Source organism: Musa acuminata, chromosome BXJ3-1, assembly GCF_036884655.1.
Source record: "Musa acuminata AAA Group cultivar baxijiao chromosome BXJ3-1, Cavendish_Baxijiao_AAA, whole genome shotgun sequence".
NCBI classification, from domain to species: domain Eukaryota; kingdom Viridiplantae; phylum Streptophyta; class Magnoliopsida; order Zingiberales; family Musaceae; genus Musa; species Musa acuminata.
Window position 1 is genome coordinate 6400295 of NC_088349.1, and position 237743 is coordinate 6638037.

Below are 237743 nucleotides of genomic sequence, written 5' to 3' on the forward strand. Positions count from 1 at the left end.
AAATAATCATCAGAGCAATATATATATATATATATATATATATATATATATATATATATATATATATATATATATATATATATATATATATATATATATATATATATATATATATATAGGATGAATTTTAAAAAAATTGACTTAGAACACCTATATTTTAAAAATATCCAAACAGAACTCATAATTTTTAAAAAATATAATATTAACTTTGAAAAATCACTTGGGTTCACATAAAATTAAACCAAATAAAAAATTGATTTAACTTAAATCAGTGTTGCTTTCTTTTTATTTCATCGTAGTTATCATAGTATATTTGAACCTCCATTGACTTCGTATGTCATTATGTTTAGAATTATATTATGTCATTTACAAACGTTAAGTTTTGCCATCAATGATATCGACTTCTTTGAGTTTCTTTCGGTCCATTAACTTCATGCTTCATTATGTTTAGGATTATATTCCGTCCCTATGATATTGTTTATAATAGAGCTTCGAGAGTTTTCTTTAAGATATATCTTCATTTCTATAGAAATATTTGTTAGGATATCCGAACTTCTAGTTTATTGTATAGCTAAGGTTGTAGAGTTGTATTGATGTTTACCATTTTAAATAGTATTCTCAAAATTTATTATTTTATTATTAATATTTTAAGTATTCTTTATAAGAAAAATACTTATCCAGAGTAATTTATTATTTTCATCTTATTTTTAAAATTATAATTTATTCATGTAATGTTTTTTCACATTTGGGTTTCTCAAGTAGTCTACAATATATGCAAGAAAATTTGACCGAGAGAAAATTTTTCCCAGGTGATGCATTATTGTTGAAAAAATTTTAAAAACAGTACATTGCAAATGACGATGAACAATTATAGGACAGGAAAAGAGGTATCATTTAAATAAAATTAAAAACATGGACACTTGTAAACTAACTCATAAAGAGGAGCATTTTTAGGAAAATCACCCAACAAAATACGAAGACACAATTTATCCTTCGAAAATGTGAAACTCCTGAAATCCAATACATTTACATGACGCATTTTATGGATAACATCTGCGATGGGATGATAAAATTATCCACTACAATATGCGATAATAAACTGTCACACGACATTTAATTCTCACATCAATTACAGACTTCAACTACGTCGCAAGCACTGTCATGACAATTTGATCCATAAGCTAACACCTCATGCCACTTCATCGATAAGTTTCTTATCTGGAGCTCAACATAAATTTCTTATGTTTCCACGGCATCAGTGCAAGCTTTGGAGGAAAAAGCTGCTTGGACACGAAAAGACAATAATTCATGTAGTTCAATTGCAGGAAATCTCCGTTTAAAACTTGCAGCACACAGCTGAACGCAATCAACGCCAAATTTATAGCCTGGGGAAAGAAATCCAGCCCACACCATAAGAAAATGCAACTGTAGGTTTCTGGGGATACTATCTAAGACTACTCGGAGGAAAATTGCGCAGTGGATTGGCTTTAAGCATTTCTGTTTCCCTGTTCAAGTCAGAGAGGTTAGTAATGAAGCAAAACCAAGCTGAGTGATAATATACGTACATATATTAAAAACAATTCAAAACTTGTGGATTTCTTACTTCTTTAGGTTTCGGCTAGTTGCTTGCCTCAGTTTCAATATGGAAGATTTTGGGTTCTTGGTAACTTGAACTAATGGCAACCTGATGCAAAAACAAAATCGAATTAGCAGGGAAAGAGTTGATTCGCATGATATATACCTTCTTCTTTTTAACTAAGGGTAAATAGTGAGGGTAGGATTCGAGTTCAGGATCTTATAATAAACTATTAAGGTCCTTTCCAACCAAGCTAGCTGACACCTTCAAATAATAATCGATTTCACATGAATAATATAATCACTAGATTGCACATTAGATGAATATAGATGAAGAAACATAAACCCCGTCCTTATAGTGAGTGATATAGAATATCCTGTCAATAATCAAACACAATTATTAATTGCTTGTATTGATGTTCTAAACTGTCATGTCCATGCAAATCCAAATTATTATATTTCGAAGAGTAATATGGATTATTCGAATTGATAAGGATTTATTTTTCTGCTCAGAAGTATCAACTTTAGCTATGAAAATGGGTAAAGCTTTTCACATGCATGCAAAGGTTTAAACTTTGGATGACGTACTCTGAGCATTCTTCATCAACATACACCTCAATACAAGCACTTGAAGTTGCTGAACCTGCACTGTGTCCTATTTTTTGAGGGATCTGACACCATGAATGGCAATATTACTCAAGAATAACAACAGTGAACTATGAAGAATAAAGAGAGATTGACTTGAAAATTATGGTACAGACCTTATATGATGACCATTTGGTAGGAATTGAAGCATTTTCCTTATTTCGATCAGACCGGCATCCTAAAGTATTCCATGGCATTTCATTTTTCTTTAAGTTCGGGAGGTGATCATTTGTCCCAGAATTTGCATCCTTGTATACAGACAGGTGCCTATTGGTATCAACCCTGTGGAAACAAACATAGACAAGTCATAAATAGTATCAATTTCGATAGTGGAGAAACAATATGTTCTTTTCACAAAGTGGAATTATCTAGAATATATAAATAATTAACAGGCAATTAGGCAGAATACATTTAGATCATTACATCGATATTATTGAATGCAGAAAACAAGCATAGCATAAACACAAACTATGATGAACTTCCAATTATACATCTGGATAATTAGCAATGCCTTTCCTCATTTACACCATAGCACGGAAAACCATGTCCACCTCATAAATCCCCGACTTTGGCTCCTAAAAGTGAAGTAGTTTACCTCTGTAGAGTGGCCATCCTTTTAGAAAAGACCAAATTTTCTGCTGTCTGTCTTCCTGGCACAATAAGAGATAGGTAAGCAGTACACATGATACACAATCAAACACTAAGCTTCCTTACTTGATTCTGCTGAAGTTAAAACAGTTCCAAAACTCCGCATTGGCAAGGGATTATCTAGCAGATCGTCCTATACAAAAAAAACATAAGGAGAATAAGTATATGAGGAACAAAAGGACCCTGATCAAATTCAACGCAACTTGCCTCATTGCCATGCTTTTTTCGTGATGAACGGATGAGAAATTCCCTGTATGCAGCTTCTAATTTCTCCCCTGGCGTTGCCTTCCTACAATACAAAGTTAAAATACTATCTTAGACACAAAACAAACCAACAAACACTTACAATATGCTATCTATATGTTGACATCCAGTCCAAACTAATTCATTTGTGTTAATCAGAATATATTCAAAGGACATGTTTTTCCTCAAAGAGTTTTGTCATCTTAGACCTTTTCCATCAATATGCACGACCCCGGAAGGTAAGATGGATTTTACAGCCAAGTATCGACCTTAGATCAAGGATTTAATGCTTGAGCCATGTCTAACCAAGACAAATTTAGGCTTGAGATTTACTCAACTAGAAATAAACTAATCTAGTTGGTGAAGTAGATACATCTACGAACCCCCCTTAATTTGATGATCCTATATCTCGATTGGAAGTGTTGCAGGAGGCTCTTACCTAGACAAACCGAGATTGTGGATGTCGTCAGCCTTTCTCAACCTGTTCTTTGCCTCCAGGTGCAGGGCATAGGACGTGTAGAAGATTGAATGGCTTTGTCCGATCTGATTTGCATCCAGGAATTGGAATATGACTTCAGCATCAGCACAGTGATCGGCCTATGGGAGCAATCACGATCCATCAAAGTCACAAAGGACAGAAGTGAAGAAGAGAATGCTCTAACCAATTAGGCGAGGAAAGAAAGACAAAGGAATCAAGAAAGCGATAATGACACCCACATATTCCAGCCACACTTTGAGGTAACGCAAGTCCTCCCGATAACGCTCGTCATGCCAAAAGGTGCGCACGCATTGCTCGTACATCACGACCAACCCGGAGCACTCTCCTCCGGTGGGAAATGATTCTTGAACCCATTTTATGCACCTTAATTTAGATCCGATGGAGGAAGATAAAGTAGAAATGTGCAGATCAATATCAATCCTAATTACAGAACAGTAGCACAACTGGCCAGGTGAGAAGCGCTTACTCAAGCCACGGCTGAAGAGGATCCTCGCCCTGATACTCATCGATGGCCTCTATCATCCTCCTGATGGATTATCGAGAGTTCAAAACAGAAAAGGCGAATCATTCAGACGGCACCCATCTAGATCTCTACAGGAAGAGAACGAGAGAAAAGTGGGAAGGAGAGGGAGGAGTGCCTGCGGGTGCCGAGGAGGGAGGCCTGGAGGTGCCTGTCGGTCTGGGATCGGAGGGCGTGGTTGAGGAGCTTCACGTTGCGGCCGCGCTTCAAAGGTCGGACATTCTCCTTGTACACCTCCCACTCAAACCCACCCGTCGCCACTGCGCTTCCATCCTCCACCTCCGCCTCTCGCAGCCGCCGCCGCTGCTTCTGCAAGAATGCCGTCTCCGGGTCTACATCCGCCACCACCAACTCCACCTCTGCTGCTGCGATCGATGCCTCCTCCTCCATCCGCTCTTCCTGATCTCAAAAGGTTACCTTCCTCTTCCACAAACACGTTAGCAAGAACACGAAATTCAAAATTGAGCGGTCTCTCCAGTCGCACTGTCTTTGGGTTGGTGTTACTAAAGTCACGATCGCTGCACGTGGTCCATGCCCCGGGCAATTCGATCCATTTCAAATTTATCTTTCGTAAGACATGATTGGATAAAAACTTAGGGATGAGTTCATAATAATGAAGATGCGGGTCCCACGGTGATAGGGAATAACGTGTTCCCTTCCTTGTAGTGAGCTGTAGGGAAGCGTTCTTTCACCCCTTGCATATCACGATTTTGGAAAATATCGCACGCTATAATCCATCACCCCCTTTCTAATTGCATACCCTTAGAGAGTATTAATCCTCAGCAACGAGGCCGATCTCCCTTTTTCCCGATCACATCAAGTATAAAAGTCGACCCCTAAAACATGAGGAAGGGGATTAGAAAAAACCTCTATAATCGTTATTCCACTCTTAATTTGTGCAAGGATTCGAAAATTTTTTCGATATTACCTACTTACCCAGAGATTCTGGTGAAACCAAGGCATGCCTCGAGGTCTTCAGAATGTCGAGGAATCTCAAACCATCTTAGTAAAACGTGGAGTCTACCTAGCATGAACAAGTGGAACCTCGAGATTGTATTAGTTGGATTTCTCCCCACTATAACCACCTCTTGTGCTATCCATGTGAGCCTCCAGGATAAGCTTGTGCCTTCGAGATGGAATCAAGTCGTGTTGACTCCCCCATCAACAACATTAAGTTAAAATATTTTATCACTAAAGGAAGGGCCCGAATATCACAAGAATATTCACTCATAAACCCCCTCAACGAGCACTCCAACGAGGAAGCGCCATCGCCTACACATAGTGCATTCTAATAGAGAGGACAACTACCCTCTTTTCGACTAAGTAACACCTCCACTTCAGCACAAACTCCGAGGCATTATTGGTGTTGGTTCAATGATCTAGGGCTCTCCTATCTAGGATTGAATGCGGGACACCTGAACATCTATGTCGAGGCCTTTCTAAGCCTCACACATTAGGTATAGGCACTGGTTGGAATGATATAGGTCATTGCTCCTCTCTTATCCCAACTGACCTAATAGTCAACCCCACCTCCAACACTACGATCGATGGTCCAACCCTCGCTTGCTCCTGCACCTCTCGGGGCCTCCCAATAGATCCACAATCGATTGCCCCAAACTATTCTTGATAAACTAAAGTGTCACTTGGAGCACCATTGTCCCCCATAATGGAATTTAGCACACCCCCTCGTCGTGGATTTGCCCTGGCCGAGTTAGAAACCTAATATGTTGACTCAATGGAGGATTTACTCAGGGCTCAACTTTGCTAGGTCGACCAATGCCTGGATGGGGTACAACGTGAGTTATGCTAGTTACAAGTGCCCTACAAGTCAATTACATGGATGATGACACTTTTAGTTATTATTATTATGATATTTTCATACTTCATATTGGATGATAAATATATTATAATGTCTTTGGATCTGTGCAACGGAAATTGGATCATGATAAGATAATGATAATGGGACCAATTTGCTTATAAATATATACCATAAATATTCTCAATCATAGGTTATTCGAGATGGACATCGAGATAATCGGATAGACTAGTGTATTATATACCTATCCATATGATGGAGGCAACTAGTCTCATAGTTGTATGTGTGGGGACACTAGAGATATAATGCAGGTGCTCATTGAAGAATGAGTTCACTAAATGATCCGCTTATGAAATGTTGGATAGTTAATAATACTTCATCGTCATATAGTGGTTCGGTGGTTCTAGTTGTGTGTTTGATCCTTAAACTTGAGACATCAAATATGTTATGTATAAGCACTCCACTCTTTGATACTATACTTAAAAGTTTGAAAGTTTCAGATATAACATAGCAAGTCATCGGTAGTGGTAGCCAACCTTATGAGGGTAATTAAGTGTCAATAAAAAATTATTCACTCTCGATATCATGAGAAGAATGTCTCGTATGTTTTCACTCAAGAAAATCTCTTATTAGGGTCATTCAGATTGAGAGAGGAGTTCATTCGAGAGAATTTGATTAGAATGAGACTCGAGTATTTTATATGGGTTTGACAGCACCATACTCGGTATATGATCTATGAGATATTAGATAGATGAGGGATTATAGATACATGGTAACTGAAGACAGACAAGTCCAATAGATTAGATCCTCATATATCGTTTGGAGACTATGACGTAGTAGTCTAGTACATATATAGTCGATGAATTGAGAGAATTATTATGAGAATAATAATTCACTGAGTCGAAAAGAGTTTTGAGTCAGAAGAAGTTCTAACAGGTGTAAATTATGACTAGCTCGATATAAGGCCTAAAGGATAATACACATGTAGTAGATAACGCAACGAATAGAGGATTGGACATGAGATGTCTAATGGACCCCTATTTTAATGAATCATTGAGTGAGACCCAATAGAGCTTAGAATAGTTATTTGATACTGATCGAATATACTTTAAACTCAGGATAATTAGATGGAGATCTAGTATCCATTATGATAGGATCCATTAGGGTTAGTAGTAGGAGCCCTCTATAAATAGGAGTTAGAGCTATATGAGTCATAGGCTAGACCCACCAATCGTCTCTCCTATCCTTCTCTATATGCTTCTTTCTCAACCGACTACCCCCTCTACAATGCGAGAGGGCAGCAAGAAGGACTACCCCTATTGTGTGGTGGTGGTGCGCAAAGGCGAGGAAAGAATGTGTTGCAAGAAGAGGTGCGTCGTCACTTCCTCCGCCGTGTGGAACATCACTAGAGAGGAGAATGCGAGATCTTCTTTATTCATAGATTGAGATCTACATATAAGAGATATACAAATTTCCTTAGGCGAGACCATCTCACATCTTATGTATTTTTTGATTTCACGAGTTTTTTGCTCTCAATCGTCACATACAATTCGATATAAATTTATTTTTCAAAAATTGATTTCTGTTCTATTTTTTTACTGCACATGTAATGCTCTCCTAGATTTCCTTCCCAACAAGTTCTAGCACTTGAAGGGAGAAGCTTATGACCATGCTTCAAGTCATTCTCCATTCATCCAAAGCATTTAAAATGAACCCCTTCCAACCAAATTCCTCCTCCTGAAGTTGGAGGCATTTGAGAGTAGCTTTGATCTAATAGAGCACATTATAGCCTTCAGAGCCCATATGTCCTTATACAGTATGTCAAACACCTTAATGTGCTGAGTGTTCCCAATGACATTAAGGGGCTCGACCCGAGAATGGTATAGCTGCCTGAAGCCATTCTTGGTCTCCTCCTTTGCCCAGTTCGTAGAAGAGTTCGAGCTTTATTTTTTCACTAATATGTGCATGAAGTCCTCAACGTCCATGCTGCTTGGGTTAAGGCAAAGGGAGGACGAGCCCCTCTCCCGCTTTGCCAATGAGATCCAAGGTCTACAACCCTCAAGATTTTTCTAGTCATTGGATAGGAGGCCACCCGTGACTATCCCCGAAATGCTCCAAAGAGCCAACTAATACATGATCGTAAATGCCATGATCTCATGCCAGAGTAAGGAGCCCCACAAGAGATCACGCCAAGAACTATCCTGAACCCCAACCTCAGGCTCGCCACAGAGGAGACACCCCTGACCCAAGGCACCACACTCGAGGCTTGTGCCAATCCCTCTCAACATAACAAAGATGAAGATCTTTCTCCAAATAAGGGAAAAATGATTCTTGAATGAGCTAATGCCCCAGAGAACTCCCTTGGAGCAGAGGGATAGATCGAAGTACAGTTGCTTCCATCAAGATTATAACCATGACACAGAGGAATATCGTGACCTTAAGTACAAGATCGAGAAGCTCATATGATGGGGCCACCTCAAAAAGTTCCTTTACAAACCCCAAGAACCATCCCCTCGGCCCCAGGGCTTTGTCGAGAAGCAAATGGATGTCATCTTTGGCGGATCTGCCTCGAGCTGGGACAACTCCTCATAACACAAGGCCTATGCCCAAGCCACCATAGAAAAGTGCCCAAGGCATGAGGAAGGCTATAAATCATTTTTGAAGAAGAGGCTAAGCACCTTGACCCCACACATGACGACACATTGGTAATCTCAGTCAGGATGGCCAACGCCCAAGTGAAGAGGGTCATGGTTGATATGGGTAGCTACGCCAATGTGCTCCAATTTGATACTTTCTAGAAGTTGGGATTGATGGTGAGTGATCTCTCCCCGATGACAACATTGTTGACCGGGTTTACCAGGGATTTCATCTCCCCCCTCAGGATTGTAAACCTATATATTACTTTTGGTGAAGAACCACACTCTAAGACCCTAACGACAAAGATTATGTGGGAGACATCCCTTCAGCCTTCAATGGCATCATCGGCCGACCTACTCTTAATCGGTTGAGGACATTAGTGTCAACGTATCACATAGGACTTTATATGGGCTAAGGAGTACCAAGAAGTCATTGATATATTGAAGTGTCATCTTGTTCAATTGTCACAACTCACTTTAGCCACCCTAAGTGAGACACCAAGCCTATACCTTACGACCACTAGCTAAGCTATCAGCTCGGTGTTGTTTTGAGAAGATGCAAGAGCACAACAACCCATGTACTACACTAGTCATATTCTGAATGGCCCCGAGGAGTGCTATCCCTCCATTGAGAAGCTAGTGTTCGCTCTAGTACTTGCAGCAAGAAAGTTATGCCCTTACTTTCAATCACAACCAATACGAGTGGTCACCAATCAAACATTCAAGTCCTCTTGAGATTCAACATCTCAGGGCAAATGCTAAAGTGGTCAATGGAGCTTGGAGAATTTGACATATAATATATCCCGAGGATAGCCATCAAAGCCTATGTGTTAGCAGATTTCATATTAGAACTAGCACCCTCTCTCGAAGGTGAAGGAGGAGAGAGCACGTCATCCTGACTTGGACCTTATTTGTCAATAGTTCGACTACTTCAGAAAGAGATAGAGTTGGACTTGTACTGAGGGGCCTAGGCAACCAGGTCTATGTGTATGCCCTTTGGTTCAAGTTCAAAATAACTAACAATGAAGTTGAATATGAAGCTCTCTTTTCTGAGCGCCGGCTAGCATGAGAACTCCATGTTCAAGAGTTGGAATGTATTCAACGACTCACAGCTAGTCTTTAGCTAGATTGACGGGAGTTATAAAACCTGATATACACCGATAGCAAGATACTTGGCCAAGGTATGCTAACTTGTCCATTGCTTCATCCGACTTACTATATAAAGGATCCCACGGGTGGACAATGCCCAAGTAGATGGACTGGCCAAGTTAGCTTCAGCTTGATCGATAGGAAGGAGCCACCCGATGGTTGAGGTTCTCCCTGCTTGAACCATTGAAGCATAGGACATTGCCACCATGATGTGATGCGATAGTAGACAAGGATCTATTAGGGACACTCAGATCTGCTCTGGAGAAGCCCACTATGGTAGAACCCCTAGCCCGCTACGATGAAGCCCTAAGCTTGCAACGATAGGAGGAAGACCTGCTACGATGGATGATGAGACCCACTACGGTGGAGCCCTAAACTCGATACGACGAGAGGAAGACTCACTATGATGGACAACAAGATCCGTTACGATGGAGCCTTAAGACCACTATGGCAGACGACGAGGCCCATTATGGCGGAGCCCCCAGCACACTACGGTGGAACTCTCATCCCAATATAGCAAGAAAAAAGATCCATTATAATGGAGATAAACATGATAAAACGTCAGGCATGATGTACTCGAGACAAGCAAGTCAAAAAATTATAGGCACACCAAATGAGATACACCCAAAACATAAAAATCATGGAACCCGACCCAATCAACCCCGACGAAACAAAATGGCTAAATGATGTGCCTTGAACCCCCTTATTGGAGCCCTGAAGCATATCTTCTAGGGTGGATTAATGATAGGGAACAAGGTGACACCAACTTTGACCTGTTGACTCACCCAGCAACCCATTGCCACCTAGATAGTGACGAGGGCAAAAAGAGCCACACGCCTCCCCTTCCTTGTAGCGAGTAGTAGGGAAGCAAATTTTTACCCCTCGACAATAATGATTTTGGGAATGGTCGCACGCTCGACCGTAGGGAGCATTAATCCCCGACGATGAAACTCATCTCCCCTTTTTCCGGCCACATGCCCTAAAGGGACCATTGATCCTTGGCATTGAGGCTCATCTCTCACTTTCTTGATTGCTTGGCACAGGCCATTACCGTTCGCTTGTACCAGACACCAGCCCAAACAAATGACACTCCTATAATCGTCCTTCGTTGATGATGCATCATAAAAAAAATGTAGCAATCAATCATCAACATAAATAAACCCTTACAAGTGTACGAATAGAGAAAAATGCTATCAGCCTCTCGTTATCCATAAATAAACGTTTCTGGAGGGGGACCTAAAAAAAAAAAACTCTACCAATTTTATTTTATTATTAATTTTATCATCGAAATGATGAGGTCGGGAATTTCTTCCACGATAACCGCTTATGTAGATATTCTGATCCATCTCTGGAACCCCGAGAAATCTCACATTCCGGGATGCGGAGTCCAACTTGCACGAACAAATGAAACCTCGGGATTACATCGATCGGATTTCTCGCCACTTCAAAAACCTCTTGCGTCATTCATGTGGGCCTACAGGACAAACTTACGCGACGGAATCAAACGACTCCCCAGTCAACAACACCCAGAATTCTACCAACCGGGGGCTCCTATTTACTAAAGCCTGTCTGGTGTTGGACAGACCCGCACGCCATGTTGCGTGTCCATTAAACCCTTACTCCTTACCAACGATTCCTTCAGCGCGGCTGAGGACGATCCGCCCAAGTCTTCGTAGGCAAGCTTCCTCTCTTCCGCTCTCGATCCCTCCGTTTCTTCAAGCTATTCTTTTCCTCTGGTGTTCTTATCGTTGATTCCTCTCTCTTTCACGTCGGTCAGCAGCGGAATCCTTCGTCACTTTATCGCTGCCATGTCGTCGATTGGAGAGCTCGCCTGCACCTACGCCGCGCTCATCCTCCACGACGACGGCATACCCATCACGGTTCCCTCCCTCGTTCTCTGTTCCTCTAGGGTTCTTCTTTTGTTTGCAGCGATTATATGTGCATTCTTATTTCTTTCTTTACATGTCTTGTCGAATGATCAGTCGGAGAAGATCTTAACCGTAGTTAAGGCGGCCAATCTGACTATCGACTCCTACTGGGCGCCCCTCTTCGCCAAGCTCCTCGAGAAGAGAAGCGTCGACGATCTCATCTTGAGCGTTGGATCCGGTTCGATCTTGTTTCTCTTCTTATCAAGAAAAATCCGATTTTTAAGTTCTTTGTGCATAATGTTTGAATGTTCTTGCAGGAGGTGGCGGTGCTTCGGTTGCAGTCTCTGCTGCCCCTGCTGCTGGTGCGGGTGGTGGTGCTGCCGCTGCCGCTCCTGCGGCTGAGGAGAAAAAGGTGAGATATTTGTAAATTTCCTTGCGTTTGTTTATGTTCGCTACATCGGAATTTAATCTGTAAAGAGTTGGCAAAGGGTTTCATTTGTTTTTTTTAATTTTCCCTTCTGTTGCCGCAGGAGGAACCCAAGGAGGAGAGCGACGACGACATGGGATTCAGCTTGTTTGATTAGAGAGACAGGGAGAGCACTGCTTTAGTACTATTGCCGATTTATGTCTTTTTCTGATTTTGGTGTTATGACGTTCAATTTTGCTTCTAACACATTTGCGTATGTCAACTCAAGGTGGCAGGATTATTTCTAATGGAATGTAAGAATTTTTCATGTTGGTATATGATGTTTCTATTTAGCGTATTGTTGTGTTCGTACTTTTTTTTGTTCTATTCTTGCTATGGGCATGATTTGCGAGCATCTTTTGTGGACACTGATCTTTCTTTAGCTTGACCGGATGCATATATTGCTGTGTTACTCTGGCACGCATGAACTTGTTCAGTGTCTGTATAGTATATCTAATCTGAGGTGCGAGTGCAATAAAATGTGACATATATTTTGTTTCTTCACTTGTTGCACACAAGACAGCTACTCTTGTTGATGCTTACAGAGCCAATATTTCTTCTTATATTTTGTCCCAATTCATTCTTGAATTGATAATGAGTCTAGATAAAAACTGTGATGGTTGGTGCCCATTGATGACAATTGGTTTTGTTTTGCAAGGATGGATGAAAAAAACCAAAGATAATGCTATGCTTTTTCATTCACCATTAGTGACTAGCCATTATGGTGTTTAGGGTGCCATCCTTTCAACGTTTGATCCATTGTTCGATTATAATATCAATGGATTTGCGCCTACAAGTATTAGAGCCTTGTATAAATTTAACCATCTGTTATTAGTGGAATCATTGGTATAGAGCATGAGATCATGGTTATTGTTGCTGTCTTTGTTCTTGATGGTTCTGCCTCTTTGTAACCTTTCATTCTCTTTTTAGGCTTTCTGTAAAACTCTGCCTTTTGTTGTAGATTGATGATTGCCCTTCTCTGGTTGCAACTGTATATGAAAAAACAAAATTAATGTTACGCTTTTCCATTCACCATTGGCAATGAGTTTTGATGCCACTTTCTTCAGTCTTCGTGACATTGTTCAATTAGTATTAAGGTCTTGAAGGTTGCTGCCATGCACAAACAGTAGTAATTTAACTGTGTGCTATTAGTCCAATATATGATATGTATATAGACTTAAATCTTTGTCATTGGTGTTTCCATTCTACTGTAACCTCTCAGCGTTGAGATAGTCACCCTTCCTATCATTATCAGCAGCAAAGTGCTCCAGCTTATTTCTTTGATCACAAAATTTTCTTGTTGAATTCTTTGATCTGTCATGATTCTTCGATTTCAATTCTCCATCACAGTAATTTGTTGGAACATTTATCATCACAGTAATTTGTTGTATTAATGGTTTAGAATACCTAAATGATAACATGAATTACTCTTTAACTGTATTAAATGATACCATGTCATCAACTTATAAAACCTTTTAGTTTTTATCATCATTCAGTCTCAGATATGACAACTAAATGAAGAATTAGGAAGGTCAGTTGTAATTATGCATATACGGCCATGGTCTAACTATGAATGCATGTATATATATCATTTTGCACAATTGAATTGTCTGCAATCACCTAATTTAAAATGCAATTCTGTTATAAATTATTGTTCCCATATTATGTATCAGAAGTAGTTGATGTGGACAAGCAGATGCACTCTTGCATGTAAATTTTTGTTCTGATCTTTTGTGTATATGCTACATATGTATATGTACATTTTATACATGGTCCCAGTGTTTTAGCGGTTATCATGAGATCCAATTCCCAAGTACAAAAGTGTCCCTGGCTCTTGAAAGGTTCATCATATCTACTTTCCTTGTGTCAAAGGGCTCAAATGTGTTTATCATCATATGAAGGCACCATCTATGGAGCAGCCTTCATTACGAATCGCTGTTCTGCATCCCTACAACGTATCGATTATGGATGTGGATCTTATTAATATGCGACCGTGGTATATTTTTGTGCAGCTTGGTTTACGTTTGATGCACATTTAGATGGCCTCTTCATAACGCATGTTTGCTACTCGATAATGTATTTAGACCTTCGATGTATTCATGCTTTCCTGTGTTAATCATGATTACAAATGAGTTTTACAATAGTGTCACAATTTTGAAGTACTTAAAATGCCCTTTAATTGAGAACTTAATTATAATCATTATAAGACTATATGATACTAGTAAACTCTTATTGGATTCAAATTCAGACACTCCAAAAGCTTGTCGGGTTGGACCCAAGATCCCATATCGAATCAACCCGCTAACTACCGCAACGGGGGCAATTTCGGTAATCGGTCGCCAAAAAAAGAAACAGTCTGCTGACGTGGCGGGATCTACGGCTCACCCGTGCGACGCACGCCCTCGCATATTCCGCTTTATGTTCTTGGTTCACCCTTGGACCCACGCCCTTCTCATGTCACATCGCCACGCGTCGCGGCGCTTTGTCTCCTCTCCTTCAGGGTACGACGTTCCGCTGCCTCCCATGTCAAGCTCAACCCTCGCTGCTCGCAGAAAGAGAGGGAGAGAAACCAGTCTCTCTCTCTCTCTCTCATCAAAGAGAGAGCGGTAATTTCTGTTGGCTTTCATATTGTTCTAACATCTGTTAGCGAAATCGGTAGCATTATCTCCTTGTTTTGTCGCGATTTCTTTGATACCGTGGAGTTTCTGCTTCTACAATGTCTGGGGACCGAGTTTAGGTTTGAGTTTCTTGGATTCTTGCACTAGAAATTATTGATCCACTTTGGATCATTCTTTTACTAGTCGGATTCTCTATTCTCGAGTTACTCTGATCGATCTTTAAACTCGAGTTCATGGGAATCAATTCAACATATGATTTGAACGAAATTTGGTACAAAGAACACTGAGAATTCACCAAAAAAATGCAAATATCTTCGATTCGGTTGCAGCGACGTATTCCCCAATGGCTGCTGTGACGGCATCGCACTTCGTCTCGAATCGCTCACGCTCCGCCTACAACGGAGCTTTTGATTCCGAGCCGGTGAAGTTCCAGAGCTTCAGGATTCCCTACTTGAGTAGCCGTGCCGCCGCTCATGAAGGGCTGAGATCGAGGAACGTGGTGGATTCACTTCAAATGCAGCAGAACTCGAAGGCATCTTCTGAGATAACTACAAGGGGTTCCCGGCGTTCGACTCGTAAGCCCTGGGCTGTTGTTGTGTGTCGAAGTAGAATGAACTTGGTGTTCGTTGGTGCTGAGGTGGCTCCATGGAGCAAAACTGGGGTCTCGGTGATGTTCTTGGAGGATTGCCACCGGCCATGGCGGTATTCCTTATACTGTTGCTCAATGCTGCACGGTTGCCTCATGCAACTCGTTGATTTTTTTGCGTGATCAACAATTCTCTTAGCAGGAACTTGCTGTTCGTTGGTGCTGAGGTGGCTCCATGGAGCAAAACTGGGGTCTCGGTGATGTTCTTGGAGGATTGCCACCGGCCATGGCGGTATTCCTTATACTGTTGCTCAATGCTGCACGGTTGCCTCATGCAACTCGTTGATTTTTTTGCGTGATCAACAATTCTCTTAGCAGGAACCTGTTTTGACTCGATTATTTGGGGCTGATCCTCCTGTAGGCTAATGGACACAGGGTCATGACTGTCGCACCACGGTATGATCAATACAAAGATTAGTTGTTGCCACAAGCGTTTCCAATCTTTTGAACCTAACTGCTTGATCTCTATTCCTGAATGCAGTTAAAAGTCGGGGGCAGCATCGAAACTGTTCACTTCTTCCACTGCCACAAAAATGGGGTTGATCGGGTTTTTCTTGATCACCCTATGTTTTCTTGAGAAGGTTTTTCTTATATCTACCTTGGAAAATAATTTTCTAAGAGTACCGATAATGTTAATTTGTTTTGTCCACATAAAGCTTACCATAAATCTGCACGCCTTAGGTTTGGGGAAAAACTGGAGGAAAGATATATGGTCCTCTCGCAGGAACTGATTATGAAAACAACCAGATAAGATTCAGCCTTCTGTGCCAGGTGAGGGACTTGTGCATTTTGTGATCAAACAATTACCAGCATCAGGAGGTTTCCTTGAAGCTTGTAAACTTTAAATTTCTCTCTGTTGTAGTTTTCACAAAGATGCGGATGACTTTTTCAGGCAGCTCTGCAAGCTCCAAGAGTTCTACATCTCAACAACAGTTAACACTTCTCTGGACCATGTGGTATGTGAATGATCTTTGTTCATAATATTCTGTTGAACTGATCAATTCTACCAATGATTTTTGTTATTGTCAATGATTTCTTTTATCCAGGGGAGGATGTTGTGCTTGTTGCCAATAATTGGCACACTGCTTTACTGCCATGCTACTTAGAAACCATGTACCAATCACACAGCATTTACAAGAATGCAAGGTGTGTTTCCCATGTTACCCGATTTTATTCTTAGTTTTTGGGAATTTCTACTGATATATAGGTAACTGATTCATTGAGCAATCGTTTTACTTGGTTTCAGGTTGCTTTCTGCATTCGTAACATTGCCTACCAGGGTCGATTTGCCTACTCGGATTTTGCCTGTCTTAATCTCCCTGACCAATTTAAATCTTCCTTTGATTTTATTGATGGGTATGCTTTTCAATTATATATTTTTTAGTTATTAATCTGAAATTGTTGTAAATGAATTTCTCGTCACAGACAAAATCACATAATAAATTGAATTTGCAGATATGACAAACCTGTGAAAGGAAGGAAAATTAGGATGAAAGCTGGAATCCTAGAATCAGACAGGGTTGTGACTGTAAGCCCATATTACGCCCAAGAGCTTGTCTCAGGGGAAGAAAAGGGTGTTGAGTTGGACAACATCCTGCTGACAGGCATCACTGGAATAGTAAATGGGATGGACACAAATATGAGTGGAATCCATCGACAGACAAATATATATCTGCAAATTATGATGCAACAACAGTAAGCATTGCCAGCCGATTTTGACCTTACTTTTGACTCTACAATTGACTTATAAAGAAAGTTTTAGGTAATGGATGCAAAACCTGAATCAACAAGGAAGCTTTGCAAGTTGAGGTTAAGCTGCTTGTCGACCGAAACATCCCTGTTATGGCCTTCATCGGACGACTAGAAGAGCAGAAAGGCTCAGACATTCTAGCTGCAGCAATTCCAGAATTCTTTGATGAAAATGTTCCAAGTTATAGTTCTTGTAAGTGATGAACCCCATGGTTTGTACCTTGCTTCTGTTTAGTGCAGGACACTGATGAGTGCACCTACAGGGTACCGGCAAGAAGAAATTGGAGCAACAGCTTGCATTGCTTGAGAATATGTTTCCAGACAAAGTTAGAGCACATCTAAAGTTCAATGTTCCTCTGGCTCATGGGATCATGGCAGCTTGTCATTCCTTTTGTGGCAGTTCTCGAATGGAGTTCCATCTGCTTGATTAGTTTCCAGTGTGGTTTTAGAGTGGAAATGTATCATATCATTTTGCAGCTTTAGTTAGGCATTCTGTTATCTCATTCTATATTTATCTCTTTGAACAAAGACATGCGAGAAAATCTTGACCATTGTGAAAATTTTCTGCAGCCTCCCATGTGTGCCACCACTGGCGGACTCGTTGACACTGTCAAAGAAGGCATCACTGGTTTCCATATGCGTCCTTTCAATGTCGACGTGAGGACATGCTTCCTGTGTGAATCATCATATTCTACTTAGCATGAAATTAGTTTGGCAAGTCTCATAGTCCCACATCGAGAAAATTAAATTTGTTGTCTCGTATTCGAACTATAAATAAGGGTCTGAGCTTCGAAGTCAGATGCACTACAAGTCGTACAACAAGAAAAATCTAAGTGTTTGCTTTGGGTTTAAGTTCATACTCAGTTAAATAGTTTGGGCTTATAGTTGAGGTTTTTCTTGTTTAGTGTTTTCGGGTGTTTTATGGCCTAGGAACATCTTCCTAAGGCATTTGTAATTGTCCCTTTTATAGTAGTGATTTGCTCCTCTTTCGTCCATGGATGTAGGTCAAAGTCAATTGACCGAACCACGTAAATCTGGTGTTCTTGTCGCTTTTATTTTTTCCGCTTTATTGTCTTTGTCGGGTTGCCAAAATTATCCTTTGGTAAATTTCCTAAGGCTAGCTCTAACAAACTGGTATCAGAGCCTGGTTCTGAGATCTTTTGGCAACGATGACAATAACAAAGATTGTTGTCGAGAAATTCGACAGAAATGTCAACTTTGGCTTGTGGCAACTCAAGATGGAGGTCATTCTGGTTCAAGACGGAGTTGATTTGGTACTACAGGGAGCCGAGAGCATTTCAGATGATATGTCAAAAGAAGAGCTTGCGGGTATGGATAAGAAGGCCCGATCAAGTATCATTCTAAATCTCTCTGACGAGGTTTTACGGGAGGTAGCTACGGAGACTACGGCTAAGAGCATGTGGGATAAGCTTAAAGCCTTGTACATGAAGAGGACAGTGGAGAATCGTCTCTACTTGAAGTAGAGTCTGTATATGCTTCGGATAATTGAAGGTACATCTATACTCTCGCATCTTAATAAGTTTGATTCTTTGGTTATGGATTTGGAGAATATAGATTGAAAAATTGATGATGAGGATAAGGCTTTGTTACTATTGTGTTCTCTTCCCCAATCTTTTAAGCATTTTCGTGATACTTTGATTTATGGAAAAGAAACAGTTTCGTATCAAGAAATTAAATCTACACTAAAATCTAAGGAGCAGATAGACAGGAATATTACTGGGGAAAGTAGAGAGAATCAGGTTGAGGGTCTGGTTGTTAGGGGGAGAATGGATAAAAAAGAATTTGACAGTAGTAGATCTAAATCCAAACATAGAAATTTGGAATGCAGATATTGTCATAAAATGGGGCACATTAAATCTGATTGCTTTAAATTGAAAAATAAATTAAAGCAAAAGGAAAAATTTGTTGAAAAAACTACTAAATCCGCTAAAGTTAGTGTAGCAACTGATGAGATTGTTGAAAATATTTTCTCTGCTATTGATGACAGGACGAGGTCTAAAAATGAATGAATTTTAGATTCGGATTATTCTTATCACATGTGTCTCAATAGGGATTTGTTTTCCACATATGAATCTTGTAATGGTGGAATTGTTTTGATGGGCAATAATGTCGCATGTGATGTTGTTGGTAGAGGCACAATCCGAATTAAAATGCATGATGGTATTGTGAGGACGCTCACTAATGTTAGACATGTTCCTGATTTAAAAAAAAATCTCATCTCTTTAGGCACCCTAGAGGCCCTTGGGTGTAAATACACAGCTGAAAGTGGAGTTATGAAAGTTTCTAAAAGTGCTCTTGTTGTTATGAAAGCTTGTAGGTCTGGTAGCTTGTATATTCTGCAGGGAAGTACTATCACAAGTTCGGTTGCAGTTTTGTCATCATCATTGTCTGATTCTGACATCACCAAATCATGGCATATGCGTTTGGGTCATATGAGCGAAAAAGGTTTGAGCATATTGAGCAAAAGAGGTCTACTTTGCGGACAGAGTACTGGGCCACTGGACTTTTGTGAACACTGCATTTTTGGAAAGCAGAAAAGAGTCAGCTTCACTTCTCCGGCAGTTCACAAAACGAAAGGTACTCTTGACTATATTCATTCAGACCTTTGGGGTCCAGCTCATGTTCAATCTAAGGGTGGTGCTAGGTATATGTTGACTTTCATTAACGATTATTCCAGGAAAGTTTGGGTTTATTTTTTGAAGCATAAAAATGATGTTTTTCTAACATTTAAACAATAGAAGGCTTTGATTGAGAAGCAGACAGGTAAACAGATTAAGCGGCTTCAAATAGATAATGACATGGAATTTTGTGAAGGTGACTTTAATGAATTTTGTAAAAATGAAGGAATCGTTCAGCATCGCACTGTTAGGATGACGCCTCAGCAAAATGGTATGGTCGAACGTATGAACAGAACACTCTTGGAGAGAGCAAGGTGTATGATCTCAAATGTAGGGTTGACAAAGGACTTTTGGGTAGAGGCGATTAATATGGCCTGTTATGTTGTCAACCGCGCTCCTTCTGCAGCACTTAACTTTAAAACTCCGGAGGAAGTTTGGTCAGGTACTCCTGCTGATTACTCTGATTTAAAAATTTTTGGGTGTCCAGCATACATGCATGTAAATGAAGGAAAATTAGAGCCTCGGGCTAAAAAGTGTATTTTCCTTGGGTATGCTTCTAGGGTGAAAGGATATAGATTATGGTGTTTTGATCCCAAATCTCCAAAATTTATAATCAGTAGATATGTTACTTTTGATGAATTGATTATGTTATCTTTCAAAGAGGATTCTACTAGTTGTACAAATGATCGTGCGCAGAAGTAGGTGGAGCTTGAGATTGGTAGTTCAAATTCTTTTAAGTCGAACTCTTCTACTCAAAGAATGCCAATAGGTGGTCCCGAGTCTACTGACGTAGGTGATCCAGAGGAAGAGCAATATTCCATAGCCAAGGATAGACCATGGAGAGATATTCGACCACCACAAAGATATGCAAATTTGGTTGCATATGCTTTGTTTGTTGCATAAGAGACAAGTGAAGTTGGTGAGCTTACTTCCTACTCAGATGCAGTTTCTTGTGATAATTTCGCTAAGTGGTTGATTGCGATGAATGAAGAAATTGAGTATCTCCATCGGAATAGAACTTGGGATCTTGTGAAGCCGCCTTCGGGTAAGAAAATTGTTGGATGCAAATGGAACACTATTGTTGAGGGAAAGGTCATTGTTCAGAAAATTCATACGAAGGACAATCCAGTTGATATGTTTACGAAGTCTCTTCCGGTTTACAAGTTCAAGCAGTGCTTGGACTTGGTTGGTGATTGCTCGTTGGGGCTTTTATGAAGAAGGTGGAGCAAGTTTTGTTGGGACATGCCAAGGTGAAGATTTGTTAGTTTGGCAAGTCTCATAGTCCCACATCGGAAAAATCAGACTTATTGTCTCGTATTGGAACTATAAACAAGGGTCTGAGTTTTGAAGTCAGATGCACCACAAAAGTCACCACAAGTCGCACCACAAGAAAAACCTAAGTGTTTGCTTTGGGTTAAGTCCATACTTAATTAAATAGTTTGGGCTTATAGTTGAGGTTTTTCTTGTTTAGTATTTTCGGGTGTTTTATGGCTTAGGAACATCTTCCTAAGACATTTATAATTATCCATTTTATAGTAGTAATTTGCTCCTCTTTCATCCGTGGATGTAGGTCAAAGTCAATTGACCGAACCACGTAAATATGGTGTTCTTGTCGTTTTTATTTTTTTCGCTTTATTGTCTTTGTCGGGTTGCCAAAATTATCCTTTGGTAAATTTTCTTAGGCTAGACCAAGATCTCTCCTGGAAGGTGAACAACAAAAGATTGATCCTCTCTCCTCGGGTTCTCTACATGTTAGCTTATTCGTGCTAGGAAAATATTAACAGCCCATGCATATGCTGCAAACATCTCACGCTTCTTTATACTTGTGTGGTCCACTTGTTGCTTGCTTGTCCCAGGGACCAGCTAAGAAGTGGGAGCAATTGTTTCTGAGCCTGGGAGTTGCTGGTGGTGAACCAGGAATCAACGCGAGGAGATGGCTCCTCTTGCAAAGGAAAATGTGGCTACTCCTTGAATGTGATCTCCATTATCGAAGGACTAACAAGCATTAGCCATCGACGCAATAATGCTGAAATCAGCATAAGCTCACACTAAATCCAAGCCTCTTCATGTTCAGGTGCTCCTCGTATGTTGTCTGCTCTGGAGAACATCTTGGAGAGGTGGTGTTGTATCTAGTTACTGCTGCACTTTATTGGGGAAGCCATCCACGATACTATTACTTGCGACTGTCCTTGTCCATAGCTGTGCGAGGCCATCAATCTTAAGGTATTATATTTGGACCTCATCTGACATATATTTGCAAGATATGCGATGATTATTCTGACAATGCTATGTTTCTTTTGAGCAGAAAGTTTGCTCACGAGCATCATGTTGCTCATCAAGTGGTCCTATATATGCGGGATGTTGCTCATTAAGTGGTCCTATATATGCGGGATCTAAAGAGAGTCAATACATAGTTTTATCTTTAAATATCTACATTTTTTTATATAAAAAATTATTTTCATGATTTGAACTCTGATTTCTAGATCATAAAGAACAACCTAGCATTTCCATTGTACTAAGGCCCATCATTTAAAAATGATCAAAACTAAATTTTAATTATTTTTTAAAATTTCAGTTATCTTAACCAGTAAACATCATAGTATTACTAGCAAAAGTCCTAAGACAAAAGCCTCTCCTCAACATTTACTATTTGAAAAAAAAAATAAACTTTGGCTAAAATATCTAATAATATGTTCCAGATTTTCATATATATGTACAAATGTAAAGGATGATAACAATACAAATGCTAACAATAAAAAAAGGAAATGAAAAAAATAGAAGAATGAAATAGAAAAATAGATTACTTATCATAGATCCTCTTATTTATAGATAAACACGACCGCTCAAATACTTAACATAAATACCTAACATGACGTTCTTAAGATATTCTAAATCTTTTCTCATTTTGCCTTAATCACTTAAAGTTGTTGAGATTGTAGATCTAGATATCCTTTAGTCCCTAATCCCTCATTTATAGCGGTCTTGTGTTGTGAATGATAGGAAGAGAGGAGAATATTAGTTTAATTTTTCTTACATATTGATATCACTATAATTTTTGGATTCGATGACAATGCATCTGCAAATCAAATAAAAGATTTCTGAATGGTATAGAAAGGTACGCTTCATAAATTTGATCTATCACTATTTGATCTTAATTTCTGATATTAAAGTTTTTTTGTATAATAGAAGCATAATCATGGTTTTTATACTTATAATTGTTATCAAAACTATTTTTTAAAATTAAATACTTTATATCATAAAAATATTTTAAATCTATTTTATATATGAACCTATTTATTAGCATCGTTTGTGAAAAAGTGTTATTTATTTTTTATTTATAATACTTAAATAGTCCGTCTTTATTGTCAATCTGTTTTTTTATCTAGTTTGTCTTGTCACTTACTTACGGGCGATGTGAGGTTCCTCGTGTTTAATCAATGGACCAATATCGACAACTTGTTGTTAGTGACATTATTATTGAGGGCAACCATCTCGTGTGGTCGCTAGCCACGATAGCCTACGACGGTTGTATGCAACAACCTTATGATGGTCGGCTTACCTTGGTCGTAGGTGGCTATGGTGGTTGCAGTAATGCTACTGTGGTGGCATTTGCCGATCGCGACCAGCGTCAATTGGATGTTGAAGACTAGTGGCTGCTTGGGCGAAAGCGTGGGCACAACCGTGTGCTGTGGTGACCTTAGGGGGTCACTGGGTGGCACATGTGCATACTTACGTGTAGGCATGGCAACGGTGAGGTGCCGATTAACCAAATGAGAATATTCGCGCCAATTGCGAAAGAATTAGGGTTTCATTTTAAAATTATAGTTTTACCTTTATAAATCCTTTTAATTTCAATTATATCATTTTGATAATTATACCTTTGAGAAATCAAATATTTACATTATATATCTTGTGAAAAAATATAGTTTTACCCTTTAGATATTAAAGATTTTAAACTTATATGCTCAATTATAAAATTAATTAATTAAATTTATTTTAGTTAAAATATTTTGATCCGACTTGATCATAACTGTATTTTGAGTGATTTAGATTTGATCAATCAAGTTTTTGATCGAATTTAGAAAAAGTTAAAATTTAATTAATTTTTTGTTCTGATAAACTTTAATTTTTGACTAACTTAATTGGGTTGATGTTTAATCCAATTCTGGACTTACCCAATTAAATTTAATTTTATTAAATTTGAACCATTAATCTAAAATATTTAAATCCAAATCGTTAGTATTATACCCAACAGATCACATGTCGATTGAACTAAACGGTGTTATTCCACACTGCATAAAAATATTAAATAAAAGGAATCTAAGTTTTTGATAACTTCTTTTAGCCGCAATAGCAATCCAGTACAGCAGAAGAGCTGCTAATTAAATAGAAAGCTGCTTCAAACTGCCTTTGAAAGCAGAACAAACAGAGCTTTCACGCGGCTCAGAGTAATTTTAGATAGCTCATTGCAGAAATATTTATTAAAAATCGACAAAAAAAATTATTTTAATATTACGAGAGAGATTTTTTTAATTAGATTATCATAAATCCTAAGAAGCTTAAGTATACATTAACACAGTGCGTTGGTGCATTGCTTCTCTCCTCTCATTTCGTTTGACATCACTTTGGGGCCTCCAATTCGAAAGCTAGTCAGATGACTTAGTGTGGTACACGAACATGAGCGTTCCAAAGCAGTGGAAAGCAAATGCGTCATGCGTGGAACCTATTTTTAGGCGTTTTGGGTTTGGTAAGGTAAAGGCAGGACCATTGACAGAAACAGATGAGTTCTTACGTTCAAGTTTAACGCCTCTCGAAAGCTGAACTTAGGCCATGGACGCTCGACGAAAGTCCCATGACAAAGTAAAGGAATGGTGTCACGGACGGTCGTCGTTTTCCTCCGCTTGGCTTGTTCGAATTCAGATGTCGCTGTTTTCTACGGATCAAAGGACGTCTAAGGTTTCGTATTCCCCCTTCGTATCATCCTCCTCACTGCCTTTCTCGCTTATGGGGATGCCATGGCCATTAACCCACTGCTCGACATGGTAAGCTGACGCCTTGGACAAGGTCGGAGGCTCGGAAAGGGAATGCATGCATGACGCAGCTTTAAACATCAGCGGCTCTTCCATTGCTGCTCTAAGAATGCACGCCAAATGCATTCCTAGCAGAAGCATAAGTATGGGGGAAAGCGAGATGGAAGAGGAAAGCGATGCAATGAGTGAGAAGCCCAAGACACTATGAACACAACACACACTAGCAGCGAAAGCATGAGCAAGCAGCTTCTGTCTCCCACCTTCGTCCACCTCCCTCTCTGTACACAAAGCCCTACTCCTACACCATCTCCTCAGTCGTCTTCCTCCACTTTCTTATTTAGGTAGCGCATGAGGCAGGCTTCATCTTCTTACGACTTCCTGCTGGTAACAGTGGTAGGAAGGTTACTGGTGATCGAGTGCGTTGGGTCCGCTGCAGTAGCTCAAGTAGGGGTGCCAAATCCACTGCACCAGGAACTTGCTGCCGCCCACCCCGTGCAAGTTGAAGGCGGCGCCGGTATGAGAGTCGATCAGCAGCTGGCCGGTGTAGGCTCCGCCACCGCCGGTTCCATAGATGCCCTCGCAGAGATCGGCGATCTCGGTGGGGAAGCAGGGGTCCTCCCCGGCGTACCACGCGTTGACGAGCGGGTTGGAGGCCATCTCCGCCAGCTCGTGCGCCACCACGCTGACCATACCGTCGACGCCGACGTCGCCGTTGGGCGGGCGCTCCGCGGAGCGGAGGCCGACAGCGAAGGGCGGCACGGCGAAGGGGTAGGCGCAGATGCCAGGGCACTGGGTGGCGGAGTTGCCCACCCAGGCGTAGGGGAGGGTGTAGCCGACGATGGCCGGGAAAGTGAAGTAGTGGAAGCCACAGGCCTGCACGCAGAAGTCCTGGACGGCGACGTCGGACGAGGTGAGGACGAGGTAGAGGCCACCGCGGGGATTGACAGGGATGGGGCGGCGGGGGGCGGTCACGGCGTCGCGGATGACGGACTGGATGGCGAGGCGGGTGAGGGCGCGGCCGCGGGAGTAGTGGCGGTCGGACCGCTCCGCGCCGAGGAGCACGGTGGCGGAGACATTGGCGCCGGTCTGGTCGGTGTACAGGCGGACGGTGCGCCACCAGGCGGCGACGGAAGGGTGAGGGGCGGACGCGGCGGAGATGGAGCGGAGAAAGGCACGGAGGATGTGCTTCTGAGCCGGTGCCCAAGCACCGTACCAGATGGGATGGATGGTGACGTTGGCCGTGAGCACGGGGCCCATGTGGTACCGAAGCTTCACGAACTCCGACGACCCCTCGTACTTCTTCGACACCCCGAGGCCCCCGGTGTCTACACTCCCACCGCTGCCACCGCCAGTGCTCATGGCGGCGGTGGCATTGACGGCGCTTCTGCTAACGAAGTGGTGCGGCCATGGCCGCCACGCCACAACAGCGAGTGGCGAAGCGACCGCCAAAGCCGCGAGCGCGAGGAGCAACAAGCAGGAGCTCGACACGGACATTGTAGCAGAAGAGATTATACCTAAAGAAGGCCACGAGAGAGGAGTGTGTGGAAAGGAAGGAAGTGGGGTTCCTTCTCAGACACTACTCTTCTATTGCCTGGTTATAAGGAGGAAGAAGAAGAGAAGTGGTAGAGAAAGGGGGGAAAGCGCGCCATTGAATGGCCATGGTCGTAAATAATGGATGACAGGTTGGAACCTTTATACCTAGTTGCCAGTGCAGGCCCCACTTGCCTCCCTTACACACATTTCAAGCCATTGCTTGTACAAGCACTCAATCCTCCATGCCTCATGGGAAACCCTCACCTTCTCTTTTCTGCTTCCATTTCATCTTTATCTTTTTCTGTACTACGATGACAATAAAAAAAAACCATAATGTTAACCTTAATCCATTCGGCTTACTTGACTACAATGTAAAAAGGTCTTCCATCAACAATTAACTATGCAGATATCAACGAATGGATATGGCGTAATAATACATACCTTCCTGGTTTTTTACCGCGCGGCCGTGCGTGTTCAACAATCAAATCGTCGAACAGGTGGTGGGCCTCGTCGGCTCTCTCGTGGTGGACCAGCAGAGAGGTAAATTATGACCCCCACCGCGTGCCATCGATTGCACAGCGGGATATTTCTTCGGGACCGGCCCCCCTCGCATCAAATAGTCTGTCTTTCTGATGGGCGATCATCCGCGAGAAGAGGAGCGATGGATATGGATCCCGCAGCACATGCCGACTCCCAGTACGAACGCGCGTCGCCGTAGGCCACGTTGCAGTCCTAACGATGCTTAAGCAGCGGGAAATTTGGCGATCGGGTTTGCCCCTTCGGTACCCTCGCTGCCTTTTAGGAGCAGAAGGCGACGAAACATGGCGGGCCAACTGGTCCGGCGTCTTGGAAGAGGATGACATGAGAAAGGAGCATTGCAATTTGTAAATGTCATCGGATAACCAATCACACGGTTTCTTTTGTGCTAGCTTTTTTTGAGTATTGTCACAAACAGTTGCTTGGCGAATTAAGGCATGAGGTAAGTCTGTCAAGAAAATAAAGATCCTCATAAGATTCAGAGATTAAGCCAAACGCTGTGAATTGAAGAGGAATAAGATATCATTCTGAAAAAAAGAAAAACACTCTAAACAGCCAGTTCACTTACCCGTAGAAATCAAGAAAAATCTGAATGTAAAATAGGCCATTTAGAAGATTGTATAATGACATGCGATGCTTGGATTAACAGATCAAGATAAACTTATGGTTCTGCAATTGTCACTTCGACGTCCAAGCCAGGTTCGATGCTGATCCAGGCGATCTGCTTCACCAGCTCGGAAGAGCTGGCAAGATCAACTACTCTGGGGTACACGGAGCTCAAACCGATTTCATGTGTTGGTTCATGCGATTAAAGATCACCATCAAGTTCCAGAAAAGTTGCAGGCTAAGATAACATGATGATATACTTGGAAACAGATCAAATTATGAGCATTAGTGGATTCAACTGTATCAACATGATACTGGCATGACTCCAATTACAAGATAACATGTCTAAAGCAAACCCATAAGATAACATGCCTTTGCCAATCCAAGCAATACCACCATGCAAATTAACCGGACCAACAGTATGAAGTCAGAAAACCGGAAACCTCATTAAACATAGATCCAAAGAGGACAGTAAACTTTAAAACCTGGTCATTTGAAAGTTCCATTTTTCTCAAAGAAGGTGAAAGCTCTGCTCTACTACTCCAGGGAGCCTTCTTATGATTGTTATAATCTTCAAAGTCAAGTCCAAATCGGACACTGATAAGCAATGATCATTGGAATATCCTGTTTTAGTATTTCAAGCTGTCATATTAGGCTAATAGTCACCACAGACAACCAGACCGAGCATCAGTTTTAAAAAGTTGTTTTGTAAGACTTCATAGAGAAGATCTCAGCATAGACTAATTCCCTTACTTGTAAACTCAAACTCATCTGCACAATCAAATTATTTGTTGGTGACCCCATACAAGATGCTCAATTATGAAAGAAGAAACTGTAAACTTTTTGCGTAACACATATTATCATATACATTAATGGACTTTTTTTCAACTTCAAATTTGCATTTCAAACACCTGAAAGATAAGTACAACAGTAGTGTACCAGACTCACTTAAAAACTTTATTTCTATTTTTCCTCAAGAACTACCCTTATTATGAAAATCCTGAAAGTAAAAAGAAAAAGATGATTTCCTTTTAACCCCTTATTGTTGCCTTTCCCGCATAGCATATTAGATTTTTCCAATAGAGAAACCCTATCTTTGCAGCTGGACAAACATACCCTCAGCCACTCTTTTATCTTTTTCCTCATTTCCCTCTCTTTTTAATTTCATTCATTTGAACCAATATTATATCAGTTGAATGTATCTAGAAAGAGAGGAAAATGAAGAAAATGACATAAGGGCGATTGAGATCACCTTTGTCCAATATGGAGCCTTCTACAAGAAAAAGGCAACACTAGGAGCCTTTTTTAGGGAAATCATCCAAAAGAAAATCTTAGTGCAAAGAAACAAAAATTTTTATTTTACACAAAATTTGAAAAGCTTGAGCTTTGAAAGCTACATCTTTGGTATTAGTTATTTCCCCAATCAATGTTTCACCAAAAGCCTCTGGTAAAACAAAATACAAGTAGAAGTTACAAAACTTAATACAATAAATAGGCACCTAAGAGATATAAGTAAAGGCATTCAAAAGTATTGCTAATTTTACCTTTTGTTAACTCTGGAACATGCTATAACATGAAAAAGGTCAAGATTTGCAATACTATTCTTTTTTGTTTTCCCCATACCTGATACATTAGCCTACCCAAAGTATAATGAACCAAATTTCTATAGTCATACGCATAATAAGTTGAGTTGAACCGCTGAACCATTTTGAAACCAAGATATTCTATCAATTTTTGAAATTTTTATTTATTAGGCCCACAACTTTTCTAGGTTTCTTCAAGGGAAACAGCAAAGCATCCTTAGTTCTTGGGTACTAGTCAGTAGATATGATACATCTGGGTAGGCATGTGTACAGACACTCTCCTCATAAAAGGCTGCCATTTTAATTAAGCATTAACTTTAAAAAAGCTCAATCTCTGAGACATCATAGAGCAGAAGTTTGCCAACTGTGTCTTGATATTTATCTGCTCAGCCAACTGATGCAGCCTAAGACCTAAGCTGCACATCATTAGCATAAGTCTTTGCTTAATGAAGACTTATGTGCAGAAAATTATATAATCAATAAGCACAGATACTAACCAATAAATCATAGAAATGTATTATTCATTTTTCGTTAATAATGTATGTCCATGTTTTTGTATTCTAAACTAATACACTACCAGTTGCAACTGAGATGGTGAGCAAGTCGTTGAGTCAGCTTTAAGCCATCAAAACTAAGATCAGAGTCCATTGCAATCAAAGCTATAAAAAGCGCTGATGAAGATTAATCTGAGGCCATCAAACTGATGCCATGGACACAATACGTCAGTAACAGGCTGATGATCAAGACAAGCAACATTGCTGGACATCGTGAATTAAAGTAAACATGGGAAATATCAAAACAGAGATGTGGAGTACCTTGGTGGGCAACCTTGACCGTCAGCCGCTTGTCCTTCGCTCACCTCTACAGATCCGCACATACTGGACAACCAATTCGAAATAAGGAAATAAGAAGAAGAGAACCAGATCCAAGTGATGTGATAGACATGATGCACCCTTCTCGAGATTCATGACGTTCTTGGAGCCTGGAGGAGAGGGTGATCCGGATGCGGTGGAGCTGCTCTTGGGGCTCTTCCAGGCCCAATTCAGTCGGTTTCATCGCTCCGTATGCCGCTACCATCTATTCCGACGGATCAAAACCTAACACTAGAAATCACTTCAGACAGCAGGAGGAATTGACAGAGAGATGATTCTGGGAAAGGACTCAAGCTTCACCTCTCGTTCGCCGCCGCTGCGTGCATCTGTTTACTCTCCCGCGCTTCGAATAAATACAGCACTGGCTGAACAGAAGAGGAGGGTTGGGGTTTCGAGGCGAACGATTTATCATGCAGTCACAATTCCAAACATACCCTCGAGGAGTTTCGAATATTGCATACTTAATCAGCTAATTCTTGCAAATATATATTTAAATATTTAATGTGGCAGTTGAAATTCGATTTAAAATCAAAAAGTTTAAACAGAACTAAATTGTTATAATTAAAACTAAATCAAGTGATTTGAGCTCGGACACTAAAATCTGAGTTATTATTTTCTTCAATAAATTAAAATTACACCAACCAACACTATATCTTTCTTAATACCATATCAATTTGATTTTTATAAATACTTGTTATGTTAAAAATTGGCCTTAGATATATACTTATTTCGATTTCACCTTGACATTGTATATATCAGAAATTATAAAACAAATAAAGGTTTTAAATATCACAATAATATAAAATTTATCGACAACTTAATCTTTGAAACCCAGAAACTGAAGGTGTACAGCCATTCAGCTTCTTTGAGCCCGACCATAACGACTATTAAGATTTCGATACACAATCCAAACACGTTGTTTGACAGACATGTAACCAAAATTCTAGCCATTCGTTACGATAGTTTAAAGCATCAACTCATGCCAAAATATAGCAAACTGACTCTCTGTTCCATGCTAAATCCAAGCTTGTGATCTCCAAACAAGAAATACTGTAGTTCACACACACTAATCTACGCTTGCCTGCTAAAGAACATATAAAATATCATATCTTGAGCACATTCTGATGCCACAAGTTCAATAAAACAGGATGTAAACGTCTAACACGTCCAGCTGACACAAATTTGATAATTCAATAAAAAAAGTTTGTCCTCTCTTGAAAATTATAAAGGCCCCGCTCTAACAAATGAAGTCTTCAAGCGAATCAAAGAACCAGATTGCTTACGGTAAGCATAATCCTAAGACACCATAGTGCTGGCAATGCTGGCATCACTGTGCAAATAAAGCGAAGTAGCCATTAGACTAATACCGTGGGTAAATGGCAATAACAGAAAGATAGGAGGATAAGAACCTTGTAAGCTGCAAAAGTACAATTTGGAGAAAACATGTATTAAACAACCTGTAGTGACCTATAAGAATGCCTAAGGGCATGCATGAGAGAAATTTTGAATACAAATGATCAAAATTGTGTTTATTGCCCTTTAATAGAATATGTCTAATCATTGAGAAAAAGCTTGAATTGACATACTAGACAAAACATTAAAAAAAGAGATATCAAAATTCATTAGAGTCCATGTCCGAAGGAGTATAGCTATTCTTGTAACCCTGAGAATATTAAAAGATTCCATGAAGATATATTTATTTGCTTATTATTTCGAATGAAAAATCTGTTGTTTTTTATCATGTCATGGAATTGGCAAGAACTCTTCATTAGAACATTATTTGCTACAACACGCATAGAACAAGGATTTTTTTTGAACAATGATATAAACATGATAAAGGAGACCCATAGATGTAACAGTGAAAAGATAAGAGCCAATTAGAATTAGAAGTGCTAGAATGAGACGCAGATTGAGCCAAGCTTCATTAAAAATGACAAAAAGATATATTTTGTGACTACTTGTTTTCTAGTGATGCTGCCCCCAAACAGCTCAATGGTGAGAAAAGATCTACATGACTAGCCACAATTAGTTGGGATCTTATGGTCACTTCTTGTTGTTGTCCATGCAACATCATCTGAACAAATTTCCTTCATGCATGCAAGACACTTGCTTTTTTAATAAATGAACAAATTATATAGAAAAATTTTGCGCCATCTGCTGCAAAACCTCAGGGATTTGGGTTCGCCAGTCAGACAGATACGATTCATGAGTTATAGGACTCATAATTAGAATACTGAAAACACACATGACGCTTATTAGACTGATCACATGTTTATCCCCCTTGTGCCATGTTCAATAATTTCATATTCATTTCTATCTACTCCAACAGAAACATCATGCTCATATCGAAACTCAATTATAATTTCGATTCTACTACCTTCTTGAGCTCTAGCTTATCACTCTTAAATTATATTCATAATATCATTTAAATTACATTTATAAGATACACCAACATAGTGTTATCTTCGCTCAAATTTAGTTCATGTATACAGTTGATTACATGCTGGTTATTTTAGTTTAATGTATCTTTAAAAGAATAATTATTTAGTGCTTAAATGTGTTTTAGTATTTAAAAATGTTTAGTCCTCAAGATTTTTCAAACTTTCAACGACTGTTAGTGTTTGCATTTTAAAATGTTATTCTCATATTGCATAAAATTTTATTAATTTTTTATGTTGCTAACCTTTTATTAAACATGAAAGCTAAACAGCCTTCATTGTGTCAGTGCCTGATCAGATTTTGATAGTTGTGTATTAAAGATACGACTACAAGATCTGAAGGCATCAATATCATGATAAAACTACAATAATACATAATGGTTTCACCACCTTCTTAAACCTAGGTACAATTAAATTTTTTAAATACATCAATTACCCATTACGTAGTTCCCTGTAATTCTCTGTTGAAACCAAAAAATTGACATCATAGTAAATACCATAATTTACTAAAAGAACTATAATGCCTAGCTTCTGAAATCAAAGCCCATAAGATGCTGATAAAATTATGCATCAAAACTGATGTACCATATGATCAGATATATATGGATTCAGAGAGCTGCTAGTTACACTTTAGTGTACAAACCTATTGATCGCTATAACGTCCTAGAGAATCTAGACGTTGAACTAAAAGGGAATCCAGTATATTGACTTCTTTGCCCTATGATGCATAGTGGACACAATGAAGGATGGATGTGGTAGCCTGTTTATCTCCCAAATGCATATTTTGCACATTCAAAAATGCAGAGTAGCAAATTATACTGAAAGCGTCATTTAAATTTATTTATTTTACATCATCCCTCTACTTTTCTTGAGATCCACAAATGTATTGTCAGATGTATTTACTAATATAAATTATCAAACAAGTCATCCTGCATATGAGAAAGCACTGTAAATGTGGTGCATCCACAAATATCGGCTACCAAACACCATATGAAATTGTGATTAGCATGTAGCAACGGCACAAAAGTGGTAGATCTACTCACTATTTCCAGGTAGATTCGACCTTCTTGGTCCTCTTGTAGTACCGAGCCAAGCGATGGATCCTGCTCTCCACCAGGATCAACCTGAATTTGGAGTCCTTGTCTTTCCTGCTCCTCTCCATGTGCTTCCTGATGGCTACTGCTTTTTTAATCAGGTGGTACAGATCCTCTGGTAACCCCGGTTGAAGCCCTACATCAACCCCATGATCAAAATCGATCTCAAAATCTAACAGAACAACAGACACAAATTCAAGACAGCACCATATACATATTACAAAAGGTAAAATCTAGCCCTAGAAGAAGAGAAGAAAATTTTCTGATGAGAAAGCTACTAAGCTAGTACCATGAGCCTTGAGGATCCTAAGGATCTTGCTCCCGGTGACGCTCTTGACCTGGGCGATACCGTGCGAGTCACGAAGAATAACACCAATCTGCGACGGCGACAGTCCCTTCTTCGCAAACTTGCAGATGTTTTCCTCAACCTGAGCGACCGCATCGACAGAGTTCAAAAGAAAGCCCAACAGAACAAATAAAAAAGCGGGAACCAGATTAGGAGGCGACAGCTCACATCCGCTGCGGAGATCTTAAGCCAGCTCGGTGGCGTCCTCTTGTACGGCAGCGCCGACGAGGAGATACCCTTTCTGCAGCCCAACATGCAGAGAACGATTCCATTACAAGAGAGATAGAACGAGAACGGAAAACAACGGAAAGATATGAGTCGGAGAGTTGGATCACCCGCGGCTGTGCATGCGACCCATGGCGACAACAGCGCAGGCGGCGACGGGTGTTTCTTTGGTTGGAGGGAAGAGCGAAAACCCTAGTCCACGGTTCGAAGCGTTAGCAGGGGATTTTGTTTGCATACCGTATATATAGGAATCGGGAAACGGCTAGTTGGCACTCTGGTGGCATTAGGACCGTCCGATTCGATCATCGGCATTTGGATTTGCGGGTGAGATCGGGGGTGTTGTCTAGGGATGTAAGATGGATGAATGGGTCCGACCGAACCAAAACGAGTCCAATCTGATTCTATCATAAATTGGATCGACCTTATCGAACTCGGCAAGATCAAATTAGACCATGTCCAAGCAGACCTATCGAGGGACATATGTCTGAGGTCGGGACCCGTGTGCTTTGGAGAAGTGACAACCCAATCAGACCAGGGATTATTTATTTAAGTTTTTTTTCATAATTTAAATTCATAATATAGTTGGCAAACCAAATCATTAAATTATGAATGATAAATAAATGATGACATGAGAGGTATGATATTAGTCATTCTGATAGGATGTTAAGTGGTGGCTCCACGTCGTAATGAGTTCTCTGACTCTATTCATGGATAATCCTTTCCTACTTGAGTCCTCTTACTCTGCCCAAATGCTATGTCGACTCTGATACCAAATGTACCAAATGTCACGACCCGGGTCTGATGAGCCAATTGGCCAATAACTCCATTTTGATTCTTCAATTACGGACCAAAATACTTAAGTGGAAGTTAATGTAGTACACTCATCAGACCCTTATAAGCTAATCATACATATTGTCCATTTATGAGATATTACATTGATCACCAAATATCATGGATTATCGGATATAAATATTTGAAATAATACATATGTAATATAAGATGGTTAAAGTTTTATACGCTGTCTCCTGTCTGGCTGCAGAGAGGGAATCAGCAGCCTCGGGTTTGTGGAGGGAAACGATCCGAAGTCATCGTCTTATATCCATTCGGCTCCACTCGCAGGTCCGGAGAGGGGAAACGATGGTTCGCTGCGGCAGCTTCACTAGAGCATCGACATCTCCCTCCCTTCTCTCCTCCTTCCCCTCTCTACCATCACCGGCCGCAGCCCCTCTCCGCCGCCACCTCACCTGGTCCCGTATCGCCCCCGCCTCCAGTAATGCCGTCCGCCCTCGTGCTTCTCACCAATTTCCCACACCTCCTCCGACGAGATCGGGGAGACCGTGCAGGAGTCGGATTCCGGGAGATGGAACGGTAAGGAGTATATGTGTGTGCATATGGATATCCTCTCGGATTAAGCTTTTGTATGATTCTCTCGATCTGATGGTAGGGGCTCAGATATCTAGACAATCATAGCGGCAAAGCAACTCTCCGATCCATGGAAACTAGGGATGATGATAACAGTTTTACGGAAGCAAAGAGTAGGAGCTGCACAACCCATTCTTGCCAGCAAAGCAAATCTCCACTCTCTGATCTTTGGAAAGGAATTGAGTTGACATTTCTTGTTGGTCTACTCACCTTTCAAGTGTCTCAGCAGGCAATTGCTGGTACAGATTTTTCCGGAGTTCAGCCAACGGCTTATATAGGAGATCTTGGTGATCTAAGTACAGGATTTGCATCAGTAGGAAATCTTCCTTGTGTCTTTTGATATCAACATTTTCGTACTCATGTTCTAAAAGTTTGAACTGTTATTGGTACTTAGTGGCATCGTATTATTATCTTTAACTTGCGTATGAAGTTAGAGTATCGATACTTGATATTGCATTTTTATTTACTGAACAACATCAATTTTAGGTTTCTATATTACTGAAAAACTCTCTATGTTGGTTGACCTAACATAACGGTAGAAAAACCGATGCATGAATTCCTTCTCTGATACTTCTTATTTTTGCAAATATAACCAGATGATGATGGTTAATGTGATTGCAATATATTCTAGTAAGAAGCAACCAGATAATCCAATTTCAAGAATTTATCAGAATTTTGAATAAGTACTCATAAGCGATATAAATTTCCACTCAATGACCCTTATTTCTTTTTGGATAATGCATTCATGGGATAATCAACTTTGTACAAGTGGCTTCAAAACAAGTAATTGCCTTCTCATGGTAAATTCAGTTGAATGTTCCTAACCAGTTATCTACCTGTTTGAGGCATTTCACCGTTCATACTGTTGTTAGGCTGTTTTGGTTTCTCATGAAAGTTAAAAGTAGCTAAATACAGCTCTTCTCTAATAGTTGAAAAAGTTTGCTACAACCTAAGCTGTTGGTACCCTTTGCAGGATGGAACCACAAAATTTTTTGCTAAGATCCAACAATACTTTTTTGACTGATGCAGGCAAGAAGGCTAGCTTTGTGGTGCTTATCCATGCAGGCTGATATTATATAGTGTCCAAGCATCTTATGTCTTTCAAGTCCTGTAATATATTGATAAGCATAAAGACACAACAATCATACCGACTAATTGGCAGTTTCATGTATTGATTTATAACTTTCCTGCATTAACTGATGGATATGTAAAACAACTTTTCTTGATTTCTTCATAATCAGAGTAGTGAAGTTTCACATATACAGTATTTGAAGTTCTCAAATTCTTTAAATGCATAATTTTTAAGATTTTGAAAGTGAGAAACAACACTGGTCCTGTTATAGTTGGATCTTATAAAAATCTGAATATGTCAGATATTGCTTCTTTCATGTTGTTGATAATATGATCATGAAAGACATTGCAACATAAGTAAACAATTCAAACAGATAATTGCTCTTTGAACTTACCAGTCTAAACACAACCACACATTCAGGAAGCCCAAGCACATATAAACACAAAAGTACACCATGTAATTGTTGGTACAATGTTAAGATTGTTCCTTTGCTACCTAGGTAACTGGGTTTGGGTCATAGAAATGGTCTCTCTACGTATGCCATTCTCAGTTCCCATATTGGTTGGAATCTCATACACTGGGTTCACCATTTTACTCTGTTATCCTGCTCGGGGGAAGAATTATCATATTGCTTTGGTCTAAAATTTTCCATCATCAAGAACGGGAAATGTTGGTCCTTTCGTAAATGCATTAAAATGTCACTCAGTATATTGTTTTAGCATGTTACTGATGTATGCAAAACAGAATAAAAATGTGATTGTACAAATTGACACTTCTTTTATGGTTATTTTCATTTTTTTGGTTTTGGCTTCTTTACATCTAATGTGCTATAACACTGTTTATGCAGGCATTTTTGCTGATCTTTTTCTCTGAACTGGGAGACAAAACATTTTTTATTGCTGTAAGGTCTCCTTTGCTGAATGCATTAGTTGACCTGTTATTATCAACAAAATTAGATAATGCTTGGGGTTCATGGTAGCAACTGTTTGTATATGTGTACCTAACTTAACATCTCTCAACTTTTTGTTCAGTCTCTTAAAATGATTTAATAAGGGAACATATAGCTAATCCATAAAAGTTACTGAAAACTCTCCATATTGGATCCCCTTATAATACTCATTGATGTTGCCTTTTTGGCTCTTCATGGAAAAATAGTAAAGTAGTGTGCTTGGCAATATTAGGTTGCAGCACCAGAATTCCTCCTAACAAAGTTATCAAGAAGAATGTTCCTACTTGCAAAGCATTGTTAGCAACGAAGATTCAACTGATTCTTTATGGCATACAAGTCAGAAAGCATGGACTGAAAACTTGTATGTTTGTGTTATTGAGCCAGAACTTAGATATTTCTGAAGATAATAAGATAAGATTATTATGATGACCTGTTGAATGAAGATGTTGCCCACTGCCAGTGTATAGAATGGTATAGCTTGCTACCTGTGAATGAGGTTTTGGCGTCTTACTATTTTTTCATACGTCATTGGTGCTCATCAAACCCGAAAGCCAAATGCTACACATGAATTTCATGCCGTATGTATAGATACACAACTCTTGTCATGAACACACAATTGCTTTCTGTAGATATCCTAAAAAAATTAAATTCCATAACCATTAACAAATCTGCAATCACAATCCTGAAGATCATGGATTCTATTGCAAGAACAACATCTTTTTTCTTGAGATAATCATGTCATGTTTACTTAAAAATTATAAAATTTTGTACACCATGTCAATCTGCTCCAAATATGCAGTATGTAAATGTTGGCATCTTGTCTGTATAAAAGACAACTGAGAATGATTTCAATAAGTTAGTGGAAGAATTCTTTTACCTAGAGTGTGAGACCACTCCAGATGTTCTTAGGATTTCAGCAAGTTGAACTGATCACTTCTACCACTTTCTTGCACTACATTCTCTGAGAGCAATGAATTCTTTTTCTTGTTTCAACCTTAGAATTATTAGTCTGCTGTTCTACCATGGAAGATCAAATATACGAAGTTCCTAGCTTGACTAAATTTGTGATTTCTGTTATTTCAGAGATATATTAACTATTTTATGCTACATTTTTGCTTGTTTTTGTAGGCACTTTTGGCAGCTAGAAACTCTGGACTTGTAGTTTTTTTAGGCACATTTGGAGCACTTGCGTGAGTACACAACTTACAACAGTTTTCCTTTAAAGTTCTCCTTTTATCTGTTACCTGTGGATCTGTTTTCTGTCATTCTACTTCAAATTGTCAACAATCCTAAAAGAAGTAAACTTCCATATTCTTACCTGTAAATTCATCTCAGAAGAATTTGATTGCGTTCATTTTTGTGTGCTCATAGATTTAAATTTTAGCAAATAGTACTGTTTCTTGAGTGGCATGGGGGATTCATCAACAGAAGAGAACACCATTTCAGGTTGAAGAAAATTATAGCCTCTGTTTATTTTCATAAATTTAGTATACAAGTAAAAGTGCGCACCAAAGAGTTCCGATGTTATAGCTTGTGCTGAATCATTAGCTATGTTTCAGTTATTGGATAACCTTGGCAGGTCCTTGACATGTTGCTATATCTGATGGGCCAGGTTACAGTTTGTGAGAAGAGATATTCTCATGATAAAAAGTTAATTTCTGAGAGAATATATTACACGTGATTTTTGATGACTTGAAAATGAGAACCTAACAACTACTTGTATTTGTGCCACTTTCCTTGATTTATAGTCATTTTCATAACATGATCCCATTTATGGTTCTTTGTTAATGAGATCTAATGAAAGAATACATATGTAGATGTTAGCTTTTTGACTTGATTCCATGAAAGCTTTGTCTCTGCCAGGATTTAAGTTTGTAATGGCACAGAAAATCTGGAAACTCTGTCAGGTTAAGCAACTGCAGTTTGAAAATTTCTGTTAAGTTGAACTCCTTGAAATAGCAATGCTCTATTAACCCAGAACAGAAACCCAAAATGGACATTTAGGCATCACAAAATGTGGCAAATAACAATTTAACAAGTGGGATTGTTGCCATTGAGGCATTGACAATTTAGGCATGTGATTGATGGTCTGACAATTACAATCATCTGGGTTTCTTCATTGGGTTTCTTTGGTGGGTGTAAATAGATTCTCTTCAAACTATTTGTTGCTTTTTGTTCCAAGGGAGAGCTATTTTCTAGATCTAGCATTTCAGAATATGTAGCCAGTCGTAATCATTTATATTTTTTGTATCTGACAGGGCAATGTCAGTTGTTTCGGTTGTTCTGGGACGAACATTTCATTATATTGACGGCGTTGTTCCATTTAGGTATTTCTGGTGTTCTTGCTATGAAGAATCGATGATCTTTTTGTACACTTGGACACTGTTAAAAATTCTATTAGTGCAGGTTTGGTGAGACAGACTTTCCAATTGATGATTTTGCAGCAGTTTGCCTCTTGGTAACTGTCATCAACTCCTGCTGTCACATAATAAAGAAAACAATTGTGGACACTAGTAGAGCCATGACAATTTTCACCTTTTTGTTAGATGCCAAATCTTTAGACCCCTAGATGTTATTTGCACATTTTGTGCATACAACTCCATAATGTCATGTTTGCTTGACTCAAATAATTTCAGGTTTACTTTGGAGTTACTACATTGCTTGAGGCTGCTTCAGATGATGGACAACAAACCACGGATGAACAAAAGGAGGTGACCTATTGACCGCACTCAGATATTCCCTTGGAAATTTAATCTTAAAAAAAGAAACATGGTTAAGATATTATGAAATATCTTATATTGATGAAAGCAAATAGATCTATTTCAACTCCAAAACATTTGGTATATGATACGCGAGCCTGTTATCATATTTACAATGAAATTGACATGAATTTTCTGTTTATATGAATGGATATTCAGTATTCTGGACTACTAAAAACTATCCTACTGCAGTGCCCATCATGGTCTTTTTTGATGTGTTCTCCACAACACTGATCTTTTGCCACATATGATTTACTTTTTGTCTCTTGTTTTTGAACTCCAACTGGATCCTTGAATTTTAATGATGCCCTTATCCACCATATTCAGAGAGAGTTTCCTAGTGGAGTTTCTTTTCATCTCCTCTTTTTCACATGAAGGACCAAGTTTCTCTTTTTTTTTGAACTCCAACTGAATCCTTGAGCTGCCCAAAATATTTTGTCGATTGTATTCAGACAAACTTCTTGGCTTATAAATTCCCATGTTAACAATTCATGTGGACTGACACCTGTGTGTCTGTGAACTGCATAATCTCTGGAGTCACCTATAAATCCCCCTATATTTCACTTTCTGTTATTCCTTTTCCTTTCTTAATCAGTTATTGTAGTTCTTCCTTGTTTTGCCTATTAATCTTTTATTTGGTTTTTCAGATTTTATCACAATTATTTGTAGGTCTTCCTCTTCTTCTCCATTCTGCAAATCAAGTGTCCATATGAGTTATGAGTTATTGAGTCCTTAGCTTGACTGGCCTTTTCTAGATGTACTCAATTTGGTAAAATGAACTCACAATGATATTGCCAATGCAAAACTAGGTGTCGTTGTTGGATGGGCATTGAAACTAACACCGATCCTAATTAAATCAAATCATTGGCTAATATATAATTTAAAATCTTACTGAAAATTATAAAGAAAAGGAAAAGGGCACTTGTTTAATTTCACTTGAGAACATTAAATTGATTCAAGCTAGACTCACATCTTACCTAATCGACTTCATCTTGAGTAAATCCAAATCCACGGGTCAAATCTAGCACTTTTGTGATGCTAGTCATTTTTCTATGCATGTTACAAAGAGGAAGTTATTTTTTATGTCGAGCAGTATGTGCATGTTTTATAACTTTGAATGATCCTTTTATTCCTTGTTATACATTTAGCCAATAGTAAATTAGTGCTCTCCTTTTTGTGGTTAATGAAATTATGAAACAATGTCTTTCAAATTTCATATCAGGCAGAGTTAGCAGTTTCAGAATTTTCAGGAGATGGTGCAGGAATTATGGCTGCAGCCAGTACTGTTCTCAGCACATTCGTCTTGGTCTTCGTCGCTGAATGGGGTGACAAATCCTTTTTCTCCACAATAGGTGAATAGTGATATCTATCTATTACTTGGTTTTTACTAATGTCTGGTGATGTTAAAAATGACAGCTGAATTGTCTCTTATACAGCACTTGCTGCAGCTTCTTCACCTCTAGGTGTAATTGCAGGGGCAACTGCTGGTCATGCTCTTGCAACTTTGGTAAATAACTGAGACAGGATGTAATAATTTTTACAATTTTCTCAAATATATGTTAAAAATATTATTCTTTATATATGATAAGGATACTCTGGTTCACTTTTATATGCAACTACAAAATAAATGTTGGAAATTTATACTTGTTTGCTACTAAATTTAACCAAACTTACATATTGATTTTATCAATCTCTATTCAACTCATCAGTTGTCTTTTCTATTAATCTGTATCTTATTATCCATTTTTATTTATCTTATATTCTTTTTTTTCTCATCACTTCATTTTACTTCTTGGTGCAAATAACTGTACTCTTCCTTTATAAATAGTTACCTCACTCTAGTTTATTCTACCACACCATTCATGCATAAATCATTCACCCAAGCTGGTAAATTTTGTAATGAACGCAAGATGTTGCCATGTCAGCATGCCCTTAATTAAAAAAAGGTTATAATATCAGGTGGAGTGATTTGCAAATACTGAAAGAATAGGTTTCAATTTGCATTTAGCTCAAAGGGGATGACATATATCTGAAAGATCCTTTCATGTGTGGCAAATGGATCTTTTATTCATTATCTAGGTTTAGTTCATTTTAAATAAGTAGCTTTGAAGTTTCTTCCCCTTTTCATGAAACATGACAAATGGATACTTTCATGCTTGCAGCTTGCAGTTCTCGGTGGTTCTTTGCTAGGAACATTTGTCTCTGAGAAGGTAGTTACTTAAGCAATGTCTTTATAAAATGTGGTCCTGTGAATGTTGTAATTTCTGCAAATGTGACCTGGTGATATATGAAGTAAATTTGATTCCTTGTATTTTTATTTTTGGCTCAGTTGAGCCATGCTTATAATTACAAAGGAAACATGTTCTTTTTCTCTTTATCTTAGATTACCTCAAAAATGATCTAATAAGTCTTGTATATGAGCAGATAGAGCATCAAAAAATTTAAGCCAATTTTGAAATAATACAAAAAATAATAAGATTTAACTCCAGGCATATTACTTCCTAGAAGCGGAAATATAATCTATGCTGTTAATGTGACTGCACTGACAAATTTCATGAGTTTGTTAAGCTTTCTTTATATCTATGCTTTTAATTTTTTGTTTATGTTTGACCTGTACATAATCTAAGACAATACTTTCAATTTCAGGTTATTTCTTATGTTGGAGGAGTTCTTTTTCTAGTCTTTGCTGCTGTAACCTTGATTGAGATTGTAAATTAGCTAAAGTCAACTGGCAAGACAGGTTTACTGCAGATAGATCTTAAGGTGAACTGATATTATCTTTTTTACGTCACTGAACTGATGTGACACTTTACCGTTGCTCATTTAAGATAAGCACTTCACAAGATTCTAGTTTCGTGTTTTAATATATATATATATATATATATATATATATATATATGTATATATATGTATGTATGTATATATGTATATATATACATATATAAATACATATATGTATATAGGTCACTGCATACTCTTTATGGCATTAGCTTTCATTATACTCAACCTATATATATATATATATATATATATATATATATATATATATATATATATATATATATATATATATGTCACTGCATACTCCTCATATCATATTGAGCGTTAACTTTACAGCATTAACTTTCATTATACTCAACCAATGTTTTATTTTGTTTTCTTTTCTTTTTTGAAATTAAATTTTGACTTTTACTAATAATTATCAAATACCTGCATGTTCTTTTGACTAGGTCAAGCAGATCTTCATGAATTGCTGTGGCCCTCATCATACACAGATGCTAAAATACTGAAATCATTAGAGAAACTTGTGGTACCTTTTTCATCAGCTTCATGATTGAATGCTAGCCCAGAGTCATCTCAAATTCTACTGGAGAGGTGTACCTGGGTAATTAGATAATGAACTGAATGAAGAGGATTTGGAGCAAAATGAAAATAATGCTATTTGCTGCCAATCAAAAGTTCCAGTGGCCATTTGGACATCAGGTTTTAGGTATTCTTTTTGTACAGAACACGATATTACCTTCCGTGGAAGGATGATAACAGTCCTCAAAAAGTGAATTGTTTTAATAAAATTATTGAGATGCCTCCTAGCATGGGTTTCTTTTTATTGAAATATTGATTTAAACTTTGCTTTCTTCCTTATCTTGATGTTTGCAAGCATAAAATTTCTCTTAAATCTACCTTGATATACTTGATCCTGGCCAGTATTAATATGTGTTTAATCATATTCTTAGTGACCACTTAATTATAGTTATTCCATTCAAGCAGCTCCAAAAACTTATCTGCTTGCATTCCAAACCTTCAAATAAGATGGTGGATGTTAAATGTAGTACAATATTGCCCACTCTGGTGCTAAATTTTCATATGTTCATCCCATCGGAGACTTGTGCATGCAGCTCTCACTCCATTCTGATTTAGTTAGCTTACAAATAATTTCTTACCTGAATCTTAACACCTAATAGTCACATTTTCGGATGAGCATCACTTTACAGAGATTGGAAAGGGAAAGAAAAAAGTTTCGGTAAGGACAGATAGAACTCTCCCTGATGAATATCATCACTACTGACTGCAGATGGTAGAGATTACTGGTTAGTTTCCTTGATCACTTAAAAATGACAAACACTGAAGGGGACAATATTTGAAGTCCAGAAACAAATCCTGTTATTGAAGTTTCATGCTCAAAGACCACAGGTAATGATACAAGTACTAGTGACTGACTCTTAAAAAGTAAATAGAAAAGTTGTTTAACTATGGCCACATTATTATTTATTTACATTATGACAACCACCAAATTTATGAAACCCAAACATTGATGATGAAAACAGAGACACGCTTGTATGACTAGCAGAGAGTCGTGACACTCAGAGAATGAAACACTGGAAAGAGATCAGTTTCCGACCAGATAGCTCGATGCTTCCATCACTCCATTACGTATCTGATCAGTTACATCTCTCACATGGCCGGGGCCATGAGGAATGAACACGGTCGTGTTCTTTGATGAGTTTCCAAGCTCTTTGATGGTGTCAAAGTACTGTGTGACCATTATTAGATCCATCACCTCTTTAGCAGAAGTGCCAGACACTGTGTTAGAGAAGTTCAAGATGTTATCCCTTAGTCCCTCGGTTATAGCCTGGCGCTGCTTTGCTATCCCAATGCCCGAAAGATATTTGGCCTCTGCCTCTGCTTCGGCTTTCTTCACCATCAGGACCTTTTCAGCTTCTCCTTTGTAGACACTAGCAAGCTGAAGCCTCTGGGCTGCAATTAAGAAAGAACAATTGAGAGAATGCTGGAATAGGAAGGAGAAAAATCATGGACTTAAAACAACTATTAATATCTACAAGAGCATGGTAGCTAGCAACAATGTCATCCATATGTTCTTAAGGTTTTGGAAATGTAATCCATTCTAATAATTTCTGGGGTCATTAGAATGAGTTTACAACCTGTTTGTCAAAAGATGTCAATTTTGCAGATCAGTTACCGATCAGTTACCATGTTTGCTTCTAGCACTATTACAAGTTTACAACTATACAATAATCGGTCCTTCTCATGACAAATTAATATATAATACAAATCATATGTGTATAGAGATAAAACAAGGTGTTTCCTTTGAGGAGTCTTTGAGAGGATCTAATCTCCAAAGCATCAGGCCAAAATGATATTCTAATTTATAAATAGGGATTGTTATGGTTCTACATACATATAGGTTCCATTACGTATAATCTGTTAAGGTGGCATGATTGGATTACATTAAATCACCCTTTTATATAAAAATAAAAAAATATATGCAATAATCAAAACTAATGCGATGAGAACTATCTTCCTAGACGCTAGCAAAATAAGTCTCTTCTTCTTAAATGAAAAAAAAAAGTAATCATGTCATCAAAAAATAGTACACTTTGGAACATGATTAAACTAAAAAAACCTACCGGATCAGTTTCATAATAAAAATGGTGTTCTCAGTGCACGAGGCTCCCACAAATGTAGGATCTGGGGACAGTCAAAGTACACGTTCTTATCTTTAAATATTTAAAGAGTTTGTTTTCATGACCCGAACTCTAGTCTCCTAAGTCGCAGGTCGGTTTCACAATGAAACTATTTATACAATATGGCAGGAATTTTCTATAACAGCTAAAAAAATTTATATGATGCAACTACAAGAATTTATCAACAATAAGTAGCATAGCCATCAACGGAATATCCTATAGAAATTGTAGTAGTCTATATATGCGCGAGGAAATACTAAACCAAGCATATTAAATACCAGCATTTATCTCGTTCATCGCTCTACGCACTGAGGCATCTGGTATAATATCAACCATGAGTATCTGCTCAATGTTATAACCATACCCACCCATCACCTGAACATAATTTCCATTCAGAAGGACATAATTGTCAATATAGGAATATTGCACAATCATTATGATTAGTAAAGACTGCCTAGTATCACTTGATTAGAAGAGATGACAGACCAAAACAATTATAAAGTTCAATAGTTATGCAAAAGTCAATTCTAGCAACAAATAACCAATCTAAACTTTGCTTTTTCAAATTCAGTGCTTAACATTGGTTACTTCTTAAAATCAAGTGCATAACATTGCAGATTTATTAATAACTAAGCAACAAAAGGAAGGAATCCAATCACCATAACAATAGGTAAGTTTGGTGAAAATGCAAAAACAGCTCAAAATAGAAAATAATAACATTTCAAAGAATGTGTAAAATCAACTGAAAAATGCAATCAAATAACAAACAGGATGCACACATGTTAAAGCATCAAAACTACAAAAGCTTAGATATGATATGGTATGGAAATGGTAGCAAGAAAAATACTTAACCCTCTAATATTATATATGACTATGTAAATACACAGAAGTGAATGAGGATAACAAACAACAAAAATGCCCGATAATAACCAGGGACATTAGTGCAGACAGGTGGAAATTTACAACTGAAGAATTCATAATAATCACATAAAAGTACTAGCACATATAATTAGTACTTTGCAAGAATAACATCTGTATCAAAATTTGGTCCCAGAATAATAAAAACTATTAACATGAAGAACAAGAGAGGAAATAATGTTTTATATTGCAAGTAAACTAATGTATTTAGAGGAGAACTGCACAGTTCCCGGTACTGAAAGAAGAATGGATGTCACTAAGATACTTGTAATAAATACCTTTTCTAGCTCCTCAAGGACTGCTTTTGCCACATCACCTTTTTGCTCAAAGAGCTCATCAAGAGTCATTCTTGGAACATGGGCTCGGACCACTATGATTTCAACCAGAGCAGGCATGATATTAGACCAATGTGTACGACCATTACAAATGAAACAACATAATTCAAAAACTTATAACCACCATCAAAAACATAAGCTTGGATCTGCTCTTGTGGATTTTGCAACTCATAGAAAGCATCATCAGCATTTTCTTTAACGACGCGATACTGAATCGAACAAACCAGTTGCACAAAAACATTATCCTGTTGCACAGAACATACAGTGTCAGTAACCAAAATATTCCAACATAGAGACCATATAGGAAACCAATCGAAGATTCCAGAAATAATGAAAAATGCACGAAAAATTTGATACTAAGAGAAACTTTGCCTCAAAAAGAAGGACCAAGAGGAACTTTTGTGTGGAGATCTCATCATTCAAATTGACCTGAATCAAACTTGAACTTCAAACCTTAGGCTAGGTGTGCATATGCAAATGACATTGCTGAAAGCCAATTTTTATGGTTTATTTTCTACAAGGCCTAGAAGGCCAATGGGACAAAATTTTGGTTTACGTATATAATCAATAGTCTTACATTATTGAATATGAATAAGCTGTGGTTGACATTACTCTTCAACTCAATTCCCAGTGCTTTAGGAGATCTAAAATGCTGGACTTACCTTCCTAATGTCCTAACCGATTTCCATACATAGATGAGTTCGTTACATTGAGTTTTATAGTAATCCTGTGCAAGGTTTGAAATTTCATACCGTACCGGTATATCGAGCTTTGCTCGATATGGTACGGTATGTCGTACCGAGTGGTACGCCATGACATACCAAACAGTACACCTAAAAAAAAAATATATATATATATATATATATATAATTAATATATAAAAATATAAAATATATTTTTATATAAAAAATAAAAAAATCAATATATAAAAATATTAAAAAAATATAAAAATATTAAAAAAAAGGTGTACGTAGCCTCGATGACATTGCCTCCTCTTCTCCTCGTTGCCTCGTCTATGGCATTCGGCGAAGACGTCGAAGGCCGCAAACATTTTTGGCCTTCAGCAAAGAACGCAACGAAAGCCGCAGACGTCTTCGGCCTTCGGCAAAGAAGGTCGTAGAGTCGTAGACGAGGCAATGAAGGAGATAGCCTCTTCCGCTGCTCTAGCCGTCGCCTCCCTTGATCCCTACGCCTCCAAATCCTCCTCTTTACGACTCTTCTCGTCGTTACCTCCTAGATTGGGATCATCGAGGGAGGGCGATGCCGGAACGGGATCGAGAAAGGGCGTGGAAACAAGTTCGCGCCGAGGTTCTCCCAATTCTCTCTCTTCTTCGAACGTCCTCTCCTTCTTCCTTCTTCAACGCTTCTCCCTCAGCCTCGCCGCTAAATTGAGCAGACCGACCAGTAGCGGGCGATCCGCGTACCGGTTCACAGGCAAACCAATACGTACCACCCGATACGAGCGGTACGATTCGAAATCGCAAACCTTGATCCTGTGTACCATAATTGATGGAAACACCAATTCACATATGACGATGATAATGATAAGGGACCATTTGGTCGGTCGCCCACGCGATAACGGTCGGTAGCCACCTCAGAGTTGGTGTGGCATCTCGAAGACGACATGGCGCCTCGGTGCCAAGGCGCATGCGTGGGTATAGACTTGAAGGGACATAGCATCCCCGCGACAATGTGAGACCATGCCCGCGCCGCCCAAGGTCGTACAAGACAGCGTCGTTGGTGTAGAACAATACAAGTCGACCCATGTCGCCCGGAGCATCAGCGGCCATTAACGACCTGAGTACAACCAACTCCCTATGACAAGTATAAATATCGACCCCCTGGTTAGTGCTAAGGGATCAGACCTCGAACACAAGAAACACCCATAGATCCACCTCATACTAACTTAAGCTTCGGAGGGGTCGAGTCGGGAATTTCCCTCCCGACATTGACCTTTTGTGCAGGAAGGCAGCGCTGAAGCAGGAATCCAAGTCCCACCTCGGGTCGGCCCCGGAGACGCCAGCTCCGACCTGACCTCGCCCTTCCATCCCCATCTCGGACACCCACGTGGATGCCCTCACACAATCAGGACCGAACCAAGCTGTATTGACCCCCAAGACATGACGTGAAGACACCAACATTTTTTGCGCTAAAATGAGGGCACATCTTGTGAAGCAGAGCCCGAGTCGTGCACCTCGGTCAAGTAGAGCCCGAGTTGTGCACCTCGGTCTTGCAAGACCCGCTACGGCAGGCGTGAGCTTGAGTCGTGTACCTCGACCAAGCAGAGCCCGAATCGTGCACCTCGGTCAAGAAAAGCCCAAGTCATGCACCTCGGCCAAGCAGAGCCTGAGTCATGCACCTCGGTCGTGTAAGACCCGCTACGGCGGATGTGAGCCCATGTCATGTACCTCGGCCAAGTAGAGCCCGAGTTGTGCACCTCAATCGTGCAAGACCTGCTATGGCGAACATGAGCCCGAGTTGTGTACGTCGGCCAAGCAAAGCCCGAGTCGTGCACCTCGACGAAGCAAAACACGAGTCGTGTACCTCGACCAGAAGACTCACTACAACGGATGTGTGCCCGAGTCGGGCACATCGACCGGAAGACCAACCACGACAGACATATGCTCGGGTCACGCAGCCCGGACGAACAGACGACTTACTACAGCAAGCCGAGGAAACGAAGACGAACCACCCGACCCGAAAAGGGCCTACCACTACAAATCTCCTGCACCTGAAGGCACCACGGATCCAGCCGAAAAGCAAGGACCCTGATCACCCACAGCATAAAAAGACGTACCTTGAGCCCCCTATGAGGAACTCGAGGCACGCCTCTATGGGAGGGGAGAGAATGATAGGGAATATTCTGGTACCGCCCACGCGGCGACGTGAGACCATGCCCATGCCGCCTGAGGTCATAGAAGACGGCGCTGCATGGCGTGGAACAGTACAGGTTGACCAGCGCCACCCAAAGAATATGTACCACTGCCCGAAGCATCGATGACCATTAACGACCTAAGTATGGCTGACTCCCTGCAATAGGTATAAATATCGACCCATGGTCAATGCCGGGGGATCGAACCTCGGACACAAGAAACACCCTCAGATCCACCTCATACTAACTTAAGCTTCGGAGGGTCAAGTCAAAAATCTCCCTCCCGACATTGACCTTTTGTGCAAGAAGGCGACGCTGAAGCAAGAATCCAAGTCCCACCTCGGGGCGGCCCCGGAGATGCCAGCTCCAACCCGACCTCGCCCTTCCATCCCCATCTCGGACGCCCACGTGGACGCCCTTGCACGATCGGGATCGGACCAAGCCGTACCGATCCCAACGACACGGCATGAAGAAACCAACAGGTAACATAGATATCCTTATTGCAAATGGCATCTTCATACACAATTATCTCCTCTCCGTTCCACCAAAAGAGTGAAGATCAAAAGGAGAAAAAAGAGGTGAGCAAAAATGAAGAAGAAAAATATGAAAAATTGAATCTTTGGCCACTATGATCATAGAATTCGTTACATACTAGTGTGAGACCATGATTGGCGATGAAGCAAGACAGTGGGAGGAATTAGAAGGCCATGCATGCGATTCAATTAGGTAAATATCCTAATCAGATCGATTTCTACCGAAGCGCATTGAATCAAACCGAAGAAACACATCAGGTTCATTAAATGAGATGGAGGAGGGGGAGGACAGGGACCTTGGTCTTGGTCTCCACGCGGACGTCGAGCGAGGAGACGCGGGTGGAGAGAACGCCGGCAAGGCACTCTCCGGCGAAGGGGTTGAAGAAGTGAAGGCCAGGGCCGGCGAGGCTGAGGAAGCGCCCCCACTTCTCCACCACGCCGATGCTCGCCTGGTCGATGCAGGCGCAGAACACGAAGAAGGTGTTCACCATTTCTGCTCTTCCCTTCCCCTCCCTTCTCCCTTCGCTTTACGCGGCTGCCACAAGAAGAAGCCAAATGATCGCCTCCCACGCGCAACGTCCGTGACCAGCCGTTTGACCCTGTCACTATCGTTGGGCGCCGGATGTGCACCCGCATGTTATCATCAATAACTATGCAAACCCGAATCCGAATGTTTTGCCTCACGGATTACGCCCAGTCGGCCCGCAGGATTCGATCCGGTCCGATTTTGTCCGGCCCGAGTCGGCCTGCTCTGGTGCTGGGTTAGCGTAGGCGGGAAGGAGAGCAAACAGCTGAGCTCTTCCCCCAAACCTTCTCTGTAGAGAACCCAGGCGCTTGTTTGGGAAGCTACTATCAATTTCCTCGTTCAGGTCGCCTCTCCTTTCCCCACGATTTCTCCTCGAATCCTCTTCCGCAATGGCTCGCAACAAGGTAGGCACCCAATCGCTAACCCTAGCTAATTCCATCTTCAATTAGGCCCCTCATAGTTAATCTTAAGCAGTGTTTTTTTTCCGTTCTTTGCTTCTGCATAATCAGTTATCATCGATTTGGTCTTTGCATGAATTACCTTTGGTTACCTTTCTCTCATGTTGTCTTCCGTTTGAAATCCAAACAAAAAGGTGTCATCCTTGAGCTCGAGCTTCATCGTGACTATGAATTTTAGATATTTTCGCATCCGATGTCTATCTGAACGATATCCGAACTCTTTGCTGATCGTGGCTAATATGTGCCAGTAGTTTATGTTCGAATCTGCCGTTAGATCGCTGGCTTTGCTATTAGATAGGGTTTTGCAACTTTGGTTAGCATGCTATGTGTGCTTTGATTTTCTAGCATCACATTGTTTTTGTGTCCTTCCATTCCCATAGGAGTCGCTGGTTTTGCTGATTGATGTTGGTCCCTCGATACATAGTGTTCTTCAGGACGTCGAAGGTGTTTGCTCAATGCTCGTGCAAAAGAAGGTAAGGAATTAGAGTCAAGGCTTTATTTTTTCTCTGTGTAGACACAGTAACTTCACGAACTGGTTTCCTTATATGAGTCCATCCTTGGTTTATTCTTCAGTACTGAATTTTGCTATTCATCTCATGTATGGAAAAAACGAATGATTTTCTTTTTAAAATTTCAGGTAATTTCATTCTCATATTTTTATTTCTTAATGAGATCCAGATTAATGTTGTTCGTTATTTTTCCATTTTTGCAGTTAATTTTTAGTAAGAGTGATGAGGTTGGAATTATTCTGTTTGGAACTGAAGGTAATCTTTACCTGAATGTGGTTTTACTTGTTCACAATTCAGTCATTGAAGTTGTTGCACCACATTCTAAGATCCCTACATCTGTTGCATCACTCAAAATTTTGGTAGCCTGGTTTAACCAATGGTTTTTACCAATTTTCTTTAGGTTCATCTTTAACACTGCATCAAATGTGCATATAAGAGCTTAGATTCTTAAGGTTTTACCAGTTTGCATCAAATTGATTTTTACCAATTTGCTTGAGGTTCATTTGATATGAAACATCCAAATGGAGCACAGATTCTGACTTCTATTTTCCTGATTTTTATAATGAGCAAAATAGTGGTATTACCGTTTAGACAAAAATAATTTCTCTTTGTCATTTTTTATCTTTTTCTTGATTTATTTATTTTGTTTTTCGTATTTTTTGTTGCTATCAATTGAAAAGCTTGTTTGATGATATTAGAATGGAATTTTCAGATACTAACAATGAGCTTGAGAAAGAAGTGGGTGGATATGAACATGTGGTGGTTCTACGTGATATTAGAGTTGTAGATGATGATGCAGTGGTGGTTTTGAAAAATCTTCCCAAAGGAACTTTCCCCGGTGATTGTATCCTAATTCAGCTCATTATGGGCATCCTTGGCATTCCTTTCTGCTCTAGTCTTTGTTCTAGCTCTTGTTTTTGAATGGTTACTGCAGTGCTAATGTTGAGTCCACTGTAATGCTTACTTGTCTTAGTGTCTTAGTTTCATCTCTTTTATCTGGCTTAGGTGATTGCATATCCATATATAGGCTTATGCTTCCAATAATACAAATAATTGCGAGGAACTATTTTGCTCTTTCTGAAACTGCATTTGTGGAACATTTCAAACATGTGCAAGAATCACAAATTTGATTTTTTTAACAATATTACCGTTTTTATTTTTGTCTTCTGCAAATTATTATGTTTCTTTCCTTTTTTAGGCAAATGCAACATCTTCAGATAGCCATAAAATCATCAAGAAGATGAAATCTTGGATGACTATTTCTGAGATCTTTCTGATTTTGATGCCATGTTTTACTTAAGGTTGTCATCTTCTATTATTTTTTAAGGGGGATACCGATGTTTCCTTTGTTGTGTAGTTATTGTTTAATTGTTTTTAATAAAATCTATAGCATCTCTTTGGGCAGAAATCTTGTGCCGTAGGATCATATATTGATTGCAATTTCTATGATCCTTGACTTGTTGCTAGTTTTGGATGCCATTGTGGTTGGGATGGATATGCTGATCAAGAAATTTGGAGTTTCAGACAAAGGAAAAAAACGTCTTTATCTCATTACTGATGCACGGTTTTCTACTAAAGAGCCTTATGAAGGGACAAAAGAAGATCAGGTCGACACTATCTCTCAACAGATGAAAGTTCTTGGAATAAGACTAAATTGTCTGATCATCAGAGAAAAAATATGTAGTACTGAACATCTGGGAGCAATTGATGAGAATGACAAACTCTTGGATCAATTCTCAAGGAAAGCAATGGCAAAGACTGTACATGTTGATTGTGCAACATCATTGCTGGGTGCTATCAAAACACGAAATGTAGTCCCTGTCACAGTATTCAGAGGAGACTTGGAACTATGCTCAATGATGAAAATCAAGGTGAGATCGAGATATTATTTAATAAGCATGAACAGACTCATAATGACTATACGTTTGTCTATGTTATCTTTTATAGTTTTGTTATCAGACGAGATAAATAGGTCCAGTGGTTATACGACACAGACTTCCACTCTATAGTGTATTATTTTCTGCAATAGAAAAAGTACTTGAATGAGAACCATGTTTTTCAATTAGTTATTTCGACTTTGTTCAATCGAGGCTGTAGTAAACATGAACAGACTCATAATTACTCTTTATGTTTTTTTATGTTATCTATAATATAAAAAAGTAATTGAATCAGAATCATGTTTTCTAATTAGTTATTTCCACTTTGTTCAAGGAAGGCTGTAGTATAGATTTGTTGATACTCAATAGTATCTGGTGGTTGAATGAATATTTGTTTCATTGTCTGCTTTTCAACGTTCCTAGGTGCCAACATTTTTGGATCTGAATAATGTGAACAGCCATATTAATTACCGGAATAAATAACAAGATTCTCTATTTAGAATTTGGGTTCAGATGGTTAGTAATCAACTTCTATTCATAAAAGATAGTCTTTGCATGCATGTGAAATTCTATACGAGTTTTTAGGGCCTCTTCCATCTTTTCTATCTCCTATCTATTGAGTAGGGCTTTTGCACAATTGACTATCCCTTGTATATCAAAGTGATCCTTTAGTTGACTATCCCTTGACTATTTTAAAATTTTTGAATTTTACATGTGATTTTTTTAGGGCCTTTTCCATCTTTTCTATCTCTTATCTATGGAGTAGGGCTTTTGCAATTTACTGACCCTTGTATATGAACATGAACCTTTAGTTGTTTGACATAGGCTTCCATATATTTCTAGACTTTGGTAATATTATCGTTCAAACTTCAAACTTTGTCAAGTTGTATAAAGTTTAGCATTCTGCTTGCTGCAATACAGTTCTTTGTGTTATTTACTACTATTTAGATTTATACTTTTACTGGTGTTTCATATTTTATTTGTCTATGCAGGTATGGGTATATAAAAAGACATCCGAAGAGAAATTTCCTACATTAAAAAAGTATTCTGATAAAGCGCCTGCAAGTGATAAGTTTGCTACCCACGAGGTTAAAGTGGATTTTGAATATAAAAGTTCACAGGATCCTGATAAAGTTGTCCCTCCAGAACAAAGAATTAAAGGTTATCGTTATGGGCCACAAGTAGTTCCTATATCATCTGCCGAATGGGAGGCAGTCAAGTTTAAACCTGAGAAGGGTGTCAAGCTTTTAGGATTCACAGATGCTTCAAATATTTTGCGGTACTTTTCTTTAATTTAAGAAGTCTTATGACAGACTTTAATGTTCTAACACCATATTCTTGTCAATTGAAGTTCTAAAGAGTCACTTAGGTGCTAATGCAATTTAGGCAGGAGACCCCAGGTTAGATGTCGAACTCAAGCCAATCTAACCCTAGACTTAACTCCAAGGTCAGGCAGGGTTGGAATCGGTTCCCTTATGGTAGAATTTTTGCCATTTTTTGATTTGTCAAGGATGATCTCTGCTGGGGTTTTACATGCATTTAAAAAAGTTCATGATCAAAGGAAGAGATAATATGCTTCAAAGGAATTGCTGGGATGGTTCTGCAAGGACCCTATCAAGCCTAAAAAACATAAGAATCTAGGACAAATAAAAGTGAACAAATGGGGGATGGGTCCAAGTTATTAATGTCTTTGCATGTACTTCTATATATTATGTCATCTACTGATATCGTGTCATTTTCTTCCATGCTGAAACATGTGAGGTTCAATAGGAGCAATGAACAAATAGGGTTAACTGTAGATGACATCACTAGCTATATTAATATCTATTATCAAAGCAACCCGATGCCCTTTTTCTTAACCTTTCATTCTTTTCTTTTTATGTCCTGGACGTTAACCTTTTTGTTTATATCATCATCCTGATGTAGAGCTTTATTCAGTTTTACTTATGTACTTGGAAATGGTATGTGAACATCTTAACCACATTTATAAGGTTTAGGGTAGCTGTTGCTTGAATATATGAGAATCTGAGGTTCAAGTTTAATATTTGTTGTTTTAACAAACCTATTCTGATCAGGGCATTTGTTAGATTTGACAGATTCTGGTTCTGATAAAAACTATGACCTGCATGCAATACCTGAAACTTGCTTTTGACTAGATAGCTTTTGTACTATCTTTTGTGTTCTATCTTTGTGAAGGCACTATTATATGAGGGATGTGTACATCTTTATTCCTGAACCTGGGAACACGAAAGCAATTATTGCAGTTTCAGCTTTGGCTAAAGCAATGAAGGAAATGAATAAGTCTGCAGTTTTGCGGTGCATATGGAGACAAGGTCAAGGAAATGTTTCTATTGGGGTATTGACACCTAATTTATCTTCCATAGATAACATTGTGAGTTTATTTTATTTCAATTCATCTGCTTTTCTTAAATTTGAATTCTGAAAGTTAATTCTGTATTATGATAAATCTTAAATCACTCATCCATAGTAAGAAATATTGGTTACTTGCTCAGCCAGATTCATTTTACTTCAACATACTTCCTTTTGCTGAGGATGTTCGAGAGTTCCAGTTTCCTTCCTTTAGCAGTTTCCCATCATCATGGCAGCCAGATCAACAGCAGCAGGAAGCAGCAGATGACCTTGTTAGGATGTTAGACCTTGCACCTTTTGATAGAAAAGAAGTGCTTCAACCCGATTATACTCCAAACCCAGTTTTGGAGGTTTGCCATCTTTCCTTAAGATATCACTTTGATTATTGATAAAATGAGCCAACATGTTTTTATGGTAGTTATTTACAGATTTTTTATGATATTGGTATAATGTTAGGAAACATTAGTAGCATTTAATTTTAGATATATGCCTGTGCTATTTTGTTTGTGCCTGATATATGACAAGGAACTCTGGTGTTCTGACCATTATTTCATGTTATAATTTTGTTTCAGAGATTTTATCAGTTTCTTCACCTGAAGTCAAAGGCTCCAGAGATAGATGTACCTCAACTCGACAGAAGTCTTAAGCGGATAGCTGAACCTGACCCTGATTTCCTCTCAAGACACAACTCTATTATTAACAATTTTCAGGAACGGTTTGAGCTGAAGGAGAACCCAAAGGTTTATAATTTGGGAATGATTATAAATTTTATTCTCAGTAGGTCACATATTCAGTTGACATCATAGTGTTTTTCCAGAAAAAGAAGCTGTCTAGACGAGCATGGAGGGAAAAACCATCAGCTTCAAATGATGAGAAAGTGGGTGTTGATGGTGTGGTTCCTAAGGTTCAGAGTTCTAGTTTGAAAAAAAGCTTATCTTCATTAGAGGTAGAAAAAATTGGGGATTTGAATCCTGTCCAAGATTTTGAAGCTATGATGGCACGCAGAGACAGTTCAAAGTGGATCACAGAAGCAATTAAAGATATGCAACATTATATTTGTCACCTGTTAGAAAATTCTTATGAAGGAAATTCCTATCCCAAGGCAATTGAATGTTTGATGGCACTTCGTAAAGGCTGTATTCTTGAGCAGGTAACTACTTTAACCTAATCATCCTCCCAGTGTTTTGGAAAGATTATTGCCATAATTAATTCTCATCGCAACTACGGTTGTATTTTCTGTTGAAAATGAGTTTCTAAAATGCTTAAACATGTTAGTCTGAACATTGTTAGAGATTTGTCTCTGTATCTGCAGTATTTGCTGCTATAAATGGCATACGATTAGAAAATTTGGGTTCTCTTGATCAGGAGAATCAGTGAGAATAAAAAAAAAAGGAGGGAAGAGAGAAGAAAGGAGATCTAAATGTTTCCTCTCATAATGTATCCTTATTGAAGAATTTTGTCACCATGCTAAAGCAGAGAAAACTGATCGACTCTGTCATACTTGACCAGAAAAGATTAGACATATTTCAGGAAATCAGGCTTATGTTTCTAAACCAGCACTAGAAAGTATTCACTGAATGTCATCATAAATCAAGCAGGAATTAGAGCACTATTTCAGTAGAACTTAATATTTGGGATGTGTTATCTCAATAGAATAGGGAAATAAATGGCTTTAAGGATGTGTGAGCAGTTTCGACACTAGGATGCATTAGACACAAAAACGTGTGATCAATGAAATTGCAGCTAAACTAATTAATCTGGCTAGATTAAGTGTACTATTTGATACTTATCGTCCATGATTCATTTAGACTATAAGCAACCATCTCTAGAAGTGGAGATATAATCAACTTTGTTGATCAACATAAATTAAGTTACTAAAGCTGAAATTTTTTTCATGCCCTATCTTCTTTATACACCACTGAGATACATAGTTTGCATTGATTAATGGATCAACAACTTTTGGGGTACATATTTCATCATATCCTTTGGTTGGTGCAATCTAGAGACAAAGTTTGCTTTGCTTAATGGACTAACAACTTTTGGGGAACATATTTCATCATATCCATTGTTGGGTTGGTGCAATTTAGGAGCTGACGGTTCCCTGTAGCCCTTTTCTCAATTCCTATTAAGGGTGTAACATCTCATTAGTCTCACATCGGAAGTGGGCAATGTGTATGATTGGCTTATATGAGCCTGATGAGTGTACTACGTTAACTCCCGCTTAAACATTTTGGTCCATGGTTGAAGGACCAAAATGGAGTTATTGGTCAGTTGGCTCATCAGACTCGGGTCGTGACATTTGGTATCAGAGTCGACCTAGCATTTGGGCAGGGTGAGAGGGCTCGAGTAGGAAAGGGCTACCCGTGGATGGAGTCAGAGAACTCATCACGGCGTGGAGCCACCACTGAGTTAAACCTCACATGCACTATGCTAGGGTTCGATCTGGGATATGTCGGGCCTTGACGAGGACGTTAAGCCAATTGAGTTGGGGATATTATAACATCCCATTAGTCCCACATCGGAAGTGGGCAATGTGTATGATTGGCTTATATGGGCCTGATGAATGTACTACGTTAACTCCCGCTTAAGCATTTTGGTCCGTGGTTGAAGGACCAAAATGGAGTTATTGGCCAGTTGGCTCTTCAGACTCGAGTCGTGACAAAGGGTCCTGGATGGATTATTCCATCAAAGCGATGAAGGGCATATTGTTAATGTCGACAAGATATTTTGATTATTATACATGCAGTCAAAAGTTTTTCTTGCTTTGTTAACTATGACAAACTTCTTTATGTGATGTGGAGGAATAAAGTTCTCAATTTAATGTTAATTCTTAAACGAAGCAAGTTAGTTTGACAAGTTCAAGGAAGGTTTATGTCTTTATTGTTTTTAGCAATCTTTGTAACTTTTGGCCCTTATTCTTTATTTTATCTGAAAAAAAGTGCAAGTAATGTGCACTTGATCATTATCTTGTTTTATTCTAGTCCTTTGCAAGCTTGCACCTGTTAATTAAAAACCATGGTTTTTGTTTGTGTAGGAGCCAAAGGAATTTAACCGATTTATGCTTGATATTTGTAAGAAATTTCGGAGATCTGACCTAGCTGACTTTCTTGAGCTTCTTTATTCGAAAAAGATAACATTGATCAGCAAAAGTGAATCAGCCGACAGGTTTTTTTCTTTTTTTTTTTTCTTTATAAATAGAATTGTACACCTACTTACCTCTTTTATGTATGGTTAAGAAGTTTTTGATTTTTCTGATAATCCACTTTGATCTTTCTCCTTGAGCAGTGATCTAACAGAAGAGGAAGCTAAAAACCTCCCAATCAAGATGGAGGATTCTTCGGAGTAGTCGATGAACTAATATTAGCAGTGATCATCACAGGTGCATGCATCACATCAGCTTAACATGTCATCAGCCTTTAAATATCATCATACAATGAGGCTTGATGTGAAATTTTGTGGACAGATAGTGCTGTGCATCCTTTTAAGGCATTCTATGGCAGTGACATCTGATGAATTATACTAAGACCAGTATCATATTGTTGGCTTCATGTCACCCCTTGCTTTGTGATGGCTCTTTCTGTTGTTATACACAGCGTGTTTATATTGCTGAGTACAAAGTTTGATTCATTAGCAATAAAGATGTTTATAACCGCTGTATGGGAGTAGTTATTGACCTTGCGATCTTTTATTTTTCATGATATTGTGTCTTTTATTTTATCATCGGTTATTCAAGTTCATATCTTTGAATGGAAGGACTAAACTAATTAAAAATAAATAAATATTATATGGATCTTAGATTAATTTTTTTTTAAATATGTATATTCTTAAAAAATATTAGGCAATCGTGACTTCGAAAATATTAAGCTATACAATATATATTTGAACTCTATCATTCTCAATTGTAAATCAATAACCAAGGGTCACGAACCCTATGCTCCTACTCATCGTCGTTCGTGGCTGAGGAAGGAGAGTAGGCAAGTCGTGTCGTGTGCCCTCGCAATCGCTCATAAACATCGTTGGTTATCAATCATAGGTGGGAAAAGAGTTTGGCTGGGCCCACTCGTGAAGATGACCAATAACGCTACGAGTAATGGATAATTGTTCGAGATAAAAGCATGGTTAAGTGCGTAAGTCAACTCATGTGTGAAGGCACAAAATACTAAGGATTTATGACCCTCAACTCTATTGTTGTTTTTGGCAAAGGGCAAAAAATAGAGATAAAACGATGTTTTAATGCACGAAATAGATACTCTGTTTAAATTTTTAAAAGTTAAGATGGAGAATTTTTGAAAACTACAGTTTTTTTCTAAATATTTATATACCGTTGAGGAGGGGAGTAGGAAGGAGTTTTTCGTTTATAATGCAGTTGAATTCTTTCTCCAAAATAAAAATAGGCGGACAGATACACCATCCATGCTTGTGTTCTCTCTCGAAACCATTTGGTTCATCTCTCGGAAGAAGGGAAAGTGGTCGCACTATTCTTCATCCCATATTGTTAGTTTTTACCTATTTTTATGTCTTTATATTATTTTGTGAAATATGTGTAATCATCGAACCGACGTGGACGAGTCGACCGCCTGTGCCGCAAGTCAACTAGCTAGGCTTGATCTGGGCCGTAGGATCGTGCGCTCTCATGGTCCAGATCAAGCCTAGCCAGTTAACTTGTGAGTCGGCTCGGCACAGGCGGTCGACCCGTCCGAGTCGGCTCGAGATTATCGCGTCGACTCAACGTGTTCGTATAAAAGACCAAAAGCGGAGGCGGCGTGCACGGGAAGCTACGAGACGAGCGAGCCCTAGCAGATTCTCTGCCAACGTCGCCGGCCGATTCACCTCCTCTCGGCCACTGCTGGAAGCCGCCTCCTCTTGCCGGTACTTTTCTCCTTTCTCCTCCCGTCTCCTTTCTCGTGTCTTCTCCTCTCTCCCACACTCTCTCGTCTCCTCCCCCCTCTTCACCTCTCTGCACTCTCCTCCCATCTCTGGTCATGAAGGAAACAGTACTGTGTTCCTTTTGTCTTGAGGCTTGAACTTTTCCTTTCTGAGGTTGTGCGTTATGCAATGAAGATGTAAATGGTAAATCGGGATTAATTGCTTTCAGTGTTTTATCTTATTTCTGTGATCTTCTTTCTTTCCCAAGATGAAAAGTGAAGTGGACTTTATTGCAGATGGAAGCTGTTAGTATCTCTGTATCTTTTCCTTACATTTTACATCATCCATTACTCGTGCTGGTTTGACCACAGAGTAGCAAATTGGATTTCAAAAACCCGAGGAAAAGCAACTCAGATGAATTGAGAGTTGATTACAGGAACGAGTTGGAGAGAGCAGTCGTGGGATTCAATGAGAACCTGACATGTTTTGTCAAGTCTTATTTCTTGTCGAATGGTGTCAAAATGATCCAAAGTTAGAACTTTGTTATTGTTGATCCCTTATGCATTGTTGATAAATGAGGTATCCTTTTGGCATTGGAAGATATTAATTAGCTCACCGTTGCTTAATTTTATATAAAATGGTCTCAGTGAAAGTTCAAGGTTTTTCAAAGAATCGACAGTCATTTTGAATAGAACTTTGCCGTTGTGGATTCAGCATATTTTTTATATACCATATTCTTTGTCTATTCTCTTATTCATGTTTTTACTTCTCCCATCCCTATTTCACTACAACATTCTTCTTGTTTATGAGATTCTTCTTGTCAAGGCATGGCTATAATGACATCAAAGGGCATTTATTTCCTTGAGGAGTTTCCAAGAAAACTTAGAAGTTAAGCTAAGTTTGATGTTCTGATAGGGAACATCATGAACTTTGAGAGCAGTTACTTCAGTTCTTTCATTATGTGCACAGGAAAATAATTGATATTATCATTTGTTCCTTATCCAAAGAATGACTCTTTGTCTGTGGTTTTAGCAAAAAGATTTTTTTTTTCTTTTTCTTTCCAGGTATCGGCAAGTTATAGATGTTATATTCCGTTTGTTATACATGAAACATTTTCTTGATGTAGAAAAAGGTCTGTTTAGTTAGTTGGCACTATCCTATTTCGCATGATAAAACACACCGATTTATTCAAATGTTTAACACCGAATGGCACCGTCATAAAATCATGTTTATGTTAACAAAGTAGCACAAGATATCAAAGTTATTTGCTAATCGTAGAAAGAACATTTGTGTAATAGTCTCAAGTCTCAACTCTACAGTATATCATGATTATTATTTACAAAATTGATTAGTCCGTCGACTTGCCTGTGTGTCTTTTACATTTCTTCTTGAGAACATGATTCTCAGATACACCTGAATTCAACTCTCCTCTTGTGTTATGCAACACGGTAATCGAGGTGGCCGCTCTTTCTTATTGTCTTCTGTTTTACTGGTGCTTGTCGGGTCATGCTTCCTTGATTTCTGTTTTGCATTAGAATGTACTTTTTTTTTCATTGTGAGGAAGGTACAACTTAGTGACAAGAAAAATTAAGTTGTCTATATTTAGAACTTTCATGACAGAAATTGTTGCCTGCACAAGGCAGCACCAGCATTGCTCCCTCTCGAGCATGTCCATTTTTGCATGCAGATGTTTAAAAACTTAAGCTGCACTTTTTCCACTTAATTGACAACAAGCTTTTTTTAATGGGAATTGGCATGTAATTTATCTGTCCAGACATATAGAAGCATAAGTTGCTCTTCTTGCACTTAATTTACAGCATGTTATTATCTTGTCTTTTGACATTTTCTTTCCTTTGTGCAGATTACTCTATCTCGGTCGAATTATCCTACCCCATAATTTTTTCAAGCGCGATTGTCTACACTTCCTTGTGTGCAAGTTATTGCTTTTGAATACTAATACAAGATGGTTAATGCGATGAAGGGCCTCCTGATTTCCTGGTAACTTCCAAGTTTCATATTGTCCATTTTATGTCATTGTTCAGACAGTATATATGGACTTTTCTAGCATCGAATTTGTGTTACTCATTGGTAACTTTTGCTTGCCAGTGATGTACCCATGACACAATTCATCATTAGCTTCAATGCTTCACTTCCTCCTTCACAGAGGTTCATCCTACACGTGCTTGACAATACACACATGTTTGTGCAGCCTCATGTGGCCGAGATGATCCGAAGCAAGATTTCGGAATTTAGGGATCAGAACTCTTATGAGAAGCCACTATGATCCATTTCGAATTCTCCTTGTTGGCAAGAGAAAAATAATATGCCCGAGATTTGAATCAAAACTCATCTTTAAACTTGATTGACAATGTAGCAAACTGGAATTTGTGAATGGATGTCTATATTTGGCTTGCTTGATCTTGAACTCGATGCTGATACAAGTGATTTGGTCCAAACCTTATGAACTTGGTTCCAACCTTGAAGGCTTTTTGGGTCAGTGCTCTGTATTACTGTGTTATAATTCTTTTTGTGGTTATGGTTTTGCTCCAATGCTGTTTGTTACACTTGAACAATTAGAAGACTTTCAAGCTTGTACTTTAGCTGCATTAATTTCTTCACTGCTGTTTCACGCGAGTATCTGTTCATATCAGTTCAATTCATTAGCTTCATTTTTCCTATTCTTTAGTTGACAACCACAGTTCCATGCTCCTTTTAGTTCTTGTTCTTTCTATTATTTTGTTTGAGGGTGATTGGGAATCTTAAAAGTTTTAAGTTGTTAAGGACGCATATAATATATGTTAAACTTTGACTAACACGTGAAACTAAATCTGTAAGCTAATTAGTGAAAAAATCTATTAATTAAATATTTTGATATCATAGTACATGTTTTGGTTGGATGATTGTATAATATTAAATATTTTACGTGGGACCAATCATATAGGAATTAGCTTTTGGATGATCTGTCCAAAAAATAAAAACATCATTTTATGAGCTTTTATTTGGAGTCTCAATTTTCAAAAAAATACTCATTATCTTTACGAGCTTTGCGGCCGCTCATTGTTGTCCTCACCATCGAGGTATCGTCGTCATTCTCATTGTTTCTTAGGATCTTTCGTTGTCATCATTATCACATACGTCTTGCTTGTGTAGGTCTCGTCATCCTCACTATCATCTACGCCCCCAAGATATTATCGTCTAGCACCTCCTTGAACACCTTTGTTCCGTCATCCACCTCCTACTTCTAATACTCGCTCCATGCTTGTGCACTCAAGAAGAGAAGATAAGAAGGCAAGGTAGAAGTGGACATGCGAAGGTGATCGAGCAAAGGTGACGAGGACGATGAAGAGAAGCCTTATATCCGTATCTCACCATCTACCTCTTGCTTCTAATGCTTGTTTTACACTTGTGCCCTAAAGAATAGAAGAAAAGAAGACGAGGTGAATGTGACCATGTGAATGCGATAGGGTAGAGGTGGCGAGGATTATGAAAATAGATCTCGTGAGGGTCTACAAGAATGGTAATGAGACAATAAGACCTTCGTACATGGGGCAAAGGCAACGAGAGACCTCATATGGCTTGTGAGGACGATGATGATGACAACGGGTGGAGACGATAAAGGGCATTTACAAAATTACATGAAATTGGATATCATCTTTAAAAATAAAAATTTGGGATACATTCTTAAAAAAAAACCCAAAAGAAAATTTGAAGAATTTTTTTTATGAACATATGGAATACTGTTATAATATCTATCACATAAATTGACTAGGAGATAGTGAAAAGGATTATCCAGTCAAACACTAACCATTAGTTGTGGACTCATCCCCACCCCCCTCTGAGACTCTTTTGTCCTCCTCAGCTATATAGAATCAAAACGAAGTAAAGAAGCTTATCGCACTAATCATCAAGCAGAATAAAAGAAATATTGCTAATAATAATAACAACAATAATATTTACGAGAGAGAGAGCCGTAGAATACAAAATGCAGAACACTGGTGAGCTTCGAGTAGAGTTGAAAGAACATGTCATGACTCTACGCTGTGCGAGTGATCCGATTCAACGGGTGGCACGGTTGAGCTGCCCGTCTCTCATTGATCCAAGAATCCAGAGAATTAGATACTAATGGTGACATACAAAGAAGAAGAAATGCCAGCAATAAGGATCCGTGAAGAAAAGTTGATGAAGATGCGAAGCGTTTCTTCTCCGATCCATCAAATCAACAGATGTTGTTGAAGTCACAGTCCTCCAGGTTGCCGTTGGCGAATCTCGAGGAGGAGGAAGAAGAAGAAGAAGAAGAAGAAGAAGAGAAGGAGATGAGGCAGAGGACGTCCTCGAAGAGGGACTCGTCGCAGGGGAGGGCGATCGGGCCGGAGCGGGACGGGAAGCCGTACTCCTCCTCGGCCTGGCGGAGCAGCTGCCGGAACACGGGGTGGTTGAGGTGGGTCACCCGCACGACGAACCGCCGCGAGCTGCTCCCCACGCACACCGCCACGTGCCCTAACGGCACGTCCGACGGCGCCGCCCACCCGCTCCTCCTCCTCGACGACGTCATCGCCGCCGCCGCCGCCGTCACCCTCCACCGCCGCAGAATCTGCCGCAGCCATACCACGTGCCTCACCCTGCTGCACCTCCCCATCGCTTCCTCCCTCTCTTCCTCTCGCCTGCTGTGGTACTGGAGGGGAGGGATGAAGAGTGGGAGAGACAGGGTCTTATAGGGAGAAACTCCCCATGGCCGGAGAGAGATTAGAGGCATACGTATCTATCATAGATAAGCCGGACAGTGATAACCGATGCATTACGAAGAAGTTTGCGAGTAAATCTTCCTGCAGCTTGATGGTAACTGATATCGACTAAGCTGTCGTTCAGATAGCTTTTGTCAGCTCTCGACATTGTCAAGTGTGCGTTGGTGAAGGTGACGGGTTACTTCCACGGACGGTTAAGTTTGAATCAAATCGAATCAAAATTAATAATTCGAATCGAAATCGAAACCATCGACTTGAAAAAGCTGATGCAAGAGAGGATCCAGCACGGATTCCACACGAAAAGGTGGAGCTTTCATGCTTACGCCAGTAGTTACGCCATTCCTGCCGATGGAAGGGTCGATCCCAGCTGACCCCTTTCGGCTGTAAGGAAGAAAAAAGCAGGATGGAGATGGGAAGATGCGTGGGATCGACCGAGACGACTAGTGCTGCGGAATCACCGATGATTCCTCACCCACGTGCAGCGACTCCCTCCCACACACTTCGCCTCCCATCTGTCTGTCTGTCCGTCCGTCCGTCTCCATGGCTTCTGACATGACCTGCGTGCTGCTCTTTCTTACCTTGGTATTACTTACTTTGGGCGAGGGAGGGAGGCGAGGCGAGGCGTCGCATGCTGCGTTTGCCGGAATGGTTGGCCCTGGAACGAGCGTCGCCTCCGCTGCTGGATGTTTCCTGCTTTACCCATGCACTGGGGCAGAAGAACGGGCAACGGAGAGTTGGTGTTCACCGTCACTACTTTTGGCGAAGACTACTAACAAGCAGCGGTTGCTGGTCGCAATTCAGTTTGACGGTGTCTTCGCTAGTAGCGTTATCCCCCCAAATCAGATCAAAATTAAAATCGAATTAGGTCAATGTTTGACGGTGTTTTCGCCGATAGGATTATCCCGATTCGATTCAAATCAATTCATTTCGATCCATTGCCGAAACCAAATCGGATCGATAGTTCGACGATTTCGAATCTAATTTTACAAACCTAAAATCGATTTTCTAGAATCAGAAAGATAACCTATTGGCACGCATGTATAAAAGGTGAACCCTAAAAGCAATTTAGGTCTTATATTCCCGATAACCATTCGAATACAGAGAACATTCTCTAACTGCGATGACAACTTCGATATTGATTCTTCTATTCCATAGTTCTTCATCTCAATTGCTTCCGTCTTGAACGCACGGACAACAATTTAGGTAGCTTCGACGAGGTCGAGTAGAACTACGGTAAAGCTTTTTTGCTTAGGCTTCGCTGGATCTGTTCTGCTTATCACGCTCACGGAGCTTGTCGAGGACGAAGGCTTGGAACAGGTGAGACTTCAACGTCCACAGTAGAGAGGGAGCCATGTCGCCTAAATTATTGTGCTCTGGTGCTCAGCAAACGACAGGCCAAATCCCGGACTAAAAGAAACACTGCGAGTCGAGTTCGTCATGTGCTAGTGTCCGTGATTTGGAGCCTCAAACCACTCTCTCCTCCTCTTCCTTCCTCCCTCCTTCCCTCCCTTTGGCGCGCAAGCAATCGCAGTCTCATATCTTCCTTCGTCCCGCCATCTCCACATGTTATCTAATATATTTTTCTTCTTTCTTCAGCCAATCCTAAACCTTATTTAAAAATACATATATATATATATATATATAATTTAAAATTATAAATTAATTAATCGATTAATCTAATCAGATTAATTTGTTTGGAAGTGGTTTAATTAGATAAATCTAAATCGATTCTGATTCAAACCTATCTTACTTTAATTTAATCAGAATCAAATAAAATTTTGATTAATTACGGTTGGACCTAAACAGTTGGGTAAAAACCGGTTCGAACTGCCCTCCAAATGGATGATTCCCATAACAGAAAATGATCGAACTCGACTCTTCGGTCTACGTGGCACGGTCGTTCAATCTGAGCTCATTGTTCAGCGTGGCACGTGACGGCGGCATGTGAACCCCCACTCGACGGATAACTCCGCGTCGCGACTCGGTGGACGACAGCTCTCGCCTCGGTGCGTCATCTTCTTTTCTCGTTTACGCCCACCACAACCAGTCTCGTTTGTACCCCCAACATACCCACTGCGCTGGCTTGTTTGTTTCATGCCCTCCGGATCTAATCCACGCAGGCATGCGCTTCTACTGGTGGGTCCCGATCCTGGACCAATTACATTTCGGGTAGCTTGTGACAGAAGACGTTTTTGCTGCTTGCGTCATATGGAAATGCTTCTCGTACCCATAAGTAACGAAGAGATCCGTGTAGGTGATCAGGACCGTCGAAGTCTTCCTACGTGTTGTGATTACCAGAGTAATGCTTATGGGTAGCTTCCAGGGTGTCCGTAGCGGGTTCTCTGTTACAATTGTCAACCTGTGACGACGCTTTTCGAGAGGAGAGGGCGACGAGGAGACCGACAACGATCTCCTCCTCCCTCTGAAACCGCGGCTAAGGTAGAGCCAGTCTTAGCGTCTACTCTCTCTGTTTCGAAGACACGAGAGAGAGAGAGAGAGAGAGAGAGCAGCGGCACCAGCCGAAAGAGCTCACTCACTCTGCTGCCAGTTGCAGCTATGGGCTCCGTCTCCCTCAAGATCGGCGATGGCACCGCGCGCTTCCGGCGAGCCACCCTCTGCTCCTCGGCCGTACACCTCCTCATGCTTGCGTCCGTCATCACCACCAACCTCTTCGCTCTCTACGCATTCACTGCCGCGCCGTCCCCGTCCTTCTCATCCGCTCCGTCCACCGTCCCCCACCCAGGCGCCGGCGTGGGCGGAGGCCACCGCAACCTCTCCGTCATCTCCGAGCACGTCGCCCTCATTGTCCGCGAGATCGAGGCCTCGGAGCGCCGCCTTCACCAGATCGAGCGCGAGCTCGCCGGGTACGACACCCTCGACCCCGCCAAGCCCTCCCTCCCACCGGAACTCAGGCTCTTCCTTGCCCACCACCGCCTCCCCCTCGGCCGCGACGCCCGCTCCGGAATCACGGAGATGGTCGCCTCCGTCGCCCACTCCTGCTCCCGGTCCCCCGCTGCCGACCTCCTCGCCCGCTACATGTCCTACAAGCCCGCCGCCCTTTGTCCCGCCGACGACCCTTCCCTGCCCCAGAAGCTCATCGCCAAGGCCTGCGAACCCCTCCCCCGCCGCCGCTGCCTATCCCGCCCCACCGCTCCCGCTGCTACCGCCGCTCCTCGCCTCCCCTTTCCCCGGTCTCTCTGGAGCCCCGGCGTCAAGAACCCGGGTGCCGGCATGTACGGCCTCGACAAGCAAATGTGGATCACGCCAGGGGGGAAAAACGATTTCTCGATCGACGATGTCCTGGCCCTCGGCAGTGGTGGGATCCGGATCGGCTTCGACATCGGAGGCGGAGCTGGGAATTTTGCGGCCAGGATGGCCGAGAGGAACGTCACGGTCGTCACGTCCACCCTGGAAATAGGGGGCAAGCCGATGAATGAGTTCGTAGCAGCTCGCGGCCTCTTTCCGTTGCTCCTCTCGCCGACGCAGAGATTTCCATTCTATGACTCAGTGTTCGATCTGGTGCACACGTTGAACGCCCTCGACGAGGGTGGCGCTCCAGCACTGGGGCAGGCCAGCCGCACCGAGACACTGGAGTTCCTGATGTTTGACATCGATCGGGTTCTCAGGGCCGGGGGTCTGCTATGGCTTGACAACTACCTCTGCACTGATGATGAAAGGAAGCGCATTGTCACCAAGCTTATAGAGAGATTTGGGTACAAGAAATTGAAATGGGTGGTGGGAGAGAAGGCTGATGCGAGGAACACGGCGAAGACACAGGTCTACCTCTCGGCCGTGCTGCAGAAGCCCGCTAGAGGTTGAACTGTATCACTGCTGGTGGAGGAGAAATGCTAGCAAGGTACGAGTTCGATTTGATTCTTCGATGCCCTTTGTTATGGTTATATTTGCACCAATTTAATTCCTTAGTCAGTCATTTGATGGAATTCATAATATTAGCATTGTAGTGGAACTTCTCTTAGTTTAACATATAGGTTGCTGCCTGAGAGGAGTAGAGTTCCTAGTTATGTTTTCAGGAGGATAATGCCACCATGCTCAAATATTCTTATTTCATAGCTCTTTAGCACTTATCGTTTGCAATGTCAGGTACTCAATTTTACTACTGTATGGCAATGAGATCTTAGGCTGCTGAGTGCTTGCGGATATATTTAGCTGTGATTGACACACTTTGTGTAGGCATACATAAAGGTTCATCATCCTTTCTAATTTCCATATTCTCAAACATGATGACCTGAACATATCCTTTTTCCAAATTGAGGATCACATCAGTGCAAATATAATAATCAAGGTTCGGTTTCAACAGTTGCTTTGGCACAGCGCTCAAAGTTTTACTTTCAATAGTTTCATGCCTTTGACATTCTCAGCCAAGTTGTGGAATATCGGGGTAAGGGTTCCAAAGATCTATATATGTGACTGCATCAGACACTCTTTATTAACATGTTACCTGTCAATTTTAGAAGCTTTATGATTGAGAATATGAGGTTTATGGTTTGTAGGGGTTTGTTAGTTAATGCCTTGATAACCACCTTAGATGCTATAGGTATTTAAATTTCTGTCCTGGCAGAGGCTTTTTTATTTTGGATGAACTAATTTTAAGTATTTTTCTTTTTATTTTTCCTGTGCAACCCCTGTCACTCCTGCAAAAAATGCTTCTTGAATATTCATCAATTACTTGAAAGCATATTTAACAAAATTGCAAGACAAAGGAACTCCAGAATAAAATTTGTTTATTATCCCTGTGATTAAAGTCGAATTCGGTTAGTTTTGTGTTGAAGTGATGACCTTAAATCAACTCCTCTAATTAACTAACAAAACTTGAAACTTGGATGGTAGATCAAGGATCTCCACTATGGGGAGAATGGGGTCCAATCTCTCTCCTGTGCAAGCTGCCGATTTCTCACTTTATGAGGTTAGTGGGTTTAAATAGGTTGAAAAGGAACTCTTTGTTCACCTCATTCAGAAAACAGGGAGAATTGTAGAACTTCTTTGAAACATGTTTCAAGTGTAACTACTTAAGCCAGCCTGAAAATGAGCCAAGATCTAATGAGACCAATCTTTCCTTGATTAGGTTGTAAGCCTGCTAGTGTTACTCTATATAAGGGAAAGTTCCAAGAAATGTCTACATAAGAGGGATGAACATGCAAGTACCGTGTCCTTTAAAGTACTAGGAGCTTTTTTTCTTGATAGTAACGGCAACTAGAAACAAATTCCTGGTTATATCACATATTTAATGTCAACATAGTAAATGCTATTTTTTGCTCCTTGTACTTATAAAGAGACAAAGGTAGTCCTGCATTGTTATTTGACGTTATTGATCTCGCTTGCAATGCGCAAAGAGTATTTTTTATTGATTTTCAAGCTGGCCACTGGGTGTAGAAGTAGGAATTACATATCCACTATGCTAAACCTGGAATGTAGCTTTTATTCCGTCATACATTTTGTCTACTTTTTCAACTTTCATCTTCTTCCTTATAAGAGCATGACATTCATTTGTACCTGCATCCCGGTTGACCCCAACACCTGAGTTTTGGTCTCCAAAGCATGGTATTCAATGGTCAAAATGGCAATAGCATAAAATCTGGATACTCCTATTCGTTGTATTTATTCAATCTACCATTAATTTGTAATTAAAGGTACTTTATTATATGGTGAATCTTGCTCTTAACCAATATGTTTTCAATAGGGAATCTTGAACACTGAATTCTTTCAGTATACATACTTAGAATATCATTGTAACATTCATCATATATTGTGTAATGATTATCATGCTTATTATTGATTTTCTTACTTAATTGTTTAATTGAATCATTTTGTCCTTGTCCTTGTACTGATAGGATCTATTCCAAAAAATCATGAGTTCTTACTTGAATCAATCTTTTAAAATATTAGATAATCCCTTTTCATACTTGGGTGCCAGCATTTCCCCCTACTTTGCTGATGAGTCGATTGTTTTCTTTTTTTGACTCATGTCACATTCTTCAATAGGAACGGCAATGTGTACCAGCAGTGGCCGAAATGCAAGAATTGCAAGACCGTCTAGGCACATGATCAATTTGACGAGATCTTTTCACGAGCAACATTGATTAGGCTTTGCCAGCTGCTGATGTCCATCATCTCCTCTTAAGTCGACATTGTATGACAAAATTGCAGTGGCTCAAGGTGTTTATACTGAACATTTCACTGCTTTGTAGTCATATAAGAAGTTCATGGTTGTCCTTCAGTTTTTGGAGAGTACTTATCTTCAGATTCATTCCTCGAGACCAATGTTACCCTGTTGCTTCCAATAAAAGATCCAGGCTAGCAGAGAACTATAATAGCACAGAACTGTATTACATATGTATGCAGCCTGCTTACAGCTTTCATAGAATTTTATTGCAACACAAGCAAGCATTCTGCTCCAATACATTAAAATGGGATTTTCTCCTTGTTCTTTAATCCAATCTATCTGCATTGCTGCTGCAGTTGTTACCAATTGCAATTCTGTAGTTTACTTTCTTGTCTTTCATTAGGGAAATTGTTAATTTGCTGATGCTGCCTTTATACAACTTTATTTTGCAATTAATTTGCTGCCCCCCCCCCCCATCCTTCAGTCCTCATCTGGTAGGCCTTCATCGATGGCCCTATTTCTGGTTGGTCATCAAGAGGTTACCATCTATTTATCAAGAACTATCTATAAGGTAAAAATAGTATATTATGGTTGAATTCCTCGTATCAAAAAAAGAAAAAAAGTGAAGAAATAAACGGACTAAGGAAGATCGATCCTCATCGATCAATCGATTAGACAAAAGAAAAGAAGCGATCGCTTCTATCGCTCATTGTCGATCAATCAGTGCAAGAGTGGTTCCTTCTTCTCTCGCTCATTGTCGATCGATCAGTGCAAGAGTGGTTCCAAGATCTATCTTCGATACCACAGTGAGACAAAATCAAGTATTGCTTATTCCATTGAGAAGGAGCTATATGAGATGATTCCTTAATTGATCGAGAGGGAAGCAATGTGTTGACCCCAAGGTTCGATCAAATGAGTTTACGTAATAGTCGAAGGATTGGGTTCTGGCCAAGACCAAATGCCGAAGGAGCTTCATCCAAGAGATATAGGCTAATTAAGGATCCATAGATAATTTTCAAAGAAGCCATCAAATATTTGGACCTATGCCTTAGTCGTCTCAATTTGGATTCTCAACGTCGTCCTATGATGTCTTCCAAAAGATTTGGCTGCGTAACAATGATCTTTTGCTGATATCCACCGCTTTCTTTAACGGTTAATTATATAGTACTTTCCTTTAAGTTCTTATATTTTAAAAAATTATATTAATATTTTTATAATTATAAAAATTATCAAAATGCTATTAGTTTTATTAATGAAAATATAAAAATAATAGATAAAAAGATAATTTTAACATTTCAATTGATGGTAACGGATGACATCGATGATAACGGACGACGACATCGCTAAGGGCCATGGGTAATTATTATGGATGAGAAGAACGACGATGAGAGGTAAAAGCTGCTCTGCATCTGTGTCGATGTCGATGTAGAACTACAAAAGGGTCGCTAATGTAGATGCCGAGCGACGGCTCTCACATCTTATCGTCACTCTCCTAATCCACAATAACCATATGTGACCTTCAATGACGTCGTCGTCCGTCACCACTGACGTCATCCGTCATCATCACCAATTAGGAAAATCGACCAAAATGATTACCTTTTGTAACTATAAGAATGTTAATATAATTTTTAAAAAAATATAATAATCAAAATAATAAATATAATTAATTAGCACGTTATTTAAGCACTTGTATTCGTTTTAGCTTTGGAAAAAGGCTCGGAGTTGCACAACCACGGTGTCAGCTTCCTCGATCTCCACTCCTTGCAAGTTCAATTCCCTCAGCTCTGCCTGCGACCACAAACAAGCATTAGAAAGCCAAATCCAAAGTAGCAGTAGCACTAATTGTTCTAAAACTTCAAACACCAGTATTCCTTTGGGAAGCTTCCAAACGTTTGTGGCAAACAAGAATCATCATCCTCGACTCTGCCAGCACGTTCTCCTGCTCATTGGCAACATAGCGTCAATCAAGGGTTTGTTTAAATGGATCGATCAAATCGTCACACAAAGTATGAGCTCAGTCTCATTCCTCAGTCCTTCGGTCATCCCGTTATCACAAATAATTCATCTCAGATTTGAAGTTCTCAATAACATAGCCTTATTAATAGCCAACCTCGTCATGATCAATTGCGTGTTTGTATAGGGAACACATGTTTATCATATCATTAAATGCCAAAGTTGTTGGCCTTACTTACGATCCTAAGTTTACATGTCTATAACACCAAAAAAAAAATCGATATGATTTATTAGAATACATTAATCATTCTTTTAGTTATCCATCGATCTAAATATCAAGAAAATCCATCTTAATGACATATCCTTGTAGCTACGACAAAATCATCTTATTCTATGAGTGATTTAAATCTTAGTCATCAATTTCATATCACCACTAATCTCTTCGTGCACTACTATAGCATAAGCATGGTCTAAATTATAAATCACCCTCGCACTCACATGTTAGGTCTTTTATCTACTTTGATAAAAATAATACAAGAGAAAAGTGTATATAACGTAAATTATTATAGATGATTTGATTTTAAAAGATCATCTCTTCTTGAGTGATGAAGAAGTTATTGTTTATACTCTCAATGACTTAGGAGATAAATACAAGGAATTTGTGGTAGTAATTCGGGCATGTGACTCATCAAAATCATTTGAAGAACTATATAACAAGCCGATTGATCATGAAGCATATTTAAAACAAAAAACGAGGAAGACGAGACCAACTATCATATCTCAATTTAATTAAAAATCTAAAGGAAAAAACAATCAAAACAACAAGAACTTTAATAAAGGATCGAACAAAATGTCTTCAGGAAATGTGAGTAATCTATAAAGTTATCATCATCCATTATATTGTTAACTCTCCAACCATTGTAGTAACTTCAACCCAAACAACTCAAAAAATAACTTCAACTACAACTATCAGTAGTTCTAACATTTCAATAATAATAATCAATAAAAAATCATCTGCTAACTCTATGACAAAATTGGACACACAACAAAAATTTGTCGATCTCGACCCAAGCCTATTACCACACCCAATTAGCCTCAAGCAAATATCATGACTACTTCGACCACTTATCAAAATAATTGGATTATTGACCTCGTGCTTCTTATCGTATCACTTTTGATTTATATAATTTATCTATCCACATTGATTATAGAAACAATGAAGACATGTGATGGTAATGGAATCCATATCACTTACACTAGATCCATAATTCTTAATTCACACAAGTATTTTTATACTCAAATGATATTTTATGTGCATCTTATATCAAAAGAAATTTTATTTTTGTCTTTCAATTACGCAAACAACATAACATATTTATTGAGTTCTTTCCAAATTAATTTCTTGTAAAAGATCTGAACACAAGGGTATCCTTGGTCTGAGGCTAGAATAAAGACAACATCTATGAAGATCATTAGTTTTATAAAACACTTTGCCAATTGCTCTTACTTCAATTGTTGCTCTAATTGATATATGGTATTGTTGTCTTCGTCACCCATCATCCTTCATTCAATAGTAGCTAATTTTTTATTACTCCCTTCTAACTTCCAAATCAAGTAGAATTATAACTCAATGCTTGCCTTAGCAATAAAAGTCATATACTACCTTTTGGAATGTCATACATATCCTACTCTAAACAACTTGAAATCATTTATACTAATGTCCAGGACTCTACTCCAACCACTTCATTTGATAATTTTATATTTTATATCATTTTCATATATTACTTCACTAAATATAAGGTCAATATAGTCTTTACTTATTTTATAAGAGGGTCGAGAACTTATTCCAATCTACTATTAAAACAATAAACTCTCATGATTGAGGTGAATGTCATGTTTTAATAACTTACCTCTCATCATTCGGTATATAACATCTTAAGTCACCACCACACACACCTTAACTAGTTGGTGCTATTGAACGAAAGTACCAACATATAGTTGAGAATGGTCTCACCCTCCTATACCAAGCCTTCATGTAACTAACCTTTTATCAGTAGCTTTTTAAACTATAGTCTACCTCATTAACCGCATACTCATCCCAATCCTACGATACCAATCATCATTTGAAAAACTATTTTACAAAACCTCAAATATTCAAAAACTCAAAGTATTAGATAGTTTATGTTATTCCATGTCTCTATGCTTCACACAAGTTAATACTAAGATCCAAACCTTACATCTTCATTGGGTATACTTTTTAGTGCTATGATCCTCAAACTTCAAAGGTTTTTGTATCACATCATGCTATTTTTGTCGAGTCTACATTTTTCTTCAACAATATGAGTCATTGCAATAATCATCTATCACTAAATTTATATGAGTACATCTCAAACCCTCTTAAGTGTGTCTCTCACCACATCAATCAGTAGTTCTCATCTAGACCTGTACTACCTTATTACTTTAGTTTAGCAACACCTCATCGCCTATGCAACTTTTTTATTTACCTCTCCATCAACTCATTCTACAATGCGCGATGAAGTAATACCTTTGGCACCACAAATAATGTCTTTGTCCTAGTCAAGTGACACTAAAGTGCATTAGCTTAATTAAGGAACATGTCATTAACTCTTCATCAATTCTTATATATTTAATATAACTCAATAATACCACCGAACCTAGACATCATATGACAATACACTCCAAAAATAGCATATTCAAACCACGTCAAATCATTGATCTCCATGTTACTATAAGCCCTCCACCTAAGCCTATTGAACCCATAACTATCATCCAAGCTCAAAAATATCTACGGAATATGATAACCTACTTCATAATACCACATGGATCATAATATCATCTCATATCATACAAAATATCATCGGTTGTAAGTGGACCATTTGAATTAAACGGAACCCAGATGGAATCATTGCTAGATATAAAGCACATCTAATGACCAAGGGGTTTCACCGACGACAAGGTGCTTATTCCACAAAGAACTTTAATCCAATTGTTAAACCGACGTCAATTAGACTCATCTTGAGTTTGGCTATCACTCAAGCCTAGTATATATGACAACTAGATATTAACAATACTTTCTTATATGAGACTCTAATTGAATATATCTTTATATCACAATCCCTTGATTTCATCCACCCTTAATATCTAAATCATGTTTGTAAATTATAAAAAGCTATTTATAAGCTTTATCAAGCTCCAAGAGCCTTATACACCAAACTTGGTTCATCTTTGATGCTAGTCGATTTCATCAACTCTAAAGTCTAATACCATTTTATTCTTATGATAACAAAAGAGATATACCATATATCTACTAATCTAGATTGATAACATTATCATCACAAGTAATTATTCTATGGAGACCAAGTAATTCTTTAAGCAACTGATAATAACATTCACATCTTCTAGATTTTTTTATTTCAAAATAAGTAAATTTGAGAGCTATTATCAAAGACGAACATGCAAAATGCCAAAGAAGTTGATACCTTACTCTCCACCACTGAGTCACTTAAATTATATAATGATAGCCCTACTACAATTCCAATATAGTACCAACAAGTACTTAGTTTCTTATAGTATTTATATCTTTTATATCTAAATATTTCATTTGCAGTTAACAAATTATCACAATTTATGCATTGGCCCTCCATTGCATACTGGTCTGTACTAAAACATATTTTGTGATATATTAAAGAGACTCTCAATCATGGAGTTTTCCTTCATTAAAACTCATCACTTCATCTTTGTGCTTTTATCGATGATAATTAAGCAAGTAGCACTGATGATAGAACATCTCCGTTAGCCTATATTATCTTCCTTGGAGCAAATCTAATTAGTTGCAAAACTTAACTATGTCACCAATCTACTACATGAACTTGACATCGCCTCTAAATTCATTCCTACAATATATTGTGATAATGTCTATGCTACTTATTTATATGCCAACTCGGTGTTCTACTGATGCATGAAACACATTGTCATCAACTTCTATTTTGTTAAAGATTAAGTTATCGGATATCAACTATATATTTCTTACGTTCATACTTCTGACCAACTAATAGATAGGATATTTCAGTTGTATCGATCAAAGATTAGTATCTTTGACGAAAACTCAATCTTACGAGGATATGATAAAAGATCATGATATAGATAAATATGAAATGATAATTTTTGCTCTAATCCTCCGTCTATGATTTGAGGATCTTAAATTTGAATATATAATTTGAGTACATGATTAAGAAAAATATTTTCCTCAATCTACCTCTATTCACGTAAATTCTTCTTATGAGTGGTAGAACAAGTTACTCTTATATAAGAGTCAATTACCGGCAGGAAGTGGTAACGATTTTGACTTACACGATCTAATATAGGTTACCTCTATTCACCATAAATTCTTCTTATGAGTGGTAGAACAAGTTACTCTTATATCAGAGTCAGTTACCTGCAGGGCTGAAGTGACAACGATTCTGACTTGCACCAACTTGAACAACAAGCCCTTTGATGGCATCTGAACTGGACAGAAAAGGAAGGGTGTAGACTCCTCAGCAGCCCTAATGGCAATTTGATTTGATTTTCTGGATAAAAAAAATCAGATATGCCGGGAAAAAAGTGTTTTTCTTGTATTATCTTTAGATAAAAGAACTCCATCTCTACAAATACGGGTCAGAATGCTATGTCTTGATAATTTTATCAGTAATAATTATGTTTTATTTTTACAAATGGTGAAGGCAAGATTTGATCCCAAAACCTTACTATCATCGGTCAGTCTTTACTAGCCTAGAAAAATATTTAATCTTCAGGGACATGTAGGATTGATAAACTCTAAAAGAGAGTCGAATATGGCCAGTAACGAAAATGCAAGTCGGAAGACAAACAATCTACATTTTAAGCTCATCCGAGATCTTGTGAAAAGGAATTAATAATATTAGGTTGTCCTTCTTTAAGTACTTAAGCACATATTTCGGGATATCTTAACAAAATACATTATCAGTCCAAAAAACTGAAGTATAAATTATTAATAATATATTAATCTAATCCTAATAAAGTAAGTCTCAACCTTTTTCTCGCATACGGTACTGCTCTTCTTGTTTAGTTTACAACCTCTGTTCCACGCTTTAGCTTCCGTAGACGCCATGCCTGTACAAATGGTGATCGAAATTATCGTAAATCATGCGAGTGTTGCTGCTGGATACACCTGCCCATGCATTTTTTTTTTTGCAGGAACTCATTTTCTCCAAACACACTGTGAGCTCACAAAAATGACGAAACCATTTCATTCAACTCTTATGACCCAAACCAGATATTGTCATGCTTCTTAAAGTTCAATATAATATACTTTACAAAACACAATAATTTTCACGTGATAAGTCCTCGAGTACAATTAATTGCTTAATGTAACATCAAAGACGCCATGGTTACCCATGCTTACCTACATGATCAGCTCTACAATTTACAGAGATTTAACCCTTAGTGGGCAGAGACATGCAGCAACCAGGTAGGGAGAACAGTTCTGTAGCTTATTTGGTCACGAAGTTGAAAAAGAACAAACTTGGGAACTAACTAGTTTGGTTACGTAGATCTTCATCTCACTCACAGGCTTCATATACATAAACGCAAGGCATAAAAGCTCTAAGAAATGAATTTTTTTTAAGACACAGGTCAGACTGATCAACTTACCAAGGAAATCAACGAAGCAGATTCTTCCGAGGCAAAAGTGTTTCTTGCATGGTTTGTAGACTGATTAGAAGAACCTCCTCTTGAAACTTCGAGTGGTTGCCTGGTAAGAGTTCATGAGGAGTCCGACGCCGATCCCTATCCCAACGCACATTCCCAAGCCTATTCCAAGGCCAACTCTGACACCAGAGTTAAACCATGATAGTTGCTCATCTTCACCTGAGTACCAACCTTCAGGATAGTAGCTGTGCCTAAAAGTTAGATCTGGATCGTACTCGTTCGTTTCCCCCTCGGCATCCTGGAAAGGTTTTACATTAAATTAATCAAGCACTTGCTAATTTGGGATACTCAGCTAAATTAGTTTCTTGAAATTAAAAAAAAAAAAGTGAAAGTGGAAAGTAATAAAAGGGATAATTTGTTGCTACCAACTTGCACCATCCTTGGATGTGTCTCTGAACAAAGAAGAGAAAAAAAATGGTGCAAGTAATACACTTATTCAACACGAATACACATTGCATGATGTAGAGATCTTTTAGGTGAGGCATTCCAAAGCATTGTTGGCAAGAAATTTCAACTGAAGACAAAAGCATGTTATTGGTCCTTCTCTACCTCTTCCTCTTTTCTTTCTATCATATTCCTATTTCATTCTCCTCTCTCTTTCTACATCCTTGATCGAGTCCCTCTTCTGCAAATGATGCCGGTATCATTGTAATCTCAACCCAACTAAGATGTCACTGTTATTCAAAAGTGTTTTGAATATAAACTTGAAGAAGACTAAATAATCTTATGGTCATAACTGGTGATCATGCAAGCCAGACAACCTTCAGGAAAATAATTTGAAGTTGCAGTTCAGAAGTCTTTGATTTACCACACCAAAAGTTCCAAAATTTTGGATCTAATGATCTGAAAATACTTGGCTGATAACACAGTTGATCTGTGCCTTTATCATACTCATAAACATCATGCTTCACATTCACTCTTTGCGTCAATGATTCATATAAGAAATCATTTATAGATCACCAGAAAATTATATTTTCCTTTTGGTCTCTGGTCCGTAACACATTTAAAAACAAAGTAAAAGTCACCTAAAAATGTGAATGAATAGCTATAACATCCATGCTTCTTTTCTCATAATCTCTATATTTTTGTACTCTAGTTTAGCAAATTTTAAGTAACCACCACAGCCAAGCATGAAAGCACATGTAGAAGAATAATATTAACCTAAAAAATCATGCCACTGAGGCAGCATATATGAGATATGTTCAACCTATTGCAAATAAAAGAACAGCTCCAACATAGTCTATCATCATGTACATGCTATCATCAAGAAAAATAATATCTGAAGCATATAAGTCTTACAATAGAAGAGAAGATCCATATGAATAACAAGATAATAATAATACAGAGTGCTTACAGTTGATGGTGAAGGCTTGGGATGAACCAAATCGGCGCTGCTCCCCTGCTTCCCACCTGTGGTTTCTTCATCCTCGGGAATTGACTCCAATGCTCCCAGCCTGACAGCCCTCCGCCTGGGGCTGAGCTGAACAGTCTGCGTCAGGATCAAGGGGACCCCGGCGAAGCACCCCGCCACGTAAACCTCGATGGAAGGGGTCGACAAGATCCCGACCTTGTCTGGCTGCACGAAAGCGGAAGACCCAATGGATGCCGCCACGTAGCAATTCATGCTCCATCCGGTCTTGGAATCTGACGGCCCCTGGAGGTGGTCGAGCCCAATCGCTCCGTTGCTCCACGGCGCCTCCATCCTCTCCAGCGAGCCGCAGAGCATCAACTTGCCCCGATCATCGCAGACCTCGAAATCGACGGCCCCGGTGAGCCGGACGCCATCGGTGCTGACGTAGGTTACCTCAGCTGCTCCGCGATCGACGCGGTCGCGGCGGAGGGGGACGGCGGTCCGCTCGGAGGACGGAAGGCGTACCCCGTTGATCTCGAGGGCGGAGCCCATCTCGCGGCGGAGATGGGAGAGGGTGAGGATGGGCGGGACAGTGTCGACGACGCAGGGGGCGACGCGGACGTAGAAGAGGCGGATCTCAAGCCACGATGAGGGAACCGGAGGAGGGGGCGTGGTGTCTCCGTTGGGGAAGCCGAGTAAGTGAAGGTTTGTGCTCCGGCGAGGAGGGGAAAGAGGTGTTGCCGAGGCCGGAGCCGATGGCGGGCCGCTCCGTTCCTCGGCTACCGCGGGCGGCAGTGAGACCGTCATCGGCACGCCGAATTGGGACTTCGCAATCAGAGATTGGAATAGGATTGCTCCACCATCAGATTTGGATTAGGATTAGGGTTCTTGGGATCGAAGGCGGTGCTTGACGACGGAGAACGCGAGAATAGGAAAAGAGGGTAACGAGGTCGACGGCCAAGCCCAATAAAATTATATATATATATATATATATATATATATATATATATATATATATATATATATATATTTTAAGTGGTATTCGGAGGTGATTTCGATCCAATTTCCCGGTTCGGTGTTTTGTCAATGCCTGTGTTATTCGGTCAATGAACCGGGCTTACATTGCAATTGCCATTCAAATCAAGCCAAGTTTCCTAAGTGCTCGATCCTGATCTAGTAACACATTGGATTTGTAATCGAACCGGGAAGATGCAAACCGGTTGAACCGTCAGGTTGGAGAGAACCAGTCGAACCACGGGTGGTTTATGCACTCCCCGAGCGACGCCGAGCCCGGACAGTCGCTCGACTTTGGGGTCGCTGCCATCTTTACCGATCTTCGAACCTCCTCCTCCCAACCATCTAACAGCGTTGCCAGTGTGTTGGCTACGAGATCTCAGAGGTAAGCTCTGGAACGGGGATAGCTGTTCTATCGCTAGTTGTTTGCCAAAATGCTTTCTGTAGCATGCAGGTTTTGATTCGGCGTTCTAAGTGCAAAAGAACTAGTGTGATTGGGTTTACCCATACGGGCTATCAATACTACAACTGTAGCCCAAGCATGAAGAGGCCCTCTTCTATGCTTGCTTATAAGAAAACTAAAATCTCTAGACCAACACACTAAACCCTAATATGTAGTCTCTGTTCTATGCACGTCCCTAATTCTGAAGCCTATGAAGTTCATCAGTAGCATATACTGTTTGGTTTCTTCAATTAATTTCTTTCCTGATGTGAACTTCATGATAATTTTTGTTATAAATTTCAAATTGTGCTATTATATGTTTGCATTAATTTCTTATTTGAAGTTTTTTGGTTGTTTTTCCTTTCTGCATGACAGGGATAGCATACTTGTAGCAGGCTAATAAGATCATGTGAGCTTCTGGCACTTGCTTAAAGCCTGTTTTTACCGTTTCTCCGCTCCTGAAAGGGGGAAAGAATTATATTTTCTGGCGGTCAATACAGAAATGGGGAAGAGAAAATGGGATGAGAACTCTGGTCAGAAGAATGCAGGTGGTGACCACCGTCCATCCACTATCTTTGTTTCCAACCTCCTCTTCTCATTCAAGTCCTCGGAGGTATTCATTGATATAATTTTCTGTAGCTTTGTTGAAATTTCTCACATGTCCGCAACTTGGTCTGAAGCTTATATAGTTTTTGTGGTTCTTCTGTTCAATCTTAGCTAGAGGCATTGTTCAGCGAAGTTGGGCCTGTGAGGCGCTGCTTTATGGTCACTTCAAAGGGTAAGTATCGTGTATTCTTGTTATTTGCAACTGATTATTCAGATTATAATGACTGGTCAGTTGGGTTTTCTGATGATTGCTATAGTTTGGAATTAGAAGGAAGTAAGTGTAACTAGGTTCATTAGGGATTGATGTTTGATGCAGTTGGGTTTTTGAGAAGTGATAGATTGTTGGGGCATCTTTCCATGTAGGCTACTGAAGCTTTTGAGTCTAAAATACTTCCTGATTTCAAATTAGCTCCATTTACTCAGCTAATGTTTTGTGCGAATTAATGATAGTTCAAGAATTTTGTTGACATTTGTATACTTTCTCTTTTTGCAGGATCAGAAGTGACCCAGGGTTTTGGCTTTGTCCAATTGTAAGTTTCGCATATAATAGCTGTTTTTAGCACTTTTAGCTAAAGTACAATGCAATAAAAAGCTGCTTCAACTTTTGGAGCTACCACTGAACCAAAAACTTAAAGCTTGTCTAATTACTCATTGTTTTTAGTCGAGCGGTACACCCAGGTGTACCGAGCACTGTAGCAGTGCTACAGTACCGGCACCGGGCAGTCCGCATACCGCTGGCCTGTCGGACCGGTACATACCGCCCGTACCGGGCGGTACGATTCGGTATAGCAGACACTGGATAGAACATGTCATTTCCCTCATTTAGGAAGTGTCCACATCTTTTGTTATCTACATTATCTTTTGCCTTCAAATTTTGCATGCTGTTTTTATCTTGCTCTTTTTTTCTAAAATTGTCCTAGACAGGATGTCTATCGTTGCTGCAAAAATCAAATGCAACCTAATGCTGCTGACTGCAAAAGTTGGCCATTTCACACCTGATTTTGGAATAATCTCATATTTTTGTAGATGAGCTGTTGCAGGAACTACATTCATCATGAACATAATAATGTGGTGTCGGTAATTTATCATTCTTGACTATTAGTGTGATATTCTTGCAGTATTAATCTCTAATTGATGATTATGGATTGTCTATCATGGTTATGGTAGGATACAGGACAGCACACATTTGTCTACACATTGTCAAAATTATCTTTTTTCCGTTTTTCTTCTCAGTCACAGAAAGCGGTTTGGTGGTTATTTATTTGATAAGAACAAAATTCTTTTGATATTTTTGTCATTTTTTAATAAAAATTTGGAAATGGTTTTTATTGAATAATTTTTATTTACAGGATTCCAGAATGACAGTGACAACGAAAGTAAATCTGAAAGTGATAGTGAAGTTGATAGAGATAACATGAGTACAGATGACATAAGTACAGATGAAGTCAATCTTGATGGGCCGGTGATTGAAAAATTGGCCCAGACTAATGAGAATGAAGTTCTCCCCATTGAAGTTGATTTCAGGTCAGAGGAAAAAGTTGCAAGAAAGATCCTGGATAACTTAATTAGATCATCCACCAGTGTATCTGATCCAACTCATGGTTTAGATTCCAGGACAGCTGAAAGTATTTCCGAGTCCTGGACCTCGCATCATAATGAACATAAGGAACCTCCCTTGCCTATAAAGAAAGCTGGAATACTTGGAAACAAAGTTGGCAAAGGATCAGAAGCGGAAGTTCAAGAACTTGGGAAAAGAGACAAGGATTTGGATAGAATAATTTTTATAAGCAACCTTCCCTTTGAAATTGATAGTGAGGAGGTAAAAGAGAGATTCTCTTCCTTTGGAAAGGTGCAATCATTTTTTCCTGTCCTCCACAAACTTACCATGTATGTGAAGATCTATATTTCTGATTTTGTTGTTTATGTTTTACCAGTGTATTTAATAACTAAGAAATGTGTATGTTTCTACATGAGTTATATGGAACACCCAATCCTATATATTTTATATAGTTTATATGTCATGGTTGCTTCTTATATGACTCATATCTAACACCTGATGGCTTTATTTTTTAGAGTTAATATGGTCATGGTTGTTCCTGCAGCTGACCCAGAGGAACTGCCTTTTCAACATTTGATAGCCCAGCTGTGGCAGATGCCGCGATTTCTGCAGCAAATGCTGCACCTGGTTTAGGCATCATTATGAAGGGAAGACCACTTAAAAGTTTTGAAAGTTATAGACAAGGAATCAGTTCACAAGAAAGAACTTCAAAATTTAAAGAATGAGGCTCTTGACAGACATAATTTATATCTAGCAAAGGTATGGTTGTTTTTTGAGTTAATTTGCTTCATGACTTTTAATGGATATATTACTGTAAGTTAATCTGCTTGTTCTTGAAGCAGGAAGGTGAGATTCTTGCTGGAATACCAGCTGCTGAAGGTGTATCAGAGAGTGATATGAAAAAGCTTGAGACGTAAGTCGGTATCCTCAGCTCTTAATTCATGATGATTATTCTGCCAATGGTTGGGTAATTGGATTACATGGCAATTTCTGTTTAGTGTCTGATTTTACTTATTGCCTCTGGTGGTTCTCGTAAGATATATCGTGTACCATAACTCTTAACTGTCAGTTTGCCATTGCAGTAAAAATCTTCTTACTGTATGTTTATTTTTTTGGGGTAAAACTGATATGACATATTTACTGGCAGACTTAATTTTATAGTTCAAGTATCTCGCATTAAAACATTAACCCATGTGAAACAACTAAACATAAAAAAAAGAGATGATTGGTGTCTTCTACACTATTAGTTCGGAGACATATCATAGATATATGCTACATTTGTTTTAACTCTAGTGACATTGTTTGCAGGTATCTTATGGTGGATTTCGTAGTTTAATGGGCTTTAACTTTGGAATAGTTTCACAAAGCACATTTTTGGCTTTCTCTTCATGCACATCAGTGTTTATGCACCCTGTTGGTACAGCCATATCTTTCTTGATCATTGTTTAATTATTAATTTAGACTTTTGTTCTATATCATGTATGATGTAACACAGATTTTTGTGACAACTAATTTTTGACAAGGTTAAAGTTAGTCCTACAGAAATTTTGTTTTTAAAACAATCGTTCATTCAGGTTGATGAAGAAGAAGGCAGAAATGCTGCAATCTCCAAAATTCCATGTATCAAGAACTAGATTAATTATCTACAATTTGCCAAAGACTATGACTACAAAGAAGTGAGAAAACTGTGTGTAAATGCTATTGTTTCCCTTGCTTCCAAGCTGAAACCTGTCATTCAAAAGGTTGGGTTTTATTTCTTACTGAGCTTTCAGTTTTTTGGTATGTTATATTACTTTATTAACCTTAATACTGTTTGACCTGGTAAAGCTTATGTAGGATGTGAAGAAAGGAAAAGTTTTTATAAAGAAACATTTACATGGTGTAGGTTTTGTTGATTTCAAAGAACATGAGCATGTACTTGTGGCCCTAAGGGTTCTGAATAACAATCTTGGTAAGATATGATATGGTGTACACTTTTTTCCTTTAATATGATGGTGTATTGTACAGGTTGCATAAATGGCTTACTGAATAGCAAAATTATGATTTTTTTGGTTAAATGTATATAGACAGTTGAAATGTTATCGGGTTAAGGTCCATTTTAGCCCTTGTGATTTTGGCCATGGACCTCTTAAGCCCTTATAATTTTCTTGTATCTAAAACAACTCTTATATTTTCAAAAACATAGCATATGAGTCTTTCCCGTCAAGTCTGAGTTAACCGATGTTAGAGTCTGCTTACGTGGCATGCTGACTCATAATAAATCATTAATCTTACATTATTGTTTGGTGGAGACAACATGACCCATATGGTATGAGAAAGTTTGGGTATGATTGTCATCTCATGCTGGATATCCTTCCGCAAGTGTTCAACATCTGCAACATGACTTTCTTTACATCATTGTTTGGCGTTGTGCCTTCAGTAATTTGTCATATAACGTATGTGTTACTTGGAGTGAACAATTTAGTAGAGCTGACTGGTTGATGCAATGCATGATGAGCAATGAATACTCCTAAGTTTCAAGACAATAAATTCGAAATTCAACCCTATCAGACTTCACGAAAATGGTTTTTGTCTTGAGATAAATATGAAAATTCAAAGCCACCAAAGTACAATGCATCTTGAATTTAATATATATTGTAATTTGTGCTTGACTTTCAGTAAATTGTGACTCATTATCTAGGTGATTGAGGGATTCAATGTACAAGGGATCTAGGGGAAGGAAGGAAGATTGGTGGGTTATTCTAGTTTTTGAAACCTTATCAAACTTTTGTATTTTGAGCTATTAGCACTTTGTATCTCTTTTAAGTAGAGAGAGTTCTCTTTATCCTCCCATATCTCACTTATTTTCTCACCCTCTCCTCTGTTCCGTTTTGTTTTACATGACTGGTTGGCTGTTTGAACAGCTGTTGTTTGTCTTCATCGATATCTCATTAAATTTTAATGGCTCATACTTGTCACATGAATCCATCCTCTAATTTTAGTGTGTGAACAATAATTTTTGGATCAAAACTATGAAGCTGTGAGTACATCTTTGCACATTCATCTTATTCTATATTTTACATATATGTTTCCTTTCACTACAATTTTTCCCTACTTTTTGTTTGATCACTGCCACATTCCTAGGTTTAATGATTTGTAGATAGTTCTGCTATTTTGCTTCTTTAATTTTCTTTTTGAGTTCTAATTTTTTGTAAAGTTATGATCACTGCCACGTTTTTAGTTCTATCTTTTCATTTTTAGGTACATATGATCACTGCCACATTTTTAATTCTCTTTTTCCATGTGGACTTCAATTCTTCTTCTTTGAAGTTCAGTAGGCCTGCACGAATCACATTGCTAATATTTGGAGCATGACTCTATATATGTTAGAATTATGGAATTACAAGTGTTTTGTGTTTGATTAATGATGCATGTATATTTACATGTATATCTATCAACATTTACATTTGTCTTGTGATATCAATTATAATGAGTAGTACTACCTGGTACAGATGTTGGTTTGGTATGTGAAGAGAGCAAAGCAGACCACTGGGAGCTGTTCTTAGGTTCAAAAAAACCACTTGACCATATTTCGGCGTTTTATGCAGATTCTATTTAGTTTCAGTATCTTTAGGTTTGAACATCAGTCACTGTACTAACTTCATTTGTTTTTCGTTTGTTCAGAAACTTTTGGTCCTGATCATCGCCCCATTGTAGAGTTTGCTTTTGACAGCATTCAGAAACTACAACAGAAAGCTAAATTGGATTCTATAAAGGAGAACAATTGTAAGTCAGAAGATGGAAAAAAGAAATTTGCAACAAAGGTTTCCGACTCAAAACCACTGAGACAGACAGAGATAAAGTACCCGCTGGTGAGAAGTCAAGGCATGGAAAAGTAAGCAGAATAAGAAATAGAAGAAGGCTGCAAAAAGAGGAAATACTGATTCACCCTCTATTTCTAAGCATATGAAGTCAGAGTCAGAGTCGAATTTGATGCAAGTAGGCACACATGCTAAAGAAAAGCAACTAAATAAGAAGAACCAGGTATGATTAGCATAACAACACTTCTTCAAGTTTTGTAGGCAATCGAAAGATAATGATATGACCATTGCAGATTGAAAAGCCAATTGACAAGACAACAGTAACAAATTCCTCAGAAAAGGAAGAGAAACACCAAACCTGATGGTGGTCCAAAACAACAGAAGCCAGCTAGAAAAGCAAAGAGGAGAACGGACTGGTCAGGGGAGATAAATTGGACATGCTAATCCAGCTTTCACACCATGATTCAAACCAAACGAAAGATGCTACAAGTTCTGGTCATAAAGTCAGAAGATGGTTTGAGTCAGCTTCCTAAGGTCAGCTCGGATCAGATTTTTCTTCTCTTGCAATATAAAGCTTTGCGTCAGGGCTTTATCCCAAGGTTGAGATGGATGCATCCCCGCACTCAACTTTTGCGTCGGACCAAATGCAACCCATTAGCGGTGTTTTAATTTGGATTTTTAATATTGGGGTTGGAAGTTGTACACTGAAGTTTCTTGAGAATTTACTTCCTAAAATTATATGCATTTTTGCTGCTTTGAGAAGTACCATATGCTGTATTGTTCTTCGAAGAGGTGTCTTGTCATGTTGGAAAATGTTGTTGTTTCCTTCTGCTATATATGCGGTGGGTCCCGCTGAACAGAGAAATGAGACCGAAACTTTCTTTGCTCGGTGTAAATGTATCAAATTCTTTTATCGATGACGCGTTGTCTGATGTCACTGGCGATCCAGTTCGGGTGGGGCGGTCAGCCGGCGACGGTTCTAAATGACTGTAACATCTCTTATCGAGTGGGGTCCGCTGTCCTTGTGACCACCGGATCTCTTTCTAGACGCGCGTTCTGACGTGGTCACGTTCCCACCTGGTCCTTGCGTTCGTCCAAGAGACATTGAACCTGGACATGTTTTCCGTTCCCATCCCCTTGCCTATATATATAGTCGGAGCCTGTTCCGTTGCCCAACGAAATCGGTCCTCATTTTGATCGACGGCCAAATTGGGGTTCCCAGTTTCTCGTCCCATCTCCTTCTGTCATCACAGGCAAGAGAACCTAGTGGGATGGCTCCTGCAATTGCGGTACACACCGAAGGCGCCGGAAGGCAAGGCCTAGGTCTGGGGAAGGCGGCGCCTGCGTCGGAGGTGGAGGAGCTGAGGCGGCGGAACGCGGAGCTAGAGCGGGAGGTGAGGGAGCGGCGGGCGAGGGAGGAGGATGTGCGGGCGGAGTTGGAGCGGACGAGGGCGCGGCTGCGGGTGGCGGAGGAGGCAGAGGAGAGCCTGTGCGCGCAGCTGGGAGAGCTGGAGGCGGAGGCCGTCACCGACGCCCGTGCCTGCCACCTCCGCATCAAGGAGCTCTCCGACCAGCTCGAGCTCGCACGCCGCGCCATCCTCACCCGATCCTCTTCCTCTCTTTCCTCGTTCTCCGATGGATCGTGATCCCGCTGTTTTGACGAGGAAAGGAGAGAACCCGAAAGATTGTTCTAGTTGTCACCCCCTCCGCATGACATAATGACGCGAGGCTTTCTTCCTTGGTTTCTATCCAACATCCTAATTCCCCCTTTTTCTTTTTATATTATATATAGGTGTAGTGCGAACACAAATATTAAGATTGGATTGAGCTAAGCTGCTGCGGTTTGAGCTTCGAGCCTCTTCTGATTGTGTCAGAATCGGGTTCAATTAAGTACTTGAATTTGACTTCTTTCATGCTGGATCAGTTCAATTTTGTACCATGACACCGCCCGTCCAATTTTGTATGGTATGGTATGGTATGGTGAGCATTAGAGAATGAAGGCATGATATTAATATTTTTAAATATTAAAAACAAGGGGAGGGATGGGGGATTCGACCCTGGGCCTCCAAGAATCTGGTTGGAGCAGCTTCGCATGGAAGCAAGGAAGATCGATAGCGACCCCGACGTCGAGCTCTCCTCAGACGCCAAGCTCGCCTCTAGATTCACTAATTCGTCCTCCGGTCTCTCTAAATCCTCTCTCTCTCTCTCCTTCTTAGTTTCCCTATTTCATTTGAGGTTTGGAGCAAATGAATGAATTCACCGCGATCCCTAGATCGGAAGTCCTTGTTGATCCTCGAATTTTGAATGATTCTTTTTAGGTTTAGTTTGAACGGAATGACTGAAGTCCATTGCCAGAGGTTCGACTCGGACTCGATACCTAATCAAAATTTCCAACATTGTCAACTGCTTAGTGCCTTGTGTGTGTTTTCGTTTATGGTATTGGGGGTTGTGTTCCATCGGATCATTTCCTCCGTTGTGCCTTGCAGATTAGTTGCTTCTTACAGTAACGACGGAATTTGTGGAGTTCCTTTATGATCATATGAACTCAACTTTAACTAGTTTGTTAGATCCTTTGTCCTTCAACTAGACTTCTAGGTTTATTAGGTAATGCCAAATCTCTCATGGACCTATCTTGGTTTCCAATCTTGCTTCATGGTTGATATGGACCCAGCCAACAATGCTAGGAAAACTCTAGGGTGTTTATGATGACGAATTTGAGAAATTCTTTGACGTTTGTATAGATTGTTGCTTACTTGTGGTAAATATCATTTGTGTGGCAAATAAGTTCAGATCAGTCGTCCTATAGAACTAATCGAGTGCCATTTTTTTCTTTTATAATTAGTTGACTAGAGTTACATAATTTTGATGTGTAGCCAATTGGTTGGCTGACTTGTTAACTATTTTATCACTGTTTAAACAGGTTGAGTCAATTTTGGTGATCAAGTTAGAATTGGACATTCTATTTGCCGTTTAGATGATTGTGTTTGCACATGTATCTTAGATATTTGTTTCAATGAAACAATCAAGAGGGAGTTTTAGTTACGAGTTTGTGTGCATTTTTTTAGTTGGCGCCTTATAAACAACCTTTTCTCCTTCTTCATAAAGAGTAGGTTAAGGATGACTAGTTGTCCTATCTATGTTTATAAACTGCCAATCAGGAATAGGGGATATCTATTGTTATGTGGTATTTATGGATGGGATATCTTCTGAGAATTGCAGATGATATAGGAGGAAGGAATTTTATGTAAAAAATCATGACAAAAATTCGTAAAATTTGGAGTCTGAAGCCCAATCTTACCAGCCATTAGAATCAAATTTTAAGCTTTTCTAGCTATGTTTTGGCAAGTCTTGAAGCTCTTGAACAAGTGTGGCGGTTATGGTCTCTATTTTTTAGAAACTCTCAACACCTACTGGTACATATATCATTTTTTTATTTTTTGTATTTTATTCAATGATATTCGGTGGTATAGATTGGTAACTTCTGGTATACCAGTACCATATTTTATTCAAAACTGGTAATGGGCCGGTATTTAAACCTTAGTCTGAGGATTGTCTAAGTTTATTTTTTCTTTTACATATAAGTTTTTTTTTTATTTGCATCTAGATTATACTAACTTGTTCTTAGAGTATCAACTTGGAGATAGTTCTATTATGGAATTAGATGTTAGCAATGGGATAATTTCAAAACGATGAATTCATAATGATAGGAGAATAAAGAGTAGAAGAATCAAGGGAGATGGGAAAGATGACAGAGCATAGCATTGGCTCCTTTCACAATTTTGAGCACCTATTTTGTCTAGACACTATAGTTGGCAGCTATCATCAATGTAATAGTAGCAAAATAGTGAAATTGACTGCTCTGAGGTAGGACCTACACAGTTTTGCCTGGGAGTGGTACCCAAAGAGGAGTGGTCCCCAAAGGTGCCCCTAAATGAGCTGTCATTGATGTGCATGGCTGATGTTTGAGGCCAGCTTACCAAGACCCTGTTAGATGCCTGAGTTCTTAACATGGCTAAGCTCATAGCCTGAAATTGCTCTTCTGCATGACTTATTCTTGGGGTTGCCCTTACTTCATTCTTCAAGTTTCTGTGCCAAAATAGATACTTTGCATTCACAAGGCCTGCTACATGCTCCATGATATTGTCAATCGATATGTCTTAACTTAGTTCAGTTATTTATTCATCTAACAGTTATAAAATCATCAGTTAGAATTGTTTTGCTGCATTTAGCATGTGTCTGTTATGTGCACAATGATCTAGAAACTAAAAATATGTGATGACAGAGAAAGTATGTGAAGTGCATACGGTTGTGAAGTTCATTTTATGTAGATTTCTTTAAAAGTTATAGCATAAATAAATTGTAATGATGATTTCGTCTAATGAAGCATGGGTCTATAACAATGTTTTAGGAGAAGGTTAGGTTTTGGGTTGTGCATTTGGTTGTCAGCCGAATATTTTTTGATAGATAGACATTACTAGATAATGAGAAAATTTTTTCCTTGAATAAGTGGCTTAGTTATCTCATGACTTGCTCATTTGCAAATATCCTAAGAAACATATTTAGATGACAGACATAATTTTATGTACATATTCCTTCTTTCTCCTGCCATTATGTCCTTGACGGTCAACTGAGAGTATCTTTTTAACTGAGAGAAATTGATGGGTATTTCAGGTTATGGAGACACTGAATCAGCCATTATAGGATCAAGCAGATCATGGAAGTCCATGGAGATGGAAATCCAATCCTTACTTGAGAAGCTACTGGATGTTAATGATGCCATGAGCCGTTGTGCTGCATCGGCTGACCTACGACTTCACTAAACCAAAAACTAGCAAGTACAGAGACATGCTTCACCAAATCACACAGGTCATTGTGTTTTGCTTTCACTTTCAAATGTTTTGTAATACTAACCTGGCAGCCCCTTTAAATTAATTTTACAACTGAATCATCACCATAGAGCACCAAAATTTGAGGTTTTCTTTTTTTTTCTTGAGCTGTCAATCTAAACCCAACTAAGCTTTTGCAAGAAAATGATGTTTGTTCATGCAGGTATAATATTATCATTTGGACAGAGTAGGACAAAATTGCTGTGAAAATAAAGAGCTAAAAGAAATTTGGCCGCAAGTCAACATTGTTACTTTTATGACTCTTTGTAGACCTTGTGAGCTATTATTTACCATTCTGTATGGTTGTAATGTTTAGGGAATATTTTGCTCTAATACTATCTTGTGCATGAGATGACAAGTTCTGTGCCTGACCTTTTATTATTGATTCGTTGATCCGGATAACAAAAAATCGATGCCTGCATAAGGAAGAGGACCTTGGGGCTCGAGATATCGTTGTGTTGCATGCTCCGTTGGTATAGGTCTAATAATTTTCAGTCTATTCTGCATAGAACTTTGTTTGCTGATTAATCATATAAGCAATCAAGGTTTTGCTCAATTATTTGGATGTGTAGTTCTCTTAGTTTATTGCTTCACTTTTCTTGGACTAAAGTTCATTATTTTCTTCCAGAATTGTTTTCCTAGTATCTTAATTCAAGCCGATTGTTGGAGGGTTCTTTACCAATTCTCTGGAGTCTTTATTCTTTAAATAGCTTTACTTCCCATGATTAAGTTTTATTTTATTTTGCTTATTAAAAGACTACGTTTGTTGATGCAAAGTTCGTAACTTCTAGAATTGTGTAGTGTTATTGTACCAATTGCTCTCCTACTGATGTTACTGTTATGAAGATTTTTTTGATGTGTGAAATCAATTATCACATGAAATATCTGGCTCTGATGTATAATGTCTCTGTTTCAGAATTTTTCTTCATTCTATAATTAACATTTACAAAGAGGAACACTACATCTGTTCATTGCTTGTGGTGCTAATGATTAAAAGTTGGAAGTTAAAAAAAACATCTTTGTCATCAACATGTCTGTTGTGTTACTTTTTGCATCTTCTTGATGCTTTTTCTTCTTTCTTTGGTCATTCTTTCTGATTTTTTTCCTCAAATTCGGCTTAGGAATTTAAAAGAACTAAAGGGAACTTGGACTCCACAAGTGAGCATGCTGAACTTCTTGACTCAGTGGTTATATCAGTGAATCCAAGATGAGCAATGGTCAAAATTCTATATGACCTATGCTTTTGTAATCAGTTGCTTTGTACAGGCATCAGGGACTATGTCACCCAGGGTAAATTTGCTACTAGAGAGAGCAGCAATTCAAGGAAGCATAAGTCATGTAAGATTCTTCTTTGGTGTGACTGGATTTGATCACTAATTTACTCCTAAGATGAATAGTATCTATCACATGTCTAATTTTTTGGCCATATCAACTACTAGATTTTATCATCACTTGTTAGCAGCTGCTTCAAAAAAAGCAACTCCAAACAACTTGCTTTACTGGATGACATCTTTGAACTTCAACAATGGATTTCCCTCACTGGAGCTGTCTCCATGTCCTTCATATATACAAACACAAACACATGTGCATACATACATACATACATATATATGCACCGATTCAGGAATGTAACACATAATTAGTGAGACTGCCTGCAATCCTCATGTAATTATTATATATTCAGAGTGTTGAAAATATTTCACTTTTGTTTCTTCATTTCACTTTTTATTTGGAATTTTTCTGAAATACTTGCCTAGAAAATTGAACACTAGAATTCTAGTACCTTGCTCATTAATTTGGAGGGAAATATTTTTAGTATTAAGGTTTTGGATACTGAGGGCAAAGTTTTATATTTTTGGTATCTATTGGTTCTACTTTTGTTCTTGAAGAGACCTTCTAAGATTCTCTATTTCTGCTCTGTTAGCTTATAAAATTTTGAAACTCTACATAAATGCATGCACATATACACATGTACCTGTACAAGTCTAATTACACAGTCCAGTCCAAAATTCAGGCCTTCTCTTTAGTCAAGTTCTATTTCTCTTTATTACTCTTGTACTGGGTTTCATATCCATGTTCAGCTGCAAACTTATTTGATACCCACACATGCTTTGGTGGCATCTAGTAATCAAATTATGGTCACAAGAAGTTGCACTGTCCAGTACTGATATATAAAGAATATTATTAACTCCTTACCTTTTACTCTTTGTTTATTCTGCAAGTAAACTTTAACCCTATCCGGTCTTGAGGTGTGAGAGGAAGCCTGGAAAAGATCCACATAGGACCATATATTGGCATTACCAAACTCAAAGTTTATTCGGCATGAATGAGATTGGGATCATACACATGATATCTAATGTGAGAAACCAATTCTACCATTCTCACTTGCATAATGATGTGTGTATGAAGTTCATATCTCCTATTTTAATGATGAACTGAATAGTCATCTGAGCCACATATAAAGACCGTCCTGCTGTATGCATGCTTATTAAGCATCTATGCTATTTCAATCTATAAATTGTATGATCCTAAAGTTTTTGAACCGACACCAAGGTATGTTATGAACTGACTCATTTTGTTACTTGCATCCAGATTGATGGGGTGATTGTTCAAAGCACAATTGACAAGATCAGTTTTGGGATCACAAGGGATTTTACTCGGCGAGGCTCAAGGAAATGTGAACCAGCTTGGTGACAAATTTCCTGCGATACGAGGCCTTACATGTGTCCAAGCGGCCTCCTGTCTTGAGATGCTTGCTGTCATCTTCATGTATGTTTGTTATACTGGTTGCCTAATTCTTTGGTGCTTGCAGGTGCCATGGAAGCGTTCAAAAGATACCATTATCCTCTCTGCAGTCATTGCAGGCTGCACTCTCTTCCCAATTGTTTCCTGGCTATCAAAATGTTGGCTACAGATGTTGATCAGAGTTGCAAAGTGGACCAATACATATGACATGGCATACCCTAATTTTGTGTGTTGATATTAAAACAGTAGCAGTCTCGATTATTTGCATCTGTTTCAGAACTCTGTCAGCAACCCACTGTACGGTGCTGGAAGTAGTTTGCAATGTGAGTTAAAAGGTAAAACAGAGAAGTATGTTAGCAGTCAACCAGTTTTGTTCTTCGAGCAATCTAACAAATGGGTCGTTAGATTAATCTCTGTGAACTTGTGATACGTGTATTCATTTTATCAGTGCCATTCTATCTAAAATCTTTGCTTTTGATTATTACTACAGACCTTGCAGCAAAGATTCTTTACTTTCTTACCAAATGGAATAAACTGAAGCTGAAGCCATGCAGGATTGCTTTTGTAGGTATAACTGAAATGCGATGCATTGGTGGAATGAAATGACACGTGCAGCTCAGTGAAGGTCATCGATCGATCGGACCTTTAGGACTGTATACATCCATAGATACAAAAAGAAAGGAGGTCGCCGAGAGAGGGAGAGCTGATGTCGAACAGAAGAGGCTCATCATGCATGGTGAAAGGTTTCCTCCGTCAGCTCGACCCGGGCCACACTGTCGTCGTCCACCGCCGGTCGTTGGTCCTTGTACACGTACCACTTGGCGGCCACCAGGTAGACCATCAAGTTCACCAGGCACAGGGCCGCCAGCAGCCAGTAGAAGTTGTTGAGCTTACCGTGGTTGAGGTTGTCGGCGAGCCACGCACCGTGGCCGCTCTGCCCCGTGATACTATCCACCGCCGCCACCAGCGCGGTGCTGACGAAGAACCCCAGCGACAGCGTGCTCAGGAACAGCCCCGTGCTCATGGTCTTCATCCCCTTGGGGCACTCCCGGAGGAAGAAGTCCAGCTGGCCGACGTAGGTGAAGGCCTCGCCGGCGCCCACCAGGAAGAACTGCGGGATGAGCCAGAAGACGCTGAGGGGGACAGTGGCGCCCATCTCGAGGGCGACCGGATCCGACCGGGCCACCCGGAGGCGCTTGATCTCGGTGAGGGCAGCGGAGGCCATGGCCAGGGCAGAGAGGCCGAGGCCGATGCCGATGCGCTGGAGCGGGGTGAAGCCGTGGGGGTTGCCGGTGAGGCGCTTGGCGACGGGGACGATGACGCGGTCGTAGATTGGCACAGTGATGAGGATGGAACCGACGAAGAAGATGGTGAGGGAGCCGGACGGGATCTCGAAGGAGCGGCCGATGTGGCGGTCCATGGTGGTGGCCTGCGACACCGAGAAGGTGGTCATCTGGGCGTAGACGGTCCAGAACATGATGGTCGTGGCCCAGATAGGCAGCATCCGGATCACAGTCTTCACTTCCTCCACGTCAGTGATGGTGCAGAGCTCCCATTTGCTGTGCTTGTCCGCGATAGTGTTCACGTTGATGGCAGCCCTGTCCAGGAAACTGCAAGGGAAGAAGACGACCAAACACTGAGAAGCCGACATTGCAGCAGCAAAGCATATTTGTCTACAGTATTCTATAGTTGGGGTGTGGCGCTTCTCAAGTAATTAAGTCGGCCTTTCGGCCACTGAGAAGCCATCGCACAACGTTGCTGCTGCTGCGTCGTCTTCTCCTCCACTTCGACTCGGGCCTCCACAGACTGTCCATCTTCCAGTTGAAGCCACGACAGGAGCACATGTCGCTTGCTCTCAATCGGGATCGACAACCAAATCATGTTAATGCTCCTGCAATTTACATGAGATGGACTGACACATCTCCATCACCTCCAAAACTCAGTGTCAATATGCTGCCATCGACATAGTAATCTCGTTGGATGCTTCACACCTGCCACTATATCTCTCTCGTGCCAGCTTGTCGCGCACAAACCAGAAGGATGTTTGGCTTGTGGATGGATGGGTACCCTCAGTTCACTTCTCCGCATCCCAACATAGTCTAATGCTTTCCACAACGACAGTACTAGAACGATGGCAGCCTAAATTGGTCGATCATGTGGTCTGTCGAGTAAATATCAGGATCCCATCTCTCTTCTTCGCCTCCTTCTTTTACTGCACAGGGAAAGGCCATTTATTGGGTGGCAGGTGCCCTTGGTGGGGAGCCTTGCCAAAAAACACATTTTGAGCTTATCCTTAACATTCATCGGAGTTTTCATCTACTATGGCAGGAATTCTCGAGTCGTCTGCTATAGTCTCTCCCACACATCAAACTACTGGATGAGGTAAAAGAAGACTAGTGATTCAAACACGACCTAAAAGTGTTCCTTTGTTACTTGTTAAGAGTAGGAAGCAACGAGCAGCGTCAATAAACTGTGTGTTGTGTGGTAGTACTTCTTGCACAGTAAAAGAAAGATGCCGAAAGGGGGAACGTGCATACCGGAACTGCTTGGTGTGAGCCAACCTCTGCTTCGCCTTGCTCTTCCTTGATCCGTTCTCTGCCGCCGCCGCCTGCTTCGCGTCGATATCGTGCAGCAGGGAAGGATCCGACGGCAGCTCGAGGCCTCGCTTCCTCCACGCCGCCACCACCACCGTCGCGATCTGCGTCAGGGGGCTCCCCGCCAGCTTCTTGAACCTGTACCTCCTCGTCCCCGCGAGGAACACCACCAGCCCCACGACGATGGACGAGGCGCACAGCCCGTACCCCCACCGCCGGCCCAGGTGGTCCTGGATGTACACCAGCACCGTCACGGCGAGCAGCGAGCCGAGGCTGATGAAGAAGAAGAACCAGCTGAAGAACTTCAGCATCTGCGCCTTCTCTCCGCTGTTCGTCTCGTCGAACTGGTCGGAGCCTAACCCGGACACGCTCGACTTGAGCCCTCCGGTGCCGAGCGCCGTCAGGTACAGCGCCAGGTAGAGCACCCCCATCTGCAGCCCGGAGGCCTCAGCGCAGCTTCCGGACGCCGTGTCGGCGCACGGAGGCGGGTGCAGCCCCGGCAGAGCGGTCGATATGGTCAGAATGGTCACGCCCTGATTAAGCCGCGATTTCCACGGGACACGTTCCATAAGTCTGTGAGCGAGGAGGAGATACAACCGGAAACGGAGCAGGGGGTGGTGGTATTAGTGCTTACGGAAGCCTGAACGGCAGTGAATATGCCGACGGTGAGGTAGCGGCCGAGGTAGGCGTCGGCGACGAAACCACCGAGGAGGCAGAGCATGAAGGAGACGCCCATGAAGTTGGTGACGACGTTGGCCGCATCGGCATTGCCCAGGTGCATGGTGCCCGTCAAGTACGTCACCAGGTTCACCGCGATCCCCAGCGTCGCCAACCTCTCGTTCATCTCCACCACTACAAACAGTTGCAGCTAAATGGTTTAGACGCCATGCATGCACAAACGAGAAAGGAAGGCTAGCCTGCAAAGGATTCAAAGCAAAGATGAGACGCATGCCCAGAATCATGGCGGCGCCGGTCCAGCCGCCGGTCCGGGAACGGACAGCAAGGCGGCCCTTGTAGTCCCAGGCGTCGGATAGCACCTCGCCGGATGCTGCGGAGGTCTCGGGCAATCCCACCGTGTTGGTCTTCATCACCACTTGTTGCACTAGTAGATGAATTTGCAGAGGGAGGAGGAAGAAGAAGATGATGCTTCTCTTCTTGTGCACACGCCAATATCAATGAGGCGGCTACCTATATATACAGATCAAATGGCAAAGACAAAAGTTAACCTGCACGCGAATCCAATTTGGCAGTGACTCCTGGCCCATCAATACAACTGGGAATCTTAACCTTCTTCTTGCCAAATCAGGCAGTGATGCTTGTCGAATTCCGCTTAATTTTTCTTGAACAATAATGACTACATTTGGGAATTCAGTTGTTTGTTTCCCATCTGTTCTTGAAATTTAGTTAAAGTCGTTACATTTACCTACAAAAGTTGATTATATATTGAGCTTTTTCGAATCCTCAACCCAAATAACTAAATCGTGTATGTCATCGCCAAATTAAAGCTCATGTGAATTAGTATATATATATATATATATATATATATATATGTGATCCTCAAACTCTTAAGATAAGTTGAAGCATGAAGCTGTCCTCTCTGTCCTCGAAGCTTTTAGTTAATTACAGAAACAAAGTCGGTACCTCGATGGATCAGGCCGCAATAATCAACGGTTGGAATTGAATCCGGTCGGGTCATTTCGGCTCGATGTTTGATTAGATTTGGGTCGGATCAGATATGATCGGAGCTCATCAGTCGGCACTGTTACTGTATAGGTCGCATCAACAAAGAGACTGTCAAGGCCGGAGTTGACCACAATGGAGACTGCAACTGGAATTCATATTTCCGTTCAACTACAATTGACGATCAGTGTATATATGTAGAGAGAGGGAGGGAGAGAGAGAGAGAGAGCTGAAAACTGTGCATGTCAACATATATAAGTTGGAGATGCAACAAATAGGTTACCAACTCGTTATCGTGCAGGTGGTGAGGGAAACAACAATATATTCCATTGTCCTTGCACACACTCTTGTTCTTTGTTAAAGTAATCCATGGATTTCTCTTTTTTTTTGTCCTTTGGAGCATTTGATCCTTGATCTTTTTCTTGAAAATAATAACACTTGGATTGTATGATATTGATCTAACTAGTAGAAGATTTATAAGGTGATAAGAGCATAATGAAGTTGGTCACCTAAGGTGGATGATTGGAATAACTCTATGATCGATAGAGGTAGCTTTATGAGAGTTGAAGATAGTTTATCTTTTCCATTATGACAATATATGCAATTATTAACTGTTCATCCTCCATAGTGACCTACTAAGTTCCGCCATCCGTAGTGACCTCTCATCGCTAGTTAGGGTTTGATGTATCAAGTCATAGTTAATGAAATAATTCATGAGAATGTAATACTTTAAGTCGAAGAGCCTAAAAAAATATAATTTTTTTATACTCCAAAATAGAAAAATAGAGTAATTAAGCGTAAAGTGATTTTTTTTTAAAATAATTTATATCATTATCGGATAATGAATGAGTTGATCGAGTTGTGCTGATTTCTGATTTACGATCTTATTTTTTCACACCACAAAATTTATCGATATATATATATATATATATATAATACCGAATAAATAAGCCCAACCCGACCGTCTTTTCTATAGAAGATTAAATAAAGCTGATGGGTATTAATCTATTTCAACTTGCTTTTAGATTGGCGTTGCGTCGATCACACCCGATCGATATGATTAATTAACTTCACAAATCCGTCCTTTATTCCCCGAGAGAGAATAGCCACCGCTGAAGGATCATCGCCTGCAACGACACATATTTCTCTGCATTACTTTCCATTTCTTTTTCCGCTCAATGGATGCTCGCCCGAGCAATGAGCACCTCACCTCATGGAAATGTGTGTACGTTCAAGATACTCCCCTTAATTTGTATGCTTTTCGGAGTGGCTGCGTTGTATGGCCTTGGTTCGAACTCGGAAGAATTGGCTTCGTAATGGTGACAGCAATCATCACAGATGACTGCTTCAACAGCGGAAAAAGGAATGATCAGTCCTCTCCGAGGAATTCGCTAGAAGAGGAAAAGTAATTTCTGAGCTGACTCGGTGATCTCCGTGTTTCACTATGTTGTTTACTGGTCCAAAACTAAAGTGTGTGAGTGGGAGGAGGAGCCGACAGCTATTGCATGGTTTCCACGCGTTTGTCTCTGCAGGGAGTTCAGGTGCCAATCACCAAAGCAGCTTTGGCAAAAGCCTAAGATAACGATGATCCACTTCCGTTTGCCTGGGAGCACATGGCTGCTGATACTTACCGCAGCAAAAGGAAAGCCTGCAAGATCGATAGAAATACCATGTCAGAGGTGATGGAGAAGACGATAATTCTGGTGGCGTGCTTGAGGGCGACCTGCACTACGTACAGAAGCAGCAGGATCACCTGGAGAATTCCTTCTGGGGATCGGTTCGCCAGGGGAAGGTATTGACTTCAGAGATCAAATATAAAACGATAGTGGGGGCTTTATATATGCTCGAGAGTTATCCCTGAGGTGACAGATCTGATAAGATAAATACTTTTTTTTTTGTTGAATCAAATTCATATTTATTATTATAGCTTCTTTCGGAAAAATATCTTTATGATTGATTTTTATTGTTTGTAGATCATTAAACTGTTAAATTATTTACCATGCAGAGTCATAGTTACATTCTTACGAGCCACCAAATGTTGAGCTACCATATGCTTTATTACTAATAAATGAGATAAAGGAGTCATGACTTGCTAAGCGACCACATACTACTAAGATATGTTTCGAGCTATACCAATTATAATTTTCTTTGAGATAATTAGATAATAAATTTATTTTAATTTATTTTTTATTATACAATAAGCAACTCAAATCTCGAATATATGTATAGATGATGTTAGAGAAGAACAATCAGAAGCCATGTGAATACAAAAATTATGAAATATATCTTGAGACACTTAAAGAGATTCGTGATGTTAGTACAAGAACATGAGATTTAGCTAATGCAATCCAATAAAATGGTGTCCAAATAACTTGAAAAATATTTATACTGACGATAAAAATACTTGTGATACAAACCTATTATAATAAAATAATATACATATAGTTTCTATGAATAAAGAGTCATAGGGAGGGTGAAAGAAAGAGAAGAGAAACAGAAAGTCAAGAAGAAATTAGAGAAATATAAGGAGGTGAACATAAAAGGATTTGTGAATCTTCTTTAGTTATAAAGGTCAAACCTTTATAACTATTATATTGAAAGTAATTATTATATTTTATGAAAAAAATAATTATTATATTGAAAGTAAATTCTTAATAGAAAAAGATTAAAGATAAAATTAGTTCAAGTGATAATAATCTTATACAAGCTTAAGTGAGTAATATATTATTTACCATGCAAGTCATAGTTACATTCTTACGAGGCATCAAATGTTGAGGTACCATATGCTTTATTACTAATAGATGAGGTAAAGGAGTTATGACTTACTAAGCGACCACATACTACTAAGATATGTTTCGAGCTATACCAATTATAGTTTTATTTGAGATAATCAGGTAATAAATTATTTAAATTTATTTTTTATTATATATTAAGTAATTCAAACCTCTAATATATGTATAAATGATGTTAGAGAAGAACAGTAAGAAGTCATGTAAACTTCAATAGCCTGAATATAAAAATTGTGAAACATGTCTTGAGACACTTAAGATTCGAGATTTAGCTGATGCAATCCAATAAAATGATGCCCAAACAACTTAAAAAATATTTGTATTGATGATATAAATACCTTGAATACAAACCTATTATAATAAAATAATATGCATACAATTTGTATGAATAAGGAGCCATAGGAGGGCGAAAGAGAAGAGGAGCTGATATAAAAACTAGAAATTAGAGAAATATAAGGAGGTGAACCTAAAAGGATTTGTGGATCTTCTCTAAGGCCAAACCTTGAAGTAAAAAGATATTTTATGAAAAAAAAGATAATTATTATATTGAAAGTAAATTCTTAATAGAAAAAGATTAAAGATAAAGTTAGTTCAGATGAAGAAGTGATAATAATCTTATACAAACTTAAGTCATTATCGTGAGTAATATATTATTTATTTAGAGTTTCATTGTACATAATTAAAATTTTTTATTATTTATCTATTAAATATAAGATAATAAACCAAATCATTTGATTTCTTTCATATTATGGTTTATCAACTCAAATAATGAGATGCGTACATCACCTTAGTTTACGTTACTTCATGAAGTTGATAGATTTCAAGAGGATGTAATATAATCTTTCAAAATTAGGAAAAACCTTAGGATATATATATATATATATATGGTATTCGGAGGTGATTTCGATCCCATTTCCCGGTTCGGTGTTTTCTCAATGCGTCTGTTATCCAGTCAAATGTGAATCGAATTCGGTCAATGAACCGGGCCCAAATTGAAATTCCCATCCATATGAAGCCAGGTTCCCTGAGAGCTCGGTCCTGGTCCAGTCGTACATTGGATTTGTAATTGAACCGGGAAGATGCAAACCCTTTGAACCGCGAGGTTTGAGAGAACCAGTCGGACAGCGGGCGGTTTATGTACTCGCCGAGCCCTAGCCTGCTATCCCGACGCCCCAACGGACAGTCGTTCTTCCCTCGCGGCCGCGATCACCCACGGCGCTCCACCGCAACTTCTCCTTGCTCCCCATCATCGGCTTACCATTCACGCCGCACCGTTGGTTTACCCAGCATCGCCGCGACCTCATCGACGCTTCGACTTTGGGGACGTTGCCATCTTTACCGATCTTTTAACCTCCTCCTACCAACCATCTAACCGCGTTGCCAGTGTGTTGGCTACGAGCACTCAAAGGTAAGCTCTGGAAGGGGGATAGCTGTTCTATCGCCAGTTGTTTGCTGAAATGCTTTTGGTAGCATGCAGGTTTTGATTCGACGTTCTAATGTGCAAAAGAACTAGTGCGATTGGGTTTACCCATACGGGCTATTCGATACTACAATTGTATCCCAAGCATGAAGAGGCCCTCTTCTATGCTTGCTTATAAGAAAACTAAATCTCTTGACCAACACACTAAACCCTAATATGTGGTCTCTGTTCTATACCGGTCCCTGATCCTGAAGCCTATGAAGTAAATCAGTAGCATATACTGTTTAGTTTCTTCAATTAATTTCTTTCCTGATGTAAACTTCATGATAATTTTTGTTATAAATTTCAAAATTTGCTGCTATATGTTTGCATTAGTTTCTTATTTCAAGTTTCTTGGTTGTTTTTCCTTTCTGCATGACAGGGATAGCATATTTGTAGCAGGCTAATAAGTTCATGTGAGCTTCTAGGACTTGCTTAAATCCTGTTTTTACCTTTTCTCCTCCCCTCCTGAAAGGGGGAAAGAATAATCTTTTCTGGTGGTCAATGCAGAAATGGGGAAGAGGAAACGGGATGAGAACTCTGGTCAGAAGAATGCAGGTGGTGTGCACTGTCCCTCCACTATCTTTGTTTCCAACCTCCCCTACTCATTTAAGTCCTCAGAGGTATTCATGTATATAATTTGCTGTAGCTTTGTTGAAGTTTCTCACTTGTCCGCATCTTGGTCTGAAGCTTATATAATTTTTGTGGTTCTTCTGTTCATTCTTAGCTAGAGGCATTGTTCAGCGAAGTTGGACCTGTGAGGCGCTGCTTTATGGTCACTTCGAAGGGTAAGTATCTTGTATTCTTGATATTTGTAACTGATTATTTAGATTATTATGACTGGCCAGTTGGGTTTTATGATGATTGCTATAGTTTGGAATTAGAAGGACGTAAGTGAAACTAGGTTCATTAGGGATCGATGTTTGATGCAGTTGGCTTTTTGAGAAGTGATAGATTACTGGGGTGTCTTCCCATGTAGTCCACTGAAGCTTTTGAGTCTAAATTACTTAATGATTTCAAATTAGCTTCATTTACTCGGCTAATGTTTTGTGCGAATTAATGATAGTGCAATAATTTTGTTGACATTTGTGTACTTTCTCTTTTTTGCAGGATCAGAAGTGAGCCGGGGTTTTGGCTTTGTCCAATTGTAAGTTTGGCATTTAATAGCTGCTTTTAGCTAAAGTACAATGCAATAAGAAGCTGCTTCAACTTTTGAAGCTACCACTGAACAAAAAACTTAAAGCTTGTCTAATTACTCATTGTTTTTACTGCCATTATTTGTTATTTGGCATATATTATAGGCGTGATCCCTTTTTTTATTCCTTTCCAATTTGTTGTAACGGTTGGCCTTGTCATGTCACAACCACCTGTAGCTTGTTGGAGACCATGCACCGAAAGCCTAAAAAAGCCCTGCTGGTATGGAACTTAAAGCCCAAGTTTGTCACTTCACTTAAAAAATGACCTTAAGTACGATCCTGATCGACAAAAACTTTGAAACTGGTTGAACTTATTTGGCCTTTTGTAGAAGTGAACAGCTCCATCTTTGGGATCAATGAATTGTAAAACGAACAGCATATTGTTTTATTTTGGGATTTCTCCAGCAAATCAATCGTTTGGAGTAAAGTTTTGCTGCTTTTGTTCTCTTCAAAGATAAATGGTTGGATAAAGATCCATGTAGGTGGTAAAAAACAAACAAGAATGCGGCCTTGTTTCTTTTATTTTATGATTTGCATAAGTTGCTTGTAATTGAACTAAACTTTATCTTAGACATGTTGATTCTCTGAAGCTCTTGCACTGTTGTGCATTCATAATCACTAGGAGCAGTGAATGCCAATCCTCATATAGAATGCATCAATACACATACGACAGTGACGTACTAATATGACATGGGTTCTGGACATGATTTTAATTTTTATGATTCTGATTTTTTTAATGTCTTTTCAGTGTCTTAAAAACCTGTGCCACCATTGGTCTATGAGTTATTTCCTTTCAGATATTCATATTTGCTGTGAAATGATTATTGACTTAGTATCAAGTTTCGCTGTTTTGGGTATTGGATCCATCTTGGCAATTTGTCGGGCCGGTCTATACCTGTGTACTGACACATGGTACACTGGTGTGTACTGGTGTTTCTCAGAGGAAAAAAAAGAGGGAGAAGAGTTAAGGGTGGTGGAGGAATAGAGTAGGAAAGAGGTGGAAGGAGGAAGGAAGAAGTGGTGGAGGAAATGGAAGAAGAAGGAAGAAGAGGTGGTGAAGAGGTGGCAGCGTACCTGAGAAGAAGAAGGAACATCGCCAGCAACGTTGTATGTGAGAAGAGGGCTCGCGTTTGTGAGCCCTAATTTGGCTTTTTTTAATTTTTGATGTCAAGTTGGATGGCCCCATCACTTTTTATTATTATTTTTATTATTTTAACTGGACTATCCGAAATGGGGGTGGTCCACGTATTAACCGACACCCGGATCGGTATGTACCACCCATCCTATATCGTTTTGGGTGGTACAACAGTCCATGCTTGTTTTTTTTTCTTTTTAAGTTTGCATTTGTAAGCTATCTGATGGCTCTTAAATTGTGCTGAGTTTCTTTAGTGAAGTTGAAAGGATTTACTGTATTCAACCAGTCTTTGTCATTAGTCTCAATTAAAAAAAGGAAAAAGAATACCACTGTTCATTGTCTGCAATACTTGATCATCCATTATACTACTAAATTTGGTTTTATGAGTTTCAGTGCCACTGTTGAAGATGCTGAGCGTTCAATTCAACTTAAAAATAGGTTGGCTGTAGATGGTAGAAAAATAAGTGTCAAACTTGCAAAGCATCGCCTTCCTCTTGAGGAACGCCAGCAAAAGGCAAAGAATGGTTACACCACTCTCCTGAACTTGATGCTTAACAGTTTCGTTTCTTGTACGTTCATAGTACTGTAGTCTTGATGATATCTTATTCTGCAGTGCATTCAGATGATATAGATACCAAACATAATGAGATTCTTCATTCAACAAGTGTGACTGAGCATAAAGGATGTTTACGGGCACAAGACACAGGAAGTTATACAACAAGTATTCGATCTTTATTCTTTTATTACTATGATATGGTCTTAGAGCCGTTGGTCTTGTCTAAAATCGATAACTGTTGTAGAACCACCAAGAAGCATTGTAGATGATGGCAAAGGAATTTTGTTAGCAAGCAAGGACCCAACTGTTGAATTTCCAGGCTCAGAAAAGCAGAGGTAAAGCTGGTGTTACAACCTTGAGGATCTCATGTATTTGCATCCTGGATTATTTGATAACTACCATACAAATACAATTCAAAAGCAAATTTCATACTAGCAATCAATTTTATTTAATCTGTTCTTTCTTTTTATGTATCATTTGCTATAGTAAAAGCCTTCCTGCAGCTATCTGTTCTACCAGCTCTCTAAGAGAAGTTCTTTTCAATAACTCATGGGTGACCTTATGTGCTATGACCAGACAAATTTGTTGTGAATCTTTTAAACATGACAGTATACTATTCATGTACCAGGCAGTATGAAATGGAATCACATTAATGTATGTCAATGGATGTCAATGGAATCACTGTGAGACGTATAGGATACTATTCATGTATGTCAATGGAATCACATTAATCAAAGTTAAATGTCTTATATGGGTTTCACTTATGTAGTAAGCATATGAAATATCCACTGTCATTCTTCTCAGAAAAAAGAAAAAAAAGGTATCGTTGATGGTTTTATAAGCAATTAACTTGGCTTTGAGATTTGACGTGTTTGGAGAACAAAAATTCCAGAATGCTAAAAGAAGTTCTTTCAAGTTGTCTGGAAATCAAATCAGATGGTTTATTCTCTCATGACCTGAAAAATCTAGGTTTAAGTTTGAGAGCTTCTAGAGCTAGTGGAAATAGTGGGTGAAGATGGATTACATTGAAGAACAACATTAATACTATTAGATTTGCTTGGTTGGATTCCTGAAACTAAATGTGATTTGAGATTGTTTCTGAAAATTATTAGGCCTTATTTCAGATTGCAATCCTTATTGAGACCTTTAAACTTTGAACATATGAATTAATAATCTAAGGAAAACCATTGCATTACTAAAAGTGTGATAAGCTTGGTTTGCCTTTTTGAATTTGAACACCTGATTTTTTTTCCGTTTTAATGATCTTAATTTCTTAAATTCAGTATACTTGCAATTCTTTTTTAGTAAGCTATTGTATCAATCATCTGCTTTTTGTTGAAATGGACCAGGGTTGCTAGAACAGTAATATTTGGTAATCTAGTTAACTCTGAGATGGCAGCCGATGTCTTTCAGCAGGCTGGAGAAGTCGGCACCATATGCTCAATTAGTTATCCTCTTCCAAAAGAAGAACTAAAACTACATGGTCAGTAGTTTTTTGTTTTCAATTCTATATGACATTGATGTTTCTATTAAGTTGAATAACTGATCATGCCAAATATTGTGTTTCTAAATTATCATGTAGATTTCATGCTAAACTGTTACTAGTTTTATATTAATTTTAGTAATACAAGGAATCATATTAAAATGGAAGAAATGGTTTGCACGTGATATGCTATAAAATATTCATTTTCGGCAGTCTTGTGAAGGCCCTACCATTGGCATGATAGGTTCAAGTTTTCAAAGTTCAAACAAACATGATTTTTTGCTTCTCCACATACACCTACCTCTCCTTCACCAGAAAGTTAGGTTTCGATATATGATTTTATTGATCATTTAAACTTTTTTTATCAGACCGATGCATATTTTTTTGCTTTTCTATAAGGTGACACTTTTTGCATGTGGTTAAATTCTCTCCACTTTTGCCTTGTAATATACATGTATTGACATCTTTTGCTCTATAATCTACCTGCATTGATGGAAAACTTTCGGATGGGGATGATTACCTCTTCCCAATTGATGGTGACATGCCATTTCTTTAATCATGGTTAGTTTATTGCAAGTTGTAACTATTATTAGACACCTAAAATATGATTTTCCACATCTTTACTTGAACAAAGTTAACTATTTTAAGCCTAAGTGTTCAACTTAGGAAAGTAGTGGTTATACCAAGCCAAGCTTTGCTAATGAATTTTAAAGTGAAAATTCTGATACTTGGTGGACAAGAGAATTATCTGGATCTGACCATGTTTGTCCATTTGCTAGTCATAGATGTGCTTGTTTTAGGAGCTGAAATTTGAAGCTACATTGATGCCCAGATGGAGCATGTAATATTTAGAAATTGAATACCAAGAAATCAGGAGGGAAAAAAAATCCTAAAATAAGGTCTTTTTTTTTTTAAAATTTTGACTCATTATTTTGGTCCCTTTTTTCAGAATAGCGGTATGTACCCATGTACCGGTAGTGACCTGTATGCACAACATGATGTTCCTTGCCATATTCTTAATTTGAGATATAGGCGGGATCATTTTTCTAAACTAGTAGAAGTCATGCTTTCATACATTGAGTTGTTGTTCCTACAATGCTTCCAACTCGTACAGGTTTAAAATTTGGTATGCTGATGTCAGGTTTCTTCTAGTAAGATCATGTTAGACTGATTGATCCTGATTTTAAAAACCCTCATTTTTTTGGGGATTAATTGGATCGATTGATTTTTTGGTTGGTTTCTGGCTGTTCTGGTTGGTTTGCCAAATCCAGCCTGAGGCCTGTCTTAATGGTAAGGCCAGTTATTTACTGGTTAATCCAGTTTCTATCATTTCTACCAATCTATTAATCCTGTTTGATTTCTCGAAATTTCACTGGTCCATGCTTGTTCCAGATCATTTTGGAGAAATAGGATCTGACTATCCTATTCAGTTGAACCTCATTCCAAATCCTATAATCGATCCTGGTGTTAATGCTATAGACCTTAGAGATCAGAAGGCAATGCAAAAAAGTAAAGGCCTTGGTCTGTTGGAGCACATTTGTAGAAATATAAGGGCTCTGTAGTGAATGTGGATGTTTGTTGGTGGTTCTGGATATTTAATTGTATCTCTAGGTTATCCAGCAACAATTGTTAATTCCATTGTATTTTGAGATGTTAATAGAACTGAAGATACTAAATCAAATATTGGTTGATATAGTAAATGCATCCCAAAGAACATCACTGATAGTAGTTGTCATAGTTTTCCTGCAGGTGTGTTCTTATGTACCATTTTTGTTATTGCATTTGGTGTGAACTTAACTGGGTGCTATTACAGAATATTTGCATCTGATAGTATCTGATTTTTCAGGTTTACAGTGTACCAATTTCATGTGGACACATCTATATTTAGTTTACTCTGGCTGCTCTTCATAACTAAACTGTAAAGCAAAGCATATGAGTTTCGCATATCTTTGGTTTGGGTCTGATCAACTGAACACTGAATCTTAATTGGATGTCTGAAGTCACATTTCATTTCTGTGGATATATAGAACTTCACTCTGTACAAAGCCTGATCTCACCTAGAACTTTTGAATGAGTTCGACCTTGTTTTGATGACAAAAAAAGCTTCTAAATCATGGACACCAAATCATGGTGTTGGAATGCTTGATGTTCTTCACTTCCAGAAGTAATTGGTGATATTCTTTTTAGGGCTTGCTCGAGATGGTTGTAAGTCAGAAGCTGCAGCAGTACTTTATACGACTGTCAAATCCGCACGTTTTTCTGTTACAAAGTTACATCAACAAGAGATAAAGGGTGCATGTGTTTGGGCTCGCCAATTGGGTGGGGAGGTATAAATTCTATTTGTACAAACCCTGAAGATGTCATTGATTTTTATTGTCTTACATTGAATGTGGATTGCATAATATGTGTAGAACAAGACTTATGAAGTCTTCCTGTTATTATTTTTCCAATGTATTCCTGATGCAGTTTTTGGAATTGTTTATTTTGTTTTGATGCAGGGTTCAAAAGCTAGAAAGTGGAGAGTAATTGTTAGGAATTTGCCATTTAAGGTGCTTGATGTTGTCTTGCTTACCAATTACCTATTTTCCACTTCTTATTATCTTGAACATCATGTAATTCAAGAACTGAATGCAGGCTACAGTCAATGAGATAAGAGAAATATTTAGCTCAGCAGGGTTTGTGTGGGATGTGTTGATCCCACATAAGTCAGATGAAGGGTATTTCCTTCTCTCTCTCTCTCTCTCCTTTTCTAATTTAATTGACTATTAGTATGTTGAATTTTTCTTTCCCTTTTCAGAGTTTCAAAAGGTTTTGCTTTTGTTTCTTTCACATGCAAACAAGATGCAGAAAATGTACGGTCAGTTGTATGTTGCTGTTATTTAAGTGCATGTTACTGTTAATTCAGCACTAAATTCTTTCTTTTTTAGGCCATTAAAAATATTAATGGGCGAGTAATTGCAAAACGAACTGTTGCTGTTGATTGGGCAGTTTCAAAAAGAGTATATTCAGTTGCAACTGCTGCTGCTTCAGGGGAAGGTAAGTCCACTGCTTTACTTTCATAATACTAACAGATATTCTAGTTTTGCTGTACAAGAATGAACAATTGTAAGCTCTTCATTTAATATGATGTTGGTATAATGAAGTGATAGATCAATGAGCATCAACATAAAATAAAGGTGTCATTCTGTTGCATGTGATCTGGATAAATTTTATCCAATCCATTGAAGATATAACATGTCATTTCCCTCATTTAGGAAGCGTACACATCTCTTGTTATCTGCAGTATCTTTTGCTGTCAAATTTTGCATGCTGTTTATATCTTGCTCTCTTTTTTCTAAAATTGTTGTAGACAGGATGTCTCTCGTTGCTACAAATCAAATGCAACTTAATGCTGCTGACTGCAAAAGTTGGCCATTTCACACCTGAAGTATTATTTAGGAATAACCTCAGTTTTTTGTAGATGAGCTGCTGCAGGAACTACATTCATCATCAACATAATCATGTGGTTTCGGTAGTTTACCATTCTTGACTATTAGTGTGATATTCTTGCAGTATTAATTTCTAATTGATGATTATGGATTGTCTATCATGGTTATGGTAGGATACAGGACAGCACACATTTGTCTATAGATTGTCAAATTTATCTTTTTCCCCTTTTTCTTCTCAGTTACAGAAAGGAGTTTTGTGGTTATTTATTTGATAAGAACAAAATCTTTTGATATTTTTGTCATTTTTAATGAAGATTTGGAAATGGCTTTTGTTGAATAAATTTAATTTACAGGATTCCAGGATGACAGTGACAATGAGAGTAAATCTGAAAGTGATAGTGAAGTTGATAGAGATAACGTGAGTACAGTTGACATGGGTACAGATGAAGTCAATCTTGATGGGCCTGTGATTGAAAAGTTGACCGAGACTAATGAGAATGAAGTTATCCCCATTGAAGTTGATTTCAGGTCAGAGGCAGAAGTTGCTAGAAAGATCCTGGATAACTTGATCAGATCATCCACCAGCGTATCTGATGCAACTCATGGTTCAGATTCCAGGACAGCTGAAAGTATTACCGAGTCTTGGACCTCACATCATGCTGGACATGAGGAACCTCCCTTGCCTATAAAGAAAGATGGAATAGTTGGAAACAAAGTTGGCAAAGGATCAGAAGCTGAAGTTCAAGAACTTGGGAAAAGAGACAAGGATTTAGATAGAACTATTTTTATAAGCAACCTTCCCTTTGAAATTGATAGTGAGGAGGTGAAAGAGAGATTCTCTTCCTTTGGGAAGGTGCAATCATTTTTTCCTGTCCTCCACAAACTTACCAAGTATGTAAAGATCTATATTTCTGATTTTGTTGTTTATGTTTTACCAGTGTATTTAATAACTAAGAAATATGTATGTTTCTACATGAGTTATATGGAACACACAATCCTATATATTTTATATAGTTAATATGTCATGGTTGCTTCTTAAATGACTCATATTTAACACCCGATGGCTTTATTTTTTAAAGTTAATATGGTCATGGTTGCTTCTGCAGGCGACCCAGAGGAACTGCCTTTTTAATATTTGATAGCCCAGCTGCGGCAGATTCCGCGATTTCTGCAGCAAATGCTGCACTTGGTTTAGGCATCATTATGAAGGGAAGACCACTTAAAGTTTTGAAAGCTTTAGACAAGGAATCAGTTCACAAGAAAGAACTTCAAAATTTGAAGAATGAGGCCCATGACAGACGTAATTTATATCTAGCAAAGGTGTGGCTGTTTTTCAAGTTAATTTACTTCATGACTTTTAATGGATATATTACTGTAAGTTAATCTGCTTGTTCTTGAAGCAGGAAGGTGAGATTCTTGCTGGAACACCAGCTGCTGAAGGTGTATCAGAGAGTGATATGAGAAAGCGTGAGATGTAAGTTGGTATCCTTAGCTCTTAGTTCATGATGATTTTTCTGCCGTTGGTTGGGTAATTGGATTACATGGCAATTTCTGTTTAGTGTCTGATTTTACTTTTTGCCTCTGGTCGTTCTCATCAGATATATCATGTACCGTATCTCTAACTGTCAGCCTGCCATTGCAGTAAAATTCTTCTTACTGCATGTTACTCTTTTGGAGTGAAACTGATATTACATATTTACCTGCAGACTTAATTTTATAGTTCAAGTATCTTGCATTAAAACATTGGCCCACCACCCACGTGAAACAACTAAACCAATGATTTAAAAAGGTGCTCGGGCGAGGTGAGGCTTGAGCTCCTCGTTTAAGGGTTAGGTGGCACGCTTTAATGAGAGCTCAGGTGCTCGGCGCTTCGGGCGAGCGCTTGGTTGATATAAGGCGATCGAACCGCTTAAATTTGCGTTACTAACGCACATAGTTATATCAGCACGCGACCCCGACTCCTAACCCTATGCATGTTTCTCTTTTTGTTTTCACCGCCGACAATTTCTCCCTTTGTGTTTGCCGCTGACAATTTCTGCCTCTGCCTCTGCTACCAATGGTTTCTCCTGTTGCCTCCGAGTCTTCCTCTGTCGCCGACCAATTCTTCTCAGCTTCCGCTACTGTCCGCTGTCACTGCCTCTGTCCACTGCTTGCTGCTGTCCGCGACACGACTTCGTTGTCATTGCTACTGTTCCCTGCCTCTTGCCATCTGCGAATCCGCTGTCGCTGCCGCTGTCCACTGCCTCCTGTTGTGCCAACTCCGCATCTTTCGTTGCTGTCTGCTACCTACGACTCAGCTTCTCACCACCGTGACTTCTTCGGCCTCTACTCGTCCCTACTGCTGTTAACAGTAAATATACTATTAACAGTAGATTTTTAATTACTGTTCAAAATAATCTTTATTTATTAGATTAATAATATACTATTTAGATTAACACTGCTAATCATTGTTTTTAATTTAATATCATATTTTTTATTTAAATAATTATATTTATTAATTATATTTATTAATTATATTATATATTTATTATGTTTTAATATTTTAGAGTACCTCGTCCTGCTCGGGCGAGCGCTTAACGCCTTAGGTGTTTTAAGACCTTGGTGTCTTTTGGCGCCTAACACTTTTTAAATCACTAAACTAAACATAAAAGAAAGAGATTATTGATATCTTCTACACTATTAGTACGGAGAAATATCATAGATATATTCCACAGTTTAAATTATTGTGACCTTGTTTGCAGGCATCTTATGGTGGATTTCATAGTTTAATGGGCTTTAACTTTGGACTAGTTTCACAAAGCACATTTTTGCCTTCTCTTTATGCACATCAATATTTATGCACTCTGTTGATACAACGATATCTTTCTTGATCATAGTTTAATTCTTAATTTAGACTTTTGTTCTATATCATGTAACACAGATTTTTGTGACAACTAATTTTTGACTAGGTTAAAATTAGTCCTACAGCAAATTTGTTTTTAAAACAATCATTCATTCAGGTTGATAAAGAAGAAGGAAGAAATGCTGCAATCTCCAAAATTCCATGTATCAAGAACTAGATTAATTATCTACAATTTGCCAAAGACTATGACTACAGAAGAAGTGAAAAAACTGTGTGTAAATGCTGTTGTTTCCCGTGCTTCCAAGCAGAAACCTGTCATTCAAAAGGTTTGGTTTTATTTCTTACCAAGCTTTCAGTTTTTTGGTATGTTATATTACTTTAGTAACCTTAACACTGTTTGACCAGGTAAAGCTTCTGAAGGATGTGAAGAAAGGAAAAGTTGTTATAAAGAAACATTCACGTGGTGTAGGTTTTGTTGATTTCAAAGAACATCAGCATGCACTTGTGGCCCTGAGGGTTCTGAATAACAATCCTGGTAAGATATAATATGGTGTACAATTTTTTCCTTTAATATGATGGTGTATTGAGCAGGTTGCATAAATGGCCTACTGAGTAGCAAAATTGTGATTTTTTTGGTTAAATGTATATAGACAGTTGAAATGTTATCTCATGCATTCTAGATTAGTGTCTTCTGTTTTGGAACTAGTATATGGAATCTCTTTTACATGAGATAACATTTGAAAAGACTTGAGATAACTAGTATACTAGTATATGGAATCTCAGTTGAAATTGTGATTTTTCCATATATTAGCTCCATTTTTAAAAGAGATTCCATACAAAAATGTGGAACTAGTATCTTATCAAAATTGTGATCGCTGCCACATTTTTAATTCTCTTTTTCCATGTGGACTTCAATTCTTCTTCTTCAAAGCTCAGTAGACCAGGAGGAATCACATTCCTAATATTTGGAGCATGTCTCTATATATGTTCCGAATTATGGAATTACAAGTGTTATGTGTTTGATTAAAGATACATGTATATTTACATGTATATCTATCAACATTTACATTTGTCTTGTGATATCAACTATAGTGAGCACTACTACCTGGTACGGATGTTGGTTTAGTATGTGAAGAGAGCCCATATACGATTGAAGCTAAATGCAGACCATTAGGAGGTGTCTGTAGGTTCAAAAAACCCACTTGACCATATTTCAGCGTTTTATGCAGATTCTATTTAGTTTCAGAACCTTTAGGTTTGAACATCAGTCGCTGTACTAACTTCATTTGTATTTTGTTTTCTCAGAAACTTTTGGTCCTGATCATCGCCCTATTGTAGAGTTTGCTTTTGACAACATTCAGAAACTACGACAACAGAAAGCTAAACTGGATTCTATAAAGGAGAACAATGCTAAGTCAGAAGATGGGAAAAGAAATTTGCAACAAAGGTTTCCGACACAAACCACAGAGACAGACATAGATAAAGCGGGTAAGAAGTTAAAAAATGCAAAGCACCAGAGGATGCAAAGGATATCATCCCAAGTATCTGAACCTAGTGAAGGGATGACAGTGGAGCTAGGGTCCCCTGAGGAGGACACTAATCCAGAAGTCAAGGCTGGGAAAAGTAAGCAGAATAAGCAACAGAAGAAGGCTTCAAAAGGTGGAAAGGCTGATTCACCCTCTAATTCTAAGCACATGAAGTCAGAGTCACAATCGAATTTGATGCAAGTAGGCACACATGCTAAAGAAAAGCAACTAAATAAGAAGAACCAGGTACAATTAGCATATCAACACTTTCTCTCCTTTTAAGTTTTGTAGGCAATCGAAAGATAATGATATGACCATTGCAGATGGAAAAGCCTATTGACAAGACAACAGTAACAATTCCTCGGAAAAGGAAGAGAAACACCAAACCTGATGGTGGTTCAGAACAACATAAGCCAGCTAGAAAAGCAAAGAGTAGAACGGACTCGTCAGGGGAGGAAATAGTCGATAAATTGGACATACTAATCGAGCAGTACCGTTCCAAATTTTCACACCATGATTCAAGCAAAACGAAAGATGCTACAAGTTCTGGTCATAAAGTCAGAAGATGGTTTGAGTCAGGTTCTTAATGTAAGCTCGATCAGGTTTTTCTTATCTCGCAATATAAAGCTTTGTGTTGGCTTATCCCAAGGTTGAGATGGATTCGTCCCCGCACTCAAACTTTTGTGTAGGACCAAATGTAACCAAGTAGTGGTGTTTTAATTTGGATTTTTTGATATTGGGGTTGGAAGTTCTACACTGAATTTTGTTGAGAATTTACTTGCCATGTGTTGTATCGCTCTCCGAAGAGGGGTCTTGTCATGCCTGAGAATGTTGCTGTTTCCTCTTGCTATATATGAGGTGGGTCCCGCTAAAAGCAGCAATGAGAACGAAACCTACTTTGTTCGGTGTCTCGGCGGAGGCAATGTATCATAGTTTTCTAGATGACGCCTTGTCTGACGTCATCCGCGATCCAGTTCGGGTGGGGCCTTCAGTCGGGGACCGTAAATATCTCTTATCGAGTGGGGCCGGCGGTCGTCGTAACCACCCGATCTCTTCAGGGGCCGTTCGCGAGGCCTCGGCGGTTCTAGACGCGCGTTCTGACGTGGTGACGTGCCCACCTGGTCCTTCCCTTCGCCCCGGATACATTGAACCGGGACATGTTTTCCGTTCCCATCCCCTTGCCCATATAGTCGGAGCCTCTTCCGCCTTCCATCGCCCAACGAAATCGGTCCTCATTTCGATCGACCACCAAATTGGGATTCCCAATTGTCGTCCCATCTCCTTCTGTCATCACAGGCAAGAGAACCCGGCGGGATGGCTCCTGCAATGGCTGTACACACCGAAAGCGCCGGAAGGCAAGGCCTAGATCTGGGGAAGGCGGCGCCTGCGTCGGAGGTGGAGGAGCTGAAGCGGCGGAACTCGGAGCTGGAGCAGGAGGTGAGAGAGCGAAGGGCGAGGGAGGAGGAGGTGCGGGCGGAGTTGGTGCAGACGAGGGCGCGGCTGAGGGTGGCGGAGGAGGCAGAGGAGAGCCTGTGCGCGCAGTTGGGAGAGCTGGAGGCCGAGGCCGTCGCCCACGCCCGTGCCTGCTACCTCCGCATCAAGGAGCTCTCCGACCAGCTCGAGCTCGCACGCCGCGCCATCCTCACCCGATCCTCTTCCTCTCTTTCCTCGTTCTCCGATGGATCGTGATCCCGCTGTTTTGACGAGGAAAGGAGAACCCAATAGATTGTTCTATTTGTCACCCCCTCCGCATGCAGTAATGTCTAATATGAGTTTTTGATTTAAACAAATAATAATTAGTTTAAGTTACATAAAAAATAATCTAAAAATTTAAATAATTTTTTAATAAATAATTTAATATTAAGGAATATAAGCACAAAATAAAGAGGGATTGAGTGATAAATAATCTGAACGAAGTAATTAAAAGAAATCAGTATGCTTATAAGCTCTAAGTGTCCAAAGTGATTGCATGGGAATCAAGTTGGTTAATAAGCACATTCAAAGTATGACATCCCACCATTTTTGGACCACTTCCAATGATAAGACTAAAAGAAGACTCCACAATGCTCTCTCCCACAAGAAAGTGAACAAGAATTATTGTGGATAGAGATGACACAAGTGTTTCTTTCTCATCTTTCTTCTCAGAAAACAGAAGGAAATGTGAAATCACCCGTTGACCTCTTCATCCTCTTTAGGTTGATCTTCCTTGGATTCTCAAAACCAAATGTGAAATCACCCGTTTCACATCCTCAATCCTTATTTTTCTCCCAGATTGTGCCGAGAAACCTAGGAATCATGATGAGGTTTCGTTCTCTATGCTACTGAGATCGTGCCAATTTGTCTATAATTAACTTTGTTGCTTCATGTAATCAAATTCCTTCCAATTGGAGATATATGCTGCTAATTGTCCGTTTGTTTCTTTTCCATCATCATCAAGAAGGGGAAGCTATTGAAAGACACCATCGAGATAAATCAAGATAGGGGTTTAGATCTTCTACTTTCTTATCTATCTTATATTTCTTTCTCACCGAGTCTAATCATAAAAGATATATAGAGATCAACAATTAAGATCATCCAAGTATGATTAATATGGTTCGATATTTTCCAAAGAATATACTAAATGCACCAAAATAAAAATGCATGATATAAATCAAGTCAGTAATTTTTAGATCTTAAAATAGACCCTCAGTTCATCTAATTAAAAGTATATTTACATTTTAAGCTAACTAATAATTTGCGGTATTGGCAATAAATATTGTATGAGCTCATCATTATTGTTTTCACTGTATAATACAGATGTTTAGATGATGATGAGTTTATACACAGTGTGATCCTCTCAGGTTTTGTGAGCAGCGGCGTCATACCGGAGAATAATGAAAACAATAATCTAATATGTGAGAGAAAAAAAATAATGTGCCATCTGCAGCAGTGAGATGCTACCTTCAACCAAAACAATGTACTTACAACTAGCAAACTGGTTCCAAAACTTCCTTCCTCTTGAGAGTGCCATATTCTTTCCTGTTTCAGATGCAGTTGCTTATTCTCACTTAGATTTCTTCCATGATGAAAACTTGAACACTCCTCAGCATCTGAATCTTGCCGACTAAACACCAAAGAGAGGTAGCATAATCTTGACAAAGGAGTAACAAAGAGCACCAGTGAACACATAGCTGTCCACCCTATCAAGGATACCTCCTGCACATATAAGAAACTTTTTCTTAGGTCTTAAAATAGTCTGTAAAGGAACTCCAGATCTTAATTGCATTGTATTAAACATCGGAAAGGGGAGCGTGAAAAGAAAAAGGTGAAGAAGGATCACAGCAGATTGTTTTCTCAATGCAGACTCAAGCCGTGGAAAATGTGTCATTAAATTTAGAAAGGAGTAGGAAAATGAAGAAGGGGGAGGCATTTAGCAACCAGTAAAAAAATGATAAAAGTGACCTCTAAATTCACCATAAGAACTAATAGCATAACACAACATGAAATTAAAGTGGACAGTAAAAAAAGAAAAAAGAATCACTAGAACAGAAAAGATAGTGTTGTCTCTTCTTGGTACAAGTTATGAGGGATCTCCTAGGAGGCATTCCAATCCTTGAGTCACTATGATGATGATGAGCACAACTTATTAGAGAACCAATGCAACTAACCAAATATCTCACGTAAATACACAAAAGATGTTAGCTAACTTGGCTGGTAAAGACATTGACAGTCCATCGCAAGGTCACATAATCAAATGAGTATACGTTGCTTAGCAGTTGGACTGAAAGGAACTGCAAAATTTTTCAGTCTAAATCTTTGGACCTTTAAGGTTTAGATGATTTAATGATGAATGGATGTAATCTTAAGCTCTGCAAATTGAGTGTTCTTATCTAGACTCTGACTTCTTGTTCAGTAAATTTCATTCAGTTTTTGTTGGGACACCTTGTTCTTTCTTGTTCTTATCTAAGAGGGGAGTTGGAAAAATGGGCCTCAAAAAATAAAAAAAGAAAACACGCATGCACAATGGGCCTAATGTTGTTTGGAAGAGTATACAGATTTGTGAGAAGGAACCAACCAGTCAAGATAGTCCAAGGCATACTAGTCCTGATATGGGTTTTGTTACCGAGTGATGATGCATCATTAATATCTTTGGGTGCTAAATCTGATGTGGCTATCAACAATAAGTTCATGCATCTTTGAGAAAGAACAATACCATGTCCAGGAATTAGAGATCCCGAATCTTTAACACCAGCATCACGTTTAATCATGGATTCGATCAGGTCACCAAACAAAGACCCCATGAAGTTTAGAACTCCAAAACCCGATGCACTGATGACAATGAAAAGTATTAACATAATGCATATTTCAATTAAAGAAATTGAATAAATATCTAACCAAATGAAAAGCAAGAATTGAGAAAATAGCAGGAGAGTAAATACAACATTCAACCTCCTGATTAATTAACTTGAAGTTTCTGGAGTTAATTGTTCATCAAATGTCATGGAAGGCATACTAGAAGCAACATTTTGAATACCTACTATGAATGCCAAGGGCATATCACCTGCGAAAAGAACATTATACAAAGGACGGAAGTAGAAAACCAAATGCAATCTTGCCTAATAACTGATGACTTTCAGGGTGATACCAAATAACTACCAGTAGTTTTTGACGAATCCCAACCAAAAAATGACAACTAAAAAATAAAAATCCAAAACCAAATGCATATTGACCTGGCTGATCTTTACTGATCCCAATCCTAAAACCTGCGGTTCTTTCCAAACCTAACCACCACTCATGAAATTTGGTCAACATTGATTCACGTCAATAAACTAAAGCATACTCAAGGACATTCTTCGAAAAAATAACTGCTATATGATATGTTCAACTGCTAAATGACAGAATTTACACAACCGACAAACTAAGCACCATTAAAGTCATCATTTTGCCAATTCAAGCCACATTTACCCAGTGTTTTAAAAAACACTAGGCATTAAACTAAGGTCCAAAAATGTCCGAGGTGCTATGTGCTCGCCCAAGCAAAGTGAGGTACTATAAAATATTAAAATATAAAAAATATAATATAACTGATAAATATGATAATATAAATAAAAATATGACATTAAATTAAAAAGATCTAAAGTATCAAGTTACATTATTGATCTTCTAATAACAAAAATGTCAAAAAACTCAAAACAATAAAGCTTTACATCAAATTCAATCAGCATCATAATTAACATTGTCATTTTCAAACATAACAATGCTAAATAGAGACTATTATATGGTAATAGTAGTTAACACTTAACAGTAATTTTAATATCAGTTAAGGATTAACAATCTATTGTTAATAGTATTTAATCCACTGTTAACAATAGTTAGAGGGGTAGAAAAGAGTCACCAACGATGAAATGTGCAAAAGGAGAGGGCGGTGGTGACAAAGGAACTTTTGGACGACGACAATGATGGTAGAGGAAGTTGTGGACGACGACAATAGTGATAGAGAAAGCTTCAGACGGCGACAGTGACAACGGTATAAGTTGCAGATGACAATGTTATGGGTGAAGGAAGCTTGAGATGTGTCTGTTGATGGCAGAGGAAGCTACGGTCCTATCCCTTGGCGGTGGAAGGAGTTGCACACAAAAGCGACTACGGCGGAGGGAACTTGAAAGCTAGACCTTTGGACCCATCCGTCGATGGTAGAGGAAGCGTCGGACCTATGTGTCGGCGACAGCGGCTGCGCACGAAGGCAGTAGTGGGAGTAGAGGTTTGTCGGGGCAGCGAAGTAGGGTTTATGGGTCAAGGTCGCACGCAAGGGGGAGTGGGCCGGGGGGCAGGGTTTTATTGTTTTGCTTAGTTGGTTCAATCGAACCAGAGTTGATCATCTGGTTCAACTGAACCAGAGTTGATAACCTGGTTCAGTTGCTTTGCTTGAATTGGGCGCCCAAATAGCGCTTTACTGATGTGCATTGCCCGACTATTGTGCGAGGCGCTTGGGCCTCGCCTCACCTCACCTGAGCGCCTGGGCGCCTTTTCAGTGACTGGACACAATTTTGCTAAAGAAAATCTTATAAAACTATCCAATGGGTTAAAAAGATGTAACATAACTTACAAATTAGTGCACCAAGGAATAGCAGTTGAAACTTTTGAGGAACATAAAAACTGTGAGCCAGTTTTATGTTAATCAGCAATAAGAATCCCATATCAAAAAAATAGTCACAAAGGTAATGTACAGAAAATACAACGGAACAGGACCTCCCAGTCTCAAGTGTCAGTAGACTGCAATAATGTGTACGAGAATAGTGCAAGGAGACTATGCATGTAGGTCGACAACTAAACCAAACAAGAGTTAAGAGTGATAAGGCGGCAGCTCAAAATCAAATGAATTAGTCTTCTCTCATTTCCAAATAACAAAAAGGCCACGAGTGACATACTAAACAGGAAATGGATCAATCTTTAGATGATATAAAGCCAGTTCAGAGATTCAGGGTACGTACGAAGCACATGATAAAAAAAGCATGAAATTAGTGTAATATCAACTTCAATTCCTTTCCAATCTTACCTTAATAATGTTGTAGGCCAGCATAAAATCTTTGACAGCAGCGCAGCAGTCAATATACAGCCAGTAAGACCAGCAAAAGCTCCCTCCAAAGTCTTCTTTGGACTAATATTAGTAAGGGGTGTACGACCAAATGCCTACAAATTATAGAGAATGCATCTATTATCCTTGTAGCTTCTGAATATGATAAGTATGCATGTTATATCAAACACGGAAATTCTTCTGCCTCCTGTATGGGGAAAGAGAAGCAAAACTGAAATGCAAAGCAAGCAACAAGCTCTTATGCAAGTTCTGATACATAATTTAAAATTAGATATGACAGAAGTTTGTAGTCAAACAGTGTGCAATTACCACTTGCACAATAATGTGCATGTAAATGTGCCGTTGTGCATCAATTTGATTATGTTTAGCAAGTTAAAGAAATGTACCCTTCCACCTATAAAGGCAAATGTGTCTGCTGCAATTATGCTGCTAATAGATATCAAGGTTGCAACGAGTCCAACCGTCCAATGAGTTTGCCCACCAAGGACAACTGGCCATACACGTCCTAATTCTGTCAAACTATTGAAATAAGTCAACAAACTCTAAAATATCATAATAAATAATTAAATCATATAAGAAATAATTGGAAGAGTTAAGAAAGAAAACATATAAAACAGAGTGGAAAGTACATCAGAATAATATATAATGGGCCAAATTTGCAATCAATTCCTTAAACATACAAATAAGTGTTTCTCTGACCTCCCAATATCAGTTTATGAAACCACCCACTTTTATCCCATGAAAAGTCATTTAAATTTAATTTCGAGTAACCAATACACTTGAAAGCATTCTCCGTCTTAGAAGCTAATGTCAAGTAAATCACACATAGATTGGTCATCTCCATGCATTAGGTTTTTTTGATGTCAAATAAACTTCATGCCTATACCTTCTTATAGTCGATTGTTTTCCATTTGGTTGTATAGTCCTACAATTATGTATGTAAGTTGTCACTAATACATCTTCAAAATTGACTTCGAAAATTGTTCTTTTAACTTCTAAAGTTGTCACTAATTCTCTTAATTTAATTTTTATTTTTTCACAAACCTCAATAGTGATAAAAGATCCATATAGCTGACTGATCCCAAATAGTTAGGATTTTACGACTTCGTTGTTATTGTTGTGACATATCACTTATATTGATTGGTTTGAGATAATTCTTGTACAAATAGACTTGTTTGTACTTTTTGATTTAATTGCTTTTAAGACAAGTAATAAATATCCAAGCATTTTGTGTTACTCTAGAATATTGTAGTTTCACTTTTATTATAGCCAAGGTATGCAATGTTGATTTCCAATAATACGAAACTCACATTATGTGTAACTACTTCAGAATATGATGGTAACCTTATAAAAGTTCATTAGTAGGCTACCACCAAGGAGCCTGGTATACAACAAGTCCATCTCAAGGGTCCCCTGGTCTCTTTGATAACTACGATTTTAGTGAAAGTCATAATAAAATCGAACTTGACTTTCCTGTTGGTGTTTGTTTAATTGGAAAATAACTTTCTGAACTTAAGATACAGATACTTACAGTGGTACCATTGAAAATGACACTCTGGGTTCCTTAGACCAAGGATTGTCATGCCTACTGTGTCACCATGCACTATGTTAACTCTTTCAGACATGTTGAGGCCGGCATAGAGGCATGATGACCAGACAACATGAGATGATGCTATGATAAAGATATATCAACTGCCTGTGTGATGAAATGACAATCTTTGGACAAGACATCTGTTTCAATATCCTGTAAATAGCTTCAGAATTCTTTTGCATCAAAGTAAACTCAGAAGTGTCACTTTCTTTATTTTTTTCATTTGCATGGTACCAAACATTAAAAGTTATCAATTACAGTAAATGTCCATTTTAGGAGTGCCACTATCAATATTTGAAACTTGGACGCAATATAACAATGTTAGAGAATTTAATAACAACATTAGAGTATTTAATAGTCAAACCAACAGTAGGTCCGCATCTTATAATAATAGGATCTAGTGCTAAAGAAAGGCCCATGTATAAGCAATTTGATCTAGGTTTTTGCATTATTTTAGAATCGACTGAATTCACACACACAGATTGCTCTCATCTTATTAGTTTCTCTAATATCCTTAATGTCATTCAAAACAGTAAACTGCAGAAAACAGAATCTGATTGCAACTAACACTTGCTAAGCAGATAGCATGATAACTCAGGAGGCCCCTTCTAGTATATCAAAATGAAGTACTAAATACGAATTCAAAAGAGAAGGATAATGAAAAAGAACAATGGCATACTGGTGTTTAATGCAGGAACTGCCAGACCGCAACGAAGCTTCACCCAGAAACAAGGAAGATAACCACAGTAAAAGAGGCCGAAAACAGCACTACTTAGTTGTGCAAAACGTGGATTTCCTCTCTGTAGTACCAATGCCATTGCAACAATAAAAGCGGATGATGTGACTGAAACATCTATGTTACCAAAATACCTGGCCATCACAGAAAAATCATATAAATAATTATAGAAGAGTAATAAGCTAATGCAAACTACAGCCTATGATTAACGTTTCAAAGTTTCAACAATCATTTGGAAAGAAGAGTACTAGTGAGGTGACACTCGTAAACGTTCCTTGGGAATCAGAATACTTAAAATATCAACCATGTAGCAGCATAGCATATATATTTAAAATTTAATGCATCAGTGTTTTATATAGAGCTGTATCAATATTCATGCTTCACAGAGGAAGACGATGAGATGAAAAGCTTTGGATGAAATTGAGACGATGATCTTAGGTATCAATATTTTAGGTATTCCATCAATCTCAACATGTAGATTTTATCAGAAGATGTCTTTACTCCTCATGGTTGAATCTTAACAACTAGATTCGGAAGATTAATATTAACTATAGCAGACACAAGAAAACAATAGCACAAGTCAAGCATGATAATGCATAGTTCATAAAATGATAAACTCAAGTATAAACAAAAAATGAAGTGTGTGAACATGTAATTCTCAGTCCAGGAGAGTGCATTTCATCTGGAAATTTTCACTAAAATCATAATTTCAATTTTTTATTGAAAGACCACATCTTAACAAGCTTATTTATGATAACCCCACAAAAGCAGCTAAAAGTTTATTTCTTTCATGGTCATTTCGTGTTGTTCTAAGAGAAAGCATCAATTCATTGCTTCCCTTCTAACCAATAAAGGAAATCAGAGCTTTGATAGAGAAAGAAAAGACTGTGGGACATCACAGTTTTGGAACTTACAGAGTGAGAATGGGCATGAGAGCACAGATGACGGAGCAAACCCTCGACACGTATCTTGGTGGCGGTGTCATCCCGGCAGCAATCCCACGACTCCGGACCAACTCAAAGTACTCCCGGGCTGCGGCAAACACCGCGGCCGCCACCGCCACCGTGAACACCCATCCCCCAGCCACCACAACTCCTCCCGCACCCAGTCCGATGCCGAGCCCAAAGACCACCCGCTTCCGCAGCTGGCTCCCCTGCTTCCCGTGCTGCTCCGAAACCGTAGCCTCCACTCCCTGGACCGTCGGGCCAATAAATCTAAGGACACCACAATCGAATTGATGCCAATAACCGAAACTATAACTAGTAACAAGGGATCAACGAGCACCTCGAGAGCGTCCTCGTCGTAGTGGTCGGCCTCGGGCGCGGCGGAACCGCCGATGGGGAGGAAGGCGGCGGAGAGGCGGCGAGAGGGGCGGACTAGAAGGAGCCGGAAGCGGAGGACGGACGGCGGGCGGCGAGGGAGGGGGAAAGCCTTGGCGCAAAGGGAGAGGTGTAGTGGGAAGCGGGCGTAGCGGTCAACTTCGAGGAAGGCGGCGGCGGCCACGGCCATCGGGGGTTTCACAACAGGACGAGTCAGGGGCGGCAGCATTTGGGGAGGTGGGGGGCGCGGATTCCTGAGATATGGAGGTTAACTTCCCTCGCCGTCCGTCTCGCCTCCCTTCCTGTTAGGAAAGTGATGTTTCTGTTTTCTTCAGATTTGTTTGCGGAAGTTGGAAAACAATTCTGCCAGAATACATACTGAAGGGTTTGTGTGCGTATGTGTGCAGCGTGCGGGCGTCCCACATCACCTCCTAACGTATCTCTACCGATGTTGGAGTCTTAAATCGGAATCCATATGTGAACGTACGCATTATTTGATGTAATGAGCTCAAATTGTTACCAGAGGGCTGTTCGGAAGGCCCAACATCGGTGTACACGGCCCATGTAAACGGAACCGAGTGGACCGGCAGAATAAGAGAGAGGCTTCGCGACGTGCGTCGGAGCTGCAGAGAGACACAGAAAGGGGGAAGATGGTGGTGGTGGATGTGGGGGAGTTCGGGGAGGAGGGCTTCGATCCGAAGCGATGGATCAACGCGGCGCTGGAGTCGCGCCACCCGCAGGACCCCCTCGACCGCTACCTCTCCGACCTCGAGGAGAACCTCCGCACTTCCGCCGACAAGATCGCCGACGCCCTTGACCGCGAGAGCGCCGACGCCCTCCGCCGCGTCCCGCTTGCCTGCCGCGACGTCCTCCGCCTCCGCGATGACGCCCTTTCCCTCCGCTCCCTCGTCTCCTCCATCCTCCTCGCCCTCAGCAAGGTCATTTCCCTTCCTCTCCCCGCTACCCTCTCATCTTCACTCCATCACGCGTACTTCTCACGCAACTCGTAGTGCCTTTACTATTTATGGAGTTGGATAATTTCAGTCTGGATCTGGCGACATCCATACAGCAGATCTTAATTGAATATAATGACGTCGTATAAAATGTACTTCTTTCCAACATATGCAAAGCTTTTCCACCTAAGAACTTCATATTTTAACTGGATACACGATATGTCAATTGCACTATACCCGTTATAGTGACTTGATGCACCAGAAATTTAGTTTGACGAGGCGTTAAACCACGGATTGTGGATTTACGATTTGTATCTGATGATGATGATGATGTGTGTGTGTGTGTGTGTGTTTTGGTGGCAGGCTGAAGGCACTTCTGCTGAGTCTATAGCTGCTATTGCTAAGATTGATATCGTCAAGCAGCGGATGGAAGCAGCATATGAGACGCTGCAGGTATGAGCTATATGGCTAGTTAATTTTATCGTGTGCAAGGGAGAAAAGTTATTACTTGTTCAACTGTTTATTTGGTGCAGAATGAATAATTATATTCGTTCTGAAAGAGCAGGATGCTGCTGGCTTGACACAATTGAGTGCCAGTGTGGAGGATGTTTTTGCAAGTGGGGATCTTCCACGGGCAGCAGAAACCTTGGCCAACATGAGGCATTGCTTGTCAGCTGTTGGCGAGGTAACTTCTCTTTGTCTTTTTGTATGGTTCCATCATTTTGTTCGGTTGAGCATGTTTTGTGTTGGATCACATACATCTAAAAGGCACTCGATCCCAGGTTGCAGAATTTGCTAATGTGAGGAAGCAACTCGAAGTCCTGGAAGACAGGCTAGAAGAAATGGTCCAACCTCGTCTATTTGATGCTCTTCAAAATCGCAAGGTATCCATTCACCTTTCTCTTTGATTTGATTTATGTGCATTTATATTTGATTTATGGTTTCTAAATTGCATATGTAGCATGCTCACTTATATTAGACTATGTTGTGAAATATGATTTAAGGTTGACGCTGTTCAAGATTTACGGCGAATACTTGTTCGTATTGGAAGATTCAAGTCGTTGGAATTGCAGTATATTAAGTTGGGCATCAAGCCCTTGAAAAAACTCTGGGAAAGGTTTGACTCAAGACAACAAGCTCACAAGCTTGAAACAGAAAAGCATCATGAATATACAAATCCTATTTCTTTTTCTAGCTGGTTACCAAGTTTCTATGATGAGGTTCTGCTTTACCTCGAACAAGAGTGGAAGTGGTATGATTTCATTCTTATTTGGAACTTTTTTCTTGGTGAGATTACAGTTTACCTGTTGGAACTTTTGATGTATCAGTTGTTGACATTATACATTTGCGAACTTGGAAGGAACTATGTAGATCGATATGTTAAAGTGCAACTAGTGCTTATTTTAATCCATCATACTATCCTTTTGTATAAACAAAAAACGTTATTTGTGGCATATACTTATAGGTGAACTTTTTAACTCCTACTTTTATTATTTTGTAGGAAACTAATTCCTTGGTTTTAGCCTAAGTTTCCTCTAATATTTTTTGGTGTAGTGACCTTGCTAGACATTGTGGCTTAATTCTATATTCTTTCTCAAGAAGGGATTTGAGATGCTATCATTATCTATTCATTTGACTCTTTTCTTCATTGATAGAACACTTTTGCATCTTTCTCAAAACAAATGCATCCAACAGTGTGAAAATTATGAAAGGTAGCAATCGAGACGTACCCTTGCAAGTAGGAATATTGTTTCCACGGCTCAAATCAGAGTCACCCAAGTTGCGAAGGAGTAACCTTATTGTGACATAGCCCTTCTAGAACTATCATTATTTGTTGATAAACTAGAGTGTAAGTTATAATCCAATTCTTTAGCTTTATTATGTAGTAAATATCATGATGTCCGCTAGTAAATACTTTAAGTGGACTATTTCCAAATTCATGATAATTTCTCCTGTCATATCATTTTTTGTCTTATGATTGAAAGCTTTCTTTTTGTAAAGTGACAGCCTGTTTGACTGCAAACTATTAAAATTTGGTAGTGTTTTAACAGAATATTGACAAAGTGATGTAGAACAGAGTAGGGAAGTAGAGAGAAACAGAGAGGAAGAGAAAGAAAGAGAAGTGTGAGACAAGAGAGGAGAGTAAGAGACTAGAGAAAATGCAATTCTTTGTATTCAAATCTGAAATGTTTGATCCACTATTTATAGGGGTTTAGAAGCCTTGATACAATTAATTAAGATAATGATTCCCAAGAGTAATCTCCTAGGGAATTAGTATGTCTTTTAGAAATCTAAAATGTGACTTTTAGGATACCTAAATAGTAAATGAGTGCACTTAATACAAAAAGGAGTCCCTAGAAAGATTAAAGAACTTTTCATTTTTCAACACAACTCTTAGAATATCTTGGCCAACTAATTGATGACTTTTTGTTTATGTTTTTTCCTAGAATAAACTTTTCTAAATTTTTTTTATAAAGCTTGATGGTTATACATCACAAAGTTGCCTTATATGATTAGGTGCTTCCTTGAACTTCTCTGACTAAGAAGTGAATATGAAATCAGCAGGCTAATATTTGTCAGAAACCTGATGATTGGCTATGTTTTTTATGCATCAAGTGATGATTTACCATTCATCATAAGGAATGAAATCCTGATAATACTCCTTATTTTAAGTGTCATAGCTGCCTTTATCTTCATGATTTGTTCAGTTGGCATATGAGGTAATACAAGATTTAATAGGCCCAAATAGCTTGTTGTTGATTTCTTAAGGACCCTAATTTCTACTGAAGATATCAGGATTCCCTGCATCCCCTGTAAGTCAAATGAATTGCCTGATCATTTTCAGAACACTTAGATCCTCTTTCCTGCATCATCTGTATTCTTTTTTCCTTCATCGTCTATTACCTATTATGTTTTCCTTTCAAACCAAGATAGTTCAATTCTGTTTGTAATCAAGAAAACCCTTGAGTTAGAAATGTCTCTTCCCCTAGGCGAGCTATTACTTGCTAGACAATCTGTAGTAGTCCTGCATCAAATAACACCTTTAGATGGAGAAGTCACATTAATAATATCAATGCAAATTCTAGTATGAACATTTTAATAATCGTCTCTGATGTTATTCATACAAAAATGTACATAACAAAAAAATTAAAAATGAAGCAAAGGTCAGAATTCTACTTCTCTGTTTGGTTGATATTCTCTTGCTTTTTTGGGTGGCGTTCCCTGATATTTTGTTACTCATGCAGTCTCTGCTAATCTTATCTACTTCCAAGTCATGCTCACAAAAATTGTTATTTTATGTGCTATGATCTAACTAGTATGGCACTTGCAGGTGCATGAATGCTTTACCTGATGATTATTTTTCTCTTGTTCCAAAACTGCTAATGGAGACCATGTCCGATTTGAACGCAAGTTTTGTGGCTTGTATCAACCTTGCAACTGGTGATGTTGTTCCTGAAACCAAAGCATTGAGTAAAGGTTACTGACATATGATCTTTTTTTTTTCAGAATAATGACAATTAGATGCCACCTGCACATAATGTTATGTATGTTTAGCTTTGGCAAGATGTTGCAACTTGCAAATCTATAGTATTGTTTAAGTTATTTAATTCTTGCTAGTCACATTATATTTGATCTGTTCTTCAGATTTCAGAATATCCACGTTAGATTTGTAACATTAATTTTGAATATGAACTTATTAGGTTGGTGGTGATGTTACTAGTGTTTTGAGCAAGGTTGACTTGAAAAAAAACTTTTGCTGCTTCCAAGTTTGGCTTGCATGATAACCTAGATGAGGAGACAAAAATTTTTGGTCTAGGACTTCTTTTCATTGTTCAAGTGGGATATTATTGAGGTTGGTTGGCCAGTATTTTTTTATTTGGCTGTTGGTTAATTTTTGTCAAGCTTTCGATTGCAAAGCTTGTCATTTTCATTGTTTCGTAGACACTAGTAGGCTTAGAGTAATTTCTATTTGTTGGTTCCTGATTGCATGGGCTTTAACTGCTCAAGTTTCTTGTAGATCTTTCTATCTGCAATTATGACTTTAAGTGTTTATGCAAGTCAATTTTGTGTAGAATTTGTCTAGTTTATGGATCAAACACCTGCTTAAAAGATTGAGATCAGGTTTACAAATTAAGGTTGTAGTTACCTGTTTTTGTTTTTCAAAAGCATTACCAACCACTACATTGTAGTTTCTTATTATGGTTCAAAATAGCTTTTTTTATCTGACAACTACTTTCAGATTAAAGCAATGTTTTTGTTACCATACAATTGACCTATGGATAACAATTTCTATCTTTATTTGCATGCAGGTATAACAGACATCCTGTCTGGAGATGTGCCAAAGGGTACTAAAATACTAAGCAGGCATCTTGAGTCTCTAATTGAACTGCACAACATGACTGGAGCTTTTGCAAAGAATATTCAGCATTTATTTTCAGAATCTGATCTTCACATTCTATTAAAAACTTTGAAGGCTGTTTATTCTCCTTATGAAACCTTTAAACTGAAGTGCGTACTTTTTAAGTCTTTTGTGTTCTTACCTTTATAACCTTGCTTCAGTTTGCAGCAAAATTTTAATCTGTATTTGTTGATGAGTATCTGCTGCATAAGCAAATCCGAAGTAACTAATATCCGAGGGACAAATTGGGTTGTTTTCTAGGTATGGTCAAATGGAACGTGCTATCCTTTCTTCTGAGATTGCTGGAATAGATATCCGTGGCGCTGTTGCACGAGGTGTGGGTGCACAAGGTATAGAACTCAGTGAAACAGTTCGAAGAATGGAGGAATCTATCCCACAAACTATTGTTTTTCTCGAAGCAGCCATTGAAAGATGCATTAACTTCACTGGTGGTTCTGAGGCTGATGAGCTTATACTGGCCCTTGATGACATAATGCTTCAATATCTTTCGAATTTGCAAGATACATTAAAATCATTGAGAACTATATGTGGGGTTGATAGTCCTGCACAAAGTGATGGTCTTAAAAAGGAAGGAGCAGCACGGGTTGTTGATATGGTCTCAGAAGAGGAGGAGTGGTCTATTGTCCAAGGATCTTTACAGATTCTTACTGTTGCTGATTGCCTAACGAGCAGAACATCTGTTTTCGAAGCTTCTTTACGAGCTACTCTAGCTAGGATTGGCACAACCCTGTCTCTTTCTGTATTTGGATCAAGTTTGGAGCAATCGCATGTAGCTGTCACTGGTGAGAATGATGTAAACCTTGCAACAAGGGCAGGTTTGGATGTGGCAGCTCTGCGCCTTGCTGATGCACCTGATAAAGCTAGGAAGCTTTTTAATCTTCTGGAGCAGGTATTTGGGTTTTTCAGAGGTTTCTCTTTTCTCTCTTTGTTGTTGAATACTTTAGTTCTACCATATTCATTTAGCCATGTCTTTCTTCATCCTAATGCATTTTATATCTTTTTATTTGAGCAGATTAAGAAGTATCTTTCATTACTTGTTTCTAGTTTTATTTAGCAGAGTCCAGAATAAGTTAACTTCACTAGTTGGATTATAATGGCTTATAAAATTCCCTAGGTTTTCACAGAATTATACATGAAAATATAGCATGAATTTAAAGTGGTATAATTACAAATAGGAAACTTCTAAGGAACGTATGTTCAACAACTTTCTATTTAGTGGCATAAATTAAAATGATTTACTTTTATTTTTTATTTTTTTCACATGTCTTCTTTAACCACATGTTCCATATTTAATTTCAATTATGTCATGATTCAGGCTTACAACTTTGCTTCAATGATTAAAATATCATAGCATGTTGCCATGCATATGCCTTTACTGCCACAGTACACAATGTTTTTGCATGCCAGTATTTCGCGGTCACAGTGCATATCATATATGATGCTCTAGGATAATTATTTGTTAATCCATACATTTCTAACTTCTTCTAGAACGTTCCAACTATAGAAACACTTGTTGTGAACAGTAATCTCAAAATGATCAGTTCTCGAATGATCTTTATTATCCTTTAGTTTGGGCTTGTGTTAAAAGTTTAATTTTCTTTCTCAATATTTTTTTTTACAAACATTTAGAAATATTTACTGGAGTTCGCAGAGAGGATCTTTCATTTTTAAGGATAAGGGGAATGCTAACGCATTAGAAGTCTGACCAACAAACTTTAGCAGTGAATTTTTGTCATCATTGGCAACTGGTATATCAAAACAATCAATGGATTAAATGTGCAACTTGACTGCTGGAACTAAACAGACTTAGATTTCTCTCTCTCTCTCAAAGAAAGTTCTAGTTAGGAATACATAACTGTGTGACCTCTCTTTCCACTCATTTCATAATGTTGGACCATGAAATTATAACTAGACTGATCTTTCCTTCAGTCTTTCATTTTTTTCCTGTACAAGGGTAAAGAAAGATAAAGTGATTTCACAGGCCAAAATCACTTACTTTTTATATCTTGCAGTCAAAAGATCCAAGGTTTCATGCCCTTCCTCTCACCTCCCAAAGGGTGGCAGCATTTTCTGATACGGTAAATGAGCTTGTTTATGATGTTCTTATATCAAAAGTGCGGCAACGTCTAAGTGACGTATCACGGCTGCCAATCTGGTCATCAGTAGAGGAGCAAAGTTCTCTTCCCCTCCCAAGCTTTAGCGCCTATCCACAGGCCTATGTCACTAGTGTGGGAGAATATCTTCTTACTTTGCCACAGCAGTTAGAGCCACTGGCTGAAGGTATCTCGAGCAGTGAGTCCGGAACCGAGGAAGCCCAATTTTTTGCTACAGAATGGATGTTCAAGGTATAACTTCTGATCTTCTTTGTTCTGCACTTTTGTAGATCTCCATTTCCTGAGATCTAGTTGAATTCGGATTTAGGAAAAACTGAAGTAAAGACTATAGATCTCTGATTTGTTCATTACTTCTACACAAATCTTTCCTCTTTGGATTTAATGTCAATATCATTGGAGATTATTTTTGGGTTGATGCAGGTCCTAACACATTTAAGCACTTTCTTTTGTTTAGGTGGCCGAGGGTGCAACTGCCCTTTTCATGGAGCAGCTGCGAGGAATTCAATACATTAGTGATAGAGGTGCTCAGCAGCTATCGGCTGATATCGAGTACTTGAGCAACGTCCTCTCAGCTCTCTCCATGGCCATCCCCCCATTTCTGGCAACATTCCACACATGCCTCGCAACTCCAAGAGACCAGCTTCCTGCTTTCCTCAAGTTGGATGGAGGAAGCCAGCTTGACATTCCAACTGCTCACCTGGTTTGCAAGATCCGTCGTATTCCTTTAGATCAGTGACTTTGCGTCGGATTCCTTTAGCTCAGTGACTTTGCGTCGGATTCCTTTAGCTCAGTGACTTTGCACCGCCTTATGTCTTTTTGCTAAGATTACTGGCTGCGACTTTTTTTCTTTCTCAAGTATTTTTCTGACATTGTATTCTATTATAGGTTGCAAATCAAACTGAACGACGAATGATGGCTCTTCTTTTTTTTTGGTATGTTTGCTTAGGGCATTGACGTATGACCATTTTCTCTGCTCTGCTGCGGAAGAAAGCATTGCTTATTGTACAGATGAGCCTCTTAGTGCGCATGAATCCATAATTTGATACTTGAATTATTGGTTGAATCATTGGTGTAATGGTGGTGTTTGTCAGAAAGTGTATACTAGAAAAAGTATTTAAAATATTAGTTTGATGGTGTTATATCAAGTTCACTTTGTCAAGATTGAGGATTTAAAAATGTTTAGGATTATCTTAAGATAATGGTATGATGATGATGATGTCTCAAACTAATTTATCAAAAAGGTTTAATTTTTTTTAAAATAATTTTTTATTACATCAAATAACACATAAGGTTCATCATTTGTATAATAATTGTATTAATTAACTTGGATGTTTCAATGAGATTGAAAAAAAAAAAAGGAATCTCATTTGATAAATTTTTATAATTAAAATATTGATTTAATAGTGATGTATTATATTTACTTATTAGGAATTATGGATTTGAAATCTTATAAGACTCACTCACTAAATATCGAGGATAATTTTATTTATAAAATATTATATAAATAAGAACGAAGGTATATGGGTATGCCCGACTCGTATGGTTGATGCGGAGGAATCTCTATGTTGGAAATTGCTCCTGGGCAATAATTTTTGATTGCATAATAATACCTCAAATAATTTTTGGTTAGCATGAGATCTTCTTTGTAATGGCAAATGGCTAAACACAAATGAAAAGATTCTCACTGGTATTTCACTCACGTATAAAACATATTATCATCGACTTTTACTTTGTTAGATATTAACTACGTATTTCTCATATTCATATTTCGGATCAACAAGCAATTCCCTCACAATGACTCTCGCTCGTAGGATATTTCAATTGCATCAGTTCAAAATTGACGATGGAAGCTCAATATTGTAAGGACATGATAAAATATCATGATAAAGATAAATATGGAATGACAACTTTGTATTAATCAATATATGATTTGAAGATCAATCACATAATTGAGTATATGATTTGTTTATATGATTTAAGTATATAACTAAAAAAATCTTTCTGTCAAAACCTTTATAAATACATATTACCTTAATGAATTATATCATTCATTTCATGATAAATTCTTTCTTCAATCTTCATCTCTACCCTTCACACTTCTCGCCATCAAGCCATCTACAAAGGAGAATAAATTTGCATCGATTGATTTACCAAATATTTTTGTCTCTATGTTCGTAGTCTTTGTGGAGGAGAGGGAGCCGAAGGTTAGCAACGCACCATGCTTGGGTTCCACCAATGGAGCCACCTCTAATGTAAGAGTTGCAAATGGCTTTCATGGTCTTCGTTTTCATTTTGTTGATTAAGAGTTGATGTGCTTCTTACTTGAACGAATGGAAAAGGTTTGACAATGAATTGGAGGACATCGATAAGGCAAAATCACAGCCAAAGGAAGACATGCATTTGGCCACGATGATCAGAGGGCATCCGACTTAATCTTGCAACTATCGCATGAAGTTTTACTATAATTAGAAGCATCTTTTGAATGATACTAGAGAAATCAGCATTTCATGAATTTGTCTCCGTGGTGATAGCATCGATTGGACAATGCAATTTTGATAGTGCTTGATTGTGTTTTCATACAATTTGAGATTCTCACATCTTAGAATTAGTTGCTATCTCGATACTTGTAGCATTAAATCGTGTGGATATAATTCTAAAACTAAATAGTTACTTACAAGTCTTTCGAAAAGTTAAAAAATATCACTTAAAATTGTAATTCTTCAATTCTTGGTGTTTTAATTATCTACGCATTATCGATTATGTATGAATAGAGTTCTATGGGGAAAGCGCCGTGAAGGCGTTGTCACGAGCATGAGTATTGTATAGTTGATTTTGGAGAAGAACGTTTTCCATCTTATATAGTTAGTATCCACATCATCATACTGTGGATATTGTTGCATTTTGTCGATACATAGACTTAATATGTGGTTGACTATGGTTGAGGACTAAGATATTAGTTTATAATTTTGTCCGGAGTTAAAACGTTATTGTTTTGAAGCCATTGACACAGGAGCTGACATGACATGGTTTGATCTTAAAGGTGAAGATCCGTTTGGGGAGCTCCCTCTCTTGAGCGAGGGTTCAACCCGTTTGGGGAGTTAAAATGATAGGTGGACTCCCAATGTGTTATCAGCTTACAGTGACGGTCCTACGATCGTCTTGAGGTGCGGCTTGCCTATTGAATGAAACTCGAGGTCTTCCTAAGGTACAACTTATTTGATGAAAGGAGCTATGGGTCATCATAAGGTACTCTTTAGATGAGTCAGAGTCCTACAACAGCGATCGGTGATTAAGGGGTTTCCCGTCTCGACCCTATCGGTGGTCCCCAAATATAAGTTAAAGTATTTCAAAAGGAGTGAGTCCTCCCTATTTTTCCTATTCAAGATGTGTTTTTATATCTTGAATGAGAGGAAGAAAGTTTGTGATATCCTTCTTCTTCATAAATGAAGATAAGAAAGTTTAGGATTATTTTCTATCATAAAGAGAGAAAAAAAAGCTTATGATTGCCTTCATTGCTATAAAGGAAGTAAACAAAGGGAGTTTGTATTTCTCTATTTTGAAACTTTGTATATGTAGATGGATGACCTAAATGACATGTGACGACAACGTGTCAACTATTTAGTAATTTTTTATCAAGTTTGAACAAACTTTTACATTCATAATGGTTATCATATTCACTCAAGGATTAAGAGTTTGGAACCTGTTGTTGTTGAGCCTCATAATAAAATTAATTAATAAATATAAACAACTAATATTAAGTTAATTATATTTTTTAGATCGGTAATATAAGAGATACTTATACTAAAATACAAACTATCAAAGGGTAAGCATCGAGTCAAAAAATGGACACTAAGCCAAATGATCGAATATCGATCAACATGATTAACACACATTTATGCAATGATAGGGTATCTAATTAACTTATTTTAGGTTCCGGATCTTAGAATTTTTAATGTCAGTTGTTGGTTGAGTTAGAGATCAAAATTTTTTTACCCTACTTATCATTTGTATATATATATATATATATATATATATATATATATATATATATATATATATATATATATATATATATATATATATATATATATAATTTTTACATATATATATATATGTATATATATATACATATATATATATATGTATATATATATATATATAATTTTTTATTACGACAAATTTGTGAATACCAAACTTAGAATGTCACATCAAAATAATTAATTTTAAATAGGGATAACTAAATATCATATCGTTTGTCAATCATAAACTTTAAACTTTTGTTTGATTTCAAATAGGATACAAAGTTGTATAGCCTACGAAAAAGACATAATCAATAGTAGTGAAAGGGACAACAGATCCGACATCATACGTGATTCAGAGCATCTATTCTAATGATGCGAGAGTCTATAAAGTACCAACGATATAGATCAAACCCTAATTCTTTTTTAACCAAATAAGAGAAATGTCCAAAAGAAATATATTATAATTATATCTAAAAAATAACTAGTTAATAAAAATATAAACTAATTTTTTTTACATATAAATATGAATTTATGTGAGTTAAATAATAAATGATCTAATATGTCATTCATTCATTTGATATCCTTAATATCTATATTTTTTCTCTGTTCTAAGGATTGAATTTCATATCGCTTTTTAGAGGTTTAATTTTTTTATCAAAAGAATCCTCATTAGATATATTAAAAATCATGAATATGAGATGGATCATATTTTCGTAAGTAATTTTTATTTTAATTGTTGAAAGTGATCTACCAATTAAAAAATAGATAAATATGTATAATTGTTTTTATCCTAAGATAAAATTATATGTAAATTGAAGAATAAATATTTTCAAGATAAATATTATGAAAAGTACACTTGTTAATATGCTACTGGTTCCAAATAGTTAGGAACGTATATGATTATTTTTATTACAGATTTATCTTAACGGATAATGAAGCATTGCAGAGATATGATGTGCAGAGTTTGTATTATAGATTTTTATATCATTAAATTAACATTTCATACGTGTCAGAGCTTGTATTTTAAGATTTTGTATAACCAAATCGTCACTGACTTGAAATCATACGTGTCATGCTACGAATCAACGTTGACTCGATAATATAACGTCATAGAGATATGATGTGTGAGACTTATATTTTAATATTTTATATTACTTAATCATCACGGATTTGAAATCATACTTATCGTTGTTAGATATTATGATCTTTTTTTATAATCGGATAAGATATATAATATAATTGAAGTATAAAAGATACACAATAGATCTATATATTTGATTTTTATATAAATTATTTTTATATTTTAATATAATATATTACAGATTTTTATGCTTACCGTCATGGAATCAATATGTCAGACTTATATTTTGAAATTTTATATCATCGAATCAGCATCTCATATGTGTCGGACTTATATTTTAAGATTTTATATGACTGAATCATCCCTGACTTGAAATCATACGTGTCGTGCCATCGAATCTAACACTGACTCGGATGATGTAACATTGCGGGAGATATGAAACATAGGAGTTATATTTTTGGATTTTGTATCACCAAATCAGCATCTCATACGTGTCGAGCTTGAATTTTAAGATTTTGTATCATCGAATCAGTACCGTAGCGTCGGAGAGAGATGGAGATGCCGGACTTGTATTTTGGGATTTTTATATCATTAAATCAGAAATCATACTGACATGAAATCATACGTGTTGTTGTATTATCGAATCAGCACTGACTCGAAGGCATACGTGTCTTGTGCTAAGAAGCGTTTCAGCTGAGACTCCCCTTCCGCCTTGTGGAATTCACTCCCCGTCTTCGACAACGGGTGGGTTTCACTGCTCCCAAACCAGAAGGCGGCAGCGAGAAGGAGAAGACGATAGGATTCCGCGTGTCGCCTCCTCTTAATCCCTAACCCCCGAGGAAAAGGACAGGACATACCGCTCCTTCCCGAAACCAAAATAGGGAAAGGGCAGAAATCCTGCGTTTATCGGACGGCAGGAGAATCGGAAACCGACATTTAGCCTTCACCTCCGAAACAGAGCGCCATCCCCTGTTTCCTCCACGTACGCACCGCGATACTGTCTCCCGCCACTCTTGTTTTGTCTCCCTGCATTGCAAATCGCAAGCGCATGCCTATCTCCTTCGCCTCCACAGTTCTTTCGCCCTCGACCCACTCTGCCCCAAGACGTCCTACGGAAGAGAATTTGGACGGACTTGCACAGAACTGACGTAGTCGAAGGACAGAGAAGTCAATACAGTCGCAATGGAGGCAACACTAGTCGTAGGATGTATGATATGCACCTCGGCGACCATCGTGTGGAATAGTGGTCTTTGATTAGATTTTGATTGTTATTATTATTATTATTATTTATCAGTAAAAAATTTTAATTATGATAAAATATTTTAGATATGATGTTAATAAAATATACTCTCTTAATTATTTATCTTATCTAATTCTCCGTTGACATCACTACATATCTCATATTCTTGATATTAAAATTTTTTATTTAATAATAATAATAATAATAATATATTATTATTATTATTTTTATACTTATAATACCTATTAGTAAAAAGTATTTTCACGGAAAAAAAAATCTTGTAGTTCGGAGGAGCTTCCTGTGTTTGTCGTGTATGAACCATTTATTGATTTGCTCGTACCTCGGTGGGACTGAGGTAAGAGATGGTGACAGTTTAGGGCAGGTAGGTCGTGGCAACGTTAGAAAGAGGGAAGAGGGAGGTGTGAGATTGTTTTTTCACTAAAATACAAATTTATTTAAGATAAGTCTAGAGAAGATATTTATTTAAGATACAAATTGTGAGGAATTTTGTAGATTGTTCAGCCACTTCATGCGGCGGTAACTTTCGTTGCAAGTGTTGGGAGAAGACTCGCCGTTCTAACCGGGGAAAGTATCTTTTTTTTGGTAGGAAACTGATCAGATAATACATCTCTCTTATGAATCCCCCTTCAGAAGCTACCAAAATCTTCATCATGGCGTCGTCGGCTTCCTTCACAAATGTCCTAACCCAATGAAGCTGCCCGTCCACAGTATCGCCTCAACTGACTCGAAGCTCCGTCCTGTACGTACCCCGTAACTCTATAACCCCCTCGCTTCTCCCCCCTTCCCTCACAGTACATAGTCAATACGGCGCACTGTTACCTCCTGGTTCAACACTAGAAAGGATGGAACTTTCTGGATCCCCCAGTCTCAACTGTTCTACGTCCATTACAACCAGACTCAACACTCTGTCGCCGCCTCCTCCTTGCATGTCCTTCCAAGAGAAGATAACAAACGTCCCCCTCTCTCTTTTCCCCAAAAACCCAAACTTTAATATAACAGCAGGGTTTTAGGGCGGGAATATGAGTGAAGCAAGCAGGAGGGAGAGCTCTTTTGTCTTCTGTTCCTTCTCTCTCTCTCTCTCTCTCTCTCTCTCTATATATATATATATATATGTATATATATATAGCTCTTCACTCGTAGTTTAGATTTCATCCCTCCCTTTCTCTCGACATGAATCGCATGGTTCCGGACTTCCAGCACGGCAACGAGCCCCACGCCTCCTCCGCCGCCGCCAATCCCCGCCGTAAAGCATTCACCTGGTGGGTCCTTCATATTCTCCTCTTAAGGTTTATTATAATGAAACGAGAAAGAAGGAATTAATTCTATTGTAAGATTGATATGTTAAAAAGGGAAAATATTTTTTTAAGCCACGAAGACGAATTGATGGAGTTAATCTGGCAAACCGGCTTGATGACCCATCCGGTAGATCGCTCCGCCGCGGAGGTGGCCTTTTTTGGCTCCTCAAGCGCCGTTGGCGGTGGTTGGGCGGACGCGGCCAGCCGACTGTTCATGGAGGATGACGAAATGGCTTCGTGGCTGAACTGCCAGATCGGGAACGCGGAGAGCGGAGGCGGCGACCTCGAAGCGATGATGGCGAATCAGGAGATGACGGTGGTGACGCCGGGCGAGACTCCTGTGGCGGGGTCGACGGCGATGGGGTCGAGCGAGACTCCGGAAACCGTCGTGATCGTGGAAGACGACCAGCCACGGGGGTCCGCGTCGTCGTCGGGGACGGCGGAGCGCAAGCGGAAGAAGGTGAGTGCGGCGCGGGAGGAAGAGACGGACCGCCAGGTTGAGCAGGTCAGCTCACCGCGTTCTCTTTCGTTTTGTTCTTTTTCTGCTTCTTCCTGATCGTAAGTTGGAGAACTTTCGTTGGCAATTGATTTGGCGGTAAGCGTACGGTGAGTCGTTGGACGTAACAGAACCGTCTGTTTGAACATACCATTGGCGGCCATGACCCATTAGGTTCACACGGATTCGTTTCCTATAGACTTAAAATTGCACGCATATACACATGCGAGTTATTTGATTTTAGTACTTGTAGTTAAATTGGTCGTATATATGTGATTTATCTAGTTGATTATTTATTACTTCCTCTAAGAAGTTTCTTTAGAGTATTAAAATTTTATATGTTTATATTTTTGTTTTTAACTTAATTATTTATCAGTAATGATTGGTTTGTGTTTCTTGGATGAATATAAATCTCCACTTAATATTTGAAGTCATGTGTGTTGTGCTTAATTTCTGGGGCAAGAATGTTATTTACTAAAAGCATAGACATGTAGAAGATTAGCTATGCTTTCTTACAGCATAGACATGTGCAAGGAAAAAAAGGTTTTCGATCAACTGTGTTTAGGTGTGGGGTTTTTTGTGGATGTTCATACGACCACTAGGAATTCTGGATGTTCATACAAAAAAATTTTGTTATTTAGCCTTGATTGACAAAGACTTTCCATTTGCTTGCTCCACATAATCTCGATTTAATTTTGCTATACTTCAAAGTTCTATCATCTTTCCATGAAAAAGCAATAAGCAAACGTTTTATGATGTCCAAATGCGTATCTTCAAGCCAGTTTACTCTTGTATTTGTTTTCCCCTCCCTATGACCTTTAACTGGGCTATTGAGCTGCCATTCATATGTCATGTTATTTTATTAAATGAAAGGGTGATGAATTTAAATCCGGTGAAAGAAGGAAAGACCGCCCTACACGATACAGACCAGTGAGAAAGCTACGTGCCGCAGAGATCCACAATCTCTCTGAGAGGGTGCTCATCTAAACCAGTTGTTTTCATTTGCTTTGCCCACATGAATGCATGCATTTTGACCAATTTCTAGGCTATACAGTATGTTAGTCATATGAGTTGTAAGTGCAGAGGCGTCGGGATAGGATCAATGCGAAGATGAAGGCTTTGCAGGAACTAATACCCAGATGCAACAAGGTCCTAACCTTAGAGCTTTAATGTACTCTGAAAAATTCACGCAGTCCTCACTTTAAAAGTCCTTTTGCTTTCTCTTTGATTTCAGTCAGACAAAGCTTCGACGTTAGATGAGGCCATTGAATATATGAAATCTCTTCAACTCCAAGTCCAGGTATAACTTGAGCATGAAATAATTGACTGGTAACTGGAAAAGCCTCTTTTGGTTAGGAAAGCCTCAAGGAAGCCAGGAGAAACTGTGTCCTACTGGGGCATCCACAATATGCTGCCTGCAAGTATTTTTTTATATGCATGATGATGAATAATCTCATAGTTTGTCGTCATGTGGTTGATCAGTTCAGATTCGTCTGCTCTCTCTTGAGCGTCAGAGCTTCACGTTACATGTTTTTTTTTTCTAGTCTCTTGTTGTGATGGTGATTACGACTGCAAATTAATAAAGAGATTAGGAGAAACTGAATGATCTTATACTACGGTGATCTTGTTGTTATATCTCGCGCGTATTCATCGACTGAATAACATTTTGCAATCTCCCTGTTGAATCTTATATTATAGTTTTAGCTTGATCATCCTGGTATATGCAAGTTGGGATTTTGGAAAGGCATGCTGGATCATATTGCTACTAATTGCCGAGGATAATTTGACCACACTAGATATCTAAAACTTGTTTATGCTCAGCTTTGTATAAGAAGCAAGATTATCATGCTGGGAACCTAAATTTATGGCCATCTACTACACTGGTTTTTTGCAATGACTTTTATCTGGGAAAAGTATGCTCTGGATAGATCACTGTAGTATCCTGCTTCTCAGTTGTTGCACTGCAATAGATCTCTTGGTGGAATAGGTGTTACTTGATTTCTTCTTCATTAAGCCGCATTTACCAATGCCATTTTCGATTGTTTACTGATTAATAATTATTTTCTTAGACTTTCGTGAAGATTTATTCAAGCATGGAATGGGTCTCCTAATGTTAAGTAAATCAGGTTCCAGATCACCCAGTGTGTTTGTCTTCCTTCTCATATATCATATGTTAGTGTACTTGTGAGTTTGACATGTCCACTGCCACTGATATGGAACCGCAAACAATATCTTTCTATTCAGGCTTGGGTTTTTGCTACCATGTTGAAGTATGTCACCCTTTGCTTTAAACATGATGCTATCTGACTGGGGTTTTTATGGTCTGGAACCACTGCAGATGATGTCCATGGGCTGCAACCCTGGCGCTGTGATGTTTCCGGGCGTTCAAACATACATGCCCCCCATGGGAATGGGCATGCACATGGGACTGGGCATGGGGATGGGCATGGGGATGGGTCTGGGGATGAGAATGGGAACTGACATGGCTGGTGGCAATATACCCCGTCCAATACTGCCATTTGGACCCATCCCTTGCCCGCCAGTTACTGCACATCCACCAGTTCAGTTCGGCCCAAGACCAACATGCACAACACCATTAATGCCATCGTTCCATCCATCGCCTGCTATGCCAATTGCTGATCAAGCCAGATTCGAAGCTATCAATCAGCAAAATCATCTGTCCGATACACTTAACATACGAAGCCCAAATATGGGTCAAATGCCACATGTTGTTGATCCTTTTCATCATTTTCTTAACCTTCAATGCCCTCTAGTGCAATCCCAGGTAACTATCTTTGTCCGTCTTTCATTATATCAACATCCATTTTCGTAGATTCTACATGCTAGTATGGAGGATTATCAATATGTATAAAACGTATGATATATTTGTTATCACATTTCTATCAGAAACTTACTGTGTATCACTTGCAATTTGCAGAGTCAAGTGCTGGATGAAGCTGGAACCAGCAACAGGAATGGGAACGTCGATGGCAACAATGGGTATGCTGTACCTTCTGAATGATGAGTAACTTTTTTCTTATTTCTCATCAATCGCTTAAATTGGCAGACTGCAGAACTTGTTAAAGATTTTGTGCTTGAGAATATAGGCTGTGGTCTTTTTGTTATAGGTGAACACAGCAATTTGTTCGTATTTGTTGAACATGTTTTGGCCATGATATGAATATATGCATTCATATGCCTGTTTTTAGGTATCCTCTTCCATCAGTCTATGTGTAGTACTCAAAGTTTTAGCTCGAATCCATTCATGAGTCAGCATACATTGATGTCATATTGATCAAGACTACAAAGTATCTTGCATAAATGAGAATTGTTCATTGAGGTGACACAAGGCTTTAAAGACTGCTTTGGATGATAATTTCTTCTTTATCTGTCGTCTTAGCATGGCATTCACAGATGTTCCTATATTTCAGGCTGACTGGTTGAATCAAAACCCCCTAGAACATCATGGAAGTCGAAATCTGCTAAGTAGTCTTCTTGGACGATTAGTCCAAAGAGGACAGCGCGATGCAGGCTACTCGGATGGGTTGCCTATCAAGTTTTGTAGAATATGGATGTACTAAGATCTCTATCTTTATTTATCCTTCTGGACATGAAAGCTACTTCTCGAGAGATCATAGCGGAGTACGTTTGCTGCGTCGTTGTGTGTTTGATCGCATGTAACAAAACGAGTGTGTTCACTGTTATGTTGGAGTCTTATGTTAGATGAATCTGCACCGAGTTACTTGAAACATCTATCTGAATGGTTTTACTTGATTGAGATGTGCCAGGAAATTTGGAACTTGATCTACTATGGGCAATACTTTTGTGAGGTGTTCTACCGTTGGTGGTGGCTTCTCTTCAAAGAGGATATGTGATGAATTACTCCAAGCATGAGGTTTTAGGTAAATTGTCACCACGCATAAACAAAGCTAACAGATTTGTTTACTGGATCTGTTACTCTTTTTTTTTTTTTAGTCTCTTATTATTTTAATTTGGTATTGCGTAATTGAGTAGTTTTCTTCCGAAGTTGATAATATTTTAATTATTTTCTGTAACAAAATCAAATTATTTATTCAAGAAAAGAATCGCTTCGAGAAATACAATTTTAGGCGACCGGTTGTCGTTTAGTCGCGCGAATGGCGACGTGGGCGGGTCGATGGGACCCACGTTGCTCACCAATCGCCTCGAGAGAGGACGAGGCGTTGCCACTTCTTCGAAGCAACGAATCGTCGGCTCCCGCCCTCGCGTCTTAACCAAGCTGGCAGAGAACTCCGAGTTCCTCGGCTTTGTGGGAAAATTCTAGGGTTCTTGTTCGCGATCTTTCCTGAGAAGAGGAAGGAGAGAGGAGAGAGAAGACAGGAAGAGACCGCGTCCCCTGCTTTGGACGGAGCTGCCTTGATCTTTCCTGCGGACTCTCGTCGGCCCCTCCATCTTGACCTACTCCAAATGGGTCCTGAATAGGTGCCGCCGCCACTGGCAGCTCGGCCTCGATCTCCCCTTCCTTGCCGCTCTCTGGTAATCCAAAGGCTCCCTTCTCTTGTTTGCCGTTTCGAGCTAATCTAAGCGGACGTTCCGAGGAGAGATTAGAGGCGTCGTCTAATTTTGATGTTGAGATTCTCATGATGACTTTGTGTGTGTGTTCGAGGTAGGAAAGAATAGCGATTTGGTTCGTCGATTGCCTTCACGTCGCTGCAGAGGCAGTGGATGGCTGCTGCCTCTGTTTCGTGTTCGTTATTTTTTTCTGAAGAAGCTCATGCATAGGTCCATCGATGGCTTGAATGCTTCTTGAACATGTTCTATTCAGCATCGTTACCTTTTGTGTTATATTGTTCGATTTAGTTAAGCCAGATTCAAGATTATTTTGGTAGAACCACCAGAGGAGGCAAAATTTAGCAACCTAATCACATAGCAACCACCAATTAAGTCCTTTCTGGGAAGCTTTATGGTTGCTCTACCTTTGAGGCACTATACCATGAGTTTAAATCTTGATACTGGACCCATAATCATCCTTGGTCAGACTGACATGGATCCAATATATGCAGCATACTGACACATGGTGTACCAATATGTCAATTGATTTTGAGAAGGTGGGAGGATAAGGAGAGGGGTGAAGTAAGAGGAAGAGGAGATAAAAGAGGAGGAGAGGAGATGGAAGTGGAGGAGCAGGAGAAATACCAAAGATGATGAGGCAGCAGGCGACACAAGACAACAGGTGGAACGACGCAGATGGAATCGAGGGGAGAGAGAGGAATTAAAGGACTTGAAGAACTATCACTATCAAAACTCAAAAATAACATTAAATTAATTTCGAGCTGGACCAAACAAAATTGCCCAATCTGAATGTCGGTTCTTGATTGGACCGGTAAATACTAGTCAGCTTTGATCAGTCCAACTAGTTCTTAAAACCATACCTATAACACATACTAGCCTCCTCGTAGCTTTTGAGTAATTCACAATTACTCATGCAGAGTATTCAGTCTTACAACTACTAGATTGTTCATTGGAAGCAATTATCTTTATCCACAAACATGTAAAGTTATTTGCATTATTTGTGCATTCTAGTCAAGTTATCCTCATATCTGACTATGCCATTCCACTTAACAGATGTTTATATCTTATATTTAGTGTTTGCTTGCCTTCCCCCCAGCTAGTGTCTGAGAACACTTATTTTATTTTGTGCCAAAAGTTTGTTTTGTAGCTGTCCTTGTTATATAAGTATTCTGTTTTCAGGGAAAAGAAATAGGTACCAGCTTGGGATAGACTAAATACCTTGCAAATATACTAAGGAAGTCAACAATGATTATCAACATCTAGGGAAACATGACAGTTGAAAACTATAACCATCTGCCTTCCACTCTCGAAGTTCATTTTTATCTGACCTGCCTTATAATGGTGTGGAAAACCTGGATGCACAAAATATTTTTGCCCAATTGGAGAACAGGATCGAATGTCCTTTTCTCTGCTATAGCCTATTGTGTCTTGAAACAATGTAAAAACAAAATCATCCTTGGAAATGTCCTCGTTGTGTTGATTAGACATCTTTGACATCAAACCATCGATCCTCATCAGTCTTCTAAGTTCCGTATCTATAACTTTTTCTAATTTGTTCTTTTCCCTTTATTTTCTGATTTCTTCTGTCTATGAAATTGTGTAACCTCTTGTTTGATTTTTATGCTTTCCCTTGTTTGCTTCATTGAATTTTTTTTGAAAAAATACATCTTTAACAAATTACCATAGTTTGTGTTAAAACTAAAAAAATTTATTTTTTCCCTCAACCATAAGGTAAAAGTGAATCACGATATATTCTTCACTAGTTATTCTCTTTGTGATGCCATTTGCACTAATTGACAAGATAAATATCTGTGATTTTACAGAACATTGCATCACTTCATTTCATCATTCACTGTAGCATATTAACAATTTATTGGTGTAAAGAAGAATTAGTTGTCATTTTACCTTTCAACTTTATATGGTCATGGCCATTCTTGTTGATGAGTGCAGTAGCAAAACAATATGGCAATTGTCCTATTGTGTTTGTTCCAGAAGGACTATGTTTGCGCACCAATAATAATCACCCATTCTCAAGAACTATTATACATTACAGCCACTTTTGCACATGCAACACCATCTCCTATAATAGCAATCAATAGAATATTAGAGACCTCCCATATAACAAGCACTTCAAATGCTTGCACCCAATAGTCAAAACATGTGGAAGGCAGAGTATTTGTGGAAGATAAACCAGCTTCAACTCTATCCCATTTATGCAAAGAAAATTTTCTTTAATACCCTTGTCATCACAAGCTATCAGCTTTAGTAGGTAACCTCCTAAATAAGGTCATTAGTGGTGACAAGAGTAAACATAGCCACATTGCCACCTTCATTAGCATTGTGCATGGACTACGGACAATTAGAATGTTGTTTGGGGTAAATCTTCCTTCTTGATTTCATAACTCAAAACATAGGAGCTAACAAAAAATGACTAAGAAAACTGTGTGGAGAATTAGTGGTCATTTTACCTTTCACCTTTATATGGTCATTCATGGCCATTCTTGTTGATGAGTGCAATTTTCAAACAAAGCTCTGGCAATTATCTTGATGTGTTTGTTCTAGATGGACTTTTTTTAGCACAATAATAATTATCCATGCTCATGAGCAACTTTACATTCACCCTGTTATTGTGTTTGTCCTAGAGGTTGGGTCTTGGCACGATGGCAAGGATGTTCTTTTGCAACTGGGAGAGCAGGGTTCCTGTCACGGAACCCCCTCTCTCTAAGTGGCTGCATATATTAACCCTCCCTAAAGCCTACATTGATGAGAGTCTTGTGCATTGGGTATGTCCATGAGCAACTATACATGTTACTTAGATAAACTACAAAATGCAATATGAACCGCCATGCCTATTGTACTAAAAGCTGCTCTAGTATGGTAAGAACACTATTAAATATGTCATTGTTTTGTATGACTTTCTGTATGTCCCTATATCCAAGTGCACTTATAGAAGTTGACATGGATATATCTTGAATGATTTGTTGCTAGTCTGATTGCTATTTAGAAAAGCACCTTATACATATTCCAAGTTGTTGCCCAATCCCATTTTGACTTATGGCCAGTTCATACAAACTAATGCATAACTACTTATGCTTGATAGTTGGGTTGATTTGATTTTCTTAATAATCTTGTGTTTATTTGTTGATTACATTGTCCTGGTAGGTTTGTATAAAACCATCCGGATTCATTTTAAATACCATTTATGTTAAAAAAAACCAGCGAAGTTTTAGTTTTAGATGAAAATACTTTTTGAAATATGGATGTGTTTCTACTATCGACAATAAAAGTATAACCTTTTCTCTTATACGTGGTAAAATTCTTTAATCGTATATTTCATATGAAATGTTGGTATTGGATCATGTAGTTAAGATATTGACTATGATATTCTTAGAAAAATATCTGAATTCTGTCTGAATTTTTTTTTGTATTATCCTTTTTTGTTTTATGTACAGGCACTTCCACTTTTGTTGGTAGCCATGGTTGACAACAAAGGTCCTCACTGATGTTTGTTCTAGGATGAGACAAAAGGTACGTTGTCACTTTATCTTGATTTGTTTATTTTTCTTCAATTTGTTTGGTTCGTTAAATGTTTGCCTCATCTATTAAGCTTTCACTGCATTGGAAACTTCTTCTGTGGCCTTCACTAATCGTAACTATTAGAGAGTCTAGTGTTAAGATCTACTTTATATGTATCAGGGCTTATAGTATCACATGATTCTAGCAATCTACTTGATTTAATTTCTTCCCTTCCCTTTATGGATTATCTGATCGTGACCACAATTAAATAATTCCTCAATTCATCTGCATCACCAAAATAAAGACATATATCAAAATAAAACACCACATCCTATAATAGCAATCAGCATAAAGTGGGAGACCTCCCACATAAGAAGCCCTATAAATGCTTGCACCCAATAGTCAAAACATGTGTTAGTCAGAGTAGTTGCAAAAGAAGACCTGGCTTCAACTCTATCCTACTAACATAAAGATCTTTTCTTGAACCTTCATCGTTATAAGCTATCAGCTTTGATAAGTAACTGGCAGTGGTAAAATCCAAAAGTTCATATCAAACAGAAGTACATCAGACAAGTATTGATTAAAACATAGGGTGGAATAAAAAGGATAGAAACTCATGACATGCTCTAATATCATCATAAATATTTTGATTAGATTATTAGAAATTTCAAAAGATTTAACTGTTAAAAAAATTTAATTTATATTAAGCTCTAACAAAGCAGAACAACAGCAACATGAATGTTACTTGTGGATCCTTCCTGCTCAATGATGCCAGCACCTGCTCCCTTATCGAACTGACTGGGACTTGATCCATCTTCTAGCAGGGGTTGGGTCCACAGATGGACCACTGAGAGAGGCATCTCCAAAACGTGGTAGCACCTCAAAAATTCTTTTTGATGTAAATCAGAAAGTTGTAGTCCAACTTATTTTAAGTTTTTTTTTTTTTTAACCTTTAACCTTCACTTTTAGTGGTCATCTAAAGATGTGAATGCAACACTTCCATTGCTTGTTAGTTTATGTCATTCTCCGAATGAATAAATCAGAATCATCAACTACTCAAGGAGGTACGTTTTCCCATGTCAATTTATCAGTAGGATCATTAAAGTGTTTGTGAAAATAACATCTTTAATGCTCTGAATTATGATAATAACCTACATTTTAATGCTCTGAATTAGAGTATTCTCGGGCTCTGCCTTAGGATGTCGATTTTTCTATCCTTTCTGGTTACCACCTTTCGCATCACCGCTGTGTGATCTCAGTGTTTCCACCGTCTCCTCTTCCGTCTCCCAACTCCTGCCGAAGACATACTATCATGCCTTCTTGACCTCCCCAAGCAAATCTCTCCCCTGCAAAGGCCACATTAACAGCCTTTGCAAATTGCGAATTGATTGATTACCAGTTCAAATAATTGCAAGAAATACATGAATGTTTGAGTAAATGGTAGGAAAAAATTGTGGAATTTGTTGTCACAAGTGTAGGAAAATACACATGTATTTGCTGAAACAGTCTCAATGCCTATTATCATTGCTAAAAATAGATTTTCCTTGGAAGATCTGGATGAAGTTCTTGGAAAAGAAATCATGTATGTTGACAACCTAAAGAGTAGCTAAAAGTAATAGTTCCAGATGACTTGCATGATTAGAACGAAGTTTAGCCAAATGGCTTTGATCAATTATTGAATAAATAAATGAAATAGAGTTACTATTGAGTTATCTCTGGTAGTATCTCTTTCATGGTGTCATGAGAATTATAGATATGGCGTAGGAATTAAATTAGTGAAACGGACAAAGGAAGAGGAGGTGATTGACAAGAATGGTGAATTCTCATGGGTTCTTCAACTTGCACAAACGAGTGCGTGTGCAAGATTTAATCAACCGTGGAATCCTTACTTGATTTAATCGTAGAGAGAAATATGTCAGAACGTTAGCGACTTACCTCCCTGAGTCCTTTGTATGAGATCATCAAGCTCAGCCTTTATGGTGAGGTAGAGATGCTTCCACTTGTGCACGGCTACCTCTCGTCGCACTTTCTCCTCCGCCATCGACTCATGCACTCCATTAGGCACTCGGTACCCAAACAACACACTCCTGGTCTTCCCGCTCCGTTAGTCTTCTCCTGTCCTCTTCGTGCTTCTGCTCCTCGTCCTCGGAGGCCAACACCGCTAAATGCTGCTCGCAAGTCCAACCTGTCGTTCATCTCATGCGACGCTTGCTGATCACACCACCCATCATCACTTGATGAGAGTGCTTTCTCTCATAGGATTCCTATATGCTCGTGGCAATCGATGGTGCAGGGTGGAGCTACACGGGGAATAATTCCAGGTTATCCATGAAGTTCAATTTCTTCAGTATCCCAATTCATATATTTAAAAAATTTATATTAGAATCTCAATAGTTATAAAAGTAGAATATTTAACTTTATTTATCCTAATATCATCAAATTTATGGACGAAAGATAAAGTACATATAGAAATGGTATGAAGATGATGGGCAAAAAAATAATTTTTATTATACTCTAATTAAATTTTTTTAGTTAATCGTTATAGTGGTAAGCGATGAAAACCATGTGATGGTCGACCTTATCATTGTCGATCCAAACATCAGCGACCAAGGCAAGGGCGATAACGGTTTGATGATGGTGATGATGGATCTCGAGAATGTTCTTAGAGATGGGCGGGATGGCGTCCTAAAGGTGGAGCTTGAGGGATTTCTGTGACTTCTTGCGAGGAGAGAAGGAAGAGAAGGACGAGCAACGACGAGAAGTGAGACAAAGGGAGAGGAGGAAAAGGATAAGGATGATAGTGTTGCGAGAGATAGCATCAACGCAGCCATGGTCCTCATCCTCTTCTATGACACTATCGTCCTCGTCCTCTTCCTCCCTTGGCCATGCCGAGATGTCTGATTCCTTCCCTCACCTCGTCCCTATCCTCTCCCATCGTCACTATCATTGTGGAGGAGGGGAAGAAGAAGAGGGACATGGGGAAGAGAAAGAAAAAGGAGGAGGTAGAGTCCTCGTCCTCTTCCTTCCTCAGTCGCGTCCTCATCCTCTTCCGTGACACTTTTGTTGTTGTGGTTTTTTCCTCTCTTTTTGCCTCACCTCCATTCGTCGCCCTCAAGCTCCACCTCCAAGATTTCACCCCACCTGTCTCCAAGGATATCACCGAGACCCACCACTACCATCATCAAACCGTCATTGTGGTCATGGTCGTTGCCTCCACATCAATCGTCGATTTTCGGATTGACATCAGCAAAACTAACCGCCCGCTGCAGCCCCCAATGGAGTCATCGTCAACTTAATGTTAAAATTATCTTTTTATTTATCATTTTTATATCATTCTTATACATGTTATCATGTATTGTATCGTTGATAAAATTATAAATAATTAAATAAATAAAATTAAATATTTTATTTTTATAATTAAAACCGATTAATATAAATGATGCGAAAACCTATAGAAACGATGTTTGCTTAGCGAGAACCTGGTTTAAGAGGTAAGAAAGAATATTTTAAGTGAAGCTAATTCTTCAGAAATGACAACAGAAAACACCCGTCTAAAACAACAATTTGGTTTATAATGCTTTGATTCAATTCTTTTTTAAAAAAATATAAATCATAAATAATCGGCATGATTTTTATTATTTTAAAATTTTAAACAAAGAGATCCTATCCTCCCCATGAGACGGTATCATCAAAACGGCCCGCTCAGGTTCTAATAGCATTTCATGGTACTTCATATCCAAAAACAAAACACTCCAAATTTGCACTAAGTCCACTTTAATCCAAATCATAAATAGGCTGTGCTGCAGAAGCCCATTAAATAAACAGACTGATTGCAGTGCTTAAGCTCTCAAAGTCTGGTGAACTACCAAAACAATCCAACGATGCTTAAAACAAGGTAAAACAAGAGGAGGCCACTGATACGCTCAACCTATCCTCCTCTCCTACTTGAAAAGATTAGGGCGGGAAGCCTTGTAGGTAGTCTTCAACTTTCTGGAAGGGGGCCTAACTTTCTTGAAGACGAGAGGGAACTTGATTTTTGAGTCATGGAATTGCTTGGTGCTTTCACGCTTACACAGCTTGGAAGGTATGGTGGCTGTCTTGATGATCTGAATGCAGTGCTGCCTGACTCTGTGGCGGGATGCCATCTCATTGTACATCTGCTCCACGGCACCATTCAGAGTGGTGTCCCTGTACTCCTTGTACATGTTGTGGTAACCTGTTCTGCTCTGGTACCGCAGCCAGACACCGTAGTTCTTGATCTTTGTTGGTTTCCTCTCAAATATCTGCCGAAACAGCATAAAATTAGCTCCAGCACAACATTGCATCATTAGTAGGCAATGCTGTCTTAAGCAGAAACTTTTGGCCGCCTAAGGTTGCCTAGGGAGCTATATTTCACATCAAATGGCTGATCAAGGACCCACGTGGAAGTCTAGGCAGCACAGTTAGTATCTACAAGAAGTAACTACGAGCTTGTAAAGACGAAATATAATCCTGTAGGACCTTGGTGACATCAATATAAAAAAACAAACTGCATGGCAGCAACAGATTAGTTAGACTGGGGTGTATGCAATCTCCTCACATCTAATGATGCCCAAAATCATCACCAGACAGAAAATATGAGATTGAATAGAACATTAGTATAGCTTCAAGGGAACGAATCGAATGAGCAAAATGAGGAGACCCATCGACCAGATTAAGAAGCATTAAACCAAAAAATTGGAAACAATAAATATTTCAGTTCTAGGAAAAATGTCATAGAAAAGATCTAGAGTAAATCAAGACCCAACTAAGAAGCATCAACCCAAAAAATTGAAAATAATATAAAAATCAGTTCTAGAAAAAATAGTAGAAAAGACCTAGAAGGTGACAAGATCAGACTTTGTAACATCAATGTATAAAAACAAAATGCATCCCCGCAACCGATCAGTTAAGAGTGAGGTGTCTTCAATCTCCTCAGATCTAAAGATGCCCAAGCATCTCCAGATGCACAGTAATACAATATGAGAGTTTAAATACGAATAGAACATTACTATAGCTTCAAGGGGAAAAATTGAATGGGCAAAATGAGACTCATCAAGCAGATTAATAAGCATCAACCCCAAAAAAAAAATTTATATATTTCCAGTACTAGAATAAATAGTAGAAAAGATAGAGAAGTAAAACCAAGACCACATCAAGAAGCATTAACATAGAAAAAATGGGGAAAAAAAAGTCAGACAGAAAACAGTGGGAAAAAAATCTAGAAGGAAACAGAGATCAGACAACAAAATGCATCCCCACAACCGATCAGTTAGACTGAGGTGTATTCAATCTTGCTACATCTAGATGCCCAAATCAACTCCAGATGCATAGAAATATAATACAAGATTGAATAGAACATTACTATAGCTTCAAGGGAACGAATCGAATGGGCTAAATGAGGAGACCCATCGACCAGATAAAGAAGCATCAACCCAGAAAAATGGAAACAATAATAAACATTCAGCACTAGAAAAAACAATAGAAAAGACCTGGAAGTAAATAAAAATCAAATTTAAGAAACATTAACCACAAAAATTGATAATAATAAAAAAAATTCAGTCCTAGAGGAAAAGTTAAAACAACCTAGAAGAAAACCAAAAGCCAAAAACATTGTTCAAAAGAAATGTGCATTTTTTATCCAAACATCCTATTTATTCTAAAACTAACAAAATAATAAAAAGGTTACAAAATGAGAGATTAAAAGGTTAATTGTCAGCATTAATGGCACACTATTGATTGCACAGGTGATGATGCTTCCCAAAAAATTTCTGCTTACCATTTATTAACCAACTAGAATGACAATCTATAGATTACAACGTCTCCAATCCAATAGAAACTAGTATACCACCAGCACAAGGAAATCAACTTCTTCCTAGAAAGAAGTGGTGCTTAATTCGAGATATGGTGGTTATCCATCCAATGTATCAGTCAGAGAGGAGTCCTCAGTGGAGAAAAATGGCATTTAAGGGGTTGTAAACTATTGTGATAAAATGCAAAAGCAATCCCTCCCCTCTATTTCATTTTTAAGTTAATAGAAGTAATCAACCAAAATACAGGTACTAACCCATTTTTTTCTCATTGCCTGTCCATTGTTTGATTAAATCCTGATGTGATCTGGATAAGTAATTTGCATCTCATATAGTCAGATTGGATTCTCTGCTTTATGTCCAATACATTTGTTAATTGAACTTATCAAATCAATTCAAAGTTCAATGCTCCATATTAAAAGTTCAATATTAACACAGTTAAATCAGATTCAATTCAAATCACTGACAATCCCAACTGATGGAATTCTGGAAAAAGTTCAGAAGACAATCTAAATTTGGTTTGTATACAGATATTGACAAAGAAGTCTAGGAAAAACTTGTGGGGTCATGAAGAACATGATCTGGCTCAAATTCACAAAATAAAGAGCAAGAATCAATTCAAAGATGAAGAATAAACATTTTGGTTCAATAATTACAAGGTGTTCCTTTATTGACTATTGCCCAAAACCTCCACAAGAATTTTATCCATATTAAAGCAGTTCACTTTGGAATTTCAGTTCCTTTTTTTTCATTTTTGTGTCTACATGTAAAAGAAGATGATCAAATTGTCCACAAATTTTTTCCTGGTTGTTCAAGCAACATCGCTTCTAGGTACGTATTACCTATCCTCTATTAATCTTGGTAATAAGTAAGATAGAAACTTGTTACTATAAATATAAAAAAACAGATGTCATGCCAATCTTCTCTCAACTATATGACCAAAATCAGGCAAAGTTACAGGCACTCCAAAAACAACGAAGTAAAAGAAAGAACAGAAACATTGAACAATTAAAAATAAAATAAGACCAAAACAGAAAAGAGGCATACATGAATCTGGTTAGTGTAGCTGGATTTTATAAGTAGAAACTTAATTCTTCCTTATTGAACAGACTTCTCAAGCATCATAAATTAGAATGACACAAAATTTAGTACCTCATACACTTGCTATATTACATTCAGCAGATAAATTGATTTGACTAACATTTGATGAATATGCATGCCCATCTTAATATGACTGTCAACAAATCAGCTTAAATTATCAATCACTATCCATGATTATAATTACATTTCCCATTTGTATCGATTCAACAAATGGATCAGAATTTTCTGAGTACTTATACCATGAAGGCCTCCCATGATCTCATCAAAGCAATGAGAGATTGACCATGTTAGCAAGAGAAAAGGACTACTTTTATATGAAGGCACATAGGCATGTCCAAAGAAGAAACAAAAGGCCGCCGATCATATGCTTTCTGCAAAAGCGGTTGCTGAAGAAGAAGACAACAAACCTCGTTAATCGCGAGAACTTGGCCATTACTTTTCTTCACCTTCTTCAGCTTCCTCAAGAAATACCTGAGGATGAAACGATTAACAATAATGACCAAACATAAGGAGGCATTAGGCATTCAGTACGTAAAAGCAGAAGAAAGAACCAAGAGAACTAACCAGAACTTGGATTTAGCCCTGACTTCATTCGTCGCCCACAGCTTCATTCGGTAAATCTTTGGGTGCTCCTCCGTCTCGGTCGGGAGGGCTCGACCGACCACCTGGTACTGATGAAACTGCCACCATCGACAGACATCAACAGATCAACTACAGACAAAAAAAGAATACAGCAACAACAAGAGGAAAGAAATCTGAAGAGGCAAAATCAATGCAACATTTGATATATCCATCTTCTCCTAAACCCTAATCGATCCTATGGACAATAATAGGTCACTTTTTTCTATAACAAACTCTGAAATGTTCGAATCAAACAACACGAGGAACCGAAGCAACGATCCGCGATTCGTTTGATTGGATCGGGGTATTGCCGGTGGAGAAGGATCTGATGAGCAAGAAGAGAGTCATAGTTCGGATGGGATTACCCTGAAGTTGCCCATCGATCCTGAGACGAACAACGCCGCGCCGCGGACGACCTTCCGAGCACTCTCTTGGACGTCAGAGGCGACGTTAATATAGTCAAAAACCCTAGCGGCGCTCACGGTCGTTGTTTCCATTTGCTCAAAGTAATGGGAAGAACTACCGAAATGCCACGGAGTCTCGTGAGCTTTGGTTTTGACCGTCGGATCTATCCAGAAATGGTATCTTGGGCTTTGGATTGATCTAACTTGAGTTGAGCGATTATATTATTTTTAATATTTAAACGAATAATTTTAATATGCAGTCGAAGAAAGCGATTTATTTTCATTACGTTTGAGGACACAATTATATTTTTTTTTGATATACAATTAGAGAGATAAATTTAGTGAAAATAAAAATAAAATAAGAGATATTTAGCCTCTTCCTCTACGATCATTGGGTCTTTGATTTAAAAACAAAAAGTAGTTTTTTTTCTTTAACAAGTGATGAGTAGTTACAAAGGTAGATAATCTGACCAAATTTAAATCAGCTAAGCCAAATGAAAATGTCAAAAAAATATTTGTAAAATAGAATTCTGAATAAACAAGCATATCGACGCCATGGTTGAAAGATTGGACCTTTCGCAAGTTATCCGAAACAAATTTCAAACTGGATCGATAAGATTATTCTGCCTTCTAAAAAAAATTTGAATGTGTAATCATGATTCATAATACTACTAAATGCAAACTGAAGCTTGATAAATTCTTCAGGTTCATTTCCACACCAATTCTTGATAACACAAAAACGAAGTATCTTGCGCTCCTAAATGGAAGCAGACAGCGAGTTTTCGATTGATGCAGGCAGAGAAGCACGCATCGCACGCAACCACTTTCCTGCATAAGATCAGAGTAGTGTCGTCCTACGGGTGATGCATTCATCTCCTGCAACTATTTAGTTTAAGGATTATCAACGTTATTTTCATCTGCTAAAAAATGACTAATTATATATTTAGACCTTAGTATTTCGACTTTTAAATCTAAAAAAATTTATATTGAAACCTTTATAGTTCAAATTTAAATTTCATTTGTCCTAACGTCGTCGGCTTTACCGATGGAAGATACAGCACGTGACATGACAGTACGTGCATGAATGATAAAAAGATAATTTTAACGTTTTAATTATATTTTTTTTGTTATGTCCTAATTAAAACTTCTTAATCGATTATTATGATGGTGGCGGACGAAGACGTTGCCACACTATGGTGTTAGGAAACCCGGGAGAGTATCACATGTGCAACGGAAAAAAAAAAATCGATTTCTCAAAAATATATTTATATCGAATCACGTGCAACGATCGGGAGCGAAAACTCATAAAATTGAAAATAACGTTCTCAACTATGGGAGATCGCATATCCTCAATCTGCATATCTCAATCCATGGACGAAGGGGATCTCGCGTTCTCCTCTTTAGTGATGATCTGTATAGTGGATAAAGCGACAACACACCACCTCTTGTGATGCGTTCTTTCCTCACCTTCGTACACCACCACCATCACGTAGCAGACGCAATCATTATTGTTACCCTTTCGCACCAAAGAGGGGGCAGTCAGCTGAGGAAGAAGCAATGAGAGAAGAATAGAGGGTGGCGGCTATTGGGTCCAGCCTATGACTTATGTAGCCCCAACTCTTATTTATATAGGGCTCTTACTGCTAACCCTAATTGATCTTGTCATAATGGGTATTAGATCTTCATTTAATTACCTTGGGCTTAAAGTATATCATATCAATATCTAATAACTATTCTAAACTCTATTGGGTCTCACCCAAGGATCTATTAAAATAGGGGGTCATTGGACATCCCATGTCCAATCCTCTATTCGTCACATCATCCACCATACGTGTGTGACCCTCTATGCCTAATACTGAGCTAACCGTGAGTTGCACCTGTTAGAATTCTTTTTGACTCAATGAATTATTATCCACAAAATAATTCACTCAACTCATCGACTATGGATGTACTAAGTCACTACGTCATAGTCCTCAGATGGTACAGAAGAATATAATCCATTGGACCTATCTACCCTCAGCTACTGTGTATTTATAGTTCCTTATATATTTAATATCTCAGAGACCATATACCGGGCATGGTGCTGTCAGACCCATATAGAATCTACTCAAGTGTTTACACTAATCGGATTCTCCCGAAGAACTTTTCTCTTAATCCGAATGGCCCTAGCTAGGGATTTGCTTGAGCGAGAACATACGGGACATTCCTTTCATGACATCGAGAGCGAATGATCCTCTATTAATACTCAATTGCCCTCGTAAGGTTGGCTATCGCTCCCGATAACTAGCTATGTTAGATCTAAAATTTAAGTCTGGTATCAAAGAGTTGAGTACTCATATAGGATATCCTTGGTGTCTCAAGTCTAAGGACTAGACACATAACTGGGACCACAGAATTGCTGTCTAATGATGAGGTATCATTAACTATCCAACATTACGCAAACAGATCATTTAGTGAACTCATTCTCCAATGAGCATTTACATTATATCTCTAGTGGACCCCATAGTGGTGGCAGCGGAAGAGGAACGAAAGAAGGCAGTCATGGAATTGGCATGGATTGGAAGCCAAAGGCAGGTGGCTCGGTTGCGATCCTAGTGGCGATCGATGAAGCTCCAATTGTCTCATTCAACTAGACATTTTGAGGTCCAGCCTGTGGAGGACATCGATCGGTACACCATTCACTTGCTAAAGCACATATGAAAGGAGATCTTGGCTGCTCGGTGTAGATGTAGAGTGGCAGTAATGCAGATGCAGGACGATGCAAAGCAGCCATCGTCCTCGTCCTCTTTCTCTTATCCTTTTACCTCACCTCCCATCGTTGCTCTCCTTCCTTTTCCTCCTCTATCGTCACTCTACATCTGTGCCGCTCTGCATCTGCGTTGACGAGAGGTGAGGCGTCTGCATCGGCGTCGTGTTGCTCTACATCTACATTGACGAGACGCAAAGCCTTTGCCTCACCTCTCGTCGACACAGATGTAGAGTGGCATCGACGCAATTGCAGGATGATGTAGAGCAGCCATCGTCCTGCAGCTGCGTCGCCTGGCTCGCCTCCCACGTAATTTGCCTTGTTTGCTATGCTAATCTCACCGAGAAAGCTGTCGACAACAACCTCGACCTGCTACTTGTAGCCATCCCTGCTACAAATGTGACAAGTCTTCAACCCGAACTCGTTGCCCCACCACATGATCATGTCGTCATCATCATGGACCCCATAGTAGTGGCGACGGAAGAGGAAGAGCGAAAGGAGGCAGCCACTGAATTAGCACGGATTGGAAGCTAGAGGCAGGCGGCCCAATCGCGATCCGGGTGATGATTGACAAAGCTCTCGTGGTCTCATTAAACTAGACATTCTGAGGTCTAGCCGGTGGAGGACATCGATTGGTACACCCTCCACTTGTCGAAGCACATATGGAATGAGATATTGGTCGCTTGATGCAGAAGTAAAAGTGACGTCGATACAGATGCAAGACGTTGCAAAGAGGCCATTGTCCTTGTCCTCTTCCTCCTCTAATGCTGCTATGCATCTGCATCGACAAGAGGTGAGGCATTTGCGTCGAAGGGACACAAGGCATTTGCCTCACCTCCTTGCTCCCCCCTCTCTTCCCCATGCAAGAAGCTATAAAAGTCTCTCAAGCTCCACCACCAACATCAGTAAAGTCGACCACCGAGTTGTTCTCACCAACCACTACCACAAGCCACCCATGGCTCCCGACTACGTCACCTATCACCATCACCACAATAGTCAATTAAGAAATTTTAATTATTATATAACAAATGAAAACATAACTGGAAGTTAAAATTTTATTTGTATTCATAATTTTTGTGTTATTTTTATAAATATTATGTCACATGTTATATCATGGATAAAATCAACGGCATTGCAATAAATTAAATTAAATATTTCACTTTCAGTTCATCTTAAATTCTTGAGATGAAATCTCATCTTTTCGTCACGTTAAATAAATTACAAAGAATTACTTAATTATGTTAAGACAAAAAAAAAAAAAAATATATATATATATATATATATATATATATATATATTATTCATGACAATCGAATGCAGATTATTAAAATTTGAACCACTAAACCTACTCCAGGTTTTAAAAACTACTCACTAAAATACTAGATAGATCATCAAGCATATTACAGCGATAAATTATTAGGCAATAGAGAATAAAATGCTAATGCATAGTCCTTCAAGAAAAGATGCATGTCCAACACTAAAAGCATTAATATTGCAGTAATGAATTTAAATAACAAAAGAAAAAGCAACCGATATCAAATGTCACTTTGGCAGAGACAAGAAACCATGATTCAGATTTACATGGTAAACTTAAAAATCGTCCATCCGAAGCTTGTATTAATCCATCATAAAGAGAACTAGCATGAGTTCAAATAGCACAAGAAGCTCCTGAAGGGATCATGATCAGAAACGCAGCGGCCTCACTTAAACTTTCGTCTCTTAGGGGGTGCACCCTTTGGGTCCCTTCTATCTGGAATACGGGATTTCCCAAGAGCCTTTGCCTTCCTCCTCCGTTTCTCGTCTTCGCTGTCTGACTCATCGCCCTTCTCTCTGTCTGCATTGCTTGCCTCCCGTTCCAACTCCTCCCATGTCTTCCCCTTCTCCTCCTCGGAATCCTCCTCAGAATCCTCTTCATCCTCATCAGATTCTACCAGTGACTCACTATCTTTACCTTCATCATCTGAAGCAGACTCCGGTTCCACATCAGAGGGTTCATACCCTTGGTCTGATTCCTCCGTGTTTTCTGAGTCAGAGTCACTGGCTTCCATGTTCAAAAATTCCCAACCACCATCTTCAATAAACTTCTCAGGGTCCTCAGTTATAGTTTTCAAAATGGGGCGCCAGTTCAAATTTAGTCTGCTTTCGTAGTACTTCAAGTCTGTTGTATCAAGCCATTCCTTAATTCCGTCAACTGATGAGGATGGTATGGAATCTATTCGAAGCACATCGCGTTTGAAATCCTTGAACACAATGGCCATATCAAAATTTTTCTGCCCGAAACCCACCCTCTCTAGATTAACAATCTCAATCTCACTCAAGGTAACCACTAAGAATGGTGTCTCAATAAGTTCAACCAAACAAGTTGAAGTTGGAACAATAAAAGCCGAAGACTTATGAGGAACTCCATGGAACCCAAGCTCCCTCAAGGGCATATCAAACTCCAAATCGAGCCCTTTGAACTGTGGTTGTGCCCAGAGGTCATGTACCTTGTTGACAAAGTTCTGAAATTCCATGTTTATTCTGTTTTTCCGCTCCCTCTCACGCTGTTCTTCCTCAATCTCATCGGGATCAAGAGCTGATCTCCTCCCACCACCTAATGTCTGCACAACATCCATAACTTCTACATAAAATTGGACATCCTTTGTCTTCTTGTTGCCTACCATGATATGATTGTGCAGGTGAAAATGCAAGAGGGTAATCATTTCTCGCTCTGCAGGCTGGAAGAACGCATGCTTGATGTTTGCAAACATGATATCAACACGCTCATCAGGTCTTGAAGTTGCATAACGGAATCCATTTACATGAGCCTCCAATGTACCCGTAAGTTTCCTTCCACGGCCACCAAATGAGGGTCGTATCCACAAGTCTGGTAACTTTATTAGCTTCATCCGGTTTCCAGAGACCTGCAGCTTCTCCTGGGTAACCAAAGTGGCCCTTTCAGCTCTCTCAGACTCCCTCGAGGCAACATGTCTCCTGAGGGTCTTGATCAGTTGTACAACTTCACTGCTATGCCTGGGATCTTTGGACCGAAATGTAATCTCTTTCAAATAAGTTGCACCTGGAAACTTAAGAGAGTTTGCATCATGGGGAGTAAATGGTGTACCAGGCACATTAAATATTATGCGAATGGTGCAAGTTCGATTGTCCTGATGGGAGGTTACACTCTTCACAGTAGAAACATGGAAAGGCACCATACTTCCATAAATCGGCAATAAGATAGCCTCATTCTTCTGGTCTACTTGTATTGCTAGTTCCTTAGAGAAAGGTATATCATTTGCATTCTTATAAGCAATCAGCTCACTTGAGGTTCTTGCTGGACCTCGACCTTCAGCACCTGCAGACCCACCACCAGCAAGCCTCCTGGCAGTCTCCTCGTTCTTTTGTCGAGCAAGCTCTGCCTGATGCTGTTTCCGCAACTCTTCCTTTGACATTTCCTGGTTATCAGACCTCAGGGTTGCTTTGGAAGGAAGCACCCCGGTGCTCTTCAAGTCAGATCTGACTCTGGGAGGCTCTTCCTCCTCTTCCTCATTAAATGAGTAAGCAACATCCTTAACTGACTTGGAGCAGCCAGCAGTCAAGACCTCAGGAGGTTTCTCACTAACTATAACAGTGTCAGCCAGCAACAAAGAATACTTCTCCGTCTTTGGATTGTTAGTCTGAGCTTGGAGATTCTGGAAACCAAGACACACATTGAAAACCATCCCAGCCTTCAGCAAGCGGTTATTTTTTGAATTTAAACTCAACCCAGACTCACGGAACTCAAGGCCTATCCCTGTTCCAGCTGATTTGGTGAGGTTTGGAAGAAGCTCTGGTGCTTCCTTCTGAACCACCGCTAAGGCAGCTTGGTAAGCAGCAGCGACAGTATTTCCAGGCTTCAAAGCACTAACTGAAGCATCATGAGCTTTAAGAAGCACCTCATATGCCTTACTCTGTGAAGCAGTTGCGTCGATCAAAAACGTTCTAGCAACATTTGAGCAATAGCTATTATATCGTGAGCCAATTGCGCAGACAATCACACTTGTAGAATCATAGTACAAATCCTCATCATTGCTGGATGCACTTGGCCTGAGATCAAACTGGCCTCCACTCTGAAAGATAGGAGGATAGCATATATCAACATTTTCTGCCTTCAGTTTCACCTTGACCCTTGAAGGGTCAAGTATTGCCTTTTCTGTATCATCCATCAGAGAAGAATGAGAAACCTTCTTTTCTTCATCAATAACCCGCTCAAGCTTTGGAACCACAAAATTTTTCATCACAGATGAAGTCAGATATGCAGCTTTCTTAATGCAGGTAAGCTCCGAGACATCTTTTACAGCAAACAGATCAGAGAAACCATTTGTTACATCAGTAAGCTGCAAGGATGAACTACCTAGCTTCTCAGACCAAGTCTCGAGAAGCCTCCCTTCAGGTGCCTCTTTTGTAATATATCCGATAATAGGAGAATCTGATTTAGACTGCACGCAAATAGCACGAATAATCTCTTCCATCAGGGCTGTACCATCATCATGCTTGGCCTTAACATGTATTATAAGATCAGCTCCAACAGCCTCATGGGCAGACTTTTTTATGGTCTCGAGCAGATTAGCTTTCTTCTGACTACATAGGAAATGAATCTGCTTGTTCATGAAAACCATAATGGTCTCCGGGAACTCATACCCAAGCAACCAGATATTTAAAGCAGAGGATTTAAGATATCGAAGATCTTCAGAAGTAGGTGGTGTTGCAATTGCAACAGCATCTGAAGAGCTCCAAAAATCAGATTTATGCTTCCCCCAATGACTATAAAACGCCTCAAGGCGCTTGCTGAAGTTTTCAAGGTCAATTGTGTAAGCACCAGACCCAGAGGCTGATGGCTTAGAACCTCCGTTTTGGTGATCAGCCATCAGAAGTCACCTGACATTTGTGAACAGACAATTTGATGTGTGCAAAAAATCTGTCAACAGATAACAAGTTAATATAAATATCTCATACATGATAAAAACCAAAATATGGAAACATGGACATAAAAGTGTATAAAAAATTAAAAATATAACATAAATATAATAAAACTGATATTAAAATAAATGCACAATTGATCCAAAACTAGGATTATTTCATGATCAATTACAGGAGAAAAGCTTATTTTGTTGAGGATCATTCTCTTCCTACATAACTTTCTTGATCATGCACAAAAAGCAGTGTAGACTAGGATTAGTTTAGGCCTACGGTTGATCTAATATAAAACCATGTTATGGTTTCTATTTCAGCAGCTTTGGAGATCAGACGATATCATATTTGAATTGAACGGTTAAAAGATGTTCTATACTATCATTTATAATTTAAAAAATAAGCTACGAGGCTTTGGAGTTTGTTGAGTCGATATTTGGTAATCCATTTAAAAACTGATATAGACAGTTTATTGATGTGTCAATCTCGTACCTGGAAGCTGAGCTCAACTAAAATTATGGAGTTTGTACCTGAGTGACATTTTATGATTGGTTACACTCCTCTGTTGCTCTCCATTTGAGCCACTTAAAACACCCTTAGTCCAACTCAAACAGGTACAGATATATGCCCAGCAAAAGAAAACAGTTTGGATGCAAAAAAAATTGTCAAGATTGAGATAAACAATAATTGAGAGGTGACTAAAAGCATGGATAATGGTACACCACAAAAGGATCCAGAACAAGAAGCAGTTCCTTATCATAGAAGTGATAGAACAATGGAATCCAAAACACAATACTCAAGATTCCATATAAGAGGCACAAAACATAGTATTGCAAAAGATAGGAAATAACCCTTCATTGGTTAAGAAGTCAACTTCTGGAAAGTAACATGCAAAAATTGGAAAAAAAAATTCAGTCCTGAAAAATTTTAAGATTCATATAATGGTTTCTCAGTATCCATATATGATCATAGGACATGGAACGCTTGCTCCAACAATTCAATGTCAGACTACACCAAATTGCAAAGACTAAGGCATATCCAACAATTAGATGACATCCACATCATTCTGGGGGTGCAAAGTCAGCACATTTCAGATCACACTGACACATTATATTACAATATCAGGTAAAGGACTGAACCAGAGCTCCAATTGATCAAATGTATTAATTGAAACCAATTTCAGCTGAATATTTTTATCTTGGATTTAGGGATAAACTGTTTAGCCTATAAATGGTTTTTGGAACTCTAAGAGACCTAGTAAAAAGTTCACATTTAAAATTGTTAAACAATTAGGGACTGTAAGTGCCCCATTTGAGGCATTCACATTCTAAGATAAGTAACTCAACTAAGATTATTAAAAATTATAAATGGGATGTTTGTATTAAAAATAGTTAATTTTTTGGAACTCTAAGAGACCTAGTAAAAAGTCTGTATTTAAAATTGTTAAACAATTAGGGATTGTAAGTGCCCCATTTTGAGGCATTCACATTCTAAGATAAGTAACTCAACTAAGATTATTAAAAATTATAAATGGGATGTTTGTATTAGAAATAGTTAATTGATGACTGAAATTACCCCATCCAAGGAATTCTGATAGAACTCAACAGAAACTACCAAATATCATAAATGTAATAGTCATCGTAGGTATAATCCTTGTATATGACCTTTTTTACTATATTCTGTAATGAGAAGGCCTTTCTTGGGGTCCTCATCAGTCTAAAATAGGTCCATTCTCCATTTCTAGTTAAAAACAAAACAGGAATATCACAGACCAACGGAAGACAAGAATATTACTGTCTAATTGATAACATAGTTAGAAAGGGTGGAAAACTTGCTGGAAATACAAGAGATATCACACAAGTAGTAGCAACAAAGTGTACATCAACCACTTTTTACATCACCTACCAGGAGGTGTAATATTGACAGTTTTATATGTCATGAAATGCCATTATTGCTTAAACAACAGCTGTGTTGCATTTGCAGGCACAAGAAAGAATAAAGAGACATTTAATTGAGACAAAAAAGGCCAAATTTGCTGGATTTGAGGAATCCTGTAGCGAAAATGTCAAGTCCGATTAAGTACAAGTTAATGGTAGTACATCCATCAGATCCTGTAAAGCTTAGCCTAGTGGTGGCTCTCAACATCATGATATGTCCTTTGGCTTCAGCCACGGGATCCATCCATGAGTAATCCTTTCAAACTCGAGCTCTTATCATGCCCCAACACTAGGTCGACTATCATACCAAAAATTATGACCTGATGGGATAACTAACCTCCTGAATGCGCTGAGACAACTCAAGATGTTTAAGTATAATACCCATGACAATTATAAGTCAATCTAAGTCTTAAACCACGACCGATGTGATACTACATCAGCATGTTACAAAATAAGTCTCCAAGCCTCTTTTCTTCTTCTCCTTTCTCCGTCTTCTTTACACGCCTAAGTCCTACCTCCTTATTCTTTGTGTTGCTTAAATTACATAAAAACAATACTAATGTAAAAAATAATATAAAAATAGAACCATTATAACCCAAGGATGATAACACGATCAAAACAATTCATCAACGTAACTGGTAATCATTTACTTTGACATTAGCATGAAGAAAATAGTACCAATATGTAACACAAACAACAGATGCATACTAGCAGTTAGTCTCCAATTACCATCAAGATTAGCTAATTAAATCAATAGTAAACATCAATGATAGCCATATTAAATAAACAGTAAACATTGCAAGATCTAAGATAGTTCTTATAAAGTCGCCTCTAGGGATCTACTGGAGTCCAAATATTTAGTTCGCCAAACCCTAGGATGAAGCCACATCAAGTACGCATCTGGTATGAAAAGGAGAAAACTAAACAGAAAAGACAACCTTGACTTAGAAATGCCGAAACATAATAATGGAATAACCCTAGAAATGCCGAAATATAAATGGGAAAAAAAAGTGAAAGGGGGATTTTTTGCAGGGCCAATAAAGCGCCTAATAATACATCAAAACAAGAAAAAAAAGATAAAACAGAAAGAATCAGAAAGAATAAATAATGGGAAAATGGAAACAAGACAATGATTCACTATCCACAACCTCGAAACCGAAACCAAATGAACCACAAAAGACCTAAAAGAAAACAAAGCCCATTTGTTTCCCAATATCGTAGAATCCAGTCCAGGAAAGCCGCGAAAGGAGTGCTTACGTGATATCGGAGCGGTTTAGGGCGCCGCAGTGACTCCGCGGCGATCCGAGAGAGGAATTTGAGATCGGCGACTGAAGAAGGCGAGCGAAGAGGGCGATTCCGGTCGACGAGAGGCGGAGAAAAAGCGGAGAGAGTAGGAGGAAAGGGGGCGCAGGTTTGCGTCGTCGCCGTCGCTTCGCCTCTGGGATCGAAGCACAAGAGATCGATTAGGGCTTTTGGGGGTGTCGTTCGTTCCTTGGCTCGTATGGCGCCCAGCTTTAGCGCAACACCTTTTATCTACCCGTGCGAAACTTAATGCGGTCACACGCCTGAGGCTTGCGTTCGGAGGCGGTGGTCGGCCCAACGCAATGGGGTCTACAGCGGATCGTTGTTGCTGCATTGGCGTTGACGAATGCTGATGTAACGCACAGAGACGTAAGTAAAGGGCCCGTAGACACTGATATCATTGTAATTATATGTACACTATTCCCATTAAAAAAACTTAATTTAAAGAATATTATTGATTAACCATATGATATATATATCCTCCTATGATATCTAAATAAAAAATAAAAAATATCCTTTATCGATATGCTCACGTAGACATAGATTAAAAAAAAATAGGTTATTAGAGGTGATTAAAAAATTATCTTTTACTTTTACCGTTAGGGATAAAAATTTACTTTTAATATAATTAAAAGGTTACTTTATTATCCACTATACTCATCCACCTTAAGTTGGCATTGAAAAGATTAGATCGAGAGATCACTCTCCACCTTGATCTTTATGTAGGTGATACCTCGGATGATATCCTCAAGAGCTTCACGTTTTCACATAGGCATATTGGATAACCCTACGCACATGGGTCTAAATCACGTAGAGTTAATTAAGACGTTAATAATATCTTCTCATAACATTTTTAACAATAGAAGAAGTGTCCGATGTCAATGCCAACCCATCAATCCTCTCAATGAATGCTCAAACGAAGAAATTTTACCTAAGAGGGGGCAGTAGCTATCCTTTTTCGAACACTGGTGCATCCACCTTGATGCAAACTCCAATGCGATACTAATACTTATTCAATGATCCGAGTCTCTCACCCCTATGGTGTAGGGAAATCTATGGTAGCATCATATGTGCAGCGAAAGAACAAAAAATAAAATCACACATTTTTCGCAGAAAAGGTTTCATCGTCGTGCGAAAATTGGTGCACAAATACCTCAAAACCGAAAAACTATGCGTATATGAAAAATGTGTTACCTAAAGAGATCATATATTCTTGAAATCATATAGATCTATGGGAGATGATGAAAGATGTCAACTATTCTCCTCTGTAGCAGTGATCCATACGACAGGGGTTGCGAAGACGCTTCTCAAATCGTTATACAATCCTCCTTTCCATACGTACCACACGATTAAGAAGGGGCTGACCCTTCTTATTATCCATGTTGGAAAATCTAGGATGACATCATATGCACAACGGAAGAACAAAAAAAATAAAATCCCGGAATTCCTATAGAAAAGAAGGTTTCATCATCGTATAAAAGTTGGTGCGTAAAAACTCATGAAACCAAAAAACTACTATAGAGAATTACTTAGGAGATCATATATCCTTGAAAATATACAGATTTATGGGAGAAGATGAAGGAAGTCAACTGTCCTCCTCTTTAGAAGTGATTCATAAGGTAAGGGCTGTGAAGATGCTCCTTAAATCGTTGTCCAAAACTCTTCCTCGTGCACACCATATAATCAAGAAGAGGTTGCCCCTTCTTGTTGTCCACACACCTCAAATAGGGGCTGCAATATGAGGAGGAGAAGGAGAGAGGAGAATAGGAGGAGGCAACTAAAAAGTACCTTTAGCCTGTAGGTCTTTAGTTCCCTTATATTTATAGAGGCCCCCTGTCAACTTAATCCTAATGGATCGTGTCATGGGTATTGGATATTCATCCAACTATCCAATCATTTTAGATTAGTAGGTCTCTACCCAATAATCTCTTATTAGCTCTTATTGCATCTCATCCATAGGATCCAATAATTCATTGGTTTATTAGATATTCAATAAGATATGAGCTCCAACGAATATCTTATATCTGAATCTCTACTCACCGCAACGTCTACCATATGTGTGTGACCCACTAGGCCCAATATCGAGCTGGTCATGAGTCATATATATCAGAACTCTTTCTAACTCAATAAATTATTATCTCTATAATAATTCACTTGACTCATCGATCGCGGACGTACTAGGCCGCTACGCTGCAGTCCCCAAACGATATAGGGGAATCTAATCCTTTGGACCTATCTATCCTCAGTTTTAGTGTACTTATAGTCCCTCATCTATCTAATATCCCAGAGACTATATACCGGGCATGGTGCTATCAGACCCATACAGTTTCTACACGAGTCTCACTCTAATCGGATTTTCTTGGAGAACTCTTTTCTCTCTCAATCTGAATGACCCTGGCTAGGGATTTGTCTGAGCAAGAACACATGAGATATTTCTCTCATGACACCGAGAGCGGATGATCCTCTATCGACACTCAATAGCTCTCGTAAGGTTAACTACCACTCCCGATGATCGACTGTGTTAGATTTGAAACTTCTAGACCTAAAAGTCCGGTATCAAAGAGTGAAGTACTCAAACAGGATATCCTTGGTGTCTCAAATCTAAGGATCAGATACACCACTGGGATGACAGAATCGTTGTCTAACAATAAGGCATCATCAACCATCCAACATTCCGTGAGCGGATCAATAAGTGAACTCATTCTCTAATGAGCACATGCACTGTATCCCTAGTGTCCTCACACGAGCAGCTATGAGACCAGTTACATCCATCATATGGATGGATATACAACACACCAGTCTATCTGATTATCTCAATGTCCCTCTTGAGTAATCTATGACTGAGATTATTTAGGATCTGTGTTTAAAGGCGAATCGGTCGCATTATCATGATCTCATCACGATCTGATTCTCATTACACAGATTCATGGACATCACAATATATTCATACAACGGGCAATATAAAGTGATAAAATACTAAATAATAATAATAAGTAATAAAGACTGTGTGTCAAGTTACACGTGTCATCACTCACATAATTGGCTTGTAGGACACCTATGCCTAGTAGTCTACATGCCCCAAGCTAGGGATGTTGGCTAAAGAGAAGAGGGAGAGTATAAGGTGATAACAAAAAAGGGTCTGACTTATGACCAACTTAACCCTAATAAATCCTTCTATATTGGGTACTAAATCTTCATCCAACTATCCAAGCCTCTTGAATTAGTGTATCTTTACCCAATAATCTCTCTTATTAGATCTTATCGCTAAAAACTAATAATTAAATGACTTATTGGATATTCAATAAGATAGGAGCTCAAATGAATATCTCATATCCGAACCTCAACACGTCGCAACACATATCATATGTGTGTGACTCTCTAGGCCCAATATCAAGCTAATCGTAAGTCATACCTTTTAGAACTTATTCTGATTTAGTGAATTATTATCTTCATAATAATTCACTCTACTCATCCACTACGGACGTACTACGCAACTATGCCATAGTCCATATACGATATAGGAAAATCCAATTCATTGAACTTATCTATCCTTAGTTATTATGCATTTATAATATCTCATTCATCTAATATTTTAAAGATTGTATACTGGGTATAGTGTTGTCAGACCCATATAGAATTTACTTGAGTCTCGCTCTGATTAGATTCTCTTGGAGAACTATTTCTCTCTCAATCTGAATGACCATAGCTAGGGATTTGCTTTAGCAAGAACACAAAGGATATTCCCCTCATAACACCGAGAGCGAATGATCATCTATTGTGTAAAAAAATTTATACCTTGAGGAATCAACTTGAGACCCACATCACCAGTCAATCGTCGAATATCTTTCTAACTGACTCGAAAGAAGAAAGTATATCTCTCAACTAAAGCACTTAATCTACCTTCTTGTCTGTTATTTATAGATGTGGACCAAGTGAGATTGAACCCTCATTCCTGACCTGTACATAGGAGAAAAAAAATGCTCCTCTCACCTTTAGTGTTAGAAGATAAACAAATGAACTTAAACATTAGGTCATATGGATAATGACCGAGCCGAGAGACTTGTAACGCAAACTTAGTTGAGATGGAGTATTTGACTTAAAGTGGTCTATGAGTTATGTGCTCATTACTAAGTGAGTTTACTAGGACTGACTCTCCTTATAGAGAGGTTAGATATCCCTCTACCCCTAGGTTATTTGAGGAGAGAGCACTAACTTCCTCGCCCATTCGATAACCATAAGATATGAAGGAGTTTATGTAAAATAAGAAAGACATCCTAACCTATAAAGTGCTAGTCATACGTATAATACAAGTCGTAAGTGATTATATGTGTGACATGATATGCATTCTTTTTGTGTATTATATTTTAATATTTTTATTATTTTATATTTATTGTTACATATATGTATATATATTGTGATATTCATGGATTTATGCAATGAGAATCAGATTGTGATGAGATCATGATAATGAGATTGATTCACCTATAAACATAAATCCTAAATAATCATGGTTATAGATTACTCGAGAGGGACATCGAGATAACCGATAGACTAGTATTATGTATACTCATCTATATTATGGAGGCAGCTAGTCTCATAGCTACTTGTGTGGGGACACTAAGGATACAATGCAAGTGCTTATTGGAGAATGAGTTAATTGATTGATCCGCTCACAGAATAATAGATGATTGATGATGCCTTATTATTAAACAGCGATTCTGTAGTCCTAGTAGTATATCTGGTCCTTAGACTTGAGACACCAAGGATATCCTGTATGAGTACTCCACTCTTTGATACCAGACTTATAGGTTTGGAAGTTTCAAATCCAGTACAACTAGTTATTGGGAGTGACAGCCAATCATACGAGGGCTATTGAGTGTCGATAGAGGATCATCAGCTCTCGGTATTATGAGAGGAATATCCTATGTGTTCTTGCTCAAAAAAATCATTGGCCAAGGTCATTCAGATCGAGAGAGAAAGATTTCTCCGGGAGAATCCTATTATAACGATACTCGAGAAGAAATCATATGGGCATGACAGTAACATATCCAGTATATGGTCTTTGAGATATTAAATGGATGAGGGACTGTAGGTACATGGTAATTGAAGACATATAGATCCAAAAGAATGGAATCCACTGTCTTGTTTGGGGACTGCATCGTAATGGCCTAGTACGTCCGTAGTCGATGAGTCGAGTGAATTATTATGGAGATAGTAATTCACTAAGCTAGAAAGAGTTCTGACAGGTATTACTTACAGTCAGCTCAATATTAGGCCTAGAGAATCATATACATATGGTAAGTATTGCGACGAGAAGATGTTCAAATATGAGATATCCGCTGGAGCCCCTATATTATTGGATATCAAATAAGCCCCTATATTATCGGATCTAATGGATGAGATCAAATATGAGCTAATAAGAGATTATTTGGTAGAGACTCACTAATCTAAGAGGCTTGGATAATTGAATGAAGATCCAGTACCCAATAGGGCAGGATCCATTAGGGTTAATTGGGGGCATCAATAAATAAGAGGGAACTAAAGGCCCATAGGCTAGGGTTTCTTAGTTGCCACCTACTATTTGTTGAATCTCAGATTTTGATGATGAAGTCAATTGTCATTTGTTATCTAATCTAAGTGTTGAGATAAGTGTGCAGGATTAACTACGATAAGAGTAAGACAAGCAGCAGGTGTTGCGCCGGAGTCAAGATCATGATCACGTTGGGAGTTCAAGAGTTTGACGGAAGTTCGGACGGTCGTCGGAGGTTCAGCGAGGACAGATCCGAGAAGTCCAGAAGCTTGCCAAGCGAAGCTCGTCGGAACTCGCCAAGTGGATCGTCGCAAAGTCCAGGAGTATGCCGGATGTCCGCAGAAGGATCACCGAGGGTTATCAGTTGATCGACGGAAGTTGGCCGGAAACTCGCCGGAAGAAGCGATTGACGCATCGGAGCATAGCTGCAGAAGTTGTCTTAGAGTTAATCGTAGTTAGCATGATGATTAAGCATGAAAATGGGAGGTGATCCCATTAGCTTAATCTTGGGGCAATTGGGCCCCTGAAAAGATTCAAAGTGGGCCGAATGGAGTGAACCATTCGGACCCTGATTGCACCAGGAGGTGCAACCGCCCCAGCCAGGAGGTGCAACCGCCTGGGCTGTGGGGGTTGGGAGGTGCAACCGCCCCAGCCAGGAGGTGCAACCGCCAGGGCTGCGAGGCTGGGAGGTGCAACCGCCCCAGCCGAGAGGTGCAACCGCCCAGAGCTCAGTCTTCGAGCTAGACTGGGCGGTGCAACCTCCTCTGCCAAGAGGTAGCACCGCCAGAGCTCAAGTTTCGAGCTCTGCCAGGCGATGCAACCACCGAGCTCAGTCTTCGAGCTCTGGCAGAGAGGTGCATCAGCCTGAGCTCAGTCTCGAGCCCTGCCAGGTGATGCAATCACCGAGCTCAGTCTTCGAGCTCTGGCAGAGAGGTGCATCAGCCTGAGCTCAGTTTGGAGCTCTGCCAGGTGATGCAACCACCGAGCTCAGTTTCGAGCTCTGCCAGGTGATGCAATCACCAAGCTCAGTCTTCGAGCTCTGCCAGGTGATGCAATCACCGAGCTCAGTCTTCGAGCTCTGGCAGAGAGAAGCAATCGCCTGAGCTCAGTCTTCGAGCTCTGCCAGGCGGTGCCACCTCTCCAGTCAAGAGGTGCAACCGCCTGATCCCAGAATTCTGGGATTTGATCGATTTGATCGTTTTGAGCTCCAAATTTGAACTGGGTTGGGGCCTATAAATACCCCACCCATTCAGCACTGAAAAGATACAGATCTACACCGAATTCTTGATCTTTTCAGTGATTCTAAGAGCTCAAATTTGTGTAAAGTCCTAAAGTTCTCCTCCTTCTGTTCTTCAAGTCTTGAGTTGTAAAGAGAGGAGAGAAAGGATCTGTAAAGGTTGTCTCCTGAGCCTGTCAAAAGGAGAGAAACTGTAAAAGGGCAGTTAGCCTTCGCCCATTGAAGGAAGGCAGCTAGTTGACATCGGCAACCTCGTCGGTGGAGGAAGCCAAAAGTGGAGTAGGTCAAGGCTGACCGAACCACTCTAAATCTCTGGTTTGCGTTTATTTTTGAGCACTTTATCATTACTGCAAACCTCCTCCATTACTACTGCTCTCTGCGCTTTCACGAACAAGTTCTAAGTGCTGTTCTTTCAGAATCTGCATTCAAACGTAAATCGTGTTTTCGTACGATCTTCACACTGCAGTTTACGCTTACATTCGGACTCCATTTATAACTGCAAATTGCTTTCTACGTAAAACGCTTTTCCAGGTTCAAAACTGCTTTTAAACGCAAAACTACATTTAGACGTAAATCTGAGTTTAGACGTAAATCTGCGTTTAGACGTAAAACTACGTTTAGACGTAAATCTACGTTTAGACGTAAAACTGCGTTTAGACGTAAATCTGAGTTTAGACGTAAACTGCGCTTAGACGCAAAACTGCGCTTAGACGCAAACTGTGTTCAGACGCAAACTGTGTTCAGACGCAAACTGCGCTTAGACGCAATCTGCGCTTAGACGCAAACTGCACTTAGATACAAACTGAGAATTAGCTTTTGCATCATAATAGTTTTTATTGAACGAACGCAGCTTTTGGTTTTTAATCGCTGTAAGATTTCCGCTGCACTAATTCACCCCCCCCCCTCTTAGTGCTCTCGATCCTAACAATTGGTATCAGAGCCCGGTTAACTCTCAAAAGGATTAAAACCCAAGAGAGATGGCTTACGCCGGAAACCAAGAGGGCCATTCTATTACACGTCCACCCATGTTTAATGGGACGGACTACACCTATTGGAAAACCCGAATGAGGATCTTTCTTATTTCTATGGATTTTGAATTATGGAATCTTGTCGAGAATGGTTTTTCAAAGTCTTCTCTTCCAATGATCGATTGGAATGATTTGGAGAAGAAGGCTTTCGCTCTAAATGCAAAGGCTATGAACGCCTTATTTTGTGCACTCGATAAAAACGAGTTTAACCGTGTTTCAACTTGTGAAACTGCATTTGATATTTGGCACACACTCGAAGTGACCCATGAGGGCACAAGTAGAGTAAAAGAGTCAAAAATCAATTTGCTGTTACACTCTTTCGAACTCTTTCGGATGAAACCGAGTGAAACCATTGGCGACATGTTTACCTGTTTCACGGATGTCGTCAACGGTTTAAAAGGACTCGGAAAGAGCTTTTCGGATTTTGAGCTTGTTAATAAGATACTAAGATCCCTTCCTAAGAGTTGGGATCCTAAAGTCACCGCTATTTAAGAGGCAAAAGATCTGTGAAATTTCCCTCTTGAAGAACTAATCGGGTCACTAATGACCTATGAAATGACTTGTAAAGCTCATGAAGAGCAAGAAGACATCCTTCCAAAGAACAGGAAGGATATGGCACTCAAAACGTCAGAATGCCACTTGAGAGAAAACTCAAGTGATGAGGACTGTGATGATGACTTGGCACTACTAACAAGAAAGTTTAAAAAGTTCTTTAAAAGAAACAAATTTAAGAATGATGCAAAAAATAAACTTGAACCCAAAAAGGACCAAGTGATCTGCTATGAATGCAAAAAGCCGGGACACTACAAAAGTGATTGTCCCCAAGTCAAGAAAAGAACAACAAAGAAGAAGGCGCTCCAAGCAACATGGGATGATTCGAGCGCATCTGAGGAAGAGGAGTCCAACACCGAGCAAGTTGCTCATTACGCCTTAATGGCCATCGAAGACGAGGTAACAAATTCAATAGATGCTGATTTATCTTTCGATGAATTATTAAATGCTTTCAATGACTTATTTGACGAATGCAAGAGTATAAGTAGAAAATATAAATTGCTGAAAAAGATGCATGATAGTCTTACCTGTGAGTTTGATAAGTTAAAAGTCGAACATCATGATAGTTTAAATTCATGTATCAAATGTCATGATTTAGAAACTATGCAAAAAGAAAACCTGCTACTCAAGGACACCTTGAAGAAATTCGAGGTTGGTAGCAAGTCATTAAACATGATCCTTACAAACAAGGGTCATGCTCCCAAAAGAAGTGGGATTGGATTTGTGAGGAGTCCTCACCGAAATCCAACTACCTTTGTAAAAGGCCCCATCTTACATGTTCAACACCAAACCAAGTGCAACTTTTGTTGCAAATCTGGACACAAGACACATTGTTGTCCATTCAAGAAAATAAGTCCAAACAAATTAATTTGGGTTCCTAAGGGAACCATGATAAACTCTATGCAACATGATAGAAAATGTAGATCTATTTATGAGGCACCCAAAAGCAAATGGGTTCCTAAAGATCATCCCTTCCTATAAAAACATTAAAAGTCTAGGCCGGAGCAAGAAATAATATTCTGCTCCTTGACTCTCAATAGTCATAAACCAAGAATCAAAAAGGAACTCGCAACGCTTAAGTAACAAGTGGAAGTTATCACAAATACGATACAATCAGAAACATATGATACCCCCCTGATTTTCAAAACCCGTTCATCTACGAATTAATTCTTGTAGAAACTAAATATGTCATGATCTTAAAAGGGATACCAAACAAACATATGTATGCACGTTAAAAGATCTATCTTACAAAGAGCTTCTTCCTTAAATAAAAACTCATACGAAATCATTAATTGCTTTGAAACTCTCCTCAAGGCAAAGGCTCCCTAATCAAATCATCTTAAGTGCTCACCTGCTGCAGGCGGTGGCACCTCTCCAGCTGGCGGTGGCACCTCCAGCTATCACGGGTTGCCAGAGGTTGCACCGCTCCAGCCAGAGGTGCAACCGCCAGCAGCTCTGCCCTTTAAAATCACGCTAGGGCCGGCTAAGGAACCGACCACAACTCACCCCCATTTTCTCCTCTACTCTTCCAAGTCTCCTCCATTCCCATTTCACTCCTCTAAGCCTTCCAAACACCTCCCATTTCGGAGCAAAACATCAAGAATCCTTCCTTCCCTTGAAGATTTCACAAAGGTACTCTCTAAGAAGCTCTTAAAATTCTGTTTTGTTCTTCATTTACTTTAGCTCATCATCATCCCTCTAAACAGCAGTAGTAATGGGATCTAGAGGATCCTCAAGGGACAAGGGAAAGAGGAGAGTAGTAGAAGAGTTTGATCTCACTCTTTTTGATTCCAAAAACCATGCTGAAAAATTTCTCTCCTTCGAACTAAGAAGCATCAATAAGGGAAAATACGTAGATCTGAATGAACTAAGAGATGTAGAGACTATCCATTGGTTTGCAAACCTAAATCTACTTCCCATTTTGCAGATCAACGAACCCATTTATCCTAGACTAGTTAGATTGTTTTACAACAACATGCAAATAGATGATGAAGAAAGGATATCAACCTATCTCTTAGGACAACACATCTCAATCACTGATAGATTCATTTGTGATATGATAGGTATTCCCATGAAAAGCATAGGACTTTACTTTAAAGGATCATGGGATGAACAAACTATTGAAACATCCTACGTTGAAGCCTTAGGAACAATTCTTGCCAATCCTAACATAGAATCTATTCCTAAAAGTTGTGAACATCTATTGCCCTTTAACACTAAGATACTTCATCATATCATGACTAGTATAATTCTTCCTAAACAATACCATCATGATGAAGTGAGTCAATTGGAATTAGGAATTATGTACCTAATCATGAAAGGACGTGACATTTGTCTTGGCTATCTGATCCAACAAAACATGTTGGAATTATCTACGAAAGATATGATGCTCCCATATGGTGGAATAATTACTAGAATAATGAAAGCTTACGACATTCAAATACCACTAGAAGAAGAAGTAATGAAATCAGATAGATTCAGCATAATAAACAAAAATCTACTTCACCGACTAAGATGTCACTATAGAAACGGTAACTGTGTTAGAATGCCTAGAAGAACTGATCCCCCTCAGCCTGAACCTGAACCTGAACCAGAGCCGGAAACCCCAGTCTTTAGGAGTACCCACTCTCCTCCGATCTGTCCCTTTGAGGAAACACATCCGGTTGAGCAAACTCACACATCATCCATCGAAGATATCGGGATTCGGATGGACCGATTTGAACAAAGACAAGAACGGCTTGAACTTCAACAAGATCAAATCCTAACCGAGCTGCAGCAAATCCATCGACAATTTGACTCTTTACTTAGGCACTTTAATCTTCCACTTCATGAATAAGCTTGTATAAACATCTGATGTTGTAAACTCTTTATGTTATTCATGAAGGACTTTGTCTTTATGGTTACCTGATATGCTGTACATATAGTTATCTTTGTTTGTGTAAGCATATTTGCAAACATCTCTTGTTGTTTATCTCGGTTTTTGCACTGAAACTAAAAAGGTTTAAAAGCCTATGCCTTGAAAAATATGAAGCAACATACCAATGTAAGTTGATAAGTCAGCAGTATGACATTGATATGGTTGCTAATATGATTGCTATCTTACCATGTGATGCAATGCTACACTTGCTGAAATAAAAATCTTGCTATGCAATATGATACAATGCTACACTTGCTGAAATAAAAATCTTGCTATGCAATATGATACAATGCTACACTTGCTGAGATAAATATCTTGCTATGCAATATGATAGAATGCTGCACTTGAAATAATTGTGTTACTACATCAAAAGCTTAACACTCAAGATTCAAACACATTGATATTAGACATCACTTTATACGAGATCATGTCTCCAATCATGACGTAACCATAGAATTCATTGATACTAAACATCAACTAGCTGACATTTTTACAAAACCCCTATGTGAAGAACAATTTGATTACATAAGAAGAGAATTAGGAATGTTGAATTGTCCGAATACTTTAACTAGTTAAAATTATTTTTCGGATGTTATTACTATTACATGCCTTGACAAACGCTTGATCAAATAACATGTTGCAAATTATGTGACAAATATTTTTAACCAGATGCATGTAAGAAGTTCATTTTTCGGTTTGTATGCTAAAAATGGGATGTTCTTGTACACTCTTATGAAAACTCTTTGAAAAATGACTTTCCTCCGTCAAGCAAAAATAATAAAAAGATATATGTGTCATGACTTCCTTTATATGCTTGATAATGCTATCATGCTTTTTGTTGATGACAAAGGGGGAGAAACATATGAATTGATAAACACTATGTCATAGCTGAACTGCCATAATCATATCTATGTCATAGTTGCAAATACTTGAGTGATGCTATAAACAATGTTATGCCATCCTTGCATCACCAAGAGATATGTGAACATGTGCTATAGTTTGCATCATATCTTGATTTGATATCCTATTTTGTGAAGTAAATGCAAACTTGCTAGAAAATCTCAAATGTGTGCATCATGTAAAAAGTCCTTCGTAGCTTTATATGTTTACATGATGAACAGTTACAAACACTATAATACAAACTTGATGATATATGTCATGCTTTGACATCATTCTTGAAGAGATACATCATGATGGGCATCATGATGAGAGTATTGATAAGTTTAACTGATCTAACTTATCAATACGTCACTTTAATTCTTTGGTCTTGAATTCAAGGTTGACTTATCTCAACTATGGCATATAGATAGGGGGAGTTAAGGACAACTCCTTTATCAATTGATTGTCATCATCAAAAAGGGGGAGATTGTTGAATCTCAGATTTTGATGATGAAGTCAATTGTCATTTGTTATCTAATCTAAGTGTTGAGATAAGTGTGCAGGATTAACTACGATAAGAGTAAGACAAGCAGCAGGTGTTGCGCCGGAGTCAAGATCATGATCACGTTGGGAGTTCAAGAGTTCGACGGAAGTTCGGACGGTCGTCGGAGGTTCAGCGAGGACAGATCCGAGAAGTCCAGAAGCTTGCCAAGCGAAGCTCGTCGGAACTCGCCAAGTGGATCGTCGCAAAGTCCAGGAGTATGCCGGATGTCCGCAGAAGGATCACCGAGGGTTATCGGTTGATCGACGGAAGTTGGCCGGAAACTCGCCGGAAGAAGCGATTGACGCATCGGAGCATAGCTGCAGAAGTTGTCTTAGAGTTAATCGTAGTTAGCATGATGATTAAGCATGAAAATGGGAGGTGATCCCATTAGCTTAATCTTGGGGCAATTGGGCCCCTGAAAAGATTCAAAGTGGGCCGAATGGAGTGAACCATTCGGACCCTGATTGCACCAGGAGGTGCAACCGCCCCAGCCAGGAGGTGCAACCGCCTGGGCTGTGGGGGTTGGGAGGTGCAACCGCCCCAGCCAGGAGGTGCAACCGCCAGGGCTGCGAGGCTGGGAGGTGCAACCGCCCCAGCCGAGAGGTGCAACCGCCCAGAGCTCAGTCTTCGAGCTAGACTGGGCGGTGCAACCTCCTCTGCCAAGAGGTAGCACCGCCAGAGCTCAAGTTTCGAGCTCTGCCAGGCGATGCAACCACCGAGCTCAGTCTTCGAGCTCTGGCAGAGAGGTGCATCAGCCTGAGCTCAGTCTCGAGCCCTGCCAGGTGATGCAATCACCGAGCTCAGTCTTCGAGCTCTGGCAGAGAGGTGCATCAGCCTGAGCTCAGTTTGGAGCTCTGCCAGGTGATGCAACCACCGAGCTCAGTTTCGAGCTCTGCCAGGTGATGCAATCACCAAGCTCAGTCTTCGAGCTCTGCCAGGTGATGCAATCACCGAGCTCAGTCTTCGAGCTCTGGCAGAGAGAAGCAATCGCCTGAGCTCAGTCTTCGAGCTCTGCCAGGCGGTGCCACCTCTCCAGTCAAGAGGTGCAACCGCCTGATCCCAGAATTCTGGGATTTGATCGATTTGATCGTTTTGAGCTCCAAATTTGAACTGGGTTGGGGCCTATAAATACCCCACCCATTTAGCACTGAAAAGATACAGATCTACACCGAATTCTTGATCTTTTCAGTGATTCTAAGAGCTCAAATTTGTGTAAAGTCCTAAAGTTCTCCTCCTTCTGTTCTTCAAGTCTTGAGTTGTAAAGAGAGGAGAGAAAGGATCTGTAAAGGTTGTCTCCTGAGCCTGTCAAAAGGAGAGAAACTGTAAAAGGGCAGTTAGCCTTCGCCCATTGAAGGAAGGCAGCTAGTTGACATCGGCAACCTCGTCGGTGGAGGAAGCCAAAAGTGGAGTAGGTCAAGGCTGACCGAACCACTCTAAATCTCTGGTTTGCATTTATTTTTGAGCACTTTATCATTACTGCAAACCTCCTCCATTACTACTGCTCTCTGCGCTTTCACGAACAAGTTCTAAGTGCTGTTCTTTCAGAATCTGCATTCAAACGTAAATCGTGTTTTCGTACGATCTTCACACTGCAGTTTACGCTTACATTCGGACTCCATTTATAACTGCAAATTGCTTTCTACGTAAAACGCTTTTCCAGGTTCAAAACTGCTTTTAAACGCAAAACTACATTTAGACGTAAATCTGAGTTTAGACGTAAATCTGCGTTTAGACGTAAAACTACGTTTAGACGTAAATCTACGTTTAGACGTAAAACTGCGTTTAGACGTAAATCTGAGTTTAGACGTAAACTGCGCTTAGACGCAAAACTGCGCTTAGACGCAAACTGTGTTCAGACGCAAACTGTGTTCAGACGCAAACTGTGTTCAGACGCAAACTGCGCTTAGACGCAATCTGCGCTTAGACGCAAACTGCACTTAGATACAAACTGAGAATTAGCTTTTGCATCATAATAGTTTTTATTGAACGAACGCAGCTTTTGGTTTTTAATCGCTGTAAGATTTCCGCTGCACTAATTCACCCCCCCCCCTCTTAGTGCTCTCGATCCTAACACTATTCTCCTCTCCCCTTCTCCTCCTTAGAAAGTAGGCATGGAGACTTGAGGAGCGTCGTTACAGCCCTGCTGTATGGATCACCGCTAGAGAGGAGGACGCTTGACCTCATTCATCCATTTCTATAGACTTACGATGATGAACACGTATTGAAAATTTTGGGATTTAGGGATATACAATCTCCCTAGGTAACACGACTATCTTATACGTGGTTTTCTATTTCGCGGGTTTTATGCACCAATCTACTTACGACAATGAACACGTATTGGAAAATTTGGGTTTTTTTTTAATGTTATTCCATTGTGCATGTGATATCGCCCCTAGATTTTCCTATATAAATGTGGAAGTAGTACTTTGGGATTGAGGTGCTGAAAGGTTGAGGTACTAGAAAATCAATGTGCATAAAGGATGAGACATTCGAGAACTAACCCACCTTCAAGAAAAGGATCAAAAACCGACTAGCCTTAAAAGAAAGAGCTGAGGTTAAGAAGAAGCTCATAAATAATACCTTGGAGGCTCAAATGGAGATAATGAGCCCCACCACCATAACTAGGGAGGATTTGTAAAGAGGGGATTAATTTGTCTCCTCCCGTATTAAAGATAAGTATCCCTTCATATTAAACCTGAAGAGACATTAATCAATGAAGAACTACCACATAAAGCATAAAAGCGATCGATATATGAAAGCCATCTAAAAAGCACAAAAGTTATCAATATATAAAGGCCACATTTAAAAGTACAAAAGTGACCAATAGTAAATACTATCTAAAGATACTTACCACAACAAAATGCATAAAGCAAAATTTGCTTAAGATGCGTGGGTCGGTAAAATTAGACTCGTGTAGGAAGGAACCTACAATGGTGAAAGACACAAGACAAAATATACTCAAGACACATGAGTTGGTGAAACCATACCCATGTAAAAAGAAACCTATCACAATTTAAGGCACAAGGAAAAATGAGCCTAAGATATATGAGTCAATAAAACCCAACCCATATATTAAGAAACCCACCATGATATAAGGCATAAGACCAAATATGCTTGAGATACGTGAGTCAATGAAGCTCCACCCATACAAGAAGAAACTCGTTACGATGAGAGGTACAATATATAATGTGTCAAGACATGAGTCGAGAAAGCCTAACCCATATGGGGAGAAACTCATTATGATAGAAAGCACAAGGTAAAATATGTCTGAGATACATAAGTCAAAAATACCCAACTTAGAAGAAGAGAGTCCTCAAAAGCACATGTCAAACAAAGTTAGAAAAACCTAATCCACTTAAAGCAAGGCTTATCTAAGACATGGAGATAAAAAAAACCCAAACTCACTCGAAGTTTAACATGAAGTAGAGGGGTTGATGCCAACCCCCCTTGTCGCTCGAGGGAAATGGGTATACCATTGACCTCCTCCACCAACCATGGGGAAGGGGCAATGCATCCCATAATAACAAAACGGTCAAACGATAATAAATTATGTATAAAATCATCGTATATATTTTGGTTAATTTTAAAGGTGTTTGTTTGGACGTCAACAAAATAGTTGTGAATATGTTTTGGACAGTAAGGTGTATTTGTTTTTACTCGAGGTTCCATAATAACAAAACAATTTTGCTATCAATCCCAATATCTTATGATTCTGTTCACCGGCCAATTAATTGTCCTCCATCCGCATTCCCGCATCGACATTTCATGTCACATCCCTACATCGATTCGTCATCTTTACGAACCACACCGATCAATGTATACTAGATGATAATATAGGTGAACGAGCACTATGAAGCCTCGGCAAAATTATGCTTGCACCTCCACAGGTAATGCTCTCATGGCTCAACTTCGAAGATGACAAACCTCATCAATCTGATAAGTGATGTTAAAAGAGATTTATCGGCTCCTATAGTTATAGGTTCACTCCGCCATTAAAAACTGCTCCTACCAAAGCATAGAAAAGTCTCTGACATCACACACGATGCAGTAGGTTTTTTATGGGGTGATATACTAATAATTCTTTTTGAAACCATCCAAGAGTTAATATCCAAGAAGACCACACTATCACAACATCATAAGAAGCTCCGAAAACAAAAGACGTGTGCTGTAAATGTCTTGATCTTAAGACGTGGTCCTATACATCACCGTTTCTCTTAGAATTGAATGATAAAAGGTATTCGTTGACTCGATCATGTGAATCTGTTGACTTAACACGTTGACATGAGAATAATGAACCTGAGAAAGATGCAGTCCTAGTGATGATGTCGAACGTGGTGAGAACAGCTACTGGCTAACGCTCGTACAAACCGAGCCGCTCATCTGATTTCACCTCCTCTTCGGCAGCTCGAACGCCTTCTTCAGGAATCGGTTGGCGGTGTCGTCGTTCCGGTGGCACAACACCCGGAGCATCGTGTTGGGGTCAGAGCAATGCCACTTGCCTGTAGTTGGCGGCATGGGTACCGTCTCCAGCGATCTCCCCAGCCCGCTGGCCTCGCATGCCGCGATGCTGAAGTCTTCCACCAGCTTCTCTGTCGGCAGTCTCATCAGCGCCAACACCCCCTCCACCACCTCCGCCTGTTGTTCTACCACCTCCTCCGCCACCAGCCCCTTCCCGCACCCCAGAAACATATGCTTCAAGCTCATGAAGTCCTCCACCAACATGTCGTAGTCCCCCCTCGTGAAAGCCCTCCCGCTGCCTCCGGCCAATAGCACCATCAAAAATGCTCCGAACGACGCCTTCATCACTTCGCACACCGCTTGCGGTTGTGCCCCGTCGATTAGCACCGATGTCAGATATGTTAGATTCTGGTTTAGCACTCGGAGGGTCGGATGTATTCGAGCATGGTATACGCTGCCAAAGTATAACGAGTCATAGAAGGAATGAGAAGAATCAACGAAGATGAGCCGGTAGGCGGCTAGCTCAGCTACGTGGAGGATGACAGAGTGAATGGAAGAGTGGGCGCCGTCAAAGTGGCGGTGGGAGGGTAGGGGAGAACAATGGGAGGAGAAGGACTCGTCTATGGTGTGGAGGCAGCCTAGAAAGTACTGGAGTGTGTTGAGGCGGACGCAAAGGCGTTGGGTGCCGCGGCTTGCAGTGTGGCGGTGGTTGGTGGTGCTGTCGCCCGGTGCCGGGAAGGGCCTGCAGACGAGGACGAGGCCGGGGTCGGCGCCGACAGTGCAAGGGGCGGCCGCCCTCTTCCACAGCTGGGCGACCATCGAGTCCTGGTTGCACCTGGTCAGCGGAGGGAGCGCTGGAATAAAGCTTTCCTTTGAACCTATCAGTGTTAGAGACATCAGTAGCACAAGTCCTTTGTCTTCAACGTGCGAGAGAGGGAGACTTACCACATGATGCGGCAAAGGAGCAGTACTCCTTAAACAGAGTATCCAAACCATCAGCAAGGTCTCGGCCCAATTCATCTTTTGCTTCTACTTGGATCTCAAAGAACTCATCCACCGTCATCTTGGCTAGCTGCATTAGATCCACTGCAGACTCCGCATATGGCTCTGATTTGGACTTGGGATTCCAACTCTGTTACAATTGCATTGCGCGGAGTTAAAGTTCGAACGTAAGAAGGATTCTACCAGTGGCCCTACGGTGAACTCACCTCAGTCTCCTTAGCTCTGTTAAAGCACCCTCTTGCCATCCTCAGTCTATCATCTACCCAACGCTTGATAAGGTTAAAGATGATGGAGTCTACTTGGTAGGGAATCATCTCGCTTAAGATCCCCTTCCCTCCGCCTTCAGCCCCTGCGGAATCCTCTGCTGCCATTTGAATCAGAACCTTCTCTAGATTCCCTGCGGTATGCAAAACTCTGACCAACTCATTTGTTAGAACTGAAGTTTTGAGCAAATACTGCTTCAACACGGCGCCATAGCAGCTGTGGAGGGTCACCACTGCGACAGCAGTTGGATTTGGATACCACCTCTTTAGCAATGGACTGTAGTTCTCCTTCTCCAACAGGGCCAATTCCTCTGTCTCTTTCGCCAGTTTTATTAAGGCCTCTTGCGGATCCTCCTCATCCACCACTCTGCTATCAACCTTTCCATTACAGTTTTCTTGTGCCTGCAATCACTAGTCACACACAGCATGTCATGATAAATGATTCTAGAAATTGAAGAGTTCATCATGGCTTCTGAAATGAAAAGAATGGATCATTTGAGAGACGGTGATGCTGACCTTGGTGAATGCGCACTTCAAAGAAGCCCTAATAAATCGATCTACGCAGTTTATGGGTGAGAAATCGTCCGCATCTCCTCCGGTGTCAAGTTTGAGAAGCATCCCCACACTTGCATTGCTCGATGTCTCCTCACTGATGATCTTTGCCGTCGAGAATGCCAAACACAACACGTTATCCATCATTTCAATCCTGCCTCCTTTCTCTAACGCCTCATGATAGTCCAACAGCTTCTTCTCCGCCCACGCCTTCAGCGAGGCCATTGTGGGGAGTAAGACCTTCACGTAGCCCGATTCCCTTTCGGGCCTCATGGCATCGTTGGCCACCTCGTCCAGCAGCGCCAATGTCGCACCCATCAAGTCAGGCTCCACTAGCCCGGTCCTTACGTACTGCTCGAAGAGGACCCAAGTGAAGCACACAGTGTGGACCATCTTATTGATCCCTAGGGTTGCCCATGTCTTCTTCATCAGCTCCAGCAGCTCATCCACCTCATCTAGTATCCCTGTCTTATCCTTGAGGTCGAAGATGGAGCGAAGCAGGGAGAGGTAGAGATGTATGTTGAAGGGGAATCCATCAGCCCAGTGACACGCTTCAACTGGAGTCGCATTCTGGTAGCGCCACGCTAAGGCCATGACACAGTTGCACAAGTTGCGCATGGCCTCCGAGTGCTTGCTGGTGTCGATGGGCTTCAGCTCGCTCGCGGTCAGGATCTCCCTGAGACGAAGTCCTGAGGAGTTCAAGCGGTCACAAGGTGCCCAAGAGTGCAAGACGAGTCCTGCTTCCAAGATTTTGAGCTGCCGACGTTGCCAACGATGGTATTCGTTAGAATCAACAAAGTCAGGTGGCCTTAGGTGGCGGAGGAGCTCTAGCGGAAGGATGATCGTCTCTGCTTGCCTGCCTACCTGATGAAGAAGAACAGATCAACAGTAGGTTACCACAAGCACGACAAAACCACCATGTGATCGATGAAAATTTTAGTCTGCGTGATCCTAGCATTGCAAGCATTTCGTTGCGCAGAGGGAGAAAGGAGGTGGAGCAACCGACCGACCTGGCCTGCGAGGAAGCGCATGAGGGTCTTCCTCAGGCGGGTGTCGCTCTGCTCGGTCACCCCCATCTGCTGCCGCATTATCTCCGCCGACGTCATCGGCCGCTGCTTCGGCTTTCCGGCAGGTGACAACGCTGTCGCCGTCCCTGCCGCCGAGGGCAGCGTCACCGGAGATCCCGAGTTGACCATGGTCCTCATCGGCGCCGCCAGCCTCGCTCTAAGGCCCAGCGCGCCCTTCACCCGGCTCGTCGCTGACATGATCCCAGCGCCGGCCTTCGTCCCCGCGTCGTTGCCGTCGGCCGGGTGGCGGGAGGGCGGGGCGCGGCCGCTGGAGCCCTGGGAGAAGCGGCAGCAGGCGACGAAAAGCTCATAAGCGCTCTCCCTGAGCTCGTCCCTGCCGAGGGCGTCGAGCCGGCCGAAGGGCCACTGCAGCTCGCCCTCCTCTTCTTTCTCCTCCGGCTGCTCCTCCATGAAGGAGAAGCTCCCGGATCGGCGACGCCGACTTCCCATTGTCCACCGGCAGCGGGGTGGCCGGTGCCTGCCGGTGGCTGTACCGTGCCCTTAAGTCACGGTGCACCGTACGACAAAGTAACAACGATCCGACAAAACATGCACAGATAAGACACCTTCGTCGGCATAAAATATGGAGACAAAAGCGGCAAGCATCACATCAATTTTATTTTAATTTTTTTATATTTTAAAAATAAAATAAATAATCTTATTTGTCCGATAACACGAAAAATGCACATGTGCATGCTTTTAATATTCCTTTTATTTTTCCCGAATGACAGATTAAAATTATTATTATTTGATAAAATTAATATATTTTTTTATTTTTGTATCGAAGTGTTGTATAATTTTTTTAAGTATGAAGATTATGATATTAATAAGATTTAAATACATAACATAATATATAATATATAATTAGATTCATGTCTGTTATCGGATCAACGAGGTTGCAGTACGTGAATCGTACATTACAATGAAGTGCACTTTCGATACACGCAATGAAGGTCATATAAAAGAACAGCCTCTTTGTTGTTGCTGATATTTGGGTTAGTAAGCATTTTCAGATTCATAAATCACAACTAATCATAAAATGAAAAGATTTATCGTGAACAAACGAAACATTCCAAAAAGGCTTCTGAGAAAATATTAAAAATTATGATTTAATTATTTAATAAATATCTATGATGAGAAGAGTATGATGTGAGAATGTATTTTTCTCATGTAGAGATGATGAGAAATTTTTTTTATTTATATTTATATAAGAATGTGAGTGGGGATTGAGTGAGATGATTTAAGGGCTTTATATAACTCTAAATTCCCAACACTCGAAACACTAATAATTTACCGTAATATATACTCATCTTGTCATCCTTGTTATTCTCCTACTTGAATATATGGCAACCAAATCCTTATTGTTTTCCCATTTGAATAAGTTGCAACCAAATCGAAGTAAATTTTATATCATTTTAGGTTAAATTAATAGGGGCAATTAATTTTTTCTCGAATAATCTCACGATTAAAAGTCGCCATCGATTTAATAATATAACGATCGAAGTAAATTTTATATCATTTTAGGTTAAATTAATAGGGGCAATTAATTTTTTCTCGAATAATCTCACGATTAAAAGTCGCCATCGATTTAATAATATAACGATCAATCCTAATTAAACAAAACCCAGGAGCAGAAAAGGACAGGTTTCCCAAGGCTTAGTCTATACCAACTACGTGTTCATTTCTGATTCGCAAAACGGATACGTCACGGCGAAATCGCGGTCTTCACGACATCTAAGTCTCACCGCGGGTGCAGCGAACGCGAAGACGAGCTGGATTTCCGCGGGCTTTTAATAGAGAGAGAAGAAACAAAATTAAACGAACAAATAACATAGGAATCGAGGCCGATGATGGCCGTTCCAACCCATCGAATTTTTCTTTTCCCATTCTTTATCTTGTGTTTGTAGATTTTTTCCTACCAAATCTGTCCCCAATTATTGTTGTTTTTTGATCTGTTTGTTCGATAATTTTTCTGGTGTTGGGAGGAAGTAGACTCCGGTGACCAATTCCAACCCCGAAGCCGATTTCTGTGTTGATATGGAGGTAAGGCAATCCGTGTTCTTTGATTCTTGAAGGTTGGTCGCTTTTGTGTTTGATGAAAATCCCATGGGGGTTCTTGGTGTGATTCGCGTTTGGGATGCCATGACGGATGGTGTTTGATGAAAATCCTATGGCAGCGTGGTGGTGGTAGCCACCGTGTCAAATTTAACGCCGCCAAGGAGATTGAGTCCCCTCGCTTCCGCGCCATTCTCCGTGCTACGAGCGGCCGCCGGAAGCGGGCCCCCACCGACGTCAAGAGCTTCTCCCATGAGTTGAATTCCAAAAGAACCCACCACATCCCGATCCGCAAGCTCCGAGGTCTCAGCAGCCCGGAGGTGATGCATTGCCTCGTTCTTATTCTCTTGCTTTGTGTTTTAGTTTAAGTTGGATCTTGATGACAAATCGCTTTATTTCATTCAATGCCATGGTTGTTTTATAGGAAATAATGGGTGTGATTCGCTCGAAATTCAAACGGTTGAAGGAAGAAGTTGACTCGGAGTTAGGCGTATTGGCGGGCGATTTGGTGGGCATACTCGAAAAGGACACGGATGCACATCCTGAATGGCGGGAGCCTCTGGAGGATCTTCTGGTGGTAACCCAGAATTGTGCAGAGATGTCGCCAGATGAATTCTGGTCGAGTTGTGAGGGGATAGTCCAGAATCTGGATGACCGCCGCCAGGAACTGCCAATGGGCACGCTCAAGCAAGTCCATACTCGCATTCTTTTCATCCTCACTAGGTGCACTAGGTTGATTCAGTTCCAGAAAGAGGGTGCTTACAGAGAGCACGAACATATTCTCGGGCTACACCAGCTTAGCGACCTGGGATTTTATCCTGAATCGAGAGATGGGAGCTTCAAGATCTCATTGGGTTCTAAGGATACAAAGGAAAGGATCATCATGAAGAGGATCCAAGAGCATAGGTTCCTTAATCATGATTTTTCTAGTCAACAAATAGATTCTCCTTCTAGTAGAGCTAGGATTTCGTCCTGGAAGAAGCTTCCATCAGCGAATGAGAAGAATCAGAAGAGATTCCATGACAAGAATGAGTACCCCTCAAAAAAGGTTTTAGATTCACTGCCACCGATAGAGAGAGCCAAATTGGCTTCTAGCACAGAAGACCTTGGGGTCCTAGCAAGTTCAACGGAACCATTGCCCGAGGCAGAAGAAGTAGCTTCTGCTGATTATTCTGGAGATCAGCAAATTCCAGCTGATGTAAAGCCAAAAATGATATGTAGGATTTGTGATTTTGAGATACCGACTATATATGCCGAGGGTCATTTTAGAGTATGCACGATTGCTGATAGATGTTATTCAAAGGGTTTAACTATTGATGAGAGGCTGGATGGAGTTGCTGAAATACTTGAGAGAATTCTGGCATCCTGCACACCAAAGAACACAGATATTGTAGAAATCCATGGTGAGGTTGTTAAAATTGGTGCTTCATGATTAAGTGAAGGATCAGATGTCCTGTCTATGAGTCATAATAACTTGTCCTATTTATCTTCTGCAGAAATTGTGGATAGGGTAGTTGTTGGTAATCTAATTGCAAGTAATTTGAATGAACTACCTGTAACGTCAAGCAATTCACGGAGTGCTTTATCATCAGGAAGTATGACCCCGCAATCACCAATAATGACACCACGAACTAGCCAGATTGATTTGCTGTTGCTTGGAACCAAGGCATTTGCTGATCATGAAAACTTTCAGCAGGTTTGTTTATTCTTAACCATATTATTTCACATAAGGCTGTCATAAATTTTCTGGTACCGAAGTTGGTTTAATAGTTGGTCTAGCAAATTATTCCTTACGCAACAATTGAGCGAGAAATTTACATCTTGATCATGCAAAATAATAGGCGAGGAACCTTGTTTCTTCTAATAGAAGTGCTTTTGTTTCTGTCATTCTTTCTCATCTTCCCAGCTATTGTTGCTTGCTTGGCATCCTTTGTGTTGCCTGAATGAACTATTGTACTTGGGGTTTACTGAAGTTCAGCTACAAAACATCTTTAGGCAAAAAAAGAAGCTATAAATGTTTCAATATCTAGCCTTTAGCGTTTGATATTTGCTTACTGTTTCTTAATCTGTTTGTAGACAAAAACCTTTGAGGGCTACCGATCTTTAAATAAGAAACTTAGTTTTTGAAAGAATGTATATATATCAAAAAGGAAATGACCCAAGAATAGGCCTAATTAGTCATTGGATGTTTGTTATACCTTTAACCAAGTTTTTAACATTGATCCCGTAACAGTTTCAAGAACCATCAGACCAATACAATCGGCAGGTGGTATATCACCTATACCATCAGTGCCATTGAATAAAAAAAAAAAAATTATAGTGTCAACTATCAAGCTATGCATTTCAATATTGGTACACAAACTGGTATTCAAAACTTGCTTTCTAACAGTAGGTTCCCGTCATGACATTGTACAAATGCTACATTTTTTTCCTAAACTATATAATAGCACCAAATTATGTCCAACCAAGCATTAGATCTCAGTCTAAATTTCTATATCATTGCCATTCCATTTAGAGGATCTAGTTCAGTGAAAATGACCTCAGCATTCTTTGAGTATTTTTTAGTATAAGTATTTCTATGTACATATCGTTGTATTCACTGATTCCTATCAATTTTACTTTATAGGATTTATTAACATAGTGTAGAATAAGATACATGCCCCTTCAAATATCTAAATTTCAGTGCGACACCGGTCCCATTATTCTATCAGATAGTGGTGCCATTTCTATTGATGATATATCGACTTATGCCACCTAATATAATTTCATAAAAAATAAGTTGTATGGGTGTTGAACTATATGTTTCAATATCAATACTTGTTTAGATTGATAAATACTAGTTCATACTAACTGGTACAGTTGATATTTGTATTTTTATTCCCTCAAATGTGCATTCTAATAATAATTTTCTTTTAGAACAATAACTTTTCTTCTTTTATTTGGAACTAGATGGACCATTTTTGGCAAATACAAATGACTCATAAAAGGAAATCCTAATTTGGAGTTCTTTATAGCTATTCTTGGCAAATACGTTGATAACAATGAAGTGATTGTAATATAGAAAACAATAAAATACCTAATCGATATATATATATATATATATTGGATAAGGATCAAATACAGTATCTAAATTCTAAAGAATACATGTACACAGAAAGGAGTTCTAAGTTCTGACTAACATATAAGTATAATTAATTAGGTGTAAAAGTAAAGCATATACCTAATAGGCTAATACTACCACCAAAATGATCAAAGTGAGTCAATGATAGGTGGATCGGGGTACTCGATAAGTCGATGTGATGAAACTGTAAATCAAAATGGTGTCTCTACAGACCCATACATGAAATTACTCCCTTGATATTTTAAGAGACACCAATAAATAGTATACCATTGATGCAATAACATGGTAGCAGTTGTTGTTCCATTATCATGAACGACCCATGTGGTAGGAGGCACTTGGGGCAAGTATGACCATGGCAAGTATGAGTCGGTTAGAGTGCACCGTGACTTTATAGCCATAATCCTCATGGATCTAGCTTAGAAACACAAGGATCTAGCTTAGATTTACAAGAATCTAGGCTTGATTTTTTATACATTAAGCTCTAATTTACATCTAAATGGACTACAATGGACCAACATGTTGATTGTTATTAAAATGCACGATTTATTATAGAAAATTTGATTATATAATATCAATATGATTAGTGCATACACCTTGTCTGAAATCCACTATAATATATAGCTTGGGACTCTACTATAGGCTTTCTCTAAGTAAATAAAAATCATAAACAAAATTTTCTTTTTCTTTCTATAACTTTTGGTTAATTGCCCCAAATATAAATAGCTATCACCAATGCGATGTCAGCCATAGATGTTGCCTAGAAAAGATAACCTTGCATGTGCGTAAGCTGTACAATCTTCTTGAAATTATCGCTATCATTAGCCACCTCATGAACTATATAGTATCCTCTAAATCCATCCATCGTAGTCTCAGTCTGACTTGTACATACAATGTATAGTAAATTTAATGTATTCATTAACGAACTTGTGAAAGATAATTCTTCTGTTATAATACACCTAAAATATTTTGATGTTCAGTTATCACACATGAGGGTCGTACTATCCAAGTCCACTATTTCTTGAGATTCAACAACAAATTCAAGTTGTACCTAGCAAAGTCATATGAAAAATGGCGCTGTCTTTTGAGACCATCCTTCTGAATGAAACATCATGGATTGCAATTTTGCAAGTAAGTATCTCGAGTTGCATGTGGAGCAATGTGTTGAAGTTAAACTAATTGTAATCACTTTTCTTGTATCTCCCTTCACTTTGGTGGTGGAAGGGATCCTGATCTATCTGCACACCGAGGGGAGAGTATCATCGGATCAAAATCAGCATCAAGAAGTGGCATTTTGCTGAAATATCTCACAAGACCCCTAATGCCCTAGAATTGGTGCTGGTTGTCTCATACTGAGGCTCCTATCTCATGGACACCATTGTTGTTGGGTTGCCTCATACTGACTCTCTTGCCTAAATCAGGCCGATTCTACCACCATAATATCTTATATTGAAAGACCAATCCAACTGAGACAGGTCTGTCTCAGTGGCAGTTGAGATGGATCACATTGCTGTTTGTCTCTCATGCCTCATTGTATATGTAATAGTGATATAATGAAATGCAAATGTCGAGCACAACCTCGGGGTCCTACACATTGTCCTCTCAACTTTTGTGATCATTATATACAGGCAGCTTGGATGGTCACCTATCTAAGTTCTACTTCTATGTTTTATGCTGAATCCAAGCATTCAACTCTGTTGAATATTCATCTAATATCTTGAGGGACCTACACATATTTAGCTATATTTGGAGATTTACTGATCAAATGATACTTCATCCTGGTTGTTCCTCCACTATGATCAACATAGTCCCTATGGATGCACTACCAATGATGACGGTGTTCCAAGCAATGAGTGTGTTATCATGCCGGGTTGGTTATTTGCTAATTTGGTGCTATCTTACTACAATAATTTTTAAATGATTTCACATACATAGTTTTAAAAATTTAGAGGGTGGGCCTTATTACTGGTAAGGTTGCTCTTTTGCGACTTGGGAGATCAAGGTTTGAGTCATGGAAATAACCTTTCTATATGTAGAGGTAAGGTTGCGTACAATAACACTCCTTGGACCTTACATTGATGGGAGTTTCATGCAAGGGTATGCCCTTTTTTGTAGTTTTAATATTTATGTAATTGTTAGAAAACAACTTAGATTTACTATAGATTTGCATGAATTTAAGCTGGACTAATGTGAATTTAGCATAAATCTACATGGATTTGACAATTTTTTATATATACTGGTTAATCCATGTGGATCTAGACTACATCTGCATAATTCTTGGATGAATCCATCCAGATCTGGGATAGATCTATGTAGATTTTAGCTACATCCATGTGGTTCTAGTCTTAATCCACATGAGGACAGCCTAGATCCACATAGAACCAGGCTAGATCTGTAAGGATCTAGGGGAGATCGATGCTGATCTAGAGTGGATCTAAGAAGTTCTAGCATAAATCTACACATCCACACTAGAACTAGGTTAGAACTATAGGGATCTAGGTTGGATTTGTTCGGATCTAGCCATGGTTCTAGCTTATATTTACATATTCACACTGGCTCTGCATGGATTGTGGCTGGACCAGAATGTATCTAGGCTGGTTTCATGTTGATCTGGTCTAGATTTAGATGGTTCTAGGCCGGATTTGAGATGGAACCAAGTGGATCCAACTTAGACTTAGGTAATCTATGCTAGACGTGCACATATACAGCCTTATTTGAACAAATAAAGTAGATGTAAGAAAGCCAAAATCAAGCATGAAATCATGAGCAAACCTATAAGCATAAAAACAAAGTTTCAGTCAAGGCATATAGAGAACAACTGAATGAAAATATTTAGAAGTTTAGCTTCAGATTTACCTTGCTTTGGAAAAAATGAAGAACAATTTTGAGATTGAATTTGATTTGCTTGATATTGAAATTTGATTTAAGAAAGAAGATTCGATAATGAGATTGAGATAGAACGAATGAACAAGCAGAAAGGGGACTGATTTCAGGTTGAAACGGATGGGAAGTGGGTTGGATCTGGGTATCAGGCTGATCTCAGATTTGAGGTTTGTATGTGAGCCTAAAAGGTGTCAATTGAGACTTGCACAATGCAAGGCGGACATGTTGCATTGGAGGGTCTGGATCTCCTGGTTAATAAAATCTCTCAAATGAGATACATGGAATCATGCTTTAACCTGATTAAATAATCAATATGATTCTACCTCAAGATAGCTTGAGGCATTAAGATGACAAACATGCACTGTTGGCTCAGTCCTTACTTTCCAGCCTCAATTTCTGTCGATAGTTCAGAATAATTCACTATGGTATGTCACTATAGTATATTTCCAAAATAACCTGATAAAACTGCATTATAGCTATATTGCCTTAGAAACTGGAATGGCGTTCAAGCTTGATTGATCAGTTAGAGGAATTGCAGCATCATGCTGGGTTGTCTACTTATGCTAGTTATTCTGAGCTGATCAACTTATAAAGCAAAACATTTCTTGTAATTCTCAGAATTTATTATATTGTTTCATCTTTGAAGCTTTTTAATTGAAATGTCTTAACGGAACTTAGTGCTTAATCCTTATCTCAATTAGACACTGTGATTCATCTTTTATTGAACTTCTATTGTATCATGCATTGGCAGATAGAGAGTTTATTGGATATAGTTCGCTGCATTGCCAGAATAAAAACTTGCAATTACAGTTCACTTGAGGACTTGAGCTCCTGTTTAGAAGATTTAAATGCTGTTGTTGATACTAGAAAGGTCGACGGACTTGTTGTTGAGACATTTGGAAGACAGATTGCAAAGTTACTACAGTGAGTTACAATTTCTATTGCAGATTGCATGTTCAGATGGGTTGCTTTTTTTCATTGTTCTAACATTTTTTGACATTAATGAGAGACTTACCAGAATGAGATCAAGAGTTTTAACACTGAATTATTTGTTTTAAAATACAAATTTTAGCTGAAAAAAAATACCATAGTGTTACTCAGAATTTGTTGTTCTTTAGACAATTGTGTACTTTTGATTAATCCTTTTAGTTCAACAGGGAGAAATTCATACATCTATGTGGGCAGATCGATGATGGGATTAAAGATGTCTCAAGTGTGATAGTAGATGATGGATCTTTGGGGAATGGTAGAACCTTGGGTGCAAAGTTAAAGGATCGAACATCCATCGAGGATTTTGAAATCATAAAACCAATAAGCCGGGGGGCATTTGGAAGGGTTTTCCTTGCAAGGAAAAGAGTCACAGGTGACCTTTTTGCAATAAAGGTAATATTATTGGATTTATCACCTAAATTGGACATCAGAAGAACATTAATGAATAATCATGTCTTTTCTGATTGTATATTTGTCGTGTTATCTTTGTTTCTTCCATTTTTGATACTAGCCATTTCCATCTGGTCATGCCTTTTCAAGCATAATTCAACATTTTAATTACCATTCTTAATTATATGGGGTGGGTTTATTCATGAAACATATTCGTATCTTTTGAAGTCAGTTGTGTGTTGATGTTAAAGAAATACTAGAAAAATTAGTTCCTTCAGAAATTATTTAATGCAAATGCTTTGGTTTCCAGGTACAGTGACAAGATTCATTAATGCACTGCAGCCTGTTGTTACTCTCTCACGTCCATTTCTCTGTGTTATGACAAGGGTCTTTGTAGATTCTACAATCCATTACATTATCCTCATTATCCATATCTGCGATAATCACCTAGATGTAATATCTCCTAATTCTCCTACTTGTGAACGTCACATGTCTCTCATTAGTTTACAAAAAGGCACTCCTACAACATTATAATGCCCTTGGGATGCCACATTCTTTTTTTGCTTCACCTTAGTGAGAAAAAACATTCAAACATTTAAAAATGAAAAAAATGGGATGACTAAACAATAGGTACATACTATGTAAGTCCATCCCAAGGTCTTGTTATAACCTGAGATATGTTATCAGGTTTAAAGTAGACTTTTATTTGTGTAACACAAAATCAATAGTAATGATATGCCTGGTTGTCTTAAAGTACATAGATTTCTAAAGCTGCATAGTTGTGGCCACAATTCATTAGGTTACTACTTGATAAATGAGTCCTAATTCATCATATCTTACTGAATGTAATACTTTCTCCACTATAATATCTTCTGACTTGAAATCCTATGAGTTACAAAAATTTTATCAATGAACATGCTAATTTTTTCTGTATAAATATAGGTTCTTAAAAAGTCTGATATGGTACGCAAGAATGCAGTTGAAAGTATTTTAGCTGAACGTAACATTCTGATATCAGCTCGAAACCCTTTTGTGGTAAGTATTTCTGGTTAACATTCAGCATCCCAACTACTTCAGGTGTGTATTTAATTTTAATTTGTGAATACACAGGTGCGCTTCTTCTACTCCTTCACATGTAGGGAAAATCTCTATCTTGTGATGGAGTACATAAATGGAGGGGATTTATATTCATTGCTAAGAAATTTAGGCTGTTTGGATGAAGATATGGCACGTACATATGTGGCTGAAGTAGTAAGTAACAAATCTTTGTCTTTAGAAATCTAGGTATGATCCATTTTGTTACATAATTTACACCTGGGAATATTTTATATGTGAAGATTGATATAACTGTAGAAATAATGGTTCAGAATCTTGCTCTGGTATAACTGTAGAAATAATGTTTCAGGTTCTTGCTCTGGAATACTTGCATTCTATGAATGTAATTCATCGAGACCTTAAGCCTGATAACTTGTTGATTGCTTGGGATGGTCACATTAAGGTCAGTATCGGTTTACTCAGTTCTTCTCTTGCCTACAAATCACCCTTACTCATCGTTATTATAACTAGAACTTTAAATATTTGAAATGTCAACGAAAAATAGATTCTCTTATTCTAAATGTTTGTAGGATGATACAAGCTCATTGAGCTTCATCTATAACAGTAAAAGATATAAAGTATACAATTTTCGAGGGAGAGAGAGAGAGGTGGGGGTAGGAGGAGGAAGAAGTGGGCATCAGGTGGACGAGCAATAGTGGTGGTGGCAGTCAGGTGACAAGGAGGTGGAGAGGGCTCACCAATCATGAGCCCTCTCCATTTGTCTAAAACTGGACCAGACCAAACTGCCCAAGGTGGTGCAGTGTAAGTACCCATTCACACCCCGACAGGTAAACACCGGTTCATACATATCAGTTCGGTGAAATCAAGTTCCATGAGCTAATCCTCCCTAGCAAGAGCCCCATGCATCAGATCGTCTTTTTCTTAAGCAATATCTTTAGTTTGTGAGAGAAAATGCAAGCATTTGTAAGAAATTTTCTTAGGTGATTGCTATGTTAAAATACAAAACAATGTAATTTATGATATATAATATAATTTGGAGTGACATGGACAAAGAGCTAATAGGCCTATTATACACTTGATTTCTCCTGTTCTCTTTACACATAATCACATTTTCTCCATCGACTGATTTATTTGAATATTTAATTACTCTATGGATAATCAATAATATATTATCGGTTGATGTATTGTTGGTTGGGCTATGACACAAAATTGTGATATGACACAAAGGATCTGAAAAACAGAATTTGGTTGGGCTATCAGTTTTTCACATAATTTGTGATATGACACAAAGGATCTGATTTGTGATATGACACAAAATTTGGGCTATTGGTTGATGTATTGTTGGTTGGGCTAGAAACAAAGGATCTGAAAGAAGAGGATAATTTGTGATATGACACAAAATTGGAAATAAAATAAATGGTACATGACCTCGTTTCTTTTTTAAGAGTAATAGGAATATCAAGATCTTAAAACTCACAGGTTCTAGGCATAAAGAATGGTTTAGAATACCTGAAGTTTCATGATCAGTTGCACTCGAAGCTGACTCTTGGCAAGCATTGTGTGGTTGTTGCCTCAAACCTTGTCAGTTACGCCTCCTTGTATAGACATGTATCTCTGATTGTTGTTTATCCATCACTAAGTCTCCCACCGCATCAGAGTTTTCATGTTCTGGAATAATATATATAAGTTGGTTATAAACTTATAATATTGAATTGGTGGTACAAAGAATAGGTTGTGGCTAAGAAGGTAGAATTGTGAGAGGAATGGATTCAGAAGGTGAACTTTAAGGAGATATACTAGGAATGAATCTAGAAGGAGAATTCATAGGTAGGGTTATAATTAAGGTTTGAAATATCGTACCGTACCGGCGTTTCGACATTCGCTCAGTACGATACGATACGATATAGTATATATATATATATATACCGGGTGGTATTATTCGAAACTGCATACCTTGGTTATAATAGTTTTCTAAAACTTTTCTTTCAAATGGTTCTCCCCTTGAAGAGAAGTTTGGGAGAAATAAGGTTGATTTAAAAAAAAAAGGTGACATTTGTACTTACATAAAACTATTTTGTAAGATGATCAAAGTATTTGTATCCCTTCTGAGTTGGTGAGAAGCCTAGAAAAACACATTTTTTTGCTCGTGGATCAAGTTTGGTGTTGTCAAGGATTGAAATATCGTATCGTACCAGAGTTTCGACATTCACTCAGCATGGTATGATACTATATACCGAGCGTTATACCATTCAGTATAGGTATATATATATATATATATATATATATATATATATATATATATATATATATATATATATATATATATATATATATATATATATATTATATAATAAAATAAAAATTTGGCGACATCGCCAAAGTAACGTTGCATATATATATATATATATATAATATATATATATATATATAATATTTATATTTTAAAAAAAATTTATATATAAATAATTTTATAAAAGGCGATGTCGTGTCACCTCACATAGGAGAAGGGAAAGGCGACGTTGGCTTTTATATATATATATATATATATATATATATATATATATATATATATATATATATATATATATATATATATATATATATATATATATATATATATATATATATATATATATATATACACACACACACACACACACCGCTCGGTAACGGGTGGTCCATGTATCGATCTGCGGACGGACCGATATGTACCGCCCGTACCGGGCGGTATTATTTGAAATTGAAGACTTTGGGTGCTGTTATAACTATGTGTATAAACGAATGCTATACAACTATACATCTTTGGAGGCAAATTACTAAAGATTCGAGTTTGTGGATACGTTTGTAGGAGCCACTGCTGCTGCCATCAGCAGGTTCCTCCACCGTCGCTGGTGTCGTCCGAAAGTTTCTCGATCATCGTCGCCTTCTCCTTCCCCACTTTCCACTGTTGGTGAATCTTTTCTGCCGTCTAACTACTGTTAACAGTGGATTAAATACTGTTAACAATAGATTAAATAATATTTATCAATTGTATTATATATTTTTTATATTTTAATATTTTAGAGTGCCTCGCTTCGCTTGGCTAGGTGCCTATCGCCTTGGGTATTTTGGGATCTTAGTGCCTAGCGCTTTTTAGATCACTCGCTGATGTTATCAATAGTAGGTTCATCAAGTCTTATACATTAATCTAATCCATATCTAACATCATAAGTTATTGAGATTGCAACAATGGTCCATTGGACATCCATTAACATTTTAGCATTCAATAATGTTCCACAGGACATCCATTTTTTATCCTAATTTGCTCAAGATAGGCTTGATTTCTAAAAGATAATGTTTATACACTTATTCATCTTTAAACTTGGAAACCAATGGCTGACCACTGGTTTTAGATTACTTACAGCACAAAATAACCTCAATCAACTATGTGGTCTATCCAAACTTTGAAATTTTAACTCTTAATCAACTAAAAACCTATGAAAATTTAAATAAATACACAAATTTTCAGAACAATTTGATTTTTATAATAACCTAAGAGAATTAGAGGAGTTAAGAATCTTATTTCTTTGTTTTGTACAGCCTAAATTTCTGATCTCAAGCTTTCGGAAATCCATAATATGAGAGAGACCAGTTCAGCATAGTGATAGAACAAAAAAACTGTTTGAAATATGAAATTCAGGTCATTTCTTGGCAAGTGTTGTACGTTTGGTTCTCTTATAGGTTGGGAATGGTGGATTCCATTGTTGGAGCTGTTAGCTAAGTTAATTACCAATTGTAGCCTTAATAAGCCAAAGTTTCTATCCAAATTGTGAAATAATTTGCATCTTATGCTTTTGGTGATAGCTAAAATTGAATGTGATAGGAACAAATATGGCTTCTCGTTTGAGTTTTCTCATTTTGCTTTTGAAGTTTAGCACTGTGGCACTATGTTATTTTATTTTTCGAATATCACATTATCTGTATTCTGTAAGCTTATTAAGTCTCTTATTTTGTGATGCAGTTGACTGATTTTGGACTCTCTAAGGTTGGTCTTATCAATAGCACCGATGATTTATCAGGTCCAGATGTCAGCGGTTCTGCTATCCTAGGTGATGATGAACCAATTCCAGCAGAACAACGAGCACTAAAACGAGAGCAGAGGCGAAAACAATCAGCCGTTGGAACTCCTGATTATTTGGCACCTGAGATACTTCTAGGAATGCAACATGGTTTGTCATGTTAGACTTGTATGCTTCCAAATTTTTGAAGAAGAAGAAGAAGAATGTTTTCTCTTCACATGCACTCCTTGTGTTTCTGTTTTCATAAAAATGTCTTTTACACTTTAAGTCTGAATATTTTGACTCATGATCTCTGGATTGTAGGCAGAACTGCAGATTGGTGGTCAGTGGGTGTTGTCCTCTTTGAACTTCTAGTAGGTATTCCCCCATTCAATGCAGAGCATCCACAGGTATGCAATTAAAAATCCACTAAGTTTTCAAGAGTTTTTGGGAATTAATTTAATATAGTAAGGATTAGTGTACGAACAACATTAAGATTTACATGGCATACACTTGATAATTTGAATTTGATTTGCTTCTTCCAATTCGCCTAGAGACCAGTATGATGGAATGACAATCTTTGTTTTCAGATCACAATTCTAATTAAAAAGTTTTGTAAGAATGAAACCAGAAATATCAAAGCAAATGATTTCGTTAACTAAAATTGGTGCACTGTACAAGACTACTTCGAGTTTGGGGAGGCTCAACATATGCTGCTTACTCCTTGTAAATAGAGAAGTAGTTTCTGTAAGTTTAACCCTTGACACTTAGTTTGGAAATAAGCAATCTTACTGTGGCACCAAGGCTTACCCTTAAAATATATGACAAAATCTATGAACATAGAATAAAAATTCTTAACAATTCACACTTACATTGGAGATATGCAATCTTACTGTGGAGCCAAGATTTACCCCTAAAATATTAGACAAGATATATGAACATCAAATTAAAGCAAAAAAAAGGAGAATATATTGCAATTAAGTGTAGGGTGCCATCATAAACCAGTTTTCCCTTGCACTGGCGTAAATATTGAACACTTAAGCTGAAAGTGAAAAATTGTCGTGTTAAACTGCTACAGAATTCTGAAATATGTTATATCTAAATTCAAAATATACCTAAATCAGCAGTATGAGATAAGGTTATCATTGTATAAGTCTTAATAAATCAGGTGATGCTCTAACTTGTTTTTGAGATTGTAATCATTAGGGTCTTAATTTTGATTGTCATTAGCCACATTTGATGCTTCCTAAATTCTATGTTGGATGTTCATTGGAAAGATTTTGGATAATTATGACCCAAGAACTAATATCTTTGGACTAGCCCTTTCAGGTTAGGTTCTAGGTTGATCAGCATTAAGAATAACAACAAAAACAATGCCATGCAATTGTTTTCATATAATTCGGCTTATCCCTGGATTCCTTATTGTCAGTTTTTCTCATACAACTATTTGAGAACTTACTGTGTTCATTCATTATTGTACTTTTTATATTCTCCAAAATTCATTCATCTTGCTAACTGCAGAAAATTTTTGATAATATTATGAATCGGGATATACCTTGGCCACAAGTACCAGAAGAGATGAGTTTTGAGGCTCATGATTTGATTGATAAGTAAGATCTGAGAGCTATAGTCTTTTTTTTTGTTTTGCCTTCTTCTATTGTCTGCAGAAAAATTCTTCAATAACGCTTTAAGTGATATACTAAAAAAATATTACTTTACCGCATTTTTCTTTGATATCTTCTATGTTGCATGAATTGTCAAATAAAAGGAAAAGGGTGGTCCAATACATGAGGCTCCACCAATGTAGGGTTTAGGAGGGTCAATATAAGCAGCTTTGCTCCTGCCATACTGAATGATTTGTCAAATATATTGACATTTGATAAGCCTATATAAGGGGGAGTGAGTAGTAGTCTATAACAGTCACTTAGCTGATGGCCATAGATGTGCACTACTTCGAGAAATTCAGAAGAAAGTCTGAATAACTATTTTCTGTTTATCAAATGTTCATATTGTATTTACGTTGCTTGACCATATGACATTAGTGAATATGGTAGCTGACTAGCTGGTAGCAATTTATGTTCTAAGTGACATTTAACCCATTAGTGTTTTCGTCTTCAGGAAACTACCCATGCAATTCTTATTTAATATTCAAAGTTACAAATCCATTTAGGTAAATGCTAGATCGTGGGACTTAGATTAGCCAAAATCTGGTTGGAAAGAATGAAGAAACCTTTATCAAAGAGAAAATAACCAAATCTGCGAACAATTTGCTACTCCATATTCACATACCCAATGCATAAATAGGACAATGATGTTTGTGGTCAATATGTACAATATTCTTCTGATTCTACCACTACACAGGGTATATTTCTACTTAAAGAAAATTCTGTTTGTGTTTAAGATGTGATTCTGCACAAAGTTAAGACATATAGGATCAGAAAAACATGTTAAGATGAACTGTAAACTCCAATTTGAAAAATAAGATTTTAATGAGCAAACATGAAGGTATTATCAACACCAAGCTAGTGAAGCGGAAAATATTTGTTACATGGAGGATGACCATCACAACCAGATGGGAGATTAAGAATAGATAATTTTAGGAAGTATCCCAGATGCTACCTTATCCAATGCATGTACTCCATTAGTCATACTAAAGGACCTTAAATGTGTATATAAATCTGTGGACATTACTAACTTGATCAAATGTTTTGTTTGACCAGTCTCATATTTAGAGACATTTTTATCCTATTTTCTATTAGAACTGAGTGTTTTGGCTATTTCCCTAGCAAAACCATGTTCACTCGTCTTGCATATCATCTGTGCATATTTCTCTCTCTTTATCTGTAGAGTTAATATCTTCATATTTTGTGAATTTATATCATACATTTTAGTGCAGTTTATTTGATTTGTTGAGCATTAAAATCTCAAGATTCCTTAATATGCATTATAGGAAATTGAAAACTAAAACTACTATCTAATTTGATCTTTCATTGGATTCAGATTGCTAAGTCAGAACCCAGTCCAAAGACTTGGAGCAACTGGGGCTGGGGAGGTAAATCTCTTTTAGCTTGATGAACATATTTTATTTGTGTGGTAAAGCCTGACATAGTTTTTCATCACTAGGACAGGTGAAATCTCATCCTTTCTTCAGAACCATCAATTGGGATATGCTCGCCAGGCAGAAGGTTACATGACTGAGATTAACTGTCATCCAAGTTTTCTGCTTTTGTGACACAAACAAAAAGGTTGTTTTCTTGCCACAGGTAGCATTCATCCCCTCAACCGAAGGTGATGATGACACAAGCTACTTTGCCAGCCGCCATCCATGGAATGCAGCAGACGAACAGCTTCATGGAACATCTCGTGAATACGATAATATGTCTGATGCATGCAGTACGAGCTGCTGCAGCAGCCCTCACAGCTCCATCTTGGATGAAGATGTACAGAGATGTGTTTTTAATCAATTTCATGAAATCGGTTATTAAATGGAGCTCTAATTCTCTTTAAAATTTTCTTTGAGCAGGGAGATCAATGTGGCAGTATGGCAGACTTTGGACCGACACTCTCTGTGAAGTATTCCTTTAGTAACTTTTCTTTTAAGGTGAGAGTTTTGCAGAAACAAAATTGTTTAGATTATTATTAGTTTGTGCTCTATATATCTTATAATGTAATCCTGTAAATTTTGTTCAGAATTTGTCACAACTGGCTTCTATCAACTATGATCTTATAACAAAATGTAGCAAAGATTCAGCAGAAGCTTCTCAACCTTGAGACCAATTTGGAGACAATAATTTGCTTCCATGGCTACCTATTTAAAAGTTTCAAGAGCTGGATGTGTTCAATGATACCTGCTAAATGATTTCTGCAACATGCCTGGCCTTCTTTTATTTAGGAGATGCACATCTGCCACAGCATTACACTAATAAATGGCAGTTTGGTCCTACTTAACTGGGATACACGGCGGAACTGACTTCCAACTTGTATGCTAGGTGAGGTTTCGTTTGCCAATCTTGAGTTCAATGTTTCTGTTTTGTTCCACTTCTTCTGATCCTTTCATTCTTAATGTCTCCAGATTAAACTGTAAATAGCACATCATAACTACCAATCTGGTTTATCAGCAACTCATCATCCAAATTCAAAGTTATCTTATTGCATATGTTGTACTTAAGGTCTTAGTTTAATTGGGAAGTTTGTAAGCCATTGTTAGAAGGCTTCGCAATCCCAGAATTTGTACAGTGGTATATGGCACCAACGCTTGGGACTTGTGTTCAGCTTGCAAAATTACAAATATTGATCAGGCATAAATTCATGTGATCATTCATGCCTTCAGGTAATTCTTGAAGTGTTGTGAATTATTTGCAATTGGATCCATTATGATTTTGCTTGTTCATCAGATCTACTGGATAGTCATTTAATCGTGGTTCATCGATGACAGTTCATTTCTGTACTTAGAAGACCTTACTGTCTGTTACTTTTGCTTTCTTTTCTTTGTCTTTTGGGAAGAATCTGCAAGCTAATTGATACTGTACTTTATTGTAAAGTATAAACCCTAAACCACTGTTAACAAAACCACATGAGATGATGTCTTCTTGTGGGACTAGTATCTTTAAGTTCCCTAGTAATTTTGGTCCTTGATCTGAAATTAATTGATCAGAATGTCCAAATGTGTATCCTGCGATGGCATGCGCCTATGACTAGTGATGAGTTTTCTCTTCACCCGCTCATATGAATTGTATGAAAAAAACAGAGGAGAAAACCACTGTGCATCAGCTGCCACTAGCAGTTCCTAATTTTAACAAATTTATATTTAAATATTGGACTGTAATGGCTAAAGTATAATATTTGGATGAATATTGGTGAGATAAGTCCAGAGTCTTAATTTTAGAACGATATATATGCTATATTGGTAATACATGTAAGAAAAAAAAACTAAATTTGTTTCATTTGATTAAGGGAGTCTCATGTTTTAGTATATTATCCTTTATAGTTAGTTATTTTCTGTTCTTTCACTTTAAAAAGTTACATTGGCATTCTTATAGTTACGAAAACGAAACATCTAGGTTTATTTATCATAACGATACCAATTTTATCGATTAAAATATGAAAATAAAGGATAAAAATAATTTTAAAATTTGATAGTGGACGACGATCGACGACATCAACATTGACGTAGTTGCCTGGTCGCCTCACGCCACTCACCTCCACGAGGAGCATGCCGCTAACCTCATCGTCGCTCACATTGTGCTGTTGTACATCTATGTCAATGCTTATGCAGTTACTGACTCGGAAACTACATCAACATCAAAACAGATAATGGTGGTGGCTCCCCATCCCCCTCTCTTGGGAGTAGCACCTCAGAACCCCCAAATTCCTCTCCCACTTTGCTATAGTTGAAGACGCCTCTGCCTACCTCCTCCTCCCCCTCCCTTCCCGGTTTGCTCTCATTAGGAACACTTCATCACGTGCAAGAAAAACTCCATTGCCTCCCCCGACCTGTTCACGGCCATGCTCGCCCTTTGCTCCAATCGCCTCTCGCATAATGGTAGCAACGTGGACAAGCTTTGGTTGGTGCCCAATGCTACACCGTAGAGGGCAACATCCATCGTCAATTGGTTCCAACTCTTCGACTTGTATGACTCTTGCAAGGTAGCATACTCCGTCGTGGACGCCATGATCCACCTCCCTCAAACCGGGTCGTTGAGTTTCCTCAGCAGTCAACTTGACCTAGACAACATCTAACACATCTGCATCAATGCCAAGCAAAATGATGAGAGAGCCTCTTGTGCCAGAACTGACGTGGTAGCAGACGGAGTGGGAAGAACTTGGGTGACCCAAGCTTTAGGTCGATGCTAGGATCCTCCCAATGGGTCAACAATGAGGTGGCCTCCATCTTCGCTAGAGACATCACGATGACCATCACCATCAACATCAATGTAGATGTAGAGCGACGCGAAGCGAGCAACGATGAGGTCGATGGTGCGCTCCTCGTAGAGGCGGGTGGCGTCATGATAGAGTGGACCTTATCGTCGTCAAAGGTGGCCAGGCAACTACATCGACGTTGATGCCAACGACGACTCTGTCCGCCACCACCGACACCGTCTGCCACCGAACGTTAAAATTATCATTTTACCCTTTGTATTTGTGTTTCCATCAATAAAACTAACGTCGTTAGAATAAATGAACTTATATGTTTCACTTAATACCAATATAATTTTTTGAAATATAAGAATCAAAACGCTAAAGATAATTAACCATAGGTAATATATAATTAACCCCATCTTCTACTGGGAGATTTATTCTTCGATTCTCGTAACATAAATCATTTGCTGCGTCTGGCGATGAAGCAGTGTGCTAAATCCTACCTCCGCACAGGTATATATGCATTTCGGCAGTAGTGCTGCTTCATTGCTTGCAAGTAGTGGTGATAATTCGTTCGGATGCCCATCGACCTTTAAGCTTCGCTTACATCCTTGACATGTCAGGAGGATGATATGGATATACAATAATATAATAATAACACCACCCATAATGCTCTAACGAGCAGGCGGCGACAACTACTGCACGACAGTACAGAGAGGGAGAATGCGCCAGGGCGAAACATCGGGTTCAGTTGAAAGCATTTGTGAGCCCTAAAACATCAGGTTCCAGTAGAAAGAAACGAAGCCCTAAACAACATCCAGTTCGGTTTAAGAATAACACAGATCTGACATCATAGGGATAACAAAAAAGCCAGCCCAAACCATCCAAAATGGGATGATCAATGTCCCGGTTCACATCCGGTTGAACCATAATACCGATCAGTCCGAACCGAACCAGGAAAAATTTTAACCCCTCGCTCTCCAGAGTATCTACATGCAAATTTAATTATGCGACCAAAGGTTATAAGAAGGCACTGCTGCGTATCCAACTAATTAAAATGATGTCGAGAAACAAAGCATCAAGTGCACTTGGAAAAGACTACATGTGAATCCTCATCGAGTCATGAGACCCTGTTTTAGCTGAGGGTAGGAAGGAGTATCAATCTAAACAGTCCACAAACTTAGTCCTCTGCATCCACCGAACCTCCCTTGAGGTGCAAGTGCTTCTCCCTCTTCTGGAACTCTGTCAGTCCCTTTCCACTGCCAGTAACACCAACCTTGCCCCTAGGATCATCTGGGGACTTGAAGATACTTTCTCGTTTTCGACCGGAGAAGAATCCAATCTGCAACATCAAAAGATCAATTGAAATCTGATAATGATTGTGCACATTATGAAAGTGAGCTGGCATTGCCATAGAAACTGATGAATAGAGTAGTGGCTGCAACAAAAGAAAAGCATAAATATGAGCGTAACCAGTACATAAAGCTCCCGCTAATGTGAGGTTCGGGGTCTAGAGAGGGTCAATGTACATGATTCCTACTCTAAACAGAGAAATGCAATTACCGTGACTCAACACCTAATCTTTCAGGTCGCAAAGGAGCAACTTTACAGTTGTATCAAACCCTGCCCTCCAAAACAAAAGCCAAATATGACAAATGAAATCCTGATTATTTTTTACCTTCTTAGTTTTTCCCTTGGTGGATTGGAATTGCTGCCATGCATTCTGCCGCTTATTTTGTGCAACTTCTAGTTGTTCACTGCGAACCTTTGACTTGAAAGCATGTATCTTCTTGCGCTTAGAAGCTTTCTGCCAATACATGCAAGAATCTGTTATTTAGCAAAAATGCTTGAAAGAAAGAACAGGCAAATCACAAGCAAGTACTTGTTGCACAATGAAACAGTGCTTAGAAAAATTCCAAGCTACAAAAGATAAGGGGAAAAGAATGTGAAACTGGCAGTTCAACTGATGATAATCCACATAACTCCATATTTCACATAACTTTTTGCCATACAAAAAACAGGATTTAAATCATGTAAGTTCCATTCCTAACTAATTACACCATCAGTAGATGTAATTCATTTTTACCACCACGGCCCTTCTTTTTTTAGTTTACACATGTGCAACGTATAATTATATGTACTAGATCATATCTTAGATGGTAATCAAACCTGCCCTTTAATTAATTTCAGTCTCATGCAAAAAGCAAATCATCATCAATTTCTTGTTGACCTGGCATTAAGAAACAAATATGTTTTACTATTCCAAAGATTAAAGAGATGGCATATGCAAGCAGTATAATTGACATAACTCCATCTTCACATAAACTCCACAATTATATGGGTTTAAGCAAATTAGATGACATCAGTTTTATTCCTAAATTATTACACCAGCAGTAGATTTAACTCATTTTCACAACCACTGCCCTTTTTATTCAATTTACACATGCCCAACATATAATTGTATGTAGCAGATCATATCTTAGATGGTAAGGGCCTACTATCTAATTAGTTTCATACTCCTCATGAGAGAAGCAAATTGTGTTTGGTAATCATCATTTTCTTGTTGACCTGGCATTAGGAAACAAGTATGTTTTAGTATTCCAAATATTACAAGGATTACTGGTGAATCAAGAAGAATATCTAGTTACAGATAAAGACCCAAAAGGCATTAAAATGGGTGACATTATATCTTATAACACAAAGAAATGGCACAAGCAGTATAATGAACATAATATTCGTCTCTAGAGAACACCCAATTAGTTGGTTCTGGAAACCATAGTGAGCAGCTGGTCAATTTACTTACCACGTCATCAGGATCATTGGGATCAATACGAAGTTTGGCAGGTAAGGTACGTGCTTGGAAGTCGGTTGTAGCAGCTTGTGCAATTTTCCTTTTGATGGCTTGTCGAGTAGCCTCAGCTTCTCTTTCAGCTTCTAACAATGCATCACCCTCTTCAACTGGCCGAACATTAGCAGGATCCACCTGGATGCAGCATCAACAGCAATCATCACAAGTTAATAGAGTGGTTCATTTAGGTAACATAAGCAATATTGGATAAAATATAGTAGAAATAAAATAAAAATTGGTGCCTTGTTCACAAACAATTTGATAGAGAAGACCTAAACAAAAGAATTCAAGAACAGAAGGTTCAAATTCCACAATGCCACTAAGTTGAACACAGTAGAGTGACTGGAAAATGCTAAACGGGGAGATATAAGTGAATAAGGAGTTCAACACATGATAAATTGAATCTAGCAAATTACATCCAATTTAAAGTAGCAAACACTAGAGGAGAGGAAGGATGGTTGACAACACAGAATGAACTAGAAATTTTAGTATTTAAAAGATAGGAGATAAACATTCTGTTCCAATTGAAAATTGGTCATAACAGAAACAAGAACATTTTTTAAATAAGAATTTGTAATGTGAAATTCACACCTTAGACAAGGAGAGATGAAAGGCCCAAAACTATGGTGAATTTACCAGGAAAAGCCCTTTTGCGTCTTCAAAATTGGGCTTGGTTCATTATATTATTATTCAAAATATCTTTTTGCAGCTACATAACATGTTTTACAATGCATGCTTTATGAAACAATTAATATTCACTTATAGTCGAAACATGGCTATGATTTTTCCCTGCATAGAAAGGTTTTGTACTTTCTAACAAGTCTACGCAATGTGGCACAACACAACTCCAAGCCCAAGGTGTCAATGTACAAAAGATGATGCAAGGATGCAAAATCATAATGATGAACAGGATCTTTAAGATTTCCCTTCATGTAGATCACATAAATCATCAATAATGGAAAGAGAAGATAAATGAATAGGAGAAGAAGATGCTCCAACTATACTGAATGCAAAAGAAAACTTATTTCATGCAAATGCTTTCTAATGGTGCTCAATTAACCAAAAGAAGCATAAATATAACATGTATGAAACTGCGACAAGACGGCAGTTATAAAATGTCATCAACCATGAACCGCTTAAGATTGTTGAACAGAAAGCTTCTTAAACCATCTATTCTCTATTCACATACTTTAAATTGGATTTAAAGTTTTAATTCTTGTCTTCTAAACTATCCATTAATAATGTTTTACCCAAAAAAAATATTCATAAATTATGGAAAAAAATGGATGCTTCAGGGAAAACTTCTGGATAGTCATCTAATTCAACTAAAAAATTTGCATACCTCCTCCTTGTTTCCCCAGTCATCATAGCAGACATAATACCCATTAGGAGTAATAGCCTCGATTGTGGCATCATACCTAAACATTCAACTAATCAACACATAAAAGAGAATAGGTGAAACAATTGAAAGAAAAATATACTAACATAATTAAACCTATCATGGCATACATACCATTCCCCATCCTCACTCCAAACCGCTTGAACTTTAGTACCAGCAGAAAATCCATATGGCTGAGAATGTTCATATGATGCCTAAAGTAAGATGCCAGGCATTGGTTAAGACAAACTGGAAGGTAACACAAAGGAATAAGTTCATACATGAAAATTTTCTTAAAAAGATAAGAAATTTAAAACATCATGTTAATTTGTTTGAAGAAATAAACCAGAACTAACATTTAACAAGTATTTTAAAATATGACATAGGGCAAATTTTATGTTTCTCATGTATTTAAAATATGCCATAGAGCAAAGTTGATGTTTCTCATGTATAAAATAAAACAACACAGTGAACTTAGGCCCTTCACCGTAAAGCAAGAGCATATCAAGACCAACTGAACAAGAGTTACGTCATAATTGAGAGAACTGGAAGGATAAGTAATTGAATCAATACTATACTTGTGATGAACAGCATACAAGACTTCAAGCTTGTAAATTGTGGACATATTATGCAACATAACAGAAATATAAATGCATAAACTTTCATATGATTTCCACCTTATCCAATATTTAGTAGATAACTTGTTTAATGAAGTTATACAAATTGCAAAATGAAAAATAAGACCATAATTGACCAGATAAAATCATTGATGGAATTACCACCTTCGACTGAGATGCTCCACCAAACTGATCCTGGGGAGATGCATCTGTATCAAGCTGGTTAGCATCTGCTGGCTTTGCAGTCACCAAGAGTTCCTCTGTCAGTGCAATAACCTACATTCTCAAAAGTAACACTAAATTTAGCATAGAAAGGAGGAACCTATTTTTCTTGACAAACCACATTTCGATCTAAAGCTTCAGACTTAGGATGCTGCGTGAACATCTGAAACCAGGTTATCATAAGCAGGCAGGTATTCTGCCATTATGAAAGGCAAAACCTGCAGAAAACCAAGATAAAAGAGTGATGGCATATTAAAACACAATCTTTCACATATAGCTCTTGCTTTTCTGGTCACAATAGCCCATATATCTCCAACTGCTGCAAACAAGAGAGCTATTACAACAAATCACCCTTCTCACCTTTCAAGGTGTTAAGAGAATCTAAAATCCTCATCAAAACCCTCCGCCGTGATGCAGCCGGATCATGCTATCCTTGAAATATCTTATCGTTCCTTGAAGAACACATGGCAAAGCAATAGCATGTATTGAAAACTTATAAGTACGATAAGGCAAAAAGAGACATTATTCTTTCTTGCTATGAATATTTGTATTGCACTAGAGCTGAGAGTTAGTATAGCTCACGTAGAACCACAAGCAGTCAATACGGTGAACATCCATGTTTCACAATTAAGGTGATACATTGTTTCAGAAATTACTACTAAAGCATCAATGCAGCTTACCTCTTCAAGCTCCTTTTCCATATCTGCATATTCAGAGTTTCCAGGGTCATCAGCCAAAAGTTTTCTGACCTGAAACATAGAGATAAATATCAATTTATCCGGAACAAGTTGAACTGTAAAGATGTTTAGGGAAAATAAACAAAGGAATAAAAAAAGTGAATTTTACATCATCAAGCATAAGAAGTCTTACAATCATGGATGCCGACAAAAATCCTTATCACAGTGAAACAAAAAGGAAACTAAAATGGCACCTGACATGAGCTGGTAATACATTGAATAATAAAAAAAAGAAAAATTTTCTGGAATATGTACAAGAATATCTGCAATAAGCCAATAATAACTTTCCCAAAAATAATCAAGGAATTGAATAAACACTTACAGTTAAAACATCTTATTTCTGAAAAAAATGCCAGCAAAGTTGAGAGACCAGGTTAAAGAGTAAGAATTAGGCACATATTGTTGCCTTGAGTAACTGTTGAAGGGGCCCAATGGAATCCCTCAACTTCCATCATCACATGATGGATAATGCATAACATAATCCAAAAAAGTTCGTCATGCAAACTACATGCTTTGGGAAACATACCTAAATGGTTTCAACATGACTTTCTTTGCTATGTTCCATATTCTCCACATGGTAAAATACAATTCTCTGTGTTTATCTCAAGCAACAAACTTTGTTAAATTAGGCAGCTAGCAATAGCAACCTTAGATACAAACAGTATGCACACTCGTACAAAAACACAGTGCCCCTACACCATGTTCCATTTCTTGAACAGTATCTGGTTTTCTCACTGGTGAAATAAAATATCTGTGTATCCTCATGGAGATGGTGAAAAAGGTCTATGATCTAAATTTTAGCCAAACATGTATTTTGGATCTTACAAAATAATTCATGTTTTCCGATGCATCAGTAAATGTATCTGACTACACTGTTTTTGTCTAGTGTAAAATTATAAGCCATTCAAACTATTAACAACTGTAACACCTAGCTTAATTACTTGCATAGAAGATTAAAGTTTCTATGGTCCACTAATCAAGCCAGATTGATCCAGTGGAAATGTGCACAATAACAAACAAGTGCATAGAACAGCTGAAATCAATTGAATGCATGGTTCTATGCTTGCAGCAACCACTTGAAACAACAAAAAAATAAAAAATAAAAAATTTCAAGCAAATAGAAAATCCGATTACTTATACGTTCAAACAAAAGACATGTTTTAAAAGCAAATCCCCTGAGTCTACAGATACCACACCCGCGAAACCCTAAAGAAGATATCTTGAATACACGAAAACCTACAAGACGGAGAACCCGATTACAACCTAGACTGCGAAACGAGAGACCATAGCGCAATGAACATGGAAACCCTAATAGCACGGAAGCGATTACCTCCAAGGCCAGCATATAATAAAATCACCAACCTTGGGAAGTCTAAGAACAATAATATCCAGAAAAGAAACAGAGAAGCCGAAATCGGACCTCGCGTAGCTGATCTTTGTATGTGGAGACATTGGAAGCTAGATCTTCGATGCTTAAATCCTCGGCCCCTTGCATCTTTTCCCTCTGTATTTTCTCTTCGGGCTTTTGCTCTCGATTCGCTCCGCCCCTTCGGGGAGATTCGTAGGTTAAGGGAGGAACCCAAAATTTTGGTTCTTGTATTCTCTTCGTTTCTAATTTGTGACCCTCGACATTTAAATAAAATAATATTTCTTTTATCAGATGATTCCGAGGACACGATAGATAATCAATTTCGTATTTACTATTTGCCTTATATTCTAATGTGTGTGTGTATATATATATATATATATATATATTAGAATAATAGAAGAACAGCCCTTTGACATGAGATGGAATGATCCTTTTGTGGGCTTCAAAATAATTACTATAAAGAAATAATAATTTATTTTCATTAGTAAGATTTTTATTTTTTTAAAACTTTTTTTGTAAAAATTATTTTAAAATTTAAGAATAAATGATTGAGTCTGCCAAAGTTCTATATCAAGTTTAAGTTAGAGCAAATGAGGTTGATTTTAACTATGGATTAAAGAAAGAAAAAAAACTATAGAAGCTATAGCCTTCACAAGTTAATTATATTTGAAGTTTAAAGTTTCTCTTAAATGTCCTTTTATTGTTTTACTCGATTTAATGCTTACATTAAATAAAGTTTCGAGTCTTCTTAATAGTTACTTGAAATGAACTTTTTTTTTTGTACTTAGGTTATTTGGAATGATAGAATTCATTAACATCTAAGTCGTGCAAGGCTATAGGAAATAATAATGGACTAATTATATATTATCCCATATAATTAGCTATATTTAATATCTTGATCTTTATATTTTTAAGGGTTACATTGGAATCTCTGTATTTATGAAAGTAAAACATTTAATCTCGTTTCTTCTTACATCATCAACTTTTTTGACAAAAGTATCATAAAGTTTAATACTAAGCGAGCATGTGCTTACTCTAGTTTACTTTTGTTTACCACTGAACACGTGTGGTATTTTCATCAACAAAGAAAACAACATGAGGAGAAACATGATTAAATAATTCACTTTCGTAAGTATATAGATCACAATGTAATTTTTGAAAATATAGATATTGAGATGTTAAAGGTAGCTAATTACATATTGTAATTAGCTCAAATAATGACTTTACAAATACCTCAGTGTTACGTGACCAACATCTTGACATCATATGATTGACACCTTAATGCTAAGTGATCGACATCTCAATATCATATCTTCATCATTTTTATACTATGCAGCTATCAGGTTTCATTTTCTATATGTTATCGATTATATCGTGCCTATCGTTACTCGAATTTAGCACAATACATTTTCGCCTTATTTGAAAAATACGATAAAATCATTCCCAATATCAACTCATGTCGGTAAGCATAACAATTTCTAAGTCACACTATAAAAGGCCCTCTAGTGCATTTCAAAACACATTGAAAAACTCTCATTCAATCAATGGTTTTCTTTGTCACTCTTAATATTTGACTGACACCTCAACCCTTAAACTAGCTTAAACATGAGAAGGATTTTATTCGATGCGCCCTGACACAATTTTGCGAGACCCAACACCTCTTGGATTTGGTTACTCTCGATATCGACAAGAGACAAATGCAGAATAGAACATCAATTCGTTTTGAATCAGTATCTCTCAGACAATCAAATTTCAATTTAACACCTGCTTAGGTTCTTAGGTTCTTTCATAGACTGTTGAAAGCTTAATAGAATAATTAAATTGGGAAAAAGAAGGATAATTACCAAACTCAAGCAGCAGAACAGCTTGTGTCTAACCACTATATAATAACACAGTACATAGCAGCCTGCCAAGACATTGTCCTATCTCAAACTTTTTTAGGCAGTTTAATATTTCGGAGAACAATCAACAGACAGCACACAACTCAACATCTATAGAGATATTGAACAGATTAGCATACATTATTTGATTAATACCTGCACCAAGTCATCATATAGAACAAGAAACCAGTGTAAGAAAAGCAACGTAGCAGGACTTAGATATGTCCAACATGAAATATACAACAGTGGCCAAACTAACAATCTATCCCTCTCAAGGAATACTGATAAGCCCTTCTACACCTCTAGCCCTCCACATGAAGTTGATCAAAATTCCAGTCTCTAACTAGGTCCCTACTCACAGCTCGGCTTCGGAGGAGGCGTGGAGTTCCTGCCATTCCTTGACCCGTTGCCATCAAGGGGAATGGTGTCACTTTGGATGTTGAAATGGCATTAGCCGTCCCAGTGGCGACGGTGACCTTCCGAATTAAGCAGGTAACTGCAGCACATCGGCCCTCATCTTCTGAACTTGAGACAGAGTAACTCCTAAAGGATCGTGATGGACTATCCATGCTATGGCACACAAGACAAGCTAAACTCATTGCGGAGATACAGATGGCCACAGCAGAAACTATCATAACATAGGACAATTGTCACTGTGGTAACCTAGCACAATTGTTAGTAGGCATTTAAATAGATGTAAAAAATCACCAAGTGGTACCAACAGAGAACACAATAATTTTCACCGAGTTCATTCTGCAGTAAGACAGTGATTTGCATTCATGATATCTGCAGATTCTTTCCTTATGTGTTTCATGGAAAGTTTTATTTTATAAAAAAATAAAAAAAACAAAATTAATAGTGAAGTCAACAGTTTGTGAAGTCATATGATATTTTATCAGTGTGAAGCCAAGGATAAATTTTTGGGGGAACAGAACTCGATAAAGTACAAACGAGAAATATGAAACTATAACATGTTTTTCAAAGAGAACTATTAAAACAACTACTGAAATCTGGATGACTTTGATTAGAAGATTTTATCTTTTTTCTGATAAAATGTCATATTTTCTTGTGCCTAATTGGCCAACTATTTAACACATTGATTCTAGGGGGATGGGATGAATATCAAGGAACTATATGTCTAAACCCTTCAGAATGTATTCTAGACTGCCTTTTTCTTTTCCCCCTTTATGCATGGTACAACATTTTAAAAGGATTTATCAGGGGTTCTTCTTTTATTTAAATGATTTCAAACACATATGAAACATTCATATCATTTAAGAAAAGGATATTTATGCTAGCCACCTCAATCCTTCAGAAGACAGAAGACCAACTACCATAATTATTTATCTATCCTTTTTGTTTCTTATGTAAGTTTCCTCCAGGTATCTCTTCATTTTCTAAGCAGAATTTCTTAAAATTATCAAAAATAGGAAACTGGATTTTTGGTAAACAAATTATTATGTTAGGGTCAATACTCTGCTCCTCAACTGTTAATTTGAACTACATGTTAATTTAAATTGAACTGTATGTTAATTTACCAATACAGAAATTGGTAATTTAAATAACCAGGGTAATTTGAACTGTATGTTAATTTGAAGGATGAGTTAATACAGTTATGAAACCGATGTTGTTTAGCTGTGAATATTCCCCTTGGCAATTCAAGTCGCCAACTTGATCCATCCAACTATACTAATAATCAAGGTTCGCAATATCGTATCGTACCGGTATTTCGACCTAGTCTCGGTATCGGTACGGTACGGTATACCGAGCGGTACACCCAGGTGCACCGAGCACTGTACTGCTACAGTGCACTGTACTGCTGCACTGCTACAGTGCGGACCGGTACCGGGCGGTCCGTGTATCGCTGGCCTGTCGGACCGATACGTACCGGCCGTACCGAGCGGTACGATTCGGTATGGCAAACCTTGCTAATAGTGATAAGAGCTTATCAGTTATCACAATACCCACATCCGGATAAACAATAAAACATTTAGTAAACACATTAGCTAATTAAAAGAATCTTCGGTTCAAGTATCCCCTGATATATCTTTTTTGTATCAACAATGCTCAGACTTCAAAATTTAAGATATTTTGGTGACATTATTAAAAAAGATTCTTTCTAATATCATACCATCTTTAAATATTTAAAGGTAATGCTGCGTGTATTGACCATCCTCAAATCCTGTATTGGCGGGAGTCTCAGTGCATTGTGTAAGCCCTTTCAAATATTCTACCATCTAAAGCTTATGAGCTTACATCATAACAGGATAACTAACACATTTTCCAAAATCTTTCCCATAATACCCCATAGAAATGCTGTATTCTCAAGTTCTTTAATATTCTTATATTTCTTATACCAACTTTATGTTATATCAATATATAAATAAAAAAAAAATAAGGTCCAGGAGGGCATCTGAATAATTTAAGAAGTATTCTAGCAATGGCATTCATGAACATTTACTTGGATAATATCTATACTTAAAGCTTCTTTGCGACTAGAGGCAGTGATCCAACATCTTTAAATTGGTTTTGATCTTGGACTGATAATCTGAGGAACACTTCATAGAAAAAAATAGATTGAAAGCATAAAACCTTAACCGAAGACCCCTTCTACTACCTTCAACCAATGATATTAATCTGAATTCTGAAAGATCCCAAAAAATAATCAATTACTGTATAACAATAAAAAGCATAATCAACTACTTGTAGATCAATAAATATTCAACATTGACCAAGTCATTCAGTCTCCACAAGTTACAAAGTAGCAGTCTAAGTGTAAGTATGTCTCCATGAGTTTCAAAGTAGAAGCCTAGGTGAAGAGGTTGCATAATCTAATTAAGGAACTTCCAGTAAGCAAACTAAAAATGATGGACGACTGTTTATCATCTTACCATGGCCACACTTATGAGAACTCCTAAGCTACAGCATCTATACATGCTAATGTTCTCACTAGATAATATAATTTATATGGGGTATAGATCAATAAAAAGACATGTACATGACATATATAGCTATTGTTAATTAAATTATTGAAAAACTGAAAGCCCAATTTTAAGTTTGCCATACAAATGCAACAAACACATTTCTTTTTACTGATTGTTGCATCAATCTTTAAGAATGAGAACCAATGATGCTATATAAATTGAATGTGCATAATAATGTAGGAATTGAGAAGGAATGAGAATGCAAAATATAATGGTTTGATGATGAACCATATGTATCTGAAATTATCCAGATATGTATTGCATATACTTATTGTTGATTTTGTTGTAGTCTTTATTTTTTTTTGTGTGTTTATTTTTTGGAAAATATGTATTACCAATTCAGTTTTTTTTAATCTTTTTGAAACAATTGTAGTTTTTTTAACAACTTCAGCTTGACGGCTCATTTCATATTCATGCTTGAGATAGAGTACAAGTTATTTAAAAGATAAACAAACTATTAACAAGTTGAACCTAGTCCGAGCTATGACCCTCCTAAAATAAATCGACTCAAGCTTCAGCATCATTTCAAGTTTTCAGCGGCTTGGCTGAAGCTCTATTGTAATTTGTAACCCTAATTTTGAGAGAGATATAGGTAGTTTAACGATTATCATGATGATCTTGCTTCTTGATATGGGATCACATAAGGAATCTAGTTAAATGATTCCAAGGGTGAACTTTAACTTCATGATAGAATTGCTGTTTCTCGACCTATGTAACCAAGATTCGAGACATTGAAAATTGAAACCTCCTTACTTGCAGCGTAAGGCTGGTTACATTGACCCTTACCAAGCCCTACATTGTTAAAAGACTCATGCATTGGGTGTCACTCCTTGGTCAAATATGGTTTTTCCCTACCTCCCTGTAGCAACCATCATTCCTAGATCGAAGAGTTGATAAGTATTAAAAGATCATAATTAATTAGTTAAATATATACTGGAGTCTTATAGAAGTCAAGCAAGTGTTAATCCAATTTTTATTTCCAAAAAAGGTCACTATAATGTGAACAGAAAGATTATAATGGCTTCATGTGCATGAAAAGGCTGCTTTAAGTAGCTTGGCACTAGCTTTAATTTTTTGTGCACTTTTCATTTCTAAATGTCTTTTTTCTTTTCTAATCCTTCATTTATTACCCCAAACTTTTCTATTTGTGCTCGTCCATTACGTAAAGTTATTTTCTATTTCATAATGTTTTTTGTGACTGTAGTAAAATGTAAATTAGAATAAGAAAACATAACTGAGCCACTACAACATTCAATATGGTGTCAAGCAATAAGTACTGCATATGATCTTATTTTTCTTATTGTTATTGCTAATTTTCCCCACACCCCAACATATAGTGGATTTTACTTATTTTAATTTCAAAATAGAGCATCTCCTTCGAAGGCTGCTAAAATTTTCTTTTTTTCTTGAGCTATAAATAAAATAAAAGAATACCGTAGTGAATCCAAGACGATCATTTCCCTCCTATAGTATTATTAGTGTCACATGTTGTACAAGAATAATATAACAACAACAAAGCCATAAGATCCAACTATTTGGGGTCAGTTACATGGATCTTTTGTCTAAACTATGATCTATAAAAAGTTATATGTTTAATTAAGTTCAGAGTACTTAAATCTTTATTTATAGTTTCTATTAAAGTTTTTTTAGGTCATCCTCTACCTCTTCTAGTACCACTAAGATTAATCATTTCATATTTTCTGACTATCACATTCGGAAACCTCCTAAACATATGCCCATATAATTTTAAACTATTTTCTCTCATCTTATTCTCTAACGAAACGATACATAGTTATTCACGAATAAAATTTTTTTTCCTATATTTCCTAGGAACTCCACACATCCATCTTAACATTGTTATCTCGATAACATAATTTTTTTATATATTTTTTTAACTATCCAACACCCAGATCTATAAAGTATTATTGATTCATAACTATCTTATAAAATTTTTCTTTTAATCTCAAAAATCTCCGATGATCACACAAGACTCTTGAAATTTAATCTAGAGTAAGATAGTCAGATAGAACTCATAAAAATATCTTAAAAAGAGTCCAATCTAATATCTAGTTGATAGTAAATAGTAAGCTTGATCAGATTAAAGAACATATGAACAAATGAAATAGATGATAAATAAGCAAGAGAAAATTGAATAGGTCCACATTTTGCATCAATGTCAATGATCAATGACTAAATAACATAAAAAAAATAATTTTAACATTTCTTTTCAAGAAAATACAAATATAAGAATTAATTATTGAAGGTCCTAAAGTCAAGGTTAAATAACAAAATGATGATGAAAAGAAAATCAGCTATCGCCCACACTTTACCAAAATGAAAACATATTTTAGAGTTGATAAAACTAACTTAGCAATGACTGATGAAGGAATTTCACATGAGTGATTAAGGGTGCCAAATTTACACAGTTCTACAAGATGGTCAAGATTATCACCCAATTTGGTGGGATACAATCATCAATCTTAATATCAGAGTTGATCAAACTAAAGGAATAGTTTCAATCAACCTATCAGATTCTAGAATCTTTCTTGAAATACTTAAAAAAGGGCGTATCCAAATGCATGAGGCTCTCGCCAATATGGGATCCGGAGAGGATCAATGTACTAAGTCTTATCTTAAAATGTTTAAATATACTATTTTCGTGACTCTATCCTTGGTCTTCCAGGTTGCAAAGGAATAATCTTATCGTTGTACAAAGGCTCGCCATGGACGCACACTTCCGTCTACATAAATATCTTTCACTGCTCAATTATGTAATAATATCCATCTTTTCCTCTAACATTCTGGGTCATATAGTCATATGTTATTACTTTTCCCAACAAATTGTATTATCTTGTACCATGAACGAATTCAGATACTGAGTTATTACCAAATAGTTGGTCTCGCTCTGCAGCTAATCAGGGGCATCTATAGGCAACAAAATTCCGCCACAATTATCAATAAAAAATAATGTGGCAACTCCGGCAAGCTGTTCACCCACTATACCCAAAAGATCCACAGGGTATCAGTCTAATCATCCCATCAATCATCAAAAATCATATAAATTTATCACACGTGACGAAAACCGACGAACAGCAGACAACATAATCTAACAAATCTCAAACGGATTTCACGTCGAAGGGAGGGGGAAGAAGAATACTCTAAGAAACAAGAAAGGAAGGTGGAGATGGAGATCGTCCGATCAGAATAACTTAATGAATCGGAAAGATGAAACGACCAAACAGCTTTCTGCCGCAATCATCAAAGAGCAACATGTTTCTTGATCTACTGCACATGGAATAAAAGGTGCAATTTTTAATTTCTGATCAATGGGGAGAGAGCGAGCGAGGGGATGCTTACCTTGCAGAGGCGTGCGAAAAGCTTTCGAGCGAGCGTCACTGATGTGCGAGCGCGAGCGATGGGGAAGGAACGAAGGGGATCCAGAGAGAGAGAGAGAGACTTGTCGTGGGTGGGGATCCGGAAAAGGAAGGGCCGCCACGAGACGATTGTAACCCATTTGCGTACATCGACGGTGATTCATGGAACGACTCAAGAAACGATTTAAGCCACCCTGCTGGAAACGCGACACGTCTTCCGACTCGTGCCTTTGTCGTGGGTTTAGTGGACCAGACATGCAACACTTATTGGGACTTCTCTTGTTTGCATGAGCTAAGGTTCGTTGACGCCAAGTCAAATGTGTAAACGCGTAATGGTTCGATAGAGACGAATAGGAAACTTAAGTCAATTACATGAGATAAGGGCCAATTCTATAGTAGGGTCAAGGTGGTTATTTTGGTAAATTATATGAAACAGAGACAGTGCAGCAGAAGGTGAGGTAATAACATTTTTAATTCCTCTTCAGTTTTTGCAGTATTTTGTTTAAATGATATTGGATGGTATATATCATCAAACCATTAGTAATATCAATCAAGATTTATAACTGTGATTTGATATAGCATGAACCAGTGTTTGTCGTACCGAAGCGTACCGATCGTATCGGGCGGTATGTACCGGTCCGCCAGGTACTCGGTACGCGGACGACCCTGTACCGCTACAGTACTACACTGTAACACTGCTATAGTATCAGTACACCAGGGTGTATCGCTCGGTACGCTCTGGTGTACCGCTCGGTATACTGATATCGTACCATACCGAGTCCGGGTCGAAACTCCGGTACGATACGGTATGACGGACCTTGGTATGAACAATATTTATGATATTTAAGAGATTTTGATATATAAAACAAGGTAACATGTCCTATATACGTTGGATACAGGACATGTATCACTTCCTATATTGATTGTTTATTTTTTATCTTTTTAATTTTTTAGATTTTTTTAGAGACTCTGATATGTACCAATGTATCAACATTTGATGTACACAAACTTATGAATGAATCATAATATAAATTTTCTGTCAATCTAATTTACTACGAATATCACTATTAGATCGAGATTTAAAACATATAACACTAATAATTATATCGATAAAAGTACTTGAAAATCTAAATTGAATGCTTGGTCTTTATTGCTTCTTTTGGTTTCCAATACAGCTTCATGAAGAATACTCATATTAAATTTCCATCTTAAAGGTGTACCCAAATCTCATAATAACATTTTAAAATAACTACTATGATGTGGCATGGGAAAGGTTGAAAGAATACAGACACATTGCAAGACAATTGGCTACTTGTAGCCTTCATCACTGTTCTAAAATCGAACCCAACATCTAGTGCACTGAGCCATGCAGTCTCCCTTACAATCCACATTGTAGCCCAAAACTTTGGGATTCCTAATAAGAAGATTACGAAGAGCTTTCCCTTTGATTCCCCAATCCTTCTCCAGCATGTCAATGTTCGTCTGGACTTCATCAACTAGACTACATCCAAGCACCTCAGGAAACTTCTTCAGTATTTTGTATAGGTCCTCATCATTAAGGCCCAAACCTTTGATGTAATCCAACATCTCATTTACCTTTTGTACCTTTGGAACTTCCTTGCTTCTTTCTTCCCCCCAATAGGGTGAATGAACCCAGCCAAATGCCTTTTTGAGAATGGAGTCTGCTTCCTCGATCGAAAATTTTAATGTGGAGAGTATTTCTGTGCACGTCTCCCATGTTTTCTTCTGTTCGTCTTCTAATAGGACTGCTTGGACCTGTTCAACTGAGTGTATCCTCCACTTGTTCGAAGTGCAACTTAAATTACAACTGTTGTTTCGGCTTGCACTCATTTGAACAATGGGCCTGAATCCACATGATGATTTACATATAGGCAGCACCAAATTTGGTATTGGAATTGAAGTATCCAACTGGAAAAAAGCAAATTTATGACAGTCAAAATATCATATATGTAACAGATTTGATTAAACACTAGTAATATGATAAGTGGTACAATTGGTACACAGATAAATTAATATATCAGACACTTTGTTTTGAGTCTTTTGACTGCCATGCATGTCTCAAACAAATGGCCAAAGTTAATCTTCTAGATAGCAGGACTCAGATGAGGGAGGAAAATAGCTCTTATACAACGATGCAAACTCATTTTAGTTTAATTAATTTATAACATAAACTGTCATAAGTGATTTTCTACTTCTTGTTATGGTTTAAATCACAGAAATATCATTTCTACTTGTAAGGAAGGTTGAGTATGTTGATCCTCCCTAGGTGTAATATCGGTAGAGATGATGCATATACATTAACTCTCCCCAGATGCATATTGGCAGAAAACTCATTCACTAGGTTTGTCCTATTTAATTATTGATAAATTTCTCTCTCTACGATATGCAACAATGAGGCAAAAGTTAATATCAAATGAGAAGGAAGTCGCAAAAAAGGATGTACCAAGAGAGAGCAGTATGCTGAGTATTCATGGGTCGGTAAAGTCACTGCTGATGATCGCCCCAACATTCCTAAACAAACAGACAAGTGAACGTTGAGAAAAATGATAAAGAAAGCAATAACAAGGAAAAATAGATAGGTTTCGTTGGAAAATAACTACAAGGGAAGAGCTAAAAGACCTGCACTCCAACAACAATTGACTGTCCAGAAATTAAAATTTTAATCTTAATCAAAACCCAGAAAAGCACAATACAAGGGGTTAAAGACAATCTCCTAATTTGTTAGCAGTCATAGCTTTTAATATATCATAACCAAATTAGAAAAACCAGATATTTCAGCAACTCTATCACGAGCTGCATTTCACTGTATGCCGTAAATATACATATATGCCTGAGATCCCAGAAAAACACACAACAAGAGTTAAACTCAATCGCCTATTTCCTTGCAGAGTTGTAGTTTCTATCATAACCAAATTGCAAAAAGCAGATATTCCAATAACTCTATCACAAGCTCCATCTCATAGTGCACAAACACACATATACACATCAGATTATATGCATGTATAATTGGTTATCTACATTTATAAAAGTAACTTCCTATTAGGTTTGTTTCTTCAACTCTCAGGTCATAAAGCTTTTGTCTCCTTTTAATCTGGTTGAGTTTTCTACAGCAAAGCAAACATTGTCCAAAAGAAAAGAAGATAAAATGACTTCCATGAATGGTGATGGATGCATCACCTACGGCTACAAATCAATCCACATGAAGGTAAAAAAGACTTCAAGGGAAATTAATGTTTTCATTATGAGTTTCATTTCTCCAAATTTGTGTATCCTCAGTTGTGTCTTGCTTCAGTCTTTTCCACCATGTGACGTCCTACTAGTCACTTATGGAGTTTGACAAGAATAAATGCTTCGAAACTCCTACAGAATTACTTTAGAAGAAACCAAATGTCGTTAAACTAAATAATGGGAACTTTTTAATCTTTATTGCCTTCAGACACGTTTTTCCTATGTACATATTATTTGTATTGCAGAAAAATATAATCCATGGTTAACCCCTCTAATTGTCTCCTTCTGCACAGCCCTTTTGTATCTTGTTTTTATCATTCTAATTTGTGCTTGAATAACTAAAGAAATAACTCATACCATTCACCAACGGCAACACTCCTAAATGTATCTGCCCTTGGTTTAGACACAATATCAAATGGCATCTTCAAGGTTGATGGTTAATCAACCTGTATTGACAAATTTCAAACAGAATATCATCTTTCTAATTCTTTGAAGGACACAATAAGCATTTCTGCGGAAATAGCAAGTCAGTGTACAATAAACATTCTCAGTTAACCCTAGAATGCTATTTGGTGCGTCCGACACAGCTTTACATATCTAAAAACTGTGGGTAAAGTAAACTGTACAATTAGCTTCTTCCAATGAAATGATGAAAAAGCTATTTCACATTGTTAAAAAAAAATGGAAGAATGTTCCATTACATCAAATGGCATATATGACGCTCACATGTGGATTCAAACCTGAGACCTATCACTTGTGTAACAATACACTAACCAACCCAGATGTATGAATAGAGGCACTCTCAGAGAGTTTAAATCACCCCTCCTAAATATCATAACTCTATTAATAAAGTTAGAAGTAAGAATGTGTGGAAAAACAAAGCATGTTTGTAAGAAGATAGACCAAGGAAAGAAAGAATGTCAAGTGTAACGGAAAGAGGATTCTCCAACAATATTCTAATTTTTATTTGTATTATAATTCTGCACAAGGTACTTGGCAAATGACATCGCTGCATGGAAATAGAAATGTTTAAATGGAATTTACATCCAACAAAGAACTTGAAACAAAAATAAATGCTTATCTTACTCTTGTATTCCCTAAATGAACCTTGAATAAATGATCTATGGAGCTTTACTTCTTGATCAAAATTCTAAGGGTGAATTTTAACTTCATGATAGAATTGTTGTTTCTCGACCTATGTAACCAAGATTCGAGACATTGAAAGTTGAAACCTCCTTGCTTGCAGGGTAAGGCTGGTTACATTAACCCTCACCAAGCCCTACATTGTTGAAAGACTCATGCATTGGGTGTCACTCCTTAGTCAAATATGGCTTTTCCCAACTTCCCTGTAGCAACCATCATTCCTAGATCGAAGAGTTGATAAGTATTGAAAGATCATAATTAATTAGTTTAATACATAATGGAGTCTTATAGAAGTCAAGCAAGTGCTAATCCAATTTTTATTTCAAAAAAAGGTCACTATAATGTGAATAGAAAGATTACAATGGTTTCATATGCATGAAAAGGCTGCTTTAAGTGGCTTGGCACTTATTATCTTATAGCTTTATTTTTTTTAGCACTTTTCATTTCTAAATGCCTTTTTTTTCTTTTTTTAACCTTTCATTCATAACCCCAAACTTTTCTATTTGTGCTCATCCATTACATAAAGTTATTTTCTACTTCATAACATTTTTTGTGACTGTATTAAAAAATAAATTAGAATAAGGAAACTTAATTGAGCCACTACAACGTCCGACATGGTGTCAGGCAATAGGTAATGCATATGAACTTATTTTTCTTATTGTTATTGCTAATTTTCCCCACATCTCAACTCATAGTGGTTTTACTTATTTCAATTTCATAATAGAGCATCCCCTTCAAAGTCTACTAAAATTTTTTTTTCCTGAAATATAAATAAAATAAGAGAATACCATCGTGTATCCAAGACAATCATTTCCCTCCTATTGTATAATTAATCCCACATGTTGCACAAGAACAATACAACAACAATAATAACAAAATCGTAAGTCTTAACTATTTGGGATCAGCTATATGGATCTTTTGTCTTCATTGAGATTTATAAAAAATCATATGTTTAGTTAAGTTCAAAATACTTAAATGTTTATTTATAGTATCTATTAAAGCCTTTTTAGATCTTTCTCTACCTCTTCTCGTACCACTAACATTAATCATTTCACTGCTTCTAACTACTGTATCTGAATATCACTTAAGCACATGCTCATATCATCTTAATCGATATTCTCTCATCTTATCCTTGATCGAAACAATAACTACTTGTTCTCAAATAAAAGTATTTCTTTTCCTATATTTCTTAGTAGTTTCACACATTTATCTCAACATTCTCAACTCATAAATATATTTTTTTTGTATATGTTCTTTCTTAACTATCCAACACTCAAATCCATAAAGCATTATTGGTCTCACAATTGTCTTATAATTTTTTTTTATCTCAAAAGTCTTTAATGATTATACAAGACTCCTGAAGCCCCTCGTTAGTTTAATCATTTTGTTTTTACTCTATGAATAATATCTTAATCGAGCTCTCCAACTTGTTGAATAATTGATCCAAGATACCTAAAGCTTTTACTTAAAAAAATTCTTGTTTATTTAACTCAACTATATTCTCCTGCCTATTTTTCGATTTACTAAAATTGCATACATGTTTCACAGGAATAATAAATAAATAAATTTTCAATGATGTGTAAATCTTGATAATGAATTAGTGAAGAAAAAAGCAGAAACAGAACAAATAATTGACTAATATAGTTCGTTGAAATTTAATCTAGAGTAAGATGATAAGATAAAACTCACAAAAATCTCTAGAAAAGAAAGTCCACTCTAATATCTAGTTGATAGTAAATAGTAAGTTGATCAAATTAAAGAAATAAGAACAAACGAAATACATGACAAATAAGCAAGAGAAAACTGAATAGGTCCACATTTTGCATCAATGTCAATGATCAATCAGTCACTGACTAAATAACATAACAAGAAATTTTCATTTTAATATTTATTTTCAAGAAAATCAAAATTATAGGAATTAGTTATTGAAGATCCTAAAGTTAAGGTTAAATAACATAATGATGATGAAAAGCAAATCAACTATCATGAATTTGTAGGAATGACATAAAACTAACTTAGCAGTAACTCTTACAAAATAAACCATATGTGTAGAAATATTTCTCATTGCACCATTAATCACTCATGTAAAATTCCTTAATCAAAAGTGAAACCATAAACATCATGAATTTGGCACCAGCATACTGATCAATCTTCACTAGTCATCTAAAAAACACAAAGGTTAGCAGCAATTGTATTCTTCTTGAACAGGTAGTCAGTAAGTAAAGGTTTTTTTTTCTTTTAAAACCTAAATCCAAAATTTTAATTTCATATCAATTACATAATTATGTAAAACAGGAAATTTGTACCGTATACAGGTATCTTGTTAGTCACTCTATGACAAGTTACATAGTTTTACAAGATGGTCAAGATTATCAACCAATTTGGTGGGATACAATCATCAATCTTAACATCACAGTTGATCAAACTAAAGGAATAGTTTCATTCAAGCTATCAGATTCCAGAATCTTCCTTGAAAGATAGGATGCACGCACACTTAAAAACGGCGTACCCAGTGCATGAGACTCCTGTCAATGTGAGGTCTGGGGAGGATATATATACAGCCTGACCTTTAATTATTTGAAAATATTATTTTTGTGACTCCAACTCTGATCTCCCAAGTTGCAAAGGAGCAATCTTACCATTGTACCAAGGCCCGCTCTCACGCACGCACACTTCCATCTATATGAGTATCTTTCACTGCTCAATTCAGAGTCATACAGTCATATATTGTTACTTTTCCTAACAAATTGTATTATCTTGTACCCTGAACGAATTCAGCTACTGAGTTATTACCAAATAGTCGGTCTCGTTCAGCAGCTAATCAGGGGCATCTATAGGCAACAAAATCCCCCCCCACAATGATAACCAAAAATAACGTGGCAAATCCGGCAAGCTGTTCACTCTCTATACCCAAACGATCCACAAGGTATCAGTCTAATCATCCCATCAATCATCAAAAATCATATAAATTTATCACACGTGACGAAAACCGGCGAACAGCAAACAACATAATCTAACAAATCTCAGACGGATTTCACGTCGAAGGGAGGAGGAAGAAGAATACTTTAAGAAACAAAAAGGGAAGGCGGAGATGAAGCTCGCCCGATCAGAATAACTAATTGAATGGGAAAGATGAAACGACCAAACAGCTTTGTGCAGCAATCATCAAAAAGCAACATGTTTCTTGATCTACTGCACATGGAATAAAAGGTGCGATTTTTAATTTCTGATCGAGGGGGAGAGAGCGAGCGAGGGGATGCTTACCTTGCGGAGGTGTGCGAAAAGCTTTAGAGCAAGCGTTAGTGATGTGCGCGAGAGGGAGATGAGGAAGGAACGAAGGGGATCCACCGAGAGAGAGAGAGGGAGAGAGATGACGTGGTTGGGAATCCGGAAGAGGATGGGCGGTCACGATGGAACCCATTAGCTTACATCGACTGTGATTCATATGGTTCAACTCGAGCCACGATTTAGATTACCCGTCTGGAAACGCTTCGCGTCTTCCGACTCGCGCCTTTGGTCGTGAGTTGAACACCTTGGGGAGGACTCTCGTAGACTTGAGCTAAAGGTTCGTTGACTCCAAGTCAAATGTGTAAACGCGTAATGGCTCGATAGAGATGAATAGGAAAATTAAGTCAATTACATGAGATAAGTCCCACTTCTATAGTAGGGTGAAGGTGGCTATTTTGGTAAATTACATGGAACACAGAGGGTGCATAAGGTGAGGTAATAACATTTTTAATTCAGCTTCATTTTTTTACTATTTAATTTAAATGATATTGGATGGTATATATCACGACACCAACCGGATGTGTATTATCAAATATATTTGATGGAATGTGTACTAACATATACGTTTGATATAATTTGTATTGCTTGATGTAGATCCTATATTAATTATTTTTTAATTTTTTTTAATTTTTTAAACTTCTGCGAGATTCGATATATATCAATGTATAAATACTCAACACATCAAAACAGCCTCGATCATTATAATACCATACACAAACTTATGAATCATATTATCAATTTTCTATCCGTCTAATTTATTGCCAATAACACTATTAGATTGAAATTTAAAATCTACAACGCTAGTAATTCTATTGATAAAAATACTTGAAAATCTAAATTGAAAGATTGGTCTTTATTGAAAATTTTCATCCTAGAAGGTGTACCCAAATCTCATAAAAACATTCTGAAATGACTACTAATATGTGGTATGGGAAAGGTCATTGTAAGACAATTGGCTACTTGTAGCCTGCATCACTGTTCTAAAATCAACCCCAACATATAGTGGACTGAGCAATACAGTTTCTCCACATTGTATCCCAAAACTTTGAGGTTCCTTGGAAGAAGATTTCGAAGAGCTCCCTTGGATTCCGTAATCATTCTCGAGCATGCCGACGCTCATCTACAGTTCATCAACTACACTGCATATAAGCACCTCAAGAAACATCTTCTTCAGTAATTTGTACAGGTCCTCGTCCAAACGAATAAGTGTATCACTATAAATTCTGATTTAAACATTTTTTTAATCAATAATTTTAATTAAATAAAATTGATAGACTAATTAACTTATCATATTCAAATCATGATATTTGATATTATAGTAGACCTAATATTTGAGTACAGTAAAAGGACTTAAGAAGAAAAGAATTATACCGTGGATAATCAGATGACTCGTTAATAGAGCTACTACGAGGTTACGTTCCACGTACATCATGCTAGGATTTGATCTGGGCTAATTAAGCTTTGATGAGGACATTAGGCCTTCGAATGAAAAAAATTATAACACTTTAATTAATTCTACATAAAAAATGAATAAGATAGGATTTGATGATTGTATTACTATTAATTTGAACTTATATATTTTAGTCAAATAAAACTGATAGACAGTTAGTTTATCAAACCCATGCGAATTAAAGTATGAATATATATATATATATATATATATATATATATATATATATATATATATATATATATATATATATATATATATATATATATATATATATATATATAACAGATTTGGTTAAAACTAGTAATATGATATGTTGTACATTTGGTATATAGATAAATTAAATTTATGACACTCAAAATATATCATATATGTAACATATTTTATTAACACTAGTAACATGATGAGTGGTGTTGGTGAACCCTTACGTCATGACCGATGAGTCTGCAAGGCTTGGTTTGATTGTCGATGTTCATATCGTCCTAGTGATCAAGCTTTCGTCGAGTCGGGTTGAACTCGGGATCGATTCTGGATGCGCCTCTTTATTTGGAACGCTATGCTTCGTCACCGTCAAGTCCTTGCATACTGGCCTAAGTTGAGAGGAGCTTCCCGACTTTAGCTCCCTTCGAAGATTAAATCAGTATTGAGTGAAATTTCTATAGAAAGCTTGCTCCCCTTGTCAAATGCTAACTAAGGGCTTTTACTTTGGCGTCCGAGAGTCGATCGTACACACGATATACTTGCAACCGTCGACTCCTCAAGCAGCAAGTTCATACCTACTAATATGTACGCGATCTACTTGAAACAAGGCAAACACATTGCAAGACAATTGGCTACTTGTAGCCTGCATCACTGTTCTAAAATCAACCCCAACATATAGTGGACTGAGCAATACGGTTTCTCTTACAGTCCACATTGTATCCCAAAACTTTGAGGTTCCTTCGAAGAAGATTTCGAAGAGCTCCCTTGGATTCCGTAATCATTCTACAGCATGCCGACGCTCATCCGCACTGCATCCAACCACCTCGAGAAACTTCTTCTTCGGTAATTTGTACTGGCTCTCGTCCAAACGAATAAGTGTATCACTATAAACTCTGATTTAAACATTTTAATCAATGATTTTAACTAAATAAAATTGATAGAATAATTAACTTATCATACTCAAATCATGATATTTGATATTATAGTAGATCTAACATTTGAGTACAGTGAAAGGATTCGAGAAGAAAAGAACTATACGTGGATAGAATGACTCGTTAATGGAGCTACCATTAGGCTACGTTCCACGTGCATTATTCTATGATTTGATCTGAGTTAATTAGGCTTTGAGGAGGACATCAGGCCTTTGAATGAAAAAAATTATAACGCTCCAATTAATTTCATATAAAAAATGAATAAGATTAATATTGATTTGTAAGGATTTTGATGATTATATTATCATTAATTTTAACTTAAATATTGTAGTCAAATAAAATTGATAGACAATTAGCTTATCAAACCCATAGGAATTAAACTATATATATATATATATATATAACAGATTTGGTTAAAACTAGTAATATGATATGTTGTACAGTTGGTACATAGATAAATTAAATTTATGACACTCAAAATATATCATATACTTAACATATTTTATTAACACTAGTAACATGATGAATGGTGTTAGTGAATCCTTACATCGTGACCGATGAGTCAACAAGACTTGGTCTGATTGTCGATGTTCATATCGTATTGGTAATCAAGCCTTCGTCGGGTTGAGTTGAGCTCAGGGTTGATTCTGAATGCGCCTCTTCAATGGGAATGTTATGCTTCGTCACTGTCAGGTCCATGCACACGGGCGTAGGTTGGGAGGGGCTTCTCGACTTAGGCCCTCTTCAAAAATTAAGTCAATATTGAGTGAAACATTTGTAGAAAGCTCGATCCCCTTGTCAAATGCTAACCAAGAGCTTTTATTTTGGCGCCCGATAGTCGATCGTACGTGATCTACTTGCAGCGGTCCACTTCTCGAGTAGTGAGTTCATACCTTCAAACAATCGGTATGTGCGGAACGACGTTGTCCCGAGCTTTCTGAAGCAGCCCTTGTCGGCACGACGCTAGGTCGTGTAGCTCCAGACGACGCGGGAGGGGGGCGGTCGTCATCCTGAGTCCATGTTAGCACGTTTGACATGGCGCCCCATCTTCGTCCCGAGGTTCCATGTTTGCGCTGACATGATTGTCGATCGTGTAGATCCATGATATGCCATATCAAGTGGTACAATTGGAACATATATAAATTAATATATCGGACACCATGCATTCACAGATGAGGAAACTAGCTCTTATACAACAATGTTAATCTAGTTAGCAGGACTCAGATGAGGAAACTAGCTCTTATACAACAATGTAAACTCATTTTAGCATTGACAGTATTAAATGATAACGGAGGAAAATAATAAATGTTATTTTCACAGATAGTATTACATGATAATGGTATTGATAATCGTAATAAACATTATAATAATATTGATAATGATAATAGTAATAATATTGGTATTTTTGATATTGATATCGATGTTGATATTCATACCGGTAATAGTAATTAATCATGACGGTGATAATAACAGTAGTATTAATAATACCAATAGTAATTATAAAAGAATACATATAAAAAAATAGGGATATTATATTCTCAACTGATTATTAATTATTAGAAAGATAAATGATGAAGATGAGCAGTATAATAAAGTAAAATCTGTGACGATGCTATTAAATCCTTAATCGAGTTTGACAATATGTTTACTGATTATTTAAATATTTTAAAATCAATTTATGAGGGAAATAAAAAAGGAAACCATGTAGATTTTTCTTTGATGGACAACAATGCTTACGAATCGAAGCAGAGTCAACATGAACCGGGTTGGTTTCTTGCGTGACTTGTACGCCACAAAGTAGTCCACCAACCATTTCAATATTTGTCCTTCGACTCGGTATTTGTCTTCCTGTCTTGTCACGTATGAATCGCGTTGAGCACGCGACGGGGTTGTTTGAATTCGACCTGCCTCCGTTCGTTCTCCGCGCTCTCACTGGCGCACGTCCCGGTCAATGGCTGGATGCGGGTCCCGCATGACATTCCAATCAAGGCGTGGCTGCTGGGCTCCACATCATGTGAAGCGAGCGCATGTGTGCCGCGAGGATCGTTCTGTGTGTCCCCTGCGGTGGTGTGATAAATGCTATCTTTTTACATTAAATAAACATTTCGAAGTATGAGTTTGCTTAGTAAGATTGAAGATCAGATATTATTTAAATTAATGCCTAATGTTCCATTCCGTATGAAAACAAAACAGTTGTCTTTTGCTTTGATACGTGGCATGAGAGCAACGGTTGATTATAGATTTTAAGAAATATCCATTCAAATAGCAGTATG

The 237743-nt window shown here is 38.5% G+C and overlaps 25 protein-coding genes, 1 long non-coding RNA gene and 3 pseudogenes across 50 annotated transcripts; 15 read left to right on the forward strand and 14 right to left on the reverse strand.

Annotated features, from left to right (window-relative positions):
* Positions 1–1000: 1000 nt before the first annotated feature.
* On the reverse strand, positions 1001–4609 carry LOC135628418 (mitotic spindle checkpoint protein BUBR1-like). The gene is made up of 11 exons (XM_065135054.1): positions 4249–4609; positions 4077–4136; positions 3829–3973; positions 3551–3708; positions 3076–3157; positions 2935–3001; positions 2816–2870; positions 2337–2502; positions 2164–2246; positions 1604–1684; positions 1001–1505 (listed from the first exon to the last, which is right to left on the reverse strand). Exons 1-11 carry the CDS (start codon positions 4518–4520, stop codon positions 1445–1447), a joined length of 1230 nt encoding a protein of 409 aa, XP_064991126.1. The 5' UTR covers positions 4521–4609; the 3' UTR covers positions 1001–1444.
* Positions 4610–11335: 6726 nt separating this feature from the next.
* LOC103983958 (large ribosomal subunit protein P1) lies at positions 11336–12364 on the forward strand. 2 transcript variants are annotated; one of them, XM_065135060.1, is made up of 5 exons: positions 11336–11407; positions 11512–11611; positions 11714–11837; positions 11917–12011; positions 12130–12364. In XM_065135060.1, exons 2-5 carry the CDS (start codon positions 11540–11542, stop codon positions 12181–12183), a joined length of 345 nt encoding a protein of 114 aa, XP_064991132.1. In that variant the 5' UTR covers positions 11336–11407; positions 11512–11539; the 3' UTR covers positions 12184–12364. The 2 variants fall into 2 exon arrangements, with proteins under 2 accessions (XP_064991132.1, XP_018681838.2); XM_018826293.2 differs by having other exon boundaries at positions 11339–11407; positions 11509–11611.
* Positions 12365–15804: 3440 nt separating this feature from the next.
* Positions 15805–17919, forward strand: LOC135628737 (granule-bound starch synthase 1, chloroplastic/amyloplastic-like; annotated as a pseudogene).
* A 6989-nt stretch (positions 17920–24908) lies between these two features.
* Positions 24909–26409, reverse strand: LOC103983940 (protein EXORDIUM-like 3). The gene has a single exon (XM_009401302.3). It carries the CDS (start codon positions 26239–26241, stop codon positions 25150–25152), a length of 1092 nt encoding a protein of 363 aa, XP_009399577.2. The 5' UTR covers positions 26242–26409; the 3' UTR covers positions 24909–25149.
* A 4457-nt stretch (positions 26410–30866) lies between these two features.
* On the reverse strand, positions 30867–34186 carry LOC103983930 (small ribosomal subunit protein uS15). The gene is made up of 5 exons (XM_009401290.3): positions 34092–34186; positions 33925–33997; positions 33700–33838; positions 33360–33546; positions 30867–31208 (listed from the first exon to the last, which is right to left on the reverse strand). Exons 1-5 carry the CDS (start codon positions 34112–34114, stop codon positions 31175–31177), a joined length of 456 nt encoding a protein of 151 aa, XP_009399565.2. The 5' UTR covers positions 34115–34186; the 3' UTR covers positions 30867–31174.
* A 903-nt stretch (positions 34187–35089) lies between these two features.
* LOC103983916 (GDT1-like protein 1, chloroplastic) lies at positions 35090–43796 on the forward strand. Of its 4 annotated transcripts, none has more exons than XM_065137334.1 (12): positions 35090–35349; positions 35426–35716; positions 37323–37376; positions 38553–38614; positions 39683–39751; positions 39831–39882; positions 40061–40135; positions 41406–41535; positions 41620–41690; positions 42346–42393; positions 42830–42946; positions 43423–43796. In XM_065137334.1, exons 1-11 carry the CDS (start codon positions 35119–35121, stop codon positions 42899–42901), a joined length of 1155 nt encoding a protein of 384 aa, XP_064993406.1. In that variant the 5' UTR covers positions 35090–35118; the 3' UTR covers positions 42902–42946; positions 43423–43796. The 4 variants fall into 4 exon arrangements, with proteins under 4 accessions (XP_064993406.1, XP_009399555.3, XP_009399546.3 ...); XM_009401271.3 differs by having other exon boundaries at positions 35091–35349; positions 43414–43796; XM_065137336.1 differs by having other exon boundaries at positions 35117–35349; positions 35434–35716; positions 43414–43796.
* A 524-nt stretch (positions 43797–44320) lies between these two features.
* On the reverse strand, positions 44321–50884 carry LOC135628137 (hypersensitive-induced response protein 4-like). The gene is made up of 5 exons (XM_065134612.1): positions 50621–50884; positions 47044–47164; positions 46863–46954; positions 45945–46041; positions 44321–44938 (listed from the first exon to the last, which is right to left on the reverse strand). The coding sequence occupies exons 1-5, from the start codon at positions 50813–50815 to the stop codon at positions 44571–44573; spliced, it is 873 nt and encodes a 290-aa protein (XP_064990684.1). The 5' UTR covers positions 50816–50884; the 3' UTR covers positions 44321–44570.
* Positions 50885–51097: 213 nt separating this feature from the next.
* Positions 51098–59721, forward strand: LOC135628893 (ATP-dependent DNA helicase 2 subunit KU80-like). The gene is made up of 12 exons (XM_065135852.1): positions 51098–51254; positions 51689–51781; positions 52021–52072; positions 52530–52661; positions 53285–53688; positions 54687–54973; positions 55891–56086; positions 56208–56414; positions 56637–56804; positions 56882–57214; positions 59099–59229; positions 59350–59721. The coding sequence occupies exons 1-12, from the start codon at positions 51240–51242 to the stop codon at positions 59408–59410; spliced, it is 2079 nt and encodes a 692-aa protein (XP_064991924.1). The 5' UTR covers positions 51098–51239; the 3' UTR covers positions 59411–59721.
* Positions 59722–60792: 1071 nt separating this feature from the next.
* On the forward strand, positions 60793–63355 carry LOC103983883 (general transcription and DNA repair factor IIH subunit TFB5). 3 transcript variants are annotated; one of them, XM_065135961.1, is made up of 4 exons: positions 60822–60933; positions 61302–61509; positions 62792–62928; positions 63037–63355. In XM_065135961.1, exons 3-4 carry the CDS (start codon positions 62894–62896, stop codon positions 63212–63214), a joined length of 213 nt encoding a protein of 70 aa, XP_064992033.1. In that variant the 5' UTR covers positions 60822–60933; positions 61302–61509; positions 62792–62893; the 3' UTR covers positions 63215–63355. The 3 variants fall into 3 exon arrangements, with proteins under 3 accessions (XP_009399492.2, XP_064992033.1, XP_064992034.1); XM_009401217.3 differs by lacking the exon at positions 61302–61509 and having other exon boundaries at positions 60793–60933; XM_065135962.1 differs by lacking the exon at positions 60822–60933 and having other exon boundaries at positions 61295–61509.
* Positions 63356–64828: 1473 nt separating this feature from the next.
* Positions 64829–66423, reverse strand: LOC103983876 (protein SMALL AUXIN UP-REGULATED RNA 12-like). Its single transcript, XM_009401206.3, has one exon. The coding sequence runs from the start codon at positions 65681–65683 to the stop codon at positions 65147–65149; it is 537 nt and encodes a 178-aa protein (XP_009399481.2). The 5' UTR covers positions 65684–66423; the 3' UTR covers positions 64829–65146.
* Positions 66424–68011: 1588 nt separating this feature from the next.
* Positions 68012–72021, forward strand: LOC135628501 (probable methyltransferase At1g29790). Its single transcript, XM_065135181.1, has 2 exons — positions 68012–69528; positions 71673–72021. The coding sequence occupies exon 1, from the start codon at positions 68229–68231 to the stop codon at positions 69489–69491; it is 1263 nt and encodes a 420-aa protein (XP_064991253.1). The 5' UTR covers positions 68012–68228; the 3' UTR covers positions 69492–69528; positions 71673–72021.
* Positions 72022–78767: 6746 nt separating this feature from the next.
* Positions 78768–81804, reverse strand: LOC135583978 (uncharacterized protein At1g01500-like). 2 transcript variants are annotated; one of them, XR_010492803.1, is made up of 3 exons: positions 80849–81804; positions 79438–79732; positions 78768–78897 (listed from the first exon to the last, which is right to left on the reverse strand). XR_010492803.1 is itself a non-coding variant. In XM_065134800.1 (2 exons), exons 1-2 carry the CDS (start codon positions 81650–81652, stop codon positions 79502–79504), a joined length of 1035 nt encoding a protein of 344 aa, XP_064990872.1. In that variant the 5' UTR covers positions 81653–81804; the 3' UTR covers positions 79012–79501. The 2 variants fall into 2 exon arrangements, 1 of the variants encoding a protein (XP_064990872.1); XM_065134800.1 differs by lacking the exon at positions 78768–78897 and having other exon boundaries at positions 79012–79732.
* A 295-nt stretch (positions 81805–82099) lies between these two features.
* LOC103989187 (uncharacterized) lies at positions 82100–89027 on the forward strand (annotated as a pseudogene).
* A 404-nt stretch (positions 89028–89431) lies between these two features.
* Positions 89432–90178, forward strand: LOC135629651 (protein RESPONSE TO LOW SULFUR 4-like). Its single transcript, XM_065137352.1, has one exon. It carries the CDS (start codon positions 89537–89539, stop codon positions 89909–89911), a length of 375 nt encoding a protein of 124 aa, XP_064993424.1. The 5' UTR covers positions 89432–89536; the 3' UTR covers positions 89912–90178.
* A 129-nt stretch (positions 90179–90307) lies between these two features.
* On the forward strand, positions 90308–96139 carry LOC135629650 (Golgi SNAP receptor complex member 1-2-like; annotated as a pseudogene).
* Positions 96140–96467: 328 nt separating this feature from the next.
* Positions 96468–99642, reverse strand: LOC135629649 (protein NRT1/ PTR FAMILY 6.3-like). The gene is made up of 4 exons (XM_065137351.1): positions 99443–99642; positions 99125–99342; positions 98434–99023; positions 96468–97506 (listed from the first exon to the last, which is right to left on the reverse strand). Exons 1-4 carry the CDS (start codon positions 99576–99578, stop codon positions 96624–96626), a joined length of 1827 nt encoding a protein of 608 aa, XP_064993423.1. The 5' UTR covers positions 99579–99642; the 3' UTR covers positions 96468–96623.
* A 4419-nt stretch (positions 99643–104061) lies between these two features.
* Positions 104062–118325, forward strand: LOC135628803 (uncharacterized). Of its 6 annotated transcripts, none has more exons than XM_065135720.1 (21): positions 104062–104367; positions 104801–104834; positions 104929–105041; positions 105146–105206; positions 105529–105565; positions 107143–107273; positions 107363–107470; positions 107550–107640; positions 108655–108788; positions 110976–111115; positions 111287–111337; positions 111423–111505; positions 111586–111640; positions 111716–111824; positions 112570–113107; positions 113323–113536; positions 113620–113690; positions 115216–115384; positions 115464–115593; positions 116364–116830; positions 116917–118325. In XM_065135720.1, exons 3-21 carry the CDS (start codon positions 104931–104933, stop codon positions 117169–117171), a joined length of 2955 nt encoding a protein of 984 aa, XP_064991792.1. In that variant the 5' UTR covers positions 104062–104367; positions 104801–104834; positions 104929–104930; the 3' UTR covers positions 117172–118325. The 6 variants fall into 6 exon arrangements, with proteins under 6 accessions (XP_064991792.1, XP_064991791.1, XP_064991788.1 ...); XM_065135716.1 differs by having other exon boundaries at positions 104064–104367; positions 116908–118325; XM_065135718.1 differs by having other exon boundaries at positions 104064–104367; positions 107372–107470; positions 116908–118325.
* LOC103983795 (protein RESPONSE TO LOW SULFUR 4) lies at positions 117705–118325 on the forward strand. Its single transcript, XM_009401081.3, has one exon. The coding sequence runs from the start codon at positions 117899–117901 to the stop codon at positions 118271–118273; it is 375 nt and encodes a 124-aa protein (XP_009399356.2). The 5' UTR covers positions 117705–117898; the 3' UTR covers positions 118274–118325.
* Positions 118326–119326: 1001 nt separating this feature from the next.
* On the reverse strand, positions 119327–127167 carry LOC135628806 (phosphatidate cytidylyltransferase 5, chloroplastic-like). The gene is made up of 7 exons (XM_065135723.1): positions 126770–127167; positions 126400–126677; positions 125429–125619; positions 123545–123669; positions 123120–123253; positions 120777–120892; positions 119327–119779 (listed from the first exon to the last, which is right to left on the reverse strand). Exons 1-7 carry the CDS (start codon positions 127031–127033, stop codon positions 119688–119690), a joined length of 1200 nt encoding a protein of 399 aa, XP_064991795.1. The 5' UTR covers positions 127034–127167; the 3' UTR covers positions 119327–119687.
* Positions 127168–127420: 253 nt separating this feature from the next.
* LOC135628805 (conserved oligomeric Golgi complex subunit 7-like) lies at positions 127421–135218 on the forward strand. The gene is made up of 10 exons (XM_065135722.1): positions 127421–127742; positions 128121–128210; positions 128323–128442; positions 128540–128641; positions 128762–129009; positions 131089–131234; positions 132068–132266; positions 132418–133066; positions 134190–134522; positions 134746–135218. The coding sequence occupies exons 1-10, from the start codon at positions 127455–127457 to the stop codon at positions 135025–135027; spliced, it is 2457 nt and encodes an 818-aa protein (XP_064991794.1). The 5' UTR covers positions 127421–127454; the 3' UTR covers positions 135028–135218.
* Positions 135219–141401: 6183 nt separating this feature from the next.
* LOC135629137 (transcription factor PIF1-like) lies at positions 141402–146220 on the forward strand. 6 transcript variants are annotated; one of them, XM_065136319.1, is made up of 8 exons: positions 141407–141914; positions 142005–142455; positions 143320–143421; positions 143530–143595; positions 143681–143746; positions 144785–145231; positions 145385–145446; positions 145878–146220. In XM_065136319.1, exons 1-8 carry the CDS (start codon positions 141826–141828, stop codon positions 145888–145890), a joined length of 1296 nt encoding a protein of 431 aa, XP_064992391.1. In that variant the 5' UTR covers positions 141407–141825; the 3' UTR covers positions 145891–146220. The 6 variants fall into 6 exon arrangements, with proteins under 6 accessions (XP_064992394.1, XP_064992391.1, XP_064992392.1 ...); XM_065136320.1 differs by having other exon boundaries at positions 141411–141914; positions 142023–142455; XM_065136321.1 differs by having other exon boundaries at positions 141414–141914; positions 142031–142455.
* Positions 146221–146671: 451 nt separating this feature from the next.
* LOC135628971 (uncharacterized) lies at positions 146672–151573 on the forward strand. 3 transcript variants are annotated; one of them, XR_010493115.1, is made up of 3 exons: positions 146672–146961; positions 150450–150525; positions 151289–151573. It is a non-coding gene; the product is annotated as an uncharacterized LOC135628971 (long non-coding RNA). The 3 variants fall into 3 exon arrangements; XR_010493117.1 differs by having other exon boundaries at positions 151335–151573; XR_010493116.1 differs by having other exon boundaries at positions 151338–151573.
* Positions 151574–154248: 2675 nt separating this feature from the next.
* Positions 154249–158560, reverse strand: LOC135628810 (large ribosomal subunit protein eL20-like). Its single transcript, XM_065135729.1, has 4 exons — positions 158429–158560; positions 158007–158122; positions 157850–157913; positions 154249–154796 (listed from the first exon to the last, which is right to left on the reverse strand). Exons 1-4 carry the CDS (start codon positions 158558–158560, stop codon positions 154455–154457), a joined length of 654 nt encoding a protein of 217 aa, XP_064991801.1. The 3' UTR covers positions 154249–154454.
* A 4121-nt stretch (positions 158561–162681) lies between these two features.
* LOC135628809 (FACT complex subunit SPT16-like) lies at positions 162682–169591 on the reverse strand. The gene is made up of 2 exons (XM_065135728.1): positions 169337–169591; positions 162682–166149 (listed from the first exon to the last, which is right to left on the reverse strand). The coding sequence occupies exon 2, from the start codon at positions 166097–166099 to the stop codon at positions 162914–162916; it is 3186 nt and encodes a 1061-aa protein (XP_064991800.1). The 5' UTR covers positions 166100–166149; positions 169337–169591; the 3' UTR covers positions 162682–162913.
* Positions 169592–186265: 16674 nt separating this feature from the next.
* LOC135628563 (protein unc-13 homolog) lies at positions 186266–189883 on the reverse strand. Its single transcript, XM_065135310.1, has 5 exons — positions 189354–189883; positions 188308–189207; positions 187735–188193; positions 187472–187658; positions 186266–187404 (listed from the first exon to the last, which is right to left on the reverse strand). The coding sequence occupies exons 1-5, from the start codon at positions 189858–189860 to the stop codon at positions 186455–186457; spliced, it is 3003 nt and encodes a 1000-aa protein (XP_064991382.1). The 5' UTR covers positions 189861–189883; the 3' UTR covers positions 186266–186454.
* A 1580-nt stretch (positions 189884–191463) lies between these two features.
* On the forward strand, positions 191464–208289 carry LOC135628889 (probable serine/threonine protein kinase IRE). 3 transcript variants are annotated; one of them, XM_065135844.1, is made up of 17 exons: positions 191464–191785; positions 191890–192868; positions 192962–193161; positions 198218–198390; positions 198624–198849; positions 199789–199881; positions 199957–200097; positions 200252–200344; positions 203903–204110; positions 204264–204349; positions 205461–205549; positions 206940–206991; positions 207068–207124; positions 207203–207379; positions 207463–207540; positions 207630–207928; positions 208012–208289. In XM_065135844.1, the coding sequence occupies exons 1-16, from the start codon at positions 191570–191572 to the stop codon at positions 207708–207710; spliced, it is 2949 nt and encodes a 982-aa protein (XP_064991916.1). In that variant the 5' UTR covers positions 191464–191569; the 3' UTR covers positions 207711–207928; positions 208012–208289. The 3 variants fall into 3 exon arrangements, with proteins under 3 accessions (XP_064991916.1, XP_064991917.1, XP_064991918.1); XM_065135845.1 differs by lacking the exons at positions 207463–207540; positions 207630–207928; positions 208012–208289 and having other exon boundaries at positions 207063–207124; positions 207203–207278; XM_065135846.1 differs by lacking the exons at positions 207068–207124; positions 207203–207379; positions 207463–207540; positions 207630–207928; positions 208012–208289 and having other exon boundaries at positions 204268–204349; positions 206940–206987.
* Positions 208290–210818: 2529 nt separating this feature from the next.
* Positions 210819–217224, reverse strand: LOC103983727 (uncharacterized). 2 transcript variants are annotated; one of them, XM_065135172.1, is made up of 8 exons: positions 217021–217224; positions 215544–215612; positions 214807–214917; positions 214160–214218; positions 213989–214064; positions 212602–212781; positions 211477–211605; positions 210819–211140 (listed from the first exon to the last, which is right to left on the reverse strand). In XM_065135172.1, the coding sequence occupies exons 1-8, from the start codon at positions 217093–217095 to the stop codon at positions 210979–210981; spliced, it is 861 nt and encodes a 286-aa protein (XP_064991244.1). In that variant the 5' UTR covers positions 217096–217224; the 3' UTR covers positions 210819–210978. The 2 variants fall into 2 exon arrangements, with proteins under 2 accessions (XP_064991244.1, XP_009399279.2); XM_009401004.3 differs by having other exon boundaries at positions 214160–214239; positions 217021–217223.
* A 1745-nt stretch (positions 217225–218969) lies between these two features.
* LOC135628557 (uncharacterized) lies at positions 218970–225346 on the reverse strand. 3 transcript variants are annotated; one of them, XM_065135303.1, is made up of 3 exons: positions 225191–225334; positions 224991–225118; positions 218970–219477 (listed from the first exon to the last, which is right to left on the reverse strand). In XM_065135303.1, exon 3 carries the CDS (start codon positions 219446–219448, stop codon positions 219152–219154), a length of 297 nt encoding a protein of 98 aa, XP_064991375.1. In that variant the 5' UTR covers positions 219449–219477; positions 224991–225118; positions 225191–225334; the 3' UTR covers positions 218970–219151. The 3 variants fall into 3 exon arrangements, with proteins under 3 accessions (XP_064991375.1, XP_064991374.1, XP_064991372.1); XM_065135302.1 differs by lacking the exon at positions 224991–225118 and having other exon boundaries at positions 225191–225346; XM_065135300.1 differs by lacking the exon at positions 224991–225118 and having other exon boundaries at positions 218970–219512; positions 225191–225311.
* A 980-nt stretch (positions 225347–226326) lies between these two features.
* Positions 226327–233005, reverse strand: LOC103983710 (uncharacterized). Its single transcript, XM_009400983.3, has 3 exons — positions 232864–233005; positions 227672–227739; positions 226327–227136 (listed from the first exon to the last, which is right to left on the reverse strand). Exons 2-3 carry the CDS (start codon positions 227735–227737, stop codon positions 226540–226542), a joined length of 663 nt encoding a protein of 220 aa, XP_009399258.2. The 5' UTR covers positions 227738–227739; positions 232864–233005; the 3' UTR covers positions 226327–226539.
* Positions 233006–237743: the final 4738 nt, after the last annotated feature.

Coding starts and splice junctions, on each gene's coding strand:
- LOC135629137 (XM_065136319.1), top strand. CDS start 141,826: ATGAATCGCATGGTTCCGGACTTCCAGCACGGCAACGAGCCCCACGCC. Junction 141,915..142,004: donor CGCCGTAAAGCATTCACCTG/GTGGGTCCTTCA, acceptor TATGTTAAAAAG/GGAAAATATTTTTTTAAGCC. Junction 143,596..143,680: donor TAATACCCAGATGCAACAAG/GTCCTAACCTTA, acceptor CTTTGATTTCAG/TCAGACAAAGCTTCGACGTT.
- LOC135628806 (XM_065135723.1), bottom strand. CDS start 127,033: ATGCTGCCGCCCCTGACTCGTCCTGTTGTGAAACCCCCGATGGCCGTG. Junction 126,678..126,769: donor ACGACGAGGACGCTCTCGAG/GTGCTCGTTGAT, acceptor CCGACGGTCCAG/GGAGTGGAGGCTACGGTTTC. Junction 119,780..120,776: donor ATCTCTAATTCCTGGACATG/GTATTGTTCTTT, acceptor TTATATGTGCAG/GAGGTATCCTTGATAGGGTG.
- LOC103983930 (XM_009401290.3), bottom strand. CDS start 34,114: ATGGGTCGCATGCACAGCCGCGG. Junction 33,547..33,699: donor TAGGATCCTCAAGGCTCATG/GTACTAGCTTAG, acceptor GGGTTGATGTAG/GGCTTCAACCGGGGTTACCA. Junction 31,209..33,359: donor GTCGAATCTACCTGGAAATA/GTGAGTAGATCT, acceptor TTATTTGCACAG/TGATGCCAGCATTGCCAGCA.
- LOC103983710 (XM_009400983.3), bottom strand. CDS start 227,737: ATGTTGGGGCGATCATCAGCAGTGACTTTACCGACCCATGAATACTCA. Junction 227,137..227,671: donor CAGCATACTGCTCTCTCTTG/GTACATCCTTTT, acceptor GCTTTTTTCCAG/TTGGATACTTCAATTCCAAT.
- LOC135628418 (XM_065135054.1), bottom strand. CDS start 4,520: ATGGAGGAGGAGGCATCGATCGCAGCAGCAGAGGTGGAGTTGGTGGTG. Junction 3,709..3,828: donor TCAAAGTGTGGCTGGAATAT/GTGGGTGTCATT, acceptor TTGCTCCCATAG/GCCGATCACTGTGCTGATGC. Junction 1,685..2,163: donor GTTGATGAAGAATGCTCAGA/GTACGTCATCCA, acceptor TTTTTGCATCAG/GTTGCCATTAGTTCAAGTTA.
- LOC135628889 (XM_065135844.1), top strand. CDS start 191,570: ATGAAAATCCTATGGCAGCGTGGTGGTGGTAGCCACCGTGTCAAATTT. Junction 204,350..205,460: donor TCAATGCAGAGCATCCACAG/GTATGCAATTAA, acceptor TGCTAACTGCAG/AAAATTTTTGATAATATTAT. Junction 207,125..207,202: donor ATATGCTCGCCAGGCAGAAG/GTTACATGACTG, acceptor TTCTTGCCACAG/GTAGCATTCATCCCCTCAAC.
- LOC103983795 (XM_009401081.3), top strand. CDS start 117,899: ATGGCTCCTGCAATGGCTGTACACACCGAAAGCGCCGGAAGGCAAGGC.
- LOC135628810 (XM_065135729.1), bottom strand. CDS start 158,560: ATGGAAACAACGACCGTGAGCGCCGCTAGGGTTTTTGACTATATTAAC. Junction 158,123..158,428: donor GATCGATGGGCAACTTCAGG/GTAATCCCATCC, acceptor CGATGGTGGCAG/TTTCATCAGTACCAGGTGGT. Junction 154,797..157,849: donor AAGTTCTCGCGATTAACGAG/GTTTGTTGTCTT, acceptor CTGTTTCGGCAG/ATATTTGAGAGGAAACCAAC.
- LOC135629649 (XM_065137351.1), bottom strand. CDS start 99,578: ATGAAGACCAACACGGTGGGATTGCCCGAGACCTCCGCAGCATCCGGC. Junction 99,024..99,124: donor TCACTGCCGTTCAGGCTTCC/GTAAGCACTAAT, acceptor CGGCTTAATCAG/GGCGTGACCATTCTGACCAT. Junction 97,507..98,433: donor GCTCACACCAAGCAGTTCCG/GTATGCACGTTC, acceptor CTTCCCTTGCAG/TTTCCTGGACAGGGCTGCCA.
- LOC135628557 (XM_065135300.1), bottom strand. CDS start 219,484: ATGATAGTTTCTGCTGTGGCCATCTGTATCTCCGCAATGAGTTTAGCT.
- LOC103983876 (XM_009401206.3), bottom strand. CDS start 65,683: ATGCCTCTAATCTCTCTCCGGCCATGGGGAGTTTCTCCCTATAAGACC.
- LOC103983958 (XM_065135060.1), top strand. CDS start 11,540: ATGTCGTCGATTGGAGAGCTCGCCTGCACCTACGCCGCGCTCATCCTC. Junction 11,612..11,713: donor ACGACGGCATACCCATCACG/GTTCCCTCCCTC, acceptor TCGAATGATCAG/TCGGAGAAGATCTTAACCGT. Junction 12,012..12,129: donor CTGCGGCTGAGGAGAAAAAG/GTGAGATATTTG, acceptor CTGTTGCCGCAG/GAGGAACCCAAGGAGGAGAG.
- LOC135628805 (XM_065135722.1), top strand. CDS start 127,455: ATGGTGGTGGTGGATGTGGGGGAGTTCGGGGAGGAGGGCTTCGATCCG. Junction 128,211..128,322: donor CAGCATATGAGACGCTGCAG/GTATGAGCTATA, acceptor CTGAAAGAGCAG/GATGCTGCTGGCTTGACACA. Junction 128,443..128,539: donor GCTTGTCAGCTGTTGGCGAG/GTAACTTCTCTT, acceptor ACTCGATCCCAG/GTTGCAGAATTTGCTAATGT.
- LOC135628803 (XM_065135716.1), top strand. CDS start 104,931: ATGGGGAAGAGGAAACGGGATGAGAACTCTGGTCAGAAGAATGCAGGT. Junction 105,042..105,145: donor ACTCATTTAAGTCCTCAGAG/GTATTCATGTAT, acceptor GTTCATTCTTAG/CTAGAGGCATTGTTCAGCGA. Junction 113,108..113,322: donor GTCCTCCACAAACTTACCAA/GTATGTAAAGAT, acceptor TTGCTTCTGCAG/GCGACCCAGAGGAACTGCCT.
- LOC135628809 (XM_065135728.1), bottom strand. CDS start 166,099: ATGGCTGATCACCAAAACGGAGGTTCTAAGCCATCAGCCTCTGGGTCT.
- LOC135628137 (XM_065134612.1), bottom strand. CDS start 50,815: ATGGTGAACACCTTCTTCGTGTTCTGCGCCTGCATCGACCAGGCGAGC. Junction 47,165..50,620: donor GCGTGGAGACCAAGACCAAG/GTCCCTGTCCTC, acceptor TCTGTGCAACAG/GATAATGTTTTTGTGCAACT. Junction 46,955..47,043: donor CCAAGCTTATGTTTTTGATG/GTGGTTATAAGT, acceptor TTGAAATCATAG/TGGTCCGAGCCCATGTTCCA.
- LOC135628563 (XM_065135310.1), bottom strand. CDS start 189,860: ATGGGAAGTCGGCGTCGCCGATCCGGGAGCTTCTCCTTCATGGAGGAG. Junction 188,194..188,307: donor TGAAGTGCGCATTCACCAAG/GTCAGCATCACC, acceptor TAGTGATTGCAG/GCACAAGAAAACTGTAATGG. Junction 187,405..187,471: donor CTCCTTTGCCGCATCATGTG/GTAAGTCTCCCT, acceptor TAACACTGATAG/GTTCAAAGGAAAGCTTTATT.
- LOC103983940 (XM_009401302.3), bottom strand. CDS start 26,241: ATGTCCGTGTCGAGCTCCTGCTTGTTGCTCCTCGCGCTCGCGGCTTTG.
- LOC135583978 (XM_065134800.1), bottom strand. CDS start 81,652: ATGACGGTCTCACTGCCGCCCGCGGTAGCCGAGGAACGGAGCGGCCCG. Junction 79,733..80,848: donor CCAAGCCTTCACCATCAACT/GTAAGCACTCTG, acceptor AAACCTTTCCAG/GATGCCGAGGGGGAAACGAA.
- LOC103983916 (XM_065137334.1), top strand. CDS start 35,119: ATGGTTCGCTGCGGCAGCTTCACTAGAGCATCGACATCTCCCTCCCTT. Junction 35,717..37,322: donor TAAGTACAGGATTTGCATCA/GTAGGAAATCTT, acceptor CTGTTTATGCAG/GCATTTTTGCTGATCTTTTT. Junction 39,752..39,830: donor GACGGCGTTGTTCCATTTAG/GTATTTCTGGTG, acceptor CTATTAGTGCAG/GTTTGGTGAGACAGACTTTC.
- LOC103983883 (XM_009401217.3), top strand. CDS start 62,894: ATGGTTAATGCGATGAAGGGCCTCCTGATTTCCTG. Junction 62,929..63,036: donor AAGGGCCTCCTGATTTCCTG/GTAACTTCCAAG, acceptor TTTGCTTGCCAG/TGATGTACCCATGACACAAT.
- LOC135628893 (XM_065135852.1), top strand. Junction 53,689..54,686: donor GCTCAATGATGAAAATCAAG/GTGAGATCGAGA, acceptor TTGTCTATGCAG/GTATGGGTATATAAAAAGAC. Junction 57,215..59,098: donor AAGGCTGTATTCTTGAGCAG/GTAACTACTTTA, acceptor TTGTTTGTGTAG/GAGCCAAAGGAATTTAACCG.
- LOC135629651 (XM_065137352.1), top strand. CDS start 89,537: ATGGCTCCTGCAATTGCGGTACACACCGAAGGCGCCGGAAGGCAAGGC.
- LOC135628501 (XM_065135181.1), top strand. CDS start 68,229: ATGGGCTCCGTCTCCCTCAAGATCGGCGATGGCACCGCGCGCTTCCGG.
- LOC103983727 (XM_009401004.3), bottom strand. CDS start 217,095: ATGCAAGGGGCCGAGGATTTAAGCATCGAAGATCTAGCTTCCAATGTC. Junction 214,240..214,806: donor GTGGAGCATCTCAGTCGAAG/GTGGTAATTCCA, acceptor ATCTTACTTTAG/GCATCATATGAACATTCTCA. Junction 211,606..212,601: donor CCAATGATCCTGATGACGTG/GTAAGTAAATTG, acceptor ATGTATTGGCAG/AAAGCTTCTAAGCGCAAGAA.